At 43.2% G+C, this 288,291-nt stretch overlaps 1 protein-coding gene across 1 annotated transcript; it reads right to left on the bottom strand.

The window, feature by feature from the left end:
- Window positions 1-44,798: 44,798 nt before the first annotated feature.
- SHISA6 (shisa family member 6) lies at window positions 44,799-274,224 on the bottom strand. The gene is made up of 10 exons (XM_063456057.1): window positions 274,190-274,224; window positions 272,514-273,432; window positions 246,152-246,315; window positions 215,214-215,276; window positions 209,848-209,943; window positions 163,865-163,948; window positions 83,980-84,042; window positions 65,441-65,593; window positions 44,903-50,288; window positions 44,799-44,854 (listed from the first exon to the last, which is right to left on the bottom strand). The coding sequence occupies exons 2-9, from the start codon at window positions 273,068-273,070 to the stop codon at window positions 49,711-49,713; spliced, it is 1,758 nt and encodes a 585-aa protein (XP_063312127.1). The 5' UTR covers window positions 273,071-273,432; window positions 274,190-274,224; the 3' UTR covers window positions 44,799-44,854; window positions 44,903-49,710.
- Window positions 274,225-288,291: the final 14,067 nt, after the last annotated feature.

Raw genomic sequence — 288,291 nt, 5'->3', positions numbered from 1 at the left:
AGGGGGCGGTTGGCAAGGGGGGGAGGGAGATAGTGAGGAAGGGGGCGGTTGGCAAGGGGGGGAGGGAGATAGTGAGGAAGGGGGCGGTTGGCAAGGGGGGGAGGGAGATAGTGAGGAAGGGGGCGGTTGGCAAGGGGGGGAGGGAGATAGTGAGGAAGGGGGCGGTTGGCAAGGGGGGGAGGGAGATAGTGAGGAAGGGGGCGGTTGGCAAGGGGGGGAGGGAGATAGTGAGGAAGGGGGCGGTTGGCAAGGGGGGGAGGGAGATAGTGAGGAAGGGGGCGGTTGGCAAGGGGGGGAGGGAGATAGTGAGGAAGGGGGCGGTTGGCAAGGGGGGGAGGGAGATAGTGAGGAAGGGGGCGGTTGGCAAGGGGGGGAGGGAGATAGTGAGGAAGGGGGCGGTTGGCAAGGGGGGGAGGGAGATAGTGAGGAAGGGGGCGGTTGGCAAGGGGGGGAGGGAGATAGTGAGGAAGGGGGCGGTTGGCAAGGGGGGGAGGGAGATAGTGAGGAAGGGGGCGGTTGGCAAGGGGGGGAGGGAGATAGTGAGGAAGGGGGCGGTTGGCAAGGGGGGGAGGGAGATAGTGAGGAAGGGGGCGGTTGGCAAGGGGGGGAGGGAGATAGTGAGGAAGGGGGCGGTTGGCAAGGGGGGGAGGGAGATAGTGAGGAAGGGGGCGGTTGGCAAGGGGGGGAGGGAGATAGTGAGGAAGGGGGCGGTTGGCAAGGGGGGGAGGGAGATAGTGAGGAAGGGGGCGGTTGGCAAGGGGGGGAGGGAGATAGTGAGGAAGGGGGCGGTTGGCAAGGGGGGGAGGGAGATAGTGAGGAAGGGGGCGGTTGGCAAGGGGGGGAGGGAGATAGTGAGGAAGGGGGCGGTTGGCAGTTGGCAAGGGGGGAGGGAGATAGTGAGGAAGGGGGCGGTTGGCAAGGGGGGGAGGGAGATAGTGAGGAAGGGGGCGGTTGGCAAGGGGGGGAGGGAGATAGTGAGGAAGGGGGCGGTTGGCAAGGGGGGGAGGGAGATAGTGAGGAAGGGGGCGGTTGGCAAGGGGGGGAGGGAGATAGTGAGGAAGGGGGCGGTTGGCAAGGGGGGGAGGGAGATAGTGAGGAAGGGGGCGGTTGGCAAGGGGGGGAGGGAGATAGTGAGGAAGGGGGCGGTTGGCAAGGGGGGGAGGGAGATAGTGAGGAAGGGGGCGGTTGGCAAGGGGGGGAGGGAGATAGTGAGGAAGGGGGCGGTTGGCAAGGGGGGGAGGGAGATAGTGAGGAAGGGGGCGGTTGGCAAGGGGGGGAGGGAGATAGTGAGGAAGGGGGCGGTTGGCAAGGGGGGGAGGGAGATAGTGAGGAAGGGGGCGGTTGGCAAGGGGGGGAGGGAGATAGTGAGGAAGGGGGCGGTTGGCAAGGGGGGGAGGGAGATAGTGAGGAAGGGGGCGGTTGGCAAGGGGGGGAGGGAGATAGTGAGGAAGGGGGCGGTTGGCAAGGGGGGGAGGGAGATAGTGAGGAAGGGGGCGGTTGGCAAGGGGGGGAGGGAGATAGTGAGGAAGGGGGCGGTTGGCAAGGGGGGGAGGGAGATAGTGAGGAAGGGGGCGGTTGGCAAGGGGGGGAGGGAGATAGTGAGGAAGGGGGCGGTTGGCAAGGGGGGGAGGGAGATAGTGAGGAAGGGGGCGGTTGGCAAGGGGGGGAGGGAGATAGTGAGGAAGGGGGCGGTTGGCAAGGGGGGGAGGGAGATAGTGAGGAAGGGGGCGGTTGGCAAGGGGGGGAGGGAGATAGTGAGGAAGGGGGCGGTTGGCAAGGGGGGGAGGGAGATAGTGAGGAAGGGGGCGGTTGGCAAGGGGGGGAGGGAGATAGTGAGGAAGGGGGCGGTTGGCAAGGGGGGGAGGGAGATAGTGAGGAAGGGGGCGGTTGGCAAGGGGGGGGAGGGAGATAGTGAGGAAGGGGGCGGTTGGCAAGGGGGGGAGGGAGATAGTGAGGAAGGGGGCGGTTGGCAAGGGGGGGAGGGAGATAGTGAGGAAGGGGGCGGTTGGCAAGGGGGGGAGGGAGATAGTGAGGAAGGGGGCGGTTGGCAAGGGGGGGAGGGAGATAGTGAGGAAGGGGGCGGTTGGCAAGGGGGGGAGGGAGATAGTGAGGAAGGGGGCGGTTGGCAAGGGGGGGAGGGAGATAGTGAGGAAGGGGGCGGTTGGCAAGGGGGGGAGGGAGATAGTGAGGAAGGGGGCGGTTGGCAAGGGGGGGAGGGAGATAGTGAGGAAGGGGGCGGTTGGCAAGGGGGGGAGGGAGATAGTGAGGAAGGGGGCGGTTGGCAAGGGGGGGAGGGAGATAGTGAGGAAGGGGGCGGTTGGCAAGGGGGGGAGGGAGATAGTGAGGAAGGGGGCGGTTGGCAAGGGGGGGAGGGAGATAGTGAGGAAGGGGGCGGTTGGCAAGGGGGGGAGGGAGATAGTGAGGAAGGGGGCGGTTGGCAAGGGGGGGAGGGAGATAGTGAGGAAGGGGGCGGTTGGCAAGGGGGGGAGGGAGATAGTGAGGAAGGGGGCGGTTGGCAAGGGGGGGAGGGAGATAGTGAGGAAGGGGGCGGTTGGCAAGGGGGGGAGGGAGATAGTGAGGAAGGGGGCGGTTGGCAAGGGGGGGAGGGAGATAGTGAGGAAGGGGGCGGTTGGCAAGGGGGGGAGGGAGATAGTGAGGAAGGGGGCGGTTGGCAAGGGGGGGAGGGAGATAGTGAGGAAGGGGGCGGTTGGCAAGGGGGGGAGGGAGATAGTGAGGAAGGGGGCGGTTGGCAAGGGGGGGAGGGAGATAGTGAGGAAGGGGGCGGTTGGCAAGGGGGGGGAGGGAGATAGTGAGGAAGGGGGCGGTTGGCAAGGGGGGGAGGGAGATAGTGAGGAAGGGGGCGGTTGGCAAGGGGGGGGAGGGAGATAGTGAGGAAGGGGGCGGTTGGCAAGGGGGGGGAGGGAGATAGTGAGGAAGGGGGCGGTTGGCAAGGGGGGGGAGGGAGATAGTGAGGAAGGGGGCGGTTGGCAAGGGGGGGGAGGGAGATAGTGAGGAAGGGGGCGGTTGGCAAGGGGGGGGAGGGAGATAGTGAGGAAGGGGGCGGTTGGCAAGGGGGGGGAGGGAGATAGTGAGGAAGGGGGCGGTTGGCAAGGGGGGGAGGGAGATAGTGAGGAAGGGGGCGGTTGGCAAGGGGGGGGAGGGAGATAGTGAGGAAGGGGGCGGTTGGCAAGGGGGGGGAGGGAGATAGTGAGGAAGGGGGCGGTTGGCAAGGGGGGGGAGGGAGATAGTGAGGAAGGGGGCGGTTGGCAAGGGGGGGGAGGGAGATAGTGAGGAAGGGGGCGGTTGGCAAGGGGGGGAGGGAGATAGTGAGGAAGGGGGCGGTTGGCAAGGGGGGGGAGGGAGATAGTGAGGAAGGGGGCGGTTGGCAAGGGGGGGGAGGGAGATAGTGAGGAAGGGGGCGGTTGGCAAGGGGGGGGAGGGAGATAGTGAGGAAGGGGGCGGTTGGCAAGGGGGGGGAGGGAGATAGTGAGGAAGGGGGCGGTTGGCAAGGGGGGGGAGGGAGATAGTGAGGAAGGGGGCGGTTGGCAAGGGGGGGGAGGGAGATAGTGAGGAAGGGGGCGGTTGGCAAGGGGGGGGAGGGAGATAGTGAGGAAGGGGGCGGTTGGCAAGGGGGGGGAGGGAGATAGTGAGGAAGGGGGCGGTTGGCAAGGGGGGGGAGGGAGATAGTGAGGAAGGGGGCGGTTGGCAAGGGGGGGGAGGGAGATAGTGAGGAAGGGGGCGGTTGGCAAGGGGGGGGAGGGAGATAGTGAGGAAGGGGGCGGTTGGCAAGGGGGGGGAGGGAGATAGTGAGGAAGGGGGCGGTTGGCAAGGGGGGGGAGGGAGATAGTGAGGAAGGGGGCGGTTGGCAAGGGGGGGGAGGGAGATAGTGAGGAAGGGGGCGGTTGGCAAGGGGGGGGAGGGAGATAGTGAGGAAGGGGGCGGTTGGCAAGGGGGGGGAGGGAGATAGTGAGGAAGGGGGCGGTTGGCAAGGGGGGGGAGGGAGATAGTGAGGAAGGGGGCGGTTGGCAAGGGGGGGGAGGGAGATAGTGAGGAAGGGGGCGGTTGGCAAGGGGGGGGAGGGAGATAGTGAGGAAGGGGGCGGTTGGCAAGGGGGGGGAGGGAGATAGTGAGGAAGGGGGCGGTTGGCAAGGGGGGGGAGGGAGATAGTGAGGAAGGGGGCGGTTGGCAAGGGGGGGGAGGGAGATAGTGAGGAAGGGGGCGGTTGGCAAGGGGGGGGAGGGAGATAGTGAGGAAGGGGGCGGTTGGCAAGGGGGGGGAGGGAGATAGTGAGGAAGGGGGCGGTTGGCAAGGGGGGGGAGGGAGATAGTGAGGAAGGGGGCGGTTGGCAAGGGGGGGGAGGGAGATAGTGAGGAAGGGGGCGGTTGGCAAGGGGGGGGAGGGAGATAGTGAGGAAGGGGGCGGTTGGCAAGGGGGGGGAGGGAGATAGTGAGGAAGGGGGCGGTTGGCAAGGGGGGGGAGGGAGATAGTGAGGAAGGGGGCGGTTGGCAAGGGGGGGGAGGGAGATAGTGAGGAAGGGGGCGGTTGGCAAGGGGGGGGAGGGAGATAGTGAGGAAGGGGGCGGTTGGCAAGGGGGGGGAGGGAGATAGTGAGGAAGGGGGCGGTTGGCAAGGGGGGGGAGGGAGATAGTGAGGAAGGGGGCGGTTGGCAAGGGGGGGGAGGGAGATAGTGAGGAAGGGGGCGGTTGGCAAGGGGGGGGAGGGAGATAGTGAGGAAGGGGGCGGTTGGCAAGGGGGGGGAGGGAGATAGTGAGGAAGGGGGCGGTTGGCAAGGGGGGGGAGGGAGATAGTGAGGAAGGGGGCGGTTGGCAAGGGGGGGGAGGGAGATAGTGAGGAAGGGGGCGGTTGGCAAGGGGGGGGAGGGAGATAGTGAGGAAGGGGGCGGTTGGCAAGGGGGGGGAGGGAGATAGTGAGGAAGGGGGCGGTTGGCAAGGGGGGGGAGGGAGATAGTGAGGAAGGGGGCGGTTGGCAAGGGGGGGGAGGGAGATAGTGAGGAAGGGGGCGGTTGGCAAGGGGGGGGAGGGAGATAGTGAGGAAGGGGGCGGTTGGCAAGGGGGGGGAGGGAGATAGTGAGGAAGGGGGCGGTTGGCAAGGGGGGGGAGGGAGATAGTGAGGAAGGGGGCGGTTGGCAAGGGGGGGGAGGGAGATAGTGAGGAAGGGGGCGGTTGGCAAGGGGGGGGAGGGAGATAGTGAGGAAGGGGGCGGTTGGCAAGGGGGGGGAGGGAGATAGTGAGGAAGGGGGCGGTTGGCAAGGGGGGGGAGGGAGATAGTGAGGAAGGGGGCGGTTGGCAAGGGGGGGGAGGGAGATAGTGAGGAAGGGGGCGGTTGGCAAGGGGGGGGAGGGAGATAGTGAGGAAGGGGGCGGTTGGCAAGGGGGGGGAGGGAGATAGTGAGGAAGGGGGCGGTTGGCAAGGGGGGGGAGGGAGATAGTGAGGAAGGGGGCGGTTGGCAAGGGGGGGGAGGGAGATAGTGAGGAAGGGGGCGGTTGGCAAGGGGGGGGAGGGAGATAGTGAGGAAGGGGGCGGTTGGCAAGGGGGGGGAGGGAGATAGTGAGGAAGGGGGCGGTTGGCAAGGGGGGGGAGGGAGATAGTGAGGAAGGGGGCGGTTGGCAAGGGGGGGGAGGGAGATAGTGAGGAAGGGGGCGGTTGGCAAGGGGGGGGAGGGAGATAGTGAGGAAGGGGGCGGTTGGCAAGGGGGGGGAGGGAGATAGTGAGGAAGGGGGCGGTTGGCAAGGGGGGGGAGGGAGATAGTGAGGAAGGGGGCGGTTGGCAAGGGGGGGGAGGGAGATAGTGAGGAAGGGGGCGGTTGGCAAGGGGGGGGAGGGAGATAGTGAGGAAGGGGGCGGTTGGCAAGGGGGGGGAGGGAGATAGTGAGGAAGGGGGCGGTTGGCAAGGGGGGGGAGGGAGATAGTGAGGAAGGGGGCGGTTGGCAAGGGGGGGGAGGGAGATAGTGAGGAAGGGGGCGGTTGGCAAGGGGGGGGAGGGAGATAGTGAGGAAGGGGGCGGTTGGCAAGGGGGGGGAGGGAGATAGTGAGGAAGGGGGCGGTTGGCAAGGGGGGGGAGGGAGATAGTGAGGAAGGGGGCGGTTGGCAAGGGGGGGGAGGGAGATAGTGAGGAAGGGGGCGGTTGGCAAGGGGGGGGAGGGAGATAGTGAGGAAGGGGGCGGTTGGCAAGGGGGGGGAGGGAGATAGTGAGGAAGGGGGCGGTTGGCAAGGGGGGGGAGGGAGATAGTGAGGAAGGGGGCGGTTGGCAAGGGGGGGGAGGGAGATAGTGAGGAAGGGGGCGGTTGGCAAGGGGGGGGAGGGAGATAGTGAGGAAGGGGGCGGTTGGCAAGGGGGGGGAGGGAGATAGTGAGGAAGGGGGCGGTTGGCAAGGGGGGGGAGGGAGATAGTGAGGAAGGGGGCGGTTGGCAAGGGGGGGGAGGGAGATAGTGAGGAAGGGGGCGGTTGGCAAGGGGGGGGAGGGAGATAGTGAGGAAGGGGGCGGTTGGCAAGGGGGGGGAGGGAGATAGTGAGGAAGGGGGCGGTTGGCAAGGGGGGGGAGGGAGATAGTGAGGAAGGGGGCGGTTGGCAAGGGGGGGGAGGGAGATAGTGAGGAAGGGGGCGGTTGGCAAGGGGGGGGAGGGAGATAGTGAGGAAGGGGGCGGTTGGCAAGGGGGGGGAGGGAGATAGTGAGGAAGGGGGCGGTTGGCAAGGGGGGGGAGGGAGATAGTGAGGAAGGGGGCGGTTGGCAAGGGGGGGGAGGGAGATAGTGAGGAAGGGGGCGGTTGGCAAGGGGGGGGAGGGAGATAGTGAGGAAGGGGGCGGTTGGCAAGGGGGGGGAGGGAGATAGTGAGGAAGGGGGCGGTTGGCAAGGGGGGGGAGGGAGATAGTGAGGAAGGGGGCGGTTGGCAAGGGGGGGGAGGGAGATAGTGAGGAAGGGGGCGGTTGGCAAGGGGGGGGAGGGAGATAGTGAGGAAGGGGGCGGTTGGCAAGGGGGGGGAGGGAGATAGTGAGGAAGGGGGCGGTTGGCAAGGGGGGGGAGGGAGATAGTGAGGAAGGGGGCGGTTGGCAAGGGGGGGGGGAGGAGGGAGATAGTGAGGAAGGGGGCGGTTGGCAAGGGGGGGGGAGGAGGGAGATAGTGAGGAAGGGGGCGGTTGGCAAGTTTTGTTTTTCATGATGGGGGGTGGGGCCGATACAGATCCTTGCCAAGGGTGCTGGAGACCCTAGGTACGCCTCTGTTCAAAAGCCAACACTGCATACAAACACACCCCTACATTCACTCACACGTACTCCATACACAAAAACTGCTCAGGACTAAATACAACCCTGCAAGTATGGACAAATGGTAAATCCCCAACTGGCAAAGGGAAGTGGGAGTTGTACGACAGATGGGGATCTATCTTTTGGCCACTCTTGCATTTTTTGGCCCAAAACATTATTTCACCAGGGCTCTCCTTACATTATTTCTGCCATTGGGTGTGTACATGAACATGTGTTTGTGTAGAAGTCAGTGTGTGTATGTGAGAGTGTGTGTTTGAGTCTAGGTGTGTGTGTCTGTGTATATCTCTAACACACAGACTTTCACATACACAGACACACAATTTTTATTTTAAGAAATAAAAATCAATAAATTGTAAAAATACATATTTGTTATTAACACGGAGGTCCACCCAGCCTCCCTGTTCTTACTTTGACAGGGAGAGCTGGAGTGGAGCCTCATGCCTGGTGTCTAGTAAGGTGCTGCTGGGGTCAGTCTTAGTAAATATGTATATGTGAGGTCTAAAAAATAAAATGTAGAAACCCACATATGTATCCTGGGAGAGGGGGCCTCCATCATGGTATTAAATGTTGCTCTTTTCGGCTGTTGAACACAATGAAAGCTGAGGAATCTCCTTGTTTAGAAATAAAAAATTCCCTTCTGAATATATGTTGTGTATTAAATTGAATTAGTTTAATTGAAACAGGAATTCACACAACATATCCAGCGTGTTTAAAGGTAAATTTAACAAGAACAAACAAGATGTTTAAATAACGTGAATTAACCATGTAAATTGTCTGGGCGTCCTAGAATCCGTACATTTGGGACAGTTTGTACAAACCTGAGGAAGGATCCAGACTTTGCTTTCTGTAGCGGAAACGCAAAGGAATTCATCTTTTAAGGAGTGCAACAGATGACTTTGGCTCTTGAGGTTGATTAATTAAGCATGGCCAAACATTTGATTTTGCAACGAGATTTTTCCTCCTGACAGTAAGAGAAAGAGACAGGAAAGGGCAATTAACAGCAAACAATGGCTTTTGCATTTTCATTTCTAAATAAAAAATACTACACATTATAGAAATTTATTGGACTGAAAGATAACTATGCCTTCCATTTGTATTGGCTCTGGAACACATCGGGAGCCACCGCAGAGACCCCACACCCATAATTATAAGTTTCTGAGCAAGGAAACATCTACTCAAACCCCACAATGGTTGTCCTATCAATCTCAGCAGATACATCTGAACTGACCTTCCTGGCTCAGAATTTTTTTTTTTCTCCTAAATGGGTAATTTATTTCTTGTACAGATTGTCTAGGAGCCACAGTGGTGAAGAAGGCAACCAGCAGTTCTATAAAGCCACTATACTTGTAAGAGAGGTACATTAATACCATAAACATGGGCTAGCAAATTTTATACACCCGGACTTATAATTATTCAGCTACTGATTGACCACCATTAGCTATTCTTACCAGCTAATTTGATCAACTTGTGAGCTCCACCGTCGGTGTGTCTCCACACTTAATTTCTCATATGGACTTTTATTACAACTAACTAGGAAAAAAAGTCCTCAGGCCCAACTGGGACCAAGAACTGTACCTACGTTGTTTCTATATTTTTCTTAGTTATGTATAACAACACATTTACTATCTGTATCTTGCCCCACTGAGGGTAGGAAGAAAACGATAAGTGAAAGTTCTCTCTAGTAACAACCACAGGTCAGGAGGAACCAGCTTGCGCTCAATAACCATCAAATATGTCTCCCATTTTTAACACCACCAGTCCCATGACCTAACAGCTAGCATCGAATCTTCAAGTCTCTTAAGGAACTGTCAATCTATAACTCTCATTACTCTATCAGCAGAGGATATGTTTGTTCCATTTGGAAAAGCTAAAACTAAATCTTAAACAAAACACTCAAAGTCTTTCTTAAAAACTCCAGAGGCCCATTTAGAAGAATCTTTGTCAGCACCACTTAGTCCAGCTACCTCAAACTCTCTACACGGCAGACCCATCCAACCACAATACATCCTCACTGGCAGATGATATTCCTGCCTCTTTGTGTCCTAAACTTGACAGGAATTTGATGTCATTCAACACACTATTGGGGACTTGGCTAGCAAAGTAGCAGCTAACTGCTCCAGGCTTCACAACCTTGAAAACAGGCAGAGGATTCACCCACTCGAATACAGACCCAACTGCAACAACAATCCGACTTAATATTACAACTCCAAAGAAAAGGCAGAGGAACTTGAAAATAGGAGCAGAAGGAATACCTTACCCTTCATAGGCCACCCAGAGTCCACAAAGTCTCAAATTCTGCTCCCGCTATTGCAATCATAGATCCCACAGGCATTACACCTTTCCTATGACTCGGACAAACCACTACTGATTGAAAGAACACACCGTCTGGGTCCTGAGAGAACCTCAAATCTGGAATCCGCACATTATTGTAATGCTAAATTGCTGTGGCACTCCTAGAATAAATGAATTATATGGTAGAAATAAAGACAAATACATTTGTACTCAAAACAAGGGACTGTTCCCTTCTAAAAAGGAATGCTTTATGGATACAATGCTATAATGCAAATTGTTACATTCCGTTCAATTCTAACTTCTTGTATACAGATCAGCTTAAATTATACATAAAAATAAATTTCATTAAAAAAGTCAAACATTCACAAAACACAGCCATTTCCATATGGCGCCAGCTCGTATAAACAGGTGCTTACACTGGGTTTTATTTGGCTGCGACAAAAATATACATTGCTCTTCGCAATACATTTCTAGATATAAAATTATTTTCTGACCTTGGATAAACTCTGCTGTGCCAGAGGACGTAAACGACTGATAAATAATCCTAATCTCACCGAGCTCCAGCATTAATAGTTCACAGCACGCATTGTGTTCAAGATTGATGGAAAAATTATTCTTGAGTTCAGAAAAAGATTATTATTAAAAGGGTAATGTTACAATAAAAAGGAACAACCTTATTTATTAGCATGGTATTAATATTTTTAAAAGCATTTTTTTTTTTTATTAACTATTAAAATAAAGTTGCTAAAATGGTGGGTATTACGTTTTTGCTTATGATCGAAAACAATAAAAAATAAATGGTCTACTATTGGCAGTGTGCTAAATTAATTATTGGCTATTCACATACCCTGGACATACCTCCACAAATGTGTTTAGTACTGTAACGGATCACCTGGCACCCCGACTGGGTACCACCGTTGAAGGATGCTCCTAGCGCTTACAGAGGGCTCCAAGCGCTCCGCAGACACCACAACCACCGCAGACCCCACGAACCGCCGCAGCCTGGTTGGGGTCTCGCCGTCTCCTACCCACCCTGGACCTACGACAAGGCTCCAGGTTCCAGTGGGTGAACCTCTCCTCCAAGAGAGTGAAGCAGGAGCAAGCTCTTCAAAGAGCTTAGAAGTGATTAGCTAAGGGAGTATGCAGAGCATAGCAATCCCTTGTGGTGATATAGCAATTCCCCCAGTAAGAGACAAGACTCTAGATTGAGGGTGAAGACGAACTGCTGTTTAATGTCAGGTACTTTGCTTTTATGCAGTGCTCCCCTGCAAGGGAGACGCCCACAGGCAATTAGGCATTAACCAATCAGACAACGGTTACATCCCACAGATTCCCTCCCCTCTGCTTGGGAGATAATTGAGTTTCTTACTGTATCTACTCAATTATCTCCAAGCTAAAACTTGTACTTTTTTATGCAGTTTTATAACTTTAAAACTATACATTCAATCTTCATAAAAATATTATTAATCATCATACTTCAAATATGAACATACTCAAAAATCATGCAAATCCTTCCATTAGTTTAAAAGTTAGTCGGAAGTCCTTTGTGACCGACCGCAGGCACATTTTCCTGCCCAAAACAGTTCCATAGATTTGGGCTGTGCGGTCGGTCAATTTCACACTGAAAAAATGACTAAGTCCCATTCGAACATGCGTTCGAATCTTCGAACGGGACTTAGTATCTGTGGCTGAAAACTCGGTGCAGGAGAAGGTAAGGGTCAGCAGTGTTCGTTGAAATGTGTAACCGATTTCAGTTCCCTGGATTTGGCTATACATACCGCTGACCTCGTTCGTTTGTCGAATGGCGTCCACTTTGACTACTTCGGCACTTCGGCTGTATCCGAAGTGCCAATTTAAAGTTGCAACACTGCTCCAAAGTAATTAAAGGGCCAGAAACAGCATTATAAAAATCCCTTATGCCCAAATACAGTTCTTAAAGGATCAGTGATAGTATAATATAAGTCCATAAGCCCCAGTTCCTTTAAGGGCAATACATCCCAGGGCCATAGTCGCAGGGCAGGAGGCTGGCAAACAGGCCTCTCCAAAAACCAGTGTCGAGGTTACTTTCGCCACAAGTACATACTCTGCAGTGCAGAATTCTGAGCTAGGATGTCTAAAACCAGAGTCTTTGGCCGACTTTGTCAAGATTTAACCCCTTGTTTTGTGGAATTTGCATCTTGGCATAGGCACATACACTGATCAGCCACAACGTGAAAATCAAATGCCTAATATCATGAAGATGCCCTTTGTGCTGCCAAAACAGCTTTGATGTGTTGAGGCATGGACTCCACAAGACTTCTGACCATGTCCTGTGGTATCTAGCACCATAACATTAGCAGCAGATACTTCAAATCCTGTAATTTGCGATTTGGGGCCTCTACAGAATGGATTTGTTGTTCGTTTTGAGACCTGGGGAATTTGGAGGCCAAGGCAACACCTTGAACTCTTTGTCATGTTCCTCAAACCATTCCTGAACATACTTTGCAGTGTGGCAGTGTGCGTCGTCCCACTGAAAGAGGCCCCTGCCATCAGGAAACACCATTGCCATGAAGAGGTGTACATGGTCTTCAATAATCTCTAGGTAGGTGGTACTTGTAAGTCAGCAGCTGGAAAGGTCAGTAAGTCACTGTCATGCCTAAACAAGCAGGGGCGTATTTGCCGCGAGGCAAACAAGGCATTTGCCTTGGGCGGCATTTTCCAGGGGGCGGCAAAAAAAGCCGCCCCCAAATGCCCAGGGCAAATGCCTTGTTAGCCTTGCGGCTAACAGACATCCTGGGCTGGTGGCTGCTGGGCTGGTTGCTGGGCGGGCGGGCGGCTGGCGAGGGAGCACTTCCTCTGAGCTGTCTGCTCAGCTCCCTCGCGCGCCGCAGAGTGAGGCTGGGAGCCGGAATATGACGTCATATTCCGGCTCCGCCTCCCAGCCTCACTCTGCGGCGCGCGAGGGAGCTGAGCAGACAGCTCAGAGGAAGTGCTCCCTCGCCAGCCGCCCGCCCGCCCAGCAACCAGCCCAGCAGCCCGACCGGCAGCCCCACTAGACCCCAGGGAGAACCCCCCCCAGCATTCCCAAAGGTAAGGAGGCTGGGGGGGTAAATAAAAAAAAATGAGTTAATGTGAGTGTGTCTGTTAGTGTGTGTCTGTTAGTGAGTGTGTCTGTTAGTGTGTGTGAGTGTGTCTGACTGTGTGTGTCTGTTAGTGTGTGTGAGTGTGTCTGACTGTGTGTGTCTGTTAGTGTGTGTGAGTGTGTCTGTTAGTGTGTGAGTGTGTCTGTTAGTGTGTGTGTGTCTGTTAGTGAGTGTGAGAGTGTGTGTGAGTGTGTCTGACTGTGTGTGTCTGTTAGTGTGTGTGAGTGTGTCTGTCAGTGTGTGTGTATTTAGAAGGTGGGGGAAGGGTTGGGTGGGGGTGGCGGGGGGGGGGTGGGGGTGAGGGGGGCGCCTGAGTTTTGTCCTGCCTAGGGCAGCACAAAACCAGGATACACCCCTGTAAACAAGTATTGATTCATGGGGTTTCTCTTTATAAATACTGTAAGTAGTTAAATCCTGACTATCAGGCTTATTTACTAAAATGAGAATTCAGAGAATTTTAAACCTAAGGCCACAGTAGCCGAACTGAAAGCTTAGTTTACTTAGATAATTTTTCCAGTTTGGTTATTTTAACCTTAAATTTGTAATTCACTTTGAATTCTCATAGTGAATAACCATGTACGAAGTGTACGGTTTTGGGTACTTGATTTAAAGAAGGACATTATAAAACTGGAAACAGCGAGAAGATGGCCTACAGAATTAATAAGGGGAATGGAAGATTTTTCATTAGAAAAGTTGTTAATGTTAATACAAAAAAAGGCATATTAGAGGGGATATCACTTGTTTGGTGAAATACAATATATGACTTTATAAAACATTGAAATGCTTTTGTTTTGTCAAGCAAGATATACTGGGTAATAATAGTTAATATGAGCAATATTAAGAATAATAGCTTGTTAATAATGTTATTTGAGAAAACAAAATTCCCATTTCAGTCAAAACTGGAAATTGCTTCTAATTGGGTTTTTTCTTATTTTACATCATGACAACAAGGTTGTATGAAAGTTTGTCTTTTTTATTTTTAATGACATTTTTTTAATTTTTTAAAAAAATTTTTTTTTTTTTATGAACAAGGTCCTTTTCACATTCTATATACGATTCCCATGTCATGCTTCCATATCTGCTGCTAACCTGGTCAGCAAATTGGGTTTGTAGGATTCATCTTTACAGACTCATCAAAGTCATCAAAGAAAAGTTCAGTTTTTCCAAAATGTACCTTGGCAAATATATGACCATGGACAAAAGCGATGTAAAAAAAAAAAAAAAAAAAAAAATGTATTTATTTTTTCAAATTTTTTTTTTAATAACAATAACTATATACGCAGTCCATGAATTTATACAGTTCAATAGTTTCTGTAAGCAGTTACTATAGTAACAACTGAGGATGTCTGCCAACTCTGACTCTTTGTAAACAGTTTGTATTATTTAAAAAACACTTAAAAAGCCTGGTTTAATAGATTACAGACGTTTATAGGTATAGATTATAGCATTTCGCAAGTAAATCTGCTGGCCGTCAATAATTGGCGAAGTGCCTATTTAGTTGACCATTTCTCCTTTTTGAGATTTAGAGCAATGCTGCCGATTGCCTACTATTGCAAAAATGAGAGAATTCCTCAAAAAGCCTGTCTTCTATAATGGGCAGTTAGTTCAATGAAATGAAAAGTTGTTATTAAATTCGCAATATTCTCTGACTGTGTTCTGTGTAACTGGCACCCCCTCCTTCTATGCCACCAAATGTTGGCAGATATAGCGCTATAAACCTACCAATGAATGCCCAAAAGTCCTAAATCGGGCAGGACAGTCAGTTTTGGGTCTTACTCCTCTGGCGCCTTCTCTGGTCTCCTGCTTCTGGGCACACCATATATAGATGAATATCATATATAGGTAAGAACTCCAGGGCATTTTCCCATACATGAACATTTCACCAAAACCCTAAACATGTGCAGCATCACTTGGCGGCTTTGCTGGGTGCTCTGTCACCTGGACATGTCAGGAAAAAATTCCCAATTGCAAACTTTGCCACTGCCATGCATACATGTTGGTTTGGCTCCACCTGCTCATTTTCAGTCTTGGTTTCATAGTTGCCAAACTGGTCGTGTACACATATCTCCCAAGTGTCTCAATATAAGTAGAACTGCCCCTATTTTGGACAAAAATCCCTCTTTCCCTCTTTTGTATCCTAATGTCCCTCTTTTCTAGGAGCTCCATATTGTTGGCATGTGAGTATTACTGCTATGGAGCTCTGTCAGGGCCGGCGCTTCCTATAAGGGAACTAGGAAGCCGCCTAGGGCGCCACATAGGAGCGGGTGCCCTGCGTCCTCATCGCCGGCCCTTCTAATGCTGTAGCCGCCTGAGCGCTCTATAGAGATCCTCAGAAGGCTGCAGCACTGCCTCTCTCCTCACCTCCCCTTCCCTGTGTAGCGTGACCGAGCTCCTCTCCGGTCTGCGGTACAGGAACATCCTTTTTCTGTACCCGGCCGGACTGATAGGAAGTGCTCATTCAGTGTGCACTTCCTATCAGTCCGGCCGGGTACAGGAAACAGAAAATCCTGTACCGCGGACCGGAGAGGAGCTTGGCCACACTACACAGGGAAGGGGAGGTGAGGAGAACACACGGGGGGAGGGGGGAGTGAGGAGAACACACAAGGGGGGGAGTGAGGAGAACACACAAGGGGGGAGTGAGGAGAACACACAAGGGGGAGTGAGGAGAACACACAAGGGGGGAGTGAGGAGAACACACAAGGGGGGTGTGAAGATAACACACAAGGGGGGTGTGAAGAGAACACACAAGGGGGGAGTGAGAAGAACACACCAGGGCGGTGAGGATAACACACAAGGGGGGGTGAGGATAACACACAAGGGGAGGGGTGAGCAGAACACACGGGGGTGAGGAGAACACACAGGGTGGAGGAGTGAGGAGAACTAACAGGGTGGGAGGGTGAAGAGAACACACAGGGGGGTGAGGAGAACACACAGGGGGGAGGAGAACACACAGGTCGGTGTGAAGAGAACACACAAGGGGAAGAGTGAGAAGAACACACCAGGGGCGGTGAGGATAACACACAAGGGGGGGTGAGGATAACACACAAGTGGGGGTGAGAAGAACACACAAGGGGGGGTGAGAACACACAGGGTGGGGGGGTGAGGAGAACACAGGGAGGGTGAGGGTGAGGAGAGCACACGGGGGTGAGGAGAATACAGGGAGGGGAAGGGCAATGAGAACACACAGAGGGGTGAGGAGAACACAGGGAGGGGTAGGGGAAGGAGAAGGAGAACACATGGAGGGAGGAGGTGAGGAGAACACGGCGGATGAGGAGAACACAGGGAGGGGAAGGGAGAGGAGAACACAGGGAGGGGAAGGGCAATGAGAACACACAGAGGGGTGAGGAGAACACAGGGAGGGGTAAGGGAAGGAGAAGGAGAACACATGGAGAGAGGAGGTGAGGAGAACACGGCGGGTGAGGAGAACACAGGGAGGGGGGAGGGAGAGGAGAACACAGGGAGGGGGAGGGGGAGGAGAACACAGGAAAGGGGGGTGAGGAGAACACAGGGAGGGGGAAGAGTCCACTGAGTGAGGGGAGGGGTGAGGAGAACGTGGGACGTTGAGGAGAACGTGGAGGGGTAAGAGACCACTAAGGGAGGGAGTGGGGGTAGGGCAAAACCACTAGGGGAGGGGGGTGAGGAGAGACCACTAAGGGAGGGTGGTGGGAGAGCAGAGACCCCTAAGGGAGGGACGGGGGTGGAGGAGAGACCTCTAGGGTAGGGTGGGTGAGGAGAGACCACTAGGGGAGGGTGGGTGAGGAGAGACCACTAAGGGAAGGAGGGGGGGTGGTGGAGAGATCACTATGGGAGGGTGGGTGAGGAGAGACCACTAAGGGAGTGTGGGGGGAGAGCAAAGACCACTAAGGAGGGAGGGGAGTGGAGGAGAGACCACTAGGGGAGGGGGGTGAGAAGAGACCACTAGGGGAGGGTGGGGGGGAGGAAAGAGACCACCAATGGAAATAGGGGGCAGAGAAGAGCAGAGACCACTAAGGGGGAGACGAGAGACCACTAATGGAAAGTTTGGGAGAATAGAATAGACCACTAAGGGAGGGGAGGAGAGTAGAGACCACTAAGGAACAGGGGAGGAGAAGAGATACCACTAAGGGGCAGAGGAGAGCTCTAAGGGATGGAAGGGAGAGCTCTATAGGGCAGGGGGCAGGGCACACAGACACAATGCATCCCTACACACACAGAAACACACAATGCATCGCTACAAACACAGAAATGCAACATGCTTCCCTTACACACACACACAATGCAACCCTTACACATAAAGACAATGCATCCTCTGCACACATACACAGAAACACACAATACATCCCTTATACACAAACACACACTGCTTTATATCCCTTACACACAAACACACTGCATCACCTACACCAGGGCCGTCTTTAATATTGATTGGACCCTGGGCAAGAATTTACTTGGGCCCCCTGGATCCCGCCTTCCCACACCCTAGCATGCAATCACACCCTCCACACACACACACATACCAAAAAAAACACAACTCGTAGAGTAGTAAACTTTAATAATGTAAACATAAAGAACTGGTTCACAAATAAGTCCTTAGCTTGACCTACTTGCCACCTGTAGCTTCTTTTAACCTCGGTCTTATAGTATATTTTTATTTTAACAGTTATATGTTGTTGGAAGAACAAGCATAATAACAATATCTTTCACCCTAAGGGTGGAGGGGACCTAAAGATGCTATAGTGGGAAAATGAGTTTGTTTTCCTAGCATTATAGTGGTCCTTTAATACAACTCACAGTAATGTGAAGTGTGTCAGTGTATCGCACGGCTCCACAGCAATACAACGATGTGCAAGTACATCACAGATCACCTTAGAATAAAATGCATAGAAAAGTGGAGTGTGTGAGTATCACAAGCTACAAAGCAATATAACTCACAGGAACGTACAATTTGTGAGTGTATTACAGATCACCTTTTTAATACAATGCACATGAATGTCACATGTCACATATATGCACATGTATATCATACCCGACCCACTGCTTTCCCATAGAGAAGCATTGGGAGGCTATTGCGCATGCGTGGCCTCATAGAGATGCTTTGAATCAATGCATTTCTATGAGGAGTGTTTAGCGCGAATGCCAGTTTTGCACGTTGTGCAACATTGGATTAGGAAGCACCTCTAGTGGCCGTCGGATGAGTGGCCACTAGAGGTATTCCTCAGCAGTAATGTAAATACTGCCTTTTTTTCTGAAAAGGCAGTGTTTACATTAAAAGGCCTGCAGAGACATGCTATAGACACCAGAACTACTACGTTTAGCTGTTGCGGTTCTGGTGACTATAGTGTCCCTTGAATATAGAGAGAAAAAAAAGGATCAGCACAAAAGTATTAAATAAAATGGCTGTATCATTATTATAAAAATTAAAAAAGCACAACTTGACACAAATATGTAGTATTTAAAAGATTACTTTATTTTTAACCATGTGATTGTACTGTACTACTAACTAACCCCTCCATCCACCCCTCCCCCTCCCAACACCCCTCACCACCCCTCCCCTCCCAACACCCCTCACCACCCCTCCCCCTCCCCTCACCACCCCTCCCCTCCCCCTCCCCCTCCCCTCTAAACACCCCTCCCCCTCCTCTCACCACCCCTCCCCCTCCCCCTCCCCCTCCCCTCTAAACACCCCTCACCACCCCTCCCCCTCCCCTCTAAACACCCCTCACCACCCCTCCCCCTCCCCTCTAAACACCCCTCACCACCCCTCCCCCTCCCACCACCCTTACTCCCATAAAACAATATATATTACTGTAACTTAATACTTACAGTTCTGAAGACTCCAGCAGGCTCAGGATCAGTTGGGCAGCTGGGCTCAAGGCTAGAGTGGGTGCCACGCTCTGCCGTTCAGGATGGTGCCGCTCTGCACTTCCGGAAGACGCCGCGCTGCAGTTCGGGAAGGAGGCGGAGTCACAGCAACGCTCACCCTAGCGTTGCCATGACTCCGTCTCCGCGTGACGTCACAGTGCGCGGCGCACGCAAAGGGCAGGGGAGGTCGGGAGGCAGAGCAACAAGTAAGTCCTTCACTATGCAGCAATGCCGCTCGCTCGCATAGTGAAGGTGAAGAATTAGATCGGGGGAAAGGAATTTGTGGGCAGTGGCCAGCGGGGCTCAAGAGGCAGCTGCCTTGGGCCCCCCAGGAGCAACTGGACCCGGGGCAGCTGCCCCTTTTGCCCCGCGTTAAAGACGGCCCTGACCTACACAAACTGGTATCCCTATACACTACATTCCATAAGCACACACATTAGCTTCTCTACAATAACACATAACACATCCCCTACACACTCCACTCCCTGTGAGCGAACTAATTGGTGGAACATATAGGTGGACTTATGGGTGGGCCTTATGGGCATACTCACCATCAGGCCCTGGGGGCCAGAACTTGAGCTATGTAAGGGGCCCCAAAAAATGGAGCTGCTTCCCGTTCTCCCAGAACATTGAATTTTGTGACCACAGTTACAAACAGCCTCCAGATAGCCTGTTCTACACCAGACCAGTGGAGCCAGACTGCAACCAGAGCTGGTTGTAAGTAGGTAATCTAGTATATTATTAGTGTAGCCCCATGTAGCCAAAAGCACAGCTTAAGCGGAACAGGGCCTTGACAGGGGTTAGGAGGCGGGCCCAGGAGGAACAGACAGGACAGGTGGGTTATGGGATATGTGGGTTTGGCTATTTAAGGGAGGAGCCATTTTGTGAGGTTCACTTCTAATTTCCTAACCGGTTTAGTTTGTGTGCATCCCGGTGCTCTCTAAACTTGCTGGGTAGGGTTTCTCTCTTTGTCTCCTCTGCAGGGCCATGGATGTCGTGGAGAAGCTTCTGGAGGGGATCAGGACAGCGGCGCGGCAACAAGGAGCGGAATGGGTGCAGGCCCAGCTGGGCCCGGTCCTTGCTGCGGCGGCAGGACATGAGGCCGGAGACTCGCGCCCGGCGCGGGCCAGGAGGCCCCCGAGGCGTTTGAGCCCGGGAGGAGAACCGGAGGTCGGTGGCACGGGAGTGCAGGAGACAGCCAGTGGAAGTCGCAGCAGGCCCAGGAGCTGCCTGGTCGAGGCTCTGCCTCCCAGTGTGCGGCCGGGGCTTCGGCGTGGTGAGTCTAGACGGGCGGCTGCCCTGGACATCGCTGCACCACCCCCTAACACGGATGGGGCCGTGCGCGGAGCAGGATCCAAAATGGCGGCCGGACGGCCTGGTGCGGGGCCTGGCGGGGCGGGGTCTCAGCCCAGGAGGGCACCCCCATCGGTCTTGGCAGTGGGCAGCAGCACGCGGACTTGGACGGCCCGCGACGGGCCCAACGTACAGCAGGCAAGTGCAGGTGCCCCTTCCGGGGGTCCCCTTGGTGTGGTGGGCAGGCGGGGAGTGAGGCCCGATTCCAGGGAGCGGGCGGACGGGGGGGCGGGTAGGCGAGCGGCCCAAGGGGAGCAGGGGTCGGGCGGAGGGCCCCTGGGGGGGGTGCGGGATGCTGCGAAGGGGTCTCGCGGAGTGCAGACTGGGCAGGCTTCAGTGGGGGAGGGTGGGGTAGTTCGCTTGCGGGGCGGGGGGTAGAGCCTGCGGGTCCGGTGGATGTTAGGAGGGCGGTAGAGGGTAAGGGAAAAGGAAAGGCTCCGAGGTCCGGTCGGTCAGGGATAGCTGTCTCGGGGAGCGGGGTGTCACCGTCCGTGTCCGTAGAGGGCCCCGGGGGAGGTGTCTCTGGTCTGGGTTCTGTAGGAGCAGGGGTAGGTCGGGCTGCGGCGGGGTTGGGGCGTGGGGCAGGAAGCGGGGGGGGCGGGGCTAGTTCAGAGTCTGGTAGTGCTAGCCCCTCGCCGGTTAGGGCCCCCAGGACGCGCAGACGGAGGCCCCGGCGCGCAACGTCAGGGAGTTCGGCAGGGTCCGGGTCCCCCAGGTTGCATCGACGGGGGTTGGCATCCAAAGGTGACGGTAGGAGTCGTAGTCCACGTGGCAGGGCTCTCAGGGCCTTTGGGGCGCGACGGCGGGAGGATACCCGGCGGGAGGCTTTGGCGGTTGGCAGGCGCTCCCCGGTTCGGGACGGGAAGGTAGTGGGGGAACAGTACGCCTTGCCCAGGACTTCTTCTCCTCTTTCCAGGTCCCGGAGTCGCTCCTCATCTGAGTTTTCCAGGCACCGAGTGGGCTCCCTGGTTGGCGGGACATCGGCGGATGGCGTTCATCCTGGATGGGCAGTGACGGACTGCGCAGCCCCGGGTATCCTCGGCTCCAGGGGCTTGGCCGGTGAGTCTACTGAATCGCTACAGTCCAGTGCACTAGTACAAACACTGCAGTCACTACTCCACTCACTGGGAGCGGGGGGTGGCACACAGGGTAGCGTAGGGCAGGTGTGGACGCAAGGGGGAGGTGAGGCGGGGTCCGGCCTAGGGACCCCGGCGGCAGTTGCGGGCGGGGAAGCTGTGTCGGCTTCCAGCGCGGGTGAGGCGGGAAGCGAACGGGCGGAGTTGACGGGTGGGGTGACGGAAGCGGCGAGGCAGCATGCGTATGTGTCCTTCGCGGGCCCGCTGGGGGTTCACCTCAAGCAGGAGGTGAAAGATAAAATCTGGAAGGGGGAATTTTGCGAGATCTTCTCTCTGCTTCCCTTGGAGGACTTTCTTGACCTCAAGGAGGAGGACAAGAAGGACGAAAAGAAGGAGGAGGAGGAGAAACGGCGGAGGTATCGCAAGATACCGAAGTCTTTTGGTAACTGGCTAAGGGCATTCTGTATCCTGGCCAGCGTAATCGGGGAAAAATCGCCGGGCTCCTGCTCGTCCCTGTTTTGCTACTTGGACGGCATATGGGAGGCATACCGCACCTATGGCGGATTGGCATGGTGGCGGTATGATGAGCAGTTCCGGCAGCGGCTGGCGGCGAATCCGGGCATGCGGTGGGACCAGATGGACCTGCCTCTCTGGATGAAGCTCATGATGGCGCAGAAGGCGCAGCCCTTTCAGCACGCGGCTGGCGCTAAGGGTCAGTCCTCCTCGTCGGCCGCCTCGCAGAAGGGCTTATGCTGGCTCTTTAATGAGGGCCAGTGCAAGTGGGGCGCAGCCTGCCGCTTCAAGCACGAGTGCTCGGGCTGCGGTGGGGCTCATGGGCTCCAACGATGTTTCAAGAAAGGAAAGTCCGGGGGGACGGGAGCCTCTGCCGCGGTTGGCGGCGGAGGGTCTCCCACTACCTCGGGGGCTAACCCCGGTGAAACTAGACGCGATGGAGCCCTGGCTAAACCGCTACGGTAACAGGGCAGACGCGGAGCTGCTTCGGGCGGGGTTTGGGCAAGGGTTTGTCATTCCTTTTCGGGAGAGGGGTGGCACTGCGTGCCCTCATAATCTCAAGTCGGTGGTGGAGTTTCCAGAGGTGGTTCGGGAGAAGCTGGACAAGGAGGTGCGGTTGGGTAGGATGGCGGGGCCTTTCTCGGCCCCGCCGCTGGAGGGCCTTCGGGTCTCTCCCCTCGGAGTGGTCCCCAAGAAAGAAACAGGGAAGTTTCGGCTCATTCACCATCTTTCCTATCCTAAAGGGGAGTCAGTGAACGACGACATTGACAGGGACCTATGCTCGGTCTCTTATGCATCGTTTGACCAGGCGGTCGAGCTGGTGAAGAGAGCCGGGCGTGGTGCGTTGATGGCCAAGGTGGATATAGAGGCTGCTTTTAGATTGCTTCCGGTACACCCGGCGTGTCACCACCTGTTAGGGTGCTTCTTTGAGGGGGGCTACTTTGTGGATTTGTGCCTTCCCATGGGGTGTTCCATTTCGTGCTCTTACTTTGAGAAGTTTAGTTCATTTCTCGAGTGGGTGGTGCGGATGGAAGCGGGAGATAAAGCGGTGGTGCACTATCTGGATGATTTCCTGTGTGTGGGGCCGGCCGGCTCTCCCGCGTGCCAGCACTTGTTAGGTACTATTCAATGGGTGGCGGGCTGCTTTGGGGTGCCGCTGGCGGCGGATAAAACTGAGGGCCCGACTGAGTGCCTTAGTTTCCTGGGTCTGGAGATCGATTCAGTGCGGGGGGAATGTCGGCTGCCGCTGGCAAAACTAGAAGGGTTGCGCGGCGTGGTGGCCGAGGTGCGTCGGGCACGGAAGGTGACCCTGCGCCGACTGCAGTCGCTGGTCGGTATGCTCAATTTCGCCTGTAGGGTGATACCCATGGGTAGGGTGTTTAGCCGCAGCTTATCGGCGGCTACCGCGGGGATTCGTTCCCCTCACCATTTCATACGGGTATCTTCATCCATGCGGGCAGACTTGGGGGTGTGGGATACCTTCCTCAGGGACTTTAACGGAACGGTTTTCTTTCGGCAAGGGGGCGTGTCGGCAGCCGAGCTGGAGCTGTATACCGACGCGTCGGGTAGCGTGGGCTTTGGGGCCTACTTCAGCGGGAGCTGGTGTGCAGAAAAGTGGCCGGAGGCATGGGGGCGGAGCCCCCTCATGCGTAACCTGGCGTTTCTAGAGCTGTTCCCGCTGGTGGTGGCGTTGGCTCTGTGGGGGGACCGGTTGAGGGACAGGAAGGTAGTTTTCTTCTCGGACAACATGTCCGTGGTGCACGCGGTTAATAATCAGTCCGCGGCATCGAGGCCGGTGGTGACTCTGCTGCGTCGCTTTGTTTTGCTGTGCATGTCCCTGAATGTGGTCTTTCGCGCGCGCCATGTGCCAGGGTACTTGAACGAGGTGGCTGACGCTCTGTCTCGTTTTCAGTGGTCCCGGTTTCGAATGATGGCCCCGGAGGCCCAGGACAGGGGTCAGCCGTGCCCGATCGAGATGTGGCGGCTAGGAGCGTCCTGCTTGGCGGACTCGTGAAGGCTTCGCTGGCGCCGGCCACATGGGCCGCATACAGTAAGGTCTGGAGTTCATGGGAACGTTCCTGGGGCGGGCTGGGCCGAGGGGTACGAGGGGAGCCGCCTCTGGATGCCTTCTTGTGGTTTACCTTTCAATTACTGGCGGGGGGCGCCTCCCCGGCGGTGATTGACAGGAACATGGCAGCAATGGCGTTCTGGTTCAAGCTCCATGGGGGAGCAGACCTTACCAAGGCGTTTATTGTCCGGCAAGCACTCAAAGGGTATCGGAGGGCTCGGAGGGCCCCCGACGCCAGGCGCCCGGTGTCGGTGCATGTGCTGGAAGGGCTTGTTCAGGTGCTGCCCACCATTTGTTTCAATGCATTTGAGGTGTCGCTATTCCGTGTGGCATTTCTTTTGGCTTTCTTTGGGGCGTTCCGCGTCGGGGAGTTGGTGAGCAACACCCGGGCGGCCACGGGGGGCCTACAGGTGTCCGGGGTACGTATACTGGATGGGAAGCTGGTGGTACACTTGGCTAGGTCCAAGACGGATGTGGAAGGTAAGGGCCGGGACGTTACGCTGGGGGCGCTGCCGGGCTCGGCACTGTGCCCAGTAGCTGCGGTGTCGGAGTATTTGGCTCAGAGGCCCGCGGTTGGCGGGTCCCTGTTGGTCCACGCGGATGGCTCGTCGCTCTCTCGCTTCCAATTTCAGAAAGTTTTCAGTCTGGGTTTGGGTCGGATGGGACTGGATGCCGGCACATACGGTACCCACTCCTTTCGTATTGGGGCGGCCACGGAGGCCACACGCCTAGGTTTGGGGGATGAGGTAGTCAAGCGGATTGGGAGATGGGAATCTGTTAGGTTCCGCTCATATGTACGCTTGGGTTTGTTGGAACACTAAGGGGCATGGGGGCGGCCTTGGGGGTACGGATGGTTTTTATCCTGTGTTTTCTTTCTTCCCCAGGCCGGGTCGCTTGGATCGTGGGTCATTCCTTCGTTTTCTGGGCTGGACGGAGGGCTGCAGCTCGAGCACAAGGCCAGCAGCTGGGCTTTCCGGAGGGCCAGCTCGTAGTGCGCTGGTGGGGGTATCGGGGCTTTTGCTGGGGGGACGTCTGCAGGGCAATCTTTGGTATGGTCGCAGGCGGGGCGCGGCCGGATATGCTAGTCTTACATGCAGGCGGTAATGACTTGGGCCTCACCCCGCAGCGGAGGCTGGTTAAATGGATGAAGCAGGATCTTAACCGGTTGGTTGATCTGCTCCCCGGGGTGATGCTGGTATGGTCTGAGATTGTTCCGAGGCGGCGGTGGCGGTACGCACGGGACCCGGTAGCCATTGACAGATGCAGGGGTAAGGTAAACAGCCTGATGGCGAGTTTTGTCAGGAAACTGGGGGGAGTGGTGGTAAGGCACCAGGAGCTGGAAGAGGGGTTGGATGGGTATTACCGCTCGGACGGTGTACACCTTTCGGCAGTGGGTTACGACCTGCTGAATTTGGGGCTGCAGGAAGGGATGCAGAGGGCGTTCCTTCTTCGGGGTGGCGGAGCTCAGACAGCTTAAGGGGTCAAGGTCTGAGCTTGTGGCGGGATAGGGAGCTGAGAGAGAGGACATAGGCTCCCTATGAGGAACGTGAGGAACATGGAAAAATTGGAATTATGGTCAATGGTGGTTTCGAGTCCTGGAGGTGGCTCAGAACCTGGTGGGGCAGGGGTATCCGGGTATACCCCTGCCATGGTTACTTATGGTTGGCACTTGTTCGGTTCAAGTTGGCGAGGTTGGAAAATGTCGTTATATATTTGTATTTGTTATGTTGGGGGTCATTGCCCTCTATTAAAAAGAAGGATACGGATGAGAGGGGCGGAAGGTGGGGGCAATGACCCATGTTTATATGTTAATTTATTTAAAGCAATATTATCGTTATATATTATATAAATTATTTAAAAAAGCTGTGGACAAATTTTCCCATATACCAGGTGTCAGTGTGTTATTGGGTTAGGTATGTGGGGGGGGTTTTTGTCCAAGGTTCCGCCAGCCCATATGGCGACTATACACCGGTCATGTAGCCCCATGTAGCCAAAAGCACAGCTTAAGCGGAACAGGGCCTTGACAGGGGTTAGGAGGCGGGCCCAGGAGGAACAGACAGGACAGGTGGGTTATGGGATATGTGGGTTTGGCTATTTAAGGGAGGAGCCATTTTGTGAGGTTCACTTCTAATTTCCTACCCGGTTTAGTTTGTCCCGCCCACCCTCCCTGTATATTTATGTTTAGATAGGAGTTATCCCGTTTTTTCACAGCGGCGGGATAGGGAGCTGAGAGAGAGGACATAGGCTCCCTATGAGGAACGTGAGGAACATGGAAAAATTGGAATTATGGTCAATGGTGGTTTCGAGTCCTGGAGGTGGCTCAGAACCTGGTGGGGCAGGGGTATCCGGGTATACCCCTGCCATGGTTACTTATGGTTGGCACTTGTTCGGTTCAAGTTGGCGAGGTTTGAAAATGTCGTTATATATTTGTATTTGTTATGTTGAGGGTCATTGCCCTCTATTAAAAAGAAGGATACGGATGAGAGGGGCGGAAGGTGGGGGCAATGACCCATGTTTATATGTTAATTTATTTAAAGCAATATTATCGTTATATATTATATAAATTATTTAATAAAGCTGTGGACAAATTTTCCCATATACCAGGTGTCAGTGTGTTATTGGGTTAGGTATGTGGGGGGGGTTTTTGTCCAAGGTTCCGCCAGCCCATATGGCGACTATACACCGGTCATGTAGCCCCATGTAGCCAAAAGCACAGCTTAAGCGGAACAGGGCCTTGACAGGGGTTAGGAGGCGGGCCCAGGAGGAACAGACAGGACAGGTGGGTTATGGGATATGTGGGTTTGGCTATTTAAGGGAGGAGCCATTTTGTGAGGTTCACTTCTAATTTCCTACCCGGTTTAGTTTGTCCCGCCCACCCTCCCTGTATATTTATGTTTAGATAGGAGTTATCCCGTTTTTTCACAGCGGCGGGATAGGGAGCTGAGAGAGAGGACATAGGCTCCCTATGAGGAACGTGAGGAACATGGAAAAATTGGAATTATGGTCAATGGTGGTTTCGAGTCCTGGAGGTGGCTCAGAACCTGGTGGGGCAGGGGTATCCGGGTATACCCCTGCCATGGTTACTTATGGTTGGCACTTGTTCGGTTCAAGTTGGCGAGGTTTGAAAATGTCGTTATATATTTGTATTTGTTATGTTGAGGGTCATTGCCCTCTATTAAAAAGAAGGATACGGATGAGAGGGGCGGAAGGTGGGGGCAATGACCCATGTTTATATGTTAATTTATTTAAAGCAATATTATCGTTATATATTATATAAATTATTTAATAAAGCTGTGGACAAATTTTCCCATATACCAGGTGTCAGTGTGTTATTGGGTTAGGTATGTGGGGGGGGGTTTTGTCCAAGGTTCCGCCAGCCCATATGGCGACTATACACCGGTCATGACCACTGCAGCTTAATGAAGTGGTGCTGGTGTCTATAGCTGGTCCCTGCAGGCTTTTTAATGTAAACACACACTGTGTGCAGCACTGACGTTAGTTCATATGGCAGATCATATGGGTGGGGCATTGTGATGTCACATGGGGGGGCAGAAAATGTTTCTTTTGCCGGCCCTGAGCTCTGTTATACACTTACCGTAATGTGTTTTTAAACTACAATAACTGCATTTAGAAATCAGTCTGTGTAAATAGGATACATTGTTCTTGTTCCAAAGTACATTTTAGTTGCATATATTAATATTACTAAGTCACCTAAAATTCTTAAAACAGCCCCGTCCCTGGCCACAGCCTCACTTACATCCCTAAAATGAAAATGTCCTCTTTGTCCATTTGTAATGTTGGGAGGTATGTGTACGTACACGCTACTATTTTAGCTTTACAAACATGATGAGGAGGGGGACATTGGTAGAACAAGCTTGCAGTCTAAATGAAGGGAGGGTTTAACACAGCAGATAAAAATTTATTTTCAGACGATTAACTTAGTGTAGTTATATGCAGCATTTATTATGCACCTTCCCCATAGCTCTCTTAGCAGGTCTCTTCACAGGAAGAGCAGGGAAATAAAGAGAAGTTAGCAGGAGCCTTGCTCATCGTCTGGCACTGTGTTTTGAGTCTGAGAGCTACTGGGGAGATCAGAGGAACCCATCTGATCAAGCACTGGCAAAGATACTGAGCACTTTTCAGTAAAATCCCTCCACTAGATATGGATGTCACCCAAGTGCGGGCAGAAGTTTAAATTGTTTTTTAATTTCGTTGCTGAGTGAGTACCTGTGACAGTGTCTACATATGTGATAGTGTGACTGCGTGTGTGTATGTCTTAGAAAATCTATGAGTGCGTCTGATAGTGTTTGACTTTGCCTAGGAGTGCGTTCAACTGAATTTATCGTTTAATATTTAAAGGGAAAAATTACCATTTCTCCCTTCCCCCTCTCCCCCCCAAAAAAGCCACTTACGACAAACAGTCATACTAGGACATTCTTAAAATGAGTGTATATGGGAGATCATGACTTTTTATTTCTTAAGTGGCTTTTATGATAAACAAACAAAATCTATATTTCTCTTGGAACATTAAGATATTATGATAATGAATTATGATGGATGGGTGATCTCGGGGGATGCGTCACTCCCAACGTATTGCACAGGGCACCTGAAATCCTAAGGTTGACCTAGAGCAAAACCTTAATCTAGTCCTGATACAGAACCGTATGCTCCCTGACAATGAATGGGTGCACAGGCTATCCAAGGTCCAAGATGCACACCGCTACTTTTAGCCAATTATTATGGTAATTCCAAAGCGCTGTCTGCCAGGCTAGCAAGACAATGAGAAATAACCTGCCATTAGAAAGCTCAGTTCTCTGATCAGAGAGTAAATGAGAGAATAGTGGCTGCAGCAAGGAGATCGGTACCGTGCTAATATAAAACCAACACAAGTAATTGTTGGTGGATTAATCAGGAAATCAAGCACTTCTTGCACCTGGAATCCTGGTGAAATAATTTGTTATTGACTATTGGGGTGGGGGGTGACATTGTCTTTGTTACGGACTATTGATAAAATCCCTGGACATTGTTTTAATATTTTTAGATGGCAGAGGTTGACATGGGGATAGTAAGTTAAATGACGACACCGTAAATGCTCATCAAAGCACAACAAACATGTTCCTTACTATGTATGTGTCATACTGATCGTGTCAATACGTCTGCTATGATGAAAATGTTGTTCTGCAATTCTGTAAATAAAGTTTGTTGGTACTAAAAAGAGAGAAGACTGACTATCCCAATCTGACGGGAATTGCTGGGTCTGCAACTCCAACATTCCATATGAGAATTCCCTTTAAAAATATTTATAAGTATTCCTTTATCATTGATTTTTCCCACAGGTTTCTCCCCCACACGACAATTCCAACTTCAAGGTGTAATAATATCTCTGTCTCTCTGTCTCTGTCTCTGTCTCTGTCTCTCTCTCTCTCTCTATATATATATATATATATATATATATATACGCACAACACACACACACTAAACACCAACATCAAAGTTTACACAATGTTTTGTTTTCTTTTTTTAGGCACCTGACTTATTTAATGTTTGATCATATATTTTAAAGGATCACTATAGTGTCAGTAAAACAAACATCCTTAGGAGCCCTCCACCCTCAGGGTCCCCTCCCTTGGCACTGAAGGGGTTAAAACCCTTTCAGCAGCTTACCTTAAACCATCGCCAGGCTCCCTTGGCACTTGTGACCTCTCCTCCCGACGTCAGCTCCCGAGTGGAGCGGGATGCGCATGCGCCGCAAGAGCCGCACGCTCATTCAAACAGTCCATAGGAAAGCCATTCTCCATGCTTTCCTATGGACGTTCTGCACGCTGGATGCAAATTTTAAATACAGCGTTGCAGAAGCGCCTCTAGTGGCTGTCAGGAAGACAGCCACTAGAGGTTGAATTAACCCTGCAATGTAAACATACTGCTATGATTACATCTGAAGGGTTAAAACCTGGGGGACCTGGCGCCCAGACCACTTCAAGTAGATCCACATTACTTTTCCCTAGGCTTGCCACAAAGCAAATTTACCCCATGTTTAAAACCAAACAAACAAAAAATAAGATTAAATTCTGTGAGCTTTGAAGATGGTGTTTCAGTGAATGAGTTGGATTCTGTGTGCTGTATCAATCGGTCCGAGCAGCACTTTGATAACGTATGCATGTCTAGGTGATGGCACAGGTGAGCAAAAACATTTTTGAGACCCGAGCAGGGACTATCGGAAGGGTAAGTTACTGAGTTTCTCTAAGCTTTTGCCCGTTCTCATACTCTGTTTTTGTTGCATGTCTAGGTGAACCAAGCCTTTCTGTGCTCACACACATATATATATATATATATATATATATATATTTATACATACGTATATGTATATGTGTGTGAAAGTTGATCTAATATTGTGAGGAGGGTACGTGTTGAGTAGGAAGTTGACATACAGTGTTATGTATGTGGGGGTTGGATTGATGTTGTGTGTATGTGCATTTCTAAGAGGCCAAGTGTTGTGTGTGTGGTGCAGACAGGGCCGCCATCAGAAATTTTGGGGCCCCTGACAAAGCACAAGGTCTGGGCCGCCCCTCCCTCCCTCCCGGGCCCGCCCACGCCCTACCTGGTCTGCTGACAATGATGCAGGACTGAATGTGGTGTGTATAGTGTAAGTGAATTAGAATGTGTGTAATGGATGTAGTGTTTGTGTGTATTAGATACCGTTTGTGCAGTGAATGCAGAGTGTGTGTTTGTGTAGCGGATGCAGTGTGTATAGTGAACGCAGAGTGTGTGTTTGTGTAGCGGATGCAGTGTGTATAGTGAACGCAGAGTGTGTTTGAGTAGTGGATGTAGTGTGTGTATAGTGATGTAGTGTGTGTTTGTGTAGTGGATGTAGTGTTTGTATGTACTAGATGAAATGTGTTTAGTGGATGCAGTGTCTGTAGTGGATGTAGTGTGTGTATTAGACGCAGTGTCTGTGTATAGTGAATGCAGAGTGTTTCAATGTGTGGTGGATGTAGTGTGTGTACTGTGAATACAAGATGTTTGTGAAGTGGATGCTGTGTGTACAGTTAATTCAGAGTGTATGTTAGTGTAGTGAATGCAGAGTGTGTGTCAGTATAGTGAATCCAGAGTGTGTGCATAGTTTAATGAATGCAGAGTGTGTGTTAGTGTGTAGTGAATGCAGAGTGTGTCAGTGTAATGAATGTAGTGTGTGTTGAATGCAGAGTGTGTGTAAATGTGTAGTGAATGCAAAGAGTGTGTTAGTGTGTATCGGATGCAGAGTGTGTGTTAGTGTAGTGTGTAGTGGATGCAGAGTGTGTTAATGTGTAGCGAATGCAGAGTGTGTTAATGTGTAGCGAATGCAGAGTGTGTGTCAGTGTAGTGGATGCAGAGTGTGTGTCAGTGTGTAGTGAATGCAGTGAGTGTGTTGTGTTAGTGTATGCAGTGTGTGTGTTAGTGTATGCAGTGTGTGTTGTGTTAGTCTATGCAATGTGTGTGTGTAAATGTGCAATCTGCAGGGGGGGGGGGGGGGAGGGGCATTTTCCCATTAAATTTTTATTAAATTAATTAAATGTTATTCCCCCCACCCTGCTTACCTGTGTCCAGGGAGGGGGGAGATTCCATGATCCCTGGTGGTCTGGTGGTGGGGCCCCCGGCTCCCTGTTACCGCGGAGGGGGCCCAGGCAGCACACAGCTTCCCCTCTCTTCTCTCTTCTAATAACTCTTGCGAGACCCGCGGAGCGTTGCCATGGTAACCGGGTCTTGCGAGAGTTATTAGAAGAGAGAAGAGAGGAGAAGCTGTGTGCTGCCTGGGCCCCCTCTGCGGTAACAGGGAGCCGGGGGCCCGCAGCTGCACACATAGCGATATTCGCTATGTGTGCAGAGAGGGAAAGTGGGTCCATGCTGGGATGATTAGATTATTTTCTTCTTCCCGTGCTTATTCTCCATAGCATCCGTATTTGATTCTCACAGTTCACATTAAACTGTCAACCAGCGTTATCTTGTATTGTAACTGCATCTAAACGTTCCTTGTCAGAACCAAGACCAGATCCCCCCCTGAATCTCTCATGACACTTAATCAATTCAGGCTTCCAGAGCAGTCCGGGCCCCCCAGGACCGCCGGGCCTGTGACAACCATCATGGTTGTCACCCCCTGATGGCGGCCCTGGGTGCAGATCATACACTGTTTTGCTAGGGGGCAGTGGGTCAATATTCCATGCAGCAGGGGAACCCCTGGCCAGCACTCCAGAAGAATGCCCAAACTTACTTACGGCAGAGCCGGCCCTTGCAAGCAGTGTACTGCAGGGGTTAACGTTAGTGTACGGCAAGGGTTAATGTGCAGTGCTAGTGCTACTATACAGTGGAAGTTGCAGTGGAGACCGCTGCTCTTCTCACAGCAGGTGCCACATCACAATGTAACTCCCCCAAATCTCAGCCAGACTGGCATGTATGTCCCAATGCTGCCCAAGATTAGAGCCCCATGTACTATATATATATATATACACATACACACATTTTTCCATATCTTTTAAAGTATGTATTGTACTTATTTATACAGACATTGTATTATTACTTGATGATAGATTAATAGAAAGTCATTAAATTATCGGTTTTCTTGGGAATAGATGTGGTCATGTACGTGTCCGTACGAGCACACATCAGTTAATTATTGTAGTTAGCAAACCATACACTATACATAATAACAGACTATCCATCTTTAACCCACTGGCTGATTGGAGGCTGCCTGGAGTTAAGTAGGACTTTGCAGCTCTGCTAATTAATATCCAATTTTCTCGCTTTGAAATGTGAAGTAAGTCAGGTACTTGGGGAACAACTTGCTCAGATCTCCCCCATCTTCTGGTTGTCTTTTAGTTTTACTAAAAGCTTTGTTTTACCAAAGGAAAAGATAAAAAAAAAGAGAAAGAAAAAAAAAATATTTAAAAAAGGATCCCAGACGTCTCCAGGTTTTTCCCTTAAGAGGTGTGCTCATTAAGGACAGTAAAACATCTGTCATGAAAAGGTACTCAGAATGAAAACCTGGGATTTGTAATGTTTACTTTTTCCTTTAAATCTGTTTTAATCACAATTGGAGAATAAAGCCTTTGATGTAGTTTAGCTTTTTTTTAACCCTGTTTTTTATTTTATTTTTTATTTTTTATTTTAAACATCATCAAAAAGTATCTTGGAAACCAGTCCTTCATTAACAGTTAGAATTGTTAATGGGTGAGCACACATATAGTACAAAATACATTTGCTCAGAGAACCTGCCTTGCAAAGACTTCTCATTTAACTGCATTGAAAAGTCTGTGATTGGACAGCCACAGAATGTCTGGCTGGGGTTAGAAGGGGAGCGCTTGCAAATGCTGCAAACAAGAGACCTGCAGCTTTTGCAAGCTGTTTTTAGATATAACTCCAATGAAAAATTATTAAATGCATGAGTGTTTCAATTGGGGGTATATCTACTAAATCGTGATTTTTTTTGTATCTGGGCAATGAAGTGTCCCTTTAATATTGCCAAAACATGTCGCTGCCCATTACAGATGTCCATCATTGGAAAGAAAATGCAATAGTATAACCTGCACATTAAGTGACGTGCCTTTGGGAGTCATGAGAATCCCATTTTTTAAATCAATTTGCTCAAAAATAATTTCACAAAATTAGGGGGAATGGTGTCCAAAGACACGTTGCAGCATAAAACACTTAAACAAGCTGTAGTATTTGAAATGTTACTTTTTAATTTCTAAGTCCCACAATTAAAGTAAGATTTAATGCATTGATGTCATACAAATTCAAACCTCATAGAGAAATATTCTGCTGTGCGCAGGATTTACATCCTTAAAGAGATGAAGGAAATCAGGTCATGTTTCACAATAATTAAAAAAAAAAAACAAAAAAAAACCTTTTAGACAAGGCCAATTAATTGCTCCATCATATAATACAGGTGGTCCTCACTTTTGAACCTACCTCTTTTTCGACGGCTCGCACGTTCGACCAGCTCCCTAGCGTGGGGATTCAAGGGATCTATGTGGGGGAAATTTCCCAGGGCATAGATTGCTCGCCTTCAAGATTTCTCGAGGGCTGCACCGTTCCTGTGGAACTCGCTTTCCTTCTCCGTTAGATGCTCACCCAGTCTCCACTCCTTCAAAAATGTATTAAACACCCACTTCTTCATAAAAGCGTATCAATTGAACTGTTAATAGCTCCCGACTGATTCCTCTTCTGCAACTGTCACTAGTCTAATACTGTGACGAGAGCAATCTCGCCACATTGCATTGGAGAAGCCTGGTTGCCCGCCTGCTGCCTTTGGACTATGGACCAGACTTTTAAAAGACTTATTTTCCCTGCAGAAAGGCTTATTCGTGCCTTTCTACCGAACAAACTACTGAAGGCGTGACCACCCGGGAGCTGGAGTGTGCTGCCAATTGACCAGCCTGAAGCTGCGGTTAACCGCAGCTTAATTGACGAAGGCAGGGTGGTCTTTGTTCGTTTACCGAACACGTGGCGGCGGCCATTTTAAAAGTCCCGTACGGCCAGCGTTGTTCGGCGCTTAAACTATGGAACTAAAAACGGACACCTATTTGCACGAACACCGCTGAGCCATCCGCCGCCTGGTTCTTATTCGTACAGATCTAACGAATACATGTTCATCCGGTACTTTTGTTATGTGAATGTGTTAACCCAGATAGCTGTGCCATGGAGCCTATTCGTGTAATTAAAGACTTTGGCTCCATGGCAATTGAACTGTGTGAATAGGATCTGAGCGCTATTCGCTAGTTTTGTGCGCTCATATCCCAGCTATCTGGGGATATGTGACATGTCTGTGTTTTATGTATAAAATGTGACTTTGTATATTTTAAAGTATTTTAATGCTTTGTGCTCACCACGTGCATAATGGAGTCTTGCCTCTGTCCTGGGAGATAATTGAATTACTTCTCAATTATCTCCAGGGCAGAAGGGAGGAAGCCAGGATGCATTGTGGGAAAGTATTGTGACTGTGTCCTAAACTGATACCTGTCTGTCTTTTGTTACAGTCTCCCATTTGGTCCCCTAGGGGAGTGTCCACCAAGTGGGAGACCTGCATAAATACTGGGCGGGTAGCCCATAATAAACCAGACCACTGCTTGACCCTCAACACGGAGCCTTGTCTCGTTCTTGGGGGGATTCACTGTATGCTGATAGAGACTGATTGCCAGGAGTGTAAGCCGCTTGGGAGCTTTTCCTGTTCGTCTGCTAGCAGCTATTCGTGAGGTTTCGGTTCGGGAGTTTGGAGTGCTACCTTATTCCCTTGTATGCAGTTCGGGAGTTTGGTGCATTCACTTGTATTCAATTCGGGAGTTTGGTGTTCTGCAGTAGCTGTGCCTGTATCTCTGGAAGGGGAAGATCTACTAAACTGCGTTTTAACCCTTTTATTCCTGGGGGTGCCGTTACAAATACTATCCTTACCTTTTTGTGTAATTTTACCCCACTCCCTCTAGCATGTAAGCTCATTGAGCAGGGCCCTCAACCCCTCTGTTCCTGTGTGTCCAACTTGTCTGGTTACAACTACATGTCTGTTCGTCCACTCATTGTAAAGAGCTGCAGAATTTGATGGCGCTATATATATAACATAATAATAATAATAATAATAATAATAATACGACCGAGTCGTTGGAACGGAACACGGTCAGTAAGTGAGGAGTGCCTGAAAATTGACCCATCTGGATGAAAATTATGCCATAATAGAGTTAAGGCGATCCTAACAGGTGGCATTCAGGGGAATCAGGGTGGGTTGTAATGTCAGGGCAATAGAAAACGTAGAAAATGCAATTACTTTCATTATAGGGACACTGTGTAACTAATTCTTCTCACTGAATTAGTTATAGTGCATGAAGACCCCTGGCACTATCCTTCCATTCAGTGTTAAATCATTTTCTATCAAGTTTAACTGGATTAAGGGACCATGGTCACCCACAGCCTAGCTCATACTGAAGGTGTGGCTAAAGCAGAGATTACACACTACCTTCTAGCTATACCAGTTCATACCAGCAATGGGCGCTGTGGTAGGCTTAAAGTGGTCTGCTGACACTCTCAACCAATCACAGCCACCCATTGCTGCTCAGGCTGATGCTTAATTATCAGCCCAATCATCACAGAGGTAATAGGCTGCTGGGGTCTCAAGTTTTGCATTAACATATATAAAATATTGGTAAAACTCTCTGACACAGAATAGATTTGGATATTTACAGATCTCAGATGATTGTGTCTTCTTCCACTTAATATATATATTTGTAGATCTTTAAAAGCCAAGTATTGGACGTGGCAATCTGATGACTCACGCTGGGGCATCCTCTTGAGATAGGCCGAGTGACTTACGAACGGTTGATGATTCAAAACTTTATAATTATAGACCAATCACACTGATAAAACACAGTCTGAGATATTAGCCAAAGCTAGACCTTGTTTAACATTAATATGCCCCAGACTGTACGGCAAATAGGGAACCTGAATTTCTGCTTTGAAACAGCTTCATTCAAATCAACTCCTAATATGTATTTGATGTATGACTATGTATTTAATTATCTATGTACAGGAAAAGGGGTCAGCACATCCCAGAACTGTTTGAATATACGCCAAGGAAAGGGCAGACTGCGGGTTGACATGGGTTTAATCTAATTTATTTATTTTTGAAAGAAGAATCAATGTTGTCCCTCTTCATAGTGACTGCAATGTTTAACGATATAAAGAAAACGGTTTAAGTATCTCGCTTTGTGAATAGAATTAATGGTTAATTCCCTTAATATGGAATTGTAGTAAAATTTAGAAAAAAAAAAAAGTGTCTAGCTTAGCAGTTCTGGCAGGACACACAACTACAGTAATGTTAAAAGAGTCAAGCTGTGACGGCAGCAGATTTTATTTCAATATAAGGTATTTTGCAATGTGCTTATTCACTAAGCTCCGAGTCCGAACTGTAATGAGATAAAAACCAAATTGCTAAATTTATGCTAGAGTAGCCAAGCTGTGACTATTGTGGAGCTGGATAAACAATTTTATCTTCTTTAAGATACACAAAACCTAGGCTACAGGGTGAAGACATTAAGATGCCTTAAAAAGAAACTCCACCCTGTTGCCTACCTCCACATACTTGGAAGGTACAACACCCCGTGACAGCCTGCCGAGACCTCGCTAGAGCAGCTGAGAGTGTCCGTAGCGGTGGGACCTGCACATGGGCTCTTGAGAAGACCTGGGGCCAAAATTGGACTACCGGGACACTGTCTCCATCTAGGCTGGTCAGCATGGGTATAAGGCAGGCATGGGCAAACTGAGGCACTCCAGATGTTTTGGACTACACCTCCCATGATGCTTTGCCAGCATTATGGGTGTAAGAGCATTATGAGGGATGTAGTCCACAACATCTGGTTGCCAATCCCTGGTATAGGGTAATACGCTGTGGAATCAGGGCAGGAAGCTCATGCTCATACTACAGTTAATTCTGACTGCTGCCCTCTACACTAATCTTTCAGCTGGTAAACAGTAATGAGGCTTTGCTCCAGCGTGTTATTATAACCATTTAGGTAGAAACTTGCAACAACCCTCTGACTCACTAGTTTGCCACTTAGCTAACATACCAATAGTCATGTACCTACTTGGCATACCAATAGCACTGCTAGACTTTACAGCTTTAGAGGGGGGATATGATAGAAACATTTAAATACATAAATGGAATTAACACAGTAAAGGCGGAGACTATATTTAAATTAAAGGGGCAAAGGTTTAATAATAATATCAGGAAGTATTACTTTACTGAGAGGGTAGTGGATGCATGGAATAGCCTTCCAGCTGAAGTGGTAGAGGTTAACACGGTGAGGGAGTTTAAGTATGCGTGGGATAGGCATAAGGCTATCCTAGCTATACGATAAGGCACATATATAGTGTAACACTGTAACATAAAATAATGGCGCAAAATAAATTAGCACTCACAGGATAAAGTAGATAAAATCGCTTGAGGGTGCCTCCCCCGATATATGTGGGGGGCTAATCCAGACCACCTTCTTCCTGTAGCAATGACGTTACGAGTATGAAAAGCCGAACTCAGGTATCAGGTATAAAAATAACTGCTATTTATTATATAATATATATATATAAAACACACTAAAATATAAAAATACTATGAACAAAACGAAAATAAGTTGCTAGGAGTAATCCTAGATGTTTCGCCCCAAAAGCCTTCCTCGGGGACCCTCCAAAAGGTTTCAGCAACCAGAATAAAAATAAATATAAATAAAAACAATTAAATAAACAGAGTGAAAGAAATCAAACTAAACAATTGCAATGTAAAAAGCAGTAATGAAAGGTTATTCCCAAAACCTTTAAAATCGAATGTTGCAATAGAAAATGTCAGCGCTAAACAATGTTCCCCTAAGCGTTGTACAAAAGGGGAGTATTAACAATCTTACGGTTCTTTTTTGTGCAGAGTTCACTTGTCACCTCCACAGTGACGGAGAGACTCGTACTGTTTAACCGCTGAGGCTTGTTTCGCTTACTCTCACTCACTTTTCATGCCTGGCTGACCACTTCTCCCATAATCTACAGATTTGTCTCTCATTTAGCTATAGCTTTCTAGCCAGAATATGTTGTGCTCCCATCTGTTAGTTAGGCATGTACAGCCTAGCCTGTATTCTGCGGTTGATTTCTTAAAACAAAAAAAAATGTGCAGTGACCGTGGATGCCTCACACTGTTATGTAATGTCTTATATTCATCTTGCTTTTTCTTTTGGGGCATTGCAAGAATGTTTGTCACTTCACACATGCACGAAAAAAATAAAAATGACAAAACTACAAACAAAAGAAACTCCAGTCATACTCCAACATAACTTCCTTGCATTTGATAGATTTTAGAGACATGTTTATGCTGGTTTTTTTTTTTTTTTACATTAAAGTAAACTCATGGCATTATAACAGCTTAATCAGAATGAAGTTGTTATGGTACCTAGCAGCCCTCACTCCTATTTACTTCTGCCCATGTCTGTCCCCTTCTCTCTGAATTTTTAAAGAGGAAGCCTAAGGCAGTGGTCAGCTGACGCTCTTAGCCAATCAGTAGCCCCACAATCATAAAAACGGCTTAAGAAAAATAACGTACGTTCCTCAAATCGTTTTTTGAATGAGGAGATGTGGATTGTCAGCTGAAGCTCTCAGCTCTCAGCCACAGATGAAACTGTCCGCGGCTTCCTATTTCAAGAATCTCAGAGAAGCAGAAGGACAGAAGGCAGAGTAAAACATTGCTTATATCTTGTCACATGGTCTTTGATTTAATATTATCGGATACGCTTTGCAAATCATTTAATATTTTTGTTTAAACGCAAAATAAATCTAATATTAAGAAAAAAACATTTTAACGTTTGCAATATGATTATTTGATATGTTAATATTTTGAATTTGAGACATACTTTAAAAAGGCACCTTCCGAGGCTAAGGTTCTATTGCCCAACATAGAATCATGTCCCATTCATACACTTTAGCGTAGAGAACATCACTTCTATGGGACCACATTCTATGCGTGCCTGTCACAATCTACATCCGGAGGGCAGGATTAACGGGCAAGTGCCCACATTAACGGAGGAACACACCACATGTGTCTAGCGTATCACAGTTCCACAATCAACAGCGGAAGAGTCGGAACAACTTTATTGCACCACAGACAAAGCAACACATTGAGGGCACCTTGTTCCTCAAATTACTCTAACTTAAAGCCCAGTTCCTTATTATATAACACAATTAATATTGCTGGTTCATGGTGTAATCAGATACCCAGGACAATGCATGCATTAACTGAGAAAGGATAAAGTAAACAGTTAACATAGTCGAAGGTGTTCACAAACAATAATTAATTAGCTTGTTATGACCTACTTACCAGCTATCATAAGCAGATGGGTCTCCGGGGCATTAACAGAGCAGGCATATTCTTCAAAGGTAAGAAAGAAAATGAGCCTACATCCTTTCCTATAAGGGTCACCAGTACTTACTGTTATTTACATTATTCATCAATGGTTAAAACAGAAAAATAATAATAATTGCAGGACTGTATGTGGACCATTATACAGATACCTAGTAAGATCTCTCCTAGAGTATTGTATTCAGTTCAATAGAGCAAATCCCAGGAGGACAAAGAGAGGTAATTATAGTACTTTATAGATCCCTGGTAAGATCTCATCTAGAGTATTGTGTTCAGTTCTATAGAGCAGATCCCAGGAGGACATAGAGAGGTAGTTATAGTACTTTATAGATCCCTGGTAAGATCTCACCTAGAGTATCATGTTCGGTTCTATAGAGCAGAGGCCAGAAGGACATAGAGAGGTAGTGATAGTACGTTATAGATCCCTGGTAAGATCTCACCTAGAGTATTGTGTTCCGTTCTATACAGCAGATCCCAGGAGGACATAGAGAGGTAGTGATAGTACTTTATAGATCCCTGGTAAGATCTCACCTAGAGTATTGTGTTCAGTTCTATAGAGCAGATCCCAGGAGGATACAGAGAGGTAGTGATAGTACTTTATAGATCCCTGGTAAGATCTCACCTATAGTATTGTGTTCAGTTCTATAGAGCAGATCCCAGGAGGTCATAGAGAGGTAGTGGTAGTACTTTATAGATACCTGGTAACAGCTCACCTAGAATATTGTGTTCAGTTATATAGATCAGAGGGGATATAAAGACAGACACAAGACTGTAAAGATTGTGATATCACAATGAAAAAATGAAGAATTAAAATGAACACGTTAAACTACATTCATTATAAAATGTAACATTTTCACTGCTGAATGACATTGTTTAGGCATTCTGGTCTAATACAATTGAATTAGCTGGACCTCTGCAGTTCTCACAATATGACAGACATAGGACAAATCATACAATGACAGTGACGGACAAAGTGCCTCACAATATTCTCATTATGTATAATGAAACATTAGTTACAAGTGTTTTTCACACATATATGTGGATCTACCAAAGGAAAAGTGTTTGAAGAGATCCCTTCAGTCTCCTGTAATTAAGAATATCAATTCCTGACTGGTATCAACACATAAAAAGATTAGAGGGGCTGCTAGCTCCTAAACTTATTTGCCTTCCTTCTAAATCTACTGATTAAGAACCTGTGCGTGGGAAGAGTCTGTCCTCCTTTGAGCTTCAGATATGGTCAGATTCCATTAATTTCTACTGGTGAATCCACTAGTACCTTTTGAGAAACCACACATAGAAGAATCATCAGCTACCCTTTGGAATGGACTACTGAAATTTAACAGCTACCTTCGGCACTCCAGACATTTTGGATTACTTCTCCCCTGATACTTTGCCAGCACTATGCCTGCAAGAGCATTATGGGGGATGTAGTTCACAACATCTGGAGTGTCGAAGGTTGCCTTCCCGTGTTATAAAGAATGGTCAATTAAAGTAAAAGATAATCAATTGCAGGGTTACCCGTTCCTCTATTTACTTTGAACATAATTTCACAAATAATCCATCTATATGCAGACCCCCTCTCTACAGATAAAACATACCTGAAAATTCACATTTAACATCAGCTAGAACAGAGCATGCTCTTATTAAATCACATCAAAGTAAGAGGCTACCTGGTCCCCTCAACCCCACCCGAGCTGTCATGTTCATTATCTTGCTCTTGGCCAATGTCACCTTCTGGGATGCTGTTAGTGGGTCTGCCAGTGACAGGAGACATTTGGACGCAGCAGGGGGTAGGCTGTAATAACAGAGCTGTTTCAACATTAGATAGGGTTTTGACACTAAATGAGATGCCCAGAGCTAGAGACATCGTATGCTAGTCCGCTTCTCTTGATTCTCAGAGGAGAAGGGGGTTTCCTGACTTCCTCTAACATCTGTCAGTTCACCCCAGGGGAGAATGTAGTTTTAACATTTGCATTTAAACCCGTTAAAAATCACAGTGGTCAAGCAGAACTCAAAAAGACTGACAGACTAGCATAGGGTTAGAAATCTAACCAGTCTCTGGCACACCTATTTACCATACTGACAGACACTGCTGGCTCTTGGAAGTCTCAGGTACTGAGGCAGCTAGTATGTATAAAGATAGTAGAGTACAGGGGACACAGTTGTGATGCCTGTGAACATGCAAATCCCTGGGATGCTGTCTTAAAGAGGAAAATGGCTTGCGTCAGATTTTATGTTGTACTTGACGAATACACAATATGTATTTCGAAGTTCTCTGTAATATTTTGTTCCTAACTTCTCCCTAGTATCTCAGTATTTTTATTATCCCCTTACACACACTTTCACGATCACTTTCCCCACACTCACAATCCTATTTTATTTTCCCGTCTTTCCCAGCTTCTCGCTCTCTGGTCCTCCTTACAAAAAATGCTCTGCACCCACTTTCCGAGTAGCTTACAATCACTCGACGGTTTTGTGAACCTACACTACAGCCCTACTAGTGCAGAGGAGTTGGAATTGTGGAATCGGGAACTATTTTGGGGTACTAGAGGCGGAAGAACGATAAATGTAGGCGTTGAAGTTAAAGGTTATGTGTACTGACAATACAGCCCTGCTTACAATCATTCACTCCTACACTTACCTTCCACCCAAACTATCTTATCCATTCTACCTCTATTTAATGTTCTCTCCTCTCTCAACAGATAACGTTAACACTATCACCCATCATCTTTCCCCATCAACTGTATTTTATCTACCTGCCTAGTTACTATTTATCTTTTTTCCCAGTCATTTTCATCTTTCTCTCACACACCCTGTTTGCTTCCTGGTCTTTAAGCTCATGCTATTCCCCTACTACTTAACCCTATTCCAAACTTTGTAATTCCCTTGGTATGAGAGTGTGGCAACATTAATGACAATCTTTTAGCTCATGTTTGTAGGCTTCAGTTCCCCTGTCACAATATTCTCCAGAATTAACTAGAAGATATCCCCGTAGATGTTAAGATACAGTTACCATACTTGGCAGTTTTTAGCAGTGATTAAACAGTTTGTGAGAGCTACCTCTTGGGCGCTAGGGCCCTGTATGTTGTCCAGTCCTTTCACGTTCATCAACATCTTCTTCCTACAACGTAGAGTAGTAAGATGACAGACATTCGCAATGTACCCTTACTAATCAAAAACCACCGACCAGGGTTTGTTTAAATCACTTTATTTAGTTGTTTTTTTTAATCCATAAATATTTGTAACTGACAAAAGTGGAAAAAAATTCCTTTAAGACTCTAAAATCGTCACTAACCCCATTTTTTTTCTGTTACAGTACGTACAGAATGTGCTTATACAGGAACAGTTATTAGAACAACAAGAATTATCAGGAACAACAGTCATATACATTAATAAGCTTAGCGCTTATCAAAGGGGCGGCTCTATGTGCGTCGAAGCAATCATCTGGCCAATCCCATCCATGGAGATCTAGAATCACAATATTGCAATTAAACCTAGGATGCAAAACACAAACCTGAAGGAAATTTGAAATATCAGTGTACATCCTCAGTTAACTGTCTGATTACCATATAAGATATAAAAAAACCCATGGCTCACTCCTGTGGCGCGCAAAGAATGAAAAGGTTTCTTTGGCCAACGTAAGTAATAAAGCACTAAAAAAATATCGCTGGTCATACAGACAATTCTACTCTGCCTGATGGAATAAATCATCGCAAATTAATTATAAATATATTCCCTGGCCTATTCTTTATTTTCAACCTGATATTACTGTCTAGCCTGTCTGCTCTCCCTTCTTCAGGTATGTGTCAGGTGGTGACAATAGGACTGGTATTTGGTCATTGAGTTGTCAGGCCAACCTCAAATGATGAGAATGGCTACAGACCTTCTATAAAATTGGGAAAAAGGCCAATATGAATAAATTAAGACAGACATGCTTAATTCTTAATTACAGCACTTATCTGACGTTTTTGTTTCAGTTTTTTTTTCATGATTTAGAGTTTTTTTCTTTTTTTTTTTTTAGAAACCCAGACAATATAGCACTGCCATCAAAGCATGGTCAAATATTTGCTACAAAGCATGTAGAGAATACAACAGACTGCCCATCTGAACCTCCCACCCCCCAAGGCTATGAAGAGGCTTTTTGATAACAGACCCCTCTGACCCCTTAAAAGATTATTGTTAACCCAAAACAATATTTAAACTTACAAATATTCAGTGATTTCCTTCCCAGCTCAATAATCATCATAATAAACAGGGAGTCTATAAACTGGGTATCAGCACAAAAAAAATATATATATAAAAAAAAAACACAACTTGGCTTTTAAGCACGGTTCAACTTCAAACATATAAATGAAAATACAGAAAAAGAATAATTTCCTAGAGATTAAATTGCTTAAAAAAAAAAAAGAATCTGTTTACATTATTCGGGAACAACTTTGATTATAAATATTCGTCTGGCCGAATGACTATAAAGATTCACTCGACGGATTGAAGCTCTTACTAGAAAATGGGTAGGAAAAGATCTTCACATAATAATATATTTTTAAATTGTCTTACGTTTGTACATACCTGGCCGTTGACAATTGTTTTTTTTGACCTATATAAAAACTTAGTGCAAAGAAAAAATTTCAACACAGAAGCAAATATTTGGAAGTCCTTCGAGATGGCCTTTTTTTGAATGGGACTTAACATCTTCTATGGCTTAAGCCTAGGATTTAAGAGTTTCTGAAGTAAAGGGAGTCAAAGAAATTCCAGATACCCTTAGGCACAAACAGCACAAGCCTTACCTAAAACATTAAAGTGTTTTCATTTAAATTATCATATCTTGCGCCAAATGGTCTGACCATAAATCCTTACACACAGAAAACTAAATAAATAAAAAACCCTATGTCCTCTACTTCTCCTCTTTTACGAACCAATATTTTGGTTTAAAAAGGAAGCTTCTATATTAGACAAGATCTTAACAAAATGTGATCGTGTGGCCTGTCTTCACTCAAGAACAAACTGTTTATCTTTCTTTTTTATTAATTTTTTGTCTTGTTAAACAGAGTAACACAGATAGAGTGTCTGTAAAGTTCAGCTGTACGTATGATAGTTGCGGGGTAATGTTCGTTACATTCTAAGGTAGACTATCTGACCTGCTACACACAAGAAGAGGATACTGCGCTGCTTTTTGCTTTTTCACTGTATACCTTACATAACCATCTAATATGCTTTACTTCAACACATTCATTAAGCAAGTAATTAGATAGTATAAAGAGAAAGAAGTAAGAAATCTGTAGATAAAAAAGCAAACCAAATTCAATTAGAGTTTAACACAAAAGGACGACTCAGAAGAATAAAAGTCCTGCACATTCTAAATACGGAATATTGCGATATGCTATTAGATAGATTATAGATCTATCTATATATATATATATATATATATATATATATATATATATACACACACACACACATCTATATATGTTGTGGTTCCTTTAAATAACTGGAAATGTAAAGTCACAGTGTTGAAACGGCAAGTATGTAATCACAGATGGACTGCATGTTAATGAAATTCCTTATAGCAATTATTAGTTTGGCACGTTCAGTTACTGTGAGTACGGCTGGGAATGAATGCGCACTTATCGAGGTAAGTTAGTGCAATGAGTAAAATGTCCATCACTGGTCCAGATCATTACTTTTATTTTTTCCTTATTCTATGCAGAAAACCCCCAATAATGTAATAGACTGAAGCTAGTTTTTAGAAAACAGATGCCAGGGATTACGCATGTTGTGGAAGCAATATATCCGTCATCTGTTACAATATTGCACGAGCCCGTGCCAGCATTTTGGGGCACAGGTAAAGTCGTGATAATGGCCTTTAATGATTTCTTGAATATTGCCTTGTTTAAGAGTCATTCCACCACGTTGAAATATACTGATGAAGTATGAGTCTTGCTGTGTTGAATGAAGCTCTGCAGTTAATATTTCTGACACAGAGAAGCAGTAATCTAACCGCCCTAATGAACAAGGCTGGGGATATCTAAAAGGATACAGAACAGGATATATGCTAATGTTAGCACCAGCCTGTAACAAAGCAAACCGTCCAAATATACAATAAAACAAGTCCACCCAAGTTTCACTATTGCTTACGTTTGAAGGCAAGGTTTGCCAGCATTCACAAACAAGACTGGAAAGGTGCCCCATCTTTATTTTACATTTCACTGGGTGATTATTTTTTTTTAGACTTTTTTGGGGTGACCCCTTTCTTTAATTTGTTTGTTTTTTGTTGCATTTTGTTGTACCAGCGATATCTGTTCCAAAACTGTTGATGAGTCTCTCCAGCATAATGGCAAAGGAAGACTTTCTTGACTCCAAGAAATATCAAGTGACAGGTGCTACATAATGGTTCTTATGAGCTATCCTAAAGGATGCCGGCATGCATGTGTTTAAAACACAATATGAAACCTCTATTACATTGGTCCATACACAAGTTCATGTGTTACAAGTATCTATAGATGACCAATGATCTGGAATGAAAATAAACTTTATCGGAACCCTGAGACATTTCTAAAAACAAACCCAATTAGCAGATTCACAATTTTAAGGCTTATTTTTGTCACAATAATATGATGTGCAGCTTTCTATGCATTGCCCATTCCTTCTCTGCCTTATGAATAGGTTTCATCAACCAATCATGATTAGATAATGGTTTTGACCATTTGCGGTCGGTATGACTTTTATACCTGGACCCTTTGGGATTGCCCAATTTTATAGTGTCTTCTGACTTAATATTAACACAAGGATTGTAAAGGAAGGATTCATTTGGTTTCAACTTTAAGTCCATTTCCCCCATAAATAGACTGATGAAAGGATTCTTCAAAAGATGATGGTAGATACATGGTATCACATGCCAAGAAAGATGGTATAAAAGGGTTTTACAAACACATTCAAAACACCAGTCTTCGGTCTGTCCTGTACAAGTAGCACCACTATTTGATATTTCAATGCCTTACTTCCAAGCTCTGGAAATAAGATACTTAAGAGTGCATACAAAAGTTCTTATCCACTTTAGTTCCTTGTTAAACCTAACGTAGGTACACATTTCAGTAAATAGAGATTATATAATTAATAACTCTTCAATTCATCATACATTAGAATTACATTTGTAATACAGTTTCAACATGGTTGGGTTTGTCTTGTTGATGCACACGTCATCACAGACTGTAACCCGGCTTCTAGAGCAGGTGTGCTCAGAAGGTAGATCCCCAGATGTTTTAAAACTACAGCTTGCATGCTTTGACATTCTAAAGGCATGCAAAGCATCATGGGACTTGTAGTTCTACGACATCAGGGTTACTACCTTTTGGGTAGAGGATTTGGATAGACTGGGGAGCAGGGATAGGTATAGACCGCGTTTCAAATCCGTTAAAGAAAATGTTCTTTGAGGGGACAATACACAGGCAGAATGTACCCACATACCCACCACTGCCAATGTGTGTCTTTGACTAGAAAAAAACCCCCAAATGATTGTGAAACATATCCCTCTTGCAGGATGCAACATCAATGGATGATTCATTGTAATTAAATAAGTATGCCATTTTTAATGGGTTAATACAAAACTTTTCACTATCCATTACAACTCTTAGGTTCATTACCTACGCACACGTCGAGGTTGTTGACTATACTGATGTTCTATGTTAATATTTCGCCACCATTTGCCCTTATAATTTTCCAATGTAAGCAGGGATGAAACATTTACCAGCCCAGTTGCCCATGGCTAGCAGAACGAAGATCCACCATTCATCCTGTTATTGAAGATGAGGTCGAGACTTCCAAAACGAAGAATGGCAGTTTGTAGACATAGTCTTTAAGGCTTCACAACACTCATCCAATAATTTTACTATACTAAACCATTCGGTTGTTGGACTGTATCACTACCCATGCAAGACAGCTTTTTCTACACTAAGATCTAATAACTTTACTGTAATTTTTTTCCTTTATTATTATTATAAAACGGATTGTCACCCAAACCAACTTCAGTTGATAACACTTGGTCAACATATGCAGAGGTTTCAAAAATTGATTGAATGTTTAAAAGTCTGTAGATTTTTTTTTATTAAGATTTATAATATAAACACTGGGTTCACAGTTACGGATCTCCTGGCTTGTATAAGAACAAGAATTAGATGGGAGAGGTACAATTAAAAAGTGTTTCTTTCTACTGTTTAATACATGATTACACAACGTCCCAATATAGTGGTCCCCAAATGTACAATTTAGGTTTGAAAGTCAGCATACTATGTAATACTTGTGTGTGTGCAATGCGGAGGAGAATATGATATTTTGGCAATTCAAATGTAGTCTATTGGCATGCTCCTAGGATTAGCCCCCATTAAGGCAGAATAATAAGAAGCTTTCTCCAAATTCAGTTTACTAAAGTACCATCTAATTTATAGACTCTACCTTCTTGGACAAAATCCTAGGATCTGACTTAGACAACTCTGTCCCATGTAACATTTCATGTAGTATAGTCTGGTTAGGTTGTCACTGCACAGCTCAGAGACAAAACTCACTCTGTTTGACCCAGCAAAACTTAGGACGTTACCAAAACTTTCAAATACTGCAGAAAAAGGACACTTACTGAAAACATGCCACCGAAACTACCATATTCTCCAGTGAGATCACCTTCTTCCATGGAGATGGGTTGCTTTTAGAATGAATATGAGCCGGTATTGGGTGCAATATGGGCTCTATCAGATCCAGTTACCCCAAGGCCAGTCTACTAGATGTTCTTTATAGGGCATATATGGATGACTGTCCATTTGAAAGAGGACAATGAAAAGATCTGATTTATTTAATGTTCAATCTTGCTTGTTTTCCGTCACAGTGAGTGAAGTTGGATGGGAAGAACACTACGTCTAGACAAATCTAGCACCCGTGCTGACTGTACAACCACCATTACCACTACTCATTGAGAGAGCTGGGATGGTACATTCACTATGCTGCCAAAAGTCACTGCCTTGTCTTATTGGGCAAATCGTGCATGACCCCCAGAATCTGATTGTCAGGGGTTTTTAAAACATTTTGTCCAAGTAATGCACAGCTCAATTGTTAGTAAACTGGGACAGGCTGCAAGTAAAAAAAGCATGGACATGAGAAATATTTGCACCTGCTTCTTCACCAGCAGTCAATATATACATTTCCCATAAACAGTAAAATGCATTAGTGGCTAAGTAAAACATTCTGGTTATGATACAGGCAGCCTACAAAGGTGATCTATTGCTCCAATAGAATATGCATGTGATATAGCTGACTGACTTTGTAATGTATTCATGAAAAGGGAGGAAGATTGTGCCTCTCACAGTTTATTGGCAATAAGCTGAACGGCAAAACCTATTTTTGTTGTTTAGTTATATATTTCTTTACACCCCTATCTAACATATTTATTTACAAGTTGTTGGTATTGTAAAAATAGGACAAATGTACAATGAGCTATATTAGTAGCCTTGTGCTTATTGAGACACACACTCACTAATTTCTACATTAAACCTTTTAGTGTCAGGGGTAGCATCAGGCTGAGGCCAGATGCACTCCTGGCTCTGAAAGTAATAGAGATGAAGAATTATAGGCACTATTTTTTTTTTCTTTGCAAGATGACCCTTCTCCCAGATTAAAAAAAATAAATAAAATAAAAATCACCTCTATCACTTAGAACCTACCCATCTAAAACAATTGGCTAAGATTTCACATGGATCAATGAAAGATGTGGACTTGAGGTGCGGGGGGGCAAATAAACCAAACCCTGTTGACTACATGCTACAAATATGATAGAAGCATGGTCATGGTACTGGTTCAGCAAAGGGCTCTGTCCGGTAGGCAGCAAACATACATATACACCTCCAGCAAAATGGTGTCATAGATGAACATTAAAGATCAGTTCTTCAGGGCATGTTCTTCGGCTTGTAATAAATGGAATAGTTTGTTTCCTTTTTTTGAGTTTGGAAAGACTAGTAAAGCACAGGTAAGCCCTTGAACGATTCCTTGGAAACAAGCGGACTCTCCATGTCTGAAGGTGGACAATACAGAATGGTCATTGGTTCCTGTGAGATCCTGTCTTCTATGCCAATTCAGTTAAAAGCAGACTAGAATGAGCCATGTATATGCATTGACCAATGAAACATGTAAGAGGTCTTCTTGGCCCTCAAAGGCCACTGTAGTGTGGTGTCCTGGGACTGCTTTAGTCTATTATGAGTATCTACAATTCACACTGTCCTATCAAACAGTCACTTCTGTTTTACTTGCTGTACGGTACTGTTGATGGTGTCCAGGAATATAATGCAGTTGTTCCACAGTATTGTGCCGCCGGGATGCAAAGGCTTGGCGTTTGGCAGCAGTTTGGTTGACACCCAAAGTATTGTACAAGTTATTTGAGGCACTGGGATGAGAGTGCATCTTTGTCATCCTGTAACGATCCAAGACTGGTGTGGAAACAAAGACATCTGTTTGGGAGATTGCTCTCGACATGGAGGACTTCTCTTGGAAATCTGATCTTTTAAGGGTCATGGCCTTGTCTGGGGACAGAAGAGGATCTTGGGAATGGAGACGTTCAGCTGACAGCAGCTGTTCATCTGAGAGGATTCGGTCATAGGGCAATCCATAACTCTCATCAGGCATGTTTTTCTCAGGAGATAACACTCTGTCCTGAGACATGGCCCGAACAGGTCTTCTTGGTCTCTCTCTGTAGTTTGACTGATCCTGAGTCATCTTAATGACGTTGAGAGGTAGTGTTCCTCTTGCTGCCAAATCAGGAAGATGACGTCTTCTCATGTAATATTCATCAGCTTCTTTATCAGCTGTAACAAGATAAGAACAGGGATATTACATTTCTTTCACAATATTGCCATGAACATTCAGAAGTGTGACACAATTCATTCCATGATCCAATAACCACATGTGTCGTAGGGGAGGGCTGTCCTAAATGTAGGGCTCTTTAGCCCTGAATGTGTTTTGCTCAAATAATATCCTAGAGCCCCAAATATCTACTTCTGTGCTGCTCTCCCTGCCCGGTCTCCTCCACGAGTCTTGGCTGGGAGTGAAAGCATCACAGTTTAAATAGAGACACAGAGAACGTAACATCATGTTTTACCAGTGTGCTGCTTTCGCTCCTAGTGAAGACTCTGTGTGAGACTGTGTGTTTGTTCATCTATGGCTATGCATTTGTGAATGCATGTGTCTGTAAGTATCTAACTGTGAATGTGTTTTTATGTATGTATGTATTTACCCGTGACCAGGGCCAGCCTTAGAGGTGTGTGAGATGTGCAAAGTGCTGCCCAAGGCAGATGCCTTGTTTGCCTTGCGATACACACATCCCTGGTGCCTGTGTGTGTTACTGTATTCAGGCAACTTGGGGGGGGCGCCATGAAGACTTTTCGCACAGGGCGCCTAATTGCCTAAGGCCGGCCCTGCCCGTGACTGTGTCAAGATGTGTATCTTGCAGGAGGGGCCAGGTGTGAGGTTTTGCAAAGGGGTCACCAAATTTTGTTTTGAGTTCAATCCCTGGGTATTTCTGGACCACAGCAATGTCACAGTTAATAATACTTATATACTGTATACATAATTCTTTGATGGTTATACAAAGGGAGGACTGCTAACCATTACAATGTTTGAAAAACGCAATTGTATTATTTATTTTGTTATCCTTAGTAATGGTGCATAGGAGATAGTATTTGTCTTAACCAGGACCTTGTGCAGTGTGGAAATCATGGATCAGAAGATCATGGGTGAGAATGAGGAGTAATATAAATTGATAAAATGAGGTATGCATCCCTGTAACATACTAACTTTCAGATACAGCCTCTACCTTTTAGATCATCACAGAAGGAGACTCCCTTAGCTTATAACAGCAAAGTATACCTGGACACTTTGAACAAGTCAATAAGTCATTGTTTCTCCCCATGTATCTTTAGTGTCAATGTACATTATCACTTTAGATTGCAAGTTCATGAGCAATTTGTCATAGCACTTTGTTAATTCATGGTTAGGCTCCCGAATCTTCTAGAAGCAGTATGTTTCATTACATATACCATAAATCTAGCCTTACCTATAAATTAATACCAGCTTTGTAAAGGTCTCTGGATACGTGTGTATACAAAACTGTTTAGGGGGACGCGGCATGACTGGCATGCCGGGTGCTTGCATCCTGGTTGAGCTTCGTCCCATAAGCAATTGAGGGCAGCTATTGCTATAGCTTGTACCACCATCAGTGATGTTTGCCCATCAGAGGGTATTCCGGGGCCGCTTAGGGTGCTGTCAACCCATGTTTTGATGCCCTCAGAAGTCCACAATACAAGAGAACAAGTTTGGCGGCCTGATAAGTCAGGGAGAGTAGGGAAAAAGATGATCCTCGCCCCTGACCTTTGCTGTGGACTGGTGCCCTGTTTTGCCCACCTTTGGACTGGTGGGGGTGATCTCGCTCTACCCTTTGGAGGCTCCCTTACACTGCTGAGGTTGTGCAGCATACCTGCTAAACTCACTACTGAACCAAGCACTTACATGAAGGATGGGTGTCACGTGCTCCTCTTACTTCTGTGGAGAAACCAGCAATCCGATGCATAGCCTGATTGGCCACTTCGAGTTCTTCTGGGCACAGCTGCAGAAATACCAAAGACCAGTGGTGCCGAGAGATCGGACCAATGCTGAACATGCAAGGCATGGGGCCATTCAATAGGAGGGCTGCCTCTATCTAGACTGGGCCCAAATGACACGCAGACAAAAACCAGGACCAGTCATGGGGCCAGCAGTGAAGTTCACCAACTCCCTTACCACACAGGGCAGTGGGGCCCTTGATGAATGCAATGGACTTATGCGAATGTCGCACGGTGCACACACACCGCTACTCGACTGGGCTTCTGGGCTTACCATTGGCACTTCCACGGTGGGTCTACACAAGGCCAATACAGGGTATGGGCTGATTACAAAACAGAGTGCAGGTGTACCTACTGATGGCAAGATGCCTTAGAACTCACTGGTTCACATTTCCCTATCTTCTTCTGGCTTAAGTTCATGTCTAGACCGGGGGCCTCCTGGGGGTTTCCACGAGAAGATAAGCTGTTTCAGTTACATTCTTTTATCTGCCATCTTGATTTGATTGATTTGATTTATTACACTACTGTCTTATTCTCTATTAAAATTAAAATTAAAAAAAGTGCAGTTATTCAGGCTAGCTTGAACCACAATGTTAATACTCCTTACAGTCTTGATGCAAAGCCATGTCTCGTGAGGTTTTATTATTCAAATGCACAACAAAAATAAAGAATTCTAAAAAAACAAAACAAAACAAAACAAAAAAAATGTTTAATGATACATATATTTAGAGTTCACACAGGATGAAATGTAAGGCAGAAAAAGCAATAGTGATGCAAGTTTGTAGAAAAGATCAATCCCTATAGAAACCAGTGAAATCAACCTGCTCACCGATTCACTTTTAGAACTGTGCCCTAAAACTGCTATTTTTACATAACGCTGTGACAGACTCAATGTTTGCCATAGTGCCATTTTGTATTTATTTATTTCAAAGATCACAGCTGGGGAAGCGCAAGTGAAATTAATACAATTTAGAAATCAACAATTATCCCCCAGTGATTTGAAGTGGTCATGGTGCCTAGAGTTTGTATGTGCAGCATTTCGCTTTAAAACACTGCACCTACAGATTTTAACCCCTTTTCCGGGAGGTTTACCTCCACCTCCATTATTGGGGTATCAATAGCCAGCACCGAACTCTTGTTGGCTAATGTCAATTCTGTGCAAATTTTCATGCACAGTGTGCCATTCATTGGTGGAGAGCGCTCAGCTGATGCTCTCAGCCAATGAACGGCGAATGGATCGACTTCTTGCTTCCGCAGCCCTACAGAAGCAGGAAGTGTATCACCGGCACTGAAGAGAGTCTTAGAGCCTTGCACGGACCCAGGTAAGAGTGCAAACCATTGATAAACAGTTTGCCCCATTGCCAGGGGTCAGAAGACAAGGTACTCCCGGCATGGTAACCGCTGCAGCAGGCTTTAGCGGTTATGATGCTTGGAGTAACTCTTTAAAGTTTAAAAACTCTTTAACTATTTAAAGCCATTTTAGAAATATTGTAACATAATAGCCCTATTTGGAAGTAAACCCGGCCAATCACAGCGGGTGGGAGCGCCAGATAAGTAACAGAAATACAAACAAATGCTCCTGCTTCTCTTTATTCCGTACCGGAGAGACCCAGAATCTCGATTCCATGCAGACGATTTTATATTTATTTTGTTTGAGCTGTGAGACACTTATTCCTTATGCATCGAATATGAAGTAAAAAGAGCTAAGTAGTGATAACTATTATTAAACATTTGGGGGATGTACAAAATATGGATGGTGTATATTAATAAAAAAAAATAAAAAAATAGTGATCTGGGATTGGCCCTTATTCGTCACTTTAGTATAAATAGGGGCCAGAAAATATATATCCTGTTTAGATTAATATTCTCTCTCTGTTGATGAAGACCCATGCCGTATATGTACAAATGTTAGATCCATGGATATCTTTACTTGTTCGATCATAATGCCAGCTACTCTATTTTAAGATTTTTTGAGTCTCTATGGGAAAAAGGAGAAAACAGATCAGCAGGTTCAGTAAACAAGAGGTCCTCTTTAGATGTGAGGCCAGCATTGATCTTAACCTTGCCATGCCAAGTCTCTGAACATTCTGAATTGTGCCATCCCACCACTGACGAAGGAATCTCCTGAGCTGTAATTCGATTTTTCTACAGACTTCAAAACCACTTGCCCTGAAATGACACCGTTGCCAGTTACATTCCAGAAGGCAGAACAAGAAAAAAAAGGTAAAAAAACAAAAACTGTACAATATAAATGAAAGAAAAACTAACGATTTCATAGGATTCCAAAAGCTCACTATAACCCCCATATAACCCTAAATCCAAAGAAGCGGTAACAAAACGAATAGCAGCATTTTGACCTTTCAGAGAAAACTCTCCAACACCATCTTCAAACAATAGCATACAATATAAAAAACGAGATCGAACAAAATAGCAACCGCCGTGCAAATATTTTTGATAAAACAAGGTTTTTCTTAAAAATTTTTTTAAAAATAAACCACTAAAAAATATTCATGATAAAATAAAATAGGATTGCCAATATAAAATAACTTTTTAATGGTGTCGCATTGCATTCTATGTAATAAACTAGATCAGTTGTTCAATCCTTCGACTAAAACAGAGAATATGGTTTTCTGTCACCTTTTTCTGCTTCAAAGCAGTAAATGTTTTCAACTTTTTATTGTCTTCAACAAAACACGATCTTCAGCAGTCGGAGCTGCAGTAGCAGAACAGATGCAATCTAATGCAGGAGCTGCTAAAAATAAATAAAAGCAATTTTTAACAATATAAATTGGTTTTTTTTTCGCTCCCCTTATCAAAATGGCTCTAGGAAAAACACCACTTCAGAATATTAATATCCAGCAGGTCTTCAAAATGTAATGATCCAATATGTTTGCAGCAGGGAACAAATGCAGGTAAGAGCCGGATCAATGGTTGAAATAGCCTGTACCAAAGAGCTTGCAATCTACTATCTGCATTTCATCCAGAGAACAAATGCCGTAAAAAATGTGATATTATTGCAAAAGGACATGGTATAGAAATCGTGGTCTACCCGACAGAGAAGGGCCCTTACCATAAGTTGCAAACTTAAAAGAAGAGAACAATTAAAAAAAACTGTCCAAAGAGCTTAAAATTTTCATAGATTGCGACGCTAAAAAGTATTTTCTCTCCACCTACATTATCTTTCTAATTTGTTTTTATTTTAACACTGATAGCAAAAGAAACTTTTTAGATGGCGTGTAAAGATCATTATATATAAAATGTTTTGTTTCATGTAGAGCTCGAGGCCTCTGTAAGCATTGGGTGAGAATCTAGAACGTAGAACTGATTAGGGTCTGCGATTGCACACAATATATACGTCTACAATTTTTTTTATTATTCTTTTGATAAGCTGAATAAGGGAAAGTGCGAACTCCAGGGCAACTAACAGCCTCATTAGGAAGGGGCTTTAAAATGCTTGCTGTGACAAGTAGGAGCAATTTACAAAATAAATGTGTCTGCCAGGCAGTCAGAGTAAGGAAATGAACACATTTGTTATTCCCACAATAGCACGATCTGTGGCTGCTTTTCTGTTAAATGTCCCAGGTGTTAATTCTCGGGCTTTCAGGAAGTGTTTAAGGCTTCAGAAAATGAATAATAATATGTACAAAAATAGGCACAGCAAGGAGCGGGAAACCCAGGGTTAATAGATTGAATAGACACAGCGAGGATCGGGAAACGCAGGGTTAATAGATTTAATAGGCACAGCGAGGATCGGGAAACCCAGGGTTAATAGATTCCATAGGCACAGCAAGGATCGGGAAACCCAGGGTTAATAGATTCAATAGGCACAGCGAGGATCGGGAAACCCAGGGTTAATAGATTCAATAGGCACAGTAAGGATCGGGAAACCCAGGGTTAATAGATTCAATAGGCACAGTAAGGATCGGGAAACCGAGGGTTAATAGATTCAATAGGCACAGCAAGGATCGGGAAACCCAGGGTTAATAGATTCAACAGGCACAGCAAGGATCGGGAAACCCAGGGTTAATAGATTTAATAGGCACAGCAAGGATCGGGAAACCCAGGGTTAATAGATTCAACAGGCACAGCAAGGATCGGGAAACCCAGGGTTAATAGATTCAATAGGCACAGTAAGGATCGGGAAACCCAGGGTTAATAGATTCAATAGGCACACAGTAAGGATCGGGAAACCCAGGGTTAATAGATTCAATAGGCACAGCAAGGATCGGGAAACCCAGGGTTAATAGATTCAATAGGCACAGGAAGGATCGGGAAACCCAGGGTTAATAGATTCAACTTGCAGAATAAGCAGCAATAAAAGGAGTCTATATCGCCCTTCTTTATAATAAAATACCAAAAATCCCCCGTTTTAGACTTTGTTACCATCGGCCCTTGAATGTAATTACAGTGTGACACTGCCACTCACTGCATTTACACCCAATTACAGTGTGACGCCGCCACTCACTGCATTTACACCCAATTACAGTGTGACACTGCCACTCACTGCATTTACACCCAATTACAGTGTGACGCCGCCATTCACTGCATTTACACCCAATTACAGTGTGACACTGCCACTCACTGCATTTACACCCACAGTGTGACACTGCCACTCACTGCATTTACACCCAATTACAGTGTGACACTGCCACTCACTGCATTTACACCCACAGTGTGACACTGCCACTCACTGCATTTACACCCACAGTGTGACGCCGCCACTCACTGCATTTACACCCAATTACAGTGTGACACTGCCACTCACTGCACTTACACCCAATTACAGTGTGACACCGCCACTCACTGCATTTACACCCAATTACAGTGTGACACCGCCACTCACTGCATTTACACCCAATTACAGTGTGACACTGCCACTCACTGCACCCACAATTACAGTCATTTTCTGCTATCCACACACTAACCCACAATTACAGTCAGACTCTGCCATTTACAACATTTAAAGGGAAACTCCAGTTTTCCTTGCACTGGAGGGTCCCTCTCCCTCCCACACCCCAATCCCCGGTTACTGAAGGGGTGAAACCCCCTTCAGTCACTTACCTCAGGCAGCGACATGTCCCACGTCGCTGCCTGCTCCTCCCCTGCCGCTCCTTCTTCTTCCTCCGTCGGCTGGTGGGCGAGACTGATCCCCCCCACCGGCCGAGGAGTCCCAATGGCATTGCCGCGGATACGCATTGGCGCACCCCATAGGAAAGCATTGAAAATGAATTTCAATGCTTCCCTATGGGGAATAGAGCGACGCTGGAGGTCCTCACACAGCGTGAGGACGTCCAGCGACGCTCTAGCACAGATAATCTGTGCTAGGGACCAGGAAGTTCCCTCTAGTGGCTGTCTAGTACTTAAGGGAGGACTTAACCCTGCAAGGTAATTATTGCAGTTTATAAAAAACTGCAATAATTACACTTGCAGGGTTAAGGGTTGTGGGAGCTGGCACCCAGACCACTCCAATGAGCAGAAGTGGTCTGGGTGCCTGGAGTGTCCCTTTAACCACAATTACATTCAGGCTCTGATGTGGTGAACAGAACCGCATCACAGGCTCCTGGAGGAGCCTGCTTACCAGCCTCCTGCCTCAAGACTATGGGCCATGCGAAAAGGCTTATAAAAGACTTTGTTCGTGCCCTTTCTCTATTCTGTTCGGGAACCGAACAGGCGCACAAACCACAGACCACCCAGGGAGCTTGTTAAGCATAATTGACAGTTTGTAACACGTTCCACCGCAGTGTTCTAATTGTTCGTCTGGGTGGCCGCTGTTGAATGACCACGAGGTGGTGGCCATCTTGTTCGTATGAACGCAGGCAACGGTGTTTGGTTGTCGAGTTCATGGAACTGAAATTGGACACAGAAACTCCCGAGCACCGCTGGACTTCGAGCATCAACTGCGTTCGGTTCTACACTACTTAAAAGGGCACTGTTTCATGGAAACGTTACCACAAAGAGGGTGATCAAGCTCCAGGGTAAGACTATTGACTATGTTCGGTAATTTGTTCATTTTTAAACTACCGAACTAGACTGACCGCTAGCCATGATTTCATGGAACTGTTTTGGGCATAGAACCATGTGCACGGTTGGTTAAACAATTGACTTCCATGAAAATCCTGAACCCCTGAACTGATCTGGGTGATTTTTGGATATGTTGGTCCCCCAGATCGGGGCTATCAGGGTTTATGACATTTGTGGGGTTTCCATGTGTTTTGGGGGGTACTTCCGGGTTATTGTAAATATATGTTTTCTGTGCCTGGAGATAATTGAGTTTAGTACAGTTCCTGACTCAATTATCTCTCAGGCACAAGGGAGGGGTTATCTGGTTATGTTGGTCACCTAGATTGGGGCTATCACTAACTTTTGTGGGGTTTTCTTATGTTTTGGGGGTACTTTTTAAGTATTGCTATATTGCATTTTTTCTGTACTGGGAGAAAATTTTATTTAGATGTTGTGACGGACCGCTGGCACTCCGACCGAGTACCTCCACCAATCGATGCTCCTAGTGCTCTCATAATCCAGACAGCGTATCAGGTACAAGCTCTTACAAGAGCTTATACTCAGGGGAGTATTGTGATATAGCAATCCCCAAGAGTGTAGTTATCCCATCCCCCAAGCATGAGCCAAGGCTTCAAGAAAGGGTCAAGCAGGTCTGTTTAACCCCTTAAGGACTGGACTGTTTTTGCGATGTTGTACATTTGCGACCAGGCATCTTTTTACACTTTTGTGGTGTTTGTGTTTAGCTGTAATTTTTCGCTCTCTAATTTACTGTTCCTATACAAATTATATGTTGTTTTTTTCACGACAAAAAAGGCTTTCTTTACATACCATTATTTATATAATCTCATGTAATTTCATTTTTAAAAAATTAAAAAATATGATGAAAAAAATACATGTTTTTTTACTTTTACTTGAAATATCTTTTACTCATCTACAAAAGCGAATAAAAAAAACTGCTAAATAGATTCAAAATGTTGTCCTGAGTTTTAAAATACCCAGTGTTTACATGCTTTTTGCTTTTTTTTGCAAGTTATAGGGCTATAGGTACAAGTAGGATATTGCGGTTTCAAAACATAATTTTTTTTCAAATTTATCAATAGTTACATTGTAACACTATTATCTGTCAAAAATCTCTGAATAACACCCCACATGTACATATTTTTTTTTTAAGTAGACAACCCAGGGTATTCAATATGGGGTATGTCCAGTCTTTTTTAGTAGCCACCTAGTCGCAAACACTGGCCAAACTTAGCGTTCATATTTGTTTGTGTGTGAAAAAAGTAAAAAACTAAATTGAACACTAATTTTGGCCAGTGTTTGTCACTAAGTGGCTACTAAAAAAGACTGGACATACCCCGTTTGCAATACCTTGGGTTGTCTTCTTTTGCAAATGGTATGCCATCATGGGGGTAATTCTCATTCCTGGGCTACCATACGCTCTCAAAGGCAACGTAACTAACCTGGCCATTTTCAATGTAAAAATATTTGACCCATATATTTGACCCTGTAACTTTTAAAAACGCTATACAATCTGTACATGGGGGCTACTGTTAAACTCGGGAGACTTTGCTGAACACAAATATTAGTGTTTCAAAACAGGAAAACGTATCACAACAATTATATCATCAGTAAAAGTGCTGTTTGTGTGTGAAAAATTAGAAAAAAGTAACTTTCACTGACAATATCATCGCTGTGATAGGTTTTACTGTTTTGAATCACTAATATTTGTGTTCAGAAAAGTCTCCCGAGTAAAACGGTACCCCCCATGTACAGGTTTTAGGGTGTCATAGAAAGTTACAGGGTAAAATACAGTGCTAGCAAATTAAATTCTCTGCAATTTCGGCCTGGGTTGGCAGGCAGGTCCCTCAAATTGCAATTAATAAAATTACTTAATTATATAAAAATATTACATAAATACGCACGTAGAATTTCAATATATATGCATATTTATATATTTGAAGTCTATATGCATATTTATATAATTATTTATGTCATTTTGTATATGGAAAAATTTATATTTCGTATTATTTTTATTTATTTATATATACACATAGCTATATATACAATTTCATTCTAAGTGTATTTTGATATAAATATATATATTAATACCAAAATACAGTTAGAATAAAATTTCATATAGATATATAGTTTTTTAGATTTTTTATTATTATTTAAAAACAAATATTTAATTTACTTATTATTTGTATTTTAGAATAATATAATATATATTTAGTTATTATATATATATATATACGTGTGTAATTTAATTATAAGTGTATTTTTATATTAATATATGTACATATTAATATAAAAATACACTTAGCATGACATTATATATATGATATATAGACATATATTATATAAATATAATATATGTCTATATATCAAATATATACACATTTATATCATTTTTTTTTTAAATTAACATTAACTTAATTTTTTTCTTTGATTTTACAGTTGCAGGGAGTCTGCCTGTTAGTACAGACAGTCCCCCTGCAGGCAGACACATGGACACCTATTGTGACCATGTGATCACTGTGTTGAGCGATCACATGGCCCCAGGGGTCCTAATTCGCCACGGGGAGACTGTCTGGGCTGCAGGCAGTCTCCCCACACCGGTAGCACTGCCGATCGCCGCCGGGGGAACAACGGCGATCGGGTAAGTAACTAAGACCGTTCGGACGGTTCAGGACCATCACTGATTGGCAATGCAAAAATGCCGATGACGGTCCTGAACCGTCCTCGGTCCTTAAGGGGTTAATGTAAGCCAGCACTCACAATTTATACAATTCCTCAGGCCAGAGGCACACCCCCTGGGCCTGATGGAACACAGGCACACAAACCAATCAGAACAATACAACAATGTCCAACACTCCCACATACAGCACGCCAGCCCTCCCCTCTGCCTGTGATACAATTAACTAAGACAATGGACTAAGTAAATTAACTCTAAGCAAAAAAAAAAACATACATTTTTTACAAACCCCAAAAAGTACCCCAAAATATAACAACATATCCCCAAATCCCCTGATAGCCCCGATCTGGGTGAACAACATATCCAAAAATCACCCAGATCGGTTCAGGAACTCAGGAATTTCCTGGAAGTCTTATTTTTGCCCCACCGTGCACATGGTCTCATGCCCCAAACAGTTCCATACACTCAACGGCAAAACACTGCTGGACAATTTAATAAGGCTGCCATCACATGTTTGAATCTGTTCCAGTTAAAAGTCCAAGGGGCAGAAACAGTGCCTTTAAAATCTAATATGCCCAAATAGTGTTTTTAAAGGGCATAGTCACAGGGCAAGAGACTGGCAAGCAGGCCTCTCCAAGTACAAGTGGCGAGGTTACTTTCGCCACAGATGTTTACTTTGCAACAGTCTCCTCTCAGGTCCAGCAGGGAATGCCCCTGGAATGTGATTAAGGAATTTATTTTGGGGGGAAAAGTGTTAATTTAAAAAAGAAGAGATACGAGGAAGTTAAAGGAACACAAACCTAAATCCCCAACGCTATAGTGCTCTAGTTGCATGGGGAGTTACATAAAAGGCCGTATGTGACTCCCAATAAACCAGCTCAACCCCAGCATAGAGCCTGTGTGGGAGAAAACTATACCAGCTATATCCCTGCTCTTTGGATTGCTATATCACTAGCTCTTTTCAGGGCTATACGACTATACTCTCTTGGAGGAGAGTTCTTTCCACCTCTGGATCCAGCTGGATCCAGGTGTTGGTCCAGGGTGGGAAAGGACGGCGAGACCTCAGCCAAGCAGTGGCGGCTAAGGGGTCTACGGTGCTTATGGTGTCCGGTGCGGTGCTTATGGTACTTGGTAATACTAGGAAGCAGCGATTGGTGGAGGTAACCAGTCAAGGTGCCAGGCGGTCTGCCACATCTGCCATTCACACACTAACCCCCAATTACAGTCAGACTCTGACATCCACAACACTTACCCACAATTACAGTCAAACACTTGCCCATAATTACATTCAGACTCTGCCATCCACAACACTAACCCCCAATTACATTGTGGCACTTCTATACATTGTAGTCAACATGTAAAATTGTGTTTGTGGTAGTAAATGTTTAAGTCTTAAGACGGTATGGCTCCTATGCAGAGTTTCAGAATGATCAGAACTTCTTTTATGTCTGTTCTTTCCTGGCACAGCACGCTTGCTATATCGTGAGCCAGGAATAGGCTGAAATAATCAAGAATAACCTGAGTGCAGACAAAGTAGCTGTAGAGACATTTTATTTTTAGTATATCCTACCAGCAACACCTGAACGTGTAGCAACGACAGTTCTCCTGCCAAAGTCCTCCCACACTGCCAGGAAGGTTGGGAATTATCTTTGGTGTATCTCAGAATCAAAGACATCAAGCTGTTGTTTACTGGATCTAATCCTTTTTTTTCCCACTCGATTAATCCATTTGAAATGATTGCATCAGTTGGAACCAAAAGAAAAGTAAATGAGGAGCCAGGGCATATTTCAGATGAACCCTCAGAATTTATTTTGGGGGAAAGTGTTAATTTAAAAAAAGAAGAGAAGATACTAGGACGTTAACACTAGGGGGACCTGGCACCCAGACCACTTCATTGAGCTGAACTCCATTGTTACCAAACAGCCTGCCTCCCCCAAACAGACTCTCATTAAGACTCTCATCTACATTAAGAAGTCCTTTAAAAAACACCTCTTCAAAACAGCCTATTAACTCCCAGGGCAGTGGGTCCACTTTCCACCAGTTCTGCTACTTTTAAACCCTGTGATTTGGTTCCTGTTAGCCACATTGACATTTTTATTGTGTTTTTATACCCCACACCCACTAGATTGTTTGTATGAGCAGGGTTCTCATCAACCTATTGTGTTAAAAAATTGCAATAGTTAAACTAATTTGTTGTTAAATTCCTCCTATTTTAATGCTTATAATAATATTCACTTCCCAGTGACATAAATTTTAATATATTTCCTTTTATGGACTTATTTAATAAATGTTTGGTTTGCAGGGAATAAACATGTTTTATCTGTGTCCCTTTTTTATTTTTTTAAACTGAGAATTAGCATACAGTACTATTTAAGAAGATACATTAGCTATTTTACAATGGCCATTAAATGGCCAAGAAAGAACTTCTGCCTATCATTCTTCACATGTCTGTATTGTCACATACTCCCTGGGTGATGGATCGGAATTAAGTCACTGAATTTTAGTTTAATGTATTTAGGTTCCAGAGTTCAAACCTGTTGAAAATGATAGTTCTTCCCATGAGGTTCCTAGGGAAGTTACTGACTTCTCAGTCTAGCACGTGAACTTGTTTGCCCTCAGTTGCCACCAGCAGCTAAAGGGCATATAACATTTCTTATTGGTGACATCTTTTCAAGGTTTTATGAAGTCAAATAGTTTTCACTATACCAAAATCTATCTGAAGCAGGGCCGCCCCCTCTATGTGGGACACATTCTGTATTGCGTGACAGAGGTCATGGCACCAGGCGCTAGGGAGCACTTACATAGGGGCAAACTAGCGCTCGGTGCCATCAACCTCAGCACACAAAGAGCACTGAGAGCCGCTCCCCCTAGATACCTCATATCCCGGCCGCGCACAGGCTCATCGCACAATCGCTCCTGCCCCTTCACCTGTACTCGGGGTCAAGTGGGCTGGAGGATCGTGGGGGTGGAGCTAAAAGAGCGTAAAGGCAACCAGGCCTGGGCTGGGATTCACGGAGAGCAATCATGAAATTAAGGCAAGTGGGGGACTTCATGGTGTGTGTGTGGGTCAGCCTGTTTCAGTCAGTGTGTGTGTGTGTGTGTCAGGATCAGTGTGTGTGTGTCTGTCTGGATCAGTGTGTGTGTCTGGATCAGTGTGTGTATCTAGGTCAGTGTGTGTGTGTGTGGATCAGTGTGGGTGTCCGGGTCAGTGTGTGTGTGTCTGCTTGAGTCTGGATAAGTGTGTGTGTGTGTGTATGTTTGGGCTAGTGTGTGTATTTGTGTATATCAGGCTTCATAAGTCAGTGTACGTCTGATTGAGTCAGTGTGTGTGTGTGTGTGTGTGTCACTTTGTGTGAGTCAGTGAATGTCTGTGTGAAATGGGTTACTGATTGTGATTGTGTGGACCATTGAGTCTGAGTGAGTGAATAAGTGCGAGTCTGTGTGTGTGTGTGTGTGTGTGTGTGTGTATGTAAACATGGCATTATAGTGGAGGTGTCTCTAGTGGCTGTCACTGTTTAACCCTTCAATGGAAGACAATGTTTTATCTTGTGGGGTTAAACATACAGGACCACTGTGGAGCAAATAGTGCAGCAAATTTTGCTAGGGCGTCAAAAATCCTTGCATCAGCCCTGATCTGAAGCATCATTAACACAAACAAGACTAAATAAGAAACATGCATAGCCCAAGGGACTGGATTTTAGAATGAGCACTGGATTTTAGAATGAGCCTAGCCCAAGGGACTAGATTTTAGAATGAGCACTGGATTTTAGAATGAGCCTAGCCCAAGGGACTGGATTTTAGAATGAGCACTGGATTTTAGAATGAGCCTAGCCCAAGGGACTGGATTTTAGAATGAGCCTAGCCCAAGGGACTGGATTTTAGAATGAGCCTAGCCCAAGGGACTGGATTTTAGAATGAGCCTAGCCCAAGGGACTGGATTTTAGAATGAATTTTCAGGAAATTCATCATAAACGTGTCCATCTAAATTTGTTTGCAAAGTAAGGACCTATTTCATTTAAGCCCATTTTCTTTACAGTAGCTTTTAATTTTTTCAACATTTATTTATCTTATCAGTTGTTGATATGACAAATGAGATGCGGATTCTGAACATTCTCATAGACTTCAAAACTATTCAACGTGTTTTGAAAATGCAAAGGCTTTGAAACAATGTAACCAGCAATGGAATGCGTAGAGGACTCGGACAGCTCAAAGATTCAACACACATAAAAAATACATCACCGTCAATCTGCCAGTGAGTGCGCTTTAAACTATCAATTCTGAAAACCTAAAATCCGGCAGAAGTTTTAAAGTGATCCTCTCATGGCAGGTATACCTTAACATCAGCCCCTAGGGCGCTAAATATATCATTTATCATAACGATAAGTCATATATTTAATTGGGCAGAACCTGTTATATTATCATTCACCTGCTGCCCCTCGCTCTATACAAGAACTTACATTTGAATAAAAACCACCCAATCTGTGTGCATTCTAGTCATGTGTTATTGTAATTCCAATTTGGAGTTTTAACTTGTGTATTTTTCAACGCAGGACAACACACAGAACCAGCGTGTAATGAGAGGCGGAAACATCGCAAGAAACTCCAAGGCTCACAAACCAGCCTTACGCAAAGCCAAGCTTATGAAAATGAAATGAGCGGCACCTACTCAATTTCTTCAGAGAAGAATATTTACTTGGATTGGTCTTCATGGCTGACTCGTAGGATGGTGGGAGATGGGAGAGATTCTGAAATGATCTGGAGAAGGACAGGTCATACGGCTCAGTTGCTGAAGTGAGAATATTGTTCATGCGTGGTTTTTCTGCAAAAGATCAAAAAAAAATAAAAGATTATCAAAAGAGGGGGTTAGATTTTCCACTAGAGTCATGGTTTAAAGGAACATGCACTTAATTAAATTTTAATGATATAAGATCTCAGCTACTGCAAACCCGTATTCCATATAATTATATATTATTATAGTATTATATATATTCTGCTTTATGAAGTTATTATATAAATATGCCTTATTAAAGTAGTGGTGTTATCAAAGCGTTACTAAAAATCCCACCACTGGTTTAATTAAATTCTCAAATTGGCACGTATAGTCGCAAGGCAAGGACGCAGGCAAAGCGCACATTTGGTTATTGTTCAATCTGGATTGTATCCCATGCACCGGCTTAAAAAGCATTATTAAAACAGTGTATAATTGGTTTGGGAGCCGTGTAAATGTGGATTTAAAATCAGAAGTAACAGCTATCTGATCTGTAAGTTCGTTTGAGAACGTCACGCAACACCTTCTGTTCCTGTTCGTTCAACTTGCCTTGTGGCAACTACTTTTTTGTATTCTACAGCGCTGCGGCATTTGTTTGCGCTTTATAAATAACAATAATTACACTGTGAGACAGATTTATTTTTTTATCATGTTTATATTGTGATGTCCATCAGCAGGGTTTAACCCCTTAAGGACACATGACATGTGTGACATGTCATGATTCCCTTTTATTCCAGAAGTTTGGTCCTTAAGGGGTTGATGAAAACAAGAATTAGGAGGTTCCTCGGTCCTCTCCCAAAGAAAACATTATTTAAAACCCTTAAAACTCTGCATAACTGAAAGGGTTTTAAAATTTAAAGAAAAATGTGTTTTATCAAAAGAAAAACAACAAAAACAATCGGCGGTCCTTGCCACTGGTTACACATCAGAATAGTGTAGTTTATTAATATCAATTTCCTTGTGTTACAAGTGCAAATTGCACAGCAGGAGATGCAAGTTTCGCCGCTAACTCCTGTCTACTTGAAGCAGAGGTCACTGTCAATCAACGCTGGCAACTTTAATTGCTCAAAACACAAATGACATCTGTGCAAGTGACAGGGAGGCAACCAGCTCGATGATCTCTGGCACATCTGCCATAACAGGAGTTACAAAGGTCTGGCAGAGCACTTCCTTCCAGGCATTAGTGGCATTAATATTTTAGGAAAGGTGCAGGAATAGAATGAGGTAGAGATAATCAGCATGACCGGGTGATTTTACAACTCTTTCTACTACGGAACCTCTCCTAACACGGTTAGATGTAGGGAGTATTTTCATGAAACGATTCCTGTATAATGCACAGCTGCCCTGTTTGTTCTCACTGATGGCAGAGTTCGTGGGAACGTTGGATGAAAATCTCTGCATCTCTACACAGACCAACTAACCAGTGCACTACTCCTTCACAGACTGATTAACCACTGCACTGCTCCTTCACAGACTGATTAACCAGTGCACTGCTCCTTCACAGACTGATTAACCACTGCACTGCTCCTTCACAGACTGATTAACCACTGCACTGCTCCTTCACAGACTGATTAACCACTGCACTGCTCCTTCACAGACTGATTAACCACTGCACTGCTCCTTCACAGACTGATTAACCACTGCACTGCTCCTTCACAGACTGATTAACCAGTGCACTGCTCCTTCACAGACTGATTAACCACTGCACTGCTCCTTCACAGACTGATTAACCACTGCACTGCTCCTTCACAGACTGATTAACCAGTGCACTGCTCCTTCACAGACTGATTAACCACTGCACTGCTCCTTCACAGACTGATTAACCACTGCACTGCTCCTTCACAGACTGATTAACCAGTGCACTGCTCCTTCACAGACTGATTAACCACTGCACTGCTCCTTCACAGACTGATTAACCACTGCACTGCTCCTTCACAGACTGATTAACCACTGCACTGCTCCTTCACAGACTGATTAACCAGTGCACTGCTCCTTCACAGACTGATTAACCAGTGCACTGCTCCTTCACAGACTGATTAACCACTGCACTGCTCCTTCACAGACTGATTAACCACTGCACTGCTCCTTCACAGACTGATTAACCACTGCACTGCTCCTTCACAGACTGATTAACCAGTGCACTGCTCCTTCACAGACTGATTAACCACTGCACTGCTCCTTCACAGACTGATTAACCACTGCACTGCTCCTTCACAGACTGATTAACCACTGCACTGCTCCTTCACAGACTGATTAACCACTGCACTGCTCCTTCACAGACTGATTAACCACTGCACTGCTCCTTCACAGACTGATTAACCAGTGCACTGCTCCTTCACAGACTGATTAACCACTGCACTGCTCCTTCACAGACTGATTAACCACTGCACTGCTCCTTCACAGACTGATTAACCAGTGCACTGCTCCTTCACAGACTGATTAACCACTGCACTGCTCCTTCACAGACTGATTAACCACTGCACTGCTCCTTCACAGACTGATTAACCAGTGCACTGCTCCTTCACAGACTGATTAACCACTGCACTGCTCCTTCACAGACTGATTAACCACTGCACTGCTCCTTCACAGACTGATTAACCACTGCACTGCTCCTTCACAGACTGATTAACCAGTGCACTGCTCCTTCACAGACTGATTAACCAGTGCACTGCTCCTTCACAGACTGATTAACCACTGCACTGCTCCTTCACAGACTGATTAACCACTGCACTGCTCCTTCACAGACTGATTAACCACTGCACTGCTCCTTCACAGACTGATTAACCACTGCACTGCTCCTTCACAGACTGATTAACCAGTGCACTGCTCCTTCACAGGCTAATTAACCAGTGCACTGCTCCTTCACAGGCTAATTAACCAGTGCACTGCTCCTTCACAGGCTAATTAACCACTGCACTGCTGCTGCACAGACTGATTAACCACTGCACTGCTCCTTCACAGACTGATTAACCACTGCACTGCTCCTTCACAGACTGATTAACCACTGCACTGCTCCTTCACAGACTGATTAACCACTGCACTGCTCCTTCACAGACTGATTAACCACTGCACTGCTCCTTCACAGACTGATTAACCACTGCACTGCTCCTTCACAGACTGATTAACCACTGCACTGCTCCTTCACAGACTGATTAACCAGTGCACTGCTCCTTCACAGGCTAATTAACCACTGCACTGCTGCTGCACAGACTGATTAACCAGTGCACTGCTCCTTCACAGACTGATTAACCACGGCACTGCTGCTGCACTGACTGATTAACCACTGCACTGCTTCTGCACAGACTGATTAACCAGTGCACTGCTCCTTAACTGACGGATTAACCAGTGCACTGCCCCTTCACAGGCTAATTAACCAGTGCACTGCTCCTGTACAGACTGATTAACCAGCGCACTGCTCCTGTACAGACTGATTAACCAGTGCACTGCCGCTGTACACACTGATTAACCACTGCACTTCTCCTATACAGACTGATTAACCACTGCACGGCTCCTGCACAGACTGATTAACCAGCGCACTGCTCCTGCACAGACTGATTAACCAGTGCACTGCTCCTTAACTGACTGATTAACCAGTGCACTGCCCCTTCACAGGCTAATTAACCAGCGCACTGCTCCTGTACAGACTGATTAACCAGTGCACTGCTCCTGTACAGACTGATTAACCAGCGCACTGCCCCTTCACAGGCTAATTAACCAGTGCACTGCCGCTGTACACACTGATTACCAGTGCACTGCCCTTGTACAGACTAATTAACCAGTACACCTTATCTGCTCAGACTGATTAACCACTGTACCTGCACACACTAATTATCCAATGTACTGCAATGAAAGACTGATTAATCATTGCACAGCGCCAGCAGAGTCTGATTAATAACTACGCTGATCCTGCACGGATTTATAATCCACTGCACTGCTCCTACAGACTGATTAACCACTGCACTGCACCCACAGACTGATTATTCACTGCACTGCTGCACCTATAGACTCGTTATTCACTGCACTGTTACTACAGACTGATTATTCCCTGCACTGCACCACGCCTACAGACTGATTATTCCCTGCACCGCACCTACAGACTCATTATTCCCTGCACCGCACCTACAGGCTGATTATTCCCTGCACTACACCTACAGACTGATTATTCACTGCTCTGCACCTACAGACTGGTTACTCACTGCACTGCCCCTACAGACTGGTTATTCCCTGCACCACACCTACCGACTGATTATTCCCTGCACCACACCTACCGACTGATTATTCCCTGCACCGCACCCACAGACTGATTATTCACTGCACCGCTGCACCTATAGACTCGTTATTCACTGCACTGTTACTACAGACTGATTATTCCCTGCACTGCACCACACCTACAGACTGATTATTCCCTGCACTGCACCTACAGACTGATTACTCACTGCACTGCACCTACAGACTGGTTACTCACTGCACTGCCCCTACAGACTGATTATTCCCTGCACCGCACCTACAGACTAATTATTCCCTCACTGCACCTACAAACTGATTACTCACTGCACTGCACCTACAGACTGATTACTCACTGCACTGCACCTACAGACTGGTTATTCACTGCACTGCACCTACAGACTGGTTATTCACTGCACTGCACCTACAGACTGGTTATTCACTGCACCTACTGACTGATTATTCACTGCGCTGCACCTACAGACTGATTATTCCCTGCACTGCACCTACAGACTGGTTATCCACTGCACCTACAGACTGATTACTCACTACACTGCACCTACAGACTGATTACTCACTGCACCGCACCCACTCGTTATTCACTGCATTGTGACTACAGACTGAGTATTCACTGCACTGCACCTACAGACTGATTATTCCCTGCACTGTTACTACAGACTGATTATTCCCTGCACTGCACCCACAGACTGATTATTCCCTGCACTGCACCACGCCTACAGACTGATTATTCACTGCACTGCCCCTACTGACTGATTTTTCCCTGCACTGCACCTACAGACTGATTACTCACCGCACTGCACCTACAGACTGATTACTCCCTGCACTGTTACTACAGACTGATTATTCCCTGCACTGCACCACACCTACAGACTGCTTACTCACCGCACTGCACCTACAGACTGATTACTCCCTGCACTGCACCGCGCCCACAGACTGATTATTCACTGCACCACTGCACCTATAGACTCGTTATTCACTGCACTGTTACTACAGACTGATTATTCCCTGCACTGCACCACACCTACAGACGGATTATTCCCTGCACTGCACCTACAGACTGATTACTCACTGCACTGCACCTACAGACTGGTTACTCACTGCACTGCCCCTACAGACTGATTATTCCCTGCACCGCACCTACAGACTGATTATTCCCTCACTGCACCTACAAACTGATTACTCACTGCATTGCACCTACAGACTGATTACTCACTGCACTGCACCTACAGACTGATTACTCACTGCACTGCACCTACAGACTGGTTATTCACTGCACTGCACCTACAGACTGGTTATTCACTGCACTGCACCTACAGACTGGTTATTCACTGCACCTACTGACTGATTATTCACTGCGCTGCACCTACAGACTGATTATTCCCTGCACTGCACCTACAGACTGGTTATCCACTGCACCTACAGACTGATTATTCACTGCACCTACAGACTGAATATTCACTGCACTGCACCTACAGACTGATTATTCACTGCACCTACAGACTGATTACTCACTACACTGCACCTACAGACTGATTACTCACTGCACCGCACCCACTCGTTATTCACTGCATTGTGACTACAGACTGAGTATTCACTGCACTGCACCTACAGACTGATTATTCCCTGCACTGTTACTACAGACTGATTATTCCCTGCACTGCACCCACAGACTGATTATTCCCTGCACTGCACCACGCCTACAGACTGATTATTCACTGCACTGCCCCTACTGACTGATTTTTCCCTGCACTGCACCTACAGACTGATTACTCACCGCACTGCACCTACAGACTGATTACTCCCTGCACTGTTACTACAGACTGATTATTCCCTGCACTGCACCACACCTACAGACTGCTTACTCACCGCACTGCACCTACAGACTGATTACTCCCTGCACTGCACCGCACCCACAGACTGATTATTCACTGCACCACTGCACCTATAGACTCGTTATTCACTGCACTGTTACTACAGACTGATTATTCCATGCACTGCACCACACCTACAGACTGATTATTCCCTGCACTGCACCTACAGACTGATTACTCACTGCACTGCACCTACAGACTGATTACTCACTGCACTGCACCTACAGACTGGTTACTCACTGCACTGCCCCTACAGACTGATTATTCCCTGCACCGCACCTACAGACTGATTATTCCCTCACTGCACCTACAAACTGATTACTCACTGCACTGCACCTACAGACTGATTACTCACTGCACTGCACCTACAGACTGACTACTCACTGCACTGCACCTACAGACTGGTTATTCACTGCACTGCACCTACAGACTGGTTATTCACTGCACCTACTGACTGATTATTCACTGCGCTGCACCTACAGACTGATTATTCCCTGCACTGCACCTACAGACTGGTTATTCACTGCACCTACAGACTGATTATTCACTGCACTGCACCTACAGACTGATTATTCACTGCACCTACAGACTGATTACTCACTACACTGCACCTACAGACTGATTACTCACTGCACAGCACCCACTCGTTATTCACTGCATTGTGACTACAGACTGATTATTCACTGCACTGCACCTACAGACTGATTATTCCCTGCACTGTTACTACAGACTGATTATTCCCTGCACTGTTACTACAGACTGATTATTCCCTGCACTGCACCCACAGACTGATTATTCCCTGCACTGCACCACGCCTACAGACTGATTATTCACTGCACTGCCCCTACTGACTGATTTTTCCCTGCACTGCACCTACAGACTGATTACTCACCGCACTGCACCTACAGACTGATTACTCCCTGCACTGTTACTACAGACTGATTATTCCCTGCACTGCACCACACCTACAGACTGCTTACTCACCGCACTGCACCTACAGACTGATTACTCCCTGCACTGCACCACACCTACAGACTGATTATTCCCTGCACTGCACCACACCTACAGACTGATTATTCCCTGCACTGCACCACACCTACAGACATTACTCACTGCACCCACAGACTGATTATTCCCTGCACTGTTACTACAGACTGATTATTCCCTGCACTGCACCCACAGACTGATTATTCCCTGCACTGTTACTACAGACTGATTATTCCCTGCACTGTTACTACAAACTGATTATTCCCTGCACTGCACCCACAGACTGATTATTCCCTGCACTGCACCTACAGACTGATTATTCCCTGCACTGCACCTACAGACTGATTATTCCCTGCACTGCACCTACAGACTGATTATTCCCTGCACTGCACCCACAGACTGATTATTCCCTGCACTGTTACTACAGACTGATTATTCCCTGCACTGTTACTACAGACTGATTATTCCCTGCACTGCACCCACAGACTGATTATTCCCTGCACTGCACCAAGCCTACAGACTGATTATTCACTGCACTGCCCCTATTGACTGATTTTTCCCTGCACTGCACCTACAGACTGATTACTCCCTGCACTGTTACTACAGACTGATTATTCCCTGCACTGCACCACACCTACAGACTGATTATTCCCTGCACTGCACCACACCTACAGACTGATTATTCCCTGCACTGCACCACACCTACAGACATTACTCACTGCACCCACAGACTGATTATTCCCTGCACTGTTACTACAGACTGATTATTCCCTGCACTGCACCCACAGACTGATTATTCCCTGCACTGTTACTACAGACTGATTATTCCCTGCACTGTTACTACAGACTGATTATTCCCTGCACTGCACCCACAGACTGATTATTCCCTGCACTGCACCTACAGACTGATTATTCCCTGCACTGCACCTACAGACTGATTATTCCCTGCACTGCACCTACAGACTGATTATTCCCTGCACTGCACCCACAGACTGATTATTCCCTGCACTGTTACTACAGACTGATTATTCCCTGCACTGCACCCACAGACTGATTATTCCCTGCACTGTTACTACAGACTGATTATTCCCTGCACTGTTACTACAGACTGATTATTCCCTGCACTGCACCCACAGACTGATTATTCCCTGCACTGTTACTACAGACTGATTATTCCCTGCACTGCACCCACAGACTGATTATTCCCTGCACTGCACCATGCCTGCAGACTGATTATTCACTGCACTGCACCTACAGACTGATTTTTCCCTGCACTGTTACTACAGACTGATTATTCCCTGCACTGCACCACACCTACAGACTGATTATTCCCTGCACTGCACCACACCTACAGACTGATTATTCCCTGCACTGCACCACACCTACAGACTGATTATTCCCTGCACTGCACCACACCTACAGACATTACTCACTGCACCCACAGACTGATTATTCCCTGCACTGTTACTACAGACTGATTATTCCCTGCACTGTTACTACAGACTGATTATTCCCTGCACTGCACCATGCCTGCAGACTGATTTTTCCCTGCACTGCACCTACAGACTGATTACTCCCTGCACTGTTACTACAGACTGATTATTCCCTGCACTGCACCACACCTACAGACTGATTATTCCCTGCACTGCACCACACCTACAGACTGATTATTCCCTGCACTGCACCACACCTACAGACATTACTCACTGCACCCACAGACTGATTATTCCCTGCACTGTTACTACAGACTGATTATTCCCTGCACTGCACCCACAGACTGATTATTCCCTGCACTGTTACTACAGACTGATTATTCCCTGCACTGTTACTACAGACTGATTATTCCCTGCACTGCACCCACAGACTGATTATTCCCTGCACTGCACCTACAGACTGATTATTCCCTGCACTGCACCTACAGACTGATTATTCCCTGCACTGCACCTACAGACTGATTATTCCCTGCACTGCACCCACAGACTGATTATTCCCTGCACTGTTACTACAGACTGATTATTCCCTGCACTGCACCCACAGACTGATTATTCCCTGCACTGTTACTACAGACTGATTATTCCCTGCACTGTTACTACAGACTGATTATTCCCTGCACTGCACCCACAGACTGATTATTCCCTGCACTGTTACTACAGACTGATTATTCCCTGCACTGCACCCACAGACTGATTATTCCCTGCACTGCACCATGCCTGCAGACTGATTATTCACTGCACTGCACCTACAGACTGATTTTTCCCTGCACTGTTACTACAGACTGATTATTCCCTGCACTGCACCACACCTACAGACTGATTATTCCCTGCACTGCACCACACCTACAGACTGATTATTCCCTGCACTGCACCACACCTACAGACTGATTATTCCCTGCACTGCACCACACCTACAGACATTACTCACTGCACCCACAGACTGATTATTCCCTGCACTGTTACTACAGACTGATTATTCCCTGCACTGTTACTACAGACTGATTATTCCCTGCACTGCACCATGCCTGCAGACTGATTATTCACTGCACTGCACCTACAGACTGTTTTTTCCCTGCACTGTTACTACAGACTGATTATTCCCTGCACTGCACCACACCTACAGACTGATTATTCCCTGCACTGCACCACACCTACAGACTGATTATTCCCTGCACTGCACCACACCTACAGACATTACTCACTGCACCCACAGACTGATTATTCCCTGCACTGTTACTACAGACTGATTATTCCCTGCACTGCACCCACAGACTGATTATTCCCTGCACTGTTACTACAGACTGATTATTCCCTGCACTGTTACTACAGACTGATTATTCCCTGCACTGCACCCACAGACTGATTATTCCCTGCACTGCACCTACAGACTGATTATTCCCTGCACTGCACCTACAGACTGATTATTCCCTGCACTGCACCTACAGACTGATTATTCCCTGCACTGCACCCACAGACTGATTATTCCCTGCACTGTTACTACAGACTGATTATTCCCTGCACTGCACCCACAGACTGATTATTCCCTGCACTGCACCCACAGACTGATTATTCCCTGCACTGCACCTACATACTGATTATTCCCTGCACTGCACCCACAGACTGATTATTCCCTGCACTGTTACTACAGACTGATTATTCCCTGCACTGCACCCACAGACTGATTATTCCCTGCACTGTTACTACAGACTGATTATTCCCTGCACTGTTACTACAGACTGATTATTCCCTGCACTGCACCCACAGACTGATTATTCCCTGCACTGCACCTACAGACTGATTATTCCCTGCACTGCACCTACAGACTGATTATTCCCTGCACTGCACCTACAGACTGATTATTCCCTGCACTGCACCCACAGACTGATTATTCCCTGCACTGTTACTACAGACTGATTATTCCCTGCACTGCACCCACAGACTGATTATTCCCTGCACTGCACCATGCCTGCAGACTGATTATTCACTGCACTGCACCTACAGACTGATTTTTCCCTGCACTGTTACTACAGACTGATTATTCCCTGCACTGTTACTACAGACTGATTATTCCCTGCACTGCACCACGCCTACAGACTGATTATTCCCTGCACTGCACCTACAGACTGATTTTATTAAAGACACGGAGGCTCCTATTATGCTTCTCTTTCTTTAATTCTCCCTCAGCAGCGAAGAGAGATATATGCAAAAGAGATAAAAAGAACAAATAACATTAGCATATTGACAGTGCTATCATAGGTATCCACCCCCTTAGTATATAAGGTGTAGCACTCCATGCTTCTTCCTCTTTCTTCGCTGCTCCCTCAGGAGATAAGTACACCTCCTTTTATCTATAATGTGCTCTGGTGGGATTTTTCTGTTATTGTACTGTATATAACCCGGTTTTTTACTTATATTGGGATAGACTTTAACGTTTATTCCCCTTTTTTTCCCACTAGTTTACTCCATTATCTGTTTTTTACTGTGCCTTTACTATATCTCTTGTGTGACCGTGTTGCCCTCCCTTCCACCTTTGGGCTTATCTGTTTTCGCTCCCTCCCGCCCCCCCCCCTCCGGTTGGGGCTCCCCCCCGGTCACTCCATACTGGTTTCACCGACGGGACTCCACTGTCTCCCCCACGGCGCTTCCCGGCACTATTTTCAGCACCGGCGGCCGTACCTACTTTCGGCCGCGCGGCGATTTCACTTTACTTTCGTTTTCGCCGCTCACGAGCAGCCCGCATGCGCGGTAGCTCGCGGCGGCCATTTTATTGGTTTCTGGTCGCCGGTTATGGCGGCGGCCATCTTATGATCCGTTTATCGTGCTTTGGTTCGTTCTTGCACGCTGATTTCGATCCTCTCATCTCTCCAAGCGGGTACAGTGTCTTCCTAACCTTTTATTCTTTGGAGCTACCCTCCATCTCCCTGTACCTTCCCATCTTGTACCTGGGTTAATCAATCCTAGTACTCTAGTTCACCTTTTAGCTTCATTTGTTATTTTCTCACTTGCATTCATCCTGCTACCATGCAATCTGGGGATAAACTCCCTGGCAAACTTAGCCCCTCTATGGCCAATGCTAACCCTGACCCCATAGTTGACCCTGGGGTCATGGGCTCGGAAGAATTTCAATGCCTCCTGGACGCCACCATGTCCAACTCTATTTCTAAGGCCATATCATCAGCCATGGGAGCTATGTCCTCTACCATCTCAGACTCCATCGCACAAGCGCTCAGGCAGGTCCAGCCCCACACTACCCCTGCCTTGACTCATACCCCCCCTGAGGGGACCTTGTCAGAACGCAAGGCTTCAGGCAAACGCAAGCACTCACAAGACCCCCCCCATGCAGGTTGACCCTGCTCTGATTGACATGCCTCAGGCTGTCCATGATGGCGCGCAACAACCGCGCAATAGAGCTTCTGGGCGAGCTACGGCTACCAGAGACTGGAAACGGGCAAGACCCCAAGATATACTGTCTGATTCAGACGAGGAGGGGGAAGAAGGGGTCAGACGTCCCGTACTCTGATCCGTACGAGGACGAGTTCTCAGAGGGCGAAGGCCTGCAGGGTAAACAATTCCCCTTGGCGCCAACACGTACCTCGGCGCACTCAGGGGCGCCCGGGGCAGAGCCAACAGGCGACCCTAAAGAGGTTCCGCTATTTGACCCTGACAACTTGAGACACCCACGCTCTGCTGAGTGGGAACCACCCGTACACATCGCCCAATACCTGGCCCTCAGGGTACGCAAGTCCCTCTCTCAGGAGGGCCGTAATAAGTTGAGAGCGGAATGCCCCCGACCCATTATACCTGATGCTGTGGCAAAAACCCCAGAAGTGGACCCCCAATTAGTCCAGTTTCTAGCCAAAACCGGCTGGAAACCTAAAAGGGGATTGGACTATTCCCTCCGTAATTGTCAGGACAAGTTCCTAGACACCCTGGGTCCCGTCACTAAACTGTATGTACTGCTGGAAGCAGCTCAGTCGGGTGAGGCACCATTAGACTTTGAGGTGGCATTTGGCTGGCTCCAACGCCTGGTCTGCATGATTGGCAACGCCAATACTGCCATGTCAACGGAGCCCGGAAGGCTATCCTGATGAAAATTGAGCCCAAACTGGCGAGCATGGCCTCCACTGAGCCAGGGGCCGCGGCTAAGGGTCTATTATTCGGCGAATCATTCGTCAAAGACCTAGGCTCCTATGTCAAAACCTTCACGGCTCTGGATAAAGCCCAATCATCCATAAAAAGGGTCTTCCACCAAAAGATTTTCGGTGGGGCCGGTAGAGGTAGGAGCCGTCTACCCGGCCGCAATCCCCGAGGTTTCTCCAGACCGGGCAGAGGCTCCTTCAGCACACAGAGGCAAAACCAGGAGCGCTCCTACACTCCATCCTTTCCCTCTCGAGGAAGAGCTTGGAATACCCGTGGCGGCAGAGGAACGACCCCAGGAAAACGCCCTTATGGTGAGTACGATCTTTCCCCATTTTTCCCATATAAATGTGGGGGGCAGATTGGCTTTGTTCTCTCAGACTTGGGCCACTATCACGTCCGACAGCTGGGTGTTACAGACTGTAGAGGGATATCACCTAGAACTGACGGACCCCCCTTTTCAGGTTTGCCCCCCAAACGTACCACACATGCCGCAGTCTCGCCGCGACCTCATCTCCACGGAGATAGAGATACTTCACAACAAAAATGCCATAGAGGAGATCCCTCTAGATACCCCAGGTTTTATAAGCAACCTGTTTCTGGTACCAAAGAAAGGCGGGGGTGTCCGCCCGGTTATCAACCTAAGACCCCTCAATGCCTTCATCCAATATCGGCATTTCAAAATGGAGGGCATTCACTGCCTCCGAGACCTCCTTCTCCCAGGAGACTGGATGGTGAAACTCGATCTGCAAGATGCGTATCTCACGATCCCTATCACACCAACACACAGGAATCTACTACAATTCCAGTGGGGCACAAAGAAATGGCGCTTTCGCTGCCTTCCTTTTGGTCTATCCTCCGCTCCATGGTGCTTTACAAAAGTGTTGAAACCAGTGGTCGCTTTCCTCAGGCTACACGGAATTCGTCTCATTATCTACCTGGACGATATCCTCATATTGTCTGGGACACGATCCCTTCTGCTGTCACACCTGTCGTGGACCCTTCACCTCCTACAGAACCTCGGCTTCCTGATAAACTGGGAGAAATCGGTACTGCGACCCTCTCAACAGATGGAATTCCTGGGATTCCGAGTCGACTCCGTACAACAAATTCTGTGCCTCCCTTCGGAAAAGATGTCCAGCATAAAGAAGGAGATCAGGAAAATAATGAACAGTCCGAACATTTCTCTGAGACAACTGGCTCGGGTTATCGGTTTGCTAGCGGCCTCTATACAGGCGATTTTCCCGGGACCACTCCACTATCGGGTGTTACAACGCCTGAAAGCATCTTGTCTGAGGAACGGTCAGTCATACGAGTCCAACATCACTCTGGAAGAAGAATCCAAGGAGGAACTGGACTGGTGGTTAACCCACATGGAAGCATGGAACGGACGGGCGATTTTTGGTTCCACTCCAGATTTAATAATAGAGTCGGATGCAAGCTTACATGGCTGGGGCGCGCGCTCCGGCTCCATATCCACAGGAGGCAGATGGTCAGTAAACGAATCATTCCTACACATAAACTCACTGGAACTACTGGCGGCCTCATTTGCCATCCGCAGCCTCTCACCCAAAGGCATCTCTTGCTCAATCCTCCTCAAGTTGGACAACATCTCAGCGGTCAGATACATAAACCATCTAGGAGGCACCAAATCACGCATCCTGGCGGTTTTGGCTCGAGACTTCTGGCAGTACTGTCTACAAAACAATGTGTCGGTGACCGCAGAACACATACCGGGCCTGGACAATTACACCGCGGACTGGAACTCCCGATACTTGAGGGACTTAGGGGATTGGAGACTCCAACCGAAGGTCTTCTCCAGAATCGCACGACTATGGGGTCCATTGAGCACGGATCTCTTTGCGTCCAGACTGAACACGCAACTTCCTCAATTTTTCAGCTGGCAACCAGACCCGGAAGCCCTGGCGACAGATGCCTTCCTTCAGGACTGGTCCGGGGGACGAGCATACGCCTTTCCCCCGTTCAACCTGATTGCTCGGACTCTGGCATACATTCGCCGCTGCAGAACCACGTTGGTCTTAGTGACACCATGCTGGAGATCTCAACCCTGGTTCCCTCTCCTGTTGGACATGGCAATCGACTTCCCACGGTTACTACCGGATCAAACGTCCCTGTTAACCAATCCGGATGGGGAGAACCACGAACTGATAGTACAGGGAACCCTCCGGCTCATGGCATGGCTCCTTTCCGGGGACCCTGGGAAATCACGGAGGTTTCGAGAACGACTACCCAACTCTTGGCGAACGCCTGGGCACCAGGAACACGGCGCACATATGCTACGGCATGGCGAGCTTGGTCCGATTGGTGCCTGGAAAAATCAGTGGATCCCATATCAGCTTCTGTAAAGACGGTACTAGACTTCCTCACTCAATTGTTCGAATCAGGCAAGGCATTCCATACAGTCAACATCTACAGATCTGCGATATCGGCAGGTCATGATACTGTGGATGGAATTCCTCTCGGACAAAATCCCCTTGTCTGTCGCCTACTCAAAGGTATACGTTTCTCACGTCCACCGAAATCCAGATACGGATCCTTTTGGGATGTCAACATAGTGCTCAATTTCCTGGAAGAATGGCCCGGCAATACTGCACTGTCAATCAAACAATTGTCTACAAAATTACTCATGATTTTATGTTTACTATCCTGTAAACGAGTGTCAGATGTAAGGGCCTTGGACTGGCAAGCCCGCACGTTCACTCCAGAAAGAGTGTCATTTGATATTTCACGGAGAACAAAATCGGCGACTAAACAAGTCTTCTATCCACGACTGCCGAATCAACCAAATTTATGCCCGATACTGTGCTTAAAGGAATACGAATCCCGTACTTCTTCCCTACGACCATCTAACGACGGCCCATTATTTATTTCACTGAAGAAACCACACCTTCCAGTGACTACACCAACTCTCGCCCGCTGGGCCAAATGGTTATTAGCTTCAGCCGGGATAGACGTTACAGTCTTTTCAGCACACTCGGTCAGAGGCGCTATGGCTTCTAAAGCATCGACAATAGGATGTAGATTAGAAGACATCTTGAAGGCCGTAGACTGGTCTACGGAATCCACATTCCGGAATTTCTATTTTAAACCAATCCAACATTTCTCGGAAAGAGTTATTGCTCAGCTTTGAAAGAGCATAATAGGAGCCTCCGTGTCTTTAATAAAATTCCTAGATTTTACTAGTAACATGACGTAAAGTCATGATTTTATTAAAGACACGGAGGCGAGTATTATTCCCTCCTGCCCTCCCTGGGTGGAGGGATTGGATTTCACACGGATATCGACCACAGATAGGGTGCCCTTCCGAACAAGCTACCTTATTAGAAGGTATCATACGTCACTCAGGTAAGTGACCATATTGTGATACAGGTAGACAGACCTTAACTAATATTTTAGATTATGACGACATGACTACAATTCTTTACACAATACTTATGACCTATGTGGTGATACATGATACAACCAGTTATCATCCAAATTTTACCATATTTTTCCTCTCATTTTAGCTTGAATTATACTATCAAGGTGTTGAAGTTCCGTTACAAGGCGCTACAGTCCAACCTCAAAGAATGGACATTTGGCTATCACCCGTTGTTCCTGTTCGGGCCAAGTTTATCGTTCGGTTATGGTTTTACTCTTCGGACCACGGAAGAAAGAGGAAGAAGCATGGAGTGCTACACCTTATATACTAAGGGGGTGGATACCTATGATAGCACTGTCAATATGCTAATGTTATTTGTTCTTTTTATCTCTTTTGCATATATCTCTCTTCGCTGCTGAGGGAGAATTAAAGAAAGAGAAGCATAATAGGAGCCTCCGTGTCTTTAATAAAATCAGTCTGTAGGTGCAGTGCAGGGAATAATCAGTCTGTAGGCGTGGTGCAGTGCAGGGAATAATCAGTCTGTAGTAACAGTGCAGGGAATAATCAGTCTGTAGTAACAGTGCAGGGAAAAATCAGTCTGTAGGTGCAGTGCAGTGAATAATCAGTCTGCAGGCATGGTGCAGTGCTCGCCTCCATGTCTTTAATAAAATCATGACTTTACGTCATGTTACTAGTAAAATCTAGAAATTATTCCCTGCACTGTTACTACAGACGGATTATTCCCTGCACTGTTACTACAGACTGATTATTCCCTGCACTGCACCCACAGATTGATTATTCCCTGCACTGCACCCACAGACTGATTATTCCCTGCACTGCACCCACATACTGATTATTCCCTGCACTGTTACTACAGACTGATTATTCCCTGCACTGCACCTACAGACTGATTATTCCCTGCACTGTTACTACAGACTGATTATTCCCTGCACTGCACCCACAGACTGATTATTCACTGCACCACGCCTACAGACTGATTATTCACTGCACCACGCCTACAGACTGATTATTCACTGCACCGCACCTACAGACTGATTATTCCCTGCACTGCACCTACAGACTGATTATTCACTGCACCACACCTACAGACTGATTATTCCCTGCACTGCACCTACAGACTGATTATTCACTGCACCACGCCTACAGACTGATTATTCACTGCACCACGCCTACAGACTGATTATTCACTGCACCACGCCTACAGACTGATTATTCACTGCACCGCACCTACAGACTGATTATTCCCTGCACTGCACCTACAGACTGATTATTCACTGCACCACACCTACAGACTGATTATTCCCTGCACTGCACCTACAGACTGATTATTCACTGCACCACGCCTACAGACTGATTATTCACTGCACCACGCCTACAGACTGATTATTCACTGCACACACGCCTACAGACTGATTATTCACTGCACCACACCTACAGACTGATTAGCCACAGGGCTTGATTAGGAGCTTCAGGCGAGTATTTATTTTCTCTAGGAAAATTAAAGAATCAAAAAGTATCATTGCTGGTAAAACGTTGTGTACATAAGTGAATACACAAGATGACTGAACTGTTCACACATTTAAACAGTTTAGAAATCAGATTCCAATCTGGAAAGAAGCAGATCCTCACGCATCACTACGTGTGCATGTTCTTGTACTAGACAAGCGCCTCTGGCTCTCTGACATCAGAGCTGGAGACATGCTTTGCACATTGCCATGCATGCTCTGTTCAACTTGGCACACATTCTGAATACTTTGCCCTTTCCTCTCTCCATCTTTCTCTACGAGTAGGAGTAAAGACAAGTATGCATTAAAAACAGAGGGGGTCATGCCCAGCGCTACAATGTCCTTTTAAGGCTCGGTACCTCCAAAATTTGATTCCCTGACACCTGCAATTTCTAGTACATTCAATTTACACTAAAAATGTCTTGATATTCTTGTCAATAAGTTATAAAATGATGCTTCACTTAGCAGTGAATTGTATTACGTCTGTGTTAACGACCTCAAAAAGCAAAATGGTAGAAAGATCAGCATTTGCGGTAATATCCCCAAAATAATAATTTTTTGGCAACGCTTTATATGCCAGCAAGGAACGCAATATGCAAAATGTACCCCATGCGCATCTCAAAGGGTTCATTTTGGCAAATAATGTATCATTTAGCTTTTGTCGTTTCTTGAAATTGTTGCATATCTAGGTCTACAACTAGGCTAATTTTCGACAAAATGTTAGAAGAGGAAAATAAACTATTGAAAATATTGGCAAACGGATTACTAGGGAAAGGGAGCCAGGAGAGCCACTTACCGTTTGTTGGTGTCTGGGACGTATTGTTGAGCACGAGGTGGTTATAGTTCTGCGGATGCTCACCTGAAACAAAGCAGAATACTGGATATTAATAAAAAGACAGATGGAATTACAATAAGCGTTATTAAATGCTATCAAAGAAAGAGACATCAGTAGATCAACGCATGGTGTTTGCAGAGTAAAACGAACCTATGCCTAACATGACTACATTTCAACAGCAAGTAACGCAGTGGTGCCCAAAAGGTAGATCTCAGGAAGTTGAAGAAACACAGCTCCCATGATGCTTTGTCATTCAAAACCATGCTAACGCCATGCAAAGCATTACCGGAGTTGTAATTCTACAACAACTGGGGATCTACCTTTTGGCCACCTCTGATGTAACGGAACTTTGTCCCAATTGCTCAGACTGAACTCTGAATATGAATCTCTATTTCGATTAGTCTGCTACATATTTGTTTCATTTTACCATCAAAGGATGTCATAGAAAGATCAGATGAAATTAAAAACAGCCCAAAAGGCAAAGAGAGCCAAAAAGGCTACCTAGCAAGCGGAAATATAACCGGATGCCACGATGGACTCTGTGAAAGACAATAACCACTGTAGAAGTATAATTAGAGGTCATGATAGAGCTCAAGTAGTATATCATCAACAAGAGAGATTAATTCCACCCCACATTGGGTGTACGTGAAGACTATAACCAGGGAACGAGTATGACAGATGCCATTAATGATTGAACATGGAGCGGAGCCATGATTTTGGGTTGAAGGGTTACAATCACTTTTCCGGAAAGCGCACCATAAACCAGTGTGATAATCACAGATAACTTGTGTTATTCTTTTTTTCCCTCCTTATGAAGTTTCATTTTTGTTTAAAAACATGTCTTTCAATCTTTGCAACTAAAATCACAATCCAGACCAGGCAAGGCACAACCAGGGCACATATTACCTTGGAGGTGGAGTTATAAAAACATGCTTTCTGTCTCCCCTACTCTCTCTGTGCCGACCACTAGGTGCAAAGTGCAGAAGTTCTAACAATTATTGCCAGGGAATCAAGGAACTCCGCTTCATGATATAACTAAATACAGTATGTATTTATATATTTACATTTTTTTGTCAGCCATCAATTGGACATTATTATTAGGGGATATGTATACAACATTCAGCAAAATGATGCTTCCCCTTTAAAATGGCTCTGTCACCCCACACCTTTCCCCCAAAAATGAGTATTGCCCAAATATAAAATCTTTAGGAAACCCTCACATTGGCCGTGTCTAACTTTCCCTGAAATTCCAATGCAGTCAAAAGGTTTACTAAGACAAAATAAAGGCTACTTCGGTATGTTTTAATGCTTGACAAAATTTGACAAAATATGGAGCTACTGGCTGCTGTGAAGTACTGTCATTTCCCCCTGTCACCATTGACAATTGTAGGAAAAAAATACATTATCGATGGAGGATCCCACGGTTTCACAGGGTTAGTCTCCTGACCGATTTAGCACCAGTAGCTGAAGATGGCAGTCAGGAAGATCATGGTGGTAGGCGAAAGGGTCAGGTTCTAACCGACCTTCCCCTGTACCCAGAGGGACCGGACACCCAGCAGAAAATACACGTAATGTCTGTGTATCTGGCACCTTCTTCATCACATCCTCTACTATATAATTATTGCTTGAATGCAATGCCTTATCGCAGTGATGGCAGACTTTGGAAATGCAGATCTTTGCAAACTACATTTCCCATGATGCTCAGTCAGCCTCAAGGTTAGCAGAGAAAAGGTGTTAAGTACTATGTAAGCAGTGATGGAGTGCGACGAGAACATGGAGGATTATTTTATTGGGCTTAGATAAAAGATAATGAAATCATTTACTTTGCCTACAAACGTGGAATAGCTCACCTTATCTGTCAGTGAACTTGACAAAAGATTATTAGACTTTTTATGTCCTGTAGTAATGAATCATGATGTAAGCCTCGCACAGTGTTGGCAAGGGAATGCAAATATGACCTTTACCAGTAAAAGATGTACCCAGTCTGAACACCATCCGTGCAGTCTAATAAGAGGCCCATCACAGATCCTTTGCTTTATACAACCACAAACTGACACCTTACAAAGAAACACTGGTGGCTACGGATATTTCCATGGTACTATAGTATTATTATTCAGGATTTGGATATATAAAACATCAGCAGATCAGATCTCAGTCATTAAAGAGAGAATGGATGCAGTGACCAGACTAACTTATATGTCTCAGTGGAATCCTCTAAGAAGTCACAGTAATGCCCAATGTTTGCAAGCTATCACAAAGCTCCACAGTAAGACGGAGAGTGTATGAGAGTCTATCATGGAACTCTACAGCAATAAAACTCACTGTAACGTGCACTATGTCTGAGTGTATAACAGAGCTTCACAGCAGTAGAACTCACACAGCAATATTCAGCGTATGGGTATCACAGAGCTCAACAGACAAACAACGCACGTTAGTGTGCATGAGAGTGAATCACAGAACTCTATCGCAATAAAACTCACAGTAACGTGTAGTATGTATGAGTGTATAACAGAGCTCCGCAGGCAGCAGTGCAACTTAAACAGAAATATGTAGTCCGGGGGTCAGCAACCTAAGGCACGTGTGCCATGCATGGCACTTGAGGGGCCTTTCCACGGCACTCAAGACTACCAGAGGCCAATCAGGAGTCCCAGTGGGCCATCATATCTGCTAGTGCAAACCGGACGGTGATTGCAAGTGGTGAGGGACAATCCTCAATTTACACATTGCAGCACTTAGAGGTAGTGATCTCAGAAAACGTAATCCTAGCATTTGTGAATTGGAATCTGCACTGGAGTACAGCAGCCCACAGCGGCTCCTGCCCTTGACCTGTAACTTAGCAGCCAAGTCCCCACTGGACCCGAGGGAAGCCACTCACACTGCTAGATATGCAGAGCTAAATAAGAAGACTTCCCTTCATACAAGTAAAACAAACAGCCCACACACAAAAGCATTGTCCCCACAAACACAACATCCCTGACAATACACACACACACTCACACACAACCCTAGAAGTAGCCTCTCACATACAATACCACAAGCAGCCCCACACATTAACACACAATATGATAAATCAGCCCCATCACAGTCAACATTCATAGGTATCATACACAATACCTCGAAGTACTCATCTACATATATGTGACGGACCGCCTGGTTCCCCGGCTGGGTGCCTCCGCCAATTGATGCTTCCTAGTGCCCACCGATTACTCTAAGTACTCCACCAGACATCATTGCCATCATAAACCCCCCAGCCAGCGTTACAACTTGGTTGGAATTTCGCTGTCCTCCACCCACCCTGGACCCAGCTTTCAGTGGGTAGACCTATCCCAATCTAGAGAGTAAATCTCTTACAAGAGCTAGTGATTATAATCCAAGGGAGTATAATGAGTATAGCAATCCCCAGAGTAAATATAGCTGTCCCCTCCACACATGAGATGTTGAGGGTGAAGAGGGACTGCAAGTCCCCATGCAAGGGGTTTTCCATAACATATTCCAGGGGCATTCCCCACTGGACCTGAGAGGGGACTGTGACAAAATACACACTGTAATTACATTGGCTCTCAGGTCCAGAACACCCCCACACAAAACCAGATAACCCCTCCCTTGTGCCTGAGAGATAATGGAGTCAGGAACTGTACTAAACATAACCCGGAAGTACCCCCAAAACACATGGAAACCCCACAAATGTCATAAACCCTGATAGCCCCGATCTGGGGGACCAACATATCCAAAAATCACCCAGATCAGTTCAGGGGTTTCGGGATTTCCATGGAAGTCATAATTTTGACTGACCGTGCACATGTTCCTATCCCCAAAACAGTTCCAGCTAATCAGGGCTTACGGTCGGTCTCTCTTTCTGGAGGACAAAAGTACATAAATCATATGCATTGGGCAAGGTATATTGCAGGGCCCATAGTCCTGAGGCAAGAGGCTGGCAAGCAGGCCCCTCCAAGAGTCCGTGACGAGGTTCAGTTTGTTGCAATATACATTACAACAGCCCACATATGCAAGAATACAACATTACAAAGCAACTGCAGCACCCATAATTAACGCAAGCACAATACAGCAACATATACACCACGATTTAAAAAAAATAGAACCTGTACACCAAGCGATTTCAAGATCTTGTTTTGGCACAGTACTACTAAAAGCTTGACTACCGCTGATGCAGTGTATGGGTATTACAGAGCTCACATCAATGTGCAGCGTATGTGTCACATAGTCTCCCAGCAATAAAAATCACTCTAATGTGCCCTTAAACTTACATGAGAATATTTTATTTGTAAATAAAATGTTTTCTGTTCTAAAAGACTTACATGCATAAACAATTATGAACTGACCATGAAGTCTATGTAAAATTCCCTGCGTACTTGTGCTACCCAGTACCTCCGTCTCCTGTTCCTTCTCTGGCCGTACAAAATATCGGGAGGTTTGCGAGTGTAAAATCTAGAACTCTGACACCATGTCAACCAACGTACAGCACGTTTTATAGTAAGAATGGCCAATGGGTAGGTTTACAGCTATGGCCGGACTAGATTTCTGGTGGCACTATGTCACAGGCTGGCAAAACATCATAGCACAACACAACAGCTCAATATCTACCCTTGTGTCTACATGTATGATACATGGATTATCAGCTGCAGTGGACACAGCTGGACAAAGGCTGGCAAAGGATTACGGAAGATGCAGTTCCACAATCAAAGGCAAGCCACCTACTAGACATAGCTGGCAAAGCATCATGGAAGACTGTACCACACAGGAGGAGAGCCACCTGCTAGAAGCACATTGCCAAAGCATCAAAGGAAAAGAAGATCTACAACAGCCTGAAAAATGCCTTCTGGATACAGGCTGAATGTAACAACGTATCATGCGGGATGTAGTAGAAGGACCACGCGTTGGCCATATCATTTATCAAGAAAAGACGGACAGCAGCGCAAGAACTGCAAGAACTTTGTGTGCAGCAGAAACCACGACCAGTCGAGAGCATGAATATCCAATGTAACACGATTTAATAGGTTTTCATTCTAGTCATGTGCAAATGTGACATCTTGACAGGCCCCTAATAAATGTTCTTACCGGTCTCTGCCCAACTCAAGGGCTTATTCTGTCAGGAAAGTTAAAATGGCTCTCTGCGTAGAACTGAAGCTGAGAAGCCTACAAGTGACTGAACGCAGGGGAGCGTCCTTGCTCAACAAGTACCACAGAAATCTAAATTACATCTCATGTTTGCATCTCTAATTCTTAAAAAATACAAAATACAAAATACAAAAAAAGCCCTTAAAACATAGGTATAAAAAGGCATTCAAAGTATAACCAACTTCAGACACTGTGGAGATAAACACAAGAAAGCAAAATGGTATCAGTTGGGAAATGAATCAACAGCAGGACAATGATAACCCTCAAAATAAAGACCTCCACAAAGACAAAAAAAACAACTATTTTTTTACATTTTGTTTTATGTTGCAAAAAGTGTTCTAAAAATACTTGATTACGTTTTCTTTATCATACTACATTTTTTTCCTTTTTCCTGTATCGTAAACAAAAATAAAAACAAGTACAAATAAAAATGAGGTCTATATGTATAAATGAAACCCATTCCGGTTTACCAAGCATATAAGGAGCAAAGGGACATTCTATAAAGTGCAAAGTTTTAAAACTGGGTCGTTAGGATTAACATTCCATTAGTTTCCATGGTGATTATTTCACTTTTAGATCAAGATGAGCTCTTAGCATTTAAACTTCAGAAAGTCTAAGGAGCTAATAAATGTAGTTTGTAAACATCGGTTATTGCAAGTCTGGATACATCCAATGACCTAGACTCTAACCTTTAGATTCTAGAGCTTAAGAATGACTGCTGACACTTTCTTATCATCTCACTAATAAAGCAGGTGACAATCACAGTAGCAATGCCTGTATTTGGCAACTTAGCCAAGGGTGCCTAGTAATTGGCCGATCCAGGTATAATGTATTTCCATGCGTCGGGGATGTGGTTTCAATAGAAAAAGGAAATCAATCCATTTGTAGCTGAAATCATTTATGGAGTTATTATTATCTAGGGGAAGGCAGGCAATAAAAATACATTTTTAAGAAAATAATTATCTGGCTTGTTTTGTAATAATTAAGATTTTATACGCTGCTGTTTAATGTCCTGAGTCCTCCCCCTTCAATAAATGGTATATTATAAGAGCAGTGGTTAGGAAGGGGAAAGCAAGCCCGTCTCCATGATTGATCATGAATAACAAGGTAATAAATTGGTTTTCCGCTAGCAACGCCACCGGCAACCAGGTCAGGCATGCAACAGATATGAGACCTCTTAATTTAAATAAATCACATTTCTACTATGCCCGAAGGATCAATGCCAATTAATTTATCCGTGGCGGAAGCCCTGCCTACAGCATGCAAACTCTTCCATTGACTATGAGCCTGTTCCTCTCAATCGTGCCAACCTGGGCTCAATCAACATACTGGTTCTATGTAACAATATTGTATGTGTGTGTCTATTAGAGATATGCAATGAACCAGGAATTAACCCAGAAATGTGTGTCTATTGGAAATATTCACTACACCAGGAATAGGGAAAACGGTCACTTTCAATTTATTTTGTATCTATGCTATTTTGACTACTCAGCTACTTGGGCTTTAAGTCATCAATTCTCCAGTACACCGCGTATATTAAAAAAATACCATAAATAAGTAAGAAGAAATAGGCTACATGTCTATGAGCAATGCGAACCTCAAAACCATAATGATTTTGCAGCAAAACAGTTGAACAATATTCTCGGCCCAGCATTTAACCAGCAAACAATACAAGTGTTACAAAATGTTCTGACTCACGAAAGCTTTCTACGAGCTGCTGACAGAGAGTGATTGTAGGGATGAATAGCACTCTTAGAGAACATAAATACTTATACCCTGTCACCTCGTACACATCGCTGAGAGAAAAAAGGGGTTGGGGGGGGGGGGGAGGGGAGGGGCATGGGGGGGGGGCTCTTCCTTTTTCACATCTAAAACAAGAGAAACTAACTGGAGCAATCATATATTTGGAGAGACTCATACATATATTGGCAAGAGATAGTTCATCATCTTATCAATATGATTGTGAGAGGTAGTATTCATTGGCTTCTGGCAATATTGAATATTGAATTCCTTGTTTATATTATAGTATCAAACAGTCTTGGATCGTAATAGGGCATTTTATTGGAAAACAATTAAAGTAAATGTAGAAATTGAAGAAACAAATGCAAAAAAAAAAAAAAACTTTCATTATCGGTTTCCTGACAAATTTGATCTTTTGAGCAATGCTTAGAATGGTCAGGAGACAGATGGCCCCATTGACCACTCTGGTCACAGAAGAACTGGAGGTTGGTATTCTCAAGCGCTTTCTATGTAAGGTAATAGGAACTGCTTACAGATGAACCATATTGTGCCTTCAATGTAGCTGAATGTCTAGTTTTTAATTATGTAATAGCAATGGCGGAAAGCAGCAAGAGTTCTATTTAGCTATCTACATATTCAATTCTGTGTAATAGCTCTTACGTTGGGGGGGCTTAAGCCTCCTCTGTCATTGATATGACCTTCAGTCTTCATGATATGTTACTGTTTAGAATGGGACAATAGATAGAAGCCGGAAGGATCCATCATGCATATCAATATTGAAGAGCATTCCATTTAATCATATATATATATATATACACATGCATTTTAAAGCATAATGGATCTCAGTTACACAATTTTATTCGTTCATTTGCCAATACATTTACAGAATAACAATGGAAGGCAGTCAAAGCGCAGTTCTTGATGTTATTTGATTTTCATGTTTGTTAAATCTTAACTACTGGCAACGAATGGCCCAGCCAGGAGAAAAAAAAAAATATCCTCAGATAAAACTAATGAGTCCATTATGCTTAATTGGTGTACGGTTAATTATTACTTTGCTTGAATAGTAAAATATGTACTAAGTAAACTAGTGACATCTGTGTAGACTTTTCACATCCACCGTATTCTACCTACTGATAATACCCTCATCCACCAAATTCTACCTACTGATAATTACCTCATCTACCAAATTCTACCTACTGGTAATTACCTCATCCACCAAATTCTACCTACTGGTAATTCCCTCATCCACCTACTGGTAATTCCCTTCTTCACCAAATTCTACCTACTGATAATTCCCTCATCCACCAAATTCTACCTACTGATAATTACCTCATCTACCAAATTCTACCTACTGGTAATTACCTCGTCCACCAAATTCTACCTACTGATAATTACCTCATCCACCAAATTCTACCTACTGATAACTACCTCATCCACCAAATTCTACCTACTGGTAATTACCTCGTCCACCAAATTCTACCTACTGATAATTACCTCATCCACCAAATTCTACCTACTGATAACTACCTCATCCACCAAATTCTACCTACTGGTAATTACCTCGTCCACCAAATTCTACCTACTGATAACTACCTCATCCAACAAATTCTACCTACTGATAACTACTTCGTCCACCACATTCTACCCACTGATAACTACCTCGTCCACCACATTCTACCCACTGATAACTACCTCGTCCACCACATTCTACCTACTGATAATTACCTAGCCCACCAAATTCTACCCACTGATAATTACCTAGCCCACCAAATTCTACCTACTGATAATTACCTAGTCCACCAAATTCTACCTACTGATAATTACCTCGTCCACCACATTCTACCTACTGATAATTACCTAGCCCACCAAATTCTACCCACTGATAATTACCTTGTCCACCACATTCTACCTACTGATAATTACCTAGTCCACCAAATTCTACCCACTGATAACTACCTCATCCACCACATTCTACCTACTGATAATTACCTTGTCCACCAAATTCTACCTACTGATAACAATCGCATAATGATTCACCATATTCTACACACTGATAACCACACATCCACCATAATCTTCCTACTGATAACCATTGAATCCATTTATTTCTACCTTCTCTCTTCTCACTTATGATGCTGGCAAGAGCAATAAGTTAATTAACTTGCAAAAATAATATTTTGTAAAAATATGAGAGGACTAAACATTCTGAATGCCTGGAAATATACTCCAGGAATCTCAGATGTGAAGAGCAACAAAAGTAGACGGCACTCTCAGCAAATCCAAACAGTTTCAATGAGGTAAATCCTTATAAGCACAGGTTTATTAATAAAGTGGACAACATGGTTAAAAAAACAAAAACAAAAAAAGACCGTATTTGCTTAAGTAGACCAGGCAATACAAATAATAATATGATAGCTCTGTGGGAAATGGCTATTAATCTCACTTTTTGCTGACTTCTTGGCTGCATTGCATGCATAGATCTGGCTTGAAGGTACTTATAAGTCATGAGGGTGCCAGACTATACTCCTTAGAAGTAGCCCTAGTGATAATTTCGGGAATTTTGAGAGGAAAAGACTACCTACAAGAGGTCGGCTAAACACGGGTGAGAGCAAAGTAGCCGATCCCTCCACCAATTATCCCTACCACTGGTGGGCAATTATTGGGTTATACAAAAAAAACATCATGTCATTTCTTATATGGAGGTGGCCGTATCCCTAGTCAACCCACATGACCAGAAATAGTCTAGTCTGGACCAACTAGACCAGTTATTTGAAAAATTCTGGTCCAAGCTCAGTCAATGATTGCAGCCTCCTGCAACAGTGAAAAATATACTGACATTAAGACCAAGTCTCCGACTAAGAGTCTCTTGTCCTGGGAGAATCCAAGGGAAAGCACTGGATCATACCTCCCAACAACAATGGAGGACCCAGCATCTTCTGTGTCACCTACTAGTGAGAATCTGAACTCAGCCTATCTTCTGCCTTTATACTGGACAGCAGAGGTCAAAGACATATTCAATACCTGGTGTTTACGATGTGCAGTTGTGGATATTTCTGTCTGAGTCGGCACCTACATCTGGCCTACGACCCCCTGGCTGACTGTCAGAATCTGGCGTTCAGGTTCTATACAGCTCATGGAGGGGATAGGGTGATTCATGACCGGCACTGTCCAGAAGGCAACCTGCTATGTTATTCTTCTTTAACTGGGACACTGTACTGCCACTACATAACCAATATATGCTTCTGATTAAAGCGGTTTCTTTATTTTTTTTCCTATAACATAAAATGAGATAATACCTATCTACACACACATATGCTGCCCATTGTTGTTTTTTGACATTAAATGTCTAACGTCTGATATGACAGCCAGACGTTTAACTCAATTAAAAAAGTGAATGACAAAAGTGCATAGGGAAAGTTAGGCAAGTGATTTCTTCAAAAAGTTAAATATCCATGAATTAAAAAAAATGAATAAGATATAATATTGATTATACTAAGATATCAAAGATGATTGATGCCTGTGTTCCTTTGATTACGGTCTAAATGACTTGTAAAAGAATAAAAAGTAGTAATTATATAGTTAATATGTGCAACTGAGATTGTCCCTGACCACAAATATATATATGTAAAATTCTGCCTAACTTCATGGTCAGCCTATCTTCTTCTGTGTGTTTGATCTCCTCGCTTTTTGTTCGTAGCTCATTCGCTCCCCAGCTAGTTAGGAATTCAAAGAAAAGCCGGCACCAGTTTATCTTCATAAACTGTCACCCTGAGTTACATATTCTCTTAAAACATGTTGCATCTAGTGGATACAGATCCTTATGTACCTTCATTTCACATTCATTTTTATGTATGGAAGTGCTTGCAACCTCTATGGGCCTCCGATATCAAAACAAACCAAATCTTGTGTTCAGCCCAGGCACAACAGGTCTTATTCCATCGAGGTTTAACAGCTCAGGTGTATTAAGGGGAAATATAGGACTTGTGATACCTACCAAGAATGAATAATGTCACAACAGGAGCTTCTTAACCCCTTAAGGACACATGACATGTGTGACATGTCATGATTCCCTTTTATTCCAGAAGTTTGGTCCTTAAGGGGTTAAAGACGCAGTCATAATCTGTACTAAATCTCTCAGGATAAATAAAGCATGTCCTTTAATAACAATGCCATATTATGTTTATCAAGGAATTTTAAATGACCCAAGCTGGAAATATGGCAGAATTTTCCAATTTAGCCTAAAAATTGCAATTCCTTTGTGAATTCATGGTTTCCTTAATCAAGTTGGTGTCCTTTTTTAGCTGTGTATAAAATTGCAAAATTAACGGAACACTACACACAAAGTATTCAGCTTGTGAAGAAGAGGAAGAAGAGAATGGCTGGGAAAAGCTGCAGACAAGAGATCCACAATGAAAAAATATATTTTTAAAAAAATGCATATTTTCAGTGGGGATATATCTAATAAATATTGATTTAATAAAAACATATTTTTAGACAACGGAGTGTTCCTTTATTTGCAGAATGTATTTTAAGTGTAACATTTTCTGATAGTGTTTTGTTTCCATCTGTCTTATACAATCTCAAAATTAAAATTACAATTTTACAAACAAAAATCTGAAGTATGGTAACAGTTAACTATTTAAGACAAAATTAAAAGAACACTAAATGGTCATGAACACAAATATGTATTCCAGACCCTACAGTGTTACAAACACTATTTATGTGGCTTTCCTCCTTAGTTAAAACGTACCTTTTTTCCAGCCCTGTCCCCGATCCGCCTCTTTGGCTGACGAAATCAGAACTGATGATGTCAGCTATTCCAATACTTTTTCATTGATTGAGATTGCCAAGGAGGCGGGGGTGGGAGCGGGACAAATGCAGGCATGGCCAATCAGCATCTCCTCATAGAGATGCATTGAATCAATGCAATACTATGAGGAAAGTTCAGTGTACCCATGCAGAGGGTGGAACGACTGAATGTCAGGGTTGCACACTGTGCAGCACTGCCCCAGGAAGCACCTCCAGTCGCCAGTGGCAGTTTAACAATGATACCAATTAACATAAAACTCAAACATCTACAAATAAAATTAGAAACTGGCAATTGTAGTTAACAAAAACATTCAGTTTTCTATTGTAGTGACGATACCCTATACAGCTGTATTGTAAGATAGGCAGAAAGGGTATACATATGGAGCAAGAAAATTATATATTAAAACAAATCTACATAATTCTGCCAAATTCATCCAAAGTTAAATTTGTCTTGAATCCATTGTCCCACAGAGGTTGACAAACTATTTCAATAAAATATCCCTACATCTTGATATCTCAACCATTGATAATCTGATGTGGGGCTTGAGGTCTAAAAATACTGTTGTTACATGAATTTACAAAACTCTTATTTATAAAGAACAAATATTGGGAAAAGCTCTAAAGAAAGACAATCAACATGGACATATTCCTGCTGATTGTTCCATTTTGAGAAATTAAATATTCTTTATAAAGGACTCGTTGTAGTTTATTTTTATGGAAGATTAGCTTTGGTACAGTGAATTCTGTACTATTATTCTTCATTTTATACTGATAAGAAAAACATTGCAATCCGTGCCCTTTTCTAAATGTAAGGTTAATATCTACTTTCATGTTCAAACAATCATTGTGTATGAAACGGACATCCTGCTTTATTTGCATTTCCCGAGTTTGCCGAATATCGAATGACAAAGTCCAAGCAACAAAAGATCAGTCAACTAAACTCCCTTATACACAATGAAAATAGAACATTGAGAAATGCCTTATTATTATTTTTTTCCTATTACTTTTGTGGTTATAAACAAGGTGTTTGTGAGTTATACTACATAAAACATTAGAATTTTTTCTCTTTTTTTTCTTTTACAGGTGTTAGTAATGCATGCTGGAATCCTTTTGCATTCAGTCTTAATCCACACATCTTCTGAAAGGTTATTGGAATAAATTATTGAATTTGAATGTTCTCTGTAAGCAGACACACCACTTTGCCAAATTGAAAATCTGAAGGTGCAGTGAGTACCCTTTTAGTAAACTGTACAGATCTTTATATGGCTGGCCTCTCTCATACTGACGGATAAGACCGAGAGAGAGTGTGCCAGGTTGTGTAGTTGTTCCCAGCATCGTTCCCGTGCTCGATGAGAAGTTGTGCTCCTCTCCTACATCGATATTGCCCCAAGACAACCTAACGAATACACCTCGCATCAATGCATTGTAAAAAATATAGCGGATCACTGTGTCTACGAAAGATTACTACTAGCCAATAATCTGGCAAGTATGACATCATTACGGTGTAGAAGGCTGATGACATTTTGGCATTACCATGATGGTTTCAGACACTAAGGCTATTTAAACTTGGTCCACCAGCAGTCATGTGCCCTGGGCCAAGAGTGAGTGCATTCTGTTTGCTTATCTTAACATTTAAAATTGGCTTGTTTATTTCCAGATCCTGATTTCTCCTTTCCTCTCCTTGGTTGATCTCGGCATCTAGTTGTATTTTTATTTCCCTTGACCTTGGTTTGTCCTTGACCATTCTTGCTCCTATTTAGAACGTTAAGCCTGGCAACCTCTAAAGACCGGTGATAAGTGTGCCTTTCCTACTGACTGAGAGGGGGCACTGGGGCTGAGAGGAGGCACTGGGGCTGAGAGGAGGCACTGGGGGGATAATGTCAGGAGGAGGGGGCATGACTTCCACTGCTATTCTCACAGACTCCCCAGCGGATTGCAGATTGCTATGGAGTCTGTAGAAGAGCAGTGGACGAGCTTCCTGCCTGCTGTGTAATTGCTGCTGGCTGCAGGGAGACAGGTGGTGTGAAAAACCCGCGTCCCCAGCCAGAGGCAGAGGATTCAGATTTTTTTGCCCCCCTGCTGTGGCACCCTAAGGCGCCTTATGGATGCGCCGTCCATGCTAGGGTGTTTTTAACACTATAGGGTGAGGAATACATGTTCCTTTAATTATCCTGTAGGTTTCAGAGAGACTTAGAGATAGTGGGATGTGCTATTTGTAAATAGTATTACATCTAGTTTTTACACAAACCACCAGCCCAGCAGACAATACAACACATTACCATGTTCAAAGAAAATACGTAATAATGGAAATATATAAGAACCCTGGGTGTTAAAAAATTCAGTATTTCATTAAGGACCAAACTTCTGGAATAAAAGGGAATCATGACATGTCACACATGTCATGTGTCCTTAAGGGGTTAAGTAACTTAGTCAGATGAGGTCAATATATAGGCATGTTTCTTGCGAAGCTAAAAACATTCATATTTGCGTTTCGCTGTATAGACATCTGTTCTGCCTCAGAATAAAGTTCAACGGAAATTCTGAATGCGACCATGTTTATTAACCTGATGACATATGGCATCAGAATGAGGTAGATTTACGGCATATGGAATCATTTTCAAACAGCGACAGTGAAGTACTGTGATATGGAGAGACAAGACGTATTGGTAAGGGTCTCTTTAAGTGCATGTCCTAAATTTTTCTTAGATTGTGAGTTGCTTCGAAAAATAAACAAATAAACAAAACTAATTGAATTTATCTTGCGGCTGTTGCTTGTAGAACTGGTGATAACTCTAGAGAAGCTAATGGTACAATCAGTGCTTTAACTCAAAAACATGGCCAATTTTTACGATTGCAGTGATGACAAATCACTAGCTCTCCTATGGTTGTGGACTACCACTCCCACAAAGCTCATCTAATCTACAGCTGGACTACATTTCTCGTGAGGCTCAGCTCTCATATGGCTGGATAAATCAATTGGAAATGTAGTCAACATCAGCTGGAGGTCAAACGATTAGGCAACACTGCTCCATTGCTTAATGGGAACTTTTCTAATTGTACTTTATTGCATTTTATGGATATGCAGTACAAATTTCCCCAAACGTCCTATGCAGAAGATGAACACGAGAGAAGCAAACAACGTCATAAATCACAAGAGCAAATAATAGTAACTAGACAAAAGATCAGCAAATCTAGTATCGTCAGAAGTACTAGACAATTACGAGAGTATACTTGGCATTAATAAGAGATGAAGAGGCAGCAATCAACACCAGGGACCCCAGGCATGGGGGATTCTGAGCATAGGTGAAATATAACTTTTTTGACATTTTCATTTTAAATAATATGGTGTGTTGTACACTCTATGACAGGGGGACGCAACCTAGGGCATTTCAGATGTTGTGGACTACATCTCCCACGATTCTTTGCCAGCATTATGGCCGTAAGCGCATTATGGGAGAAGTAGTCCACAACATCTGGAGTGGTGAAAGTTACCTCTGCTCTATGACAAGTGATTATAATGAGATTTTTTTTTCTCCAGCTTTAGATCCTCAACTAAGGGGATGGTGTTAAAGGACCCCTGTAGGCACCCAGACCACTTCAGCTTAATGAAGTGGTCTGGGTGCCAGGTCCATCTAGATTTAACCCTTTTTGCTGTAAACATAGTTTACCTATGGGTTAACCCAGCCTCTAGTGGCTGTCTCATCGACAGCCGCTAGAGGCGCTTCTGTGCTTCTCACTGTGAAAATCACATTGAGAATGCTTTCCTACGGATTGGCTGAATGTGCGCCACGCCGAGGGAGCCCGGCGGGGGAAAAAGTTAAGGGATTAACCCCTTCCACCCCCTAGAGCCCGGCGGGAGGGGGACCCAGAGGGTGGGGGGGACCTAGAGACCCTATAGTGCCAGAAAAAACTTTAAATCCCTGCTCACGGAAAGCAGGGTCTGGCAACTAACTAAACAAGTGGCACAAGTAAAGAGCTCCTGAGAAATTTATTGCGATTAAGCATTTATCTCACTATAGATAGATGAATCTCGACAACACACTGCTCCAAAAGTTTTGACAACACAAAGTGGTTCCGATGCCTGATGCTGCTTAAGGAAGTAATCTGAGTGGTGAAGGCAGTCGTTCCTCCACTCTGGCCTTGATTCTGGCCCTCATCTGGGCCCTGCTTCTCCCACTTTGTACCAGTGGGGGCTATCCCGTTCCCCACTGGAGGGATTTTATTACTGCTTCTGCGCATCACTGTCACCTACATGAAGCCTCATTAGTAAAATGGTTACGACCCAGGGACTTATTCACCAGTCCTTGACGATGTTGAAGACCGTACAACCTCAGGTTCTGAAAACCATGCCGAAAACTCTAAACTCATTATCTCAAATACCTCTAGTCCGTTACCGCATTTCTGGCCAAGAGCCTCTGGGGTATCATAACCCCGGTGAAGCCAGCAAACCCAAAGGACATCGGAGCGACTGATTCCATCAGGACATCGATTACAGTGCAACATGTGGCCGAATCAGCAGGCAATGCATATGGGTTCTAGTTGTGGCCTTTGGCAGGTGGCAGGAACTTTATCTTGAAGCGGACACATGTTTGAGAAGTAAATACCGAAGCATGGGATTTCACTGAAGATGATGAGGCCTGAGGTCTATACTGAAGCCCATGGAACAGTGAAACAGGGGAGTGGGCCTTGACAAGGCCAGGAAGTGGGCAGGTGGAAAATTATGGGATGGTTTAGGTGGGGCTAAGTAGGGGAGGAGTCAGGTAGTGTAAATAGGCGGCCATCTTAAGTGAGGAGCCAGTTAATCTGAATTGCACTGACCTGTCACTTGTCCCTCCCTCCCTCCCTATAGTTGAGGTTTGATCCCGTTTGGTCACAGCGGCGGGAACAGGGCGTGTTAAAGCCAGGAGTTAGCTGGAATTGGGAATGGACAGGCCAAGGCCTAGGCTGGAGTAGGCCAGATGGATTAGAGTGTTGGTAGGTTCAAGCTCTTCGGTGGCTTCGAACCTAGGGGGTAGGGGTGTCTGGGTACACCCCTACAGTTAACAGTATGGTTTTGGGGCCTCTCTGGTAGGCCGTGTGTTACTAGTTATATGTTAATTGAATGTTAATTATTGTTCAAAAGATAGGGTCATTGTCAGGGGTATTGTGCGGGGGGATAGTAATATAATGTTTGCTGGACAATGACCCTAAATTGTTAATTTATTTATTTATATATTTAATAATTAATAAAGCTGTGGACGTTATAATCCAACAGATAAATTTGGTGTCAGTGTTTTATTTAAGGTAAAATTAAAAGTAGCACCTGCCGAATAACGACGGTGCAGATGTCATGTTTAATTTTTTTAAAAAAATTTAAATTTTTTTTTCGTGTACAGCTTTTAAAACACTGTGATCGTGACCCAGGACATGCAAAGTCACAGACATCCTTGCAAAGTATGTACACTACGATTGCATGTATAGGATACAGCTCGATGGGGGGGCTGTTCCAGTGGTATTTCTTCTCATTCCCAAAGCTACTAGTTATCATGTTTGTTATTTTTGTTTTATTAGGAGTCGGTATATTTCTGTACAGATGTCTTGTCATACTCGGTCTCAAGTTTTATGCCGCATTCTATGCTGTACTTACCGTAATTCTATCTGAATCATATAATTGCCTCTCACCCTATTATAAAATGAACTATGATTTATCTGTATGCTTATGTGTGTTAACAATTGCTTTATGTCAATTCATATATTGTCTCATATTCTTGTCATGCATACGCCTCAATAAAAAATTATATTGACAAACTTTTTTTACAAAAACCTAAGGGTATAAGGGCTTCAAAACCAAACTGGTCAATCCCTGGCATATCTTGACTCATGGCAATATTGTAACTTTGTAGGGTCCAATTTACAGTGTACGTATTGGTCCATTTTGAGAATGTTTCATAACCAAGACAATCACTGCCATAAATCATAGCAAAACATTACTTTTTCTGCTGTATAATAAAATCTGTTTTTACCCAGGGAATAAAGAGACTTTCTATGAAACTGGGAAAATCCACTGCACAAACAGCTTGGGACAGGAACATAGGAAGAGACATAGAAGATTCCTTGGAGAGGAACGGCTTCTTGAAAAGAATGCGCTGGAGAACAGTTGAGAGGTAAATATTAATCACATAGAGATGGCTGTATGTTTAAGACATGAAAATACTGTTCCTTCAGCCCTGACAGGTCCACAGTAAACATTATAGACAGGATTGAAGTCTCTCTTCCCAACACAACACTGGGGAAATCAGAGGCAAAGGAAAGTAGCTTAGAAAAAAAAAAATTAGATTTTACCGCCTTTGGTTTTAAGGCTGCCTAATCCTACAAAGTAAAAACAGTCTGGTCAAAAAAAGCCACACAGTCTGTATTATTCCTCGGCAGCTGCGAGCAGACAAATACAGTAAAAAAAATGATATTATTCAGGAGTCAAAGCAGGAGCTGATTCGAGCTGGAAGGTCATAGTCTAGAGCGATGAGGAATGAGCAGCTACCATTTCAGTTCTCAAGTAATAAATGTCAAACGAGAGAAAAAAAAAAAAAAGGAAAAAAATTGCCGCATTAAATAAAACTATGAATTAATAAAACTATGAAAATCCCATATCAATTGTGTTAATTTATTTTTTTCCTTCATGTAATGCTTTGTTTTTCTTAGCTAAAATGATAACACAATCCAGTTCAGTCTAGGCACAGCCAGGCCACTTATTGTATTTTATTAATGGATTTAAGTTGCCGTGGGGAAACGGAACAATGTACGGAGTTTTGCAAACCGAGTAACCGCCAGCAGGGATAGAGGCACACAGTTACAGCATAGAGATAAACAGAACAGTGTAGACCTTTTACTTTCCTTTTCAGACCACACAAAAACACATTGATTAAACGGTTACTTCGAGTACTATACCCACTTTATTGATTTGAAGTGGTCATGGTGCCTGGAGTCTGTATGAGCAGTGTGTTACTTTGAAACGCTGCACACGTGGTGATTGACTTCTCTGTTGCCAGAAGTAAAACTTCACCTCCGACAGTATCAGAAGGGTGTCAGTAGTCAGCTCGGAACTAGAGTTCAGTGTGGCTAATGATACTTCTGTGCGAAACTGCCAGCTGACGACAGACAGCGCTTTATTTTGAGTAAAACAATAACTTGGCCCTACTAGAGACAACACAGGCAAACAAACAACCTCAGACAGCACAAACTACAGCCCCATACCAACAGTATACATACCGACATAACCTGAAACAACGCATGAACACACTGAAGACTAGATACCAGAAACCTGACCATATGACCCCTAGGCAAACATGACCAATAACTAGCTCAATTAAGGCTTAAAGGTCTGCCTGTCGTGCACTAGCACACTCTGCAGGCTCTGAACCGACAATCATTATCAATCTATATATCAAGATATATAGATCGAGATATATTGTTGATCTCAGTCCTTACCGGTATAATCTAAGTTCCCAGAAAGATACACCCTTGAACAGACTCATTATATAGGTTTCGATGCATGAGAGGTCATGTAGTGTTCACATAAAGTGAATTGTCGAAGCACTCCATGCCCCATGGAGTTTGAGCTCAGTGTATTCTTTATGCAAGTTATCCTCTGCATCGTTTATATACATTGTACCTTTTGACCTTTTGACCCTATGTATCACAGTGACTCAATGCCCCATGTCTCCCTGTGTCCTCCAGTATTCCCATGTGTCTATGTCCCCATGTATCCCAGGGTCCCCATGTCACTAGGAAGACGGGGAGACCTGGGGAGACCTGGGTACACGGGGAGACCTAGGGACACGGAGACACCAGTGACACTGGGAGACTAGGGGACACATGGAGACACTGGGAAAATAGGGGACACTTGAAGACATGGGGACACCAGGGACCCAGACACTAGAGACACTGGCTGGAAGACTGAGACATGGGGACACTGGGAGACATGGGGATATTGAGACACCAGGGCCACAGACACTAGGGACACTAGCTTGGAGACATGGGGACATTGAGACACTGGGAGACATGGAGGCACTAGGAGACATGGGGACAGTGAGACACTGGCCGACTGGGGGCACTGTGAGACTAGGGGGCACTGTGAGACTAGGGGGCACTGATACATCAGGGACACTGGCTGGGAGACATAGGGGCACTGAGAGACATGTGGACAATGTGTCCCCATGTGTCTCTGTGTCATAATGTCTCCCAATGTACCTTAGTGTCTCAGTGTCTGCCATAATGTCTCCCAATTAAGGGACATTGGGAGACATTATGGCAGACACTGAGACACTAAGGTACATTGTCTCAGTGTCCCCATGTCTTGCAGAAATTCCCCCCATCCCTCACTTCACTGAGCTGTAGGCTGTCTCTTGCAGGGTGGGAGTTGCTGTCTGGACTCTCTGTAGCTGAACCCCTGCAGATCAGTGAGTATAGAAAGGCAGGGAGGGATATGCTGGAACTTCCTATCCCTGCCTGTCTCCACAAACAGCGACCCCTACTGGCCAGTGCTGCTATTGCATAGTAATCTCTTGTTTATACTGAGAAAAATACCAGCATTTGTATTGCCAGTATCATTGCAATATTGGCACCAGCCAGGCAGCCTGAAATACTGGCTGTGTCAATAAAATAAAAGCCAGGTGGAATCTCTAAGAGTAGTGTGTGGAAAAAAAAATTTTTTTTTTTTGTTTTTCAACTCAATGGGCCTATTCCATGGGCCTGAGCCTGGAGCTGCAGCTCCATCAGCCCCTATGTTAATCCGGCCCTGGGGCATCCACAACGATTTGCACACAACCAGGATCAACTTTATTTAATCTCCGGACATGACGGGAGCAGCTAAAATCCATAGGACTTTTTTTTCCCCCCATTGCTTTATGATTGATTATTATTCTTGTTCATCACAATTGAGGGATGATTAGCCAGATGATCTAATTCGATTGGCAGCGTTATGGTTGAAGCCAGGCAGAAATAAATGGCTCAGACATTCCGTAATCCTTTTATACTCTTTATATTCTATAATCAACTAATATTGACAGCATGAGACAGACCGGATGTGAATTAATAAAACAGGGTCATGATATTACAACCTGAAAAATTCTGGGAAAACCTCACATCTCTGTCTGCACCGGGAGCCGTAGGTTTCAAATCCACAGCTGTATATTTCTGTAATGCAGTATATCAGTATAATGTATAAAGTGCAAATTGCATCAGCCAAAATCTGCCATTCAATAGGTTGCCTTAAAGTACAGAAGCCATGTTTGTACAGCTTTGTTTCATTCAGAAGCAACCATAATGTTTCTTTGTCACCGTCATTTTTTTTCATGGGGAACATTGAGCATATTTCATCAGCAGAAAGTTGAAACACTAGATTGTATCTCTAAAATGAGATTTGGAAACGTGGACCTGGTTAGATGGTCTCAATAAACTGCAGGTTCTGATTGGTTGTTGACAGCAGTTTAAATTTGGGGAGACTACACTTTGTAGAAAGTTTAAATATGGTGGTAATATTTTTAAGGTGGAAACGCATCTCACTCACTCTTGACGTCTGTTTTGGTAACAGTTTTTCTGTAGGTAGCACTCATTTGCAAGCATTCTCAATAAATATAGTGAATGACTAGTGGAAGTTCAATTGGGAGCATCATAGAGAGACATTGTGAGAGGATACAACACTAGAAAACCCACAAAACAATTACAAAGCAGAAAGGATGCCAGAGATTCACATCTTCAAAAGACTTCAAATATATTGGTCCACCTTGTGGTATAAGACAAACAAATACAAATGTTTTATAATGAAGCATGTCTTGTAAATGAGGTAGAGTATATTGTTATATATTCACATTTAATAGAGCTTCCGATAGCTCAAAGGTACCAGCTCTGAGCAGAACAATCTCCGCTCTAGAATATGTAGATATTGAACATTCGGAAAGGCGGTACAGGTGTATAAAACCATACAGTGCACTGTGCACCCTGTAAATAAATCCATATAAAAATAGGAAGAAACAATCTCCTTTATAGTGCAACTATCCTATTATTATTTGCAAACACTAAGTCTTCGCCACGAACATACGCAAGAGGAACACGCGGATCACATAATCTCTGGGAATTTTGGGGCAATTTAATCTGGCCATTCCAAAGTACTTCCAGATTCTTGGAAGGCAAACAGAATAACACAGGCGACAAAGATCTCCAGAGAAATCAACAGTGAGGAAGCCTTTCCACACACCATGAGGACGTACAGTACTTAAATCAGGATTATTTGGATCTAAATACAGCCTTCGCTGAAGAGAAGGGTATAATCACCCTAAACATTCACTTAGCGAGCGTTCAGAATCAGAGCACCAGCGTGTACCTATTTAGGAAATGTTTAAACCAGAGCAAATTACATGTTATTACGGAATTTGCATTGACGTTTGATAGCACAAATTTAATCTAAAATTCTAATGTAAAATGATTCATCAAGCCCCCGACTGATGAGTTACCTCTATGTTCACTCCTGCTGAATAAATTCATGTCACGTTTAACCAATGGACCGCTGGAGGCTCAAGTTCACATCACATTCTACACTGATGCAAAACACGTACCATGTGCAGGTTTATTGAAGAGCTGATGTTTTCGGTTACCAGTGTACACAGCTGCCATGTATATCATCATGCTGATACCGGAGAAACTGACGGAAGCCAAGCACAGAGAGATGGACACAGGTTTCTTCAGGAAGGAAGAGATTCTTTATTGGATCACCGATCGGGACTCAGAGGGACTAGCGTCACCAAAATACAGCAAAGTCTGAGTACTGAATACATAGAGTACATTCCTTATATAGCACTGTAGCTCCTCCCACAATTAACTACACCCACACATACCCTTAACCTATTTAATGAATAGAGTCTAAACTCATCCATCCGGTCTAACCACGTGGCTCATCTGATACAAAGGAGAGGGACGCGTAATTCCAGTTCTTACATTCCTGCACCTGGTCAGTACAGTGATGACAGTATCTTAGCTACGTGTAATTAACTAGATACTACAAACACATATACATACATATGCCTTGTGGCAATCTTAGCCTGCTAAACTTGTATTTTACTGGAATTACATCACATTCCCCCCTTTGATGCCTCTGATATTTCACAATTACTTGAGGCATCACTTAACCTTGGTTTGCATATACCTCAGGTTACCATGAACCAGACCAGACTTTTCTTATGATGTGAATCTTTTCAACACTCATCTTCCTGCATAGTTTCTCCCTGATCTAAAGCCTTATACTTATATATGGCCATTATCTGTGCAGCAGCCTTCCTCTCTGCTATAGTTCCTATCAGGCTTTGCACAGACCTAACTACTAAGGGTATAAGACACGGTAGGAGTAGACACAACAGTAAAATCAGTAGGACTCCACCTACCACTGCCTTAAGCCCTCCAAACCACTCATACCAGCTACCAAACCAACTACTTGGATTGTACCCTTTCCATACCTGAGTAGGCACATGCGCTAGTTTAACCATATGGCTAGTAAGCTCAGCTATTGCTTGCCCTTCGTCATCTATTTGAAGACAGCAATTACTTAGGTTAAACTTCCCACATACACCTCCCTCTACTGCCAAAAGGTAATCCAAGGCTAATCTATTTTGGTAGACTGCTGTCCTCATCCTGGTGTTATGCTTCGCTAGAAGATTGAGCGCTTGTGATGTCTCATTTGTGATAATCTCAACCACCGCCTGTAATCTTATAATACGGTTGAGCATATAAATAGGGGTTCTATAACCAAAGGTACCATCCTCAGCCCACGTGGCTGGCCCATAGTAATCTATAATACGCTGGGGAGGCCATTCATCATCTTCCCAGGCGCCTATCTCTATGGGTCCCCTTTTCTTCCTATGATTCACATCATACACTTTAACACCTAAAGTCTCACCTGTTTCAATCGGTAACAAGAAGAAGGATGGTTTGAGCATACCCAACACACATGCCCCTTCCCAGTCCTGTGGCAGCTCCGAATAGGCTTTCTTACCACAGATCCAGTACAAATTTGCTGGGGCTCTCCAAGTAGATGTGATGGATAGATCAAACCACACATCCTTTAAATTGGCATATCTAGCAAACGGGTTAGATGGTTCTGAGACATTTGAAGCCGACCACCAAGTTGTATTCTTTGTATCATCATCATAAGCTTTTTGCCCTAGACAAGTTAATTCTCCTACAGAAGTATTATACATTATTCCTTTCCTTGCTATGCAAACATAACCTATGATGGAGGTCTTTAATCTCCACTCAGATTTACCTCTAACACTCATATGATAATCGGCTTGTGTAGATATTAATTGGTCAACTGCCTCAGAACCGGACATTACCTCCTTTGCTTCCCAAGGCCATTGGTCTCCCATGTTAGTACCTCCACACACATAGCAGTTGGTAACATTAAGACTACCGGCAATACTTTCAGCTAGGTCAATGAACAGGTTTTTAGCGTTATGGGGGATCTTATTATCTATACTCATCTCTTCATAAAAGGAATGGTATACTTGATGAGTCTGGGAGGATACCGTATCAGTCTCTATTCCTATAAACAATAATGTCCCAGGATCTAAACCCGTCCCGTATATCTGAAACCCAAATAAATTTCCATACTTATCTAAGAACTTGTCGGGGTTATTAATGAGTATATGGACTGGGTTGCATTCCATAGACTTACAATAAGGGCTAGTCGGCAACTTAGTCACTATCATGTCTTTGTCTACTGTCTGTCCCCAAGTTGCCCACCCCACACAAGACCAATATGGGCAAAAGTTATAGTCTTTATTTGGGCATCTAGGACTCACATATTTATTTTTACTACTGGGACAAATATATTTATCGTTAGACCCATACGTCCTCTCCCATCTAAGATCCCCACATACATTCCACGGCTTTCTACCACTCGATATCGCTTTACACGCATCAAATAGCAGAACACCCGAAGAATGTACGGATTCTAACACCGTTTTATTAATTAGGGTCCCCTGAGGATCTCCATTCCTGAGAGTCAACCAAATTGTACGAGGCTGATACTCCGGACTGAAGCACTTAGGTTCTCCTACTCTTAAATGGCACACACTATAATCTATATTTAAGTATCTACATCTTGATACATCTCCTTTACATTCGTATTGTGAATGCCAAATTAGGGTTTGGGAAATATGGTTACCTGTTCTCGTAGTCTTAATGCATACCTCACAGCTAGGAGTGTCGGTACCTCTACCTTCCTGAATATAAAAACACATATAAATAAACACTATCAAAAGCACATCTTTCGCCGTCATCCTCAGTCTTCGTCCGTGCGATGGCGCCTCAGCTTCCAGGATGTGAGGGGCTGCAGGGAATGGAGTTCTGCTCATCTTCACAGGTGTCCCTTCGAGACTTTCCTGGCTTATACACTATGTGATGGTAAGCGGACAGGCTTTATTATGGCCTTCTCACTCACACCTGTAACAATAAAATTTGTAATCCACAATAATTCCTCGTTACTCCGACTGAGTAGTGCGTTTTAACCGGATCTTGCAGGGATTCTCTGGATCTACTGTAACTTGCCAAGAATCGACTGCTGCTGGTTTAACCCTGGAGTGATGTATCCACGGAGTCACTTCTGCTACTTTTATCGCTGTAGGGGTAGACAAAAGAACAACAGTGGACCTCTCCACTTGGGCCCTAACGGTACATTATTCCACTCTTTAATCCACACTTGATCTCCTGGATGATAACTATGAACAGGGGGATAAATATTCACAGGTAATCTATCTTGTACCCATTTCTGTACCTCCTCCATAGTCTTACCCAACTCTACAACCTGCTGCCGGGTAATTCCTTCTCCCAACTGACTCAAGTCCCCCCTTAAGTTACCAAGTACGGGAGGTGGTCGCCCATACATGATTTCAAAAGGAGAGAGGCCCATCCTTCTGGTAGGGGTACTGCGGATTCGCAATAAAGCTATGGGTAAGAGAACGTTCCACTTAAGTTGGGTTTCCTGACACATTTTAGCCAACTGGTTCTTTATAGTTCTATTCATTCTCTCTACCTTACCAGAACTCTGGGGTCTATATGCAGTATGAAGCCTCCACTTTATACCAAGCATATGAGTCAGTTGTTGTAGGCACTGATGAACAAAAGCTGGACCATTGTCCGATCCTATAGAACAGGGTAGTCCATATCGGGGTATTATTTCTCGTAGCAGGAATCTCACAACTTCTCCTGCTTTCTCTGTACGAGTAGGACATGCTTCTACCCAGCCTGAATAGGTGCACACAATTACCAGCAGGTAACGATGTCCACCCGATTTAGGCATCACTGTAAAGTCTATTTGTAGATCGGACATGGGGAGTCCCCCCATAAACTGAACTCCTGGTGGCTTTACTGGTCCTTGTCTTGCATTATTCTTAGCACACGTTACACATCTGCGTACAATGGCCTGAGTCAAGTTGGACAATCTTGGTATGTAGAAATGTTTTCTAAGAGATTCTTCAGTACTGTCTCTCCCAGAATGTGTCCCGTTGTGATAATTTTGGACAATTTCTACCGCTAGCGATGCTGGTATAACTATTCTTCCATCTTCTAGCTGATACCACTTGTTCTCCAGATACTTTCCCGGTTCAGTCTTTAACCACTCCTCTTCTTGAGCTGTATAAACTGGAGTCCATTGGGACAGTGGAGTTGGTATAAGAGCAGCTATATGCCCCACATACTCCTGTCTTCCTGATTCAGCAGCACGCTTAGCTGCACTATCTGCCATCCGATTTCCCTTGGTTACATCACCATCACCTCTCAGATGTGCTCGACAATGAATAATACCGACTTCTTTCGGCTCCCACACTGCTTCCAATAGTTGTAGGATTTCAGCTGCGTACTTGATTTCTTTGCCCTCTGAATTCAGTAGTCCTCTTTCTTTATACAAAGCTCCGTGGGCATGAGTGGTTAAAAACGCATACTTAGAGTCCGTATAGATATTTACTCTTAAACCTTCAGCCAATTGTAACGCTCGTGTTAGTGCTATTAATTCTGCCTTTTGTGCTGATGTTCCTTTCGCCAGTGGCCGAGCTTCTATCACCTTGTCTATTGTTGTCACTGCATATCCTGCATAGCGGATCCCTTCTTTCACATAACTACTGCCGTCGGTGTAATATTGAACATCGGGGTTCTGGATGGGAAAATCACGAAGATCTGGTCTACTTGAGAATACTTCATCCATTACTTCCAAACAATCATGTTGACTTTCAGTAGGTTGTGGCAAAAGGGTAGCTGGATTTAAGGTGTTTACAGTCTCTAAATGCACTCTTGGGTTTTCACACAACATTGCTTGATACTTGGTCATACGGCTATTACTAAACCAATGATTTCCTTTGTAATCCAACAACGTCTGTACTGCATGTGGGACTCGTACATAAAGTTCTTGACCCAGAGTGAGTTTATCGGCTTCAGCTACTAGCAGGGCGGCTGCAGCTACGGCTCTTAGACAAGGTGGAAGTCCGCTGGCCACTGCATCCAGTTGCTTAGACATGTAGGCAACAGGTCTTTGCCATGATCCCAAGTACTGTGTCAATACTCCCACAGCCATTCTTCTTTGCTCGTGTACATATAAGTAGAATGGTCGTGTGTGATCAGGTAGACCTAATGCTGGGGCACTCATCAAAGCCTTCTTCACATCTTCAAATGCCGTTTGCTGTTCTTGGGTCCATAAGAAGGGGTCGTGCTCTGTACCTTTGATAGCTGCGTACAGAGGTTTTGCTAGTATCGCATAGCTGGGAATCCATATCCTACAGAAGCCTGCTGCCCCCAAGAATTCTCGCACTTGTCTTCTATTCTTGGGTATTGGTATTTGGCAGACAGCTTCTTTTCTCTCTGGCCCCATAATTCTTTGACCTTCAGAGATATGGAATCCTAGATACTTGACAGTTGGCAAACACAACTGAGCCTTCTTTCTAGACACCTTGTATCCTGCCTTCCAGAGAATGTGTAGTAGATCGTGCGTTGCTTGCTGACAGATTTCTTTTGTAACTGCTGCTATCAACAAGTCATCTACATATTGTAACAATACACACTCTCCTGGGATGGACTCGAAATCCAATAGATCTTGACTTAGGGCTGAACCAAATAGGGTAGGTGAATTTTTAAACCCTTGGGGCAGTCTTGTCCAAGTCATTTGGCGTTTTGAGCCGTTACAGCGTTCTCCCATTGGAAAGCAAAAATACATTGACTTTCTGCGGCAATTCGGAGGCAAAAGAAGGCATCTTTGAGGTCTAAAACTGTGAAGTAAGTAGCCCCGCCCGGAATTAAAGCAAGCAGGTTATATGGATTGGGTACAACTGGATGTATACTAACAACCGCATCATTGACTGCTCTTAAGTCCTGCACAGGTCGATACTCATCTGTACCGGGCTTTTGAACAGGCAGCAATGGGGTGTTCCAGGGGGAAGTACAGAATTTTAGGATACCATACCGTATGAACTTATCCAGATAGGATTGGATGTTCTTCTTAGCCTTCTGCGGAATGTGATATTGTCTTAGGCTCACTGGATAAACCCCATGTTTCAGTTCAATTTTTATTGGTGGAATATTGCGGGCCAGTCCTGGTGGGTTGTTCTCTGCCCAAACTCCTGGTATGTTAAACAATGTCTCATCACTCCTAGGGTTTTGGCTAGTCAACACTGTATAAAGTCGCCACTCTTCTTCCTTTGGTACGGATAAAGTCATAATACCTGAAGGTCCATTAAACTTTAAAGATGTTGTTCCATCTGGTAGGAACGTAATCTGCGCTTGTAATTTTGATAGCATATCACGTCCCAGCAATTGGACTGGACATTCAGGCATATAAAGGAATTGGTGTTTTACTATGTGGCCTCCCAATGTACAGAGTCGACTTTTAAGAACCGGTCTTTCAGCACTTCTTCCAGTTGCTCCTATCACAGTAATAGTCCTTCCAGATGGAGGAGCAACTAGATTAGTCACCACTGAATGTTCAGCACCAGTGTCGATCATGAACGCACTCCTTTTCCCCCCTATTGATACATCGACCATAGGCTCCGCTCGACCAAGGGGGATGGAGCCCGGTCGGTATCAATAGTCCTCCATGACCGTGTCAGCCAATCCTACGAAGTCCCTACCTTCTCTATCGCGGGACCTTTGCGCTGCTGGAATATATCTGTCTTCCCTAACACTTCCTCTGTTCCCATTACTCCCTCTATAACCATTACTCCCTCCGGGGCCTCCTCTACCTCTCGCTCTGCCTCTAAAGTTTCCGTAGCCTGCCCTGGGTAGGACCCTCTCGTACTGCTCTCTTTGCGGACATTCGTTCCTCCAATGCCCTTCTTCCTTGCAATACGCACACTGATCCCTACTCAAAGGCTCCCTACTCCATCTATTATTGCCTCTATCTGGGCCCCGTTTATCTACGCCTGCGATCGCTACCGCTAGCATATCAGCCTTTTTACGCATCTTGCGCTCCTCCTCTTTCTTGCTTTCTGTTTCCCTATTCATATAGACCTTATTAGCTACCTCCATTAGTTGGGAGATTGACATACCTGCAAACCCTTCTAACTTTTGTAGCTTGCGCTTAATATCTCCGTAAGCTTGGCTGACAAAGGCGGAGTTAACCATTCGGGAATTGTCTGCGTCTTCCGGATTAAAGGGGGTGTACAAGCGGTACGCCTCCAATAATCGGTCATAAAAGACACTGGGCGCTTCATCGCTTTTCTGGATCACCTCAACTGTCTTCGACATGTTAATGGCTTTCTTTCCTCCGGCTTTCATGCCAGCAATTATAGCGTCTCTATAGGCTCTGAGTTGAACCATATCAGCACCATTTACGTTCCAATCGGGATCAGTGTTGGGATAATGTGTTGCGGCCCATGCTGCTGGATTAGCTTGGTTCAAAGCACGGGCTCTATCTTCTAATGCTTTAATGGCTGCTTGATTTATTCTTGTCCTTTCCTCATTGTTAAATAAAGTCATTAGTAACTGCTGGCAATCAGCCCATGTCGGATTATGCGTCTGTACTATTGAGGTGAACAGATCAGTCATGGCTTGTGGTTTCTCAGTATACGAGGAATTATGGGTCTTCCAGTTTAAAAGGTCGGTAGTGGTGAAAGGGACATATACGAAGACAGGGTCAGCGTGTGCCATTTGACCTGCGGCATCGATATAAGCTGACCCGGGATTTAAGCGAAGAGGCATCTGATAGTGCTTTAATTGTTGGGCACCAGTCAACTGTCGGGTTTGGATGGGGCTACGTAGGGAAGCGTCAGTCATGGGTTCCGGTCGGGGAGAGATAGGGTATGGGGATGTGGGAGGTTGGTTTTGGGAAAAGGTAGTGAATAGAACACTTCGGGCCGAGCTAGATGAAGCTTGACCGGAAGTCTGAAGTGGCGCCAAATCAGGATATTCATTTTTAATGGAGGTTGGTCTATCTGGTTCCGGAAGGGGGGATTTAGTACGAGGGGGGGTGGATCCTGCACTGGAGGAGGAAGCGGAAGTGGATGGGGGTAGTGAGGGAAGGGTTACAGGACTTCCTGCGTTTGCGTCACTTCTTCTTAACGGAAAGTAAGGGGGCGGCAAAGGGATCTCGGACTCAGGGGGCGTGTCCAAAATGGGCCTAACACCAGCCCTAGTGGACGAACAAGTCCTAGCTACCATGAGGCGACACTGTTCCTCGTGGCATGTCCGGAGCCATTTTGGCGAGTCATTTACGGCCTGTCTCCAACAATCAATATAAGGAAACTGGCCGTAAAGTTCAGGCCTACCTGATACAGCCACGTGTAAGCGCTGTACCAGAGTTGGATCCAAACTGCCACGTGGCGGCCATGCCGCAACCAAAGTAGGCCACTCCCTAGTGCACAAAGTGACCAAACGTACAGGGGACATCTTAACCCCAAAATCACAAACTTTGAATCCCTTTTTAAAATTCTTAACCATACATCCTAAGGGATCCGGAATCGTTGACTGCGACGCACCCATATTTAACAGTGGAACGTTGTCGACAACGATTACTATACACGCGTACTATTCAACAGTCACACCCGTTTCCTCTGGCAACAGCACCACGTGGTACGGTTATCAAGTGAAACGTACACAATAACAATAAACACTCAGGGAATTCCCGTACACACACAGCTGCTACACCAGTCACTATATAATCAATATTATGCCCTTTGGCGTAACTACACAGTCACCCACGCTATAATTCTCTATATACGAATTACCCGTCTATAACACACCCCAGTAACATCGTCTTTTACAAATAGCGGTTACAGTACGGTTAGCATAGGTCAAAGCACAAGTTAAGGTCACAATACAATTATTAGTGGTTATGGTGTTAAACATGCAATGGACGACAATGATTAGTACTTATTATATAATGTCAGTAAATATACAGGGTTATGGTACCGTGCACTATAATACAGCAACACACTATTAACACTCTCGCTAGACGGCTGAGCTCGCGCTATCTAACAAGATATACACTTTACTAAACAATCGTTAACACATTTACAATTCCCAACTAAACTATTGGCCAGTACCTTGAATGGACTACCTAAAACTATATACACCCGTTTTGGTTAGCCACACTGCCCAATCACCACATATACATAGCGAGCTAGAGATCCGAATTTACACAGGCGCCTCTTAGTCGCACTATACAACGAGCTAGAGATCCGAATTTACACAGGCGCCTCTTAGTCGTACTATCAAAAGTCTAGTGGGTTCCAAATTTACACGCCTTCCCACTTAGCCCAGATAGGATGAGAACTAGCGAACCGAATTTACACAGGCGCCGCTTAGTCTCCCGGTCCCTCCGACCTAGCGAACGTAATATACACCCTAGAACGCTAGTCTAGACAAGACACCGGTGTCCGGCTAGGGCTATCTTACACCAGGACCCCGCCTGACTAACCAAATCAAACGGTCTGACTAAAGAGCGTTCGATCGAGCGGTGCGCCTTCGCTCCTTCCCTCCGACAGAGGGGGCAGATACAGATTCAAAAACCCCTTTGGGCCTACCGCACAATCGGTATACCCCTAGCGGGTCCTGCCGTCTAAAACAGCAGTTATCTTACCTCCTCGTTCCTGAACCTGAGTTCACACTCATCGACGGGGACACCCCAGCACTTCTCACGTAGAGGCCGATGATCTCCTGGACAACAGACCAGTGGCGCCGAGACGAAGGGAGGTCCACGCAGAAGTTCAGGGGTGCAGCCGTAGAGAACGTGGGCAAAGATAGACCGTCTCACGCCTCTGCCTCTCAGCTACCGTTGAACGATGAGCTTCCCGGCCAATGCACCAAATGATACCGGAGAAACTGACGGAAGCCAAGCACAGAGAGATGGACACAGGTTTCTTCAGGAAGGAAGAGATTCTTTATTGGATCACCGATCGGGACTCAGAGGGACTAGCGTCACCAAAATACAGCAAAGTCTGAGTACTGAATACATAGAGTACATTCCTTATATAGCACTGTAGCTCCTCCCACAATTAACTACACCCACACATACCCTTAACCTATTTAATGAATAGAGTCTAAACTCATCCATCCGGTCTAACCACGTGGCTCATCTGATACAAAGGAGAGGGACGCGTAATTCCAGTTCTTACATTCCTGCACCTGGTCAGTACAGTGATGACAGTATCTTAGCTACGTGTAATTAACTAGATACTACAAACACATATACATACATATGCCTTGTGGCAATCTTAGCCTGCTAAACTTGTATTTTACTGGAATTACATCACAATGCAACAAGAAGTACTACATATCAGAATGGTGCATTTAAAATGCAATGTGTTGATCTGATCTATATGGCAAACTGAGGCTTTAAAAAAATAAAAAAAAAGATTCTTCAGTTCTGATATTTTTCACAGCTAGCACAGGGGGTCAGTAGTAGCAAAAACAGACACTGGGGGCTCCAGACAAACAGAAATAGGGGGCGCTAGAGACAGTGAAAGCACAAGAAAAAAAGAAAATTCACTAAACTGTGAGGTTATGTAGAACGGACAAGAAAAAGAAAATTTTAGATTAAATTTTTTTTAAAAAAAAAAATAATATGGTGTACCAGCGCTATATTTTACCCACTTTCATTTGCCCAGCTGCGGAAGCCGTAGACAGGGCTGGCCTTAGGCCTCTAGACGCCCTGTGCGATATATCTTCACAGCGCCCCTTCCTGGCTATACCAAATCCATGGCCACACCCCTGGTCCTCCCTCAATTTAAAACAGGGGTCAGCAACTTTCTCTACATGGGGGCCAAATACCTAGTTTGTAAATGGATGGAGAACCACCATCATCTATATACAGCTAAAAAAGATAATAGATAGCTTGTTAATTTGGTATCCTTATGTGGGATTATGGATGCCTAATAAGAACGTTATCTACTGAACTGGTCCCTTTTTTTGGTATCCTTCAATATGGTAGTCCCACATTAGTGATAGCAAATAAGAACGTTAGCTACTAAACTGCTGAAATATCAAAAGAAAGCTAATTTTATCATTTTGATCTTTCAGCTGTATAGTAGATAACTCCTTAATTTGTTATTCTCATATGGGAGTTGCAAATATTTATGCATAACAAAAAATGAGTTATCTATTAAACAGTTTGCTAATTTGGTTCCATACATTTTGGAAATTTCGCATATTAGGGAATTATCTACTAAACAGCTTAAATATCAACATTAAGATTATGGCTTCTCTTATTTTATTCTTTTGGACTGTATTTTGTAGCATGATAGTGTTTGGGGTGTACTTGTGTAGCATAGAAGTGTGTATAAAATGTGGGGATGTATTTGTGTATTGTGGTAGTAGTAGATATGCATTTGTGCAAGGTAGCAGTGTGTAAATGTGGGGGTGTATTTGTGTATTGGGCAGTGGATATGAATTTGGGTAAGGTAACAGTGTGTAAATGTGGGAGTGTATTTGTGTATTGGGCAGTGGATATGAATTTGGGTAAGGTAACAGTGTGTAAATGTGGGCGTCCACCAAGGACGTGCACTCTCTCCCTCTGGGATATACCACCAAGGACATGCACTCCATGCCTCTGGGATATACCACCAAGGACGTGCACTCCCTCCCTCTGTGATATACCACCAAGGATGTGACTCCCTCCCTCTGTGATATACCAACCAAGGATGTGACTCCCTTCCTCTGGGATATACCACCAAGGACGTGCACTCCCTCCCTCTGGGATATACCACCAAGGACATGCACTCCATCCCTCTGGGATATACAACCAAGGATGTGACTCCCCTCCTCTGGAATATACCACCAAGGATGCACCATCCCTCCCTTGTGATATGCCACCATGGAGTGCACCCCTAACTATGGGATATATACCACCAAGATGTGCACTCCCTCACTTGGAATATGCCATTAGTAAAGGGTACCCGTCATTGAGATATGAATGTACCCACTCAATCTGGGATCTGCCACCTAAGAAGTGCACCCATTTACTCTGGGATCTGCCAACTGGGAAGTGTATTCCCTCAATCTGGGATATGCCCCTCTTTCCCCCTTTTACCATTAACTTACCATAGATTGACACCACTATCGTTTGTTAAAGGACCACTCTAGTGCCAGGAAAGCATACTCGTTTTCCTGGCACTAGAGTGCCCTGAGGGTGCCACCACCCTCAGGGACCCCCTCCCGCCCGGCTCTCGAAAGGGGAAAAGGGTTAAAACTTACCTTTTTCCAGCGCTGGGCGGGGAGCTCTCCTCCTCCTCTCCGCCTCCGTTCCTCCCCGTCGGCTGAATGAGCACGCGCGGCAAGAGCTGCGCGCGCATTCAGCCGGTCACATAGGAAAGCATTCATAATGCTTTCCTATGGACGCTTGCGTGCTCTCACTGTGATTTTCACAGTGAGAATCACGCAAGCGCCTCTAGCGGCTGTCAGTGAGACAGCCACTAGAGGAAAAAGGGGAAGGCTTAACTAATTGATAAACATAGCAGTTTCTCTGAAACTGCTATGTTTATAAAAAAATTAGTTAACCCTAGCTGGACCTGGCACCCATACCACTTCATTAAGCTGAAGTGGTCTGGGTGCCTAGAGTGGTCCTTTAATTCTTGCTCTTCACAGGGACCCCTATGAAGTTTCTTCCTTCCCTCCAAGTCCACCTCCCCCCCTTTAATGTATTTATATACTTTATCATCATTTCTTGTTGCATTCTTTGTTTTAATGCTATTGAAGAAATACAAATCACTAGATATTAATCCTTTTTTTTGCTCTACATTTGCATGCAAATGCAACTCAAATGACCTACTAAATGATCTATTCAGTTTTGTTCCTGAAAATCCATTTAATTGCACTATTTCTATCTTATTCTGTAAATATTCTTACATTCTTACTAGTCGGAGACTGAGAACATAATACATCAGGTGTATTTTTAGAATCCACTGGTCTGCATATATTTACAATGTGTATTTAAAACACTCAGGTCTGATCATATATCCCATGAGTATTCAAAATACATGTGTGATAATATATACAATGTAAGTTTAAAATATGATGTTCAATAACAATGTATAACTCAGGCCTGATAATATATCTGCGTGTTTGGTATAGGCCTGCCAGATAGCGAATCTGTTGTGTGATAATATATCAGTAAATTTAGATATTACCACCTGGTGATATATCTAATGTGTATTTAGAATACACTGCTAATCTTTGTGATGAGTGCTAGGATTACTCCAGTTTAATATTCTATCTGATGTGTATTTAGAATAATATTGGCTTCTTGTCAAATTGGGGGGAAAAAAGCATAATATTGTCCTGAAAATATATGCAATATGTGTTTAGAATATTCTGGTCTGATACTATATCGGATGTGTGTTTAGAATTATATTGGCTTGATAATATAATATCTCCCATGTGTGTTTAGAATACACTGGCCTGATAATATATCAGACGTGTGTTTAGAATACTCCATGTGATAATATATCTGAAATGTGTTTAGAATACTCCATGTGATAATATATCTGAAATGTGTTTAGAATACTCCATGTGATAATATATCTGAAATGTGTTTAGAATACTCCATGTGATAATATATCTGAAATGTGTTTAGAATACTCCATGTGATAATAATTCCGGAATGTGTTTAGAATACGCCATGTGATAATATATCCCATGTGTGTTTAGAATACTCCATGTGATAATATATCCAAAATGTGTTTAGAATACTCCATGTGATAATATATTTGAAATGTGTTTAGAATACTCCATGTGATAATATATCCAAAATGTGTTTAGAATACGCCATGTGATAATATATCCCATGTGTGTTTAGAATACACTGGCCTGATAATATATCCAACGTGTGTTTAGAATACTCCATGTGATAATATATCCGAAATGTGTTTAGAATACTCCATGTGATAATATATCCAAAATGTGTTTAGAATACTCCATGTGATAATATATCTGAAATGTGTTTAGAATACGCCATGTGATAATATATCCCATGTGTGTTTAGAATACTCCATGTGATAATATATCCAAAATGTGTTTAGAATACTCCATGTGATAATATATTTGAAATGTGTTTAGAATACTCCATGTGATAATATATCCAAAATGTGTTTAGAATACGCCATGTGATAATATATCCCATGTGTGTTTAGAATACACTGGCCTTTAATCCCCTCCTACCGAAACTCATCAACCCAGACCAAGTAGGCTTCATCCCCCACAGACAAGCACAAGACAACACCAGACGGGTCATAGACCTAATTTGGTACGCCAACCATAAACGCCTCCCGACCGCCATACTCTCCCTAGACGCCGAGAAGGCCTTTGACCGCCTTCTCTGGCCCTACCTATTCGAAGTCCTTCGCAAATTCAATTTCCCACAAGAACTCACCCACTTTCTCCAAGCCATGTACCACACTCCGACCGCGCAGCTGCTAATCCCCAATATTACCCCCCCCCTCTTTCCCTATACTAAACGGGACCCGTCAAGGCTGCCCCCTATCCCCCCTACTATTCGCTATATCCCTCGAACCATTGCTAGAGACCATACGTAACAACCCACACATCAAAGGGCTTAAAATCAGGGACGACACATTCACCATCGCAGCATACGCAGACGACATCCTCCTTACCCTGACCGACCCCATCCCGACCCTGACCACCCTCATAACAACCCTACAAGAATACTCAAAGATATCGGGATACCAACTCAACGCCACTAAATCGGACCTCATGCCGCTCAACCTCACAGAACCCGTTATCCGCTCCCTAAAACAAGACCTCCCCTTCCGTATCTGCCCGACGGCGATCACTTACCTGGGAGTCCAAATCACTAGTGACACCACCGCCTTATACAAAGCCAACTATCCCCCACTCTTCCAGAAAGCATTCCAAAACCTGGAACGCTGGAAACCGATGAACATATCTTGGCTAGGAAGAATAGCTTCCGTTAAAATGAACCTCCTACCCAAATTCCTCTACGCCTTCCAAGCACTACCCATCCCCTGCAATAAAACTGACCTCAAAAGACTACAAACTGCCATAGACCGATTCATTTGGAACGGGAAAAAACCCCGTATCCGCAGAGCCACATTATATGTACCCAAACTCTCCGGAGGTCTAGGCCTCCCCAACCTTACACACTACCTATATGCAGCCCACCTGACACAAATCCAACATTTGCATCTTCCCCCCGCACACAAACGATGGGTAGACCTGGAACATCTCATCTTTGGCCGAGACCACCCCTCCCAATACATGTGGCTCCAAAGGCAATACAGGCCACTGCCACCCCCCACCTCCCCGGCAATCACCCACTCCCTAGACCTCTGGGACCGACTCAGCGATAAATTTGACTTGTCCACAGGCCTCTCGCCCCTCACCCCAATCCTCCGCAACAAAATGTTCCAACCTGGCCTCACACCACAACACTACGCCCATTTTGAAGATCGCAACATAGTTAGGTTGGGACACCTCTATCCTAACGGCAAACTCCTGCAATACACTGAACTCCCCAACTCTGAAACCTTGATCACATTTGATTACTTCCGCTACCTCCAACTCCGAAGCTTCGCAGCGACCGACACGGTCCGCATAGCAGCCACCTCGTCCCTAACCGGGTTTGAAAGAGACACCCTTCAGTCACCAGCCAGGAAGAGCCAAATATCATCTATCTACATAAATCTAACCACACACCACACTCAGATAGCCCTCCCATACATCATGGCGTGGGAAAAAGATCTCGGACCCCCCGTGGACCCCACGGACTGGGCTGACATCTGGGCATCTATTAAATCTATTTCAATCTGCGTCACCCATCAAGAGCAGGCATACAAAATGCTCTTCAGATGGTACCTCACCCCCTACCGCCTAAAGGCCATGAAACAAAGCCCCACCAACCTCTGCTGGAAAATGTGCGGAGAAACAGGCACATTCCTCCACTGCTGGTGGACATGCCCTAAACTTACACCCCTATGGATAACTATGACGACCCTCCTATCCAGACTACTTAACAAACCAGTACCCCTTGACCCGTGGGCCCTTTTGCTCTCTAAACCCCTGGACAGCTTCACCCGCAGTGAAAATAAGCTCATAGCGAGAATAGCCCTAGCCACACGCCGAGCAATCGCCGAAAACTGGTCCACACCACGTATACCCACTCACCCTCAAATACACACGAAAATCACAGATAGCATAGACATGGACAGAATAACAGCACAGATACATGACACCCCTAAATCATTCCACAAGGTTTGGGACCCATGGCTCGACGGAAATAATGCCCTCCCGTGGTGACATACCAGACCAAACGACCAATACCACCAACGCTCACCACGACTATGGAGAAGCGCACCGCTCCAACCCACCCCTAACCCAACCCCACCCGCCCTGGGCTCGAGGGGAATACCCAGACTGACACAATCACAATCATCGACCGACACGAAGGCCACACCCCCTCAGACAGATGTCCCCTTCCCCCCAACAATAGGACGACCACCAACGAAAGCTTCTGGCCTAATGACCCTACGACCTCGACTATCTCTGTTAACCGGAACATCCCGGAATTGGTACCTTGCTGGACGCATCGTAACCACCCCAGGAACCCTGTAACACCACCTGACCACAGATAACACGAACTGTAAGGCCACACACGTAACCCCCCTGATTCAAGGTCCTCAAAAGAAAATGTTACAAAAGATACCAAAACACAATGCCAGAAATATGTGCTACTGAAAATATTTTGTATCCTATTGTAACCCCCTAACTAACCAACCTCTTTTTTCTGTAAAAACGTTCATTAACTTTGTTCATGAAAACTGAAAACTGAAAAATAAAGAATTACTCATTACAAGCCCAGAGGTCCTGCTGGGGGCTAGCTGTTACTTACCTTTACTGCAGCTCCTGTCAGCTCCCTTCTCTCTCCTCCGTGCCGGTCAGTTCCCCTCTGCAAGTATTGCGAGAGCCGCGGGGACACGCTCACCGCGGCACTCAGACCGCGAGACTTGCAGAGGGAGCTGCACGGGCCGGAGGAGAAAGAAGGGAGCTGACAGGAGCTGCAGGAAAGGTAAGTAAACGCTCTCTGCCAGCCCCCTCCACTGAACTGCCACACTGCATTTATACACACACACTGCATTCATACACACACACACACACACTGCATTCATACACACACACACACTGCATTCATACACACACACACACTACATTCATACACACACTGCATTCATACACACACACACACACACACACAGCATTCATACACACACACTGCATTCATACACACACACACTGTAAATAAATATTCAATTAATATAATTTTTTGGGGGATCTAATTTTATTTAGAAATTTACCAGTAGCTGCTGCATTTCCCACCCTAGTCTTATACTTGAGTCAATATGTTTTCCCAGTTTTGGGAGTAAATTTAGGGGTCTCGACTTATATTCGGGTCGACTTATACTCGAGTATATACGGTATCTTTTTGGTGAAGTAATTGTACTGTTTGAAAATGTATTCATGGATGGATATCCCCCTTTTTTTTCTTATTTCCTTTTTTGTTATCCCTTTGTTTCTTATCAATGTTAAGAACTAATGAGGATGGTTATCTCCACAAAAGGGGGAGAAACCAACCCCACAGGAATTACCTCTAGTTAAAATTCAATATGGGGTAATAAACTTTATTGTAGAAAAAACACACATACAGAGCAAAAAGGGGCTGCCAATGCATCCTTTGCTATTAACTTAGATTTCTTACTAGAACTTGACTCTATACCCTTAGACCTAATACTCTGACTAGGTTAGGGGGGCTACATTGTAGAAGCAGGGGGGGTTGATTTAGCTAGTCGGAATATACAATATCCATCACTCTTTAGCTATATACGTGCTCTACCATCTAGTCTGTTCTGCTGCTATTACCTATATCTGACGAGACTCTATATAACATATTCTATTAGCCAAGGGGACTGCCTCGAAGCAGCAGGGGGTGGCATAGCTAGCACAGACATTGAATGGTTCATTTTCGAGCCGTATACATGCTTCACCCCCCTGCACGAGTTACCATTGATGCTTAGATATATTTCAAGTACTTTCCATTATTATTATTATTATTATTGCCATTTATATAGCGCCAACAGATTCCGTAGCGCTTTACAATATTTTGAGAGGGGGGGATGTAACAATAAATAGGACAATTACAAGAAAACTTACAGGAACAATAGGTTGAAGAGGACTCTGCTCAAATGAGCTTACAGTCTATAGGAGGTGGGGTATTAGAGACATTAGGATGGGAAATATCAAGTAGGAGTGAAGCAGAGCTGGAGGAGAGAGCAAAGCACTGTCCCATAGGAGAGAGCAAGAGACAGGTATGTAAGGGAGAGATTACTCTGGGAGGCCATACGCTTTCCTGAAGAGATGGGTTTTAAGGCCCTTCTTAAATGATTGAAGACTAGAGGAGAGTCTGATGGCAGTAGGCAAGTTATTCCATAGGAGAGGAGCCGCCCGTGAGAGGTCCTGCAAGCGCGAGTTGGCCGTACGGGTGCGAGCAGCGGTCAGGAGGTGGTCGCGGGCAGAGCGGAGGGTACGAGGAGGGGCATACCTCTGGATCAGTGAAGAGATATAAGAGGGGCTGGAATTGTTCAGTGCTTTAAATGTATGGGTTAGCACTTTGAATTGACTCCTATAGGATACAGGGAGCCAATGTAAGGACTGGCAGAGGGGCGAGGTGTGAGAGGACCGACTGGAGAGGAAAATCAGTCTAGCTGCAGCATTCATTACAGACTGTAGCGGGGCAATACGGCTTTTGGGGAGACCAATCAGGAGAGGGTTACAGTAATCCATGCGGGAAATTACTAGAGCATGGACAAGCTCCTTGGTAGCATCTTGCGTAAGAAAGGGGCGGATGCGGGCTATGTTTTTGAGTTGGAACCTACAGGACTTGGCAAGAAACTGGATGTGAGACTCAAAGGTGAGACCAGAGTCAAGTATGACGCCAAGACAGCGCGCTTGTAGGGATGGACTTATTTGGCTATCACTGACTTGAAGGGAGAGTGAGAGATGAGGATCAGTATTAGGAGGAGGAAAGACAAGGAGTTCAGTTTTAGAGAGGTTAAGTTTGAGAAAGCGTGACGACATCCAGTCAGAGATGGAAGAGAGGCAAGCAGTGACATGTTGCAGGACGGCAGGGGAGAGGTCCGGTGAGGAGAGGTATATCTGAGTGTCATCAGCATACAGGTGAACTACCTTTAAGCAAAATAAGAGGGGCGAGTCTAGACAGTCCCAGGGTGCACACTGGGCTCCGCGTGTCCTATCCTCTATATGTTCTCTCCTTTTTCTCCCCCTTCCCTAATACTAGTCACCATCTATACCATACGAGCTACCTATACGTGGATTTGTAAATATGCATACCTATTACCCCGAGATAAGTAAGCTTGTGCCGCCCTTTAGTTTAGTCTACGGGTTCATCTTCTAGTACCACTCTGCAACTGACTCCTTAGTCTACTGTCTCCTACTTTATACGTCTAAGATGTGGCCCATCCGCAAGTTACTCCAGTTAGCAGCCTGCTACTTTTGTATCAAACCTTTTGATACAGAGTCAATCTTTTATTGATTACAATCTATCCACAGGACACTACAGAAAGCAGATTGCTACCTCTATATCTAACCATATACTGCCTAATATGTAACTTGTTCAAGTCACAGTTCTTTAGGGAGCTTCTATGGTACAGATCTAGCAGTCCTGTTATTATTTTCTTAGCTCTCACTAAGGTTGCATGAGCAACAAATCACCATTGTATATACACACTTTATTTTCTGACCACATTTAGGTTGCATGAGCAGCCCTTTTTTGCTCTGTGTGTTTTTTTTCTACAATAAAGTGTATCACCCCATGTTGATTTTTAACTAGAGGTAATTCATCTGGGGTTGGTTTCTTCCCCTTTTGTGGAGTTAACCATCCTCATTATTCATTCTCAAGGGTTAAGCCCTAACTAACCTCTGTAACCCTTCCCAACTCTACCAACTCTTATTATCAATGTTATTGTCTTTAATATAAAAAACGTCTGAATATGCTTTGATAAAAACAATTTGAAAAGAATACTCAATGTGATACTCCATGGTTAATTAAAATGTTGGCACTTTAAGTTATGTTCATGTTCGAATAATGTTATATGTTATTTATATAGGGGTCACTGCCTTTTAGACCTAACTGCAGGATATGAATGTGATGGCGAAGTGTGGGGCAATGACCTTTTTTCTATGGTAATTTAATACTATTTAAGCTGTGGACAATTTTGACCCATATACCCTAGTGTCCGTGTTTTTTTTTGCGTATAGGTATGTGGGGTTTTGTCCAGATTCCTACTGCCCATATTGCGACTATGCACCTGCCAAGTACCCCAATACTGGGCAGCAATACGCAGAGGAGAGGTAAGAGAGAAAGTAAGAGGGTTATTCGCGAAAGTGAGAATTCCAAATGTTAGGCTAAAGTAATCAAACTGGAAGCATAGCAGGCGTAGAGATTATTTCTGGTTGGCTGCTATGGCTTTAAACTTGAAATTCTCTTTGAATTCTCACTACAGTGAATATCCATGTAAGTATAGATTGCTGCAATGGGGAAACAAGAAGTAATTGTGTGAGATTAAACTGTAGATCTATAAATGCATAAAATGATATCCATCTCTCCACTCAATCACTTAATGTGTACAATTGCATGATGGCAACTGTCTCCTCCACCAGCTGCGATAACTCATTGATCCATTTTTTGTGTTGAACACTTGAAATGAGTGATTGAGAGCTGCAGCCATCTCGTAACGAGTTCTGGCAGAGGTTATAGCGTCGCGCAATACGCAGCTAACCTTCTAACATTATGTTCCCCGTCTTTATTTAGAGAACATTAACATAACCGTTAAAGACCAAATGATTCATAAAATTTGGGATGCTTCCCGTAGCACATTAGAAGACGTGACCATCGTTCCAACCCATTAGCATTTGTTTATGGATAGGCTCTTATGTCCCAAAAGCATTCGGTGGTGGCTTTAACCCTTTGAGTCCCAGAGGTGCACTCAACACATCACGAAGCAATACACTGGGCACACCCGAGTCATTCAAAGGGTTAAATGGGAATTCTGATGTTGGATGACACCCGAGTCTGTAATTAATGGTAAATCTATTTGGTATGTCATAAAACAAGCTGTGATATTTCCTTCTGATACAGTAATGGCCACCGTGAGGCATTTTAAGCTGGTACTGAACTGCAGATAGGGACTTAATTAGCAGCCGTGAGGCCAATTAAGTCCTGCATTAGGGTGTGCCTGTGCACACCTGGAACACCCCTTGTGCCAACACATATTGCAAGTGATAGCCCCTCGACAGGTATTGAAGTCCTGTGTCGCTGAACCACCTCCAGTAAGCCCTCCATCGTTAGAGTAGAACGTGTTTTAATAATTGGTAGTTATCGCAAGCCAAAACAGAAAGGCAGATAGGGGCAATTACATGCCAGGGCAAGTAGTGTTTAGCTTCCATTAAATTTTAAACGGGCTTACTGTGCAATGGTTTGCTGGACAAATCTCAAATACAGTGCATTAATGGGGCACTCCGACCACTTCTGCCCATTGGAGTGGTCTGGGTGCCAACTCCCACTACCCTTAGCCCTGCAGGTGTAATTAATGCAGTTTTTTAAACTGCAATAATTACCTTGCAGGGTTAAGTTCTCCTCTAGTGACTGTCTATCAGGTAGCCACTAGAGGGACTTCCGTGTTCTTAGAACACGGGAAATGTTTTAAGCGACGCTGGACGTCCTCACGCTATAATGCTTAAAATAATGCTTGAATAATACTTTCCTATAGGGAGGTATAATGCGTGTGTGTGGCCGTTGCCGCGCATGCGCATTAGGTCTCCCCTGCCGGCTGACGTTGGTGGGGGAGGAGAGTAGGCGGAGCCTGACCCAGCGTCGAGGGACATCGTCAAGTCACAGAAGGGGTTTTAACCACTTCAGCAACTTGGGATGGGGGGGTGGGAGGGAGAGGGGCACTGCAGGATGCTGCAGTGCCAGGAAAATGAATACCTGGCACTGGAGAGTCCCTTTAAGTACAAGACATCATGCATTCATACTAGAAAAAAGGAGAGCAACTGATAAAAACCAAAAAAAATGAAATCCGAAACTCTTTACAAGACAAGTTCAATATTTTTTAACCTTAATATAAAAGGTTTTAAAAAAAAAAAAAGTTATGCTGTACTTTTTAACATTAGAAATGCATACTTGTAGAACAGTTAAACGTTTTCAAATAAAATTAAAATATTAAGCCCATTTAGAGCATGTCATATTCGATCCCATATTAATAAATGTGGTTATTGATGCGTGGTTATTAAAGGACCTGTAACGTCAGCCAGACCACGTGATCTCAATGAAGTTGTCTGGTTTCTGTGGCATTGTCCTTTAAGCCCTGCAATGTAAAATATGTCTGTTTGTATTCCCAATGCTACAGTGTCCCTTTAACAAATCCCTAAACACGCTGTGAAACTTTACAGATATTTGAAACTCATCAAACTTATTATAAGCAGCTCATAAAATTAGCTCAGCTTTGTATACAGTCTGACTGTCATCACGGGGTTAATGTCAAGGTATGATGCAATGAAGCAGTGTTTTAAATCTTGCACGTTTAAACGCAAGCTTTATTTGCATAAAAAGAAGGGCCGCTAAGCACAGTATAGAGTTGTCGGACTGGGCTTGCCAGAAGTTAGATTATCCGTTTCCAGAACTACAGTCACACTATTAACCCCTTAAGGACACATGACATGTGTGACATGTCATGATTCCCTTTTATTACAGAAGTTTGGTCCTTAAGGGGTTAAACAAATGTACTTTCTGCATAATGAGCAGGGGTATGACCATAAGACAAACACCTGCCTTGTTCCAACTCTAACAGACACAGATTCTGGATCAGGTATAGTCACCCTCCGGCTCCCATAATGCCGAGCCAAACTTTGCTGAAAATTATGCCTGCAGACGTCTATCTCACACTTTGTATGTCTTTTTTGTTTGATGAACCAAACATGGCAAGAGAAGAGACCAACGTACGCAGGAGAAGCCTGGCTCAATGCCAGCGGCGTTGTATAATTATAGGTTTTTTTTCTTGCAGTGCAAAATGAATGCAGTGCATGGTCTTGAAGGGCTTTCTTTACATAAACAACTGACTCCCAAGGCAGGACGTATTATCGAAACACACATATAAAATGTATTATGCATGCATGAACTTGTGTAATTGGGACTGGAGGAAGTGTATACCAGCTCAAAGAACTTCAAGAATTTCAATATTTGCTCAATAACATTACAAAAAAATCAGGGGGTTCATCAATACCTGGATTTTAAAGTCCATTGTACAATTATGGCATAAAGGTTAATTTAAAAAAATAAAAATAAATTCACAGGTAATTCAAAACCACATTTCGGTGATGGACATCATATCACTCCAGGTATTGTGATCATTGGTGGGAGCTACGCATCAAAGAAGTGTAGTCCACAAATATCTGCGCAAATAGTTAATGCTAGTCACCGGTACCGCAGTCCAATACATTTTGATAAATGACAGATATTTTGAGACGTCTTGGCAGTGCAAGCTGAACTGTCATCAAAAGTACAGACTACAAGAAAAGAAAGCTTTGATTAGGAAGGATTTTCAGAACATAAGTAAAAGTGATAAGTGTCCTGAATTTGCAAACTGTATTCAAGAGATACCAGGTATCGAGGGAGGACTGCCAAAGCTGAATCACTTTTCTTTTGAATTATACATTTAAATACTTTTTCAGGCTTTATAGATTTCCGCAAAACAAAAAACAAAAAAGTTTGTCTTTTTTTTTTTTTTTTTCAAGTAAACACCGTACCTTCTATATCCATAGTCTGAGGAATACAACTACAGGAAAAATGACCAACTAAACAGTCAGACTATGGGCAATAAAAATTAGCAAAAATCACCACCTTCTAAAAAAATAAAAACTAAAAAAAAAATCTAAAATCTATTTCACTGATGTTTTAACTCAGTTGGTGATTCTCCCCCCCCCAAAAAATCACTGTTTAGCAAGTACACATCTTTCCCATTTAAGGGATATCCATCAAATGGACTTAAATTCCATATCGTTTGGAGCATATATTGCATTAAAATCGCTTAAAATGAGCTACATCTTACGGCTCTGAGTACCATTGTATGTGCACTGTACCCAAACTCTGCTCTACTTATTCATCACTAATACAGAGTTCAGCATACCCAGACAGATGCTGGCACTACCATTTTTAGACTCCAGGAGAACCTGATTTACAGCACCGTCCATGACTTGTGACGTGAGGCTCGTTCTATAAATCTGCTGCTTGTGTCTGGAAACGTACAGTACATAAATAAGATTGGACACTCTTCATGCAGAAACGGCTTACAATAAACAGCAGACACCAGGAACACATCAATTTGTTTCCGTAAAATATGTATCCGCTCAGTCATACTCAACATGCACAGAACGCCAGACATCAAATGTTCCCCTTTGCGTCCTGTATTCATAATCAGAGAGGTAAACCAGACAGTCGTGGTGAGATAAAATGTAATCTGCCTGAGTTTTAGTAATGATCACCGTGTGTCCATGTATCTTTGAAACATTTCGATGCAAACAGGAGTTCGATTAAAATAACTCCACCACATATGAAGAATAGATCTAGAAGAAAAAATTTGCACAGCTGTATTTAGCTCTATCCTGGCTCCCTGTCGATTATTGTTCAAAGCATTGTCCTTGGCAATCAGCATAGAGAGAGGATGAGAAACGAAATGTTCAGTTTTTCCTGTTCCAATGCATGCCCTAGCTGTGCCAAGATTGAACTTGGTTGTGGCGGTGTCATTTGCTAAATCTTTAATAAACACATTTAAAAGAAAATGGAGCATTACATAATGAAGAATGGTGTGATGGGTTCCCTGGCTCCTTCCAGTGGAACTGCATCTGGTCCTTTCCTGCAGGAGAAGCCAGATGTCTCTCTGCAGCCAGGCATGGCCAATACAGGAACGCGGTCATTGCGGAGAGCGGACACTCTTCAACATGAAAATCCAGATGGAGTGTACAAGGCTGCTGGCATGAGGTGAAACCTGGGTAAAGTTGTCAAATCGTTCTAAAATGGTTTGACAAATTACCTGGGACTGCGCCAAGGCACTTCTGGCACCATAGCCACTACAAGCAGGCTGGTTAGAGTGACACAAGCTGTGGTTCGTTTTCAATAGTTTACTCAACTGTGCAGATAAAAGATGGTTTCCCTTTGATAGACTTCTGATTTGTTTGTGTTAAAGGTTTTTAACATAATACAGATTTTGAATTATATGTCTAGAGTGTCTGTCTTTAAAAAAACAAAAAACAAAAAACTGTTGGACCGTTTTCGCAAAGCAGTGTACTCGGGCCAATAATATGGTCATTATTAACATCTTATTGATCTGAAGAAAAATCGAATTGCCAATTTGAAGTTGGGAAAGATTTTATTTTACCCTTTCTAGCCTGAAATTAAAAATATACTACAGGTTGACTGAGACTGACTAGTACAGAAATAAAACAAATCAACTCATATTGAGATGGTAATGGGTCAGTCTCTCTGGAATTCGGAGACATTAGTTTAATGGGGCAGAACTGAAGGCAAAGTAAGTGGAACAGGGGAGAATAACCATCTATGCCGTTTGTAAAAGGACCCTGGAAATCCTTTTGCTGTAGCCCAGACATGTCCAACCATGCTCTCCACATGTTCAAGGGACATTCTAAGCAATAACTCTGGATGGTGATTATGCTACTGGCGACGTCCAGTTTTTTTTGTAAGCCATGTGAAAGCACTTTGACAAAAAAAAAAAAACATGGTTCACATTGGCACCTAGAGAGAGGCTGCTTCCTTAGACACATTGATAATGGGGAATTTACACTCTCACATTTTCAATATCAATTTCGTCCAATCTGGTTAACTGCACATGTTTTTCCCCAAAACATAGATCAGCTTATGGACCCAGAGCATGGAATCCCTTGAACCAATGTTTGGAGGTAATTCCCCAAACATACACCAGCTCTCTAACGTGGGATATCTCTTGAATATATGCTTGGGGGAATTCCCCGCGCTAGAGAGCTTGTCGTAAGTCCGAGCAGTCGGTAAACAGGTAAGTCGCTAAGTGAGCACTACCCGTGGTTAAACAACTGGAGAGGCAAGACGTTTAGTGTTCTAGCCCTTTTACACACCTTACCAGAACCTTATTATCATCATTAGAATAGAGTAACAAGTGGTATGAAAACATTGCTTTATATATCTGCAGAATACAAGCCAACGCACTCCATTCTGTCAGGGATATTATCATGCAGTTTCTTATTGGGAAGCCACTTATAGAAGAGATTACGCAGAATTCCTGTGACAAGAATATAGATGAATAAAATGTTTTTTTAAGAAATGAACAGCTCTGACAAGCGCATGTAACTCTATGTCAAAACAACACAAATACAACATGTTTTATTCATGACAATGCCACTGCAAAAATTGATATATTTAAAGGGATGCAGAATGTGTGTGATAGGAAATAATACAATGTTCTTTTTGTTTTACTATACCTTTAACACGTGGGTATAGAAATGAAACAAGGAACTGGGAAGGGAGGAGAGATGGAACATTGGGAAGGGAGAGGGGGAGAAAGATGGAGAAGTAGAGAGAGAGATGAAACAGAAGGGTGGGAGAAAAAAAAACAAAGGGTAGGAAAAGAAAGGAAAGAAAAGGAACAGAGTGTAGGAAAAGGTGAGGGGGAGAAAATAAGCAGAGTGGATGGAAAGGGGGAGAGAGAAGAAACAGAAGGAAGAGAGAGAGAAGAAACAGAGGGTAGAGAGAGGGAGAGAGAAGAAACAGAGGGTAGAGAGAGAGAGAGACAGAATAAACGCAGGGGATGGGAGGGAGAGAGACAGAGAAGAAACAGAGGGGGAGAGAGACAGAGAGAGACAGAGAGAGACAGAGAAAAAACAGAGGTGAGAGAGAGGAAAAGAGACAGAGAAATAACAGAGGGGAGAGAGAGGAAGAGAGACAGATAAAAAACAGAGGGGAGAGAGTGGAAGAGAGACAGAGAAGAAAGGAAAGGGAGACGGATAAGAAACAGAGGGGAGAGAGAGAGAAGTTCCAGTGGGGAGGGGTGAAAGAGGGGGGAGGGATGGAACAGCGGGGAGGGGTGGGAGAGGAGTATAGATAGAACCGGGGTAGGGTGGAGAGATGGAAGAGGGGGAAAGTTCGGGGAGGAGGGATGGAACAGAAGGGAGGGGTGGGAGAGATGGAAGAGGGGAGAAGGGTGGGGGGGAAGGGGTAGAGTTGGAACACCAAAACAGCTGGTTACACAATGCTGAATATTGTAAAGAGGCACGTACCACAACTGGAATGAGATGGACTACACTAAACAGTGAATTCTCCCCCCTTTGCTCTTTCTCAACCGCACCTGGACCTTTGCTCCTCTCTTTCTCAACCGCACCTGGACCTTTGCTCCTCTCTTTCTCAACTGCACCTGGACCTTCTCCCAGGCTACTGAACTGCAGGTGGCTGCACTTCTCTCCTCTCGTCCCACCACTTGTCCACTTGATCCAGTCCCTTCCACCTTATCAGATCCCTCTCCTCTTGCCTAGTACTATCTTTAATGCACATCTTAACCTACTCAGCTTAAACATGCTATTGTTGCACCCATCCTAAACAGCCATCTCTTGGCCTGTCTTCCTCTTCCAATTATAGTCCCAGCTCCCTTTTTCCTCAAAGAGTCTAGAAAGACTTTTCTTTACTTGTTTGACTTGCTTCCTTAATTCCAACTCTCTCCTCGACCCTCTTCAATCTGGCTTTCAACCCCTTCACTCTACTGAGACTGCTCAAACTAGAGTTACAAATTATCTAATTGCAGCTAAATACAAATACCACTGCTCCATACTAATTCTTCTTGACATCTCTGCAGCCTGTGACACGGTTGATCATGTCCTTCTCAAAACTATTCAAAACTTTGGTCTCTGTGACACTGTCCTCTTGTGGTTCTCCTCCTATCTCTCCCAATGTTTGTTCAGTGTCTCCTTTTACAATGACACTTCCACCCCTCATCCTGTCTCAGTTGGAGCCGCCCAAGGATCCGTTCTTGGTCTCCTCTTTTGCCAAACTCATTAATTCATTTGGATTCTGCTTCCACCTGTATGCTGATGACACACAGATATAGCTCTCCTCCCGCTGTCCTACAACGTGTCATTACTTGCCTTTCTTCAATCCCTGACTGTATGTTCTCCCACTTTCTAAAACTCAATCTCACTAAAATTGAGCTTCTTATTTTTCCTCCTTATCTTTCGCTTTCCTTGCATGTTGATGGTACTTACATCAGTCCTTCCTTGCAAGCTCGCTATCTTGCTGTTCTCTTTGACCTGACCTCACCTTTGTGTCTCATATCTAGTATCTCATATTTAGTATGTTGCTAAAACCTGTCGATTCCACATTAAATATAACTGTCCAAGAGCAGTTCCCAGGTTCCCCTGGAAAAACTAAAATCGGGACAGGATCATGATATCTGGCTGTCCTACTGATATTCGGACAGCTGAGGGCAGCACGGAGAAAACATCTGGAATAATTTATTGCAGCAGTCTTGGACAGACAATCTTAACATTGAGAGAAACAGAACATAAACGTTTTTTGTTTATATACCATAAAGCCAACATTAAATGTTGGGGATGTTTAACCGGTTATGGAAAGAAAATCTGAGCTTCCCAAACAGGGGTATTCAGGAGGTGTGTAACACCTATTGAAAACATCATTGAGCCTTTTAAGAGGAGATGGGGTAGGGGTACTAAATAAAAATATGAGCTTTTAATAGTATTAAGGGAATAAACAATTGACTATCAACTTTGCCATTGGCTGATAAACTTAATAGCCACCTTCCTCCCTTATTAACCACTTCTGGCAGTGCCGCGTCATGACTTCTTTAAAGCTGAAAGCAAGCCGCCATGCCAAAGGTCCTCTTCAAGAAGGGCAGAGGAAGAGATTTCTTTTGGCCACAGTCTTGGAAACACTACGATGGTGGCACCATGAATGAAGACCCAATGGGACCAAAACAACCTCAAATAAGTGAAGTAGAAAGGTCACTATTTGTCGTTGGGGGGTTAGAAGATGGCATAGATAGACTGGGGGTAGTGGAGGATATTATTTGACAGAGCAGCTTTAAAAGAATATTGTTGCAGTAGGAACACAAACTTGCATTCCTAACTCCATAGTACCCTAGCTGTTTTAGATCCTCACCCCGATTTTACATATCTTTACTCAGCACTGCCAGTTGCTTTACCTCCTGCAAAGTCATCCAACTTTTGAGCGGCGAGCACCTCCAAATGCTTCTCATTGGAAAGAATAGACATGCTTTGTCCATGAGCTTCAACCATATATGACTAGGTTTTACTTGGTCAGTGTAGCAGAAGCGACTCTAGTGGCTGTCCAAATGACAGCCACTAGAGGTGCATTTAAACTTTCATTGTAAATATTGCATTTTCTACAAAACTGCTATGGTTTACCTGCCAAGGGTAAAATGAAATGAGCAATTTAAAGTGTTCTGGGTGACTTAAGTGGTGCTTTAATGAGATGTATTCTCTGACAAAGGCACACATCTAAATTTCTGCATCAAAATCACTACATCAAGATGTAGTGGTGTTGGTGCTTCGAGTGTTCCTCGGAAAAAAGGCTTGGTGAATTTCCACCAGGAATGTCCCTTTACAGGATTCCAAAATCAGTTTGACATACTGTATACCATGTTTGTCCAAAGTTTGAAAGCTGCGAAAGCCACCATGTGGCATCTTTTGTGGTTCATCGGGAGACCTGATGCTTCTTGATACCACAATCCATTGTTAAAATTCAAGGACAAACACTGTTACTGGCACAGGTTTGCTATTCCTGAAGTTCAGCAATGACATTTTCATGGACAATTCATCAACATGCCACTGCGTGGGTCTAAATATAGCTGAATTTTCTGTATTTTACATGGATCTGTTTTTGATCAATTTTTCATCGACTGCACAAAGGCTTCAGATGCTGATGCCCTAAAGAGCCATGAAAGACAAATGCATGACTGTTGCATATATTGAACTCATCAGTATTCACAACCTAGAAGAGAAAAAAATGAAACTTGCTCAGGCTGTGTTTCACATCGTATTATGCCCTATGTTAACAGAAGGCTTATACTACATTTATGCCAAAAGACCAACTATGTAACACATTGTATGGGAAAGCCTTGATAAACACTCCTGAAAACAATGAGCATCATGAAAATGCAAAGTATTGTATAATACCCCCCTTTAACTGCCCCTATACCCTCTCCCTATAACTCGTCTTCTAACTGCTCCTATACCCTCTCCCTATAACTCCTCCTCTAACTGCTCCTATACCCGCTCCCTATAACTCCTCCTCTAACTGCTCCTATATCCACTCCCTATAACTCCTCCTATACCCGCTCCCTATAACTCCTCCTCTAACTGCCCCTATACCCGCTCCCTATAACTCCTCCTCTAACTGCTCCTATATCCACTCCCTATAACTCCTCCTATACCCGCTCCCTATAACTACTCCTCTAACTGCTCCTATACCCTCTCCCTATAACTCCTCCTCTAACTGCTCCTATACCCGCTCCTTATAACTCCTCCTCTCACTGCTCCTATACCCACTCCCTATAACTCCTCCTCTCACTGCTCCTTTACCCACTCCCTATAACTCCTCCTCTACCTGCCCCTATACCCACTCCCTATAACTCCTCCTCTAACTGCTCCTATACCCTCTCCCTATAACTCCTCCTCTACCTGCCCCTATACCCACTCCCTATATCTCCTCCTCTAACTGCTCCTATACCCACTCCCTATAACTCCTCCTCTAACTGCTCCTATACCCACTCCCTATAACTCCTCCTCTAACTGCTCCTATACCCACTCCCTATAACTCCTCCTATACCCGCTCCCTATAACTCCCCCTCTAATTGCTCCTATACCCACTCCCTATAACTCCACCTCTAACTGCTCCTATACCCACTCCCTATAACTCCTCCTCTAACTGCTCCTATACCCGCTCCCTATAACTCCTCCTCTAACTGCTCCTATACCCACTCCCTATAACTCCTCCTCTAACCTCTCCCTATAACTCCTCCTCTAACTGCTCCCATACCCACTCCCTATAACTCCTCCTCTAACTGCTCCTATACTGCTCCTATACCAACTCCCTTTAACTCCTCCTCTACCTGCCCCTATACCCACTCCCTATATCTCCTCCTCTAATTGATCCTATACTCACTCCCTATAACTCCTTCACTAACTGCTCTTATACTCACTCCCTATAACTCCACCTCTAACTGCTGCTATACCCACTCCCTATAATTCCTCCTCTAACTGCTCCTATACCCGCTCCCTATAACTCCTCCTCTAACTGCTCCTATACCCGCTCCCTATAACTCCTCCTCTAACTGCTCCTATACCCGCTCCCTATAACTCCTCCTCTAACTGCTCCTATACCCTCTCCCTATAACTCCTCCTCTAACTGCTCCTATATCCTCTCCCTATAACTCCTCCTCCAACTGCTCCCATACCAACTCCCTATAACTCCTCCTCTAACTGCTCCCATACCAACTCCCTATAACTCCTCCTCTAACTGCTCCTATACTGCTCCTAAACCAACTCCCTTTAACTCCTCCTCTATCTGCCCCTATACCCACTCCCTATAACTCCACCTCTAACTGCTGCTATACCCACTCCCTATAACTCCTCCTCTAACTGATCCTATACTCACTCCCTATAACTCCTTCACTAACTGCTCTTATACTCACTCCCTATAACTCCTCCTCTAACTGCTCCTATACCCACTCCCTATAACTCCACCTCTAACTGCTGCTATACCCACTCCCTATAACTCCTCCTCTCACTGCTCCTATACCCACTCCCTATAACTCCTCCTCTCACTGCTCCTATACCCGCTCCCTATAACTCCTCCTCTAACTGCTCCTATACCCTCTCCCTATAACTCCTCCTCTAACTGCTCCTATACCCGCTCCCTATAACTCCTCCTCTAACTGCTCCTATACCCGCTCCCTATAACTCCTCCTCTAACTGCTCCTATACCCTCTCCCTATAACTCCTCCTCTAACCTCTCCCTATAACTCCTCCTCTAACCTCTCCCTATAACTCCTCCTCTAACCTCTCCCTATAACTCCTCCTCTAACTGCTCCCATACCCACTCCCTATAACTCCTCCTCTAACTGCTCCCATACCCACTCCCTATAACTCCTCCTCTAACTGCTCCTATACCAACTCCCTTTAACTCCTCCTCTATCTGCCCCTATACCCACTCCCTATAACTCCACCTCTAACTGCTGCTATACCCACTCCCTATAACTCCTCCTCTAACTGATCCTATACTCACTCCCTATAACTCCTTCACTAACTGCTCTTATACTCACTCCCTATAACTTCTCCTCTAACTGCTCCTATACCCACTCTCTATAACTTCTCCTCTAAATTCTGCTATACCCGCTCCCTATAACTCCCCTATAGCGGCACCTTTAATTACTCCCAATAAAACAATGTCTACACACAGCCTGTTACGGTTCCTGATGCATTTCATTATTGGTTACTCCTCTACCAGATCCTAAAAAAAAATCTGCTCCTTATAAAACTGCTCTTTAGAGCTTCTCTAACAAGATCTATAATGACAACTAAAATAAAAAAATAAAAATCCTTTACATCCCACTGCAATGTCGTCATTGTAGGGAGTGAATTATACGAGTCCTTTATAGTATAATAATTCACTGTATTGTCAGTTTAGTTAAGCCAAGCACGCTTTGTTGCAGCTACACACAATCTTGCATATACACAGAATGCAGCCCCGACAATCTCGCTGCTATCGGGACTTTCAGGCCCTCTGTACTTTATTTAATTGAATTGCCGCTCCGATGGGAAATACTTTCAGTGTAAATGATAGTGTTTCTGGAAGGCATAAAGATAAACCTAAAATGAGGTTTGTTTGTTTTTTTTTGTTTTTTTTTCGTTGCCAATGCTTATGGCTGCCTACAGAATGCAAGTTCAATAAGAATATAAAACGATTGAATGGGATATACAAGAATAGGTTGTCAAGCACTATTATACTTAACACACTGCGCAAACAATCAGAAGGCAATGCTCAGATTCCAATCAAGGATTAGGTCTGTCTCTACCTCCATATTGTGTTTGGCAGTATGCAGATGTGGCCAGCTGGAGAAGTACCAAGGTTCGGCAGACCTGCTCGGCCAATTGGAGGAAATACATTGTCTCTGCTTGCCTGTCTTGGCTGTATAATGTCTCTGTAACGGACCGTTTCAGCATACAATGGGAAAAATGCGTTTAGGCGATAATCCCCTTTTCCATAGACAGGCACAGCTACTGCAGAACATCAGAACTCACGAGCTGGATACGAAATACACTCCGAACTGGAACAGCTGAACAAGAAAAGCATACAATCGGCTTACACTCTTGGCAGTCAGCTTACAATCCAATCCCCCCCAAGAACGAGACGACACTTCATTTTGAGGGTTAAGCAGGAACTCAAGACTGGGACACCCAGTCTGGCTTTTATTACCAACAAGTACATACAGGACACTCCCAGGGGGAGGATGAAATTAACCAATCACATGGATGTACCTCCCACACATTTCCTCCCCTTAGATTAACACTTAACACAATTATACTGTACACCTTTTTCCCCAATTCCTGGATGTACCCCAAATACATATGCTACACCTCCAAAACAGGTATCCCCTGATAGCCCTTATTCAGGGGGACAACATATGCAAGAATCAGCCCATTCGGATAAATGGTTCAGGAGTTATGGAACTTTAAAGTATTGACCGACCGCATGGGTAAAGTATCCGAAATCAGTTCCATGCATTTTGGCCCTGCGGTCGGTCACAAACAAGGGAATGAAAACAGGCGAATTGCCTGTGTTATAGAGCCTGGAGAGGGTTAGAATGAATTCCCTTGTTTGTGGGGTTCTTTCTACCGAACGGCGGGTCATTCGGTAGTTTCCATACGAATTTCTGGAAGTATGGAGGTCTCAGCGGTGTTTGCCTAGTCAAGTGTCCGATTTTAGTTCCAGACACTCGACGGCAAAACACCGCTGTTCGGTAGTTTAAGATGGCCGCCGCCACGTGTTTGTTTCCCGAATGGCGGCCACCCAGAGGACAAAGGATACATTACACTGAGTGCCAATTACCCGTTTGCAACATTGTTGCAAACTGTAATTGGAGGCACACTTATTCCTGGGTGGTCTGGTTGTTCGGTAGTTTCACTCAATATAATAAATGGAGTGATTCTACCGAACAATCAGATGAATGCTGCATACATATCCCAGGTTAAACTTAATACACATATAATATTACAGGCAGTACACTAGAATATGTATCACAGTCTTAAAGGGACAGTAGTCCCAAAAGTCCCAATATGTCCATAGATGCTTTTAAAGGGCCAGCAGCAGCAATACAAATTATTACCTCCCCAAATATAGTTTCTAAAGTGCAACACGTCCAGGGGCCATAGTCAGCGGGCAGGAGGCCAGCAGCCAGGCCTCTCCAGTTCACAGTGGCGAAGCTGGTTTCGCCACATTTCTCCCCTTTGCCAATTAGACTAACAGGGTACCTGACTTTCTGCCGGTCAGTGCCCTGGTTAGTCCAGCAACCCACCCACAAAACAGAATTAACAGAGCAGCCCACCCACACTAACCGGTTACTACATCTGGGTGAGGAAGGATTTTGTCCCAGTTCTGGTGTTTCACCCCTGCTGGGTGGGAGACGGGTAGGCTGCCTTGGTGGGTTGCTGAGGGGGCAGAGACCAGCGGTACTCTGTCCTGTTGCCAGCACTACCACGGGAGTAGTCTGGTGGGCGTCTGGTTGCTGGAGACTGGCTGTCTCCCCTTTAGGTGCGCAGCTCGACTGCCGGAGGGGGAGACCGACTGTCTCCCCTTTGGATCCATCACACTGAGGCTGGGGAACAGGACCGACCGTCCCTATCCCTTGTGCTGTAAGTGCAGAGACTACGGTCCCATCTGCACAGTTGTGGGGCTTAACATCTCCCCTTGGTGGGTTAGGCTGCCGTGGGAGAGAGGGTATAACAAGCTCCTCTCTCTGGACGGTGAACTGCTGCTGGGGAGAGGGGTTAGCAGGCTCCTCTCCCTGCCACTCTCTCTGCTGGGGAAAAGGGAGACCAGCTGTTTCCCCTTTCATTCCCTTGTCCTGCGGTTGGGGTGCGAGACTGACTGTCTCTGCTCCCTGCAGGACACACTGCCGCTGGGGAGGAAGGACGGCACCTTCAGCTCCCTGGGGTACACACTGCCGCTGGGGAGGGAGGACGCTGCTCTCCTCTCCCTTCACTTCACACTGCCTTCCTGGCACATCACTTTGCTGCTGGGGGGCAGGAACAACAACCTCTGCCCCCTGTAACTCAGCCTGCCGCTGGGGAGGATGGACGACACCATCAGCTCCCGGAGACACACACTGCCGCTGGGGAGGGAGGACGCTGCTCTCCTCTCCCTTCACTTCACACTGCCTTCCTGGCACATCACTTTGCTGCTGGGGGGCAGGAACAACAACCTCTGCCCCCTGTAACTCAGCCTGCCGCTGGGGAGGAAAGACGACACCTTCATCTCCCTGGGGTTGCTCACAGGACCAGTCTAGGAACTCTGCTACCTCGGGTACTGCTGGTTGCTGTTGGGCGGGAGGACCGGTTGTCTCTTCCCAGGCCTCATTGATGAGTCGCCGGTAATCCCCCTCCAGGTTCCATTCCTGGGTAACTAAATATCGTAGGTCTGCCTCGAGGTCAATAGCGCCAAAGAGACCCAGCATGTTCTCCCGGATGCCGTACAGGTCCCAAAAACGATAGTCGGCATCTTCCCCAAAGTCCTCGTCACCACTATTATCCCAAAATAGACCGGGGCCAGTGTAATCTCCGCCTTCTGGGAACTCATACTCTGCCATCCTGGGGACACACTGAGCCGCGTACCACTGTAGCGCCTGGTATGCGTCGTCGAGCACCAGTTCTGCGTATACTAGAATCTCGAGTCTAGTCACCCACTTTTCTGTGGTCTGTTTTCTCAGGAGGGGCATCCGCTCTGCCATTCTAGCCAGAATTCGCTGCCTTCTGCTGCGGCGCTGATCCCCTCGTGAATACTGTACTTCCTCTAGGGCTTCGTCCCACAATTCGGCTCTGACAGTCTCTCTGTACATCAACATGTCCTCTTCTGACATTGCTCTATGCCTCCGGAGTACGGAACCGTACAATCTATCCTGCAACTTCTCCTCCATTTTCTGAGTTCCTTTGTAGATAGGGTCGCTGTACGGATACTAGCGTTGCCCTCAATTTGTAATCCAGAAATGGTGTTGTCTGTAGCTGTCCCTCTGGTTGTAGGAACGATCCCGCCGCTTGCCACCAATTGTAACGGACCGTTTCAGCATACAATGGGAAAAATGCGTTTAGGCGATAATCCCCTTTTCCATAGACAGGCACAGCTACTGCAGAACATCAGAACTCACGAGCTGGATACGAAATACACTCCGAACTGGAACAGCTGAACAAGAAAAGCATACAATCGGCTTACACTCTTGGCAGTCAGCTTACAATCCAATCCCCCCCAAGAACGAGACGACACTTCATTTTGAGGGTTAAGCAGGAACTCAAGACTGGGACACCCAGTCTGGCTTTTATTACCAACAAGTACATACAGGACACTCCCAGGGGGAGGATGAAATTAACCAATCACATGGATGTACCTCCCACACATTTCCTCCCCTTAGATTAACACTTAACACAATTATACTGTACACCTTTTTCCCCAATTCCTGGATGTACCCCAAATACATATGCTACACCTCCAAAACAGGTATCCCCTGATAGCCCTTATTCAGGGGGACAACATATGCAAGAAGAATCAGCCCATTCGGATAAATGGTTCAGGAGTTATGGAACTTTAAAGTATTGACCGACCGCATGGGTAAAGTATCCGAAATCAGTTCCATGCATTTTGGCCCTGCGGTCGGTCACAAACAAGGGAATGAAAACAGGCGAATTGCCTGTGTTATAGAGCCTGGAGAGGGTTAGAATGAATTCCCTTGTTTGTGGGGTTCTTTCTACCGAACGGCGGGTCATTCGGTAGTTTCCATACGAATTTCTGGAAGTATGGAGGTCTCAGCGGTGTTTGCCTAGTCAAGTGTCCGATTTTAGTTCCAGACACTCGACGGCAAAACACCGCTGTTCGGTAGTTTAAGATGGCCGCCGCCACGTGTTTGTTTCCCGAATGGCGGCCACCCAGAGGACAAAGGATACATTACACTGAGTGCCAATTACCCGTTTGCAACATTGTTGCAAACTGTAATTGGAGGCACACTTATTCCTGGGTGGTCTGGTTGTTCGGTAGTTTCACTCAATATAATAAATGGAGTGATTCTACCGAACAATCAGATGAATGCTGCATACATATCCCAGGTTAAACTTAATACACATATAATATTACAGGCAGTACACTAGAATATGTATCACAGTCTTAAAGGGACAGTAGTCCCAAAAGTCCCAATATGTCCATAGATGCTTTTAAAGGGCCAGCAGCAGCAATACAAATTATTACCTCCCCAAATATAGTTTCTAAAGTGCAACACGTCCAGGGGCCATAGTCAGCGGGCAGGAGGCCAGCAGCCAGGCCTCTCCAGTTCACAGTGGCGAAGCTGGTTTCGCCACAGTCTCTTTCAGGATGAAAAACGCGTATATCATTATTATCAGTTCTACAATATAAATACAACATAAAATAGTATAAGATACACATTTACAGATGGGGTGGTATAATATACATGCTGGGTGGGTAGAGGGTGGTACGGTATACATTGTTGGATAGAGGGGTGGTACAGTATACATTGTTGGATAGAGGGGTGTTATAGTATACAATGTTGGGTAGAGGGGTGGTATAGTATTCATGCTGGATGGGTAGAGGGGTGTTATAGTATACAATGTTGGGTAGAGGGGTGGTATAGTATTCATGCTGGATGGGTAGAGGGGTGGTATAGTATACATGTTGGTTGCATAGGGGTGGTGGTATTGTATACATGCTGGGATGGGTAGGGGGTTGGTATAGTATACATGTTGGTTATGTACAGGGTGGTATAGTAAACATGCTGGGTGGGTAGAGGGGTGGTATTGTATACATGCTGGATAGGTAGAGGGGTGGTATTGTATACATGCTGGATTGGGTAGAGAGTGGTATTGTATACATGCTGGGTGGGTAGAGGGGTGGTATTGTATACATGCTGGGTGGGTAGAGGGGTGGTATTGTATACATGCTGGATTGGGTAGAGGGATGGCATTGTATACATGCTGGATTGGTTAGAGAGTGGTATTGTATACATGCTGGATGGGTAGAGGGATGGCATTGTATACATGCTGGATTGGGTAGAGGGGTGGTATTGTATACATGCTGGATGGGTAGAGGGATGGCATTGTATACATGCTGGATTGGGTAGAGGGGTGGTATTGTATACATGCTGGATGGGTAGAGGGATGGCATTGTATACATGCTGGATTGGGTAGAGGGGTGATATTGTATACATGCTGGATTGGGTAGAGGGGTGGTATTGTATACATGCTGGATTGGGAAGAGGGGTGGTATTGTATACATGCTGGATTGGGTAGAGGGGTGGTATTGTATACATGCTGGATTGGGAAGAGGGGTGGTATTGTATACATGCTGGATTGGGAAGAGGGGTGATATTGTATACATGCTGGATTGGGTAGAGGGGTGGTATTGTATACATGCTGGATTGGGTAGAGGGGTGGTATTGTATATATGCTGGATTGGGTAGAGGGGTGGTATTGTATACATGCTGGATTGGGAAGAGGGGTGGTATTGTATACATGCTGGATTGGGTAGAGGGGTGATATTGTATACATGCTGGATTGGGTAGAGGGGTGGTATTGTATACATGCTGGATTGGGAAGAGGGGTGGTATTGTATACATGCTGGATTGGGTAGAGGGGTGGTATTGTATACATGCTGGATTGGGTAGAGAGTGGTATTGTATACATGCTGGGTGGGTAGAGGGGTGGTATTGTATACATGCTGGATTGGGTAGAGGGGTGGTATTGTATACATGCTGGATGGGTAGAGAGTGGTATTGTATACATGCTGGATTGGGAAGAGGGGTGGTATTGTATACATGCTGGATTGGGTAGAGAGTGGTATTGTATACATGCTGGATGGGTAGAGGGGTGGCATTGTATACATGCTGGATGGGTAGAGGGATGGCATTGTATACATGCTGGATTGGGTAGAGGGGTGGTATTGTATACATGCTGGATTGGGTAGAGGGGTGGTATTGTATACATGCTGGTTGGGTAGAGGGATGGTATTGTATACATGCTGGATTGGGAAGAGGGGTGATATTGTATACATGCTGGATTGGGTAGAGGGGTGGTATTGTATACATGCTGGATTGGGTAGAGGGGTGATATTGTATACATGCTGGATTGGGTAGAGGGGTGGTATTGTATACATGCTGGATTGGGAAGAGGGGTGGTATTGTATACATGCTGGATGGGTAGAGAGTGGTATTGTATACATGCTGGATTGGGAAGAGGGGTGGTATTGTATACATGCTGGATTGGGTAGAGAGTGGTATTGTATACATGCTGGATGGGTAGAGGGGTGGCATTGTATACATGCTGGATGGGTAGAGGGATGGCATTGTATACATGCTGGATTGGGTAGAGGGGTGGTATTGTATACATGCTGGATTGGGTAGAGGGGTGGTATTGTATACATGCTGGATTGGGTAGAGGGGTGGTATTGTATACATGCTGGATTGGGTAGAGGGGTGGTATTGTATACATGCTGGATGGGTAGAGGGGTGGTATTGTATACATGCTGGATTGGGAAGAGGGGTGGTATTGTATTCATGCTGGTTGGGTAGAGGGGTGGTATTGTATACATGCTGGATTGGGTAGAGGGGTGGTATTGTATACATGCTGGATTGGGTAGAGGGGTGGTATTGTATACATGCTGGATGGGTAGAGGGGTGGTATTGTATACATGCTGGATTGGGTAGAGGGATGGCATTGTATACATGCCGGATTGGGTAGAGAGTGGTATTGTATACATGCTGGATGGGTAGAGGGGTGGTATTGTATACATGCTGGATTGGGTAGAGGGATGGCATTGTATACATGCTGGGTGGGTAGAGGGGTGGTATTGTATACATGCTGGGTGGGTAGAGGGGTGGTATTGTATACATGCTGGATTGGGTAGAGAGTGGTATTGTATACATGCTTGATGGGTAGAGGGGTGGTATTGTATACATGCTGGATAGGTAGAGGGGTGGTATTGTATACATGCTGGTTGGGTAGAGGGGTGGTATTGTATACATGCTGGATTGGGTAGAGGGGTGGTATTGTATACATGCTGGATGGGTAGAGGGGTGGTATTGTATACATGCTGGATGGGTAGAGGGGTGGTATTGTATACATGCTGGATTGGGTAGAGAGTGGTATTGTATACATGCCGGATTGGGTAGAGAGTGGTATTGTATACATGCTGGATAGGCAGAGGGATGGCATTGTATACATGCTGGATTGGGTAGAGGGGTGGTATTGTATACATGTTGGATTGGGTAGAGGGGTGGTATTGTATATATGCTGGATTGGGTAGAGGGGTGGTATTGTATACATGCTGGATGGGTAGAGGGGTGGTATTGTATACATGCTGGTTGGGTAGAGGGGTGGTATTGTATACATGCTGGATTGGGTAGAGGGGTGGTATTGTATACATGCTGGATGGGTAGAGGGGTGGTATTGTATACATGCCGGATTGGGTAGAGAGTGGTATTGTATACATGCTGGATGGGTAGAGGGGTGGTATTGTATACATGCTGGATTGGGTAGAGGGATGGCATTGTATACATGCTGGATTGGGTAGAGAGTGGTATTGTATACATGCTTGATGGGTAGAGGGGTGGTATTGTATACATGCTGTATTGGGAAGAGGGGTGGTATTGTATACATGCTGGTTGGGTAGAGGGATGGCATTGTATACATGCTGGATTGGGTAGAGGGGTGGTATTGTATACATGCTGGATTGGGTAGAGGGGTGGTATTGTATACATGCTGGATGGGTAGAGGGGTGGTATTGTATACATGCTGGATTGGGTAGAGGGGTGGTATTGTATACATGCTGGATTGGGTAGAGGGGTGGTATTGTATACATGCTGGATTGGGTAGAGGGGTGGTATTGTATACATGCTGGATGGGTAGAGGGGTGGTATTGTATACATGCTGGATGGGTAGAAATGTTGGACCCCTGTTCTGCTGTCCAGGTTTATTCTCTGACCCTGCTGAGTTTTTTGCTTAGTTTTTTGTAAACATAAAGTATAAATCATTGGTATGCATTTAATACAGCTGATACAACATTAAACTTTGAATTGGGTTAAATTAATTAAAGTTATTAATTACGAAAAGAACATGTCCCAGCAGTGAAATAAATAGAATACACATTATGGAATGGGTGTTATTGGATACATGTGTTGGGAAAGTGATAACATGTTTGGTATTGGATAAGTGGTGGAAAGGGGTGAATTGGATACATGTGCGCGAATCAATATATATGGGGGATATTTAGTACAAGATACATGTGTGGGGAGGGTTGAATAAGTAGGTGCACAAGATACATGTGCCTAAATACATACATGTGATGGGAAGTTGAGTTATAGAAATAAAATACACAGGGGATAAGACGTTTTATAGTAATAGGGAGTTTGGGAAAACAAACATGTGGTGGTAAGGGACTACCCTTCTATAGATGGGTGATTTAGTGGTAAAGGAGACAAGGGGGCTTGGTTTGATATATGATACATGTGGGGGAATAAAGTGATACAGGATACATGCTAGGAGGAGGTTTGATATCGGACACATATGGGAACAGTACAGAATACACGTGGAGGGAGGTATACCATTAATTTCACAAGTTGGAAAGATAAAAAAATAAATACATACTGTGGGTTTATGAAAATTCAAGAAAAATATCAGTTACGGTAGCATCCTCAAATATAATTTAATACAAGTACACAAATGGTTCACGTTAGTAAGGAACGATTTTTAGGTTTACCATTCCGAAATGTTATGCATATGTACTACCCATGGTGTAATCTGTTTTAAAGCACAAACATAATAAAATATTAAGCAGAGATTGTGCACAGTGACTCACAACAGACCGACGTGGGCTTAGAAGGTCGATCTGTTGGCAGAGGTCTTGCTCAGTGATTGGTTGGTATTGCATCAATAACCATGCAAGCGGACGTTCTTGGTCTAACCCCAATATATTAAATCAGGAGGATGCATAATACATGTCCGAGGATAGACACAAGATTGAATTATTGGCTGTGATTTCATAGCAGTGCCACAAGTATTAATTATGACTGCAGGCACAAATGTCATTATAAATGAATTTTCGCCAGCTTTTAGATTAATTCTGTCTTGTTGTGGAAATTAAATGTCTAACCTTTTTTTTCGGGTTTTAAGTCTGATAAAGAGTGAAAAGAAAAAAAAAAAGAAAACACACAAGAAGGTTCTGCATCATAGTTCTGTTAGTAGGCAGGAGCGGATTGGCTGCAGTAACTACATTCAACCAATAGGAAGCCACTCAGTAGCTGGATTTTACTTCAATTTATCAGTTATCTCTAATAGAAGCCCGAGGCATAGCTAGTAATATTCCCTACAGGTTTAACAATGTCTTTAAAAGAATATAGGCAAGCAATGTCTTTTTGACAAGATCAGAGATGGGGAAAGCTACTAGTGGCTGGCCCAAAAATGAAAATGCCAATGTATAACGCACAAAATACAGAACACGGCATTCAAGCAACGTGCGTTTGTAATTTATCTTGTGTACTGTTGTAGTTGCGTTGTAGATAAAAATACAATGTTGATGGTGCCGCCCACTTTTGTGAAGTCATTGCAGTCTAAAGGTATGTAAATCACCACTATTATTATAATGTTAGAAGATGATGACATAGGTTTCTTAATGAAACATGTACGTTTCTATACTCTACAAAACACGGTTCAAAACACCGCATAGGTGGCACAGCCATATTTTAGAGATAAAAGTACCACTTCTTAACAAAGTACAAATGACTTAGAAAGGATCGGAAAAGAAATTACAGCATTTGTGTCACCTGGGTTGTCATAGTCACAATTTGAGTTCCCAGCAAGGTCAGTCCAGCTCTGTATCCTGAACCGTTCCTGCAAGCCGAACCACACGTTTCAACAGCCAATCACAAACCAGGATTTCCAAAACTGAGCCAATTGGTTACTAGCATTCCACTGCGCATGAAAAAAGTAACACAGAATTCCAGCTGGCTAATAAACCGAAATACCCACCAAGCCCGCAGGAAGTTTGGGTTTTACAGTGCAATAAGACGAGATATCGGATGACAGAGCCACTTTCATTCTTCCGAGCGATGTACCGCATTACTGGCAATGACGTACATCCGGCCTTTAGTAAAAGGTTTTCAAGTAGATGTCACTATATGACTTGACATAATTGTACTGAAAATACTGCCAAATAACAGCCATTATAATAAAATGGGTACATAATAAGAATCAGAAGACGTACATGCTCATTACATGGCTAAAAATAAAGAATTAACCAATAGGTATATACGTAATAATGAACAATGTCTGGGTTAGGATTAAAATTACCTAATGACATAATGAATTTAATGATCCCCTTTCCATTTACCGGATCTCCTAGCAAATTCCCTTCATTTTATGCAATAAACATGGATGTAAAGGTTGGAAATAGAATGTGTGCCTATCGTTCCGCACGCCAACTGGCTGGCATTGGAACATCATGGAAAGCAAGGTCGCCAATAATTGGGGTGCCAAAGGCTAGACATTACTGACCTTTGTATTTTCAGTGCTTTGAGTGACCACTTCTTCACTTGATAAAGAAAACTTTATGTCACTTACTTAACGGTCTAATTCGATTCATTAAAAGGAAAACAGAGGTGATTTTTTTTTTTTTTTGGGGGGGGGGGGGGGGGGGGGTTAACTGTTTAAAGCTCACATCCTAAAACAAGAAATATAAGCGGAATAAAAAAAAGACAAACGCCCTTTTTACTTTTAAAACTCAAATTTTCAGCATTCATTGGAAAATTTTATGTGTGGGCTATTCTCCAAGTGCTTTCTGTTTTCACATCAGACTTTTATTGGCTGCTCTTTTTTGACCTGCTATTGGTGATGGTATGCGTCGGTCATTTAACTATACTTTTGTGGGTGGTGCCACAGAGTGGTGATTGGTGCAGACACTCTATTTGCTGCTCTCTAATTAGCCGACATTCGCTATACTGGTCCCACCTCTCTTGAGAAACAGCCAATAAGAATGGACAGTGAAGTGACTGACAGATAATGTCACCAGTAGCAGTTCATCCCCAGCAATATGGAAATACTGCATTCTAGCCCTTTTTTAAAATTTTATTTTGCACGTTCTCTGTAAAGGGCGCACGTGAATAGTGCCATTGGGAGGCTGCCATTACGGCGTACGTTTGCCCCCTAAAGAGAAATATTTATTGCGTCTGCCAAATTATATAGCTTTAAAAACCCAGCAGCACACCTTGTTTTATGCGCATGCATTACAAAGTTATTATTAAATTAATTAATTAATTAATAAAAATTATTAAAGCAGTTGCCACAAAAATCCGACATTAACCAATAGAGCATAAATATGTCTACGCGTTAACATTTAATAAAAAAAAAATGCTTCAGCAGTTTTTAAAGACATTTTTTAATAATGCATATGTTGGCTTATTTCATGTACCATTTCCTTTGTTGTGCTACCTCAATCTAACATGTAATTTTTGATTTAGTAAATGAAAGATAAAAGAAAGATATTCTCTGGACTGCCAAGGAAGGGAAGCATGACTGCTGGCCACGAAAAGGGTTGGTATAAAAGGGGGAAACAATGTTGCAGAAAGTGGGGGCAGATATAAGGGAGTCTGGGGGGTGAGCACTTACCACTACAAAGGAAGGAGTATAACGCTAGGAGCGCTTTCCACGAGAGTGGTATTGGTGCTAAAAAAATATATATGAATGTGAGACAAGCAGTTTGTTCTTGGCAGAGCACCAGTGTTTTCCATTACTCACCTACAGCATTCCTGGCTATGGCTGCGGTGTCTCGGGATGCAGTGATTGCTGTGCTGCAGGCCTACCTGGCGGAGAATGGGACCAGGTCTTGGGTGCAGGCGACTAGTGGCGGGGATTCTATGGTGGACGGCCAGAGGCATGATGGCGGCAGGAGGCCCAGGCCATCCAGACCTCCAACGCACCTTTCCCACAGCCCGGTGCAGCAGAGCAGTGGAAGACTGAGTGGAGGAGAAGCTGGAGGAGTCGGAGCAGCGGTTGGAGGTGTTCCGGTGACTGTCTGGGCTGCTGGCAGGCGGCTGCGGCTTGCAGGGCTGGATTAACATAGGGGCTGATGGAGCTGCAGCTCCAGGCCCAGGCCCATGGAATAGGCCCATTTAAAAAAAAAAAAAAAAGATTTTTTTTTTTTTTTTTTTTTTTTTTTTTACACACTACTCTTAGGTTTGCCACCTGACTGGTATTTTACTGGAACAGCCGGTATTTGAGGCTGCCTGGCCGTGCCAGTATTGCAGTAATACCGGCAATACAAATGCAGGTATTTTTCTCAATATAAACAGAGATTATTCTGCAATACCAGCACCGGCCAGTAGGGGTCACTGTGTGTGTGGAGAGAGGCAGTAATAGGAAGTTACAGCATATCGCTCCCTGCCTCTCTCTATTACTCACTAATCTGTGGGGGAGCAGCTACACAGCACAGAGAATCCAGACAGCAGATCTACAGCTCAGGTAAGTGAGGGATGGGGGGAAAGGCAGCAGGGAGACATGGGGACACTGAGGCACTAGGGGACACATGGGGACACTGGATGACACGCAGGGACACAGATACCACGAGACCTGGGGACACAGACACTTGGGGACACTGGAAAACATGGGGACACTGAGACACTAGGGGACACTGAGATATGGGGACATTGGGAGACACTGAGACATTGGGAAATGGAGAAACTAGGGACACAGTGCTGTGTCCCCATGTTCCCATGTCCCCCAGCCTGTGTCCCTAGTGTCTCAGTGTCCCCAAGTGTCTCAGTGTCCCCGGGTCTCTCAGTGTACCCATGTCTTACTGTGTCTCCCAGTGTCTGTGTCCCCATGTCTCAGTGTCCCTAGTGACTCAGTGTCCCCATGTCTCCCAGTGTCCCCAAGTGTCTCAGTGCCCCATGTCTCCCAGTGTCCCCAAGTGTCTCAGTGAACCTGGGTCTCTCAGTGTACCCATGTCTTACTGTGTCCCCTAGTATCCTAGTGACATGGGGACACACTGAGACATGGGAACACTGGGAGACTGGGGGACTGGGCGACGTAAGGACACTGCTGCTGTGATACATAGGGACACTGAGAGACTGTGTGACTTGCGAGACTGAGACACTGGGAGACAGGGAGACACTGGGAGCAATCCATCTATACAGCAGAATCAAACTGTAAGTAGTTTGTTGGTGATTTTACAGAATTTTCTCTTGCGTCACTCCTTGTGATTTACATCATGTGATGTCACACATAACTAATTAATTATACAAATGATTAAGGCTGGTATTTGTTTCCAAGAAAGGTGGCAACCCTAACTACTCTTCACATACTCTTGCTTAAAGGAACACTATAGGGTCAGGAACACAATTATGTATTATGTTTAAACCAACCTCTAGCCCCCCTCGCCCTCTTTTGCCTCCCTAAATATAGTAAAATCTTACTTGTATTCAAGTCTGCAGCTGCAGGCTCTGCCTCTGAACTGACACTGTCTGCTGACATCATCAGAAGTGGTTGTCTGAGCAAATGACATTGCTTCCCCATAGGATTGACTGAGACTGTCAACTAGGCAACATCTCCTCATAAAGAAAAATTTATTCAATGCATCTTTATGAGGAAAGTTCAGTGTCTGCATGCAGAGGGTGGAGACACTGAATGGCAGTGCTGCACACTAGGCAGTGCTTTCCCAGGAAGCACCTCTAGCAGCCATCTAAGGAGTGGCCATTGGAGTTATGTTCTCTGAAAAGACAGTGTTTACTGCAAAAAGCCTGAAGGGAAGGATTCTACTTACCAGAACAAATACAAAACGCTGTAGTTGTTCTGGTGACTATAGTGTCCCTTTAAGTTTGGAAGCTTAAGATAGATGCATGGGAACAAGACTTGTGTGGACAGGCTGACAATAAAATTAGTTTAGATAATGCAGACTTTTGTCTCTCTAACATTGTGGCATGTCCCCTTTCTTCTACACTCACTACATACACCTTTTCTCTGTCCCAGACTTTATACCAGGAGCTTCTGCCTGCTAGTAAGAAGGTAAGGAGACAAGTGGACATGTGAGTGCTAGGGGACAGTCCATAGAAAGCATGGAGCGAACACATCATTAGACGCATTTATGTAAAGCTCAGAGCTCAGGGTGCTGCCTGCATTGTATGCCCTTAGTTGGACAGCATGCATGATTGGTGGGCAGCCGGACATGCATTCATGCCAGGCTGTCCTTCCAATTCTTTGGACAGACATGTCCCCTTTTTGAGCATCTTCGCCCCTTTTGGCAGTTCTGGCCATGTGATTCGCATGCCAGTGGCACACCCTTTTACCCCGCCCATTGACTTCCTGCTTCACTGGACACTGCTGTTAGGGGGTATGGATTTACTTGAAAGATGAAAGCATAAATTAGAGAGAGATTAGCATAGAATGTGTTTTCGTATAGCTGCATCTTTTGAGTTTCCCTCCAATACCATCTCTATCAGATATATGATGCTTGGGAGGTATGATTGTTTTAGTGTTTTTGGTCGATAAGATTCTGTAAATAGGCCCATCATAATTGTCAGCACCAGGCCCAGTGTGCTCTTAATCTGGCCCTGGCGGCTTGGAGTGGGTGAAGGCCTCCCAGCCCAAGATGGCGGCAGCAGGACGGCGCGCTTGAGGAGTCCAGTCCAGCTTCTCTTCCGGTGAGGCAGGAAGTGACGTCAGAGCAGGAAGAAGGACGTCAGGTGAGGCGACACAGGGCGCGTACGTGACGGCGCAATGGAGTGTGCTGACATCACAGGCCCCACCATCTTTGAATAGGGCACAGCAGCCCGGAGAGCCAGGGAGCCTGGAGGCTCACCTGGAACAGGATGCAGGACCGGAGGAAGATGGCAGCTGGGTGAGCGGTCGGCTTTGGGAGGAGGTAGGACCAGAGGAAGATGGGAACCGGGTGAGCGGTTGGCTGTGGAAGGCAAGTGGAGGCGGCCTGAGCAGCGGAGGCGGAAGATGGCGACCTATGGCGGGGTCGGCTTCTGGATGGCGGAGGACTCAGGTTCTGGACAAGGAGGCCAGGAGGACCAGGAGGAGCAGTCTGCCTGTGTCTGGTGAGTCAGCCAGCACAGGGGCTTGAGGTAGTTTGGGTGTCAGGCAGGGAGTGCCTAGGGAATCACAGGATGAGGTGTTGTGCTTGCTGAGGGCATTAGTGGCTAAGTTTCCAGGGGATGCGCCGGGGGGTAGTGAGGCGCCAGCGACAGGGTGTGCGCAAGCAGCGCAGCAGGGCGTGTTCCACCCCAGCATCCCGGGGTGCGAATTGGCTCCCTTGGGCAAGTATGTAGATTTGTTATCACTGGTTCTTCCAGTGGATAGGCCTCGTAGGGGTGAGCCAGGGGAAGGGGAGAAGAGCAAGCAGATCCCACGTACGTTTGGGAACTGATTGCAGGCCTTTAATGTGCTTGTGAGTATTCTTTCCTGTCGTTTCACGGATAGGGCCCCTGCGTTGTTCAGGTACTTAGATCTCATTGGGGTGCTTACAAAAATTATGGGGGTCAATGCTGGTTCCGATTTGACCAGCAGTTTAGGCAGAAGATGGCAGCGTGTCTGTGGTTGGATTTTGGGATGCAGGATGGCAGCCTTTGGCTGCTCCTGATGACCCCTAGTCGGCCGTCGCCCTTTCAGGAAGTAGCCAGCGGACACACTGGTGTGCCGGCTGGGCCCAAAAGCGGGGTTTGTTGACTCTTTAACAAGAGCCACTGCAGGTGGTATATTTCCTGCAGGTTTAGATATGAGTTCTCACACTGCTGAGGAGCTCACCCAGTGGCGCACTGCTTAAAAAAAAAAAAAAACAGGAGCTTCCAAAAGGGGAAGCAGCAAAAGGCATGGACTCCGGTGAGTGTGGTAAGGATGGCGCCATGGCTCGTGCAGTACAGTAGGCGGCGTGAGGCGTTGATTCTGGAGGACTGATTTTTGGTGGGGTTTTCGATTCCTTTTGTTCTTTCGTTGGAGCTGCGTTTTGCTCACAATTTGCGTTCGGTTTGGGGTAGGGAAGTGATGTTGCGGGAAAAACTGGAAAAAAAGGTTCGCTTGGGGAGGATGGTGGGGCAGTTTACCTTCTCCCCGTGTGATAACCTTTGAGTGTCGCCATTGGGTTTGGTCACCAAGAAGGAGGAGGGGGTCTATCGCATGATTCAACACTTGTCTTATCCTGCAGGTGAGTCTGTTAATGACGGGATAGATTCAGCCGGGTGCGCTACGCGTCATTTGACAGGGCGCTGGAGTTGGTCCGGGAGACAGGGACTGGGGCCTTGTTAGCGAAGTCAGATATTGAATCGGCGTTCCCATTGTTGCCTGTGCATTCAGGGTGCTATCACCTCCTGGGTTGCCATTTTGAAGGGTGGTTTTATTACGACATGTGCCATCTCCTGTTCGTATTTTGAGACATTTGCCTCCTTTCTGGAGTGGGTGGTGGTGCGGGATTCCAATCGGGTTACCCATTACCTGGATGACTTTTTGTTTGTTGGAGCATGGGGCGGGCAGATTTGTGCGGAGCTCCTGCAGGTTTTCCAGGAGGTCACGGCGGATTTTGGCATTCCGGTAGCGGAGAAGAGGATGGAGGGTCCGGCGGAGGTTCTTTCGTTCCTTGGGGTGGAAATTAATTCTGCCAGGATGATTTTTTGGTTGCCGGATGAGAAGGTCTCTGTCCTGCTGCGGTGGGTTGATCTGGTGAAAGGGGAAAAAATGGTGCAATTGAGGCAGCTTCAGGTCTTGCTGGGTCACCTGGCATTTGCGTTTTGGGTGCTACCCATGGGTCGAGCTTTCTGTCGATGGTTATCCTTGGCGACGGTGGGGATTCGGGTACCGTTTCCTTCCTGGAGCTGTACAATGGTAGGTCATGCTGGCTGCGAACGACAGTGGTTAACTCGGCATTGGAACTCTTCACAGATGCATCAGGATCTATTGGCTTTGGGGCATACTTTAAGGGTCAGTGGTGTGCAGGGGCTTGGCCGGAGGCTTGGAAGGGTGGGGATCTCATGTGGTACCTTATGTTTCTGGAACTCTTCCAAATTGTGGTGTCAGGACTTGAGGGATATAACGGTAAATTTTTACACTGACAACATGAGTGTTGTCCACATGATTAATCGTTCCTCTTCTGCATTACCACTGGCATTGGCATTGCTGCAGCTCTTGATCCTGCTGCCTTTACAGTATAATGTGTGGGTTAGGGTGTATCATGTGCCCGGGGTGGAAAATGTCATCGATGATGCACTTTCTCGGTTCCAGTGGCAGCGTTTCCGAGAGGCGGATCGGGAGGGGCAACCTTGCCTGAAGTCTTTATGGGAGCTCAGTTCGGAGGATTGATGGGTTTGGTGTTGGAGTCGTTGTCGGCGTCATCGTGGAAAACGTACTGGGTGGTCTGGGCCAAATGGCTGCGGTTCGTGACTGGGGACAGGAGCCTGGCGTCGGACACTGGGTACTTCAAGGTAACCCTTCTGTTCTTTAATAGTTTACTGGAGGGGGTCGGTCCTCTGCCGCGGCAGAGAAGGCTCTGGCCGCTCTGTCGTTTTTGTTTAGATTCCCCGGTTGGCGGTTGTACTGAGGGGATTGCGCACTAGGAGAGTTCCAGATCGGCGAAGGCAGATTTCAGTTCAGTTGCTCTGAGAATTGTTGGGGGTGTTGCGGCGAGTGTGCAGTTCGGAATATGAGGTTTTATTGTTTAGAGTGGCGTTTTTGTTTTGTTTCTTTTGGACGTTTCGGAAAGGGGAGTTGGTGGCTGCCAGCCGACGGACGGGGACTCCACTGCTGTTGGCTGACGTACGATGGTCGGATGGGTTTATGGATATACAAATCTGTAAATCTAAGATGGATCAAACGGGAGTGGGTGCGTGGGTTCGGATTGGTATAGCGGGCGTGGAGTTTTGCCCAGTGTGTTTGTTTCGTCGCTTCTTGGAGGTCCGGGATCATTGGGATGGGTCTCTGTGACGCGGTATCAGTTCTCCAAGGTGTTGAGGGAGTCGTTGGTCGCTAGTGGGAGGAGTCCGGCAGGTTACTCGGCCCATTCCTTCCGTATCAGTGCATCCACTCAGGCTAGCATGCTGGCATCGGTGAAGAGGTTGGGTAGGTGGAGTTCTGGTAGGTTTCAATTGTATGTCCGGCCTCATCTGTTATAGTGCATTGATAGTGGGGGATGGAGGCGGGTGTGGTTGTTTCCGGTTCTTATTTGTTCTTTTAGGTCCTCCTACCCGTTACGTATGGATATTAGGGCACTCATACGTCTACTGGGCGGCAAGGTGGGCTGAGGAGCACCCTTCTAGCCATACCTTGCGGTTTTCCTACGACACGGCTCGTGTTCGGTGGAGGGGTATTTGGAGTTTGTCCAGAGTGCCATTTCCTCAGCAGGTTCGTCCCCGTGGCTATTATACTGGTTATTCACGCAGGGGGCAATGATGGGTAATGATTCACTCGATAAAGGACAATGTTGCCCGGTGTATGGCATTCGGAACAGTGGTGTGGTCAGAGGTGGTTCCCAGGCCATGTTGGCAGCGCCTGCCTCATGCAAAAGGGCTCGAGTGCAGTAGGCGGAAACTCAACATGACCATTGCTAGGTTTGTTCTGGCGGCTTGGGAGTATCATGGTCAGGCATGTCAAATTGAAGGGTAACAACAGCAACTTGATGTGGAAGGATGGGGTCCACCTAAATCTGATAGGTCTGAATTTTTTTTAATGTCCGGCTGCAAGTGGAGATTGAGTGGGCACTGACGGCAGGGGGCACGATGCCAGGGGAGGGGGGAAGGAGGCAGACATCGCAGTGGCAGGATACCTGGCCAGCGCATGTGAAGGCAAGTACCGATTCGTATTGGGGGGTCGCAGCCTGCTTGGGCTGAAGGCAGAAGGCAGGCTGTTTCGTAGTCTGAGAACTGAAATGGATATCTGTCTGGTGGTATAATCACCCCCATCAGCTGACAGTTGCAACTTAATGCTGCTTCAAAGTTAATAAAGCTGTGGCCGTTGCCCTTACCCCCTATACAGGTTTCTGTGTAATTATTGGGCAGCGGGAAGGTTTACATGGGTCAGCAGTCAAGCATTTTATTTCTTTAATTAAACCTGGACTTATAGTTTTGTACGCTGCACACAAACTGCCCTAGAACTATACGGCACTATTTACATTTTTTTTTTCTTTTGTAGTTTGCACCAGTTAAAAATCAAATTTGAATACGGTTAATCGCGTAACTCAGATGGCTGATGCTGTTTCCACATATATCTGTTAACTACATTTCCCATTAATGCTAAATTCTGGATAAAATACTGAATTGGTGACTTTGCCCTAAAATAGCCGATTTGAATTTTTTTTTCGATATTAGACTAAATGTTGCAATTCAGATTTTTAATTTACTACAGTTCCGTGCATAGCAAATAAAACAAAACACACGGTTAGATATGGGCGCATGCATTGTCTGGAATTCAAAGTGAACTTTGACAAACGTAACATATTAAGATATTTAAAAACTTAAAATACTGCAGATTTGGATCCATTTTCCCTGTTTGGCTATTTTTGCCTAAAATTAGACATTTTCAGAATCTATTGAAAATCTGCTATAAACATGTCCAAAAGGCGCTATACACTGAATAGTGGCTAGTGACAACCAATTGTCAAATTTAGGTCAAAAAAGGCAAATTCAAGATTTTTTTTTCTTTTTTTTAGCTCTGCTGTTTTGTACAGAACTTTGGGAAGTGGATTCTGATTAATAAATAAAGCCCATAGTTATATACCTAGGAAGGTGAGAGCGATTGCTGCAACAAGGGACTAGACACCCCAGGAGGTGTTTGTCACTGAATGCCTAGACCGACCAGATCTGCAGATTTATGGGCACCATGCCTCCTGTGTCGACCGACAGGGTAATGCTGGCATGATTGTAGCATATGTTTAAAAAATGAATAAAAAAATTGTAGTGTAGAATATATTAGCATTTTTAGTTCTTGTTAATTAATGTGCCTTTCTCCCGTATAAGATGCTGTGTTCCTAACAGTATGGGTAACGGACAGCAGCCTGATATGCAGCGCTTAGTGGAGAAGCACTTGCCTAAGCTAACGGACAAAACAGAAACCATTGGGATGTGGATACTAGAATGTGACATTGTTAATCTATGCCACAGTTTGTTTTTCATAAAAGGGCGTTCTTAATGAACCAGTCATCCAACAGGAGGAGGAGAGGGTAATGGAACACTCAGAATGCTCCCTTTCATGCAGCAAAATGCCACAAGATAGCAGTCACCTGGGCCGGACGGGGACAAAAATTCAGCCCGGGCAATTAAAGGCAGAGCAGCCCACTAGGAGGGGTGGGGTCAGAAAGGGGGCGTGTAGTGTCACCACCATTGACGCACACCGGCCCTCCTCCACCAAATTACTGTTTGTGGGGTACTACGTGTGGCTAGGGGCTGTGGTGTGTGTGTTTCTGGGTTGTAAAGTATGTGTGTGTGTGTGTGTGTGTGTGTTTCTGGGTTGTAAAGTGTGTGTGTGTGTGGGCCTAGGGGATGTAGTGTGTGCATGTAAGGGCTGTACTGTGTGTTTGTGAGTATCTAGGGGCTCAAGTGTGTGTATGCATATAAGGGCTGTAGAGCACATGTGTATAGGTGCGGTAATGTATGCATAGGTGGTGTAATGTGTACAGGGCATGTAGAATGTGTGTTTATAGGGGATATAGATAAGTGTGTGTGCATGCAGGGGGTGTAATGTGTGTGTTTATAGGGGTATAAAGTATGTGAGTGCAGGAAGTGTAGTGTATGGGGGTATAGAGTGTGTTTACTGTGTGTACTGTAGGTAGTGCCAGAGGTATAGTGTGTCTGAAAGGGGTATAGAGTGTGTGTAGTGTGTTTGTGTGAGTGCATGGGGTATAGTGTGCATACAGGGGTATAGAATGTCTGTAGTGTGTTTGTGTGTAAGTGCAGAGGGTGTAGTATTTATAGAGGGGTATAGAGTCTGTGCAATGTGTTTGTGTGTAAGTGCATAAGGTGTAATGTGTATATAGGGGTATATACATTTTGTTTTTTTAGTGCAGGGGGTGCAGTGTGTTTGTGAGTTAATGCAGGGAGTGCAGTGGGTGCAGTGTGTGTATATATAATGGTTGGATATAGGCATAAATTATTAATGTAATAATTAAACAAAAAATAAATAAATCACACTGGTTTTTCAGAGCGTTGCCGTGGGTAACCATGGCAACACTCTGATAATCTTGGAGCTCGCGAGAGGGAGAGAAGCAAGCTGCTCGGCATGCATGGGGGGTGTGCGGCTCACTCCCCAATCTGCCCTCTGGCCCATGATGGGACAGAACTCCATCTTGGGGCCGGTGCTGCCCTGCATGGGCCGGCAGGGGAGGTCTCTTGATCTTTCCTGCCGGCCTCTGCCCATGGCCATCGCAGCCAACCAGGCATTGCCCGGTTTGCTCGATGGCCAGTCCGGACCTGGCAGTCACAGATAGCTCTTTACCTATATTATCTTTTAGCTGGGATATCCATCTGCAGGTATGAGAAAAGCAGATTCCTAAGGGTTAGGTGTAGGATTATGGTTAGTGTTAGGATAAGGTAAGGATTGCTGTTTTAGGGTTAGGGATAGTGTAGTGTCAGTGTAAACATAGTGTTAGAGGTAGGGTTGGTATAGAGTTGGAGGAGTTGGTTTAGGGAAGGGGTAGTCAACGTGGTCCCTACCGCCCACTAGTGGGCGATTTGGGATTTCGGGTGGGCGGTGGTGGGTTCTGCAGAAAACGCCTGGTGGGCCTCGATGGCCGTGGACCAAGAAAGGCAGGGGAGATCCAAACCTGGTGGCCAGATGCAAACCTGGTGGCCAACTACAAGAATTGTCTGACCTCTGTGATTGCCAACAAGGGTTTTGCCACCAAGTACGAAGTCGAAGGGGTCAAATACTTATTTCACTCATTGACATGCAAATCAATTTATAACTTTGTTGTTATTTTTTATTATAAAATTGTTGACTGATAGTGATGTCCCGAACAGTTCGCCAGGAACCGTTCGCCGGCGAACATAGCGTGTTCTCAGTTGCGAACACGCGCGATGTGCGGTCCGCCCCTTATTCGTCATCATTGAGTAAACTTTGACCCTGTACCTCACAGTCAGCAGATACATTCCAGCCAATCACCAGCAGACCCTCCCTCCCAGACCCTCCCACCTCCATGACGAATAGCGGCGGACCTATTCGCGGCTATGTTCGCTGGCGAACGGTTCCCGGCAAACTGTTCGGGACATCACTATTGACTGATCAATATTTTGTCAGTGGGCAATACTTTTTTCCCCTCACTGTAGGAGGACAGGAGAGTCAGCCTGCAGCCGGAGTAGCAGCTGGCTAAAGTGAACATGCCCCCACTGGACCACCAGGGCTTGCTGCATTATGTCCCCCCTCCCTGGTAAAAGGTACAAAGAAGGGAGGAGGAGACATTCAGATTTTCACATCTCACCCACCTACACACAGCATAGACCCTATGCACCACACACAAACACAGACTGCCCCCCCTTACACACACAGACTGCCCCCCCTTACACACACACACTGCCCCCCCTTACACACACACACTGCCCCCTGACACACTGCCTGCACACACACACACACACACACACACACACACTACACTGCTCACACACACACACACACTACACTGCTCACACACACACCCTACACTGCTCACACACACACCCTCCTTTCTAAAAAAATATTTAAAATCGCACTTGCGCTATAATATTAGTTACAGTGGCACAGGTGGGTGGTAAGGACATTTTTACCATCAACAAAGATACAAAAGTGGGCAGTAGGTATTAAAAGGTTGACTACCCTGGTATGAAGTTAACCCTCCCAACCGAACATTAATTTAGATTCTAGACAAAATAGTAATTTAACAATCAAGACTGATACATGAATTTTGAGAGTTTTTTTTTTCTTTAGTTGCACTTCATGTGTACAAATTATTATCAGCAGAAATATGAAAATACAGGTTTTGTTTTCCATTTTCCCCCATTTCTAACATCTTATTCACACTTAATGTTGTTTTATGTATACATAATGTATTAAAGAAAGCCATTTCTGTCCTTTAAAAACAATATATTAATTATGAGTGTACTTTAAGAGAAACCCTTAAATTAAGGTGGAACAAACAAATAGCACAAATTCTAGGTTTTGTTTTAGTTCAGAGCTTGGACAATTACCTTAAGGGGTTAAAGCATATAACATTTCATAAGTTAATTATTTAAGATAACTACCCTTGAAGGAGACTCAGATATCTTATTTAACAACATTTTGATGGTTTTGAATTCTAAATATTTCATTTTCTTTATCCAGAAATACAAGCAGGAAATAATAATGGCCTATTATATTTTGGTAAATGTGCAGTCTTTCCTAGAAGCAATGCTGGTTTAATTGGCTCTGTTAATAATAGCATCGTATAAGAAGCAGACATTTTGTTACAATACGCACTTTTCTCCCAATTGTTTATGGGCCGCTGTTTGTACAACATTTCAGAACTTAGTATAATAATACTTGAGATTTGAGAACTAGTATAACATAAACAATTAGTGTCCTTGTTAATTAAAGGGACACTATAGTCACCAAAACAACTTTAGCTTAATAAAGTAGTTTTGGTGTACAGATCATGCCCCTGCAGGCTTACTGCTCATTTCTCTGCCATTCACGAGTTAAATCACTTTGTTTATGCAATCCTAGTCACACCTACCTGCATGTGAATTACACGGCCTACTTAAAAACGTCTTGTAAAACACTTCTTTTATTGCATATTCTGATTAATTTAGATTTTTTTTTTTATATCTCCTGCTCTGACAACAGCCTCCTGTCTTTGATTAAAGTTGTATTTAAAGAGAAGGAGATACAAACTTCTGAAGCAAGTTAATATCTGATTGAAAATTAAACCATTTGTTGCTGTCAGTCACAGCCAGGGGAGGTGTGGCTGTGGCTGGATGGACAGAAACAAAAGTGATTTAACTCCTAAATGGCAGAGAATCGAGCAGTGAAACTTTAGAGACATGATCTATACGCCCAAACGGCTTCATTAAGCTCAGCTTGTTTTGGTGACTAGAGTGTCCCTTTAAGTGGCATTCAAGTCACCCACAATGTAGCCTGGTAAAAATGCACTTTCTACAGGTCTCTGCACATTTCTGTTAAAAGCAAACTAGCCCTGATTATTTTAAGGTATAATTTTGCCTTTAAAGAATAAATTACATTCTATCTCTGCACCGTAGTCCTTGGTTTTTTGGGGCACCTAAGGCCCACTTACCCGTCCCTTCTTGCATCTTCCTCTTCTCTCGTCTGCAGTTCTTGATCACATCTGGACTCCAGTGAGCAAAGTCCTTGACTCCCGCTGCAGATAAAAATACATATAAATTCTCACAGCTGGCGCTCTGATTCACCTTGAATCAGAAAACCAACGTGGAGCTCCAGGCTTCACATGGAAAGTGAAAAATGAGTAACACTAACACCAGACACATCAGCTCTGTGCTTGTACCGGAACATTCACGGATGTCACAAAACAGCAAATACACCACAGACTCTTAGTTAAAGTGACAGCAGCAGAATAATCATCAATGAATTGTATCGTCTGTGCCAATTGCCTGCCAAGCCCTTGCACCGAGTAGCATCTAGAATTAAATATGCCCATTCAATGAATTGCGTGTTATCGTAACAATTTGTTTAGGTCAGGAATTAAATTAGTGACATGTTCTCAAGCTGCTTAGACATGTATCAGTTTTAAAAGGACTCTATAGTCGCATGAACAACTACAGCTAAATGTGCATATAGTCAGGCATTTTAATGTAAACAACACTGCCTTTTAAGAGAAAAGGCAGTGTTTGCATTGCTCCCTAGGGACACCTCTAGTGGCAGTCAATCAGACGGGCACTAGATGTGCTTCCTGGTTCCTGGGTCAGTGCTACGCAATGTGGACTTGGAAACGATTTGAGGGCGCAAATAAGAGTCTTGCCTCTGGAGCAACTCATGACCTCGCTACGCTTCTGACGACACATGAAAGAAGCAGAAGACATGCAATATGATTGGCCTGGTTTCTACCTCCAAGCTAGTTGAGAATCAATGTATCTATGTCACAGAAATACTGCGCAGAAATAAACTATTATTAAAGGGACATTATAGTCACCTGAACAACTTTAGCTTAATGAAGCAGTTTTGGTGTATAGAACATGCCCCTGCAGCCTCACTGCTCAATCCTCTGCCATTTAGGCGTTAAATCCCTTTGTTTATGAACCCTAGTCACACCTCCCTGCATGTGACTTGCACAGCCTTCCATAAACACTTCCTGTAAACAGAGCCCTATTTAGGCTTTCTTTGTTGCAAGTTCTGTTTAATTAAGAATTTCTTATCCCCTGCTATGTTAATAGCTTGCTAGACCCTGCAAGAGCCTCCTGTATGTGATTAAAGTTCAATTTAGAGATTGAGATACAATTATTTAAGGTAAATTACATCTGTTTGAAAGTGAAACCAGTTTTTTTTTTCATGAGGGCTCTGTCAATCATAGCCAGGGGAGGTGTGGCTAGGGCTGCATAAACAGAAACAAAGTGATTTAACTCCTAAATTACAGTGAATTGAGCAGTGAAATTACAGGGGAATGATCTATACACTAAAACTGCTTTATTTAGCTATAGTAATTTATGTGACTATAGTGTTCCTTTAAGGAGAAGACCTGCTCTAGACAAGGGCAAGAATATTTGACGGAGGTCATGGAATGTGTCATGTGTGTATGGCTATTTCTTGTATATGTTGTACCAGCCTTGAGGTTATCTAGTTTAAAATGTAAATAACCCATAGTTATTGGAAGTTTGTTGGAATGGTCTAAGCTTATTATTCAATAAACCAAGTATTGGGCTGCACTGACTATGGATTTCACTACTTTGGTCATACATGCAGGGTTAAGAGTAAAAAAAAAACAACAACATTTTGAGATTCTTCCCACCCCCATAGGACTTACCATTTTTACTCATTTGCACAACTAGTTAAGTGTTTAATGAATAAACACTAACATTTTAAATAACTATTGGTTTTGTTTAGCTATGTTTTGTTCTATAAATTCCATCACCCACCAACAAAGGGAACACAAAATACTATAAAACTCAATTAATTTAAACTTTAATTACAATTTTAACAACTAGAATAATCAAAAACAAAGGACAAAGAACAGGTGATGACAGAGAAGAGTTAACGGTGACCGGGTCACACATACAATGATATACACACTCACTCAGACTCTAGAACTGGGAAATGTTTCTCTTGGTTTGATAAATCAAAGGAAAGGACTTTACTAACGCACACAATGATTTATCAGTTTATGGATAAACTGGTGAAACTCTACAAACCGATTAGTAAGACGTAAGTTGCTTCTTCGGAGAATAATCTAAAAAGCTCATTACAAACCACAACTGCCTTCATCACCCACCCAAATTCCTCGACTTAACCTAGACAGTGAAATATTGACTCGGTCTACACATTGTCTGATACAGATTAAATATCAGCAATAAACTGTATAAACCCAAAAAGTATTACCCCAGTAATGCTAAACTAGATGCTAAACCCTTAGTTAATTATCCACCAGATGCAAATTCGAACTCAAAACAGTGCTCTCGTAATTCTAGTGTCCAACCTATTTAGACAGGGTGTCTTGTTAATGAAGGACAGATCTGTAGTATAGAAACATAGAAACATAGAATGTGACGGCAGATAAGAACCATTCGGCCCATCTAGTCTGCCCAGTTTTCTAAATACTTTCATTAGTGTGGGCTTATCTTATAGTTAGGATAGCCTTATGCCTATCCCACGCATGCTTAAACTCCTTTACTGTGTTAACCTCTACCACTTCAGCAGGAAGGCTATTCCATGCATCCACTACCCTCTCAGTAAAGTAATACTTCCTGATATTATTTTTAAACCTTTGTCCCTCTAATTTAAGACTATGTCCTCTTGTTGTGGTAGTTTTTCTTCTTTTAAATATAGTCTCCTCCTTTACTGTGTTGATTCCCTTTATGTATTTAAATGTTTCTATCATATCCCCCCTGTCTCGTCTTTCCTCCAAGCTATACATGTTAAGATCCTTTAACCTTTCCTGGTAAGTTTTATCCTGCAATCCATGAACCAGTTTAGTAGCCCTTCTTTGAACTCTCTCTAAGGTATCAATATCCTTTTGAAGATAGGGTCTCCAGTACTGTGTACAGTACTCCAAGTGAGGTCTCACCAGTGTTCTGTACAATGGCATGAGCACTTCCCTCTTTCTACTGCTAATACCTCTCCCTATACAACCAAGCATTCTGCTAGCATTTCCTGCTGCTCTATTACATTGTCTGCCTACCTTTAAGTCATCAGAAATAATCACCCCTAAATCCCTTTCCTCAGATGTTGAGGTTAGGACTCTATCAAATATTCTGTACTCTGCCCTTGGGTTTTTACGTCCAAGATGCATTATCTTGCACTTATCCACATTAAATGTCAGTTGCCACAACTCTGACCATTTTTCTAGTTTACCTAAATCATTTTCCATTTGGCTTATCCCTCCTGGAACATCAACCCTGTTACATATCTTAGTATCATCCGCAAAAAGACACACCTTACCATCAAGACCTTCTGCAATATCACTAATAAAAATATTAAAGAGAATGGGTCCAAGTACAGATCCCTGAGGTACCCCACTGGTGACAAGCCCAAGCTTCGAATATACTCCATTGACTACAACCCTCTGTTGCCTGTCACTCAGCCACTGCCTTACCCATTCAACAATATTGGAATCCAAACTCAAAGATTGTAGTTTATTGATAAGCCTTCTATGTGCAACAGTGTCAAAAGCCTTACTGAAATCTAGGTAAGCAATGTCTACTGCACCACCCTGATCTATAATTTTAGTTATCCAATCAAAAAAATCAATAAGATTAGTTTGGCATGATCTCCCTGAAGTAAACCCATGTTGTCTCTGATCTTGAAATCCATGTGTTTTTAGATGTTCAACAATCCTATCCTTTAACATGGTTTCCATCACTTTCCCCACTACTGAAGTAAGGCTTACTGGCCTATAGTTGCCCGACTCCTCCCTATTACCTTTCTTGTGAATGGGCACAACATTCGCTAACTTCCAATCTTCTGGGACTACTCCTGTTATCAATGATTGGTTAAATAAATCTGTTAATGGTTTTGCTAGTACACCACTAAGCTCTTTTAATAGCTTTGGGTGTATTCCATCAGGTCCCATTGACTTATTTGTCTTTACTTTTGACAGTTGAAATAGAACCTCTTCCTCTGTAAACCCACGTGTAATAAATGACTCATTTATCCTTTTTCTTAACTGAGGTCCCTTTCCTTCATTTTCATCTGTAAATACCGAACAAAAATATTCATTGAGGCAGTCAGCTAGACCTTTATCCTCATCTACATACCTTCCTTCTTTTGTTTTTAATCTGACTAATCCTTGTTTTACTTTTCTTTTCTCATTTATATATCTAAAAAAAGTTTTGTCCCCCTTTTTTACTGACTGTGCTATTTTCTCTTCTGTGTGTGATTTGGAAGCTCTTATAACTTGTTTAGCCTCTTTCTGCCTAATCTTATAGGTCATTCTGTCTTCCTCACTCTGGGTTTTTTTATAATTACTAAATGCTAACTTTTTGTTTTTTACTATTTTGGCCACATCTAGTATGTTCAAACCCAACATGTGCACTGCCAGGGATGGTTAGATATCAAGTCCCATGCCAACCTACGTGTAGCTGGGTATAAACTCTGACATGCAGCGGCCATTTGCATTTTGATTGCCTAACACTTTGCGCACCGGATAAAGTTTAAAAAACTTCACTGACAGCCAAAGTGTTTAATAGTTTATTTTATGCTTTACGTCTGGTAGTAACACATTTTTCGTTGTTTTGTTTTTTTTTACGCATTGCAAGATACACATTTATTTAAATGTATATATGCCTCATTAATATTAATGTTTACTTTCAGGTCCCAATTTTTCTGACTTTAAAGGGACACTATAGTCACCTGAACAACTTTAGCTTAATGAAGCAGTTTTGGTGTATAGAACATGCCCCTGCAGCCTCACTGCTCAATGCTCTGCCATTTAGGAGTTAAATCCCTTTGTTTATGAACCCTAGTCACACCTCCCTGCATGTGACTTGCACAGCCTTCCATAAACACTTCCTGTAAAGAGAGCCCTATTTAGGCTTTCTTTATTGCAAGTTCTGTTTAATTCAGATTTTCTTATCCCCTGCTATGTTAATAGCTTGTTAGACCCTGCAATAGGCTCCTGTATGTGATTAAAGTTCAATTTAGAGATTGAGATACAATTATTTAAAGGACCACTCTAGTGCCAGGAAAACATACTCGTTTTCCTGGCACTAGAGTGCCCTGAGGGTGCCCCCACCCTCAGGGTCCCCCTCCCGCCCAGCTCTGGAAAGGGGAAAAGGGTTAAAACTTACCTTTTTCCAGCGCTGGGCGGAGAGCTCTCCTCCTCCTCTCCGCCTCCGTTCCGCCCCGTCGGCTGAATGCGCGCACGCGGCAAGAGCTGCGCGCGCATTCAGCCGGTCTCATAGGAAAGCATTTACAATGCTTTCCTATGGACGCTTGCGTGCTCTCACTGTGATTTTCACAGTGAGAATCACGCAAGCGCCTCTAGCGGCTGTCAATGAGACAGCCACTAGAGGCTTTGGGGGAAGGCTTAACCCATTAATAAACATAGCAGTTTCTCTGAAACTGCTATGTTTATAAAAAAATGGGTTAACCCTAGCTGGACCTGGCACCCAGACCACTTCATTAAGCTGAAGTGGTCTGGGTGTCTAGAGTGGTCCTTTAAGGTAAATTACATCTGTTTGAAAGTGAAACCAGTTTTTTTTTTTCATGCAGGCTCTGTCAATCATAGCCAGGGGAGGTGTGGCTAGGGCTGCATAAACAGAAACAAAGTGATTTAACTCCTAAATGACAGTGAATTGAGCAGTGAAATTGCAGGGGAATGATCTACACACTAAAACTGCTTTATTTAGCTCAAGTAATTTAGGTGACTATAGTGTTCCTTTAAAAGAGCAATGTATTTTTACACGCTCACACCTGTGACTTTCCTATCTGCGCCAAAAGATGTGCAAATGTTTCTCTCTTCCGTTGTGTGTTTGAAAACAGTACTGCAGAAAATCTTTCTATACATTTTTTTTTTTTTAAATAAACTAAGTGCATGCTGGTTATATAATTATGTTCTTGTAGACGATGCAATTTTTGGAGGGAGGCCAGTGAAAATATTAAAAGCAATATTCTTCTCTTCGCAGCGTCTATCTTGTAATTACTTGAGATAAGGCTGAATTCCTGGGAGCCTTAACCACTAAAACCTTCGTGGTCCCCTGGATGCAGGCTTTTGTTGGCTGATTTCCCCCGATGTACAAAACGCACAGCGCTACCTGTGATTTATAGCTCTAGCGGCAATCTGTTTATATCTCTCTCTGGACTCAATTCATTAGGATTTACTAGGTTTGTATTACAATAGGAAAGTCAATAGAAATCACATTAAACAAGACTCTACCTTATAGACCGGGGCACAGAATCAACATAAAGGATATGATGGAAGTCAGAAGTAATTGTTTAATTCGATTAGACCCATCCAAGTTGAGTTGAAGTATTTTGTATGGGCTAAATGACAGATTATGTGTGGTTTTAAGGGAAAATCTTCCTCTAAACACCGTTAATAGCAAGAATCTCATTAAATAAATAATTCCCTTGACAAGCGCAGACCGGAGGACCTCGGCAAACTATAAATTATTTGTTGCCCATATAGACTGCTATTACCCCTGCAGCTTTATTCTATGGCCCCAAGTAAACAGAGTTAGGGATATATTCACTAAACAGCTTTCCAGATCGGCCACTTTAGTGTACATATAGCAACTCTGGCATCACCTGTTTAATAAATAAAACTCTCAGATCTCAAGAAAGACAGAAGGTGATTGTACAATCCAGGCATTGCCCTGGTGGGTGATGGAGAAAACGCAACACTCCTTATTCGCTCTTAAAAGAAAAACCTCTTTAGTATATGTTAAAGACCATTTTGTTTTAAGCTGTTCTAGGACAAGCTTCGCCCCATAAGAAAAAGATTTTCCATATAATAGTGTGCCCATCCATCCCCTTGAAGTTTCGCCCATCGATGAACTGCGCTCCAGCTGCTCCCCCAATAAACTAGTCCAGCTGTGCCCATCTTTGTCCTGCTCCAATCCATATCCTATTTTAGCTGGTCCCATAGCTGCACCTGGCTCGCCCCTGCCCCAGCTGTGCACATCCTTCCCAATCTGTGCGACCCATGCCTTTCCATAGCCGCTCTGATCCATTTCGTGACCCAATCCCTCACCCATCACTGTTAAAACATTAATTTTTTTAATTTATTTTAAACGGACTCGGAGTTCATTATTAGTAATATAAGCTGAACAACGTGGATGCTGCCATGCAGGGTTCTGCCAGACACATCATGCTCGCAGTGCCAAAGGTGATATCAACAAGTGCTCTTTAATCAAATATAGGAGGAACTACACTTCAGTCTTAAGTGATCTTTTTGACACAGTCATCACATGGAAGCAAAGTTTCACATGTGGAGCAAATACTCGGGGACATTCCACTGGTTGCTCTAGCTGTTGGTGAAGCAAATGCCTTTCATACACAATGCCTGGTCAGTGGGGCATTGATGGGGAACCACCTGTAAAAGGTCTAGGTGTGTTATTAACAATGCGTCTCTGGGATAAACAGGCACACTCTCACTAGAAATACAGGGAGGGTCAGGGTGACGGTGATAGATGTAACAGATTAAACCAGATCCATGCAATTCCCACCGTTAGTCAGCAGAACTGGATTTAATATAAGTGATCATCACCATTACACGACTGGTAACCTGCACACTGACATGAGCACATAACTACAGGGTCCTTGAAGATGTCCAAACTCTTTCACGGGAACTGTTAATTCCCCTTTTAAATATACATAAAGAGTAATTCAGGAGCAAAGTTATACATGTAAATAATAAAATCAGCAGGAACCTTGTGTTTGAGTCCCTGACCACTGCTCCCCATAATTGCTCAATTGCCTATACAGAACTAAAAAACAAAATTATATCGGTGGGCGGCGGAGGTTTATTTTTATTTAAAAAAATCTCGAGAGGATCAAAAGGAAGTGGAAAATTACAGTCACACCGAATACACATCAATAGTTTTGGAAATTACTTCTGAGCCCACATCTGCAATCTGTGATCTCATTTTGCTGCAATTTGTTGAGTTCCTAATGTTATAAAGTGTAGTTATAAAATCTAGCATGATGGAAGACACACCACTCTTCTATATAATTTATTACCCATCAAATTGTAGCGCGGAACCTGTTTTCATTCATGAAATGTTCGTGGCCCCATCACAGTGGTTTACACTAAATTGCTACGAAATCATTCTGAGCTTGGTCTCAAACGCATCTAAATCAGTCCAGATAGATCTTAAAAGATGTGGTTTTGCAGAATATGAGTCTGATTAATGGATTCGGAGATTTAATGACATCTTAAAAAACATGGTTAATGCATCTCTTACAATACAGAGGCCGTATAATTAAATGCTAAAGAGTTTGTATCCCGTACAGCTGAAAACGCTAATTGAAAACTGCAATTAGAAATGAGGGCTATTTTTAAAAGGCACTTAGAAAATTGCAGCAAAGCTGGGGCCAATATTATTAAAGACTAATTATTTTACAATTATTAATCCATTACAAAAAACTTGGAGACTGCGCTTTACCTATATATCAAGCTGGTTTGTGAAGCTTGGTTAAATATTCCTCCCCCTGCCGTGCAAAGTCTTGGAAGGGTTACAAGCTGGTAGGAGAGGTGACTTACGAAAAAGTAAAATGCACGGATGGGAGATCAGCCGGAAACTCAATAAAGAAAGCGTGCGTAAAGTTTGCTCTTGCCAAAATGTATCCTCAAATTTATTTTAATTTGAATGTTATCCCACAGCGCTTGGAATGGAACACTGGGATACCTTGCAAAGCTGATGAAGGCTACCCAAAGTTTAACATAACTGAGAAAAAGATATAATACACAAAGCCCGGGGTATGATGGAATGTGTCTATAGGGTTATTATGATGATCATATTCCATAGGCAAGACACACATCCAGTATCAGATGCTTGTTTAAGGTGATATTAGGGGGCGGTTGGTGTTCTAGCTTGTGTCATGTCTTTGAGACTCAAACACCATGTCAATTAGTTTTGGCCTCTAGACCAGGGATAGGCAACCTTCGGCACTCCAGATGTTGTGCATGACATCTGCCCTGAAGCTTTGCCAGCATTATGGCTGTCAGAGCATTATGGGAGATGTAGTCCAAAACATCTGGAGTGATGAAGGTTACCTACCCCCTGCCCTAGACAAAACGTTATGTGGGGGTTATGTATAAACATGAATTCTGCTGCAAAGTTGTAGAAGCAGAGTATTCCATTGGTTTCCATCATGAATACTTCACTTTTTACAATTTTGCCCAATAATTACTTTCTATGCATAACCACCTGTGTTCCTGGTTTTAATGCTAGATACATGCACGGTGCCTACATTGTATCCATAGGTGGCATTCTTGCTACACATTGGTACGGAATGGGTGTCTGTGGATCCCGGTATGAATGGGTGGATCCAGGTATAATTCATGCTCTCAAGTAATGTAAAGTGGTAGAGAAATGACCAAGAGAAAGCATATGGAAGAGTCCCAAAAATTCTAAACTTTTCTGGTCAGGCACATCCAAAGCCACGATAACGAACACTCTATTTAAACAAGTCCGCAACGACCACCAACAGATCATGGTTGAGGTATGACTCGTTCTGCTCTCCTGGAAGCAATGAGAAAACAGATTGCAGATTGTTTTTCAGATAGCACTCCTCTAAAATCCTGAAAAACATTTTACCAGACAGAGGTCGGCGCCCTTATACTCTACTAAATGTGTGAGACCTGCTTGACATCTCGTTCCTGATCGTGTAGGGTTCAATATACCCTGCAATTTCTCAAATTGTACAGTTTATTTTTCTTTTCTTTTTTTTTTCCTTTTTCTTTTTAAACAGACATTTCCGCTCTTTACTCCCCATCCTGATTTTGTTCTACTGTTCTCCTTTATAAAGGAATAAAGAAAGTGATATAAATAGATTTTGTGCCTACAGTTTCCTGGGGTTTGTAAAAAAAGATGCCATTGATAATCATGGTATGAGTGACCCACTCTGATTAAATAGCTATTTCGACGCTCTTTATTAAGGTGGTTTGGTAATGCTAAGAATTTCACACATTGGGAATGAGACCATTTAGGTAACAGCAAGGCTTCACGTGCATTAGAGTTTCCTTAATTATGAACTATGAACCAATCAGGAGAGGAAAGACACGCCATTGAATTTGGTCATAAACCAGGTGAAGGAGCACTGAAACCAGTTGATATCTGGCAAGGTCTGGGCAGGTTAGTAACCCATCACTTGGAGTTGAATCCCAAGCTTTGTGCAGTCACAGTCCAGAACCACAGAAGAAATAAACACTACAGGCAGAGGAAAGGTGGACAGATCCAGATAATGGCTGGTAATGAAGTAAGAGTGTCAGTTAAATAATCAGGGCAAGGAGGAATCAAGTAATAGCTAAAGATCAAATCACAAAGAAGGTCCAGGAGTACGACGGTCCAAGAGCCAATACCAGAGTTACACAAGTAATTGGGACGAAGGAAACAACAACTAGCAAAAACCAAGCATGGTACGGAGGGCTGATGGACTTTAAATACCATTCCTAATAAGGACACTGCATACAGACACACAATGCACTAATATCAAATGTACAAAATAGCACAGAGTCAAGAAATCTAAACCGTTATCTATACAAGCTACATGTGTTCAGTATCTTTACACTAGAGCTGCTGAAAAACAACGTAACAGGTGGAAAACTTCAGGAGTGACACCGACACATTAAAGAGAAACCAACATGAAGATTTAACTTTTGTTATGTTCTAAGATTTATTAATATAGGCTGTTCTGTAAAAGTCTATAAAAAAAAAAGGAACATACGGTACCGTTTCAGCTGTTGCTAAGAAAACGTACATTTAACCCTGCACTTCCCACAAGGCATGCACAAACAAATTAGCCTTTCGCAATGGAAAGGTCAGAAGCAGTTCTAATTTCCCCATCCATTTTCCGTAGCAGAGTCTTTGACATTTGGAGTCCAGACAATATAGTGCAAGGCACACTCACAGCCAACGTGCGCGGCATTCACCGGTCTTTCTCGCCACGCTGTTTAGACATGGTTACGATGCAGTTACTGCTTCTCACTGAAATATAATCTCTCTTAAATACTGGCTTATTATACCTATGATTCATTTTCACACAGTCTAGAAAGATAATTTCATGGCACATTGTGGGTTTTATACCCAGAATTTAATGCCTGTTTTGTTAGGAAAGTTCAGACCATTCATGATGCGAAGTCAGTAAAAGATTTTCTTTTATTAGGTTATGAATAAAAAGTTAGATCTCAGCAGGCAATACTGCTTAGTAACATTTTATATCATTCATGCATTTGTATTGTACGATATAATAAAATGCAGAATCCACTGGTACCTACAGTGAAGCATTTCGTTTTTCCATTGATTTCTTTATTAAGGACATTGAAGTAGAAATTGAAGATCGGTTGGCATGTGTGCAGACGACACTAAATTATTTACATGGAATTATTCTCACTAGAGAGTTTCAGAGAATATGGGGTAATGGGGTGGGAAGACAGTTCAACATTAGTTGTCCTCCTACCCGAAAGAAAGTCCCTAAATTTATCCGATAGTGTAGAATGTACAGGTATCGCAAAAATGTAAATACGTTATCTTTGTCTAACCAATATTAAAAAAGTGCTATTGTGCCTGGATTTTTAAAGTATGTGAATGTGTATTCAAGAAGCAATTAATAAAGACTCAATCTTCCTTTGATTTGAACTTGCACACTTTTCAAAATCGGGAGATATGAAGCCAGGGTGGCACTGGTGGGGCTGAAGTGTTGCTGTGCCAATGGCGCAACATGAATCACTGGAAATTAGATGCATTGGCCCAGAGAAAAAATATATATGTATGTATAAACACAACATCTGCAATAAAGAAAGCAAATAAAATTTCATTCCCACATAAAAGGAGACTTTAAATCAATTTTTATAGGTTAAACAGAAACCTCCCTCCTTAACTGTGTTTATAGAGTACAAAAAAGTAAATAAAAAAATAAAAGTGCACTTTGGGATCTGCAAGCCTTTATGGCTTTCATGCAAGTCTTTACTCAAATTATCAACAGGGGACTGGAAATAAAGCTAAGTTAAAAATAGGAAAAGATCCGCTGACCTAAAGAGCTGACAGTCTAAGAAAAAGAAGACGTGAAGTGATAGGATGCCAATCTTTTGTAAGTAATCTGAATCTCTCTGCTTTTATAGGATAGGTATAGTAGATAAATAACCATATCCATTTTACCGTGGATAGATTTATTGTGGGCAAGATTATATAGTACAAATCTCACCTGGACTAAACAACAGATCAGTACACTGAGGCACGTACAGTATATTTAGATTGGTCATTGACATTCCAGTTGTATAGAGCTGCGTCATATTTTGACGCAGCTCCAGGAGTTGTACATGGATCTGCAGAGCAGCTCTGAGCAATCTGTACTGGGCTCTCCAGAACAGCTCTGTGCAATCTATACCGGGTTCTCTAGAACAGCTCTGTGCAATCTGTATGGGGGCTCTCCAGAACAGCTCTGGGCAATCTGTACCGGGTTCTCTAGAACAGCTCTGTGCAATCTGTACTGGGGCTCTCCAGAACAGCTCTGTGCAATCTGTACCGGGTTCTCTAGAACAGCTCTGTGCAATCTGTACCGGGTTCTCTAGGGCAGCTCTGTGCAATCTGTACCGGGTTCTCTAGAAGAGCTCTGTGCAATCTGTACCGGGTTCTCTAGAACAGCTCTGAGCAATCTGTACCGGGTTCTCTAGAACAGCTCTGTGCAATCTGTACCGGGTTCTCTAGAACAGCTCTGTGCAATCTGTACCGGGTTCTCTAGAACAGCTCTGTGCAATCTGTACCGGGTTCTCTAGGGCAGCTCTGTGCAATCTGTACCGGGGTTCTCTAGAACAGCTCTGTGCAATCTGTACCGGGGTTCTCTAGAACAGCTCTGTGCAATCTGTACCGGGTTCTCTAGAACAGCTTTGTGCAATCTGTACCGAGCTCTCTAGAACAGCTCTGTGCAATCTGTACCGGGTTTTCTAGAACAGCTCTGTGCAATCTGAACTGGGAACTGCTGGGCATATCCGACATCTGCCAAGGGACCTACGTTGATATCTAGAACGCATCTCAGGGATCTCTACTCTTGGTCTATTAGAGTTCATGAAGAAGCTCTTGGATTTGCACCAAGTCAAAGTGCTTCTCTGGAGGTTGCATCAGGATTTTCTGAGGGTTCTGTATTAGAATTTAGTTTGGAATGTGCAGAGCAGCTCGGAAGATCTGTACCGAGATCCATGGAGAACATCTGGGTCTGTTGAGTATTACTAGAACAATGAAACCGTTAAGAGTCTAGCACCTACACAGGAGACAAGGGGACCTATTATGAACCTAGCACTTATTTGCACAATTAAAATTTGTTTTCGTAGTTGCAAGCAATGATTTATAGGAGCTGCAGTTCACCAATCAGATAACTGAAGCTTTAAATGGTTCAGAACCACTTTTTAAAACAAATGACCTATATTTTACTGGTCGTTTCTCACTTGTGCTTTGTGCTAATGTCCTGGCTGTCTGACTGTTTGTCATCGTCTTTCATCTTAATGGAAATTATGCGTTCACTTTGTATAACTGAATGGAATCATACATATTCTTTTCATCGTTCTGTTGAACTAGCAATTTATCTGTTACAAAAATTGCATCCAGCTCTTGGCCGGCACATTAGAGTATAATTTTTACGTCAATGAGAAGTGTCCGTCTTTTCTCTGTCTCGGCTAAAAGTTACCCTAATATTGATAGATTTGCATATTCCCGAAAGACGTGCAATATCTTTGCCTCTGTTAGCGCTGCAAAATTAACAGTCATGTTCCCATAAACAATTAAATGGTCTGGGTACCATTCCCCCCTCGTCTTAACCCTGCAAGTGAAAATATTGCAATTTTACAGGAACGGTAATGTATATATTGCAGGGTTTAAATGCCTCTAGCAGCTGTCACAGAGTAAAAATCTGCTATTTTAATAAGGTGGTCCCCCGCATGTGCACTAGTCCCCCAACGCTTTCCTATGAGAATGTTTTTTCAAAGTTAAGGAAGTGGAACTTCTGCACTAAGAACGAGGGGGGAGGGGACACATTAATATAGTTAAATAAAAATTATAGTGATAGGAATACATATTCCTACTCCTAATGCTATAGTGTCCCTTTAAATTGCAATGGGACATATCCATGCATTGGGATAACATGCTTTATGACATATAGAGAGGAAGCTGGACTAACCAGATTCTTTTGGCCAAGAACTTACAATCGAAAATGCTGCAGGAGTAGTTGCATGTAGTAAAATGACTAACAAAAGAAAAGTGTGGTCTTTGTATTCTGGTATTTGGGCTAGTGTCAAAATACCGATCTGTACATTCACAGAGGTTAAGTAGATATACTTATTTTCGAATCAATTACATGACAATTAACTTGCAAGTTCGCCTATGTTTGCCTAAATCCCCCAAAAAACACTGCACATACAGACTCCAGGCACCATAACCACTTCAAATTAGTGACCCTTTCAGGAAAGAACGAGGGGTGATCAAGAATTGCGAGGGGAGAGAGAGATTGGTAAAGAGGAGCGATAAAGGGTGACACAGATTAGAGAGAAAGAAAAACAAAATAAGAAAAACATTCTTCTTATTTAGGAATTCCCCTTGGAAATCCACCGGTTAAAGTGCCCCCTATCTAAAAACCTTTTTTATTTGGTAGATTTTCTACATCGGTGTCTAAGCCCTAAATAACCTTGAAGAAAAGCCTCATGCATTATTATGGAGGAAAGGTCTAATGAAATTCCTGGACCATGTTTAAATAATTAAGACACAATCTGGCTCGAACAGAGACTGTTCTAGCCAAATGTTTAATGCTGATTAAGCCAAGGTTGGTTTCTCCATCAAACTTTTTAGACCATAACTTTCAAACTCAACATCAACATTATACAGCCTAATCAAAGATTAGTCTCATTACACATAAGGTAGCCACGGATGTTCAACCTTTACACACAATGACAGTGAGGCAGGATCTGAGCTGTGTTATATGTTACCATAGTGCCTGAATTACAGAAATCAGTATATATCCTATCATTAGGAAGTTTGTTGTTTACGGAATAATTGGGAGCCAACTTATTACTCCGCAAAACATAATATCCTTCTTAAAGAAACAACTTACTCAAAACACGAGTTTTGTTCCCCTTTGGAAATAAATATTGTCATCAAGAATTGTACTGTATATTAAAGGGATACAACACTGCCCCCTGACTCCCCCCCCCCCCCCCCCCACACACACACACACCCCAAATGTACTGTATATTAAAGGGACACAGCACTGCCCCCTGACTCCCCCAACCCCCCCCCCAAAAAAAAAGACAACAACAACAAAACCCAACACACTATTTAGTAGCTACATTCCCACTGGCAACATGCAGTCCTTTAACCTATTAAAGTAACAATATAGTGTCAGGAATACAAAAATGTAATCCTGGCACTAGGTTTAAAATAACAGTTTAGTTTACCCGCTCCCTTACCCTCAGTTAAAAACGTACTCACCCTTTTTACCTCGAGGCTGGTCCACCCCATGCTTCGCCTCCCTAGCTGAAATCATCAGATTTGATGATCTCAGTCAATCCAATGCTTTCCCACAGGAAAAAAAATGGAAGACTATTGCACATGCACGACAAAATATCACGCTGCGCCAATCAGCATGTCCTCATAGCATCCCTTGTGGCTGTCTGAGTGACTAACATTGGAGGTGTCCCTTGGTAGTATTTTCTTCTGTGAAGGTAGTGTTTACATTAAAAAGCCTGCAGGGACAGGCAGTAGACACCAGAACAACTACATTAAGCTGTAGTGGTTCAGGTGACTATGGTGTTACTTTAAGGATGGAGGCATTTGTCCAAGTTCAGAACCAAAATTTTAGTTATATATATAACCATAATTTACCTCTTTCATATTAAGTGCACGCACTCTCTTTATATATTGTTTGTTCAGGAAATAGGGCTTTGATTTCACATCAAATATTAATACTGTATTTATCGGCGAAAATAGGGGGCAAATGATGTGTGCGTGTTATACGGCGATATACCGTATATTTCACTCCATAAGACGCACTTTTCTTCCCCTGAAAAGTGAGGGGAAATGTCTGTGCGTCTTATGGAGCGAATGTGAAAGTTTACTTACCTGTCTTGAAGCGTGGGCTGGTGTTCAGCGCGCACCGCGGTACTGGAACTTCAATTTCAGGTTCCGGTTTCTGGCGGGACTGAAAGGAAGTGCGCACTCAGTGTGCACACTTCCTTTCAGTGCCGCCGGAAACCGGAACCTGAAATTGAAGTTCCTTTACCGCGGTGCGCGCTGTGAAGCCGGCCCACGCTTCAAGACAGGTAAGTAATTATGGGACAAGGGGAGGGAAAGTGCACTATGGGACAAGGGAGGGGTGGACACTATGGGAGTGGGGGAGAACACTATGGGATGAGGGGGGGGGACACTATGGGAGGGGGTGGAGAATACTATGGGAGGGGGGGAGAATACTATGGAAAGGGGGGGAACACTATGGGATGAGGGGGGGGGGAGAATACTATGGGAGGGGGGGAAATTTCCTGAAATTTACTTCTTAAAATGAGGTGCGTGTTATACGCCGATAAATACGGTATATAAAACAGAATTTAAAATGAATATAATCTAAGAGGTGGAGCAATTAGGGTGTGTGGGCAGAGGAGGGAGGGATAGGAAAAAATAAATAAAAAGCAATATAAAAAAAAGCTTGCACTGTTTTGCTGAAACTGTGTACATAACTGAAACCAACATAACCAAAAGTTGCCTAATGACCCAGAAGTCCATTTAGGGGCTCTCTGGTAGACAGCCACTAGTAGTGGAGTTAACCCATAAAGGTAATTATTGCAGTAAATATTGCAATGAGCTGAAGTGGTCTGTGTGCCTATAGTGTCTCTTTAAGTGATTTTACGAATTATATGTTGAGGGATCTGCCTGACAACCCAGGCAATCTTGCAATACAGCCGATCCAAGTCATATTTTAATGAGGTCATCGCAATCACATGACTCAGATCGGATGCATTGGCTGCAGGGGGACTGCCTCAGGTTGTCAGGTAGTCCTTGCAATCGGATCCAGCGAGGAGGGAGAGTATGCTGGCTGCAGGAAGGGCCCGATCGTTAGGGCGTGCTATTCTGCCCAAACGGCATTAAAGCCCTCCTTTTGTAGGATGGCATAGCACGCTCTAACACCGGGAAAGAATAAATTATGCATTTTTTTGTCATAGGGGGTATATCTAAAAGCAGCTTGAAAAAACTGCAGATCTCTTGTAGGCAATCTTGGAAAGTCCTCCCCTTCTAACCCCGCCCAGTCTTTCTGTGGCTGTCCAATCACAGACTTCCTAATGCAGCTCAATGAGAAGTCTTTGCACGGCAGGTGTTCTCGCCATTGCTGCCTTTTAAATTTAGCTCCACTAACCTAAACAACCAGGCAGCAGGGGAGGAATATCCACATGGGCAGATTGGTCATGGTCCGAGAAAAAGAGCAGGCAGGGACTCTGCCATACAGACTAGGGATTTCTTCAACTGCAATTTCAGTGAAAATCCAACACAATCCATATATCATCTTTATGAAATACTCAATATTCGGGGGGAGGGGGGATTACAGTGCCACACACAAACACACACACACACACATCCCTACTTTGAGACATAATATGATGTTAAGTCACATACAAATACATAGTTGCTTTAATAAATTAGCAGCAGACAAAAACACATTCCTCTATTCATCACATATTCACTACATGCAAGACAATGCACAAGTGAATTCACACAGACATTACACACTCAAATACAAACATGCATTTATACACAGGTACACAGTACATAGTACACATCCAAAAGGAATACAGTATCACATGATAGTTCTACTTGACATTTAATTAATGCACATATATTGGGCTTTCAAAGGGCCTGGGACACAGTTATCACAGGGGAACCAAAGGCTTCATCCCTGCCTGGAAGTAACAGGACAGATTGTCTGACTGTAACAAGGTTAATTTACAGAAGTGCAATTCAAAATTGCTGTTGAAAACTGCACATTTGTTTGATTTTCCCCATTTTACAAAAAAAAAAAAGATACACACTTCAAGCAAGCTAAAGCGATTTAAATGTTTGAAGTGTCCGTTTAAGAATAAGAAGACAAATAAATAAATCTGATTTCTATACTTTATCCAAGAACATTTACTGATATCCCAAACAGATGTATGTTGCACACTGCAGTGAGCTTGGAGCTGTTCAGTACCACGGATAGCATCTAATATGTGGCTCCCTGTTTAGAACATGCCTTTGATTTTATAGAGTAGCAGACATCAATAAGTCGAGCGCTTTTGATGTCTCCTAATCTTCACGGTGGATTAGTGCATTGGGTCACCTTGCCTCTTAACTTATCACTAGAGAAGTGATTATTTGAATGAATAATTATCTTCTACTGGATAATTGCTAAAACAACTTGGAGCTTTGAACTGTGATGAACAGTCAAACAGATAACTGGACAAGCCCTGTGCATAGCTTAGTATATCAGAATGTAAATGGAACTTCAGTATAACACGGGTATAAGTTATGGTTCAAAGGCAAAACCTCGTGTAGTGGAAACCTGATCTGTGAACATTGGCTTATCTCTCTTTTCTTTTTCATTATTTTACAAAAATTCAATGACAATCTAAAAAGACTGATTTAAAGAGCTACTCTAACCCTTTTATCTGGGCATTAGTTACTATGTACATTTTCCATGGATTACCATTTTTATCTGCTATTGCCCATATTGTGCACCTTCCTACTCTGAACCACGGACATGCAGAACCAATTGGTTTCTAATTAAACATGGTAAATGTAGACTTTGGTTTTTTCTCCCTCCGAACGTCCTCTACTTCCTGTCTCCCTACTCTTCCCTCTTTCCCAGTTCCTTCTGCACCTATTGCACTGTTTATACCAGTGAGAGTATCAGGGGGCTCTGGCCAATTATTATGACAGGGTTCTCCTGCTAAATGAAAAAATGGTTTTGCTTTACTACCTCCCATTTTAACCCCTTAAGGACACATGGTGGAAATATTCCATCATGATTCCCTTTTATTCCAGAAGTTGTGTCCTTAAGGGGTTAACATGAAGGCAAAATTGTTAAATTAACTAGGGGAAAAAACAAAAAACGAGGAGCCAACGCCAGTCTCATGTTGCCCTTTAACATGAGTAGAAACTCGACAAGAACAAAATCGATATTGACCATTTTAACAATAAGGGGAACTGTGTTTGCTCAGGAAGGAGATCAGAAGCAAACGGACAGCTAATTCCCTAATTGGACCATATCTGAAGACTTTGATACAGTAGCACCAAATATTTCTGGACATGGACAATTTGCATTTGATAAACAGGTTGCACTTTTTCCAGTTGGGTTTTCCAGCTTGTTCTCACATCTCACACTTTTACTAGAATCTTTTCTTCTTTTTAATTAAGCAGCTGGTTCACTCAGCTAGATCATTACTGCACCTCGTTCCTGTGGTGAAAGACAGCTTTCGCAGTCACTAAAAGGTTTGTACTTCTTCATCAGGAATAAAAAACGGTTCTTACAGGAATAATCAATTTAGCTGCAACTCTCGGTCAGTGAATGAAGTCTAACTCGCGCTGACTTTCTCTCAGACACAGTGAAAGGTTTTTACGCTCTGCTGATTAATGTAACGTTGTCAGGTAACAGAATCATTTTAACTCTTTTAGGATGCCAGTCACACACTGCATGGAGTTTAGTCACACTCAATGCATGGAGCCAGGGCCGGACTGGCCCACCGGGATACCGGGGAATTTCCCGGTGGGCCGCGGCACCTGGGGCTGGGCTGACAGCCCCATTCAGTGAGCAGGCTCCTGTGATCCCGGCCGGCTATGTGTGAGCTGAGCGGGCGCACAGAGCCCCATGGGAGCAGCGGGAGCCAGGCGGCCGGCACAGCTCACACATGGCCGGCCGGGATCATTAAAAAAAAAAATATTATAATTTGAGGCGGGGCGGAGCCTAGTGTGCGGCGGGGGAGGAGCTTAGCATGCGGCGGGGGCGGGGCTTAGCGTGCGGCGGGGCCTGGCTGACTGCAGCATGGGAAGCAGGAAGGAGTCCCTGCTTCCCCAACAACTAGCCTCCAGGTGCTCCAAGCAGGAGGTAAGAAGCTGGTCGTTGTGACTGTGTGTGTGACTGTGTGTGTGACTGTGTGTGTGTGTGACTGTGTGTGTAACTGTCTGCCTGTGTGTGTGTGACTGTGTGTGTAACTGTCTGCCTGTGTGTGTGTGTGACTGTGTGTGTAACTGTCTGCCTGTGTGTGTGTGACTGTGTGTGTAACTGTCTGCCTGTGTGTGTGTGACTGTGTGTGTGACTGTGTGTGTGTGACTGTGTGTGTAACTGTCTGCCTGTGTGTGTGTGACTGTGTGTGTGAGACTGTCTGCCTGTGTGTGTGTGTGACTGTGTGTGTGTGACTGTGTGTGTAACTGTCTGCCTGTGTGTGTGACTGTCTGCCTGTGTGTGTGTGTGTGTGTGTGACTGTCTGCCTGGCTGTGTGTGACTGTGTGTGTGTGTGTGTGTGTGTGTGTGACTGTGTGTGTGTGTGTGTGTGTGTGTGAGACCGAGTGACTGTATGTGTGTGACTGAGTGACTGTGTGTGTGTGACTGTGTGTGTGACTGTCTGCCTATGTGATTGCCTGCGTGTGACTGCCTGCGTGTGACTGCCTGCGTGTGACTGCCTGCGTGTGACGTTTGCCTCAGTGTCAGTGACTGTCTGCCTGTCTCTGTATGTGTGGATGTTTGTCTCAGCGTCAGTGACTGTCTGCCTTTGTGTGTGTCTATCTGCTAGTGAGTGAGCAAGCAAGCAAGCGTGTGTGTGCGCGCGTCTGCTAGTGAGGGAGCCTCTGTGTGTGTCCGCCTGTTAGTGAGTTTGTGTGTGTCAGTGAGCTTGTCTGTAGTGAATTGGTGTTTTAGTGAGCTCTTCTGTAGGGAGCATGTGTGTGTCATTGGGCTTGTCTATAGGGAGAGTGTGTGTGCATCAGTGATCTTGTCTGTAGTGAGCGTGTGTGTGTGTGACAGTGAGCTTGTCTGTAGTAAGCTTGTGTGTGTATCAGAGTTTGTCTGTACTAAATTTGTGTGTGTGCCAGTAACCTTGTCTGTGTGTGTCATTGAGATTGTCTGTCAATGAGCCTATTTGTGTGCATCAGTAAGATTGTCTGTGTCTGCATGTGCGTATGCTTTACTGTATAATTGAATTACCCTGAAATAACTAATATTTTAAATTAGAAGAAGAAATATATATATATATATATATATAAAAAGCTGTTGTACCTTGCACTCAGGCTTCAAAGTTGTGTGGCCGGGTGCATCACCAGGGCTCCAGTATCCAGGCAATTGAAACAGTTGGCTGCACTCTCGGATTCCCTTAAAACGTAACTTTTATTAAAATAATCCTGATGAAAGTCCGCAAGAGGGGATGAAACATTGATCTTCTCTTAAATATTTCAATAAAAGTTACATTTTAAGGAAATCCGAGAGTGCAGCCAACTATTTCAATTGCCTATATATATATATATATATATATATATATATATATATATATATATATATATATATATATATATATATATATATATACACCCTACATAGCACAATGACTTATGGGGCTGGCATAGATTTTTTTTCCAGGGCTGCTTCGTATCCCCAGTCTGGCCCTGCATGGAGCTCACCCTCACAGGAAGGCAGTAACGCTAATTGCATGGAGCTCACCCTCACAGGAAGGCAGTAACACTAACTGCATGGAGCTTATTGCCACTGGAAGGCAGTCACACTCACTCAAAGGCAGTCACACTCACTGCATGGAGCTCACCCTCACAGGAAGGCAGTAACACTAACTGCATGGAGCTTATTGCCACTGGAAGGCAGTCACACTCACTGGAAGGCAGTCACACTCACTGCATGGAGCTCACCCTCACAGGAAGGCAGTAACGCTAACTGCATGGAGCTCACCCTCACAGGAAGGCAGTAACACTAACTGCATGGAGCTCACCCTCACAGGAAGGCAATAACGCTAACTGCATGGAGCTTATTGCCACTGGAAGGCAGTCACACTAGCTGCATGGAGCTCACCCTCATAGGAAGGCAGTCACACTAACTGCATGGAGCTCACCCTCACTGGAAGGCAGTCACACTAACTGCATGGAGCTCACCCTCACTGGAAGGCAGTCAGACTCACTGCATGGAGTTCACCCTTACAGGAAGGCAGTCACACTCACTGCATGGAGCTCACCCTCACAGGAAGGCAGTCACGCTCACTGCATGGAGCTCACCCTCAGAAGAAGGAAGTCACGCTCACTGCATGGAGCTCACCCTCAAAGGAAGGCAGTCACACTCCCTGCATGGAGCTCATTATTACAGGACAGGAGTCACACTCACTGCATGGAGCCCACACTCACTGGAAAAAAATCACACACAATTCATGGGGCTCACCCTCACTGGAAGGCAGTAACACAATGCATGGAGCTCATTGTCACTAGAAATCCATCCCACTCAATGCATGGAGCTCACTATTACAGGAAAGCAGTCACACTCACTGCATGGAGCTCACACTCACTGTAAAGCAGTCACACTCACTGCATGGAGCTCACACTCACTGGAAGGCAATCACACTCACTACATGGAGCTCACTATTACAGGAAGGCAGTCACACTCACTGCATGGAGCTCACACTCACTGTAAAGCAGTCACATGCACTACATGGAGCTCACTATTACAGGAAGGCAGTCCCACTCAATGCATGGAGCTCACAGAGCTCACGTTCACAGGGCTTAGCATGTCGCCAATCACATTCTCTTTGGCCGTCACACCATGCTACGGAATATAAACATAAAAAATACCCTAAAGTCCAATCAAGATGCTTGAATTTAAGCAGTGTTTAAGGGTCAAGTGCATGACTGAGATCTACCACTCCATGAAAATAAGGAACCATTTGTGTATAAAATTCATACATGATTTGTTTGTACTACAGACAGGAAGCATATTAACATATTAACAATATAATTTCATATTTCAGTTCCGCTCAGAAATCATCCGGAGACATTTAAAAAAAATGCCTATTATTCTCCAAACCGCTTAATGTTCCACCTCAAACTAGATTTCCCTAGAGTTTTCATAGTTCTAGTGTTCCTCGTCTTATGAATTAACAAGCCTAGTAATGACTCTTCACTGTGGACATTTAACACATCTATCCTTTATAAATATCCCACATGATTGATCCCTGTATGGAAAGGTCCAGAGCTGTGATTTAACGCTGGGGGATAGGACAGGGTAATACCATCACACACATTGTTTATCTGCTTTAGGCAAATGTTGCAAAAAATATAAATGGTCTGTTCTTCATTCACGTATCAATGCAATAAACAAACTACTTCTTTCAATATCTGTAGCAAAGAAGCTTCAAAGGAGAAAAAATAAACAAAAAAAATAAAAAAATAAAAATATATATATATATACATACCCAATCATGCTATGCATGCTATACACAGTGCATATACATCTCTCCCTAGTGACCCTATTTAGCAGTTACAGTATCTATTTTGGGTCCAAATCTCACTGTCCCTCTTTTCTAGGAGCTCCGTATTGATGGTGTGTCTGACAGTATCACAGAGCTCCACAGTAATAAACCTTACAGCAATGTGTCTTTAACCCCTTAGTGACCAGACCGTTTTTCAATTTTCTTACCGTTAAGGACCAGGGCTCTTTTTACATTTCTGCTGTGTTTGTGTTTAGCTTTAATTTTCATCTTACTCAATTACTGTACCCACACATATTATATATCATTTTGTTCAGGAGAAAAAGGGCTTTCATTTCATATCAAATATTTATATCTTAAACATAATTTAATATGAAAACAATCTAAATATTTGAGAAATTAAGAAATGTTATTTTTGTTTGTTCTGCATGGCATTTTAACTGTGAATGTCATAATACTGTTAGCTGTTACTGCAATAAAACACACATATTTCTATTCAGTGTTGTCTCACAAGTAAAACAGCATAGGTTTTATTGTGTTTTGTAAAGTTACAGGGTCATATATGGCACGTTACATTTTTCAGTTTATACACATTGAAATTTGCCAGACTGGGTATGTTGCCAAATGGTAGCCCAGGCATGAGAATTATCCCCATGATAGCATACCATTTGCAAAGGTAGACAACCCAAGATATTACAATTTGGTAAGTATTATCATATTTATATATATATTTTAGTATCCACTTAGTCACAAACACTGGCCAAAGTTAGCGTTCATATTTGTTTGTGTGTGAAAAATGCCCTTAAACTAATTTTAACGTTAACTTTGGCCAGTGTTTGTGGCTACTAAAAAAGACACCATTTGAACAAACCCCATTTGAAATACCTTGGGTTGCCTACTGATTGACACTAGTAAAATATTTCCTACTTGAGGTTGACACCTCTGAGACAGGGGTCAGGGCTGTTCTTTCTCAGAGAGAGAAAGAGTCAGGATGCCCCTTTGCATCCTTTTGGTTACTTCTCCAGAAAGTTGTCTCCTGCGTAACTATGACATTGGTAATAGAGAACTGTTAGCCATCATACTAGCGCTTAAGGAATGTCGACATCTTTAGGAGGGTTCCAAGCATCCCATTGGGCCAAACGACTGTCTTCTAGACAAGCTAGATGGTCATTATTTTTGTCATGCTTTAACTTTATTATCACGATTCTAAGAACGTTAAAGCAGTCACCTTGTCTGGACAATTTGACGTTGAATCGGATCTAGAACAAGAGACATCCCCTATTAATTTCTCCACTGTCCTTTCTTTATCGTCCCCTTTGCTCCGTGCTATCATGGCAGCTCAGCCCCAGGCACCTTGCAACAAACCTCAAGATAAATTGTCTATTCCATTGGATGACAGGAAAGAGGTGCTGAAGGTATTCCATGACAATGTAACCGCTGGGCATCCGGGTATTAATAAAACTGTATCCGCCATTTCCAGGTCATTTTGGTGGGAGTCACTCAGGAGAGATATTAAAGATTATGTAGAAACCTTCTCTGTCTGTGCAGTTTTGAAGGTTCCTCATAGACTTCCGAGTGGATTGTTACAGCCACTTCCTATACCCAGTATCCCATGGTCTAATTTATCGATTGATTTCAGTGTTGAACCGCCTAGTTCCAATGGATATACTACCATCCTCATGGTAGTTGACCGTTTTTCCAAAATGGCACACTTTACTCCACTTAAAAAATTGCCATCGTCTCAGGACCTGGTGCACATATTTATACGCGATATTGTAAGGCTACATGGTGTTCCTCAAAATATTGTGTCTGACAGGGGTTCCCAATTTGTGTCACGGTTCTGGAGGACATTCAATAAAACAGTTGGGCATTGCATTGTCATTTTCCTCTGCTTGCCATCCCCAAACTAATGGTACGGCTGAAAGCGCTAACCAATCACTTGAGCTGTATTTATATTGCTTCGTGAATAGTACACAGTCTAACTGGGCTGAATTATTGCCCTCGAATTTGTAAGGAATACCGCTACCCATGACTCATCTGGGCATAGTCCATTTTTGTCAGTACGGGTCTTCTTCCTGCTGTTCTCCCTGCTGTGTTTTCTGATACGGCTTTCCCTACTCTGGATGATCCTCTTACCTCTATTCGTGATACCTGGACTAAGGTTCACTCCTCTCTTGATACTGCGGCTGCTCGCTTTAAGTTTTATGTGGATAAACGGCGGAGTGCCAATCCAGTTTACCAGGTGGGTGATCGGGTTTGGTTATCCTCACGCAACATCAGGTTGAAGGTTCCCAGCATGAAGTTTGCTCTGAGGTTCCTTGGTCCTTTTCGTGTGGTTAGGAGAATCAATCCTGTTTCTTATTATCTGGCCCTTCCCGCGTCCTTATGTATACCTAATACTTTTCATGTGTCCTTGCTCAAATCGCTTGTTTGCAATCGGTACACTAGTCCCATTGTTCCCCCTCCTCCTTTGGTTGTTTCTGGACAGGAGGAGTACGAAGTCTCCTCCATCATTGATTCCAGGTTTTCTTGTGGTTCCTTACAGTATTTAGTTGATTGAAGGGGGTATGGGCCTGCTGACCGTTCTTGGGTTTCGGCTTCTGATATCCATTCTGGCCATAAAATTAGTTATTTTCACGCCACGTTTCTTCTCAAACCTGGTCCTGCCCACCTGGTGGGCGGTCTTCAGGTGGGGGGTAATGTCACGTATTCATCCGCACATAAAAATGTGGTTAATGGCATTTACTGTCCTGACAGTAAAAGTTGTGCAGAGCAACATTACTGTCCTGACAGGAAAAGTTGTGCCGAGCAGCAATCATGCTCATGGAAACCTGGTAATTAGTTTTGGGGTCAAAGGCCGGTTACAGCCAATCAGATCCACAGGAGGAGTATTTAAACCCAGCTCTCCTCTTGCTCATTGCCCTGTCGTGGTTTCATGCCTATGTGTCCCTGACCTCTGCAAGTATGTTGATTATTCTTGGAGACGTTAAGTCTGGCCATTCTAAAGTCTGGTTATACATTATCCTTAATCCTAGGTGTGACACAGTACTGCGTGCTGGATCAACTTGTAATCCTGACAGTCTCCCAGCATGCACTATGGAGTCATTAACGTCACAGAGTACCGTAGCACAGGGGAGACATGATAATCAGAAGTGTGTTAATCTCCTCAGAAGTCACCTCTAAAATATCAAAGCTGTTATATTTGAGGTTTAAAATATTGATTTCTTAATTTTGGTCTCAAAAAATAGGGATCGTCTGATACACGTAAAAATATGGTAATTTTAAATCCAGTGTGCTAGGGTGCAGAGAAACCAGAAAATGTTTATATCTTACAGATATAAGGTTTACAAGTTCGAATTCCGTCTGCATGCAAAATAAAATTTTAACTCTTTCATCTCTTGTGGCATACTACTATTGTGCTACAAAGCAGCAGCGACGGCGTCTGCAGCCAGAGAGCAAGAGCAGTCATATAATGGTGATGTCCGCTCTGAACAATAAATGAGATGACAGACTCTTCTTATTAGCGAGATTAATGTAAACGATGCCTCATGTGATCATGCTCAATTTTCCAGGATGAAGAGCCTCTTGGTTCAGCACGATGCGTAACTAAAATGATTTATTGTGTCAAAGTTTATTATTTTTTTTTATTTTGTCCTCCCCCCTCCCACTCTGCTTTCTGGATCCCACTGCTAGGTTAACCATGAACTCGCAGAACAGCTTCTGGAGCAGAGCCATCATCATCATCCCTCAGGATGCAACGTTGTAACAGCCAGCAGGCCGACCATTTATAATGCTTGCTAATGTGCTCTCCAGTAAGTGCTGTGCAGATACATATCATTATGGGAACGCGCGCTGTGTGCCACGCTGGAATGACTTGACATGACGGGAGAGATGCCATTCTACTTAGTAAGGGTTCAATGGGAGAGGCATTTCTGCATCAGCGCTAAACAGATGGTACAGAACAAGACTTTCGGCTCATTATGGTGTTTACTCTGTGGGTTACAAGGGAATTCATTATTAGAAGGCACAATACAGCTGACAGCAGTGGCGGCTCTGGCGCATTATCAGTGGGACTAGACAGCCTACAGCAGGACACGGGGGAGGGAAGGACGTAGCGGTGGGCAGAAGTTCCCACTGCACCGATCAGATTCCCTTACAATTTCTAGGGTGTATAGGGCTGAGGGCAGCACAGATCAGGGTAAATGCATCATTCCATTCCTTCCTGGAGAAATTCTCCCAATTATGGTCAACTTGATGCACGTTTTAACTTTCATTTTATGGTCACTTTCACACCAATTGGTCGTATCCTTTTACTGTAAAGTTCATCATGACTGCATGATAAAGGCTCTTGGGAGCTGAAATACAGAGCATTCCATGTGAATCCACGGCTCTGGATTGGCCGTTCGCTCAGCGACTGACCTAATTGCAGAGGCTGCTTGGTTCTCTGGCATTGTCCTCATAGGGAACAAGTGCATTAACAGCGTGTCAAGAACTAGCTTAGACCATCACTCAGCACAGGCCTGGGCGAGGACAGCACTCGGTAAATAAAAACCCATTTCTCACAATCTCACAAAAGGAGCAAACACACTTGCAAATCTTTGCTTTTATAGAAGACAAAACACATTATTTTATTATCACAGATCTAGGACAGACACAGTACAGAATAAATATCAATATCAAATAGTAATTGTGGATTCTCTAATGTTTTCTGGACATTTACTAGGTACGTCCGACAAAAACGATCAATAAAGACCGCAGACGTACCTAGTACGTCCGCGCAAATATGAGCGCTGGAAGCGATCGCGATTGCTTCCAGACGCTTTAAGGGTATTGCAGCAATGCCTCAATGTCGAGGCGTCCTGCAATACCTCTCCTAATAGTCCCCCCTCTGCAAATTAGGCCCCTGCGGGCCATGTGATTGCTCTGAAAGAACAATCACATGGCCGCAATAGGTGTCCATAGTGCTGCCTGCAGGGAGACTGCCTAAACTGACAAGCATTCTCCCTGCATCTGTAAAATAAAAAAATATGTTAATAAATAAAATAAAAAAATAATGATATATATATATATATATATATATATCAAGTGTATTTTTATATTAAAATAAAAATACACTTATAATTAAATTACACACACATATATATATATTGTGTATGTATATATTGTAAAATATAAATAATAAGTAAATAAAATAAATCATAAATGTAAAAATAAAAAATTATATATATTAATTTAATATCAATTTTATTCTAACTGTGGTGAAAGGTTGCAGGGACCTTCGCCATTACAGGGTTTCGCCCGATAGGTCCACATAAAAGGACAGGGTCAGGTTTTCAAAATTGTAGGTGATGGACCCGTGACAACTGCTATCTTGTCTGCTGAACCGGACCACTGGGTCTCGGGGGGGGCCTTCTCCGGCACTCTACGGGGTTTGTGAATCTGGAAAGCCATGTCAATATCGACGTTTCTGGCTTGCTAAGTTGCCAGCAAGACTCCGATGAGTTGTCTTAGGAGATGCAGGATTTCTTCTGTGGGTATCTCTTCTGAGACACCACAAATCTTCAGATTATTACTTGCGTCCTCCATTGCCGCAAAGCATTGCTCGCTCTTGGCTTGCTGTACTTTGAGTGTCTTTACCTCCTGTTGGAGCTCTTCTAATTCCGGTGTATGTTGTGTGGAGGATGTCTCCATCGCACCAATGCGGCCTTCCAGGCCTGTGAGGTCTGCGGGCAGCTGAGCTATGGCCGCCTGTATGATCTTTTGCAGGTCTCCTAGCATGGTTTTTAGCACTGAGGCAGTCACCGGTCCCGCATCCCCCGAACCCGGAGCTAACTGTTGAGGCCTTGCATGGGGTAGGCTCTTCTGGGAAGAAATCCTCCGAGGTGTCAGAGAAGCTCTCAAGGTCAGCGGACATTTTGGGGCTGTACGCGCCTTGCGGAATAAATCTCCGATGCTGACCCCTGGTTTGGGTCTGTCCGATTCTTGTTTCTTTGTCTTTCTTCCCATCATGATTGGGAATTGTGGGGTCTCCTTTGTCGGTATCTGGGATGCAGAATAACACTAGTTTTGGCTGGATATCCACGGAGCCCATCTAACATGAGTCCGCTTGGTTCAGCTGTCAAGCTCCCCCCCCTCCGGCCCCCTTTTTTGCATTTTTCACACAAACAAATATCAATTCTAACTTTAGAAAGACCATTTAATGGTGAAAAAACTGTATATAATATGTGTGGGAACAGTAAATGAGTAAGAGGAAAATTACAGCTAAACACAAACACTGCAGAAATGTAAAAACAGCCCTGGTCCTAAACGGTAAGAACATTTAAAAACGGTCTGACCACTAAGGGGTTAAAGTACGTTGAATATATATGCTGCTCAATCACTTCTCGATGAATAGGAATTCTGCAAGGCAGAATTTATCACAACTGCCCTTCGACATGCAGAAGGGATATGTGTTCAGAAAAACATGACTGATCTTGCACTATCCATAATAGACTATCCACAATCGACTCCCCATTTTCCAGGTAATCCTTCGATCCCTTATACCTTACCTCTTCCCGGGTATTGAACGAAGTACGACGATACAAGATATAAACCAATATTTCCAATACACACCTTTAATTGATTGGCTGCTTAATTTAGCTCTGACCATTTACACTCTCAGTCTTAATCTCATTATGACATTATGACTGTCTGCAAGGTAGTTTTCCAATTACTGCACTGGTTTAAGCATTCCTCTGTTCAAAGGCATATTTTGCATTATTTGAACACGCAAAAGCTACGCTAACTTAGTCTCCAATAACCAAATGTCCCTTCTACAGAACATATTAGGATTTTATTGGGAGCATGTTCTGCTTCATTGAATAAGCGAAAGCAGAACAGGTGGTGAGGGAAGGAGGGACAGGTCATGTGATCAAAGATAAGATCACATGACAGCCTGCCAGGGACCACAAGCTCACACATGCCTCGAGGGTTAATTTAAACACAAGAGAGCAGAGCTTTTGCAAGTAATAAATGTTTAATTGGTAACGACACACGGAGGAGGATGACCTTGAAGAGTGAAGGTCGTCGAGTATGCTCCGTAGCACGGCAAATTGATTATTACATTTGCGGGGAAAATGCACGGGAATTGTAAGAAGGTAGTGAATAATTAAACAGGACAGATTTTAAAGCACAATAAAAGACCGCCTGAATGGAGGGGGAGAGTTTCTAAGTAGCCATATGAAATAATTATGACTGCATTTGTTGGACATTAATTACAACAATTAGAGGATTTAGCCCTTCAATTCTGTTACTAGACTGCTCCTGTGGATAGGATCATTACATTCCTGGTTAGAAAAAAAAGTCACTTCTGAGTCTTGATTGTACAATAGAAAAAGCTATTTAGTGTTTGCATCCAGTTAAAGGACGATCCCAGCATAAACCCTGCTACCTCCTGTCCAGATACGTAAAGAGCATCCCTTTTGTCCCCTTGTAAAGTTAATGGATTCTCAGTTTTTTTTTATCTGTATATTTGTCAGTTCCAAATATTTCCAATTAGAATGCTGGATAAAATTAACCGGTATGGTTTTACAAAACTGCAACCATTGCTTCATACTCCTAGCCAATCAACGGATAACATAGGAAGGGGAAACACTTTATCTCTGTGACAGACAAAATACAGTATTTACTAAAGGAGTTTCAAGTGTATTTCAAGCAGAATTCACTTTGCATTCCCAACGAGTCTTGGCAACTCATTAGTTTCTTTAAAGGGACGCTCCAGACCACTTCAGCCCATTGAAGTGGTCTGGGTGCCAACTACCATCACCCTTAAACCTTAACCCTTAACCCCTTAACACTTTTTATAAACTGCAATAATTACCTTGCAGGGGTAAGTCCTCCTCTAGTGGCTGTCTACCAGACAGCCACTAGAGGGACTTACGGGTTCTTAGACGACTTTTGGTCGTCTAAACAACGCTGGACGTCCTCACGCTATGCATGAGGCCTTCCAGCGTAGCCAGAATTCCCATAGGAAAGCATTGAGTAATGTCATTGCTGCGCATGCGCATTAGTTCTTCCCACCGGCAGAGGTCGTGGGGGAGAAGGGTGGGTGGAGCCTGACCCAGCGACGATGGACCCCTTCAGCGACGTTGGATGGGAGGCGGGAGGGAGAGGAGCACTCCAGGATCCTTCAGTGCCAGGAAAACGGGACCTAGCAGCCACCAGGGCACTATAGCATTAGAAATAAACATCTGTATTCCTAAGCTACAGTGCTCCTTTAAGGGAAAATAACCAGTGATAACTGCCATCAACAAACCCATTTGACACAAAATCCACAAAGCATCATGAAGGAGGAGGTACACCAACATGTGATATTAACAGGCAGCATGCCACACCACAGGCAATATGAGAATGTGTTATGTTACACCACTATGTGGATACACACCTGATTCTAGGTGACGAAACAACCCAGAAGGAGGCACATCACACCATGTTACACAGAAGGTGGCAAGCCATACAACGTGACAACAAGTTATACAAGGAAAGCAGCACACCACAACAATGCTAGGTGGCAGTGTACCACGTAGCATGCCATACAGTACCACGTGGTAGTACTCCAAGTTATATTTGGAGAAGGAACAATCATCTGTGTTGACTGTTAGTGGTGACACAACACTCCCTCATTTGTGGTAAATGTTGTAGGTAACAGATGAGTAGTATACGGAGATATCAAGTCAGTCTGAAAGCAGAACATGCAAGAGCGAGGCAGAGGAAAGCGAGCAGTAACAGCAAGGGTAAGAAGGAAAACTGGTAACAATATATATAACGATCGGTACCTTCTCCCCTCAGAACACAATGCGAATAACTAACCAAGCATTAATAATGAAAATTATAATAAAAAAAAGTAGTCAGCCCAGAAGCCCCCCTCTAAAATCAGTCCCCCAGGCAGTAAAACACTCCTTACTTACAGGGCTCGAACATCTTTAAGTCGTTCAGTTAATTTCCCGAACTTGGACTGCAATAAAGTATCAAATGCTTCATTTTATTGAAACCTGTTTGTTTTATGGAGTTTTTAATGCACAAAACAGTGGGGAAGCCATAAAAGTGTCCGTGTGAGGAATTGTAAATTTATGTTTAAATCGCCTGTGTACAGGGTACGATACGATGCCTTTAAACATGTCTCCAAGTCAATGATACCGAGCGGCCGGGGTATATGGGAGATCAGTCACTGACCAGCTAACATGAAGTGACTACATGGGGAATCGCAGCTCACCGATATCACACACATGAAATCATTGTATGATACAAATAAGGCAGGTACAAATAAATGACAAATCCCATAAATCAATCAAATTCTGATAGACCGACGCAAAAACAAGATTTACTATAAATGGAATAAGTGATATTTCTTTTCTGCACCCATATATTAGGCCATCTACACCTATATAACTGCATCAACCTGCCTACCTGACTCCACTGTTTTATTCATATCTACCTATATCCGCACCTATCCATCCCTCTCTACCCAACTATTTACATGGCTGTCTACTGAACTCATCCCTATTTATCTATGAAACGGCCTTCTCACAACTCCGACTACTTGTAGCCACCCATGCCCATCTATCTACAAATTATTTGTATCTAGCTATATATCTACAACTGCGCGTCTGCTTGCCTGTATCCATCCAAACCTTTTTACCTACTTACCCACCCAATAACCTCCCTGTCTTCTTGGTTACAGATGTATCTAACCACCTGCATACCTACATCCGCCTGCCTACATGAATACATCTGTATCTGCCAACATGTGTCTGCCTGTCTACATAGAACAGTGAGCATGAAGAAAATTGGGTATATTACTGAATAGCTGGTCCATCTAGCTTGTTTATGTGTGTATATATATAGTTAAAAAGCCACAGATTTTTAGATCCTTTTAAATTTCAAAAGGCGAGAATTTGGCGCGTTACTTATTTGCGTAACAAAGACCCAAAAGTTATTAAAGAACCTTTCAGGCCTATCTTTCCATTTCAAGCTCGCCATGCAGTGTTTCAATAGAACCCATTCCTAATGGCATATGAAATATGCAGAACTGTCCGTCCATTGTATATTTTATTATAAATAACAGCAATGTGAAATCTCCGAAGCAAAGTGCGATTTGCATATTGTTTTATTTTGCGGTTATTGTGTAAAGGATAAATAAGGGAAGGATTTGTATACCTTGAAGTGTTCATTTGTTCGCCGCAAGATTGGAATATTGTAGACGCAAGCAAGCAGCATCTAGTGTCTTGGGATAGTCTGCCAGAAATTCGAGAATAGCTTTGCTTACAAGATCAGAAAGCATTATTAAGCAGAACATTGTCTGTAACCGCTTCATATGCATTAAATAAGCAACATTGAGGCCCAAAAAATATTGCACATATTGCAAACTGATGCACTGCAGACCGGCACCAACCGTATGTGTTTGTATTATTGCATTAATGATTCTATCGCAGTTATAACCGTGTTAAAGAGGCAGTCTAAGCAACATAGTGATAATCTACATGTAGTGGTTATGGTGCCAGCATGCCACGATCCCTCATCATTTTCAAAGACTTTGACACAAACATGCATGGCCGTCCACTGTCCATATCGGCAAGATCAAATCCTTCCAAATTTGGACAGCATTAATTGGCTGCACAAATTAACTAAAGGATGGATTTGATGTTGCTAATAAATTAAATTAAAGGGACTGCTTAAATAGTGGTTTTGGTGTCTATAGTATGTCCCTGCAGGCTGAGCAATGAGAATGCTGCCTTTCAGAGAGAAGGCAGTGCTTAACTTGCTGCTTAGCAACACCTCTAGTGGATGTCACTCAGACAGCCACTAGATGTGCTTCCTATATCAGTGCTGCACTGTGTGTAACACTGACATCAGCATCTCCACGCTCTGCACAGAGACCGTGAATGCTCCCCATAGAAATGCATTGATTCAATGTATCTCTAGGAGTAGATAATCATTGCCACAGCGAGGTGTTTTTCTGCGCTTGCGCAATAGCCTCTCAAAGCTTTCCTATGGGAAAGCATTGGATTGTTTGAGATCAATGTGGCGAAACCGACCTCGCCACGTGTCCTTGGAGGGGGCTGATTGCCCGCCTCTTGCCTTTGGACTATGGACCAGACTTTATGGGAATGTGATACCCCAGATAGCCATACCATGGAGCCTATTCATATAATGAAAGACTATGGGAAAGACTTTAGCTCCATGGCAATTGTACTGTGTGAGTAGGATCTGCGCGCTATTCGGTAGTTTTGTGCGTGCAGATCCCAGCTATCTGGGGATAGGTGAAATGTCTGTGTGTTATGTGTAAATGTGACTTTATGTATTTTAAAGTGTTTTATGTTGTTTTGCAACCATGTGGTTAATGGAGTCTGCCTTTAGTCCTGGGTAATTGGATTACTTCTCCAATTAACTCCAGGGCAGAAGGGAGGAAACCAGGGTGCATTGTGGGGATGTTTTTCTGCCAGCCAGAAAGGAACAAAAGATACTTTTAGTAACTTTTGAACCCCTGGTCGGATTCATGCCATTTTTTAATATGTTGTTCCCCTGAATGGATTGATTGTGGATATGTATTTTTATGTGAATGTGATGTATGGTTTTAAAGTTATGAAAGTTGTGTAAAAGTATATTTTACACTGTATGCATAATGGGATTATGTGTCACACTAAGGGGAGGGGATGTGTGGGAGGTAACATCTATGTCATTGGTTCTTTTATGCCTCCCCCTGGGTGTGACCTGTATGTGTGAGTTGGAAATAAAAGCCAGGCTGGATGAGCCAGTCCAGAGTTCCTGTTTAACCCTCAAAATGAAGTGTCGTCTCGTTCTTGGGGGGAATTGGATTGTAAGCTGACTGCCAGGAGTGTAAGCGGATTGTATGCTTTTCTTGTTCAGCTGTTCCAGTTCGGAGTGTTATCTTGTATCCAGTTCGGGAGTTTGGTGTTCTGCAGTAGCTGTGCCTGTCTCTCAAGAAGGGGATTATCGCCTAAACTGGGTTTTATCCTCTTGTAAGTGAAACGGTCCGTTACAATTGGTGGCAAGCGGTGGGATGGCGTCCTAGTGCGAGGAGAAGCAGCTCAGAGACACTGGTAACGTTTGGAATTACAAATTGAGGGCAACGCTAGTATCCGTACAGCGCCCCTGGCTACAGCAGGATGGAATCAGCTAGTTTTTGGACAGCGTTCCATGATGAGGAGGAGGAGGCGGCCGCGGACTACAGGGATGCAGACAGAAAGGAAGTCTGGTATGATGCCCTGGAAGACTCCCAGTGGCGGCGAGGTGAGAGTCTCCCTAGTGATGAGCAGCGGCTACAGAAGCGTGTGGCGATGCGCATGTATCTATTGGGAGAGCAGCCCCTGGATGAGTGGGTGACAAGACTAGAGACCCTGGTATGGCGAGAGATCTGGCTAGACAACGCATCCCAGGCCCTCTGGTGGCATACCATTCAACTTACCCCCTGGACGGCCGAGCACGACTTACCGGAGGGGGATGATTATGATGGCCCGGGTTTATTATGGGATGCCTTGGAGGACGACATTGATCTTGGCAGCACGGAGGGGTCTAGGTTTTGGGACATCTACGACTACCGGATGGGCATGTATGTCTGGGCTGACGAATGCGAGGTGAGCAAAGACATGACCCACCTGGTAACAAGGGAGTGGGAGCTGGAGCAGGACTACCAACACCTGCTCAGCGTCGTGCAGCTCCAACCTACCCGACAAGCAGAACCAGACCTCATAGACTGGTCCTGGAGAGACCCACAGATGGCAGGTGGAGATGGGATCGAGGTCTCTCTACTGGCCCTACAGGGATTCTGGGCAGTCGGCCCAGATCCCCAGCGGCAGGTTACAGTTCAGAGAGAGGAGCTTGTTACACCCTCTCTCCAGCGGCAGCCTAACCCACCAAGGGGAGACCGTAAGCCCCACACCAGCGCAGATGGGACCATGGTCTCTGCGCCCAAGTTACAGGGAGCTGAAGGAGCCGTCCTCCCTCCCCAGCGGCAGTGTGATTTGTTGGGAATTGGGAGCCCGGTCTCCATTCCCCAGCGGCAGAGTATCCAGCAGGGAATAGAGAGCCCATCCCCCTTTCCCCCACAGCAGGACTCTGTGCTGGGAGGAGAGACAGTCGGTCTCCCTCCGCAGAGACGGGAAGTATGCATGGGAGAGGAGATTGTTACCACCTCTCCCCAGCGGCGGATCATTAATGTACAGGGAATAGAGAGCCCAGTCTCCATTCCCCAGCGGCAGAGTGTTCTAATGGGAGAGGAGCTGGTTACCACCTCTCCCCAGCGGCAGCTTAATGTACCAGGGGGAGACTGTAAGCCCCACACCTGTGCAGATGGGACCGTGGTCTCTGCACTTCCAGCACAGGGGGTAGGGACGGTCGGTCCTGCCCCCCCACAACAGGGCTGTTTAGCCAAAGGGGAGACAGTCTGTCTCCAGCAGCAGAGCTGTGTAACTAAAGGGGAGACAGTCGGTCTCCAGCAGCAGAGTTGTGTAACTCAAGGGGAGACAGTCGGTCTCCAGCAGCAGAGCGGTGTATTTAAAGGGGAGACAGTCTGTCTCCAGCAGCAGAGCTGTGTAACTAAAGGGGAGACAGTCGGTCTCCAGCAGCAGAGCTGTGTAACTCAAGGGGAGACAGTCGGTCTCCAGCAGCAGAGCGGTGTAACTCAAGGGGAGACAGTCGGTCTCCAGCAGCAGAGCGGTGTATTTAAAGGGGAGACAGTCGGTCTCCAGCAACCAGGCTCCAACCAGACTACTCCCGTGGTAGTGCTGGCAACAGGACAGAGTACCGCTGGTCTCTGCCCCCTCAGCAACCTACCAAGGCAGCCTACCAGTCCCCCACACATCCGTGGTGAGGCACCTGAACCTGGACAAGATTCTCCCTCACCCAGGTGTAGTAACTGTTTATTGTGGGTGGGCTGCTCTGCTGTTTCTGTCTTGTGGGTGGGCTGCTGGACTAACAAGGGCACTGACCGGCAGGAGGTCAAGTACCCTGTTAGTCTGGGGGGTAAAGGGGAGAAGTGTGGCGAAACCGACCTCGCCACGTGTCCTTGGAGGGGGCTGATTGCCCGCCTCTTGCCTTTGGACTATGGACCAGACTTTATGGGAATGTGATACCCCAGATAGCCATACCATGGAGCCTATTCATATAATGAAAGACTATGGGAAAGACTTTAGCTCCATGGCAATTGTACTGTGTGAGTAGGATCTGCGCGCTATTCGGTAGTTTTGTGCGTGCAGATCCCAGCTATCTGGGGATAGGTGAAATGTCTGTGTGTTATGTGTAAATGTGACTTTATGTATTTTAAAGTGTTTTATGTTGTTTTGCAACCATGTGGTTAATGGAGTCTGCCTTTAGTCCTGGGTAATTGGATTACTTCTCCAATTAACTCCAGGGCAGAAGGGAGGAAACCAGGGTGCATTGTGGGAATGTTTTTCTGCCAGCCAGAAAGGAACAAAAGATACTTTTAGTAACTTTTGAACCCCTGGTCGGATTCATGCCATTTTTAAATATGTTGTTCCCCTGAATGGATTGATTGTGGATATGTATTTTTATGTGAATGTGATGTATGGTTTTAAAGTTATGAAAGTTGTGTAAAAGTATATTTTACACTGTATGCATAATGGGATTATGTGTCACACTAAGGGGAGGGGATGTGTGGGAGGTAACATCTATGTCATTGGTTCTTTTATGCCTCCCCCTGGGTGTGGCCTGTATGTGTGAGTTGGAAATAAAAGCCAGGCTGGATGAACCAGTCCAGAGTTCCTGTTTAACCCTCAAAATGAAGTGTCGTCTCGTTCTTGGGGGGAATTGGATTGTAAGCTGACTGCCAGGAGTGTAAGCGGATTGTATGCTTTTCTTGTTCAGCTGTTCCAGTTCGGAGTGTTATCTTGTATCCAGTTCGGGAGTTTGGTGTTCTGCAGTAGCTGTGCCTGTCTCTCAAGAAGGGGATTATCGCCTAAACTGGGTTTTATCCTCTTGTAAGTGAAACGGTCCGTTACAATCAAGATTGATGATCTCAGCCACGGAGACGTGCCATCAACGGCGATGGAGAAAAGGTAAGTAAAACTACCTTTATCTCCAATCTGAGGGGGGCCAGGAACCTAAACACGTACTCCAGCACTATAGTGCTCAGAATACATGTTTGTATTCCTAACACTATAGTGTTCACTTAAGTGAAACTTCTCCATATCAATATGAACATAGAGGGTCCAGGCCATAGTCTCCCAGATATCTCTCCGTGTCTCCCAAATGGTTTGAAAATCGTTACACATATAAATGGTGACAGTGCTAGGCATGCAATCACAATAACCACTACAGCAGACGTATCACTATGTTATCACTATGCTGCCTTGACTATCCCTTTATCCTGTCCTAATGTGTTTTACACCCCACCTCCTATAGAATGTAAGCTCGATTGAGCAGGGTCATCTTCAACCTATTGTTCTCGTAAGTTTTTTGTAATTATCCTATTTATAGTTAAATCCCCCTCTCATAATATTGTAAAGCGCTATGGAATCTGTTGGCGCTATATAAATGGCAATAATAATAATAATAATAATAATAACACGCTTATCACTGTGATAGAACGGTTAATATAATAACACAATAATACAAACACATGCATTATATAACTAGTTCCATTTTCCTAATCACAGCTTAGTCATACAGCAAACACCAGTCTGTGATCACAGCTCAACCATACAACAAAAACCTGTCTCCATTACCCTTATCTCAGCTCATCCGTACAACAAAAGCCTTTCCCCATTTCCCTGTTTACAGATTAACCATAAAGCAGACACCAGACTCCATTTCCCTGATCACAGCTCTGCCTTGCAACAAACGACCGTTCCCTTTTCCCTGATCTCAGCTCAACTGCACAACAGACTATAGTTTCCATTTCCCTGATCACAGCCCAGCCATGTTTGGCTGAGAAACTTGTTCAGTCTTTTATACCGCTACAAATAAAAGCCACGTTTACACAATAGAATTAGTTGTTGTGTTTATTGTACAACACGGGTACACAGTAAATGTCTAAAGGCGCCTGTGAATTAAACATAAGCCCTTAAGAGTGTCTATGTGGTCTCAGATAAAGGAAAGGAAATGAATTGATTCTAACCGTGATGACAATTGAAGTGGATAAGATGAATCCTAATTCTTAAATATACATGCAACATCTTTTATAGCAGGCACTGTAAATCTGCCCATAAATTATTTATAACCAATTTATTATAGTTCTGGGAACGCAACTAATCCTTACCACATTCTACTTAAAGCGGCGGAATCACTCTGCGTTCCTTCTATGTACATATGTGACTGTGAACTGCATTCAAAATTCAAAGCCACCAGATAAGACGTTGGGCTGAAGCAGTGTGTACACAGAGCTGGCACTCTTTAAAGGAGAACCGGCACTTCTCTGGGTTACTAAAACCGTGAAGTTCACCTATGACTTGTGTTAACCTTTTTTGCATATGTTATTTTGCTTTTAAACGTGTAATAAGAAAATTAGCAACGGACATCACTGTTCAATCCTGGCACACGCGGCACTGAAGGAGAGCTGCCAAGTCTGGTTTTATTACAATGCTTGACTTGGGGCCAAAATGGAGGCACTCAGTTTCTGGCCAGTGGTGAACACTGCAGTATGGGTTTTTAAGATTTATTTTAGTTTTTCACATTTCACAAACATGCATTTGTTAAATATGTGGGACAAGTAAACTTAATATAAAAAAAAACTGGAAAGTTGCCCATCCTCAGATGAATATACAGTGCATAAATTAACTAGCTATAAACGCAATGTGTAGTGCAAAACCTCAGGATGGTAGGCACGTCAATCTTTCCAACCTAGGGACAGGACAGACAATGACTGAACCCTTCCACTTTGGCCAGTATACAAAACAGATTTTGTTTCCCCCCCCAGTGTATACACAGCCATGCTACGGTATGTGGTATAGCTACATATCAAACTCTAGATACAATTCATTAAGATGGGTATTTTTAACTTTTCAGATGTCCCAGTAAAACCAACAACCATGGTAGAATATTAGAATACTGCAAGTTTAATAAACTGAATGAAACGTTTTAGCTATGAAGAAAGGTTAACAAATTTAAACCTCTTTATTTAAATAAATCGTTGCCTCAGAGGGGATATGATAACATTATACAAATATATCCAGGGCCAACACAAACCATTGTGTACAAATCTACTCACAAACAGGACTTTACAAAGGACATGAGGTCATGCGTTTAGACTGGAAGAAAGAAGATTTCGTCTAAGGCAAAGGAAAGTTTTTTTTTTATTGTAAGAACAATAAGGATATGGAATTTTCTTCCTGAAGAAGTGGTTTTATCAGAATCCGTACAGATGTTTAAACAGCAACTGGACACATACTTGCAAAAACAGAATATTCAAGGATATCATTTTTCAATGTAGGGTAATAGCTTCTTGATCCAAGGATAAAATCTGACTGCCAATCTGGGGTCAAATTGGAATTATTTTCCTAGTTTGTTGCAAAATTGGAGGTACTTCAAACTGGGTTTTTTTTTTTTTTTTTGCCTTCTTTTGGATCAACAGCAAAAACAAATTTGAAGAAGGCTGAACTTAATGGACGCACGTCCTTTTCAGCTTATGTAACTATGCCACCATGCCCTTTAAACAAGGTTGTTACAGTTAAAAACACAAGCATTGTTTAGAATGTAGGGTACGGAGTATTCTCCAGTTAGATGAGCAACCCCCCTCCTATAGTACATTAGAAGAGACCTGTGCAAGTCATTTAGTCAGTCTAGGGTTGTGGTTTTTTTCTGCCCGTTGTTCTGTGCCGCATATATAAAATAATATATGAACATCCTGAAATGGTACTTCCTAGTGAGGTGTCAATAGAAAATAAACATTTACAGAGAATAAACTAAGGATTCATCGAACTCCCACGAAAGAGAGGCCCAACGAAGGTGGCAGAGACTGAATTAAAATAGAAACAATCAGAAAGTAAAAGGAGGAAGGGGTAAGGCATGAGCGTCTCACAAAGAGCCAAATCTGTGTGTGATTGTAAAGTGCGCATCTGAGAGATTCAGATAAAGAACTCCTTCATTTCGGATCATCAGTTGCAGACAGTATATTAAATAGGGGAGAGGACGTCGGAGAAAGAAACTGAAGATTTTCTGAGCACAGCGTGACAATGAAAAACAACGCAGCAGAATGGATCCACGCTGTATAATTGCCATTTACTCCAAAGTCCAGGAGAATAATTTAAAATGCACAACAATTCGACCTGTTTAGTTTGGCTGAAATTCTCTAATTTACTAGAATCTCCGGAAGACACGGCGGGCTGCGTTTGTTTAGTTTTTTTTTCTTTTAGAACATTTGCAAACTCGTCATTTTATGGGGCAGGATTTGAAAGTGCTGCTTTGTCGTCTGCAGAACTCAGATTGCACCATGTGAAATCAATTAATGAATCGTATACGAGCACGTAAACTGCATATAAAATTATAAATGCCAAGTACTGCCAGGAGGCCCTTCCAAGCTCTGCTCCACAGGATGGAGAATTTATTAAAGTCTTGAAAACCTGGCGTTCGTTTACTACGGAATAGAGGGTCCAGTCAATTTACCCAGCTAAGTGCAACCCCCACGCTGCTCAAAATTCAGACCTGTTATGTTTGTAGCAAATTTAAGGCCAAAGCAGGCAGAATATTAATATTTTTTCCAACGGAGCGATTTTTCTTACTCTTCTTTTTTGGTCAAAAAGTGTTGCAACTAAACAGCAAATCCATAGTAAGATAATCAGCCAATTAAAAGGGTGCTTATCAAGAGGCGGTGATTGATTTGGACTGTGAAACGTACACATGCTGTAAAATCCTTGCTCTCAAGATTTGTGTAGGATGCGTTCCCTGACAGGTGCGCAGGGAGAATTTGGTTGTCATCAGAGAGTCATCTGTTCACCCACTGTACAACCTTGCCACTTTTTAATGAAGGGCTGCTCGGGAACAATGATTCACCTTGGTACATGTCTATACTAAAGAAAAACCAGATAAATACTTTTGATTGCCTTTCCACTTTCGGTAAATTTGACAGTGCCTCCTAGTTATACGGACTTAAATGTCAGGTAGCACATCATTCTACTAGACCTTCCCACTTAAATAGAATCCAGAAATGTCAAATACTGAGTGAGCTAGTTTGGTACAGGAGGGATGCTAGCAGGTCAGATTCTTCTTACGAATGGAAGATGTGTATTGCTACTTTTGATAATGTTAAATAGTCAACCTTGCTAGATTCAGTACAGAATATACAGAGGAGCCCTCTACAGAGAGGCTCACTAGAGAGAGAATCGAAAAGCATTAGATGGATGAAGAACAGAGTCTTATTTAATGTAAATCTACGGAGATTGAAAACAACCTCTCAAAGGAAATAATTCAATATATTTACTGTTTGAAACATGAAGAAGCCTTGCCTCTATAGTAAGTAAAATCTCCCAACCTCCATTATAATTTTAAAAGAGACAATCTATGCATCAGTTAAAGTTCAAAAGCTTTAGCGTAGCTAGGTCCCTCAGTCACCCCTAGTCTGATTCATCACATGTATGTTAATGCTGATGGAGAGTATCCATTTTTAGACAGAATTTATTGGATGAGAGCAACGAGCAGAACGTCCACTTATATCTGAAGAGGTGAGTGTCAAACCATTAGAAAAATTGTCAAATTGACAGCACCAGTGGACTACTGGCACTATAACAAACCGGGGCTCTGGTTACAATGTTAGAGATCTTCGTTCAGAAGGTCCAGCACAGCAAAACCGCAGGATAGTATAATATTCAGAAGCATGGCTTGAAGTCTGGATGCAATTAATTGCATAGAATAACAGAACTTGCAGGTTCTATAGACACTTGTAAAGATCATTGAGGAGCCAACTGTGACGGTTGCTACAGATTGCAGCTATAATAATCAAAATCTCAAGATATATCATTAGCCCACTTTTTGGAGATGAATAAATTACTGAGGAAAAAAGCATTTTCTAAATGTAGAAGACCTGCTGTTGCCCCGTGGAGTGGTAATACCAAGAGAAGAGTAACTAAACTCTGCCCACCAGAGGTTATTTTACTATAACAACCTTAATCTACTGACCATCTAGTGCTTTCAAAGAATTTTGGGAGTAGTAATCCATCAAAATCTGGGGTCAGGAGTTTGACAACCCTGACCAGGACAGCTTATGGACTTTAAATCAGTTGTTTTTCCATCATAGTTATTAAGCCAACGTCAACTTGGCCAGCCAGATTTCAAGACGTTACAGTTTGCCAATACAAAATATTGCTATTGTGTATTTTATCTAAACAGTGGTTTCATCGAATAACCAAAATTCTAATTCTGTAGGTACATTCTATAGGCAGAGTCCAGTTAAATCCAAACGCTGATTTAGCTGACAAATGCAGTCACACAACAAACCTCATAACGCAAACAACTACTACTGGGTTCCAACATGGAATAGGCTTACCCTGACCTAAACGGTCAGATAGACTAACCATAGCAAATCCTACTAAACTGGGGCAGCTAAAAACAAATAGCTTTTCAAATATAAGACTCAGGGTTGGCAAAACACAAGGGAGTTTGTATTTCTACAACAACAAAGTCTACCTTATGGTTTCAACTGCAATAAAAGGATGGTTTTGCAGGCCAGCTTATAGCTGTCATCTAGCCCACTCATAGATGTATTGACTGCGGAGTTACAAATCAAAGGAGTGTTAGATAAAGTTAATAGTCCATGACTGTCTTTATAACGAAGCTGTGCATTCATTAATCAGAAGCCAACCCCCTATTGATGTTCAAAAACTGATCGGCATTAGACGTGGAACGTCGTGCTCCGCCTTGCAGTAACGAGTCTCTGACATGCGCGATTGATCTCAATCAGATCTCGGGAATTGCGCTATCCATCACAGGTATCCGATTACAGAGGGCAAGTTTCAGCTGCTGGGTGCAAATGAGTTAAGTAACTCAGCGGTTTATTGACGGGAAACCTGCCTTTTAAGTCTGGAAGGTTCACATTAATGGAACGCCTTGGCGACTGTGGGATTGTAATAGAGACACATAATCGCAAATAGTGCTCATGTTCTACAGCACATTTATCATTCGCCTGCGTAAATGTGGATTTAAAAAAAAAAAAAGAAAGAAAAAAAAAAAAAAAGAAGAATCAATCTGACTTGTGGTTTTTGTTTTGTTTTGTTTTTTAGATAAAATAAAGGTAAGTAGGAAACAGATATAAGCAATATTCTGCAATTTGTATTTACCCTTTCATTGATGGAGGGGCGTTACACAATATCTTGGCACAACCATGCAGACTGTGTTAAAGCTGCCTTAATCCAGCATTATATGGAAAACACTTGGCTAGTAGTTTGCGATGGGAGTGGGAGTTCGACTTACTACACCACTAGGGGGCTGTTATATTCTTGAAGCTCTTCTCAGAATTCCCTTGTGTTACAGTCTTGCACACACATGCACACACACCCACATATACATACATACACACAGACACATACACAAATATATTTAAATGTGCAAATAGACAAAATCCACTAGTTGCTGTACAGGGACATAAAGGAGTTGCAGTCTAATAGTGCAAGACATGTAAGATATGTCTCTCTTTTGTTAAATACATTTTTATTTCCATTACCCGTACGCTGGTTCCATTTACTGAGAATGCAAGACATGACGCGTTGAATTAAAGATACTGTGCTAAAAATCATAACTAATGCCTCACTATTAACAAAATAAACAAAAAATATCTGGGAAAAGGAAATATTTATTAGCCTCATGTTATGCGTATACCCTAATTTGGAAGGGGAGGCACTGATTAATAGGAGTTAGCCACTTTCTGTACCTAATGAGAGGGATCATTAAAATCAGCCTAATGCTGTAAACAAAGCTTAGAGCCACAGAATCAATGAGCAAGGGCAAGGGCAAATAAACAATGGGTAGATCATGACTATGGCGAATTCAAAATTGGTTTAGCTAGCGCTAGAACCACGTTGGAAAAAAAAGGGAGCTTCTAGTGTCCTTAGCACTAGACAAAACATTGATCTACAACAGCTCAAGCAATGAAGTTTCATATTTTGTTCGCATAGAATGACAAGGCATCATGGATTTTAGAACATCTGGGATCTACCTTTTGGGCACCCCTGCCCTAACCTTTCTAACGTGCTCCATTTCAAATAGTGGCAAAAAATTTGAAAAACACAGTAGGGCAAATAAGAACACACAGGCTGTGGCATACATTTAAAGTGAAACTTGGATAATCTGATAAATAATTAAAAACAAAAAACAAAAAACACAACACACATAATTTCTTAACTCCAGACACAATGAAAGAAATATTCAGCACATGACACGGTGAATCCAATTATGTATGACCACAGTAACAGCCAAATGTGTGAAAAAGAGAAAGTAAACATTTTGTACTGTACCCTTGAGGTGTCCTCGGCCCAAGGTGACGAAGCCGGAAGAGATAAAATTGTGAAGATCAGGTCCTCCACTTCTATAGATGTCTTTTGTATAATGACCTGCTGAGAAGAAATACAGGGCCAGGTGTTACACAGGTACCATAACCAGAACCACAACAATATAGTAGCCTCTGCTACAGCGGAAAAAAAAGGATTACAGTAACTGGGCTACAACAATATGGCAGCCTCTGCTACAGCGGAAAAAAAAGGATTACAGTAACAGGACTACAACAATATGGCAGCCTCTGCTACAGCGGAAAAAAAAGGATTACAGTAACAGGACTACAACAATATGGCAGCCTCTGCTACAGAGAAAAGAAATGATAACAGTGCCAGGACTACAACAATATGGCAGCCTCTGCTACAGAGAAAAAAGAATTACAGGACCTGGACTACAACAATATGGCAGCCTCTGCTACAGAGAAAAACGAATTACAGTACCTGGACTACAACAATATGGCATCCTCTGCTACAGAGAAAAAAAAATGATAACAGTGCCAGGACTACAACAATATGGCATCCTCTGCTACAGAGAAGAAAAAAAAGATAACAGTGCCAGGACTACAACAATATGGCAGCCTATATTATAGAGATACAATTATTATAGAGCCACGTGCAAATAATACTATTAACACAAATCTGCATAAAATCTTAATATAGAATTACCAAAAAGATGCTTCTGCTTGTGAACAGGAATCTGTATATTGCTGTATATACGGTTTTATTTGTCAAAATTAACATTAAATTTCCTATTTAGCTTTTCTGCTTTTACAATATCCATGATTCCCAGAGACAGGCAGGAAGCAGTCTTATTTTCCCCTATGCACAGAGGAATGGCAGTATAACAACAAATGAAGCAGTGTTGAATTTGTAACTGAATACTTCACATAGTGGAGTGGTGGAGGCGGTTCCGGTAAACGGATTTCTATTCACTGATTAGTGGCCGTACAGCTGGGCTGCAAAAATGATGGAACCCTTCACTAATGTGTGAATTGTCAGAAATTCCAAATGGATTTCAAAGGTAATCCCAATATTATCAATTAAAAAAAAATTCAGTCATCAACCTGCTAGTTTGCATTGTGGATTTAAAAAAAATAAATAAAAATATGTCCACCTTCACTTAAGTGAAACTACACACTTTTTAGGGAATAAAACCTAAGATGAAAAAAAATCTTCAGAAAAACAACATTCAATTCTCGGCCTTTGCACCTCCCAACTCAGTTTACCAAAATTTGAAAGCGCATTAGATTCGAGTTATTAAGGTATATACCTACCTATTGGTCTTCAAACTTGCATTGATAATCACAACTTACTTGTTTACTTGTACAACTGTGTCTATGAGTAATAGATGTTATGTAAAAAGTGCAGCCATCTAGCAAATGTCAGCAGGACACATATACTAATTATAGGAAAAGATCAAACAAAGTCACAGCATGTACCATGGTCACCATTAAAAATGTTTGTTACTTACCAAATTGACGGCAAAATCGAACTTAGAAGCAGAGGTGTATGAGCAATACACGTGATTGACACTGTACCACCAGGGTAGAACATTAACATTATGGCCTGCTTTGGGAAAAATGCAGACCCATACAGACGTACTATATACAGAATATACATCAAGCTACACAGACCAGAACGAGAACACTGAAGATGCTGGACACTGAATAATAACTTGGCAATACTGTGAAATACATGGAAAAGCAGGTATTTAGGGAGATCATATATAGAACTCTTGGTGTTTGTATGAGAAGTGGACATCTTAGCCAACACCTTGGCTTCACGTCAAAGCCCATTCTCTAGACTACGTCTAACATTGCGGATTTATCAAAACAAATAAACATGAGCGATATATTGATGACATAGAAAGAAGCAAAGTGCTATTGCTGTATCAGGACATCAGTGGAAAACGGATTCCATGATGTGAAATAGTTACGTAAGTGTTTCCATACACTATTTAGCAGATAAACCCCAATATTATCCATTAACCCTTTCATGGCAGGGAGGGCAAATCCTACGACATCATAATGGTTGGGAGCTGGTAATCTGCTATGAAGAGGTTAGGAAAGGTTTGGCACATGCAATGGGAGCAGATTACTGTGTTGCTGTGTTGTGATCCCATAAATGAGATAACATCAGTTTATCTAAAGATAAATCTATTCAAGTTGCTCAAAACTACCGGCATGCTTTAATAACATCTGATTATTCTCCTCTTAATATTCTGGCCAGTGCCCAGAAATTCTACTTTAGCTGTATTCTAACTGGCTTAAAAAAAAAAAAAACAATCAGCCAATCAGAATACAGATTTTTATTTTGCGTCTGCCTCAGTACCCGCTTTCTTCAAGGCTCCTTGCAAGGCTAAAATACAAAGCAGGTCAGTCTCATGGCTTTTACATCGATGTCCAAAACTTCCCGCAGTGTGTTAGTTCATAATTAATATTAATGCAGTATTGTCCTTTAATATACTGTTAAAATGCTACAGAAATGAAACAGTTTTACCAATTTATGTGTAAACGTAATCAGACAAGTTTAAAAGCATTCTCCCATTTCATATAATAACTCTATCCAGTAAATCTATAACCTGATATTGGGTGTGAGTGGAATACTTGGTGTAAGTATATATATATATATATATATATATATATATATATATATATAGTGTTTTGTATTGCAAAACCCTTTCAAAAGGTTCTATGTCATGATGAAATCATAACTGAAATGTTTATTGGTAAACAACATAATTCAGTCTGACAAGTTTTAGATTTTCATTTGAATGTGTGTTTTATTTATTTATTTTTTGTTCTTTTTTTATTTTATAACATTTGTAGGTGGCATAATGATGGAATTATAAATTATATTTAAGGTACGGTAAATAGAATTTATTAGGAGTTATGGAGGAAAGCAATTCTGGGCCAAAGTTCTATACATGAAGCAATCACCATGGGAACCAACGGAATGTTGCTGCGGGATTACCCCATTTATTGAATTTAGGTGCAAAATTTGGATTCCAGTATTACTAAGCTCCCTTTGCTGAAAAGTAAGAAAGATGTCACAACAATTACTCTGAGAAACAGCCAGACTGTAAAAGTAAAATAATAACTTAAAACAATAAACAGAAAAAACATTATGTGTTTGAACAAATACACACGAAAAAAAAAAAAAAAAAAAAGCAGAAACGTTTTTTTTATCATACAACACAGAATGCAAAAACTGATCAAATAAACACAAGGCCTATGTTGACAGGAGATGAAGCTTATTTTAATGTGTGACAGAAAAAAGTAATATGGGTTTAATGAATAGAAATTGCCATGGAAACCTGCAGCACACACTGTGTTATTCACGATATATAAATATATAAGGCATATTATGGAAGGAAACAGCGACAGGTTTCAGTTTCCGGGAGAGAGATGACAAGTTTCTGTGTTCCTTCTGACATAATCTGATTGCTACTTCTAAATAGGCCATATGGAACGATGCAAATGTTGGGGGTTTCTGTGAACGGCTGTCAAGTCCCAGAACTGGAGGCTCATTGGATAACCCCACAGAGGGGTCAGTACACCAAGGTGCGAAACAATTTGACTCTATCAGGGTCATTTAATAAATTGATAATGGTTGGGAATTCAAAGTAAATTTCAAATGTAAGGCCAAAGTAGCAGAAATAGAAGAAGCTGACTTGGAGAATGTTTCAGTTTGGCTATTTTGGCCTTAAAGGGACACTAAAGACACCAGAACAACTTCAGCTTATTGTACTTGTTCTGGTGAGTAGAATCATTCCCTTTAGGCTTTTTGCTGTAAACACTGTCTTTTCAGAGAAAATGCAGTGTTTACATTACAGCCTAGGGATACCTCTACTGGCCACTGCTCAGATGGCTACTATGCTTCCTGGGGCAGTGCCGCACAGTGTGACTGTCATTCAGTGTCTTCACCCTCTGCATGGAGACACTGAACTTACTTCATAAAGATGCATTGATTCAATGTATCTCTATGAGTAGAAGCTGATTGGTCAGGGCTTTGTTTGATTTGTGCTGGCTCTGCCCCCGATCTGCCTACTTGACAGTCTCAGCTAATCCTAAGGGAAAGCATTGTGATTGGCTCAGAGAATCACTTCTGATGATGTCAGCCAAGCTGGCAGATCAGGGGCAGCAGCTGCAGACTTGAATACAAGTAAGATTTTACTATATTTATTGAGGCAAGGGGGGCCCAAAGGGGGCTAGATGGTGGTTTTAACACTATACGGTCAGGTACACATGTTTGTGTTCCTGACCCTATAGTGTTCCTTTAAATTTAAAACTCACTTTGAGTGGGGTTCCAGAGTAGAAAGAATAGAGGAGACTGAGCAGTCCGAGGGGGATTCTGCAATGGATTTCACAACCTCTTTGCTAAAAAGAACGGGCAGGATTTATAAAACTAGCTTTTCTGGAGAATATGCTCTGCAAAAGGTCAAAAACAGGTGCAATTCAGGGGCAATAGTTCTAAATATAGAGCAATTACCATGGAGATGAATACAATTATATAAGCATTTATCAATTTGCACCCACAATAGCACTGGTTTTGTGTTAATAAATGACCTTCCTTAAGAAAGTTATAGATTCTGGGGCATAGTTCTAAATGTGGATACATTTTACCATGTGCTCTACTTTTTATAGCCACATAAATGCCCTTTATAGACAACCTTCATTATACAGATTATATATAATAACTGAATCTGTAGAAAAATCGGTCAATGACAAAACACAACAAAACAGATCACAAAAGCAGTCACTTTTGGAGACAGCAGGTAAAAATTTAGCAATTTTTACCCTGGGAAGTCAAATTTCCAAGATACAACAAATTAGACAAATTCGTAAAAACAGCAGATGCATAGCATACGGACACAAACAGAACCAGTGCTAAATTTATATACAAAACTCACAACATACTGCAAACTGTGATCCACAGCAACATATGACCCTTTTTACTGCCTGGGCTTGAAGTACACACGGTCAGGCACTCAGAGCGTTAAAGGGACCAGATGTTCTCTTTATTCTGCATGAAGAGATGAGGTTACCCTGGAAACTGCAACATTTAGTTTTTCTCCCCCCCCCCCCCCCCCTTTTTTTTCTCTTCACCTTATTAAGTCAATTACATAATGAAAAAGAGAATTGGCACAGTGAGGAACTTAATTCAGCCTCTTGATCTGCAAATAAGACCGGGATTTGTGGAAGGCTATAACTGGGTCTCGGACAAAAAAATAAATTACATTGACCGTAACACATGGAGACGCACAAAATTAAACAGAGCCACATTAAGCACAGAAAGCGGCCACCACAGTGGAAGCACAGTCATTATACCTATTGTGTTCAGGTGGCCCGGTGGCTCCATGTTCGTGGGCACGTCCGAGAAACGGCGAGAGGCTGCAAAGAGAAAAACCAGGCCCCAAGTAGGGTGTCAAGAGATGTGCAAAAAAAATGAAGATCTAGATTTTGTGAGGTCCCTGGTGAGAACTCTGCACGTTAAAGTAAGACCCCTGTTTGAAAATCACTTGGTTAGTACACAGAAACTTGGTTTCTAATGGACATTTAAGTGTTTTGTTAAATCCACCACGATGTCACAAATTGATGTCACTCGCCTCACGCGCTTGCAGTAAAAACTAAACTCCAGGAGTGCCAGAGGCTTGTACCATCTGGCATTTATAGGGTCAAATGGTTGGACGTAAACCGGAAGCCTACAAAAAGCAGCTGAAAAAAATAAAGTAAAATGTATGCACTTTAGCGTTTTCCAAATACCAGACTTTGTGTGTACACACTCACACGGTTGCAGATACTGGAATATAATAATGAGTGTGGTTTGCAGCGCTGCATTGTATTAGCCTTTACACCACTCTACTTAATGATCGGGCTGAGAGATATCCCTAGAGAGTAAAATGGCCTTGCAGGTCTGCAGCTGGACCTGTGGTCCCCTGAGCCAGCTACAAATTCAGGCTTATCAGGAAGAAGCGGCATCTTCAGATAGGTGGGTACTGGCGAAACCCTTTCAGTGCCAGAGAACTGAGTAAGCATTACACAGCCATCCTTTCAGACACAGGGAGTAGCAAGCAAAAAAAAAAAAGGGGAAAGCACCTACCACCTTTGTAAGGGTGCAAAGAATCTGGTTCCGCCCAAACCAGTACACATTTAAAATTAAAGCATTGTCCCTTTATTTAAGTGCCCAAAAGCAAAGTTTTAAGCGCTGAAACAGTCTTTATAAAAACAACTGCAGCGGTCCAATCATGGATTTATACACTTTGGCACCTAAATAAAAGGACACTGGTTCACAAGGACATCCTGAATTCACTGCGTTATTTTTGGTTTTATTTAGGGACTCTGATAACTCTGCTAACAGGTGCTAAAGTCAACGCGACCCAAGTTACAAAATAACTGCTAATCCTATTCATAAAAATAGCATACTGACCTAAAAGTACTTTTCTTGCCTGTACAGTGTATTGTATATTTATCCAAAATCTCCCAGAGTGCAAAGTGCATACACACTCCAGGTGCCCGACTATGCTTCTCTAGATCCCAAAACATACACATCTAAGCTATAATCCTACAATAACAATACATTGTATACACACACACACACGTGAAACGAATTTGGCTTGTACAGTGACAAAATGCAATTTAATAACTACAGTGTCACATTTTCCAAATGCAAGGCAGGTGCACTTTTAAATATTTTATTGAATCGTTTGTGAACAATTTAATAATGCAAATTCTTTTTTGAAAAAACGTCAAATACAAGAGAGCTGTGATTTGATGTGAATGAAGCTACAATAATAGCAGTAGGTAAATAAGCTTCAAAAAAGGTTTATTCACTAAACAGTGAATTTCATTTAACTGTAACCAGAATTGCAAACTGTTCGCAAGAGACAACTGTAGCATAGACACGAAGCAGTCAGCGTGGCTAGAGATCCTCCTACCATATGCCCACAGTGAGATGAGTACCTGGAAAGGTAAGAGGATCTCTCCAACGCAGGCTGACTACTTTGTGCGCACTACTAGTTACCTATATTGCGCTCAAATTATTTTGTGAACATGAAGTAGTTATAAAGCCTGCACATGAGTTAACTATGTCAATCTACTAAACAGTGTGCAAAATATATAAAAATGTTTAAACATATTTAATCTGGCACCTGTGGGGCCCTGTGGGTCCCCTGACATCCCTTGCTTCCTATAGAAGGCAAGAACTGTCAGGAGTTATCACCAACGCACCAGTGAAATTCCTTTTGGGGAGGACCATCTCTCCAGGGATACCAGAAACAAACTGCAATAAAAGAATGGAAGAACCCCTAGGACAAGAATGTATTGGTGTTTGATGTATACTAATCCCCAATTCCCATCTGAAGGGGAAGAACAGAAACATAACATTTAACTTAAAGAACTTTACGGAGAGCAACATACGCATTATGTTCAGAGTTTGAATATAGGTAAAGAACAGGAAAACTAGCAGGGCACAGTCACAAGTCAAGTAACAGGTATGATATCCCACATGGTCTCTCCAAACACCAAACTAGCTACAATTACATTAAAAAAACAACATTGATCTTTAATATTATTATTTATAAAGCACCAATTACTGGATTATTCTTTACATGCAGATTTTTAGGGAATCCAATCCAAATAGCAAAATTGAGGATAAAAGAGCCACGCTGGGACAATAGCAGAGATGGGGAATTTATTTTTGTAAGTCAACAATTTTGCATTTGGTTTTAATTTTTCTAAAGTTTTGTGTCGTATTACTCGTTGGTCTGCAGTGTTAAGGGGGAAGGAACACAGTATTTCTAATACAAGGCATGCAGACAAATCTGTGTTTGTGATGCATTAGTATGCAAGTGAAGAGTAGTCAGCCATGGTAAGGCTAAATAATAAAACCAGGACTATGGATGCCAACGTCATCGCCAACAAGAGAAAGACAGTACAAGTTGCAGAAAAGGAAAATATTATTACAAAGGGGCACTACAGTCACCAGAACCACTACAGCTTAATGCAGCGGGTCTGGTGCCTATAGAGTGTCCCTGCAATGTTAGCACTGTAAATACTGCTTTTTCAGGGAAATGGCAGTGATAACATTGCTGCCCAGTAACACCTCTAGTGGCAGTCTCTCAGACTGCCACTAGAGGTTTACAGATGCCACTTTGTCCAGTAGCGTTCAGCGTCTCCACGCTCTGCATGGATACGCTGAACATTCCCCATAGAGATGCACTGATACAATGCATCTCTATGAGGAGATGCTGACGGGTGCTCAGCATGGTGCTTTGCCGTGCATGCCCAATCCAAGCCTTCCAATGCTTTCCTATGCTGAATGCCAGGTCTAACAAAACGGTACGTACACATGCCAATGACAGCAATTAATCAGGGAAAGGAAAATACATATTATACAAAGCAAGTAGCCAGCCATGGTATGAAGAAAGAATAAAACAGAACATTGGAAAAGCCCTGGATTGGCTAAGGTGATCATGGAGCCAGCCGTAGCCACACCGGAGCACCGTGGGAAAAAAGGTGAGAAAAATAGCCTTTCCCATGCGATACAAGGATCAACAAGACACTTAAATAATTAGTTTAACAATATAGTGTCAGGAATACATGGCTGTGTTCCAGACACTGTAGTGTTCCTTTAAAACTTGGAATGTTACTGAACGTTATGATACTATTGCTTCACTGGAGTCTATTAACTTGAGACACCTTGGGACCTAATTAAAATAAGTTTGTTCCAGCCTAGACTCCCTGTAAATCAGCACAGTGGATCAGAAATTCTACTGAAGAAGGAATTAATTGTAGCGGTGCCTTATAGGAGATAGAATGCGGCTGACATTTCTTTTTATTCCTGCCATGGAAATTAAAGATATCACCAAAGAGAATTTAAGTAACTTTTACTGAATCAACTTGGTTTTCCCTCAAAGTGAAGCACTAATGTGTTACTTTGCCCATGCCTCTTTCACTAGTTGTTGGGGTAAAAGGATCTTATTAACCAATAGGAATACTAGTATTTATTTTGCAGTAATGCTGATTGGCATGGCAGTTCTAAAGATCAGGCAAACTACAGAAATAGCAATGGACCCCTCCATGGACCTCCAAAAATCTTGACACAGCAGTGTTAAAACTAAAGGCATTAATGTAACCAAGTTTGAAGATGTGGTGTAAGTGGCATGTTGTTGCTGTCCAGCATCTTAAGGGGAAACAGTAGAAATGCAGGCACCTTAAGAATAAAACAGTAAATACGCTGTAGCGGAGAGCTGATTTCTCACAGCTTAACTCCACTAATATATCCAGGGGATGCAGGAACAAGTAATAAATCCAACAGGGTAACCAGCACAATCAGCAATATAATCCAAGGATATCCCATCACCTTTCCCAATAACTGGACGACACACAGTATCAGGAGTAGAACTGACTTTTAATCCACACAGTCTCCTTATAAAGCATTCTCCCATGCAAGGGAGGGATTCACATTAATCAGGACAGTATCCAATAGTATAACCGTTACCTCCCACACATCTCCTCCCCTCAGTATGACACTTAATCCCATTACACATACTGTAGTTTTCCCCCAGTTCTGAATGTACCTTAAAACAAGTAGTTACAATAATCCAGGGGGTACCCCCTGGTAGCCCTGATCTGGGTGACTAACATATCCAAAAATCACCCAGATCGGTCCAGGGGTTCGGGAGTTAGGTGGAGGGTATAATTTGACCGACCGCACACGAGGTGGTATCCGAAAAGAGTTCCATAGTTCCATTTGGCCCTGCGGTCGGTCTTCGTTTGGGAGGTAAAATACACATTAAATACTGCCATCCACGATTAATCTTGGATTCGTATGAATCCCCTTGTTTGGTACTTTGAAACTACCGAACGGGAGACTGATTAGCCTTCCCGTTCGGGAGTTACGGAGCTATGGAGGTCTCAGCGGTGTTCGGGTAATCGAGTGTCCGATTTGAGTTCCAGACACTCGACGACCAAACACCGCTGAGATTTTCGTGCGTAAGATGGCCGCCGCCACGTGTTCGTATTCCGAACAGCGGCCACCCAGATACCGCACTAAAGTACCAATTAACCTGCGGTTAGAGAAGTGTGAACGATTAATAAAGGTACACACTTCTCTCTGAGGTGGTCTATTGGTTCGGTAGTTTACATTCGTATGGAGTACGAATGGAAACTACCGAACAATTATACGAATCCCACATACATTTTAACCATAGGAACAAAAATAACACACGAATTGCAATAATAGTACAGATTTTTTAGGACAGCCCTGATACCATCTGCTACATACGCCTACACCTACGGCATTTAAAACTAGACAGCTGTTATAAATAGGGTTAGTCACTAAAGTGTGAATTGCTAGGAATTTAAACTTAAGGCCACAAAAGCCATAAGGGATAATAATTCGCCAAAGTCAGTTTTCAGTTCCGATATTGTAGCATAGAATTTGAAATTCACCAACTATCTTTTTGACAATTCACACATTATTGAATAACCCTTCCGCTGTAGATCTGGCCTGCTAGTCACTGGTTGACAAATATTTAGTGCAATTAAATCCAAGATATACTGGCAAGGTTAAATGGACACTATAGTCACCACAACAACTACAGCTTAATGTAGTTGTTCTGGTGAGTATAATCATTATATGCCGGCATTTTCATGCCAACACTGCCTTTTCAACTCCTCAGATGGCCGGTGGAGGTGCTTCCAAGGGCAGTGCTGCATAGCAGACAGCACTGCTGTTCAGCATCTCCACGCTCTGCATGAAGATGCCTTATTTTCCTCATAGAGATGTATTGATTCAACAGTGTTTGGCCCCGCACCCATCCTGCGCCTTTGCCGATATTAGCCAATCCAAATGCTTTCCCTGATGATGTGATTAAAGAGGCAGATCGGAGGCAGGGCCAGCGCTGGCGGAACCGTCCGGCGCTGGAAATGAGGTTAGCTCATTCTTTTTAAGGGGGCTGACGGAGGACAAGCCACCTAAATTGTGGGTTTAACATGATTGTGGGCTTAACATGATTGTGGGCTTAACATGATTGTGGGCTTAACATGATTGTGGGCTTAACATGATTGTGTTCCTGACCCTATAGTGTTCTTTTAAATATACGCTGGTACCTTTGAAGAACAATTCTAGGTACAAGAAGTGCTGTGTAAAAAAAATAGACTATTTCCTGCAAATCCTGCACGTATGTCATCTGCTGGTTTGTGTCTCTACACAGCTGCATAAGATGTCTATAGGTAATGCCTTGTGAGCAGGCAGGGGCCCATGATTAAGTATCAATACTATTTTGTAGGTTTGAAAAAACAATTAAGAACTTTGCGGATTGTATTGCACTGCCTTTGGCAACCTTAGAAACTGCTCCTCTATATTGCAGTATAAAAAAAAAAAAATCAACGAAGTCTAATCTAGACACCACCAATCTACGTCACCAGGATTGGTCACTCTAAATGAATGGTGCAGTTTTTTAGCTTTTGCTTCCTGTGCAAAAAAAAAAAAAAAAAATCCTACTTGTTACATGAATTCCAAATAATAATAATAATACATCTGAAATCCATTTTATGACTTCACTGATGGCATCTCAATCGTGTGGCAAAGTTTCAGAACTTGTGGATTTTTATTTTGACTGGTTGATATTCTAACACAATGTAAGCTCCACAATGTTGAGAGCTGAGCAACATGGACTATATGTAGTTTCATTGTATGGACCGACTCGGATTTCCTGCAGTCTATAGGCATTGCTCAACTCAGTGTTGGCTTTCGTGTAGGCAGAGTAGCTGTAGCCAGTGATTTTGACCGAGGAAAATGCATTTAAAAGTAGTATATGCTGGTAATTTTGAATTAACCCCGTAAGGACCAACAGTAGTCTATGGCCATATAACAACTGTGTTACGACACTCACCGCCAGGGGAATGAAGCCGCCGTTTAGTCGATAATCCCCTTTCTCCAGAAATGCAATTTTAGTCCAACCGATTGTAAAACTCCCGAACGGAGCATACGAATACGGCAACTCCCGATCAGCAATTCATCCGAAATCCCTCGACAGCTAGAAATAAACGAAAACGCTGTCCCAATAGTAAATCCCTCCACAACCGAGACAAAGCTCCGTCTTGAAGGTCAAACAGGAATGTGTTTAATGGGGGCTACCTGCCCGGTATTTATGCAGGTCTCCACAAGGTAGACACTCCCCTAGGGGACCTTGTGGAAGACTGTAAAATATATTATACAGTAGCCAATCGCAGTGGCTTCAATACAAGCCCTTCCCATTTTACCCATAAGTCATTCTTTCCTATCCCGGAGATAATTAGGGAGAAACCTAATTATCTCCGAGGATAGAGACCATCGCCATTTTAAAACATAATAAGAAAAATACAATAAAATACATAAAATCAGAAATACCGATTATATAGTGTTCGTGCAACGTATCCCCAGATAGCCTGGATCTGAGGGCATATTCCTACCGAATAGCGCTCAGGTCCGATGTACATAGTCCAATCGCCATGGAGTCAAAGTCTCTCATAAGTCCTTCGGTATACGAATGACTCCATGGGACGGCTACCTGGGTAAGTCCATACGAATTAGAGAAACTCCTGAACTGACCGGTGTTCGTACGCCTCAAGGAAATAGAAGGGGGGCGGCCGTCTCCAGCGGTGTTTGGTAGATAAAGAGTCCATTTTTAGATCCATAGGTTTTGCACCGAACACCGCTGATTCGCCTCGTGTCCAAAATGGCCGCCGCCTCGTGTTCGGCATACGAACGATGACCACCCGTACGAATGGAATGGAGAGGTGTTTGCGGTTAACCACAACGTTCTAATTGTGGTCAAGGTGTTAACAAGCCGCACACTCCTCTCCTGGGTGGCCGTTGGTTCGGTAGTTTCAATCGGTACTAGAGAAAACATACGAACAAGGGCATACGGACAGGAAATCCACGAACTCAAGGCAAACAGACGAACCAGCAATACAAGTCTATACAGATGGGTTCGTCACAAACTGGTTTTACAACAATCCTTTTCTGAAATACAATTGCTTTGTCTAGCTGGCAAACCCAGATAAACCAAACATCCCGTATGGATAGAAGGGATCAGACTGACATCTTGAAATAATGTAACATTGGGCCCTTACGCAGTTACTGAATAAAAACAGGCCTGATTCTGCCACTTAATAAAATAATGTGGTATGGAGTATTTAATGCCTAGTCATCCCATACAAGCTGCACCTTATCTAGATTTAATGATGTGTTGGGCCTTTGTCAAGTGACCTTAAAATGACCCCAATACAAGGAAGAGGAGAAATAATTTGAGATACATCTCCATAGCCGGATAGGCTCCTGGAACCCTCCAGACTCGGGAATCCAGTTAGTGACACACGTAGCATGAACAAGCCAAGCATCCCTAATCTGCATTCAGCTCCTGCGTCCCCTGGCAGCACAGCTCGAAGAGAACTGCTGCAAAGTTTGTAATTATTGTCTTTCAACCTCATGACACACAGCAGACTGAAATGTCAGTCAGCAAGTGGGTGAATAATCACATGGCTGGAATCTCCTCAGAGTCCCGAGGACCGGGTGGGTGGTGTGGGCGTACATTTGCAAGTGCAGGAGTTTTAATTGTGCATGTGGCTGGCTAGCAAGAGATTGCGCTCTGTCAAAAAAACTGGGTTTTTTTTGCCTTCTTTTGGATCAACAGCAAAAAACATATGTGAGGAAGGCTGAACTTTTCAGCTATGTAACTATGTAACTATGTAAGTGGCATGACTGGAGGAATACTGTCAGTCGTTAGACAGTCACAAGCAATGCAAGACATTTCCTGGAAGCGGCCACTTACTGGCAAGGTTCAATACTGTAAGTTACTCTGTCTCACTCTGCCAAGCCACCTTGCCAGCCGTCAGCCTCTAGGCCAGGTCCTAATACCCCCCATAATTTTCTTTTCTCTAATACCCCAAACAGTCCACAAAGCCTTGCACCTACAGAAGCTGGCTGGGTCCTAAACTCTCTCACTTCTAACCAGCCTACAAGTCCTAAATCTTCTCACCTCTTTTAGATCCTCTTGCAACCCAACCAGAGAGTTTTAATACTTCTCAATTCCAACTATCATTTACATCATTAATGTTCTCACCTCAAACCTGCCTTTAGGTGCTAAACTTGTAACTAGTCCCAACAGGTTTTAGGATCTGAAATCGGTCACTGCGAACCACAATCTAGGTCAGTGATGGCTAACCTTGACACCATAAATCGTTCTGGATTACATTTCCCATGATGCTCAGCTAGCTTTTAGACTCTAAAAGCTAGCTGAGCATCAAAGGGAAATGTAGTCCAGAAACAATTTATGGTGTCAAGGGTAGCCATCACTGATTTAGGTACTAAAGCCTCCCATACACATACTGTGAGGAACTGACTCTGCTGGGTTTCGAACCCTGGTTTACATGCTGCTAAACCTCTTCCTTACCTTGACTCTATAAGCATTGGTATCAGTGACAAGTCTCTTCAGCTGTGTCTGGTCATGTGTCTGGTTCTTGGCCTATAAAAGCCACCTCCTGTCTCTGTACCTTTGCCAGATTATTGTGGTTCCTGTACTCTCTAATCAAGCTTGTTCCTGTTTCTCCTACCTGTTGCTGATTTTGGACCGTTTTGACTTTGCTGCTTCTCTTTCCCACTGACCTCGGCTTGCCTCACTACGATTATCATCTCTCTGTTCCAGTCTCCCATCTCTGCTTAAGACCAGAAGGCCACTCAAGGCTCAGGGGCTCAACCACCTGGGTAACGAGTGGCTACCTCTGGCAGAAAACATTGCTGATCTGGCTACTGGACTCCAAAACTTTGTAACATCAATATCATTACACATACATTTTACAACCCCCTAAAGGGAAATATAGTAAGATGCTGTAACCAACCACCTGCCACCCTTACAGTGCAATGGGAGAGGACAACACAATGTCCATGTGAATGACAGGGACAAGGGCAACCATGAAAGGAAAATAAAAAAGAAAACGCCAAACTGAGCTTGAATGGTTGGAATTTTTTTAGGAAGAAGATATTTCTAAGTTCTCTAAATTACCCTTTATTTATGAACACCTGTTGCTCTGTTACCTGTGTAGAAGGGAATACCATTGGTCTAGCCATGACGCATTTTCAGGGAGTAAGTAAAGAGTACAGTGCGATAAGCTGTGCTCTGATTAGTTGGTAGGCTACAAAGAGGCCTTACAGAAAAGCAATATAGATGCCGAAAAGTCTTGAAACTTGGAAGAGTGAAAGTTCAGCACCATAGACAGCAGCTTCTCTTCAGGCAAACTGAATGTTTAACAGGTAACGTCACACGGAAACAAACTTAGAAAAAACAATGTTCAAAAGGTCTATTTGTATAAGGTTATATTTGTTCCGTGTGTTTCGGTTTTGAGTTTAAGATTTCTGGAACTTTTTACAGCCACCATAGTAAGGTATGGTATCCTGGAAACAGTTATCAGAATGTTGTGGAAGTCGCCCTTTGGTAGACGGATCAGTTTATACGTGAACTCGTTCTCATGATGATTTTCCTTGTTTGAGAACACTTCCAAGGAAACCATCTCTTCACAATGCACAATCATGCACACATACTGAGGAATGAATCCCAGCAACTACAGCACACCATGTAGCTGGTATGACAAAGAGCAAAAGAACAGCCTACAGGAGAGTTTTCGGTCATCAGAAAGAATAGCCCTCTATGATGAGAATTGATCAAAAACTGGGGGGCAGTATTTCTAAATAGCCTTTTTTTATTTTTTTATTTTATTAAAATGTATTTATCACTTCTGTGTAAATAAATTAGAATACTCTTTCATTAGATCACAAGTTGTAGTAATACCACCAATCAGAAGATCTTATAGGGCATTGGTTTGCCTCTACCGTGTTGTGATTATGGCTTTATATAAAACAGCAAGTGTTGTACGCCATTTGTTGACTTCATTGAATCATGAATCATTTCTACCTTAAAAAAAAATAAAAATAAAAATGCTAATTAAAACATATTTATTTTGATAATTCTGTTTGCGGCACGAGCTCTGAAAGAATAAAATAATCAGGAAAGGATTTGAGAAGAATTAGACGGTTTGGAGACCTCATTTATCAAAATCAGCCTGTGTTCTTGCGCATCTTGCTTTAGATTCAAGAAACATCTCTATTCTGAAGACAGAAATGGGAAGAAAAAATAAATAAATAAACATATTTTCAGTTGTCTTCTAAAAACCTAGCTGATTTTTTTCCATATTTTATTTTATTTTTTTTTAAAAAAAATGTATCACTGACATATGAGCCAAACGCTGCTTTCACAGAGCCTGCAGAGTGCTTTACTACTGCAAATGTCGCATAAACAGAGGTTATATGGAGCACGTTACAAATAGCAATTTCTTCCCAGAGAAAGCTACCCAAGCTGAACAAAAATTAACACAATGCTGAAAAGTTAAAGTGGCGAACCGAACCTCTGCTACCTGCAAACGTATCGAAAAAAACATTTCTCAAACATTTTAAGTGGCTTGGAACACACTCCCCGCTTTTGCACATTAACCCTTTTCGATGTAAATTTTTATTTCAGAATAAAGGTGAAATCCAAGGTAAACCAATTAAATTGATGAATGGGGGTCCTTCGATAGTTTTCAAATCTAACAACTGGGGCACTTGTTCTGCCTCTCTGCAGCCCATGCAAGTGAAGTACAGAAAACAGACTTGTGCATTTCAGAAACCACTGGTTTTGGTTGTATGAACCCTTTCTGTGCAAAAAATAAAAATACAAAATTAGAGGCTAAAACTCGACATGGGGCGGCCCGTGCCATCATTTGAGGTCTTCCATTGTGACGCTGCAGGAGATGGATTCAGGGTTGATCTCTGTATGTGCAGTGTTTCCAAAAAAAAAAAAAAAAAAAACACTGCACATACAGTCTCTAGGCACCATAACCACTTCAAGCCACTGAAACGGTCAGGGTGCTTGCAGTAACCCTTTAAGGAATTGATTAGCTAAAAACAAAATCCCTCTATTAATTTCATGATTTCAGATTAGAATTTCCATTTATATTACAAACAAAATCGATCGGAATTGGAATGTAGCACTTATCTAAAAAACAGTGTGCTGCAAGGCAAGAGGACATTAAGTTTCACTATGCATACACAAAGCAAAACTACACGTACCGTATGTGCCACAACATTTCTAATTTGCAGGCAGGGTTTCAAACCTATAGTATCAAAAGGAACCCTGGGATATAACGTTCATCACCGTTCTCCTACATTGCTCTGACTTGATAGTATTCACAAATATACAGTGACGTACACTCTGAATAAGTTGTGCACATACCTCTACATAAGCAAAACCGAAAACGGCACCAAAAAAATAGATAATCCATACAAAAGTTTTCCAAAGGTCACCTTTATGATTCAGGATACTGTTGGAGGTATATTAAAAGGACCACTATAGTGCCAGGAAAACATACTCGTTTTCCTGGCATTATAGTGCCCTAAGGGTGCCCCCACCCTCAGGGTCCCCCTCCCGCCAAGAGCCGCGCGCGTATTCAGCAAGTCTCATAGGAAAGCATTCTCAATGCTTTCCTATGGATGCTGGCGTCTTCTCACTGTGATTTTCACAGTGAGAAGCACGCAAGCGCCTCTAGCGGCTGTCAATGAGACAGCCACTAGAGACTGGATTAACCCTAAAGTAAACATAGCAGTTTCTCTGAAACTGCTATGTTTACAGCAGAAAGGGTTAATCCTAGATAGACCTGGCACCCAGACCACTTCATTAAGCTGAAGTGTTTTGGGTGCCTATAGTGGTCCTTTAACTGTAGATCAATGGGTTCCGCAATAACAAAACATACCTATGCCAACCATAAAGAATGGTCGTGTAAAAAATTGAACTGCAAACAAAAAAGCCTTGGGATCAGACAGCTTCCAGTAATACCAACAAATTATACTGGAAAGGACATGTCCGTCAAGTAGTTAAAAATAACAGAATGTAGGCCATGCAGCTCAGCAATGGAGACAATCACACAAATCTATAACTTGCGCATTTCTAACATTTTGGAACGGAGGATCTGGCTTCACAACAACAAGCTGACCATCTTAAAATTGACAAGAAATTCCAAAGTTGATGTGTATGATTGACCAGCAGGTACTGGAAACTTCTGGTTGAAGTCATAGCTAAAAAACGAAAGGACACCAGTTGGTCCAATTATATACATACCCAAGACATGATGTTGGAACCGTGTGTCCAAGAATATCAAGAAAATATGTAATTGTACAAATTCTTCCTCTTGCGTGTATAATCAGATTGTCCGATCTATTACAAAGGCTTAGACGAAAACATCAAACCACAGTTTAGGTCATAGTCACGTAGAAAACGTCTGAATAGTTTATCATAATCCTCTTCCGCTTTAAGGGCAGATTTGGTAACGACTCATTAGCATGTTATGTGTGTAATTTTAGAGATTCTACAAATTCTAACTGCTGGAGCTTCGGAAAGAGAGATCCGTCGCTCTGTGTAAATTATTCAGGAACCTTTAGTACATCTGGAAAGACAGGCAATACAAGGTAATAACTTGTATATCTCTCCTTTATTTGTGCAACCAATTGTCAAATTGTAATTCACGGTATGTGAATTATTTTAGAAAGTTTTTTTCCCCCCCTCTCTTGTCACTATTACATGAAATAAAAGTGATTCTATATGACCAAAAAAGGTTCAAGCATTTATTTGTGCAGAATATTGATTGTGAAGGGATAGGAGGTGTGGGGGGCGGTTGGGGTTTTTTAGCCATGTAACGGACATTAAACATTTTTTGGCCTGGGTTCTAATACTCAAAAGGAGTCAACTCCTCTTCTATGGCCAGATATTGAATGAATAAAAGACCATCATAGCGTGTCTATTTTTGGCTAGTTAAGAACACCTAAGAAATGGGAAGATCAATCATTCTGCATGAATTCGATATTTCTTCAATTCTTCATGAAAAGCCCCATTTGTGCACATGAACATTTCCATAATTCCCCCTACAGGTCCAAAGTGTCACAGTTGGTTCAAACACCTTTTCTTCTGTTGAGTCCACTCTTTTTTGAAAAATCTCAACACTAAAACTCTTTGAGTCAGTTTCTGTAAAACAGAAATGACTATCAGTGCCCAGTTAGGTTAACCCCATAGTGGCTTTGTCTGGCCAGCTTTTCCGCATTAATTTAGCAGGTTTTGAGGGATCTTGTGTTCTGTGTGATGCCACAGACGGGAAGCAATCCTTGGTGCCTCTCTCCAAAGCACTTCAATATTCCTGCAGAGAACTAAAGGGTTTGTGATGAATCCTCTGACATCCTTTTGAAGCTAAAACTTTGACATGGATCAATAATTCTACACCTTCCTAGGGTGTCAGACTCATAGCCAAGGCACTTAGAGCATCTGTGACTCATATGCTCTGCTGTGCGTTCCTCCGCTGGAAGTCTGCATTCTCTGCTCTCTACACAAAATACAAAAGGTCTTGGCCTTCTAATGCACCGTGTACCAAATGGCAAGATGGGGATACCAATGACCCATGCCGGTCTCTCTTCACATTTCATTGAACAGCATCAAACAGACCGGGGTTTAGAAAATGAAAAGCAGAGCCAAGATAATAATAAGTGCTGTGTGCGAGAACGCATTAGTAGCACACAACCTGCTCATTTCCGATCACAGCATACCGTTAGCTATTACCGTGGTGAAATTAGAGTTTCCATAGTTATAAGGTGAGAAATAAAATATTAAAAGGTCACTCTTTCCAAATATCAAAAACTTGGGGGTGGGAAATGAAAGGAGGGAAAGAAAAGATAATTAGGGGAGAGAAAGTGAATGAAAAGAAGCAAAGTGTGAATATGAGGATAGAAATAAAAGAAGGGGGAAGGATAAAGCATAAAAAAACAGCTCATGGGTATGACCCGGGTGAGCGAGATATAAAAAAAAATATGCCATTATATCTGAAGCCAAGTGATAATTTGCAACTAATCCAAGAATATAGATTTGATGCATTAGGGTTCTATTGAATGCAACAATAAAATGATCAAATTAAGGTTTGTAAATTGCCGACTATAGTATAATTCTGTACAATATGCATGTATTCTCTGACAGCTTACTCGAAAGCCCTAAACAACAGTCTGCCAACAAGAAGATCCAGTTTCTTAATAAAAATGACAGAATCCAGATCTGTCCCCCTGTTCTCCATTTTAATCGCACCCCGTTTCCCGATAAAGGATGAAAACAATGACAAGTATACAATACCTAGTTCACCTCCAACATACAGACTACGTTTTCAAGTCACTGTGATTTCACAGACAAAACCCCAACATTATTAACGCCATCGGCTGCAAGAACAAGGCTGCACAAAGCAACGAAATTAGAAAAAGAAAGATGAAAAAAAAAAAAAACCTCTATAATGAATATTAACACCTACATCTGCAAACACACTGCTTTAATTGTCTCTCACCTTACCGCAGAGCTGAACGGTCTTAAAAGGAAATAAACGGTGTAAACCATCGCTATCTGACAGGTGACGGGATATGAGAAAAGTACTTTGTCGCAGTCTTCTTAATTTGAAAACACTTTGCAGTTAAAAGCAGTCAAATGTACTGAATCAAAGGCATAGCGGGATTAGCAAATTAAACTTTGTGTATCTCTGGATGTACACAAAAGATTCATTCCGCTACTCCTGGCATGAATCGAAATGCAAACTACCCATTGAGGCTGTATGGTCATTCTAATGAAGAGGTTCCGTTGTTTTGTACGCACATAAATTGTGAGAGATGGGCACGTGCAAATGTTCAGCAATTATCGAGTTACTAATTTAGCCGCATTTAAGACTATTAGATTTAAAAGCACCATTGCTTTGATCGTTATTGTACACGTTTATTTCATCTTTTAAAATCAGCTGATTTATACGGACCTGTGTCTGCAGGCATATGTTAGTAGACATGTCACCAAAGAAAAACCATTGCGACATTTAGTACACTTAAATGCTATACATGAACATTCTATTGGTCTATATCAGGGATAGGCAACCTTCGGCACTCCAGATGTGGTGGACTACATCCCTCATAATGCTCTTACACACATAATGCTGGGAAAGCATCATGGGAGGTGTAGTCCAAAACATCTGCAGTGCTGAAGGTTGCCTATGCCTGGTCTATATTATTGTACAGCATTTTAGAAATACATATTATCCAGATAAATGATCGTGCCAGTCAAAATGAATGGAGCACTTAAGTCACGTAGCAACTACAGTTGTGATCACAATTATTCTACCCCCCATTGAAAATCAGGTTTATTGTCAAAATTTACAGACTTTCAGCGGTTTGCAATGAACAAATCAAACAAATTGAAAGCAGTTGACATAGCTTGACTGAATGATGTGGTTTCTCATAACGAATATTGACCTCTTCAGTCTCAAAATTATTCAACCCCCAGAATAGAATCCGTCACAACAGCACAATATGCAAAACAGGTACTCAACCACAGCAAATGCAACTAATCAAGGGCTTCATTAGTCGCACCAGGTGTGTTTGAGCTGAAACACTTGAAATACCTGAACTGGCTAGGAGTTTGTGGAGTATCACATTTAGAAATATTGCTAAATCAAAAGAATGTTCCACAAAGTTAAAAGAATTGCCCTTCACAAACAAGGAATAGGATACAAAAAGATAGCAAAGGCCAGTCAGTGCCTTTGTTCTTCAAGACACTGTCTGAAGCACAGTTTGCAAGTTCAAAGTTGAAGGAACAAGGTTTACACTACCTGGACGGGGCAGAAAAGGGAAGCTATCAATGGCTGCAACCAGATGTTTGAGGAAACGGGTTGTGAAAAACTTTTGAGTGACTGCAAAAGACCTGCAGCAAGACTTGGTGGCAACAAGCACTGAGGTTTCAGTGAGCACAGAAAGGTGCGTGCTATACACAGAAGGTCTCCATGGCAGAAGTTCAAGATGTACACCACTACTCACCCAAAAGCACAAGAAAGGTCAGCTCCAATCATATTTTTTTAAAAAGCCACAGAAGTTTGGGGCTTCTGTTCTGTGGAGCAATGCAACAAAACTGGAACTTTGTGGCCCTGTGGATCAGCAGTATGTCTGGAGGAAGAAGAATTAAGCATACGCCAAAAAGAACACTCTAGCTACAGTTAAGCATGATGGTGGCTCGTGATGCTCTGGGGCTGCTATGCATACTTCATTGAAGTATCAGGAAATTCTAGAAGAAAAAGTAATGCTGTCTGGGAGCTAGCTGAAGCATGGGACCTTCTAACATGACAATGATCTCAAAGATACCTCAAATTCCACCAAGGCTTGGTTGCAGAGTGGCCATCACAGTCACCTGACTTGAACCCCATAGCAAATCTCTGGTAGGATTTGAAGAAGGGACTTGCAGCACGCAAACCCAAGAATATTTCTGAACTGGAGGCCATTGCATATGAGCAATGGGCTAAGATTCATTAGGAACGCTGCCAGAAGCTGGTGTCTGGCTATGCATCTCGTTTACAGAAGGTTATAACAGCAAAACGGTGCTCTACGAAGAACTAAAGATGCTTGCCATGATGGGATTGAATAATTTTGAGACTGGAGAAGTGATCCAAGTTGCATTTTCAGTTATATTTGGGAAAACCACTTGAAGCATTAATTGTGTTGATCTATTTTAATTACTTTTGTTTGATTTGTTCATTGCAAACAGCTGGAAGTCTGCAAATTCTGACAATAAATCCGATTTTCAATGGGGGTTAAATCATTTGGATTACAATTATACATGGCATTGCTATAGGGAAAGCAGTTCTTTAAAATCATATGGGCAGTCCTGATTTGTGATCCCTGTCCCAATATCCTGCTCACCAAAAAGCTCAGCTCACAACTTTACGAGGATACAGAGTATATAAAGGAATATAAAGCAATGTTGCTTCCCATTGGGAGCATGGTCCCTCGAATCAGGCAAATTATTTGTTATTTAGGACAACTTGAAAGGGTCTACAGTGCTAGGTCCTAACAACTTTCCTGATTATGGACTTTGTCAGTGCAAACACATACCTCTGTTTCTAATATACAGGAAGACCACCAGGAACAATGTTTCATACAGGAAGGGGCAATAGTAAATAACGTACTTCTTTTTATGTTTGAAGGGTACATGTCTGGGAACCTATGCAGCAGAAGTTGCAGGGGCCCCCCGCAACCAGAATTACATCAGTGGCTGCTGGTGACATATATTGATTACAAAGAAAAGTTACAACTGGAATCGGAGACAGACAGCGAATCACAGCGCTTTCCATTACCAATCTTCAGATCAGGGAAAGCAAATCCCCATTTGTCTAAGTTAGACGACAGTGCATTAGGAGAATTATAATGAGGACGGTCTGAAACTCAGAGCCCAGCACCTCTCTGTAAGCATTATTTGCAAGTCATGCAGAGATTTGGAAAATGTAAAATACAAACATTGCACGCAGTTTTCTAAAACAGAGTGAGGCACAGTCATGTTTTTGTGCTCTGTGCAAACCCCGTCCACGTCATCTTAATGTGATCTTGTGTACGTCAGATACAGCGATCTGTGCGTATGCCTCAGAACCAGTGAGATCTGTGCCTGCATAAGATTCAGCATGACATGTGCTTGTCTAACAGTCTGAGCACTCTGTGGGCAGTCTACGTGTGCATGCACCAGATTTAACATGACTTGCTTGTGTACACAACATTATGTGCAGCCTGCGTGGATGCACCTAATTTAGCACAGCTTGCATGAGTGCATCAAATCAGCACCGCCTCCGTGTGTGCATGCACTACATTTAGCGCACTTTGCTTGCGTGCTTGAAATTCATGGCAGCCTGTGTACACGCACCAAATTCAGCACACTGTATTCCATACACAGAAGCTAAAGCGATCTGTGTGCATGCACGGGAATAAGTGCAAATCGTGTGTGCATCTCAGGCAGAGTGATCGGTGTATATTGAATTTTGTGTGGGAACGCAAGAGTGTTTAAGATGCAGTCTCTCCAGAGATACCCCCAGGAATAAGGGTTCAGTCAGATAATGAGAAGGCTTGGCACACAGCAGTTACATTTTATAATGTGGATGTACAATATGCTGGGGTCAGAGATTAATTAAATGTAAGACTGTAAGGAGACCGGCAGCATGTTAAAGCCTCTGAGCTCCTATCCGATATCTGTAACTGGAGAGAAAGGATGATTGCAAAGTAATGCACAACACACGGGCCAGAACAGGCAATGATAGAGCTTAGAACATAATGAGCAGAGGAGGTATTAGAGAGATGCTATAGGGTAGTGCAGTACACAGTTATGGGTGTAGGAAGAATCAGCCCTGATAATCTCAGGGGAGGGGGTTAAGAGAAGTACCCTCTCTCCCCAGTTATGGTGGTGTACATTTAAAATCACGTTAACTGCTTAAGAAAGATGAGAAAAGATGAGAAAACCAACAGCATAGATTTTAAAGGAGTCAGATTTTAAAGATGCAGTGGAAAGACTTGATAGATAGAATAATATTTTTTTTTATTGGACTAACATAACATTTAAAAACAAGCTTTCGAGAGTTTACCTCTATTAAGTAGGTCTGAAGCAATACAGCCTTTTCCTCTGGTATTTTGGCATCTTGCATGCATGTATTTATATTAAAATTGCCATGTGTGCAGACACTGATCAGCTACAACATTAAAACCACTTAGAGGTGAAAGGAATAACATTAAATATATTGTTACAATGGCACCTGTCAAGGGGTGGAATATATTTGGCAGCAAATGAACAAATGTGTTGGAAGCAGAACGAAATGGGCAAGCAAAAAGATCTGAGTGACTTTGAGAAGGGCCAAATAGTGATGGCTTTACGGCTGGGTCAGAGCATCTCAAAATGGCAAGTCTTGTGGGGTGTTCCTGGTATGCAGCGTTTAGTTCCGACCAAATCTGGTGCAAGGAAGGACAACCGGTGAACCAGCATCAGGGTCATGGGTGACGAAGGCTCAATGATGCACATGGGGAGTAAAACTAGGCTTTCTTGGTCCGATCACACTGAGGAGCTACTGTAGCTTAAATTTCTGAAAAAACGTAATGCTGGCCATGACAGAAAGGTGTCAGAACACACAGTGCATCAGTCAGAGTACCCATGATGATTCCTGTCCACAGCCAAAAGCACCTTCAATTGGGACGTGAGCCTCAGGAGGTGACCATGGAGCAATGAAAGAAGGTTGATGGTCTGATTAATCATGTTTTCTTTTAGATCAGAGGGATGGCTGGGTGTGTGTCATTTACCTAGAAAAAAAAATGTCAGCAGGATGCACTAGGAGAAGAAGGCAGGGTTATGAGCTGGCCAATGTTCTGTGGGGAAACCTTGGGTCCTGGCATTCATGTGAATGCTATTTTGACACCTACCACCTGCCTAGGGATTGTTGCAGACGACGTACACAGTGAAATTGCAAAGGTGTTCTCTGATGCCAATGTCCTCTTTCTGCCGGATAATGCACCCTGACAAACTGCAAAAACTTTTCAGGAATGGTTTGAGGAACATGACAAGGCATTGTCTTGGCCTCTAAATATCCAGATCTCAATCCAATTGAGCATCTGTGGAATGTGCTTCAAAAACAAATCCGATCCATGGAGGCCTCACCTCACAATTTGATTCCACAGGACATGTTCAGAGGTCTTGTGAAGTCCATGCCTCAGCGCATCTGAGCTGTTTTGGCAGCACGAGGGGGGATGTACACATAATGGTGTGGCTTATCTGTGTATCTTTCTTGAATTATTGAGGTTTTGAAATAAATTTCATTCTAAAAGGTGAATTTTGGTAGCTCAAATATGTTCAAATACATCCCATTCTATTGATAGTCTCTGCAATGACAGTGTATCACTTTTACAAAACTGCATGTTTAAATGTATGCTCAACACGAACGTTGAGTTTGTTATGAAAGGATCCCTCCATCCCGATTCAATTTAATTCCTACGCAGATATACACAGTGGTAGGTCAAGAGTGGCCCAAAGCTTTAAGTCATCTGTTATAAAACTACAACCCCAACAATTATTTGCTACCCATAGCACAACAACTCCATGGTGGGATGGGCCAAAAAAATAATTATCCTTGGACTGAAGACCTTGGTGTTTTTTGCTATCCAGCAACTCTACTGGCAACTCCTGTTTAATTCCAGGTTTACACGCCACGTAACCCAGAAATGGTGAGAAAATGTCAGGTACGCTATCTCCATGCAGACATGACAAGGCAGTGTGGTATTTTTGACAAATATGAATCATGCTTGTTTGATGACTTTTAGAGCACAAACGCGTTGTCGCTTATCTTTTAGCTACATGTGCTCCTGTACATTATCCTCTTTCACCTGAAAAATACCGCTCCCAGAAATCGGATGGCGACAAGCAGGTAATTCTCACTTTTGATGGATCAGTGCAATTAGTCTTGTAAAATAATTAATGTGCATAAATCAAGTCGTTAATGATTCCCAGGCTGTGAAACATTAGGCTTCTTGCAGATGTTCGCTAGTAAATACTTCATTAGGATCATAAACCATCACCCTATTTTTTTGTATTAAAATGAAGTCCTACATCCGTTACAAAGCACATTAAAATGTTCTGCTTCGCTACATTCCGTGCAGGATTTAAAAACAAGGAGGTCACAAAAAATTTTTGTTATAGAGAAGGCAATTTACATTGCTTCCAGATTTAAGAAAAAAACAAAACAAAAAAAAACACACCACCACCACCTAAACAATTAAAGTACACCAGTCACACGATTATTAAATTAAACAAATTCTCAAAGCACTAGAATTTTATTGCAGAGCTTAAATAGTGCTAGGAAGCCAATGTTGCCATTCGTTAGTTTTTTGTCAAAATGTTATGTAGAGATAAAAAAAATATTAAAATAAAAAAATACTGGAAGATTTTAGACAATCGTGGTAATAAAAGGGTTTTTAGTGGCTTTCTCCAGCGTGGAGATCTGATGTGGATGAATACGACTTTATCCCAGTGCTTAGAGTCGCTGCAAAAGTGAGAACACCTAACGGATACAGTTTTACTAGTTTAACTAGTAAAGTTAAACATTTTAAACATTTTAATAATGATTCCTTGTTTGAATAAGGCGTATAGGACACCTGATGATTTATAGCAATGTGCTTACCCCACACTCCCCTTGCTAGATGTTCTTTAACATAAAGTGCACGGAGAGGATATTTGGGAGATGAGATAAGCTGTTCAGCACTAGTTACCATATGCCTGTATTATTACACACTGTTGTACTCATTACTGGTAGCATAGAAGCCTGATTAAATCTTACGCGCTTTCATCTTTGTGACTCAGGATTGTGAGCGGGAGAAGATGTTCTTGATTGAGCTAGAGAAACTGTGAATCCCTTGGCAGCGTTCGTTAGAGATCTACCAGATGGCTGAAGCTATGAAAACAGGACATGTCTAAGGATGATGAAAGAACGCCCGGTCATGGGACTTAAGATTAATATGACGGAATCCCATGGCTCAAACATGTGATAAACAAAATACCTTCACGTAAACAATAAAAACTGTTTATAAAAAATACACAAAGTAGAATGTCCTTGAATTTAAAGACAGGATGACAAGAAAACGAGAGAAGGGGTATGGAAAGAAAGAAATAAGGAAAAGAATAAGAATAGATTGGACTAAAATTTAAATCCTGCATGACCCTGACAATAGTCTCCAAATACATTTTAGAATTCGATTAAATAGGCATTCTCCAGGTAATCACACGACAGGTGAATGGTGTAGGTTAGATCCGACTGTTAGCCTTTACTCTGATAGGCTAATGTAGGTATCTAATACAATATTTATATTGCTATTAGCCATTACTGCTTCCACTGAAAGGCGTTTCCGAGTATCTACTACCCTTCCTGTAAAATCTTATATTTTCACAATATCTTTTAGCTTTCTACTCCGCTATTTTAAATGATACTGCCGCCTGCTAACACCATGTGTGTTAATTGTTATAGTCGTTGTTAAAAGGGAACTGTCACAAAAGGTATATTCTAATAGAGAGTTAAATAAACAAAACAAAAAAAGTGTGTTTTATTTTCATTAATGCAAGGCTACAGTGGCACATTCTGGCTGGCATCTGATGCAAATAAATTTCTTTCACAATTTGTCTGTTGCAAATGCACATGTCTTTGTAGGGGATACTTGGAAGATTATTCCCAGCATATTTGTGTAAGGAATGCAAAGATAACGAAACAGCTGATTGCTCATAAGCACAGCAGAGGTAAGTTTTTTTTTGTTTTGTTTTTTAACACTCACCTCTGCTGCACACTTAGCCCAATAAAAAAAATGAATGGGTCCAACAGAAAGTGTAAACGAGCAGTAAAGGGTCTCTCGTACATAGCAGGGTTGGGACGGACTGACTGTCACAGTGAAATGCAAGTCGTTCTGATAGAACAGACACGTTCTCTGCCTGGTGCTTGTTCTGGCAGATGGCAAAACACAGTAGGGCGGAATCAAACAGGAAGGTATGTTATTATTTCAAAGAGGAACCTCAATGGGTCGGACAAGACGCACACCTTGGTGCTAATTAATCTCTTTAAACACTACATCGTCAATCACAATTTGTGGAAAATGAGCTTGGAAGGCGAGCTTGCCATGCAATTATCTCAGTGCTGAGTTTGCCATCTTCCAATGCTGGTAGTATTACAGTGTCTTAGGGGGCTTGTAAAAATACCATTTAGCACGCACAAACGTTTCTTCTTCTGAAATCAGAAGACAAAAAAATTGGACCAAAAACTATTTTGGGGCAAGCTGCTGAAAGAGGAGGAATCACAATGGAAACCAACAGAATGTTCCCGCTGATTGCAACACTTTTAGATTTTTAGAAATATCACCCATCGACTCTTCTTAAACTGATTTTTATTACAGATTTAAAAAATAAATAATAACATTGAAATAACTGTTGCCCCACTTGCACTGCAAATTTATAAAAATGATATTCTTGCTTAAAGCTTCTTCCTGATCTGTTGCCATCCATTCCCTCCCACAGTGCAGGAGAGCTGTATATTATCGTGGGGGTGCATATGCCAACTGCAGCTGCCATGCCTGTGGGCATTATTTATATGTACACAGCAAAAATCTTAAAAAGAGAAGAAAAAAAAAATGTTGCCAAAAAAACAAAAGACAAAACACATCTAGGGACAATGTAACAGGTGCTTTGTACAGATGACATTTTTTTAGCTCGGTAATGTGCCAACAGATTTTAGCTACGTGACCGGTATATAGAATAGAGGGAAACTAACAGCCAGGAATGATGATCCACTCATCACTAGGTAATTCAGGCTTCAGAGACATTTAACTAGCCAGCTATTTAAAAGGGGAAAAAAGCAAGAAAATGGGGGAGTAGAGGGGAGTTGCATAAAAAAAATAGTTACAATTATAAATAATAATATTTCTACAGTTATAGCCTGATTCTTAGAACATGCAGATGGATACATTTAGTGCCACAGTGTCTACTCAATAAATTATACACACAGGCATGATGTCTCTAATCCAGAGGCAGTGTATTACTTAAGATTTTCTTACTACACATTCTACACAGCTTCCTAACATAATAACCAGTGTCTCCGCTCTTCCCCAGTTTGCTGAATCCAGTTAACCAAACAAGATGGCGGCTGCTTCCGGATGACCAGCAAATCATGCTTCTCCCAGGATAGACTGCAGCAGGAAAAGGGAAGGAGCGTATTGCCACCCCCAACCTGAGACAACACTGAGACAGACAGTGAAACTGTCTAAACATCACACCTACGGGGACAGCACTACGCAGTCTCAAATCTATCACTGGGTACGACAACTTCCCAATTTCACACCCACTGAGTCGCCCTCCTATTTTATATGCTCATGTTTTTCCACGTTAAATGTTATCCTCTTCTTATATTTAACTGTTCTGATATATTGATGATACCACTACTGTTTTTTTGGTAGTGGCAACGTGCACATATGTTCTTACTATCCAGTATGTATTTTGAGGCGTCCTATGGTACCAAACTGAAATATTGACATCTTTGTCTCACCCATGTGTCTGACCTCCGATGGAATCCAGCTTATTTATTTATTTATTATTTTTTTTAAATCTGGCTTCCTTCTTTTGCTTCCCAATAAACATAGTTGCTATGACAACAGAAATGTCATAAATACAAGTACTGATCATGCCGGGCGTATAAAAAGAGAAAGCTATTTTGCCTGTGGAGACCAATTCTAAAAAATATTATGTAACACTTGTGAAGAGAGGACAAGAGATCAATAATATGGCTGGTAATCTTGGCCGTGACATGCTTGCAAGTACATGTTCAGTATTGCAGACTAACGTTTTAAAGGCACCAGTCAATTTTGTCCTATATAATAAAAGAATACATGTATGGCAGCCCATGTGTATTATATTGTGATTTACACAAAGAAAATGCCTGGTTTTAGTTCATTTCCTGGCTTACTATTTATTGCTCCATGGGGGTGGCCATCTTTAACTACTCTTGGAAGCACGGTTACTGATCTAAGACCACATATCATGAACGGCTAAAACTGGCTTAGAGGGAGTATGTGAGATGCCCAGTTCTCGTGGGAATATTGGCAAGGGCACAAAGTGGATGGAGCCTTGCACCATTCTTGTGTAGATTAAAAGTGAAAGAGAGGAATTAGGATTTTGATTGGTACAGTACTGAAGCCCATGGAACAACGCAGTGGGAGGAGTGGGCCTTGACAGAGCCAGGGAGTGGGCAGGTGCTAGTATTTGGAGGTTGGGTTAGGGTAATGGTGCTTGGGGGTGGAGATAAGGAGTATAAAGAGCAGCCATGTTAGAGTAGGGGCCATTTTAACCAGAGCCTCTCTTACCTGTAAATTGTCCCACCCACCCTCCCTATTTTTAGCAGTTCCGTTTAGTCACAGCGGCGGAACAGGGCGTAGTGAGAATTGGAATTTGGCGTGGAGTTTGAACTGGACAGGCCGAGGTGTAGGCCTGATGGAATTAAGGACTGGTTGGTTCTAGCTCTTCGGTGGCGACGAACCTGGGGGTGTAGGGGTGTCTCAGGTACACCCCTACAGTTAACAGTATGATGTGGGGCCTCTTTGGTAGGCCGTGTTTCAAGTGAATTGTTATTTGGTTATTTATTGTTCAATTGGTAGGGTCATTGTCAGGGGTACTGTGTGGGGGGTATAGTAATTTAATGTATAGTTGGACAATGACCCTAAATTATGTTAATTTATTAATTTATTATAATTTAATAATAAAAGCTGTGGACTTTGTACTCCAACAGAATTAACTGTGTCCGTGTCTTATTTAGTATAAGGTTATAGCACATGCCGAATAACGTCTGTGCAAATGGTTTTAATATAAGGTTTTAGCACATGCCGAATAACGTCTGTGCAAATGTCATGCTCACTGAGGCAGCATGTGAAATGTATCTCTGTTGGCCAAGCACTGCATGGGTTTGTACATGGGGGGGGGGGGGGGGGGGGGAAACGAGTGTAGCTTCACAACAAAGTCCCCAGTAATAATAATAATAAAAAAAAAAAAACATGCACATGTATGTGATCAATAGCTGTGGGGGGCATTAGGGGAAATCAGAACAGAACCACAGATGAGCCAAAACAAATCCAGAGGAAAGAAAAAAATAAATAAAATAAATTGAGAAATCAATCATACAGTGTTTCTCTGATAGGCTAGATACTGTCAAGATTGTCCATGCCAAAAAAGAATTGGTTGCTTCTCTGCTGGAAACCCCTAATTAAGGCAACATAAATTAAAGGACCACTATAGGCACCCAGACCACTTCAGCTCAATTAAGTAGTCTGGGTGCCAGGTCCCCCTAGTTTTAACCCTGCAGCTGAAAACATAGTTTCAAAGAATTCCGATGGACGTCCATAGGAAAGCATTGAGTAATACTTTCCAATGGGCGGTTTGAATGCATGCATGGCTCTTGCTGCGCATGCACATTCGGAGCGGATGTTGGCAGGGGGAGGAGAGGTCACCAGCACCGAGGGAGCTCCCTTGGCGCTGGATTAAGGTAAGTGGCTGGAATTAAGGTTTTAACCCCTCCAGCCCAGCGGGAGGGGGGCCATGAGGGAGGTGGGGACCTAGTAACCCTATAGTGCCAGGAAAATGAATTTGTTTTCCTGGCACTATGGTGCTCCTTTAAGTTGTAAAACCGATTGATGCAAACATTACGGATTATGCGATTTCTACTTTCTCTAACTCTTAACATATTTGACTATAAATGAATATAAAAATACAATAAAAATGTAAACAGGAAATGAGTGATGCCATACATACAAGATCAAGTCTATTGTCTACAGTTATTTATAGTTAAGGTGCAACTTTGCATTTAGTCAGAATGAGTCTCATTTGCCACTTGCGTGTCTGGTCCCCAATTTGCCCAATACTGCCCTATTTGCCCCTTACCTAATGTGTCATCTGCAAAATTTTAAAAAAAGAACAGTTAAAAAAAAAAAAAAAAGTAAGTAAGAAAAGAGGACAGAGGACAGATCCCCAGAGTGCTCGTCTTATCACATCTGTCCAGTTTTTTATTAACAACTCTCTTCAGTTTATCGTTTAGCCAGTTTTCAATCCGCCGAAGGTGTCATATATACATTTATATACACAAACACATGTATATGTAAATTCTTTAAAATGTTGCACTTTAAATGCTATACAGTTGTTATATTTGCATACAGTAGTTGTATACAGCGGTGTGCTAAATACATAAAAGACCAGCTATGAAAACTATTATAACAAGGTTTTCCAAAATCTATGTCCCTCTCTTCATTCCGTGATTCAAAGACGTCCATTTAGTCTGTATTCCCGAAGCACAGTTGGACGCAGCTTGCAGCAGTCCCCCTCCCCTTCTCTCCATACAGCTCAAAACACAGCCAAGAATCCAAAGTGGGCCCTACCACTTGGCACACATCCCAGATTAGTAAACTGTTAGGAAGCAATCTGAGTCAATAGCATTGGAAAATCTGATACACAACAATCAATGGAGCAGTCTGAGATCTTTGCTTAATCTTTACCCCGACACATATTTAATTGACTGTAAGATGATGTTGGAAGCGCTAATCTATAGGCGCTTAGATTCCGATCTCTTTCCTGCGGCTATTATGCACATTTGCCATTAAGGAGGACTTGGGAGTTCGAGCCTAAAAAACATCAATTTATTCTCGCTATTCGACAGCTTTTTTTTTTTTAAAGCAGACGTCATGCCATTGAAAATAGTTACAGCATATTAAAGAGGAGCTAATGAAACTGTCAGAAAAAAAAAAATACATTGCAGATTAAATGTTAATGCGTGCTTGAGTTTTAATCCTGTTAGGATGAAGTGAAGGTATACAATGTATACATGTATTATTTATAAGGTACTAACATGTGTACTTAGCGCTTTACTGGTTAAAAAGACAGTAACTGGTCAGCAGCTGCAGTATATAATGTCTATTTTATTTACATAGCACTATCTGTAACTTTATGGATTATGTTACAGTAGAGAGAAGATGCAGTAGTTCTGCCGTGTATTTAGAATATATATATATAGTTGTCGTCAGTGGCAAAGGCAGAGATATTGTGTAAAAGTCAGTGGTGGTGTGTCGAAAAAAAATGGTAGGTCCGTAAATAAAGAGGGCCCAACAAGGTAATGCTTAAAATAATAAAAGATATGGGGTGGGGCAAACTGAGCAGCAGCAGCAGCCCAGAGGAGGAGGCGGCCTGGTGTTAAATAGCTGGGTAACTCCTCCCATAACTCCAGGTAAACGCCTTAACATACATCAGTCGTACTTTGCACTTTATTGACTACATTAGAGGTACAGTAAGTATACAATGGGCATATTGTATTACATGCGGTCTTAAAGTAATTCTTGCGCTAGGAGGTTAATCTTGCAGCTCGAAAATCTCTCCCATTCTGCTAGTTTTGGCTCAACGTGTCAAATTGATTGTCAGTTGGCCACTATTCATGTTTTACTGAATCAACCTCTTTAGTCAGTGAAACACACAGAAAACCAAGGACCTGACACAATCTGGGCTGCGTGCACCTGTGAAACATACTATTTATGGTGCATTGCTCACAGTGCTGCATACAAGTCCCACTGAGTTTAAATAGTGACACTGAAGCTAAAATCAACCATAATTATTATTTTTTTTGGGGGGGGAGAGGGGAAAGGGGGCTTGTGCGATCAACTCAACAGTTGTGACAGCATTTTCTATGAACATATATATATATATATTTTTTTTTTTAAATACTCCATTCTCCTTGCTTTACATTGTGTTACCTTTCAGGTAATAAAAAGGATCAACTCCATCAGAAAATACAAAAAGTTGGATGAACACCAATTACTAGTGACTTGATATTAAAAAAGGGACTAAAGGCAATAAAGCAATTAGTGTAGCATTATGCAAAGGCCTGATTTTTTTCACTGAAAATTAAAAATAAAGTCTCAACCCTTGGCTCCACCCACTTGGCCCCATCTCCAGGAGGAAGTTGTGTGATAACCAGCAGGAGATGTACAGCTGTACATTTCACAGGAAGCCATTCAGTGCCAAGAAGACTTCAGACATCTCCAGATTAAAGAGAATCATAATGCTTAGATGTGTCTCTTTTGAAGTTAATTATTCTTGGTAAAAGAAAAAAATATAGTGTGTTAAGCCTATCCTATAGTACCCCTTTAAAAATGCCTTTATATCACTGCAGGCTAACATGTACAGATTTTCCTTTCAATTAAAGCACAGAAAGTCAAAAACATACCAGAAAGATGAAGGGGGGAAATGACATATGTTCCACATGTCTAACTTATAGAATTCTATCACACTGACATATGCTGTTTATATTTAGAGTCCTTTTTCGCATGAAGGATTTAAAAAGATACATCCTTTAGAAACACAGTTGCCAATTACGGGTGAAGTGTTTTCCACCAAAAGGTCTCAAGGCACATCTTCTGTCCTCACTGTGATATTCTTTCGTAAGCACAAGGTGTTCATTTTTTTTTTGAACAACCACCTGCGTGGACTAATGATCCCCAAAGCCAGTAAATGTTTGGAAAACCTACAAAGGTCATCAAGCCTTTAGATTAACCTGGCATAATGGAAAATTTGGGTTTTAATGCCCTAAGCTTATGATAGACCAGAAAAACATGCCCTGTTTGTGAAACGCACTGAAAAAACACGAGTTATTCAAAACAGAATATTCCGGGTTTAAAACGTTTTACCAAACAGATGCAAAAAAATGTGGAGATAAAATATAATAAAAAGATCCTCGAAAGACTTGTACCAACCATTGATAGTTTTTCTGGGGCTCTCAGTACAATAAGTACACTAAAGGAATTTGTTACAGGCTGCAATAATAGTCTCCAGTGCCCCTGTATAATATAACTGTACTTTTTACAAGTTGTAACCCTCTTATACTGATGTAAATGATGAGCAAATAAATTTTCCATTTTGTTGTATCCCTAAACAGGTTTAAATAGACAAAATTGCTGTTTTATCATATGTGTATGTGCCAGATGTAAAAAAAAAAAAGAGAAGAATGTGGTAGTGAAGGGGTTAGTAATGGGGAATCCCGATTGCTAGCTAACACTGTAGGCTAGCCGAAAAACTGGAATTGTCAAAATCTGTTTAACTCCGTACAAACATATCTGTTGCTGTGGTTGTCTAAATCGGAAGTAGGCAACCTTCGGCACGCTAGATGTTGTGGACTACACCTCCCCTGACGCCTTTCCAGAATTATGGCTGTAAGATCATTATGGGAGATATAGTCTACAACATCAGGAGTGCCAAAGGTTGCCTATGATTGGTTAAATGTCATAAATAAAAAAATTAAAAAAACAACAACCTTAAGGGGTACTTAAGGGGTTAAACAATCCACACTCTATAAGTATTAAAATGATCCTAATTCTTAGAAAGATAGTTTTAAGAAACGCTCTTTATCAGATATGTTCCAAGCTAACTGTGATCATACCGCTGACCAAGAAATCGCAAAATTCTCCCAGTACTGCAGCCTCAGAGGATGAAGTTTGACCCCCTCCTTTGCAAGGAACTTACCCATACTCATGTATCTATAGGAGTTTAGCCAGTCATAGGCCCTGTAGTTGTTGGGTTATATTTCCCATATTTATCTAACAGATACTGAGAAATGTAGCACAAAGGTCTGTATAGCCATCTTGTTTCAACCTGCGATAGAACAAGGTTTACTGCTTCCATTAGGTCATGGTACAACGCTGATATCCAGCCCAAAGCCCCAGTCTCTGCATTGCAGTCATCATTAGCCCTTGTAGTCTGTAAACACACACCAGCACAGAATCTCACCTGTTCCATGATTGGTCTTTGTTGTTCGCACTGGGGTGTAGTGATTTTTTGAGGTTCTGACGGGAGTATTTTCCTTCGGAGAGTTGTCAATAGCTGAAATCACCTCTCTTTCACAATGTGGAATAGGAATCGGCCCTTGCTGTATCAGAATGTCGGCGAGTGCCCTGCAAAATAGCCACGCGAAAAATAAAAATATATAAAAAACAAGCAAACAAACAAACAACTAATAAATGGGTTCATCAGTTAGCTTTAAAAAACTTTCAACAGAACAAGCACGGTAAACAAAAAGGTTAGGAACACAGTGATTTTAAGTAAAAAAAACGGTTTGGTTTATTAATGCAATCACAGCTTCTATTTCTCTTTGATCACCAGAAACCAAGTGCTTTGCTGCAATCACAAGTTGCCAATTTTGAGCAAGCACTTTTCTCAGGTATCTTACAAATTTTGCCTAAAATGTGCAATTCTTGTCAATTTTCTACAATTTTAGTTCAAATGAAAACCCAGTGTTCCACTTCAATTTAGCTTTAATGTGGTACTTTCATTTATCCATGAAGTTAGACGTTTTATGCCATTCGAACACAATCAAAATATACAAGTCTTATGGGGAGCCTGTTAGTTTGTTAAATGTGGCAATGGGTGGAATTTAAACAGCTCCCACCACCACATCCTCTATTTCCCGAGAGCGGGCACTTGACTAGGCAGATGAGAAAAAGCATCTTCATGTGCAATGCGCTACATGGGTTTACACATACCTCCCAAGTGTCCCTGTTTAAGAAAGGACAGTCCCTCTTTTCTTGGAGCTCCATAGTGTTGGTGTGTCTGAGTGTATAACAGAGCCCCATAGCAATCATTCTCCCAGTAATGTGTCTTTAAACTACAATAAATGTGTTTAGAATCAGTCCGTGTAAATAAGGCACATCGTTCTTGTTCTAAATTATATTTTAATTGTAGAAATGATTAAGTTACCTACAATTTCAGCCCCACCCCTGATCGCAAGCCTAAAATGACAGTGTCCCCCTTTGTCCATTTGAAATTTTAGGATATATGCGTATGGCATCTTACTGAACACGCATGAGACAATCTATTCGGGATCTCATGGGTTCTTCCATAGATCCCCATTTTGTACTCTGCATTGCAACACTGGCCTTTTGTTTAATTGTGAATATGCATGGTATTGATGTATTGTTTATCCAAGGCAAAATCTGATCATCTGTTTGCAGTCAGAAAGGACCCCTTACCCTTTTTGTGGAACAACAGGAAAATAGCTTAAAATAGTGTTTTTTGCCTTTTTTTTTATGGCAAACAGCAGAAACATATGCATGAAATATTGAGCTTGACAGATTGTATTGTACGTATCAGAATAAGGAACATGCAAACACTATTTATTTAAAAACAGTTCTTCTACCCAGAGCGCTTTTTAATTTATGCAAATATAATGTGGGGGGGGAAACAGGGTCACTGCAACCTTAAAGGATAAGGAGGCATACGGACTCTTCAGGTAAGGCAGGGCCCCGATATCCGCACACCTCAACTGTTTTAGAGCAATTAAGTTGTTATAGTGCCAAGAGGTTCCTTTAAACAGTTATTGAAAGATCCAATTCCTTTAAACCCTAAGTTTTGCCAATGACTGTGTGGATTAGCTATTGTTTATCGGTCAGCAATTGATTGGTAGTTTCCATACTGGACTGCTCACCTCGGAGGTAACAGGAGGATGTTATGCCTTAACTACAAATACCTTCTGACGCACAAAAGAGTTATCCCACCCCCCTCCCACATGATTAAATGTGTATCCTCCAGGGGGAAAGAGGGGTAATTTATCAAAGCAGAATTCATTACAAGAGTGATCTTGCCTTTTCCCACACAGTATGATGGGTCACCCCACAGGGAGATGCCTGGAGACAGGAATAGATTTATAGCGTTCCTACAAGTTCCTCTCAATATGAAGAAGCTTTATTGACCCCAAAGAAAAATCAAAGTGGCCGCAGCAGTTTCTACCTTTTAACATATGTGATGTTAATGCAGAAGACGCATTCCTAAAAGCCTTTGGTTTGTCTGAGAGACACAAAGTAGCAGCATGTTGGGCTTTTAAAGCTCATTGCTTTATTGATAAACAGCTACTGCCGCACAGGTTAGAAAAATGGGTGCTCGGCGCCCCCTAATCACGCAGTTTGCGTTGGTTCTGGACTCTTTGTTTACCAAAGGCAGAAACGGTCTGAAAAAATAAACATCAAAAAGTACATTATATTGCTCCACGACATTACACTGGCATCTGGTGTGCTAAACTACAACTATTCTCTACAAGACCAAACAAAATGGAAGCACACTGATCAATGGAATGATGTGACACAAAGTGGCCAAGGTAGAGTAACCGACATATTGCTTTAGTAGGAAGTGGGCCGTGGCAGAATAACCAGCAGGGGGAGCAAACAGCCCTTTGCTTACGTAAGAGAGTGTGCCCTATAAAATGATCAGCAGGGGGAGATAACAATAGCTTGCTTTAGAGGGGAGTAAGGATAGTGGTTCAGGTGTTTGGAGCCTAAGCGGCATGTGTAAGGAACATATACATACCTTATAACATTTCAAACGGGCAAAGAGCAACACTTTAATTTTAGGGGTGTGGCTGGGGCAGGGCTGTTCTAACATTTCAAATGAACAAAGAGGAACACTTTAATTTTAGGGGTGTGAGTGGGGTACAGACAGAGGCAGGCTGTTATGAGAAATTTTAGTTGACTTACTAACAATTTATACAAGTAAAATGTAATTTAGAACAAGAACAATGTATCTTATTTACATAGACTGATTTCTAAACACATTTATTGTAGGTTAAAGACACGTTACTGGGGGTATTATTGCTGTGGAGCTGTTATACACCCAGACACATTACTGGGAGTATTATTGCTGTGGAGCTCTGTTATACACTCAGACACATTACTGGGAGTATTATTGCTGTGGAGCTCTGTTATACACTCGTACACATTACTGGGAGTATTATTGCTGTGGGGCTCTGTTATACACTCAGACACGTTACTGGGGGTATTATTTCTGTGGAGCTCTGTTATACACTCAGACACATTACTGGGAGTATTATTGCTGTGGAGCTCTGTTATACACTCAGACACATTACTGGGAGTATTATTGCTGTGGAGCACTGTTATACATCCAGACACACCAACAATATGGAGTTCCTAGAAAACAGGGACATTAGGATACAAAAGAGGGACATAGGGACTGTCTCTCCTAAATAGGGACACTTGGGATGTATGCATCTATAATAGATAGTAATAGGTAGCCGATAACACTGAAGGCTTATAGCTGCATACCAAAGTAGAATACCTCTCTAAACAAAGATAGACATTTTTTCTAGTTGAAATAATTTCCTCAATATATATATATATATATATACACACACACACAGACACACACACACACACACACACACACACACACATATTGTTATTCGACAATCGTTGTCATTCGCATTCCACAACAGCTTTGTTAAGCACAGAGCCATTCAGAATTACAGCGTTCGAGGGTTACTTGATGATCCAGCCTGTTCTTGACATGTCATTGCTTGAAGGAAATAGTTACACTATTTACCCTTTTCCATAGCAACGCCATTCCTTTACATCATTCAAAAAGCAAAATAACTATTTCAATTTTTAATTTTTTTTAAAGATGGATATAAATATATATATATATATAAAAAAAAAACGCTCAACCTTGAGACAGCCCCATTTTTGGAGAGAAGCCAAGGCAGATCGAGCACAATGAGGTCACATGCATCTCTGTGGGGTAATGGGAGAAATCTAATTTATGGAACATGTTTCTTATTCTTTGTCTTTCAGTTATAAAAGAACACGTTCGTACTGATCTAAGAAAAAGCATCATTAAACATTTTTATATGCGTCAGGTTTTACATTTTGCTAATGGACACTTTAAATGCCATTCCTTGAGTCAAAATGCATAAAATAACACTGCTCATTTGTGTTTTTATTTCCCTATTATTCCCAATTATAGCAACAAAATACATGTTTTTTATCATTCAATTATATTAAAATATTTTCTCTTCTGTTCCACAAGCTAAGTAATAGTTACCATCACATACAAATTCCTCTGCTACCGCTTGTCTCATCACTCCATTTTAACCTTTAGATTGTAAGCTCACGGGTAGGATCCTCTACCTATTGTATCGATCTGTTCTTATTGTGTTTGTCTTTTTTACAATTGTACAGCACTGCAGAATATGTTGGCGCTTTATAAATGCCCATAATAAATAAAAACCAAAGACTCCCAGATGTTTCCAAACTACATTTCCCATTATGCTTTGCAGCCTTGGCCAAGCATCATCAGAATACAGTTTAGAAATATATGGGACATGAATGCTGTCCATTTCCCTTTATAATTTCAGTTTCAATATGCATAGAGTATTTTCATTCCCTGTACTATGCATGCACTAGATGTACTCATTCACATTTTAAGCAGTTTCCTGTAGCTTTAAAATATACGATTGGGCATGCATTCAATGGATATAATGCATTAAAACAAGTCCACCTCTGTAACTACCAAGGATCTGATCTATATGCTAGATTTCTTGGAACCAGTGAATGACTAGTAATTTCTCGGCCAAGACCTGGTGATACATTTAATTATGTCAACATTTTGTGAGAAGGTCAGGCATGCTCTGTAAAATTGTAAAGAAAAGCATTATGCAATTTATGCATGCACAAAGAAAGTGCATGTAGAGCGTGGAGATGCTGAACGTAGGTAGAATTAGGAAGCACATTTAGTGGATGACTATAAAGCACCACTAGTGCTTGTCTGAGTGACTGCCACTAGAGGCGTTACTAGCCAGAGATATAAAAGCTGCCTTTTCTCTGAAAAGGCAGTGTTTACAGCAAAATGGCTGCAGGGACTGACTATACTCACCAGACCAACTACATTAAACTGTAGTTGTTCTGGTGACTATAGTGTCTCTTTAAGTGGAAGTATCCTTTGCAGAATGTGGGCAACTTAAAGGTAAGGCTTATGGAACACAGAGGAATAATAATATCTTAAACAAGCCAAAAGAAGAGATTTAAAAACATGAAAATGCAAAAATGCAATTGCTTACCCTTCAGACAGACAACACTTAGGTCTCAATTGCCTAGCTGACATTACAGAGATAAACTTTATTATCAACCTTTGGACAGATACAAAATGTGGGCAAGCCCCCTCGGTATGAAAGATACAGCAACCTTCATCAGTGTGGTAGCCAATACCCATCTAGGTACAGCGAGCTAGGGGTCCACACCTTCATTATCCTTTTATCTTGGGGAGATCCAACACGGGTGGACATGGACACAAGGGGCATTGCCGCTGACTCAAATTGCAACACTGAAGACACCAATAAAGGGGTGACTCGCGCAGGAAGTAAGCATGCCCATCCACTAAATTGGCGTGGCAGGCTGACAGCACTGCATGGTCCTAGTGCTCCTAGCACATGGGTCGAATTATGTTTTAGCAACATCTGTGCTGTCAAGGATAGCTCCCAGATACCCCCAGATGCACAACGCCAGGATACTAAATCCAAATGGTAGGACAGGACCCCGAAATCCGGACTGTTCCTCCAAAAGCACCAAAAAGGACAGTTGAGAGCAAGATATGAGAAAATTTTATGGATTTTGCAGAATATCAGCAGGCCGCAATCCAAACAAATGCAGACAGTTTCTTTGTTTGTGTATGGAGGGGTAGGAGGGGAGGGTAAAAGTTAAAACCAACAAAAGAAAGGCTCAGTTTAATGCAAGATTGATTAACACATTTAAAAAAAAAAAAATTAACTGATAAGATAGGGCTCCAGATGTCAATTTCCTTGAAATACAGAGATTGAGGGCATAAAGGCTTTGGTAGTCAAAAATGAAAGCAGTGGTGTTACAGCAACAGATGGTGATCTCTTGCAGCAATTTTGCACTTAGAGCGTGCTGCATACAATGCTTACAAGAAGAAAGTAATTCTACAAAAAAAAACAAAAATGAAGTCTTCAGTGATATAAAGTCTCGCTTGATGAATTTACCACTAAATAGAAACGTTTCGGGGTTTATTCACTAAACAGCAGGCGGTGGTGTATAAATTTATTAAAATTCTAAATAGTCAGGGTAACATAGCCAAACCATAAACATAGCTGGAAAATGTTTCCAAAATTGTCGACTTTGGTCTAGTAAGCCTGCTTCCAATACACTGCTTAGTCCAGTGAATTAGTAAATTATCCGGGCACAGATCCAGACTGTAATCAAGGGCCGGACTGGCCCACCGTGATACCGGGGAATTTCCCGGTGGGCCACCGTACTTGAGGCCGGCAGTGCAGCATTTGACACATTTATTTTTCCCTCCTCTGAGTTTTTGTCTGGGGGCTGGGGCAGACAATTGCCTAGGTGGCTGCTAGAGGCTGGTACACAGATAGGTGGCAGCCACCTGCAGCAGGGAGGAGTGAGAGTCTCTCACACATTGCCAGCTCATCTGCATTGTCAGTCTGGTAGGATCCAACCCCCACACTGGAGGTCCACCCCCAGCGTCAGCCTGGTCAACTTTCACACAGGAAGAGGAAGCATCTCATGAAGGAACCTCACACTAGGCTTAGAATCCACACTGCCAGTGAAGGGGGGAGGGGTGGGGAATAGAGAGAGAGAGAGAGATTTCTGTAGTGAGCTGGTGTGTGTCAGTGAGCTAGTAGTGTGCTCGTGTGTCTGTGACCATGTAGTGTGCTTGTGTGCATCAGTGAGCTCGTAGTGTGCGTGTCAGTGAGCTTGTAGTAAGCTTGTGTGTATCAGTGAACTTGTAATGAGCTTGTGTGTGTCAGTGAACTTTTAGTGAGCTTGTGTGTGTCAGTGAGCTTGTAGTAAACTTGTGTCTATCAGTGAGCGTGTATGTGTCAGTGAGTTTGTAGTGTACTTGTGTGTGCGCCAGTAAGTTTGTAGTATGCGTGTGTATATCAGTGAGCTTGTAGTGTGCTTGTGTGTATCAGTGAGCTTGTAGTGAGCTTGTGTGTGTCAGTGAGCTTGCCCGTAATAAGATTTTGTGTCAGTACGTTTGTCTGTAGTGAGCTTGTGTACGGATCAGGGAGCTTGTGTGTGAGTGTGTGTGTCACTAAGCTTGTATGTCAGTAAGCTTGTCTATTGTGAGCTTGTGTGAGTCAGATAGCTTTTGTACATCAGCGAGCTTGTTTATGGATCAGGGAGCTTGTGTGTGTCAGTGAGCTTGCCTGTAGTAAGCTTGTGTGTGTCAGTAAGCTTGTCTGTTGTGAGTTTGTGTATGGGGCAGGAACTTGCGTGTGTTGGTGTGCTTGTCTGTAGTGAGCTTGTGTGTGTCAGTGAGCTTCCCTGTAGTAAGCTTGTGTGAATCAGTGAGCTTACCTGTAGTAAGCTTGTGTGAGTCAGTGAGCTTGCCTGTAGTAAGCTTGTGTGAGTCAGATAGCTTCTGTGGGTCAGTGAGCTTGTGTGGGTTAGAGCACTTCTGTGTTTGTCATTCATGAGCTTGTGTGGGTCAGAGAGGTTGTATGTGTTGTGAGCTTGTCTGTAGTGAGTTTGTGTTTGTCACTGAGTTTGTCTGTAGTGTGCTTCAGTGAATATTTGTCAGTGAACTTGTGTGCGGCAGTAAGCTTGTCTGTAGTGAGCTTGCGCATGGGTCAGAGTGCGTTTCTGTGTATCGTTTAGCTTGTCTGCAGTGAACTTGTTTGTGTCAGTGAGCCTGTCCATAGTGAGCTTGTGTGTGTCAGTGAGCTTTTCTGTCGTTTGTGTGTGTGTGTGTGTGTGTGTTTGCCATTGACCTTGTGTGATTTATTAATGTGGAACATGCTTTTCAATATATATACTTGCTGAAATTATACAATTGACATGCTGATATCGGCATGGAGGATTAACCTGCTTAAAGAACTGTCCACAAGCAGGGCCAATCACAACAGACAGGGGCGGCCTGGAGGTTGGGTGTTACAGCACTGTAAAACCCATGGATCATCTGGAGCGAGAGGCTGCAGTTAAGAAAAAAATATTCCAAAGCACATACATATAAACAATACAAGCATACTATGTGACACAATGAATTAGAGGGCTGGAATTATTTGTTTCCATGTCTGCTTTCGGTTCCCAGTCGGGCCCTGCTGTAATCTGTTATGTAAGACAAGACGAAGATTACAAGACAATCCGCTGTCAAGTCACTGAACTATTTGCAAGGGAAAGGGTGGGCAGACTAGAGACTAGTTTAAAATCTATATATATATATATATATATATTTTTTTTTTTTTTTAAACGTAAAAAATAAAAATAAAATATAAATATATATATATATATATATATATATATATATTTTACAAATGCAAATGTATATTCTGCATAGGAGAAAAGGAGTAGGGTGTTAAGGGAAATAAATATTTAACAATTCTGTCATTCAAATATTTCTAAAAACATTTTAAGCTTGTAAAAGAATACAGATCTTTGACAAAGAAAATGTAACAAAAAATTATAAAATTAAAAAAAAATAACAAAAATTGCAAAAATGATTTTTTTTTTCTAGCCAAAGTTTGGGCATTTAATAATTACAAGGGTGACATTTATAAAGCTGTATTTAAATAAAAATTAAAAAAGCAAAATAAACTAGATATATTTCCATTCATACCACAACGTGAATGAGATATTGACTGGCCATTGTGCAGGAACTGTAAATTTTAGCTGCTAAATTGGGATAAAATGACCTTTGCCTCATGAGAGATCTTTGACTCCAAATAATATAGAGCGGTCTCCATTAAACCCACAGACCATCACTTAAAACATCACAAAGAATTGGAAGCCAGATAATCAGATTAGGTCATTTCCCCTGGGGTTCTCGCTGTAAGATCGTCTTTACAGGAAATAAACAGAATGTGGTGGATCCCATTTAAAATAGATGATCTTATGACTCACAACAATGAATGACTATTGGCTCCGAGGAAATATCTGTTTCTTGGAATGACAGAACAGATACAAGCACAATGAAAAAAATGCTTTCTAACTAAACATGCAGGAATAAAATAAATTTGTGTGTAATTAAGAAAACCCTGAATGTAACGTAAAACCTTACAAACACCCTAAATCTAAACAGACCGGGCTGCCAATGAATGGAATCTAACACTGGGATAAGTATTAGGGTGACAAGTTGAGTGGGGAGCCTAAAATAGCGTCATTGGAAAACAGTTGATACAGACAATTTCCCTTGGCTTTTGTGACCTTAAATGTTAAAATTTACACTTTAGCAAAATACCCTTGCGTTTTCCCGAGTCTAAGGCATGGGAGGAGGGGTGGCTATACGGAAAACTAGGTAATAAGAGAAAATAATTGAGACACAATGTTTAAATTTGCATTTATCTATTTTTTTTTTTATTTTATTCTCAAAACACTGGCCCTTCAGAAGTTGCTGAACAACTACCACCATGATTCTTTTTGATTCAAAGTTTGTAATTTTACTCTAAGTGTATTTTTATATTAATATATGTATATGGGAGGGAAGGGGGGGGGAGGTAATTTTTTATTTTATTTTATTTTATTCTTTTTTTGATAATTTATTGAGTGCCTCGACCCACTCAGCACACAGGCAGAGCAAGGGAAGCCGATACTCTGCTACACTGCCGGTTGCCACGTGGGGCAACCCGGAAGTGATCACACTCGGGGGCCCGCCAGTCAGGAGGGGTATTGCAGGGGTTTTGGACAGCCCTTTTTTACATTGCTGGTTAAAAGCACAGGGTCACTACACCCAGACCACTTTTCTAAGATGTGGTGACATGGTTGACCTTAGTGCTCCTTTAAGAAAGCAAAGTAACCGATCTACAGTTCCCAGAAACCAGTCATGGAACCATGTCTTGTACAAACAGAACAGGTATTACAACAGAATCTTCATGACCTTTAACACAGGTGTTAGAAATTCTGATCACACCTGTGCAATCAAACTCTTAATTCAGCTACACAGTCACATAAGGATATATTCACTAAACAGTGAATTGCGATACATTGAAATTCTATTCAATTTTAACTTGAATTTTGCAATGGTGTCTCCAATTCACTTTTGTTAGTGACTAAATTATTCTGTCACTGTTATTTTTGTAAAACAAGATGTTGGCAAATCTTTCTAGTGGTTTAGGATACCTGCCCTACAAATCAAACAAACCACATCCTTTCCAGCTAATTTCACCCCCTTGTTACATGGATAAGTAATAAAGGATTCACACTAGTTACACATCCCCTTTACTTACACCATATCACTCACACATACTGATGGGTAGCACATGTAAAGTGCTGTCCTGCAGTGTGCAAAATTCCTAAATGTGTATGTAGCAGTCAAAAACAAACCAAAAACACTAATCAACTTAGCTTCTAATTGCTACATAAAATACATCACTTTTCATGCACTGACCAAACAGGAACACATTTGTATCCATACCTTTAACCCCTTAAGGACACATGACATGTGGGACATGTCACGATTCCCTTTTATTCCAGAAGATTGGTCCTTAAGGGGTTAAACTAGCATACACCATGAATCGGGGTCTGCAAACAGAGATGCTCCATCCCTCCCAGCAGCTTGTGTCATAGCACTGTGGATAACTGGTGGTAATATCCTGGGTGGCCCCATGACCCCAGCAGGCTGGAGGTACCATTGTTCCAAACTATGACATCACCAGCACCATGTGACTCAGCAGGAAGTAGAGGAAGCACAGCCTCCAAGGAGCTGCTCTGACTGAGACCTCCCATAGAGGAGGCTGTGTACAGCTGTATGGCCCAATACATGGCCTGGGTGAGGGAGCAATCAAACCAGAGGGAGACACAGGCTTTTCAGATAAAAGGTAAAAGTTTATTATTTTATTCATATGTGAAGAACAAGATCCTAGGTAAAGGTGTATTATTTTATTAATTATGTCCTTTGATAAAAGTTTTAAAGGAAATCTGTTTTTTTTTTTTTTTTTTAAATAAGTATATGTTTATAGTACCTTTACTATATGACAGCATTGTTCAGCCATATTTATGCAGCTTGGGTCAGACAGTGTTTGTAGTTGATAGTTATTTGTTCTGATGATGTCACTGTGCAGGGAGCGAAGCTGGGAATACCATAGAGACTATACAGAGGTTTTCAAACACTGTCTGACCCAGGGTGTATGTATATGGCTGAAGGATTGAAGCATCCTGTCATACACTAAAAGTAGGAATGAGGTTTTTCTCTTTTATTTTATTTTACATATACTTTATTTTTTTTAAAAATAATCTATTTCCTTTCAAAACTCGATGAATGGATTACTATATTAAAAAACAGATTTGAGTTTAAGAAAGAACACTCTTCCTATTCTGGTCCTCTCCCAACTTAAAACAAAAATACTTCTGTAATTGAGCCAAGTTCTCCCCTCTGCCCCATCCTTCTCTGCTCCTGTTCCTCCCCCTAGATGCCCCTAGATGCCGGCTGAGGGGAGGGCATGGGCAGCGCAGGGGTGGGTATGCCTCCTTTGGTTACCTGTCGCCAGCATGCTATGTGTGTTGACGACAAAAATCCAATATGCACAGAATTGATATTTGCCAGCCCCGAACTCTTGTTCCGACCTGGCTAATGACATCCCACCTTAGCAGCAGAGAAGCTAAACTGTAGCGTTTCATAGCGAGATGATTATATACTATGTTTCCATTGATACTTAGGCAGACGTGGTGGTGCCAAGAATATATTGAGGAAGGAGGTTAAAAAAAAAAAAAAAGGTGGTTAATGGGGACAAAGCGGTGGATTCTTGTAATTTTGCACATATGTTCTGTGATTTTTCTTCCAAATCCTGCATACCATGGTTTCTGGCCTAACCTTCTGCCATTTCCTGGTCTTTCCATTTATCCCAGTGCCTGGCTTGCCCCAGTGATAGCCCAATCTACTTATCCTTATGCGCAAAATCATTTTAATTCGGGGCACCTGCTCAGAGACTTGGACATTTACTGTGAATAAAAATAGCTGCTTTAGTCTCACTTTATGGAGGGGGCAGGCGGGTCACAGTAAATGTTCCAGCACTCAGAGAGCATCAGTGTTGACACTGATATGGAGTGGCCTATCTGAAAAATGGCTGTGTCACCCTGGCTTAAAGGGACACTCCAGGCACCCAGACCACTTCTGCCCATTGGAGTGGTCTGGGTGTCAACTCCCACTACCCTTAACCCTGCAACTGTAATTATTGCAGTTTTTATTAACTGCAATAATTACCTTGCAGGGTTAACTCCTTCTCTAGTGGCTGCCTACTAGACCGCCACTAGAGGGCACTTCCTTATTAATAGCACAAGTTTTCTGTGCTATAGCGTCACTGGACGTCCTCACGCTGTGTGAGGACCTCCAGCGTCGCTAAAATCCTCATAGGAAAGCATTGAAAGCATGCTTTCCTATTGAGAGGTCTAATGTGCGTGCACGGCATTGCCGCCCATGCGCATTAGGTCTCCCCCGCCGGCGGGCGGGATCTGTCTCCCTGTGGGGACGTGGAGGAGCGTGGGCGGACCAAGAAGCAGAGGCGAGGGACATCGTCACTGCCTTTGGTAAGGAGTTTTGACCCCTTCAGCAACCGGGGATGGGAGGTGGGAGGGAGAGGGGACCTGCAGTGCCAGGAAAACAGATTGTTCTCCTGGCACTGGAGGGTCCCTTTAAACTCATGCCAGGCTGACTGTTCTCTGGCTAGCCCCACTAAGGGCCTGAAAATGTGCAGGGAGCTTTTGAAACACTATAGCCATGGCCTTAAAGGAACACTATAGTGTTAGGAATACAAAACTGTATTCCTGACACTACTGTGTCCCTCTGCCCCTCCCCACAGCAAATAAAGGATTAATAACCCATTTTTTCACTTACCTGATTCCAGAGGATGGGTCCTTTGGCACTGGGATGGGCTTGTCCTCTGCCAACATCATGCCTTTTTGGGAACCTAATTTGCATGCACTGCATGCACATTAGGCCTTCCCCATTGGAAAGCATTGATTCAGTACTTTCCTATGTGGCATTTAGCATGAGGACGTCCAGCATCTTTTTAAGGAGTCAAACTCCATGAAATTGCAGGAAGCGCCTCTAGTGGCTGTCTAGTGGTATACAGCCATTACAGGCAGGTTTAACCCTGCAATATAAACGTTGCACTTCCTCTAAAACTGCAAAGTTGCACCCAGACCACTTCAATGAGACAAACTCATCTGGGTGCCTATAGTGTCTCTTTAATTCCCTAAGTTTCATCAGCTTACTACATACATTTTTAATGATGCGCTTACGCTATGCTGATTAGTGCCAATTGAGGACACCGGGTGAAAAAACAAGGCCTGACAGGACAGCAGCCCCAATCCAGGACAGTCCCTTTGAACCCGGTATAGATGGGGAGGGGCCATTGTTACATAGAAGGCTCTGTCAGAGTGGCAAGCCTAAAACAAGGGTACACTACCTGTTTTTCATGTGATCCTGTCAGCCTAGGCCAGCTGGCTGAATATCACAAGCTATCCCACTGCAGCTGGATTTTGAAACTTAGGCAATACCTCAACTAAAGTACAAACCGGTGATGCAGCAGTTAATTCCCATTACTTGCCAGCTCTTACAAAGTGCACCTGTACGTGCACAGCTCGGCAGTTACCTTAGCAATCAATGAGAGTTCCTGATTTTCTTTCAAATATGTTTCCTTGGAAACTATAACATTATTTCTGTTCCCTGTGTATTGTCATACAGTATGTATATCGGGTTCCCTGCCGGCAAACTACGTATGTTAAGAGAGAGGATGAAATGTTTTGCTAATCCTTCAAGCTTTTGCTCCTCGTCAGAATGCCCGGCATCCAGCGAGCAGCGTTATCCTGTATTCAGATTAGTCCATGACCCCCTTCCGAACAGTGAGCATCCAGTAAAATGCTACCATTTTTGTTTTCGCAATTTCGCAATTTCGCAATTTCGAATTAAAGGGAGGGTACACAGATGAGCTGAGAATGTCTGTCATCAGCATTCAGAGGACAGTCATGCACTAACGACAGACGTAATTTTTGCACAGAATTGACATTAGGAAGCCGGGCTGCTTACTTTTCGTTTGTTGGGTGTGCCACTAACCCACAGCACACACGTTCAAACAGAAACGCTGCACTTACAGACTCCTACCACCATAACCACTTCTAAAAGCAGACATTTTCATGGTGGATGAATTAACCCTTTACTCTTTACAGGCTCTCCTGTATCTTTATGTGAGAGGACCTGTGCTGCATCTATAAGGTTAATTTACTAACATGAGAATTCCTACTTAAAATGTCTCTGTCATATCTCAGTATTTCATAAAGATATAATGATTATGAAATACTCACGCTGACTGCATAGCAATTTCACTGTAATTGCAGCATAATCCAAAGATGCCATAAGACAATGTAGGGGCTACTTTGTGTTATGAGGTTGCCAAAACACAGAGCTCCACTGTCAACTTCTTTCCAATCCCAGCAGCTGTCATAAGTGGTTTTCAGGTAGACAATAGTGGCGGCCGCAAGCGACTGCTTCAAGTAAGCAAACTGAAAGGGACACTATAGTCATTGGAATAACTACAGTTTATTGTATTTGTTCTGGTGAGTAGAATCATTCCCTTTAGGCTTTTTGCAGTAAACACTGTCTTTTTTTAGAGAAAATGCAGTGTTTACATTACATCCTAGGGATACCTCTAGTGACCACTCCTCAGATGACTACTAGAGCTGCTTCCTGGGGCAGTGCTGCACATTGTGACTGCCATTTAGTTTCTCCACTCTCTGCATGGAGACACTGAACTTTCCTCATAGAGCTGCATTGATTCCATCAATATCTATGAGGAGGTGCGGATTCGCCAAGCCAGCATTTGGCCCTGCCCCAGTCCTGCCTCATTGCTGATTTTAGCCAAAACAATGCTTTGCCATTGGGAAATATTTGGGTTGGCTAAAAATCATAAATTCTGATGATGTCACCAAGGAGGTGGATCGGGGGTGGAGCCTGCGCTGACAGACCGGAGAAGCGCTGTAAATAAGGTGAGTAAATGGTGTACACCTTAGGGTCAGGAATACATGTTTGTGTTCCTGACCCTATAGTGTCCCTTTAACGTTCAATGTTCCCAATAGTTATTGTACCCTAACAGAGATGTTACCTTTTGGGATATTTCTCATTTTGTGAAAATGAAAGACCTGGTTTGTGAACAGAGTAAGTGAAAGCATAGCTGAATAATTGACCATTTTGACAATTTTTAGCTAGAATTCTCACTTCTTTCTAAATAAACCTGTGTGTCTTCCTTTATTCAATAAAAAACATTAATAAAACTATTCTGAGAATGACGTTTTGCGCTTATTGAGAATAAAGGGGGAGGGGGTGTCTAGGATAGACTGAGAATTGTCAGCTCGCATGTGGTTCACGGAGAAGCTGCAGTTGTGCAACAAATGTATATAGTTTTATTAATTCGTGTGTGTATAGTTTTATTTATTCATTTCAATTTTTTTGTATCTATGGGTGAGGTTTGCTGGAGCTGCAGGGGTTAACTGGCAACGCTTGTGATACCAGTGACAAACCGGAATGTAAGGTGTTAGAGAATGCTAATTTTCTGAAATATCTTACACAGTAAAATACCCTTCTCTGTACAGCCAGCGTCAAGAGACCACTCTGTGCAGCGCTGTGTGAGGTAGGGCAGCATGGCAAGGCACAAGAGATACATGCGCAGCTCACTTAAAATAACATGGCTTCCAGCGAATACATGTGATGTCACAAAGGTCTAATATTGGGGAATAAAAATGACATAACAATGGGAGTACAAAGAAAAGCTTAACATTGAGTTAATGTGTTAAAGCTTATTGAAGTTATAGTACTCAATATGCATTAATACAATAATTTGGTTTTAAGCATCCCATTTTTTGATCTCCCATTTTTAGCAGTTTATATGATAGGTATATGTGTGTTAGTTGCTTCTGACCTCACTAGGCAGCTGTATTGGTTTCCAAGTTACTTTCCTTTATGTCTAGCACAAGCAGTCGCAAAACGACTAGGGTCGCAGTGGACACTATTGCGACTGGGCTCTTAGGAAAAGGCCCCGGCTGGATGGGGCCTTTGGCAATATACTAAATAACATTTAAATCATCGTAGGGAATGCTTTAAACTCTCCCTCGCGGTCCTAGTGCTCAGAGTCATAGTATTGCTGTTGGATTACCATGGCAACTCTGACTACTGACTGATTCAATGATCACTGGGCCAAAACAGCATTTAACGTGATCTGTACTGCTACGGACCACAGAACCCCCTGAGGTTATAGCCTTGCAGGACCACCACGGATTATAACCCTTCCCTGTGGAAAGGTAAGCAGGTAGGGGTGTGTCCAGACCCCATTTTTATTTTAATCGGCAGTGCTCATTTATTAATTTAGTTCTATACTCTCAGATATGTTTTTTTTTTATTTTGTGTAAAAATTGTACTTAAACCTGTACCCGTAATCCATTGCAGAAACATCCTCCCCTTTTAAAGCCAATTCCCCCTCTATAATGTCATCAAGCTCCAGGACAATTGTCTAAATTAATGCTTCTCATAGCTAACTATTTGGGACAATGCTTCTCCATGCGATTCTCCATGAGAAGCATCGGAATCACACTCTGCAGTCAGCATCAGTATACTTTACTTGTTGGTGCCAGACATGGAACCACATTTAGTTATTGAATCTAATTTAGACAAATGTCACAGACTAATTGACCGCAATTTGACCAGGCAATTCTCAGAAATGAATCTCATGAATAACCCTGTACGTGTCTACTTGGATGGCTTATGTTGCAGCATTCTGAAAAAAATATATATATATATTTTTTTTTTCTTCCAAAAACTACAAAGATTTGATCATGCAGAAAGTGGCAGCATATCAGTGATGCCTGAGCAATACAATTCGTTAAAGCTGTGTTGGAGTCCATACTATCCATTTAACTGTACTGCAGAACTAGTCTAGAATAAACTACATTAGTTTGTAATTAGGAGAAGGATGCATTGCAATGCCACGATTAGGAAACATATCTGTGAGCTAATCCCTGCTGCTTCTCTCGGTGACGCACACTGTAACCCCTAAGATTTGGCTTTCGCTGTATGGACACAAAATGAAATCAATACAAAACCCATCAGCAGCCAGCTAGGTTTCTTAAGGCAACATAACATCCAATGCTGTGACTCCATCATTGTGAGAAGTGAGATATCGCCGTCCTTATTACATATTGCCTACCATTTGTGCTGTGACAGCGTGTGATATGTGGGTGTAAGATGCAGACTGGGCTGGGAATAATTCTATAAAACTCTCTGCAGTTTTCAACTTAACGATCTGTTCTTTAAACATTGAATTGTAATAAATTCAAGACTGAATTATGGGCTCAAATCGCTGTGCTTTTCACAAATTCAACGTTTTTGGAGGGCTTTTTTTTTTTTACCCCTAAAGTTTGCAATTTGTTTTTGAATTCACAGTTTAGTGAATTAATCGCTGTGTTTTGGCCTTTGTAAATGGATGACAGTACACCTCAATGGATCTGGATAGTGTCATTACTATGCTATTATGGTTGATGAGTTTATCTTATTACGGATGCCATGTGAGTGTATGTTTTTATCTGACGTATATCTATTGTATGAGAAGAAATATGTTGATCAGTATTTCATTGTAAACCTCGATTGCGCTGGCAGATAGGAACCAGTTGGTTCACCTCTAAATTGCCCGTCTGAAGTATTTTGTTCATTTCGTTATTCCATTGGGATATCCTTACAGGTGTCTAAATCATTTTTCCATTTCTTTAATTTATTTGTCTTTGTTGCTGCCAGGAAGATGATTCTGGTATCTACTACCCTTGTTATATCATTGTTTGCCTTTATTGCTTCCACTGGAAGGATATTCCACTTTTGTTTTGTTTTTTTTAATCCTTTTTATGATAATGTTTGACTTTACTGCTTCAACTGGAAGGCTTGTCTAGGTATCTACTGCCTTTTTCACTCCTGCATTTTTGCTTTGTTAGTTTGCTCTGTTAACTTCCAGTGTCAATCAAATCAGCATCATTAAAGGACCACTCTAGTGCCAGGAAAACATACTCGTTTTCCTGGCACTAGAGTACCCTGAGGGTGCCCCCACCCTCAGGGACCCCCTCCCGCCGGGCTCTGGAGAGAGGAAGGGGTTAAACTTACCTCTTTTTCCAGCGCCGGGCGGGGAGCTTTCCTCCTCCTCTCCATCTTGATCGCGACGTCATCGGCTGAATGCGCATGCGCGGCAGGAGCCGCGCTCGCATTCATCCGGTCGCATAGGAAAGCATTTACAATGCTTTCCTATGGACGCTTGCGTGCTCTCACTGTGATTTTCACAGTGAGAAGCACGCAAGCGCCTCTAGCGGCTGTCACTGAGACAGCCACTAGAGGATTTGGAGGCTGGATTAACCCTCATTATAAACATAGCAGTTTCTCTGAAACTGCTATGTTTATAAAAAAAAGGGTTAATCCTAGAGGTACCTGGCACCCAGACCACTTCATTAAGCTGAAGTCGTCTGGGTGCCTAGAGTGGTCCTTTAACTTGGCTGGTGATGGTATCTCCACTTTCAGAACATTCAACAAAGTATCAAATGAGATTGTGGTAAGGGCAAATTTTAATAAAACTTCACACTGACGTTTCTGATGTTTGCTCCCACCACATCTTCAATACGTTGGAGAAAGAGTTTATCTCCTGAATGAAAACCAACACTTAATGATGCCCAAAGGGTCACAAATTACATACTCCCAAGTGTCCCTATTTAGGAAGGACAGCCCTTATTTTGGACCTCTCTTCCTCTTTCCTATTATAATGTCCCTCTTTTCTAGGAGCTCCATACTGTTGTTGTGTCTGAGTTTAATAAACCCAGAACAAGGAACCTCCGCTCCTAATTCACTATGAAAATGCACTTCGATCCAAGTTTAGCAATGCGTAATTTCTCCTAAATCTATGTTTGGATGCTAAATTTTACAGTTATTGGTAAATCAAAAACATCCTGACTTGGATCAGATAGAGAGAGACACAAAATGGAACATAGTGAGGTCACATATATACAGTGACATCATAATTTCTGAATAACTTGGTAATGTCATAATCTCACGACAACACAAATGTTGTCATTTCCTGGGCATATTGCCAGTGAATGAAGGCTAATCGCAGTGCAACACCCACACATGCTATCCGTTACTATACGCTTCGCTGAGAAAGGTCATTACGAATTATTGGAACAGTGATGTCTCCAACAAACGCAGATATATAGCTGGCAATGCAAACTGTGGAGGATAATCTGGCTTAGTATTTGTAAGTAAGAGGTGGCGTAAAAACTGCCTATAATTCTTATTAAGAAAACATGAAATGTATTAGTCCTAAATGCTTGCAAATGCTTCTTTATTTCCAAAAATGATATGCAATGTTAATGTATAGTGGACATTATTGGCCTATATAATGCATATATATATATATATAGAGAGAGAGAGAGAGATAATTTGTCAGACCAAGACCTGCAAAGATTTAGACAAAACAGCCAGGTTCTTCCACTCATTTTTGTTTCTACCTTTGCTGTTCTGACCAATAATTTGCAGTTCCCTTGTCAGTAGTGTGCACCGTGCCACATGCACATGATACATAGCCAGATCTGGCATGTGGCATATATTTATATTGTGGGCACCAGCACTTTTTTGGTGGAGCCCCATCTCACCTAGAATCATTACCTGTTTTTAATAATCTGAAACTCTAACCCCATTACTAGGTTTTATGGTTTGCCACTGGAAAGCAATTCACCCAGGAGTGGAAAATATAAAAAATACATTTCTAGAATCGTTTGCTGCCACCAGTTACCAAAGATCATTGCTAATTATATCTAAATGTGTAACTTTAATTATAATACATTTGAATATGCGCCTCATACGTGCCTCTAGTGGATGTCATACTGACAGCTACTGGAGGTGCACCTAAATGGACGTTATAGGCACCCAGACCATTTCACCTCATTGCAGTGGTCGGTGTGCAGTGTCCCTGTCCCCTTAATCCTGTAATGCAAAACATTGCAGTGTTTTTAGGGCTAAATAAGCTTTATAGTGTTAGGAATACAAAGCTGCATTCCAAACACTATAATGTCACAAGTCAAACTCCTTGAAACAGGGACACTGCACACAGACCATGTTAATGAGATGAAATTGTCTGGATGCCTATAGTGTCTCTTTAGGTCCGTCTCCGGTAGCTTTCAGTATTACAGCCACCAGAGGCACTTCCGCAACACTGACCGAGTAAAACTCTGTGACATAATGGGGAAGCCCCCATAGGTGAGCAGTGATTCATTGTGTTCAGTTGTGGAATTTAAAGGCCTGCTCGGTTCCCAACGCACTTCTGTGATTAGGAGGCGAAGAGGTGTGCAGCACTAAGGCAGCCTTCCGATGGAAAAATGTAAGTCAAATTATTATTTTTTTTATTTTTTATTTAATGCACCTGTGGAGGACTAAATAAGGGTAGGGACTGAGACCTATAGTGTTCCTAATGCTATAATGTTCCTTTAATGTGCTCAGAGGACTCCTCCATTCTCTAGAACCCAGTGTATCAGGCTTATCTAAGAATCCTCCAACACATATGACACCCTGCCTCATCATTAAACTTACAAAAGATTGGACCCACTGGGTTTCATGCTTCTAAATCATACAGCTATAAGAATTTCAAGAACTAAGACTTTTTTATCAACAGTCCTCCGGAGTGCAGTCATAAGTCTCATTCCTGGTCACGTTAGTCTCCTTGGCCCAAATCTCATGTGAATGAGTAAAAAATGCTCTTCAAATTAAGTATCTATCTGTTTATCTATATATCTGTCTATCTATCTGTCTGTCTATCCTCTTTCCAAAATTATTTCTCTCTTCTTCTTAGAATGTTTTTTTTTTATTTTTTTTATTATTTCATGTGAATCTGCCCATATATTGTTAATCTGACCATTATGTACAATGTTATCCTGACACCGGTAACATCTTACTTGATCTATTACTTGTGTGTTTAATTGACTCTTTTGTAAGAATGTAAGCTATAATGTGCACACATGTAGCACGTCAAAGATCTCGCCGTTTATTCCAGAGGTTTACATGACAATGAGAAAATTAACAAGCTTGTGGAAATAGTCTTGTCTTCCTGACCTTTTAGCTAAACACGTTTCAACACCATTGCAAACCATACTCTACTCTCTCTATATTCGCATTTCGCCAGCTTTTCCGCCCATTGTAAAGCGCTGCGGAATTTGTTGGCGCTATATAAATAATAACATAATAATGATAATGGTTCAGCTAGCCCATCCACTGCCCCCACTGTTATAGCGTGTATAGAAATCATCCTTGATCGACAGATTCTTGCTCTGGGGGTTTCTGCATTCTAGCAGTAGGAGAGACTCAGCACTGATTCTCTCTTTGAATAATGTTCTGCTGTGAATGCAGAGCAATGAATAGGATTATTTATCCCTCAGGCAGATGCAAGAACATTAACTTACAGCACAGTCGTTTGTACAAAAAACTGCAGCTGGGCTCAGGAAAAAGCTGGCTAAGCTTAACAAGAGTGATCGTCCAGAGCTGCTAAGCTTCCAGAGGTGATTTTCTCCTTGACGTTAAAAGACTGGCTGAGCATAATGCTTATTATTATAATTTGTATAGTGCCAACAAATTCCGCAGCACTGTACAATGGGTGGACTAACCAACACGTAATTGTAACCAGACGAGTTGGCTAATATGCTAAACTACAGAGGAAGTATCAGGAAGTATTACTTTACTGAGAGGGTAGTGGATGCATGGAATAGCCTTCCAGCTGAAGTGGTAGAGGTTAACACAGTAAAGGAGTTTAAGCATGCGTGGGATAGGCATAAGGCTATCCTAACTATAAGATAAGGCCAGGGACTAATGAAAGTATTCAGAAAATTGGGCAGACTAGATGGGCCGAATGGTTCTTATCTGCCGTCACATTCTATGTTTCTGTGTTTACCCAGATATGACATTAAACCAGCTACTTCATTTAGAGACCACAACCTGTGTGAACCAATGGCAGGTTTTTAAATAAAATGCATGGTTATGTTTCCGTCAATTTAAATGCTTCGATATCGCTCTCTCACATGCACAAAATATATTTGCTCTTGGAATGGTTTGCAGAGAGATCCTCCATGTAGTTAAACCAATATTTAACACTGAAACCTTTAAGAAGTGTTCTGCTGCTATAGCAACACCCTATGCTGATCCACTCCTTGTGTCACATTGTTACAGGTTAGATTTAATGCGGCCTGACACGTATGACATTTGACCTGATTGAAGATGTCTTGTGCAGTGGTAGGTTAGAAAGTGGCTGAGATCTTACGAATATCGTATTCATTTATCAAAGTGTTTCATAGTAGATGGGACAGGATGGACTAGTGCACCCAGAAGAAAATACATTTTTTATAACTTTCTTTATAAAAAAAAAAAAATACATTTTTCTTTTTTTCCCCTCGAATGACCAGGAATATACAGAGAGTTATTTAAAAATAAAAAAATAAAAAATCATGACTGTCTGACCCCAACATCTCACAAAAGTGCTGAAAGAGACTTAAATCAGACCTGTATATTGCGCATTTAACTCTTTGAAAAATGTTCTGTGTCATCCTTCCAATCTGGTCTTCATAGACTAGTGATAACGAACATGTGCACCTTCCCTTCGTGCTTGTAGACTTCGTTTCCATGATGCTCAGACAGTCATTTGACTGGATGAGCATTATAGGAAACGCAGATCGCAAATGTCTGAAATGTTTTTGTGGTTGACAAACCTCTATGGTGCCAATATTGGTCATTGCGCTATCCCAGCAGGGAATGCCATCCTTACTTTGCACTATACATGCCTGCTGTATTTAAATGAGGCGCTTGATCTAGGCCAGCGTAGATTCTTTGAGGAACAATGTGTTATGGGCACATTGACGTTACTTAGGGTTCATCCTACTAACTGTTTAATCTAGCAAGTGTTTAGGGAATCCACGTTAAAAAAAAAAAGTTGTATAGGAAGATGAAAATGGAGGCATTTTTCTTTTTATCTTCTATTTTAATACAGTGTTTCATCTTTCTGTACAAAGCAAACATCGTTTTATTGATCTTTAGATTTCAACTTCCTATTTATCCATCTTTCACAGTGTGTGCTCGTACTGGCTGACGATGCTGCATTTTGTAGTTTCTATCTACTCTGGCTCATAATATCCTAAATAATTATTACCAAAAAAATATCACGCTACGGCCACACGCTCTATTTACATATCCTACGTATCATAATAAAAAGGAGAGATCAGAAGAGCGAATAAAGGAAAATTCACTTTGGCAATCGACTTAATAACAGAAAAGTACATGGCGTGAAAAAAGGGGGGCTTATTCACTAAACAGTGAAATGTGTGTGAATTGCCTTTTGAATCTGCCCAATTTGGGTTAAAATGGCAAATTTGGGAGATTTGGTTCAGAAAGATGATTTTGCAAATAGTTTTTTTTTTTATTATTTTTAGTTATTTTCATTTCACAGCTTATTGATTTTTTTCATTTAATTGCTTTTGGATGTAATATACATGTACAGTTTTGAAGAAATTTGTTTTTTATTTAAAAAGGACAATAAGAGGACAGTCAGATTACTCTTTATAACGTCATGGTAATCTTTAGGTCGCTTAGTAGTATTATTAAATCCAATATTTGAGCTCTGTTTACTTACAGTTAACCATTCCTGCCCTGGCCAGTTTCCATAAATCCTCTCTCAGCTCTCGCTACATTTACCATGAGGGTTCCAGAGGGGCGAGCCAATTATTGCGCTCAGGGTTAATCTATACTGGAATTTGGTTGACTCGGTGAGTTCTGGAAACGTTACTCAGAGATCAATTACTATGAATTAGCTTTCCTAGAAAAAGACCTGGTGTATTTAGCCAGTTAATGACCACTCTATGGGGTCTTTGTCACATATTCTGAAGACCACGGATTGAATTGACCCTTGGGGCTAATTTATAGATATGTTGTGGTGTCCAGTGTCCAATGTCCAACATGAATATGATAGCTTTAACAAAACCGTGAAATCGGTTAAATGGAAGCTGGTTGCCATGGGCAATGTGTATGTGAGATATATAAATTATATCTTAGGTGATCCCTGTTTAACCCATTCAAAAAAATTGTTACTTCATAGACTGTACAGGATGGAATGGTCGAACATTCGAGATATTATTGGTAACTATCCATTTTCTCCATATAAGCTGCCCACTTTCATCATCTTTTATATAGTATCCTGTCCTATTTGCCTGTTTCTCCTTTTCATTGTCCGCCTGTATATCTCAGTCTCTGTCATACAATATTTATATATAAAATGCTGTTTGATTACAGAAATGGCACCCTGTAGAAATGTCATAGCGATGGTGTATATGTGGTTTTGTAGCCCTGTGACCTGTCGTGTTAGTGTATCTTTAAGACTCGATTTGAATCTCCTGTCTTCTAACATTCACATGGAGCTGGGAGAGATAAAGTTCCAGTTCCCAGCAGCAGGTTAAATTGACTCTATTCCCTGTGCACTCGATAACATTGTTCCCCGGGGATAGCAGCAGCAGTCAGTCAGTCAGTCATTACATCTTCCATTGCAGAGAGTGGCAGAGAGCAGGACCCTGTGAATAGTCTCTACTCTCAGGAGATGTATTACTGGGTGGGTAAGTGCAGTCAAATACTTGGGGGGCATTATTATAGGTATAGCGTAAATGCCCTCCCCAAATAGTACGTCACCCTTGTTCACACATTCATGGTTGTAGCCTGCTGTGCCGCTCCTAAAACTTTACAGCAGCATGCATCCTTTCAGAGGTTTTTGAACTACAACCCCCATTATCCTCAGGCAACCCCGGGACATTGTAATCCTACAGTAGCCATTTACCCAGCCCTTTAAGCGCACTTAGAAATGTAGGTGGGGGAGAGGGGGTTCATCATGGCAAAACTTGTGTGCAAAGTGCTAAATGTTGAGACGTTCTCCTGGTTTCCATGGTGATTGGACATACTTAGCTGTTTTCTCCATAATATCACTTATGTTTGCCTTTATAAACCTCCCCTTAGATATTTTTTTTCTTTCCATATGCTTCCCGTAGAAGATGAATTTGTTAAAACCAGTTTAACTGTTTCTGTACATAGCAACCCAAAGAAGCGTAGTGATCATGAGAGCACAGTCTTTTTTTTTTTAATGCAAAGATGCCATCTATTTTTTTTTAGAGTTCCACGGTGGCAAACAGGTTTCTGCGTGGCAAAGCACCTTTGTTGCACTTGAGATTTTAATTAGTGAGGCATAAAGAGGCAGCACTTGTTTTTGTGGGCAGCTACTATTTTTACTTCCTTCCTAAAAAGTTGAATAATGATAAATCTAAAACTCAATTTGGAAAATGCAGGCAAAAAAACGGCTGAGTTAGAAAAACACACAGCAAGATTCCCAACTAAATTGCTAAAAATATGCTAATCTATTTTTCAATACATCATTTAGCATACCTACCTCTTAGTTGTATTGTGGGAAGACATGTAATGCTAGTAAAAGAGACATGCATGCAGACCTACCTTTCCTAATGTGCATTGCTCATTGCTCCGGGATAGAAAGGGTTAAATAGTTACACAATGCCCAGTTTGCAAAGTGGACTCTAAATCATACAGTTACATAACAAATACATAATATAATAAGAAAGGAACAAACCTCAAAATAAAATGTTTGCCCCATATTCTCTGACGAGGTTATCAGCTTCACTCCCCTCCAAGATAGGTACAGTAACCTTTTACATCCAAGCAAAAAGTACAGTAGCACGTAACACAGGTTTAGAAGGACAATTTAAGTTTCAGTTGGCAATTTTGCTTTAGTAATATAGGAGTGAGTTTCACCCCGTGGCATAATTAAATCTTTCTCCCTAACTTGAAAACCATCAACAAAGCATCACTGATTACAAAGTAGCCACCAATTTAATGCTACCAATTTTACCGATTAAGTTGGATCTGCGAAACATTGCAAATCCATTGGGCAGTGTGAGCTTAATGCCATTCCATGTCTCGAAGGGTCACTATGAATTTCCGCTTATGGTGACCCAGTGTTACGTTTATAATAGAAACACTTTATCATTTGATGGCACTACTTCTGTTATTGACTTGGTGCCAGTGGCTCGAAACAGCCAGAAGAAGCATCTGCCGAGATTTTTTTTTTCTATAAATTACATACTTTATGAGAAAAGTGAACAAAATTCACAAACACAACTTTTACTACTAAACATACAAATTAATAAAAATGTATCGTTAGTATAAATGACAAACAAGAAACATGTAGCTGCCCCATTCTCCCACTTTCTTTGTCTATTGTCCACCCTCGTGGTCCCCACATTACCTGTGTATGTTCATTTCCCGAGGAGGACGTCTTGCTTTGTCATAAGCCACTTTTCCAAAGACCCCCGCAATAAATATGAAGGCAATTACACCACAGGTGATGTAGACAGTTGTGTTGGTTTTGTCATTGAGTGGGTCATAGGCGTCTACTTCCACCACATCAATGACACTAGTGCTGGCCGTCTCAGGCCATATAGGCTTCTTGCAGGATACCTGGTCAAGTCTTTTGCTTTTCGTGTCACAGCAATATCGGAAAGAACATGTCCCGCAACAGTACGAGTGGACAGTGTGGTTGCAGTCAAACTCTTTGTCCCATTGCCCACTGACATCATAGTAGCCCATACATTTGTCGTATGCTAGCACAATGGGAGGTTTGACCTTTTTGGTGGTCACCACGGGAGGCACAGCTGTATTGTTAAGTTCCTTCCCTTTGGGATTTCCAGGCTTTTTAGATTGACCTTGATTTTTTCCTTTAGCCTTGGCTGCGGCTTCACAGTCGTCCCGAAGACCTAGCGGATCTAGGAAGATCACAAAAAGTAGAACGAGTGGCCACCTCATGGTCAACAGTATCCAAGATTTTCCACAAACCTATAAAATACCAAAGTTTGTTACTTATTGATTAATTAGTGTATTGCAGTTTGGAGGATGCCTGTTGTAATTACAGTCTTACATCCAAAAACCCCAAAAACGTGTTATCCATAAATCCAGCTTGCTTCCCTTCATCCAGTGTGCCTGTAAGTCAGACGGAGGTGGTATCGTAGTGTGCCAGACACCGTCTCAAATATTTTCCTGCATGTGGTAAAACCTAAATTTTCATTATGGTGATACATTCCAGCGAATATTCCTTAAAGACGTGTAGAGACCCCGAATCATATCCAGACCTATTGTAGGCTTACAAACCAAATCCTCAGCAAGTTGCACTGTGGTGGAAACAGGGTAGAAGACAAACATTTTTATTTATTTTTTAGAAACAATTCATTGCACTCTGTGTAGCCCACATTCCCAGCAAACTGTACACAACCATTATTTGCTTTTCTTTTTTAATGTTTCCAAATTCATTTTTTTTTTAATGATCTTTTTATTTTGCACCCATACCATGTTGCCCAGTTAGTCTTCAAAAATCTATGAAAACTAGAGAGACCAATTTCCTCTATATTATTGCATACTTATTACATTCACCAACCTCCCTCTGGCTTAGAAAGGGTTAAATGCCTTCAACCAAGACTCAAGCGTGAATTCACTCTGAACCCAAAATCCAAGACATAAAGGGTTCTGCAGAAGCAATAAGAGATCATATTCCCTTTTCCTATACTCCATAATAGCAAATGCCCTCCACTTGGATTTTCTGTATATATATATATATTATTTTTTTCCCCCCACCCCCCACCCCCCACCCAATCTGCCACAGTCCTGAACATTCCAGACTGCAGTTATACACATTATTTATCTTACATGGAGTTCTATCTGCAATTTACATATAGCAAGCTCAGGTTTTTTGGTTAATGAGGCAGATAATTCAATTTAAAAAAAAAAAAAAAAAAAAAAGAACAATAGTCTCCCAGCACTGAGACAAAGAAAATAATACATTTTTTACATTTTTAGATTTTTTGTTGTAGAAGGGATACTGGATGGGCAGATGTTGAAAGTGCACGCATTCACTCCATTGAATGTACTCACCATTGCTGCCTGTTACTGCAGATGTTAGCCCTGCTCCTGAATGAAGAGAGAATCCGGCAAGCTGACTGCCCTAGTAAGATGGGAGGATGGGATCTCAATGTGATCCACCCACATCCCACTGAGCCTTTTTTCTCTCCCCCCTCCTCGCATCACTTTATTCAAACGTCACCCGTGCACAAGTTATAGAACATGATCACTCCAGGACAATAAGTAATAGGCGTTCCTATGGTGGGAGTAAGGGGAGGGGGCTCTTTTATATGATTAATACAGGGAATTGTGTATCTATATTCTGTTTCGTTGGGGATTACGAGCATGTAGGACCCAGATTTTAGGGTTGGGGACCTGAGAGGCTGCACAAGTTCAGGGTTCCTCTAGGGTTACAAAGCGTGAGAATAAAAAAACATTATATTAATAAGCCAATAAGGTATGCAACGTCTTTGTACGGTTAGCTTCATTCCGGTTTGTTGGGCCTGCAGAGCTGAAAATGTTGTGCTTTTTGTACATGGTCGTATCATTCCGATACAACCCAGCTGTCCTTTCTACAGGGAACAGATCCAATTTAATTCCATTTATTTTCAAACAATAAAAATATCAAACATTTTAATTTTTTTTAATTTCATAACAGTTTAGCCCGTCCACTTCTAGAATTTTACACACTGAATTTTATTGAATTGAAAACAAAATGACAACATTTGAACCAATAGTTGCTTATTTGGAAAATATTTTTACAAATTTTTCATTTTGAAATTCACTTGGTGTGTAGTGATTAACAGGATCCTATAGTGTTAGAAATACAAATCTGTATTCCCAACACTATAGTGCACTCTGGCACCCCCTCCCCCGTCACCCCCACCTTGGCAGCTAACGGGTTAAAAAGGTTACTTACCAGATTCCAGTGCCAATGTCCCTCAGCGTTGTGTCAGAACCTCCTCCAACCTCATCTGATGGATGGGGCAAATGGCCATGTGCAGCGAACGAGCATCGCAAGCTCATTAGGACCTCCCCATAGGAAATCATTGCCTCAATGTTTTTCCTATGAGGATTTTACTGACACCGGATGTCCTCATGCAGAGCGGGTCACTGCATCCACACCACTTCAATGAGCTTAAGTGGTCTGGGTGCCTATAGTGTCCCTTTAAACCTAAGCCTATATTGCCTAAAGATGCCAGATGATGACTTTGTAACTTGGCTTAACCTCTAACTGACCTACACGTACCTAAAAATTCACACTTTGATTTGTTCACTAAAGATTCTAAAAGAATTGGCAAGTAAACTGTGAATAGACAGGCAAAAATAAAAAGCTAAATAGCAAAACAAACAAAAAATTTCAATTTCACCTGTGTTGTCCCCAAAGCTGCAATTCCCTTGTGGATTTTGCACCATTTCCTACTTTTAGCAAATTCATTTTTTTTATTGTGATCAAATGATTTTGTCAATATGTATGACCGCAAATTCTGCGTCCAACGCTTGTGTCTGAATCCATTTGTTATTGAATTTTTTTTGGTGGTGTGACATCAGCACGTTACTCAGTTTGTCCTGTTAACTGCACCCGTTCCTAAAAAAACAAAACAAAAAAAAACCTACTAATTATTTATTTGAATTGACCGATTGTGTAGCCCCATGTAGCTAGAGCGCAGCTAAGCGGAAAAAGGCCTTGACAGGGGTTAGGAGGCGGGCTTAGGAGGAAGTAAGCGAGGGTTGGAATTATGGGTAAGTGGGATTGGCTATTTAAATGAGCAGCCATTTTAGGTGAGTCATTCTAACTTCCTACCTGGTCGAGTTTGTCCCACCCACCCTCCCTTTGTTTGTTTTGTGTTTATTTAACCCGTTTCTTTCACAGCGGCGGGACGGGGAGCTGAAGGAGAGGAAATAGGCTCCCCTGGATGAACGTGAGGTGGAATAAACAGATTGTGGTCATCGGTGGTTGAGAGGTTTCGAGTCCTGGAGGTGGCTCAGAACCTGGTGGGGCAGGGGTATCCGGGTATACCCCTGCCGTGGTTAATGGTGGTTGGCACTTTGATATAAAGTTGGTGTATGTTATAATTATGTATATATGTGTTATTATATGGGGGTCATTGCCTTTTGTATGGTAGCCGAAGGAACAGGATGCGAGGGGGCGGAGTATGGGGGGCAATGACCCATGTTTACCTGTTAATTTATTATCGATATTATTATTATTATTATTATTATTATAATTATTGGTTAATAAAGCTGTGGACAAATTTCCCCATACTACTTAGTGTCTGTGTATTATTGGGTTAGGTTATGGGGGTGGTTTGTCCTGGATTCCGACTGCCCAAATGGCGACTATAGACCTGTCATGTACCAGACTGATGAAAGCGGCATGGTGCAGCAAAGGGGTTAATATTTCTAAGGCACGTGTAGCTATAGCAACAATCACCGTAATTCACGTGTAGTTATTGGGATTCTGGAGCCTACATGGGAAATTGTACCTTTACACCCACATAACTAAATGTGTGCACTCTGCATGGTACGATTTATACCCTGGGGCAGATTGATACTCATAAAATCTCCCCAGCACATGCAAATCATCCCATGCTCTGTGTTCTTGATATCACCATTTTTGCAGGTATTCCTTTAGCTCCTTATTGCCCGGCTTAATGAATCGTGAAATATCAATCAGTGCGGATGTAGTGTAGGCTCTCAGTCCCTATCAGCTACCCAGCGAGGATCTGCAGATGACATCTGCAAGAATTAGACAACTGCTAGCATCCTTCTGCTAAGTTGCTAGCTTTTGGCACCCTTCTCAGCTGGCTTCCTGTCTTGTTTTTATTTATTTTTTTTACATTTTTTACATTTTATTTTATTTATTTAATAAGGAGGGAATCCCCAGCACTGCCATTCTCTTTCTTCTCTTTCTGCACGGGAAGTCTGTGCGTGCAGAACCTTTAGGGTCTACGTTAACCCTCGCCAGCATTCAGTCTAAAAGTTAAAGTGTGTTTTATCTCTTTGGTGAATCTGGCCGATATTCTTTAGGCATGAAGAGCCAGTGGAACTAACATTTGCAGTTACTTTATTGTGTGGAACCAAAATAATGTTACACCATTCCTTTATGTATTTATTTACATGATTAGATTTTTTTTTTTTTTTTTTATTGTTTTCTGGTTTTGTTTGTTTTTTGTTTGCTACGGCTTGGTGTTTGTCGATGTGTTAAGAAGTCTGCAGGCAGTCGCAATGTTACCCTGAGGATTATGTCAATGACAGATTGTCATTCTTTCACAGAAATCTGCCCCTGATTTTTTTTTTTTTTTTTATTCTTTATTTTTGTTATGCAATGGTTAAACAAACGCTCTTGCTATGCCCCAACAGCGTAACAAGAATTATGAAATACAAACGATGCAGATTTCAGGGTATATGATAGTCTTGCACATTTTTTTTTTTTAAATAACTGAGTCTCAAACTTGTTGTCCATGTCCTAATGTAACGTTATGTAAGTTATGTTATCTGGGTCAGTTGGACATGTGCGTGGCTCTCTGAGAATAATGTTGAAAGCGGGCCTTTTAAATGCAAGAACGAAAAGGTAGTGTTACTCATGAAAAGTCACAGCTAAACAGTCAGATATACACATTGTTTGCTAGGCAAGCTGGCATGTCGGCTTGATGTAAGTGGGCGATAGGGTCTAGTTTGCCTGTGTAGTTGTGTGGTCGCAAGGTCATGTGTAAAAGTGCGTCAAGTGTTGTTCGTCTAACGGCCTGTGCAAGCCGGTTAAGCATTGAGTCCTGCAATATTACTTAGCCCACGCCAGCGGCTGGTATATGATTGTCCCCCAAGGCAGCTTTGGAATTCAGGAGGTCGGTAGAGTGCTGCAAAAGTCCCTGAGTGTCCTTGTGTGTGTTTAGTCCCTTAGCCTCCTGGTTGGGAAACTCGGGCCCCGTTTCAGCTTGTGCCGGAGCAGGTCTCTTGTCAGCCAGTCCAGGGTTGTGTCTTTGCTGTCTGCGCCGCTGGGGTCGTGCCTTCCGGGTTGCTGTAGCCGCAGGTCGAGCTTGGTGATGTTGAGAAGTCCCAGCATGTAAGCAGCTTTTGTGCTTCTGTTGCTCATTATGGCATCGGGTGGGAGTTGCGGTGGCAGCCCGTCGCGGGGAGTTGCGGCTCGTTATCTGGCCCTGTTTCCCCGAGAGGCATGCCTTCTTGCTGCGTGCTGGATCTTGATAAGGCTGCTGAGGTGAGTCCTCGGGCGGTTGTGGTGTGTCAGGGTGAGGGGGTGTCAGCGGGTGGTCCTGTGCTGCACTCGAGGGTGTCTCCCTCTCTGTCGGCTGCCTGTGGTCCCTCTCACCCCCTCTCCTAAGGTTTTGCCGCCCTTTCATAGCACGGTTCTGCAGTTTCTCCCAGAATTTTGTGAGTATGTCATCAAGGCATTTCCCGAGATCGTCGCTGTTGTCAGCGTGTTGCCTTGGGGTTGCGGGCTGGTTTCGCTGTCATATTTGTCGCTCTGCCGCCATTTTGCCTTAGCACAGTTGAGGTGTCGCTTTAAGTGGGTCGCTCTGGGCTCACAGTGAGGACCGGGATATCCCCCACCGGTCCCAAGGGGGGGGGTTGTAGAAGACTTGAGGGTCGAGGTGGTCCTGTAGCAGGTAGGGGGAGAGGAGAGCGGCCGTCTCTCCCCTGCACACCATCCCGCAGGCCTCAGTTACCGCTGCTTGGGTTCCCGGGTGGTCAGAGTAATTAATTGGTTGTCCAAAGATGTGTCCGGGTGTCCCCATTGCGGCTCTAACCCCTCAGATTGGATCTGTGCCAAATATTGGGGTGTTCACCCCCGAAAACAGGCAGTTTGTGCAGGAGCTTGGTTTAGGCACGTCCACTCAGCTCAGAAGCTAGGCTCCGCCCCCCCTGCCCCTGAATTTTAAAAGGACACCAACCACACACACACATTTTGTTGTTTGTTTTGTTATACAGCACTATCTAGGTTATTCATTAAAGTGTTACTTGTCTGGAATTTGACGTGAATTAAAAATGTTTACTTCAAAATTTGACAATGTAGCTGATTTATTATTTGTTTTTAATCTGTTGGCTGTGGGTGGAGAGGACCACAAAGTTAAAGCACCTACAGCATACAGCTTTAAAAGAGGATAGGGAGAACACCCAGCTGGACTGCAGCTGAAAATTGTCACTACACATTAAAAATACATGCAGGCCTTCATATAAGATCAGCAATTTGAAGTGGTCATGGTGCCTGGAGTCTAATAAACATTGCACACACAGAAATTAACTCCTTAGCTGCCGGTGGTATAAACTCCAGTAGCCTCATTAGCCAGTCCAGAACAAACCTCCAGGCTGGACAATATCAATTCTGTGCAAAATTGGCATCTGGCTGGCACCAGACAGCTAACAGTGGCACACCCCCTTCTCACCTGTAGAATATTGCATATTCTATGTTTCTATTGATTATGTATGGATGTCTAGATTGGCATAAGAAACAGATGGTATCAATAATTCACAAGGTTTTCTTGTATGACAACTGTGGAATATGGATTGGGGGTCTTGTTCTTATATGGCTAGAGTTATACTCTGACGTCAGTATGGGCACATCTATATAGTAACTGAACAAAGGGACACAAGGTCTCTCTCTTTCTCTCGACTCTTGTGCAGCTATGTAACAATGTAACTCTCTCTCCAGGGGTCCAGCAATTACCATCTGCTGTTGAACATGCATGATCATGTAACATCATTTTGTTGTTTTATTATGTATCAGTAACTCTAAGAATAAACCTGAAGAAACCATAAGTCAGATTGCGTTTTAGTACTTTTCATTAATATAGACATATATTAATGTTACGAGCCTTTGACCCAAGACTATATATACAAAAGACATTTATATCAATCAACTGGAAAAAGACACAGAAGAAGAAACGGAAATTATTACATCTCCCATCCCCCTCCCCCAGACGTTAGAGACGTATTCTCTGAAAAATATAAATATTGTTATTTCTCAGAATTTCGCTCATTGACATGCAAATCAATTTATAACTTTTTTGACAAGCGTTTTTCTGCATTATTTTTTTTTGTTATTCTTTCTCTCACTGTTAAAATACACCTACCATTAAAATTATAGACTGATCATTTCTTTGTCAGTAGGCAAACATTTAAAATCAGCAGGGGATCAAATACTTTTTTCCCTCACTGACATCAAATACTTTTTTCCCTCACAAACATACATTCCTGACCCTATAGGGTTAAAAACAATATCTAGACCCCTACCACCCTAAATATAGTAAAATCGTACCTTTATTCCAGTATGCTGCTGCTGGCTCTGCCCCTGATTTGGCTCCTTGGCTGACATCATCAGAAGTGGTGATCTCAGCCAATCACCATGCATTCCCACAGGAAAGCATTGGATTGGCTCAGATTGTCAAGGACATAAATCAGGGGCAGGGCCAGCACAAGCCAAACACAGCCCTGGGCAACCAGCATCTCCTCATAGAGATGCATTGAATCAATGCATCTCTATGAGCAAAGTTCAGTGTCTCCATGCAGAGGGTGTATTTGTTCTAGTGATTATGGTTTCCCTTTAAATTCAGGCTGGTCGTCGGGTCATTTCAATTCCGTTACTTCCTAGCGCCTTATGGACTGAATAAAAGAATCACGCAGTGGATGAGCATGTTTGCTTGTTTTGTGATTCGGGGTTCCGTCCATGGCGTCCAAAAAACTATTGGATTACCAGAACTAAATATTTATTTATTTATTTGTTGGACAAACTGATTTTGCCAAACAAAATGTTTCTGCGGTGCGCAAGTCTAGTAATTCTTGTATGTTTCACTAAACTGCAAATACCTTTACCACTTGGTAGTGATCATGCGCATCAATAAATTTGCCGTTTTAAAATGACTTATTATAATACAATACAGTTCGTTTAGCATTTATCGCTTGTGTTTTATTTGTTTTTCGTGTCTACTCATTACAGATAATGTATAGAAATGATTGCTCTTTCAACTCTTTATTAAAAATATTGTCTGACTATCAATTCTAGTAAATAATTAAACACGGTTTATAATGAGTGTACAGTTATTAGAGTTTAATTTGTTTATTGTATTTGTAAAAAAAAACACGGATAATAGTGCAACAAATTCCGTCATTGTCTTCCAGTGTTACCCTGGGAACGGAACTGCACACACCCAGTGCCCTTGCAGTTTACGAATGTATCCGAAAAAAAGGAAGGTTAAACAGAGAGAATTGACACTGGTCTAGTAGAATCAACGCAATTATTCTATTTGGCGAGTAAAGCAGTACATGTGATATTTTAACGATGCTTCATTTAATTTTTTATTTATTTTATTTTACCTTTTTCTGTGGCAGTAGAGTGACAATTTATAAAGTTCACCTCATGGCATCAGTGAATTTGGGGTAAATTACTGGCTGCATAGGCACGTGCTGAACGTTGGCAGTACCCCAAAGCTGGCATTGGGTTTGTTGATTGTATACTGGATTATTATGAATTTGTGTCGATACTGGATCACTAACAGAATCTATTCTGTTACAGAGTGATTTGCTAAATTGGAATTCTAAGTGAAGGCCCGAGCTAGAAGCATAGCTGACTTAGAGAATTTTTCAATTTTGTTACGTTTATGCTGAAATGTAAATTTCCCTTTGAATTTTAACTTTAGCGAATAACCCCGTAAAATTAAATTAGAGACATTATAGTCACCAGAACCACTACAGCTTAATGCCGTGGTTCTGGTGCCTGTCCATAGCCTTGCCCTGCAGGCTTTTTAATGTAAACACTGCATTTTCATGCATTGATTTGATGCATCTCTATAAGGACATGTTGGATTGGTTGAGATCATCAAGATTGATGAACTCAGCCATGGAGGCGGGGCCAGCTGCGGTGAGACCAGCACACCGGTGGAGAAAAGGTACATTAAGAGGCGGGCTGGGGAGCTAACAATGTGTTCCAGCGCTACATGTTGGTATTCCTGACACTATAGTGTTCATTTAACATTAATTCACAACAGTTCACTTTAAGTGATTTTGCTTTGCGTTTTTGTCCATGTAGAATAAAGACTTGTTACCTGCAATAGACTAATGAACGGGGTGAATATTTGAGGCAGAAGATTGGATTAGTCCGTGTATTAAACAAGGCAGCACCTATTATCATGATGTTAATGTTTATTTTACTCATTAATTCATTGTCATAATGTTCTCTAATCAGATTTTCTTTAGAAAAGAGATTTCTGTTTGGGAAATATTGTCAAGGTCCTCAGCGTTCGTATCATTCTCCATCTCGGAGTCTATTTTTCTCTATTCCACAATGCTGTATTGATGCACCTTCTTATTGCCTTAGATGATGCTGTACACACCAAAGATGACAGAGTATCACCTGTGATCCTTCCCGGTTTGAAACATCAAATGTAAAGGTTGTTTTAGGTCTTTATAGCCTCGTTATAGAAATACACAAGAAAAAAGAACAGGCAGCCTAGAAAAGTAAATATTAAAACATAACCTTTATTCAATTTAATATGAGGTACCAATGTAAGCAATAATACCCTCATCGAATGGATGTAAACCTATTCTGTCAAAAATACATGTTATTTTATGTAATACTAAGAGCAGTAAGATGGAAATGAAGACTTGCTATTTCTATATAAAACAAATAGTAAGTATCCACATTAGGAGACACAGTGTAAAGTTATCAGTTTATATCAGAACCAGACATAAAAGTAGCCAATATAATGGTAGAAGTGCAAGACAATGAAGAAGGAAAGATAAAGCCCCTAAGAATCTATCTCTAAGCATGCCTTAGAAGGTGCCTAAACATCCCTATCATGCAACAAGATTCTGGGTAAGAAAAAAATCCCCGTAGCTACAAGCTACAGTACAAAAAAGGGAAGAGGTGACTGGTATAGAAAAATGTGTTCAGCCAGGTTCCCCAGTACTGCGTTTACTCCATGAACTATGAAGAAAGCTGTGTGGGCAAAGTGACCGACTATAGAGTAGAGCTCCAGTCAGGCGTCTCTTTAGGGGGGCTGGTTCCATCCTGGATACAAAGTCTTGCATGAAATCTACATTTGTAACAAACTAGTTTGGGCTTGTTACTACTTATTTATCGTTGTTGGCTGTCCACACTGACTGATAGTATCTGCTTATTTTTCCTTTTTGGATCATGAAAACCATCACTAAGTCCAGCCATCCTCTAACACAGTATTCTATAACTGTCCAGCTTATACACAGATGGTCCGTTTATTCAGAAAGAAGATGAGATAGACTTCTTTTTCACAAGGCCAAACCATAGCCCACTTGAAGTGAGAGTCGACCATTAACCAATACTTTAAAAAAAAAGGATGGATCTCGTATAGGAACCAAATGCACCCGACTTCACGAATACATTATGTCTTAAAAACTCATCCCACGATATTGAGCCCTTGACTGGATCACATTGATACCGTGAATGCAGTGGATTTGTAGTTTCAAGCTCAGTTTAATTAATCTAATAAAGTACACCAGCATGCATTACCTAGCCTGCAGGGCACGGTTACAAATCTTGCATGCTCGCAATAAGCTTAATGCATCAGGAAACATGTATGCAAGGCAAGTTTGTGACAATGCAGACCAACCGTACAAAGGTTGCACAATTTTGAGATTGCTTTGCGCTCTGAATTGGCATGACGGCGTATAAAACTAGTTATTATGTTATAGAGAATATTTCATAGACCCTTTTTATAACAATTTGTGTCCATGAGATTAAATTTTTGGAAGATATAAATTCTTTTTAATGAGGTTTTTGTAGATAGACCTGTAGATTGTTCTTGACGTCTACATAATGAAACACAAGTTTTTAAATTAACGGTGAGGAACAACCTACGCATTTTTTAATGAAACATTTTAGAATTTACTCATTAAACCAGAATTGTGCATAATTGACGGAGTTTTTAGTTCTCAGTTCTTCAAAATTTCCATTTAATGAACATATTCCATACGGTTTATTAAAGTTCTTTAGTGAACAGGGTATTAAACAGGGAATTTAAAACAAAATAAAAGTTTATGAAAGCTTGGTTATTTTGACCTACCAGAGATAACAGACAGTGATAGTCTGAGAGCGCTCAGCTAGCCGTATAGAATAATGCGGTATGTAACTTGACCTGAGTCTTACTGTCATAGTGTGCTGGGCTGTCGGCTTCACTGAAAACCTGTTATAAAACGGTTCAATAGTGAAACACGGGATGGCACATGGAGACTCCAGGCACCATAACCACTAAATGAGTTAAAGTGCTCATTGTACCTACTATGTCCCTTTAAGTTCTTCCCCCTTCTCTTTGGAAAAGGAAATGGAGCTAAGGTGCAAGTGATTTTTATAGATGTCTGACATCATACCAAATTTCTTTTTACTTAAAATAATTTTCTATTTTTTTATTTTATTTTTCTTCGTGAGCCATGCCTACTCTTGAATATTATTTTAAGGGCATTCAAAAAAAGGTATTTGGACTTTATTTTCCCCATAATAATCAACAAGCTTAAGGACACATGGAGGAAATATTCCGTCATGATTCCCTTTTATTTCTGAAGTTGTGTCCTTAAGGGGTTAAAATAAACAATAATGTTCTCTTTCACAGATTTCAAACAGCCGGTGTGTGTGTGAATGCATACATATAACTCCATTTATTTATTTTTAACAGTATTTTTTTTTTATTTCTACGTAACGGCTTCACCGGCAGGTCTTGTATTGTGCATATCTTTGGCAGTAACGGCATGATGAGACCCCAGCATCTATAGGAACCGTGTTATCATTCTGCAAGCTTCTCTGCTTTGGAAGTCAATGCATGAATAGAGTGGGTGGGGGAGGTTGGAGGGGGGAGAGGAGAACAGATAGTCCATTTCACAGGGGCACAAGCTGCGTCTTTCCAGCTGCCCTGGACGGCGACTCCCATTATGTTCAGACAGTTCTCAGGAGTCTACGGCAGCTGCATATCTTTTTTACTGGCTTGGCATCTAAGGAGTGTTTTGTCTTCAACTGAATATGCAGAGGCTACTTCTTTAGTTGAACGTCATGACACGCCATTGTGTTTGTGAACCTAGCATAGAATCATTGATTGTACCAACAGATAGAGGGAGATGATGTTAATGGAATTAAAAGCAAACAAACAAAAAGACAACATCAAAATAGACTCGAAGTACCACGTGTGACCACTGGGCAATATATTTATTAGACGCCTAATATTTGTTTCATTACTCCCTTTGGCCCTTGCAGATAAAACCCATTGGCCCATGTAATCATACCCTCAATCTTCATTCTTGGTTTTGAACTTTCACACATATTGTTGCCTCTGCTTAAAGGTTATGCCATGCATGCCCCATTCAATCATTTAGAACCCTTTTACTATATATTTGGGGGGTTCTTCTGCTCTGTGACCAGGCAGGACATCGACAGAGGTTTATGACCAGCCTGAGCAGGACAGGACAGGAACATTTTAGATCCCCCTTTGGCCCATGCCCAGGCGCCAGGGGATGTTACCAGTGTACTCTTGGCATTATAACCACATCAGTGGGTGGTAACGATTATGATACTGAGAGCAACCCATTCATTTTAGCAGCATATATTTGCTAAGTATATGGAACAGTTAATCTAATGTTAAATATCCAGGGAAGTGATAGACATTCTGTAATAGTTGTTGCTGTCATATGTAGTTATCACGTGTTTAACCCCTTAAGGACAGACGACGGATATATTCCGTCATGATTCCCTTTTATTCCAGAAGTTGTGTCATTAAGGGGTTAAAGGCACACTATAGTCACCTAAATTACTTTAGCTAATTAAATCAGTTTTAGTGTAAAGATCATTCCCCTGCAATTTCACTGCTCAATTCACTGTCATTTAGGAGTTAAATCACTTTGTTTTTGTTTATGCAGCCCTAGCCACACCTCCCCTGGCTATGATTGACAGAGCCTGCATGAAAAAAAAAAACTGGTTTCACTTTCAAACATATGTAATTTACCTTAAATAAATGTATCTCAATCTCTAAATTGAACTTTAATCACACACAGGAGACTCTTGCAGGGTCTAGCAAGCTATTAACATAGCAGGGGATAAGACAATCTTAATTAAACTGAACTTGCAATAACGAAAGCCTAAATAGGGCTCTCTTTACAGGAAGTGTTTATGGAAGGCTGTGCAAGTCACATGCAGGGAGATGTGACTAGGGTTCATAAACAAAGGGATTTAACTCCTAAATGGCAGAGGATTGAGCAGTGAGGCTGCAGGGGCATGTTCTATACACCAAAACTGCTTCATTAAGCTAAAGTTGTTCAGGTGTCTATAGTGTCCCTTTAAATACATTTTTGTTTTACTTCACTCAATGTATACCCCAGAAACATCTATTTTTTTATTTTTCGTTCTCCCAGTTATTTGTATGTGCGGTTTAAAGCTATAAACTAGAAATGCATTTTCTCTTTATTGATTTGGTGTTTAGTTTCATTGATTGATTCCCAGCCCAGCTATTTAACCCCTTAAGGACACATGACGTGTGTGACACGTCATGATTCCCTTTTATTCCAGAAGTTTGGTCCTTAAGGGGTTAAAGAGACACCACAATGAACGTTTTTATTATCTTCCCAATCTAAATGATTGTATGATGGTTTTAGAGAAATATAGATGTCAGATTTCATAAAACTGTTGCTTATTGAATGTTGGATTATTCTTTTTACCAAATGCTTGGTAAAGTGTTTTGATTGTTCACAGCGTTAAAAATAAGAGCAGAAGATCTGTACAGAATTGTCTCTGTGTTGTATTAAAGGAGCACCATAGCATTAGTGATACCGGAGAAACTGACGGAAGCCAAGCACAGAGAGATGGACACAGGTTTCTTCAGGAAGGAAGAGATTCTTTATTGGATCACCGATCGGGACTCAGAGGGACTAGCGTCACCAAAATACAGCAAAGTCTGAGTACTGAATACATAGAGTACATTCCTTATATAGCACTGTAGCTCCTCCCACAATTAACTACACCCACACATACCCTTAACCTATTTAATGAATAGAGTCTAAACTCATCCATCCGGTCTAACCACGTGGCTCATCTGATACAAAGGAGAGGGACGCGTAATTCCAGTTCTTACATTCCTGCACCTGGTCAGTACAGTGATGACAGTATCTTAGCTACGTGTAATTAACTAACTGATACTACAAACACATATACATACATATGCCTTGTGGCAATCTTAGCCTGCTAAACTTGTATTTTACTGGAATTACATCACATTCCCCCCTTTGATGCCTCTGATATTTCACAATTACTTGAGGCATCACTTAACCTTGGTTTGCATATACCTCAGGTTACCATGAACCAGACCAGACTTATCTTATGATGTGAATCTTCAACATTCATCTTCTTGCATTGGTTCTCCCTGATCTAGAGCCTTATACTTATATATCGCCATTATCTGTGCAGCAGCCTTCCTCTCTGCTATACTTCCTATCAGGCTTTGCACAGACCTAACTACTAAGGGTATAAGACACGGTAGGAGTAGACACAACAGTAAAATCAGTAGGACTCCACCTACCACTGCCTTAAGCCCTCCAAACCACTCATACCAGCTACCAAACCAACTACTTGGATTGTACCCTTTCCATACCTGAGTAGGCACATGCGCTAGTTTAACCATATGGCTAGTAAGCTCAGCTATTGCTTGCCCTTCGTCATCTATTTGAAGACAGCAATTACTTAGGTTAAACTTCCCACATACACCTCCCTCTACTGCCAAAAGGTAATCCAAGGCTAATCTATTTTGGTAGACTGCTGTCCTCATCCTGGTGTTATGCTTCGCTAGAAGATTGAGCGCTTGTGATGTCTCATTTGTGATAATCTCAACCACCGCCTGTAATCTTATAATACGGTTGAGCATATAAATAGGGGTTCTATAACCAAAGGTACCATCCTCAGCCCACGTGGCTGGCCCATAGTAATCTATAATACGCTGGGGAGGCCATTCATCATCTTCCCAGGCGCCTATCTCTATGGGTCCCCTTTTCTTCCTATGATTCACATCATACACTTTAACACCTAAAGTCTCACCTGTTTCAATCGGTAACAAGAAGAAGGATGGTTTGAGCATACCCAACACACATGCCCCTTCCCAGTCCTGTGGCAGCTCCGA

Source organism: Pelobates fuscus, chromosome 5 (assembly GCF_036172605.1).
Source record: "Pelobates fuscus isolate aPelFus1 chromosome 5, aPelFus1.pri, whole genome shotgun sequence".
Lineage (NCBI taxonomy): Eukaryota > Metazoa > Chordata > Amphibia > Anura > Pelobatidae > Pelobates > Pelobates fuscus.
The sequence above is the reverse complement of the archived record's forward strand: the minus strand, read 5'-3'. Positions and strand labels throughout refer to the sequence as shown.

Excerpts from the sequence above, each read along its gene's own strand:
- SHISA6 (XM_063456057.1), bottom strand. The coding sequence starts at position 273,070 with ATGAGGTGGCCACTCGTTCTACTTTTTGTGATCTTCCTAGATCCGCTA. Across the intron at positions 215,277-246,151 it reads AAAGACCAATCATGGAACAG|CCTCTCGCCGTTTCTCGGAC; the intron begins GTGAGATTCTGT and ends TTCTCTTTGCAG. Across the intron at positions 163,949-209,847 it reads GGGCCGAGGACACCTCAAGG|CGGGAGTCAAGGACTTTGCT; the intron begins GTACAGTACAAA and ends TTTTATCTGCAG.